This window comes from Ovis canadensis, chromosome 24 (assembly GCF_042477335.2).
Source record: "Ovis canadensis isolate MfBH-ARS-UI-01 breed Bighorn chromosome 24, ARS-UI_OviCan_v2, whole genome shotgun sequence".
NCBI classification, from domain to species: domain Eukaryota; kingdom Metazoa; phylum Chordata; class Mammalia; order Artiodactyla; family Bovidae; genus Ovis; species Ovis canadensis.
The window spans coordinates 36,410,515-36,676,620 of NC_091268.1; the positions used below are offsets into that span (position 1 = coordinate 36,410,515).

At 46.1% G+C, this 266,106-nt stretch overlaps 9 protein-coding genes across 17 annotated transcripts; 4 read left to right on the top strand and 5 right to left on the bottom strand.

Annotated features, from left to right (window-relative positions):
• Positions 1-11,354: 11,354 nt before the first annotated feature.
• Positions 11,355-39,859, bottom strand: GGA2 (golgi associated, gamma adaptin ear containing, ARF binding protein 2). The gene is made up of 17 exons (XM_069570352.1): positions 39,646-39,859; positions 31,032-31,116; positions 29,421-29,496; positions 28,450-28,548; positions 25,961-26,084; positions 24,502-24,605; positions 23,064-23,144; positions 22,266-22,403; positions 21,324-21,405; positions 19,885-20,010; positions 19,035-19,154; positions 18,714-18,742; positions 18,172-18,305; positions 16,370-16,527; positions 14,413-14,582; positions 12,936-13,046; positions 11,355-12,447 (listed from the first exon to the last, which is right to left on the bottom strand). Exons 1-17 carry the CDS (start codon positions 39,746-39,748, stop codon positions 12,337-12,339), a joined length of 1,851 nt encoding a protein of 616 aa, XP_069426453.1. The 5' UTR covers positions 39,749-39,859; the 3' UTR covers positions 11,355-12,336.
• Positions 39,860-50,415: 10,556 nt separating this feature from the next.
• Positions 50,416-80,109, bottom strand: EARS2 (glutamyl-tRNA synthetase 2, mitochondrial). 3 transcript variants are annotated; one of them, XM_069570355.1, is made up of 9 exons: positions 79,899-80,109; positions 76,260-76,415; positions 66,514-66,703; positions 63,479-63,951; positions 62,030-62,138; positions 58,960-59,113; positions 58,714-58,844; positions 52,513-52,648; positions 50,416-52,059 (listed from the first exon to the last, which is right to left on the bottom strand). In XM_069570355.1, the coding sequence occupies exons 2-9, from the start codon at positions 76,273-76,275 to the stop codon at positions 51,976-51,978; spliced, it is 1,293 nt and encodes a 430-aa protein (XP_069426456.1). In that variant the 5' UTR covers positions 76,276-76,415; positions 79,899-80,109; the 3' UTR covers positions 50,416-51,975. The 3 variants fall into 3 exon arrangements, with proteins under 3 accessions (XP_069426456.1, XP_069426454.1, XP_069426455.1); XM_069570353.1 differs by lacking the exon at positions 79,899-80,109 and adding an exon at positions 78,784-79,143; XM_069570354.1 differs by lacking the exon at positions 79,899-80,109 and adding an exon at positions 78,446-78,929.
• Positions 66,104-91,167, top strand: UBFD1 (ubiquitin family domain containing 1). 2 transcript variants are annotated; one of them, XM_069570357.1, is made up of 8 exons: positions 66,104-66,423; positions 79,226-79,348; positions 79,533-79,862; positions 81,170-81,378; positions 83,930-83,995; positions 84,148-84,253; positions 88,290-88,372; positions 90,787-91,167. In XM_069570357.1, exons 2-8 carry the CDS (start codon positions 79,324-79,326, stop codon positions 90,895-90,897), a joined length of 930 nt encoding a protein of 309 aa, XP_069426458.1. In that variant the 5' UTR covers positions 66,104-66,423; positions 79,226-79,323; the 3' UTR covers positions 90,898-91,167. The 2 variants fall into 2 exon arrangements, with proteins under 2 accessions (XP_069426458.1, XP_069426457.1); XM_069570356.1 differs by lacking the exon at positions 66,104-66,423 and having other exon boundaries at positions 79,030-79,348.
• A 9,768-nt stretch (positions 91,168-100,935) lies between these two features.
• On the bottom strand, positions 100,936-112,004 carry NDUFAB1 (NADH:ubiquinone oxidoreductase subunit AB1). Its single transcript, XM_069570358.1, has 5 exons — positions 111,753-112,004; positions 103,703-103,825; positions 102,882-102,969; positions 101,863-101,962; positions 100,936-101,098 (listed from the first exon to the last, which is right to left on the bottom strand). The coding sequence occupies exons 1-4, from the start codon at positions 111,918-111,920 to the stop codon at positions 101,871-101,873; spliced, it is 471 nt and encodes a 156-aa protein (XP_069426459.1). The 5' UTR covers positions 111,921-112,004; the 3' UTR covers positions 100,936-101,098; positions 101,863-101,870.
• Positions 112,005-122,994: 10,990 nt separating this feature from the next.
• PALB2 (partner and localizer of BRCA2) lies at positions 122,995-149,137 on the bottom strand. Of its 5 annotated transcripts, none has more exons than XM_069570360.1 (13): positions 148,887-149,137; positions 146,562-146,621; positions 146,325-146,427; positions 142,701-144,020; positions 138,882-139,696; positions 138,481-138,549; positions 136,225-136,386; positions 135,079-135,164; positions 134,660-134,821; positions 133,425-133,541; positions 129,187-129,274; positions 126,672-126,820; positions 122,995-123,497 (listed from the first exon to the last, which is right to left on the bottom strand). In XM_069570360.1, the coding sequence occupies exons 1-13, from the start codon at positions 148,959-148,961 to the stop codon at positions 123,290-123,292; spliced, it is 3,414 nt and encodes a 1,137-aa protein (XP_069426461.1). In that variant the 5' UTR covers positions 148,962-149,137; the 3' UTR covers positions 122,995-123,289. The 5 variants fall into 5 exon arrangements, 4 of the variants coding, with proteins under 4 accessions (XP_069426461.1, XP_069426460.1, XP_069426463.1 ...); XM_069570359.1 differs by having other exon boundaries at positions 142,530-144,020; XR_011252705.1 differs by lacking the exon at positions 129,187-129,274 and having other exon boundaries at positions 142,530-144,020.
• On the top strand, positions 149,138-178,746 carry DCTN5 (dynactin subunit 5). Its single transcript, XM_069570366.1, has 6 exons — positions 149,138-149,366; positions 150,116-150,184; positions 165,408-165,526; positions 168,457-168,568; positions 174,183-174,285; positions 177,363-178,746. Exons 1-6 carry the CDS (start codon positions 149,319-149,321, stop codon positions 177,458-177,460), a joined length of 549 nt encoding a protein of 182 aa, XP_069426467.1. The 5' UTR covers positions 149,138-149,318; the 3' UTR covers positions 177,461-178,746.
• A 9,144-nt stretch (positions 178,747-187,890) lies between these two features.
• Positions 187,891-201,240, top strand: PLK1 (polo like kinase 1). The gene is made up of 10 exons (XM_069570365.1): positions 187,891-191,237; positions 191,896-192,064; positions 193,459-193,603; positions 194,558-194,651; positions 195,903-196,122; positions 198,669-198,824; positions 199,827-199,904; positions 200,071-200,225; positions 200,325-200,507; positions 200,745-201,240. The coding sequence occupies exons 1-10, from the start codon at positions 190,836-190,838 to the stop codon at positions 200,949-200,951; spliced, it is 1,809 nt and encodes a 602-aa protein (XP_069426466.1). The 5' UTR covers positions 187,891-190,835; the 3' UTR covers positions 200,952-201,240.
• Positions 199,428-225,362, bottom strand: ERN2 (endoplasmic reticulum to nucleus signaling 2). 2 transcript variants are annotated; one of them, XM_069570364.1, is made up of 22 exons: positions 225,227-225,362; positions 222,873-222,978; positions 222,495-222,528; positions 222,197-222,269; positions 216,523-216,595; positions 216,276-216,383; positions 215,849-215,950; positions 213,998-214,262; positions 211,903-211,981; positions 211,663-211,810; positions 211,439-211,560; positions 210,595-210,750; positions 210,156-210,330; positions 205,049-205,133; positions 204,730-204,919; positions 204,549-204,648; positions 204,275-204,474; positions 202,638-202,785; positions 202,422-202,549; positions 201,787-201,910; positions 201,634-201,701; positions 199,428-201,543 (listed from the first exon to the last, which is right to left on the bottom strand). In XM_069570364.1, exons 1-22 carry the CDS (start codon positions 225,308-225,310, stop codon positions 201,331-201,333), a joined length of 2,781 nt encoding a protein of 926 aa, XP_069426465.1. In that variant the 5' UTR covers positions 225,311-225,362; the 3' UTR covers positions 199,428-201,330. The 2 variants fall into 2 exon arrangements, with proteins under 2 accessions (XP_069426465.1, XP_069426464.1); XM_069570363.1 differs by having other exon boundaries at positions 210,156-210,333; positions 225,227-225,353.
• Positions 225,363-260,361: 34,999 nt separating this feature from the next.
• On the top strand, positions 260,362-264,756 carry CHP2 (calcineurin like EF-hand protein 2). The gene is made up of 7 exons (XM_069571503.1): positions 260,362-260,809; positions 261,221-261,293; positions 261,385-261,465; positions 261,593-261,723; positions 261,899-261,960; positions 262,930-263,052; positions 263,274-264,756. Exons 1-7 carry the CDS (start codon positions 260,533-260,535, stop codon positions 263,325-263,327), a joined length of 801 nt encoding a protein of 266 aa, XP_069427604.1. The 5' UTR covers positions 260,362-260,532; the 3' UTR covers positions 263,328-264,756.
• Positions 264,757-266,106: the final 1,350 nt, after the last annotated feature.

Sequence of the window (266,106 nt, forward strand, 5' to 3'; positions counted from 1 at the left end):
TTTACCTTTTCTGGACATTTCAGACACGTGAAATCATGCACTATGTAGTCTTCTGCATCTGGCTTCTTTCACCAAGCATAAAGTTTGTTCCCTTATGTTGCTGAGTTGTATTTCATTGTGTGGATATGACATATTTTGCTTATTCATGCACTAGTAGGTGGACATTTATGCTGGTTCTAGTTTAAGGCTATTAGAGGGGTTTTCCTGGCAGTCCAGTGGCTAAGACTTTGTGCTCCCAATGCAGGGGGTCCGGGTTCAATCCCTGGTCAGGGAACTAGATCCCATATATGACAACTAAGACCTGGCGGCCAATTAAATAAGGCTATTAGAAATAATGCTGCTGTGAACGTTCACTACATGTCTTTGTGTGGACATGTTTTCATTTCTTTTGAATAGATTCTTAGGTGTGGAACTGCTAAATGATAAGACAGATTTATGTTTAATTTTTAAAGAAACTGCCAAACTTATCCCCCATACCACTTTACATTACAGTCAATGAGGTATGAGTGTTCCAGTTCCATTTGGTATGTAGTAGTAAGTCATTGTTGCCTTAATTTGCATTTCCCTAACAGCTAATGATATTGAACACATTTTCATGTGCTTATTAGCGGTTCTTACCTCCTCTTTGGTGAACTATCTTTTCAAAATTTTTGCCCATTTTCAATTGGCATTGCTTATCTTCATATTCAGAGAAGGCAATGGCACCCTACTCTAGTATTCTTGCCTGGAAAATCCCATGGACAGAGGAGCCTGGTAGGCTGCAGTCCATAGGGTCACTAAGAGTCGGACACGACTGAGTGACTTCACTTTCACTTTTCACTTTCATGCATTGGAGAAGGAAATGGCAACCCACTCCACTGTTCTTGCCTGGAGAATCCCAGGGTCAGGGGAGCCTGGTGGGCTGCCATCTATGGGGTCACACAGAGTCAGACATGACTGAAGTGACTTGGCAGCAGCAGTAGCAGCATCTTCATATTTCGTGCATCCTCAGTCGCTTCAGTCGTGTCCGACTGTGTGTGACCCAATGGACAGTAGCCTGCCAGGCTCCTCTGTCCGTGGGCTTTTCCCGGCAAGACTACTGGAGGGATTGCCATGTCCTCCTCCAGGAGGTCTTCCCAACCGGGGGATTGAAACCTGTCTTCCTGAGTCTCCTGCACTGTAGGCAGATTCTTTACCTCTGAGCCACTGGGGAAGGTCTGTCTTCATATTATTGAACTGCAAAGCTATTTATGTATTCTGTATGTAATTCCTGAATTAGAGCTGTGGTTTGCAAATATTTTTTCTCAATCTATAGCTTGTCTTTTTGTTTTCTTAACGATGTCTTTTGAGGGGCATACGTTTTTAATTTTGATAAATTCCATTATCTTTTTCTATTTTATGAATTATACTTTTGATATTATATGTAAGAAATCTTCACTTAACCAGAAATCATAAACTTTTATATTTTTCTCTAGAAGTTTAAACATTTTAGCTCTTACGTTTAGATCTATGATCCAGTTTGAATTCATTTTTTGTGTATGATATGAGGTAAAGGTCTAAGTTCTTTTTTCTTTTCTTTTTTCTTTTTTTTTTTTTTTGCATGCAGATATACAATTCTCCCTGCCTGCAATGCAGGAGACCCAGGTTTGATCCCTGGGTTGGGAAGATCCCCTGGAGAAGGAAATGGCAATCCACTCCAGTATTCTTGCCTGGAAAATCCCATGGACAGAGGAGCCTGGCGGGCTATAGTCCACAGGTTCGCGAAGAGTTGGACACAACTGAGTGACTGACACACAGATACAACTCCAACTCTCTCAGGACCATTTGTTGAACAGACTTTTCTTTCTCTTCTGAAATGCCTTTAGATCTTCGTCAAAATCAAATGACATAAATATAAGGGTTTCTGCACTTTAATTCTGTTCCATCATCTATACTCCTATTCTTGCACCAATACCAAACTGTCTTGATTCTATAGTTTACAGTAAGTTTTGAAATCTGGTAATGTAAGTCCTCTCATTTTATTCTTTTAAAAAATTGTTTTGCTACTCCATACCCTTTGCATTTCCATATAAACTTATAGTCAGCTTATCAATTTCTACTGCAGAAGTTGCTGGAATAGAGATCATATTGAATTTATAGATCCATTTGAGAACTGGCATCTTGACAGGGTTGAGTCTTCAAATCCATGAACATGAAATGCCTCTCCATTTATTTAGAGCAGAATTTCCAACCTTGGTGCTATTGACATTTGGCACCAGATAATTTTTGTTGTGGAGGGCTGTCCGATGCATTGTAAAATGTTTAACTGCATTCCTGGCCTTTACTCACTAGATGCCAATAGCATCCCCTCCCCCAAACTGTGACAACCAAAAATGTCTCCACATTACAGCTGTCCCCTAGTAAGAACAGTAGTAGTCAAACATTGTACATTGTAAATGTCTTCTACTTCTTTTGCTAAATGTATTCCAAAGTATTCATTTTAATACTATCGTGAATGAAATTTTCTTAATTTGATTTTCATATTGTTTCTTGTGTTAGAAACACACTTGATCTTTGTATGATTCTCTTGTACCTCTTGAACATCTAAATTCAGTTCTAGTTTGTGTGTCTGTATGTGTGTGTCAATATGTATGCTGGAGAACTGAGTTCGATTCTTGAATTGGGAAGATCCTCTGGAGAAGGAAATGGCAACCCACTGCAGTATTCTTGCCTGGAGAATTCCATGGACAGAGGAGCCTGGCAGGCTACAGTCCACAGGGTCTCGAGTCAGACATGACTTAGCACTGTCTTTTCTTTTGTCTTTCTGTGTGTGTGTGTGATTTGTCTACATACAGAATCATGAAAAAATGAAAAATCTTCCTTTTTCCTCTCAAGGTTGGATGTCTTTCTTTTTTCCAACTACTAAATGTGCTGGTTAGAATCTTCAGTGCAGTGTTGAATAGAAGTGGCAACAGACATCCTTCTAAGGATCTGTCTTTAGCATCCAGTCTTTAACCATGAAGTACAATGCTAGTTGTACATTTTTCATAGTTGCCCTTTTTTTTAAGTCGAGGAAGTTTCGTTCTGTTCCTATCTTTTATCAGTATGTTAAAATATTGTATTTTATAAATTGTGTGGTTTTGTTTTATTCATATGATGTATAACTATACAGCAGTAGTTTTTTGGATGGTAAACCAATCTTGCATTCCTGGGATAAATTCTACTTAGTCATGGGGTATTACTGTTTTATATGTTACCAGATTTGCTTTGCTAATATTTTGTTGAGGATTTTCATGTCTATGTTCATGGGGGAAATTGGCCTGTAATATCGTTTTGTGATCTTTGTCTAATTTTGGCTTAAGGATATCACTGGTCTCATAGAACGGTCTGGGATGTGATCCTTCCTTCTCCATTTTCTGAGTTTGTAAAGATTGTAACGTCTCTTCTTTAAATAGCTGACAGAATTCAAAGTGAAGCCATCTAGGCCTGGACTTTTCTTTGTGCGAAGATTTTGAATTATTAATTCAACTTCTTTACTTGTTATAGATCTATTAAGAACTTCTTTACTTATTATAGATTAAGATTATTACTATTTTGTTTCTTCTTAAATCCGTTGGTATGTTGAGAAATTCTACAAATTTGTCCATTTCATCTAATCTGTGAAATTTGTTGGCAAAAAATTATAACATTCCCTTATAATCCTTTTTAACTTCTGTAGAATTGGTAGTAATTGCCCCTCTTTATTTCTTGACTTTGGCAATATTTGTCTTTTCCACAGTTCATGGGGTCACAGAGTTGGACATGACTTAGTGAGCAACATGAACCACCACCACCCTGCTTCAGTATAGTTCTACTCCCTGCCCTCTCTGTTGAGCTCCTGTTATCATAGATAGTATGTTTCTTTGTTATAAACATGACATTTCTTATTGTTTTGTGCAATTGTCTTTTAATTAAAAGTACCTTCACCAGTATTTTTTGCTTCTTCATGTAGACTTATTGTTCACTTCACTGCAACTTGAATAACTTTAAGAAAGCTTTTTCTCACAAGACATATCTGCTTGCATCAAATTATCTGCCTTTAGTTGGGGATATCTTTATTATACCTTCATTTTTGAAAGACAGTAATGCTGGATAGAGAATTCTTTCCTACTCAGACCATTGAATGTCATCCCACTGCCTTCTCTATTGTTTCCAGTGAGAAGTCAGCTCTTAATCTATTATGAGCTTATTGTATGTGGTAAGTCATTTTTCTCTAAAGGCTTTCACAATTTTATCTTTGGCTTTTAAATTTGGCTGCAATGTGTCTAGGTCTGGGTTTCTTTGACTTTATGCTACATGAAGCTTGTTGAGTTTTATGGATGTGTAGATTAATGTTTTTCAGCAAATTTGGGAAGGCTTTGGATATTATTTCTTCAACCAACTTCTTTTCTGCCCCTTTTTTCCACTTGTCCTTTGGGGACTCCCATTATGTATATGTTGGTGTGTATTTGGTCACCATACACCTAATTGTGTCTCACAGATCTCTGTAGCTTTATATCTTTCTTGTTTTTTCTGTTACTCAGATTGGGTAACTTCTATTGACCTATCTTGAGGCTCACTGAGCGTTCTTAGGAACGAAGTCACTCATGGCAGGACAAGATTGAAGACATCTAGGTACCTGACCCGGAGAAGGCAATGGCACCCCACTCCAGTACTCTTGCCTGGAGAGTCCCATGGACGGAGGAGTAGCCTGCAGTCCACGGGGTCACTGAGTCGGACATGACTGAGCAACTTCACTTTCACTTGTCACTTTCACGCACTGGAGAAGGAAATGGCAACCCACTCGTGTTCTTGCCTGGGGAATCCCAGGGATGGGGGAGCCTGGTGGGTTGCCGTCTTGGAGTGGCAGAGTCGGACACGACTGAAGTGACTCAGCAGCAGCAGGGACCTGACCATGGACTGCACACCAGTCCTAGGTCCACTACCTTTGCGGTTCTTGAATTTGCAAGTCGTATGGATTGAACTGTGTCTCCCCCCAAACCCCACCCCCCCAGGGAGGTACAAATCCTAAGCACTAGTCCTTCTGAATGTGACTTTAATTGGCAGTGGCATCACTGCAGATGTAACAGGTTAGGATGAGATCATACTGAAGTAGGGTGAGTCCTTAATCCAGTAAGACCGGCATCCTTACAGGACGGTCGTGGGAGACACACACAGGGAGAACAGTGACAGCGAAGGCAGAGACCGCAGTGATGCAGCTACAAGCTAGGGAAGGCCAGACTGCCACAGACCCCCAGGGTTCTCCTACTGGTTTCAGAAAGAGCATGGTCCTCATTTTAGACTTCTAGCCTCCAGAACCGCCAGACAATACATTTCTGTTGAGTCATCCAACCTTGTTCAAGGGTGTCGGGAAGCTAATAGATCTAAATATTGCTTAAGCCGCTGTTACTTTGAGTTTTTTCGATTTCCTGCAGCTGATAATCTTGATATAGAGATGGTCAGCTTTTATTAAATGCAATCTTTTTTTGCTATCTCTGCAAATATTAGGTTATTAGTATCCTTAGCAAAATTTCATTGGTTTCCATAAGAGCAGGGGAGGTTTTGAAATGAATATAGTGACAAAATGGAAGTAACCACAAGTTAAGGCAGTAAATTAAAAAAGGAGAAATCTTAGATGAGGCGATTTGAGGTGAAATGCAGGAGGCACTAGAGGCTCCAGTTTGATCCCTGGGTCGGGAAGATCCCTTGGGAGTAGGAAATGGCAACCTGCTCCAGTATTTTTGACTGGAAAATTCCACGGACAGAGGACCCTAGCAGGTACAGTACATGGGGTTGCAAAGAGTCAGTCAGATTCGACTGAGCACACATACACACATATAAAGGGTACCTATCAGGTCTCGTATTTTGCTATTAAATACTCACCAAAAACTATGAAGTACATTTTTAACATTTAGAATATAAAAACTGAGGCCTAGTTGTTAAGTAACTTGCCCAAGATGGCAAGAAACTAGAAACTGAACCTGACTCCAAAACCCATCCTTGTTTCTCTCTCCCATGCAAGGGAGAGCTGCAGGGAAGACTTCAGCAGTCTTTGTTGCTGTCTGTTGTTCAGTCGCGTCTATTTGCAACCCCATGGGCTGCAGCATACCAGGCTTCCTGTCCTTCACTATCTCCCGGAGTTTGCTCAGACTCATGTCCGTTGAGTCAGTGATGTCATCCAACCATCTCAACCTCTGTTGCCCACAGGAATGGGGTCAGTGGAAGGGAGAGGCTGGAGGTTCATGGAAGTCATCAGGAAGTTCACGTGCCAGTCTTAATACAAAGCGCTTTCAACATGTGATTGATACCATCTGCTGTCAGAGAGGCGAGCGGGGGCTATTCTTTTTTTCTGTTCAGTTCATACTGATAATGGCATTATCACCAAGTCATCTATTGTTTACTAGCTCTGTCCTCCACTATCTCCCAGAGTTTGCTCAAATTCATGTCCCTTGAGTCAGTGATGCTATCTAACCATCTCATCCTCTGCCACCCGCTTCTCCTTTTGCCATCAAGTTACATTAAACAACAAAAAAGGGAAGTATGGACTGTTCATTTGCTTTAAAATGTCTAGAATATCTCCAAGGAACTAGTATCTCTTAGAAGGGCTGGTGGGAAGACTTTCCACCTTCTGTTGTTGAATTCTGAAAAGATAACATTGAGAATTAAAATAAATTGCACCTAGGTGTGGCCTAGGTGTGCCCATGTTACTAAATAACCAATAGGATGTGAATTAAAATATCACATAAAACTTCCAGGAAACCTTAAGAACTCGGCAGTTTTCCTTTATTCCTTCCTCCCCCCACTCCCTTTCTGTTGCCTAGAACTTCAGCAGCTAAAGCTCGTAACATAATGTTGAGTACATCCTTGGGTGGAGACTTAGCACTGGTTGGAGCTTAGGTCCCTAATGACTTTGTGATGCTTATACCACTGTGGACTAAGGCTGTCACTTGCCACTTCCATAAACAAATGATGTTGCAGTGATAAAGCCATCAACCATTGCAGCTGCCTCTATGGTGTACCCTGAGGGGAATTCTGAGTTGCAAAAATAAAAAAAAACACAGGATATTGGTCCTCGATACTTAAGATGTGTATCAGGAATTATTTCAGAGTCCAGACTCTGGCACCTTTCCCATACATAGAAAAGCACTAAAATCATTAACTTGAGATGTCTGCTTTTGTGATTAGAAGTAATCTCTTGATGACATGGAGGGGAGGGGTGTTTTTGTTTTTGCAGCAGAAACTCCTACATATCCTGGCTCTTAGCTTAGCAACAGTCCCTCAGCATGTGGGTTGCAGCTCACTGGCTTAGCTGCTGCAGGGCATGTGGGATCCTCCTAGACCAGGGATCAATCTGGTTTTCCTACTTTGCAAGGATGATTCTTAACCACAGGACCACCAGGGAAGCCCTCAATAAGAAAACAAGCCTCTGTGTTTAAGCCACTGTAGTTATTTCCTTATTAAACATGATGCTAGTACTTTGATTCTACTAGCAATAGCTAGTACTTTGATTCTATTAGGAATAAACAATGAATGAGAGAAAATGCCATTTCTTCATCTACTCAGATGATCAAATAGTCCATTTGCGTCATTAACGTGGCTAAGTGCATTCCCAAAGGCTCTACAGAGTGTATTCTTTCATACAGAGTGTATGCCACTAGCTTTAAAGTTAGTACTTTGGTTATGCACTCAAAAAACAAGAATAAACTAATAACAGTTATCTGTTTCAGATTTTGGAGACAGGATTAAAATTTTTAATTTTCCCTAATTTTTGAAATTTTTATTGAAACATGCACAATTTATGAGGCACAGTTCAAGGAATTTTTCTTAACAGTGTGTACAAGTCCATCCTAAACTCCCTAACTATCCCTTCCCCCATACCCCTGCCTGCAATCATGATGATTACCCCGTAACCATAACTTTGTTCTTTGAGTCTCAGGGTTGTAAACTTTAGAATTACATAGCCTGTTTACAAAATTTAAGTATAGGAAGTGTGTTCATTAGTTTCCGAGTATATTGTTATGGCTTTCTGCTTTTGGCCAGATTTAGGTGTGTGGTTTCCAATATTTTTATCTATCCTTGATATTTATTGCATCTCAGTATTAATTTGAACCCTGCCAAAATTTTAAATATTTGCTTACATTTATCTCATGAGGTAAATTTCAGTTATGGGAACTTCACTGGCAGCCCAGTGGTTGAGACTCCAAGCTTACACTGCAGGAAGCACAGGTTCAATCCTTGGTTAGGGAACTAAGATCCCGCAGACCACGGTGCAGCAAAAAAAAAAAAAGTTATGGGTAAGTCAAGTCAGTTCATGTACTGGAAACCAGATGGACAAACATACAGTAATTGAAATGAGTCTTAGCTTATTACTATGAAGGACTGGAGTCACTTCATATATAACTCACTTCTCAAAACAATCCTGTTGTGTTCTTTACAAGCAAGGAAGGGGAAGAGGACAAATTACTTGTCCCAGGTCACATGGCTAGAAGCAGTATCTGAAGCTGAAGAATAGAATTACGACTAAGGGTTGATTAATTACTTTAAACTGCTGGGGCTTCAGAAAACCTCAGACTTTAAAAACCTATGTTATCTGGAGCCTGTAACACTGTGGTAGGTTTTTCAACTTCTAAAATAATAGTATTACCCCTGAGTTTAGTTCAGTCACAGTTGTGTCTGATTCTCTGTGACTCCATGGACTGCAGCACGCCACCATGCAGCATATATGTATGTATTTTCAACATGTATATATTTTGTAATGTATGTATGTATTTTCAACAGTATAAAAAGTATTACCTCTAGCCATGGAATAATGTATTTAAAAATAAAAGTCAAAGAAGCAGAATGTTTACATATTTTTAGATGCAAGCTTTCTCAGAGGGAACAGGGTATACCTGGGAATGCACTGGGCAAGGGGCAGAAAGGCCTGGAGTTTTTCATGCCAGCTGAAATTAAACGTGTGGCACTCTCTGGACTTCGGGCTCACCCTACTTCATCTACTTGACTCCACTTCTTCCCAGTGAGAGGTCAGGGGTTACCTTAAAAAAACACAAAACAAACCATGGGCAGCGCCCTATTGTGCATGCTCTTAGTGTAAAAACCAAACAAACTAGTTGATGGAATTTTATATTTTGGGATTGAGTAAGCATCTTCTGTATTAGATATATTTAAAGAATTTGTGATTTACAAACACTTTAGTAAACACTATTTGTATGAGAATATCACCTTTGCTTTCAACCTTTCATGTTTGATCTCTCAATCTACACTATCTAATTTTTAATGAGTAGTATTCATGTGTTTGGTCTTAAGTTTTTTATCCTTCTTTCAACCTTTACTATCTCCACAGCCTATCTACCCTCCCAGAGTGGCTTGCAGATGGAGCAGCATTTTAGCCCAAAATTCACTGGAGATAAAAGGAGTTAACTGCAGGTGGTAGCCAGAGATTATGAGAAAACATGGCATTATGAAGGGACTTTCTTGTGGCTCTGGCAAAGTGTGCTCTATTCTTGACAGATGCCAGAAGGGTAGGGAGCACACAGTTAGAGGGCACTCAATGCTCCAAGCAAGCAACCTGAATTCAGCTGCGTACACTTTTAGAGCATTAATGACCCATTTGGAATTTTTCAGCAGGGATCAGGTACCCAGATCAGAAATCTGATGGTGGCCAACTATAATGTATAATGGCTCAGAGGAGAACTGAGAGGCAGCCTACTGCACTGTCCAAAAAAAAAAAAAAAAGCTAAACCAAGGCAGTGACAATGCAGCAGGGAGGCCAAAATGTGGTGCTATTTAGAAACAGACTGATGGTACAGTGGTTAAGACTTTACCCTCCAATGCACTGGGCACTGGTTCGATCCCTGGTCAGGGAACTAAGATCCTGCATGCTGTATGGTGTGGCCAAATTTTTTAAAAAAGAAATAGACTAGATGAGAAAACAGTACTGAAGGAATGGAGATGCAGCAGGAATCAAGGATCCATGAAGGCTTAGAAAGGTGCTTTCAAATAAATGAACAGAGAGAAAGAGAGGGAGGCAGCTGTGTTCCATTTTACATACTTGGAGCCAACAGTGGGAACCTCCAGATAAAGACATCCTCTATGCAGCTTGAAATACGGACCTGAGGTCAGCAAGAAGTCTACCACCCACCTAGTGGTGAACTGCCCAGAACGCTTAGAAAAGCCTTCAGGACTAAATCCTCTGGAAACACATTTAAAGGAAAGAAAAAAAGGAACAGTCAGAGGTAGGCTGAGAGACAGGGATGAGCAGGATCCTGGAGCAGGCATTCAGGAGAGGGGAAATGTAGGATCAGTGCCAAACCTCCACCAGACACATGATGGATCTCCCACCAGAACAGAAGACCCACAAGGGCAGGGGCCTTCTATCACTGCTTTGTCTGCAGCGCCTACAATGTGGCTGGCTCACAGCAGATAGTCGATTACTACTTGAGTGAATAAAGGATAAGGGCTATGTCTTAAGTGGTCACTGAACTTAGAATTAGAAGGCACTGCTGGCCACTTTCAGGACACCCATCCCCCACCTCCATGCCCTGTCCAACTCTCCCCAAGCAGAGAACCACTGGCAAGCTGTCTCCTAGACAACAGATGTATGTTCACACACACAGACTCTACCTTTTAACTATGGGATAAAGGTCTTTTCATGCGTCAGTTACATTTACCCATTTTGGATGGAAGTTCTTCATAGCCAGGCATCGTCTTTACAATAGGCACTCTAGAAGACTTTATGAAAATAAACTTGAGCCTATAAAGGCTCTAAAGAATATCTGAACACAAGACTTTAGAGTCAAATGAATCTTATGAGTTATGACAAATGAAGAAATCACCCCATCACTTACCTGTTTTGAGTTTTCACATCAAGCATACCTTTTTTTTTTTTTTACAGCTCCCATCCACAACATAGTCTGGGCAGATTTTCAGTTATATGCAGGAAGTAAAAGATCAGACTACAAAGTACCCGATTTTGTGACAAAGAGCCCCCCAAAACCATGCAATTTCTGAGGTGGACTCCTGCCCAGAGAGGTGAGCATATATCCTACATCAGGCCACCTCAGCCAGGCTGAGCTCTCTTCACTCATCAGGCCAAGCAGGACTTGGAAAACATGCACAAATGCCTAGCACCTAGTAGGTGCTAAGGAGTAACTGATAGCAAGCCTGCAATTTTCCCTTCACACCATGACTGTAACAAAAATCCATCTCTTTCAGCTTCATTCAGATCTTCAGGGCTTCTCTTCCCTGAAGCAGTTCTTAAGGCTCCACATTCCTCAGGAAGTCTTCCTCACTTCAAGACGAGCGATCCCTTCAGGCCTATCATCTCCGGGTGCAACGGGCACTGCATCTCCTACTTACTCAAAACTCCACAACGTGTATTTGTTACACAGGTATTTATTCGATAACAACTTTCTAGATTTAGTCACCACTTGAATCACTGCTAAACTCTTTTCGTATCTCATCTGCATCACAGTTCTTCACCGTGGATTGTGAAGTCAACAGGCCAGGGTGAACCTGTCAGTTATGACTTACAACGACTGGCATGGTGCCACCATCAAAGAGTTCCGGGTAAATGGTTGCAGAGAAAGAGGAGAAGGATGGAGATGAGGGTCCTGAGGAAGGGTCCAGACAGGCTGCCCAGCCCATGGAACCTGAGGCCTGAAGAAGGCCTGGGATCTGCTTTCCCCTCTGCCCTGAAGGGTCCATCTATGGGCGATTCTAAGGCACAGTGGTAAAGGACATGACTGGCCCACCAAGCGCGGTCCTCTGGTCCAGTGGCAACCCCTCGCCTAGGACACAGTGCAACAAGCATCCCATTCAGAAGATCTTCCTGGACACATGCAAGCAGCATTTGCTAATGGAAGTGGAGACGAGGTCCCTCTTGGAAGAGAGCATCCCAGAAGACACTCTGCCCCAAGAACCAACCAGGTCCCTTACGCGTCCCTGAGAACAGCAGCCTGGGAGCAACCAAGACTTTCAGAGGCTGACAAGGCACAGAGTGGATGAATGAAAAGGTAATAATACATGGAAAACAACAGTGACAACTTTGGCTTATAAAACCTCCAACCTGAGGCAGGGACATCAGTGTCTACCAACATGCAAAACCAGACATGACCGTAGCAGATGGTTATCAGAAATGTTTTAGCATTTCCCACACTGCCTTCATCCCTCCCCCTACAAACACACACACACACACACACACACACACACACCTGCAGAATAAGTCAGAGGCTGGCATCCAGAGCCTGATGTCAGGACAGAACTCTTGGCACTCTGCACTAAATCACCATGAACAGTCCTATCTAGACAGCAAAGGAACATTGGCCTAAGCTTGAATGGCAGGATCTGTCCTGGGAGGAGTCAGGCTGCACCCAAGACTGCCAGGTCGGGAAAGTCTTTCACTTCTCCTACTTCGCTGAAAGGCTGTCCACCCTGGTTGAATGTCAGCTTATACCGTAACCGGATGGGCTCCTGGGCAAAGATAAAAGACCTTAAATTAGTGGGGAGTGACAGAGAGATGGGCCCAGAGTCAAAGCCTTTACCCACCCAGTAGTCACCAAGTAACAGTATGCATATGTTAACGCCACCCAAGTGAGGCATACCCTGGCCTCGACCCTCTGGGACTACAAACACGAGGGGAGCCAGGAAGACACCCTGGGTGTCTTCCCACACTTTAGCAGCCCTGAGGTGGAGTCCAGCTAAGACGACAGGCTGGCCTCACCTTTCCAGAGGATTCCATGGAGCTAGAGAGTGTATGGACCACTCCCTTGGTCCACAGCTATGACAAGCTGGACACAGATCTTCCAATCAGCCCCAGAGGAAAACAGACTCCAGCAAGGGACATTCCACCAGCATCCCAAACAAACTAAGACCTCAATACAGTTCTCTTCACCTGCCAGGCTGCCTCCCTGGAGTTCAAGGGCCCCCATTTCCCTGCTAGCACCGGTACCAGAACGTACTTTGTGTGGATTGTCCAGCAGCAGCATCTGAGAGATCACAGCTGGAGGCGTCAAAGGACTGAAAGCAGGAAGCTTAGAGCTGGACGCCGGCTGCAGTTTCACTCTCATTGACTATTGGGGGAACAAATCCAACATATAACTCATTCCTAACAAACTACAGCTTTAATGAGGGAGATCTGGTGAACAGGAGAGCTTGGCCTCCACCCCACCAATGGCTGAAAGAATATGGAAGTCCCTCCCACCCCACCCATACACAAAGTGTATCTGTAGTTGTGTGGTCAAAGGTCAGCTTCTGAGAGGCAGAACATGAAGAAAGAAAGCACATCCTGCACTGAATTCTAACTGCCTCTCACTAGCTCCGTGACTCTGGGCAAAATATTTAACCTTTCTGAACCCTGGACTGATAATTTGTAAGATAGAGGTAATGAGAGTCCATGCCCTACAAAATTGCCATCAGTGTTAGAAAGTGCATGGTTTGGGGCGTCCCTGGTGGCCGAGTGGTAAAGAAGCCACCTGCCATTGCAGTGCCAACGCAGGGAACAACTAAGCCCGCGTGCCACAGCTGCTAAGCCCCAGCTCCCCAACAAGAGAAGCCACAGTAACAAGAAGCCCAAACACTGCAGCTGGAGAGTGCACCCTGCCAGCCTGGATGGAAGGGCCGTTTAGAGGAGAATGGATACATGCATATGTATGGCTGAGCCCCTTCGCTGTTCACCTGAAACTGTCACAACATTGTTACGCAGCTATACCCCAAAACAAAATAAAAAGTTAAAAAAAAATAGTCCCCACTTGCCACAACTGGAGAAGGCCCGCATGGAGCAACAAAGACCCAGTGCAGCCATAAATAAATTACAAAATAATAATAAACTAAAAACAAATAAACCTTAAAAAAAAAATAGAAAATGCACCCTTTTATTTTTGCCTTGAATCCTTCCTTTCAGGACAGGGCCCTTGCCCATTTCTTGTGATTCTAGTCTGGCTGTTAACCTGTGGGGACTGACTTCCCTTGAGAAAGGGATGTAATGTCCTACTTGGCCAGAGTACCTCACATCCCTGAACACGAATTACTGGCCTGAGGTATACCAGTAACATATACAATGCCTCATGCCAGTTTATTCTGAGATAAAAAGAGTTAAGGCCCATGTAACTCTGGAGCTGCTGGCGGCCATTTCCTGCTTTGTGGAGACTGTCCGTGAGAGAACAGGCTCCAGAAGGGAAAAACAAAGTCAAGAGAGGGAAAGCGGCAGGCCCTTAAGGAACTGTATACGAACCTACCCGAATCCAGCCATCTGTGAAGGCACACATTCAGGAATCCCCAGTTAACTGAGCCAACAAAATTCCCGTTTTATCTTAATCTACTTTAAGTGAAGATTATGACCTTTCCATCTCATAGATAATGTCCCCACAAAGGACCTGATGCTCAAAAATGACAGCCTTTATTGAAGAATTCCAGGGAGCGGGCCAGCCGCTGACTCACCTTTGGCACAGCCACTTGAAACATGATGTCCCAGACGGGCTGGGTGGCCGTGCTCATCATGGTCAACAGGAGCACCTGCACCTCTGGGTGGCCGGGAGCTCCAGTCTGAGAAAAGTGGAGCAGAATTCTGAATCCATTCCGGTCGTACACGATAAGAGGCGGCAGGCTGCCTGGCAGAGAAGGACCCAACCAAGAGGATCAGTGCTACTACAAACTCCCCTGAAGAGCGGCCACACTTGAAACAGACACGCACCCGTCACCAAGTCCTCCTCTTCTCCACTCAGCACAGCTCCTGGGCTCAACCCTCTGCACCACCATAACTCAAGTCCTCATTAGCTCCAGGGGACTCCTGTGACATTCCAAACTGATCTCTCCCCACCATCCAACCATCCATTACCAGTTAAAAAAAATTTAATAAAAAATTCAGAAAATAACTTTTTTTTAGCAAGAAATGATTGGATGATTAAAATAGCATATGGGGACTTCCCTGGTGGTCCAGTGGCCAAGAGTCCATGCTCCCAGTGCAGGAGGTGTGCGTTCGGTCCCTAGTCAGAGATCTAGATCTCATATGGTGCAACTTAATCAGAAGAAAAAAGATCCTGTATGCCACATGCCAAAACTAAGATCCAGAAGAGCCAAGTAAATAAATATTAAAAAATAATGTGTGAACACAACAAAAAATACAGGATATCATAAAGGATGAAACAGAAAACACCTTTACTGCTCCCCAGAAATAAGCACCGCAAACATCTGGGCCTCTGTCCTTCTGGTCTCTTTGTATGACTATATACACATACATATCCCTTATATTTAATTTGACAAAGCAGTAAAGATAGCAGAGCTTTCTAAATTAATCAAGTATTGGAACACTAAAGGGATTGTCCTAATTTAGCTAAGAAATAATTTCAAAGTTAATTTGGGGAGAAAGATACATGAGACTAACTATAAGAAAAGGAGGGGGAGTAGGGCTATCTGCATGAACAAATACTCAGATATGGACAAAACTGCAACTCAAAACAGCAAGTAAAACAGACCCAAACTTGAGAATTTAACATATCAAGAAAGTACTTTTGAAAATCATTGGCTAATTCAGTAAGTGGTAGACAAATGGCTAAACATCTTTTAAAAAATTTAATGAAGATCATTATCTCATGCCAAATATCACTTATCAAAATGCACATTATAAAAACATACTTTAACAATGAAACTGCCAAAGATTAAAGACTGAAAATATTCATGAGGTATGGTGGTGAGGTTATGGGCAAAAGGCAACCTTTCTAGAAGGCAACTTGGTAGTGAAGGTCAAAATTTTAAAAGTCTACACCCAGCATTTCCTCTTTTAAGTATATTTCCTAATGAAATAATCAGGGAAGTTTTAAAAATGGGTCTCCATTTATTGCAACGAGTTGTTCACTGTTTCCTGCTCATGTATCAGGGTGCTGACCACAGGGAGTCACCTTACTTAGCTGGGCCTTCAGTCTCCTTCCCTTTGTAATAAGGGAGGTTAATATCTATGTTTCCTGCTTTAATGAGGATCCTTAGAGGAAGATGCTCACCAGTCAAATTCTTCCTTTCCTTCTAATTCCAGCTCTCCCTATTTATCTCAGGTCACACTGAACATTCCCTTCCTGAATTCCAAATGAAGATCATGTCCCTATGTGGACTCAAGATCCCTAATTAAATTCTGCCTGCCAATATGCTTCAGAGTCAACCCCATGACAGAAAACTAAGAAAAATATCAGCAAAGAGACCATGACGCCACCTGCCTTATCCTTTGCCTGCAGGCGAGATTCTGAAGATTAAGGGCTGCTATGGCTTTTAATAGTAAATAAAGCAGGATATAAAACAGTATAAACCCCCATGTACCTTCCCCAGTTTAAGAGCCACTCCTATCAATCCAGAGTGGATAAAGCTGGGTGTCTAATAGAGAGGGAAAAAAGAGTGAAACTGTACTTACTGGGCTTAACAGACTCCAAAGGGACAAACACGTGAGCCAGAGGAGTGTTCTGGGAAGATGGGGAAGGAGCCAAAGGGCCGGCCTCCCAGGACCAACCTGGTGAGGACTTGGTACCTGGTGGTACTTCCTTGGGGATACTTTTCTGTGGAATATAATTCCTGCAAAGAAATAATAAGACTGGAAAAAACCGTAGAGAAATCTGGGAATCTGATTAGACTTTCTGAAGAAAAAGGGAAAAAATAAATGTAAATCTGTGTGCATATGTGTGTATGTACATATTTTCAGGGTGTATGAGTTTAGAAAAGTAATCTAACCCATGCCTCAGTTTTCTTATCTGCAAAATGGAGACATCTTAATGTTTACCTCATAGGGTTATAACAAGAATTAAATGAGAAAGTGTATGAAGTGTATCTGCATGCACACAATAAGAACCCAATAAACTAATTAATGTTGTCAGGCAGTCATGTTACACCGGCCACATCATTCATACCTCATAATTTTGTCCCTTTGGAACACAAATCAAAAACACTTTTGGAAAACCTAAGTCCAGACAGAAGTGACCCACCAAAATTAGAATGTCAAGCGGTGATAAACAGCAAACTAGGAAGAAATCCGTTAGATACAAACAAGAATGACCTCCCAGCACAGCTCCATCTCCACCCAGTTTGGAGGTCTTCACCAGGCACACAGGCTCTCAGGGAGCCATCTGGGGAAGGCAAAGTGCTCCAGCCTTGCCAGAGGCAAATGGACAGGATCTATGAAAATGTGTTTACATTCATACCTTAGAGCACCTCTCTTTACATAAATCTGTACTACAGAAACTTTCCAGGTGCCTCCACACTGGAAGTTATGTAAATATCCGCAAGAGGGCAATGACTAAGTATACATTATAGGTATATGAAAGCGTGAAAGCGAAGTCACTCAGTCGTGTCCGACTCTTTGTGACCCGGTGGACTGTAGCCTACCAAGCTCCTCTGTCCATGGGATTCTCCAGGCAAGAATACTGGAGTGAGTTGCCATTTCCTTCTCCAGGGGATCTTCCCGACCCAGGGATCGAACCCGGGTTTCCCACATTGGAGGCAGACTCTAACCTCTGAGCCACCAGGGAAGCCCATATGAATATTATTCAACTATCAGAATGAGGCAAATTTACATAAACTGATGAAAATGTATCAAAGATGTGTGATATAAAAAACCAGAGTGGGGTTCCCCTCGTGGCTCAGTGGTAAAGAATCTACCTGCCTTCACGGCCTAGGGCCCATGCTCTGCAATAAGAGAAGCCACCACAAGAAGCCCGTGCACCGCAGCTAGAAAAAAAACCAGAGGAGCAACGAAGACCCAGCACAGCCAAAAATAAAATTATTTTTAAAAAGTAAAAACAAAAACACCCCACAGCAGAGTACAATCTGTAAATTATAACCTCACCTGTGTAAAACAAGCCACATATTACTATATGTGCAGGAAAAAAGCAAAGAAGGAGCATTCAACCTCGTTTTTAGGGAATGGTATTTAGGATTTTCTATACAATCTATTTCTCTAGCGAATAAACATTGCTGCAAACTACAGTAAAATCAGGAAAACAGAAAACCAACCTATAAAGACCAAGAACATCATCATCAGCTACCACTGATGTTACTCCTGAAACCCCTTTCCAGAGGTCCTGGCCAAAATGTGTGCTCTCCTGACTCAGGGTGGATGGGGAGGTAAAGGGGCGGCACGCAGTGCAGCCCTTCAGGGAGAGTGGCAGCCCAGCAACTGCACACAGGAGCGACTCTTCTCGGCTCCCTGCCCACAAGACTCACCGAGATCCTGGAGGTGGCTGTGGGGAGAGGAGGTCCAGCAAGTTCCCTTCTGTAGAAGGGCTCTGAGCACCGCCAGCTGGCAGCGTGCTGGTGGTGGGGTTCTTCTTTTCCTGACAGCAATTCTGACCTGCAACCTGTCAAACCAGGAATGGCTCAAGTAAGGGCAGCGTATGAATGAGAGCCGCGGTCACACCAGGGCACAGCTCTCCTGATCCCAAAGCCACCACAGAGCAGGTTAACCACGTTTCCTAGGGCAGGTGGAGAAAGGGCAAGAGGGCCTGACTCCTGAGCAGACCTTTGGTAAGTAAGCAAGAGTCTGGATACAATGGAAGAGGGCAGGGATAGAAGAGCAAAAACACGTCTCCCTTCAGGGGTTCAAGCCAGACAGTGGAAGAAAAGAAAAGGCTTTGGACCTCTGAGTCCACAAGAGCCACCAGGCTATGCTGTCACCCTCTGCCCTCCCCGGGGCAGTGCTGCCTTCAGGAAGGCAGGTTTGAGGGACCTCACCTCTCCTCTCCAGCCCCCAGGAAGGGCCTCCTTACCTTGCTGGGAACTGGGGCATCACTGATTCCTGCAAGGAAGGAACACAGTGGAGGTGCACATCAGTAACTACCTGATACAAGCCGGAGACCGATGCCACCCTTTCTAGAGCCCTCGGAAAGCCTAGACAAAGCAAATTACCGGAACTCATTCAACTCCGTCCTGGCAAATCTGAGACTGGGGACAAGGAAGACCTCTCCGAATTTCCCAGTATAACCCGATTCTTTCTAAACACAGGCACACACTCCCCAAGGGAATGGGCCTACTCTCTCCCTGGGAGTCAGGACCGCTCTGTGCCGGCTCCCCCGAGACACCACCCTTACCTAAGGCTGCCAGGTCCTGATGCAGTAAAGACGGCGTCACAGCCCCAGCCTGCTCAGACCCGCTGTCCTCCAAGTCAATCAGGGGGCAGTTCTTCATGCAGCCTGTTGGATTCTGAAAGACTAGAAAACAGATAGGAAAGTAAATATGAGTGAAAGCTCCACTTCCCTCAGGCCTCCTCCCAATCAAAAGACATCACACGGTCCCCCCTTAGCACACCCCTGAAGAACCTTCCACTGCCGTTGATTGGCTTGATTCACAGCCTTGAGTGGCATCTGAAATACAAGGCAGCCAGAAGAACTGCCTTCCCATCCCTGCCATCACAGAATCCTCTTACACTCCATCCAACCAGGAGAGCAGCAGAGCGGATTGCTCCAGCTCAGAGGCCGTTGAGGTTCTGACCACAGCTTATCAGAATCATCTCAAGTGCTTGATAAAAATTTGGGGCCCAGCTCCAGGTAATCTAGGTCCAAAAAGGTCTAAGAATCTGCATTTCAAGCACTATTTTAGACCGATTCTGATTTAGCTAGCCTGGCACCAGGAACCACTGATGGTCAATCTTCTTTGGTGCACAGCTCCCCTAAGTAAGCACTCACAAGAGGCACAATCTGAATCTGGTACCAGAATAGCCACACACTTCTGTTTACAAAGCTAGCTGCTGCCCAGCAGTCAATCCGTGATGGCACATGGGGCAGAGGCTGGCTACATATAACCAATTCTCAAGGGAAAGGGAAAAGAGAGTGTGTGCTCTCATTTCTATACCATAACCCAGAACGTTCTGAGGAGTCAGTTCTTTCCCGGGATCTGCAGGCTGCCCCCCGACAAGGAGTGGAAGATGCTCTCTGCACATACCTCTGGACACAGGGATGTCTTCCACAGAGCTGGCCACTGTGTTCCCAAAGGTGACACGGCCCTCCATCACCTGTTTGTACAGCAGAACTCCCTGGGTGAGGAGGTCATTTGCCTGGAGAATCTCCGCTGAAGAACGAGAGAAAAATCAGAATCTCCCGTTTAGCAACCAACATTCTCAGTCTTTTTAAAGCCATCCACAAAGCAGCAACCACACAGCTATTAATTTAATGTCAATTTTTAAACTAAATGGAAGTGAACAAACAAGAGGTTGAATGTTGTATTTGGCATGTGCAAGGTGTTTTAAATTTCATTCATTTTGACTTCACTGCAACCAGAGAAAATAACAGGCTTAGAATAATTATATCATTAAAAAAACCCCAGAAAACCAGATACCATGGGCCTCGTAACATCACCTATGATGTATTCTTGTTCCTCCCCGACACACCCTCATTTGAACCTGAATCTGAACAACCTTCCTGATTCAATTTATAAGAAATCAAGAATTTCAGAAATATCAGGAACAGAGAAATATTAACCACCAGGGGAGATGCCATCAGAAAAGTGAGACCAAGAAAAAGGACACGTTTTTCATGAATGAAATTAAAAAAAATAAAACAGGAGGCTAGCCACCATAAGAGACTTAAATACCAAGCATGGTTTTCCTTTCTGGTTCTGATTTATAACAAACTTTAAAAAAGAAAAAAAAGGGTCAGCAAGAGATGATTAGAGAGAGAAAATGCCCAGGAAATCTGAACACTGATAGGTTACTCCGAAATGTTTGGAATTTGCTTAAAAACAGAACCGGGAGTGTGGGGAGGGGGAGGTCAGAGGGACTGCGCAGTACAAGTAAAACACGATCAAGACTGACTGTGAGCTGGTAATTGTGATCGGAAGGTGAAGAGGACACGGAGATAGAATCCCTTTTATGTGTTTTGAGATCTTCCATAAGATAAAAAGCTTCAGCCATTTCTATAGTTGTGTCCAGGATTTCAGTTCTCCCACGTGCCTTTCATTCCACACTGGCCACCTCGCTGAGGCTCCCCAACCCAGCCCACGAAGGCACTCTGGGTGTGAGACCTCCCAGAGGTGCCCGGCGCAGCTGCTTCTCAGACCTCTCAGAGGCTCAGTTTTTCTGCAAGTCTCCAGTGGGAGCGGCTCTTCCTTCTACCCTTTCACACCCAGCTCACATGGGAAACCGCCACCCTGTTCTATGCTTGTAGACCTGCTGCTCATTTCTTGCTCAAGCCCAGATTTCTCTGAAAATTGTAAGAATCAACTCAATCAATGCCATCCCCAAGCGCAACCACTGGAACACTTGGAAGCCACCATCGAGTTTCTGTGTCAGCAGCACAGAGGAAGCCCCACGGCAGGCAGAGAGCCCCAGGCAGGTCCTACACTCTGGGGTGTGCGCTGCCTACGCCTAGAGAATAAGACCGTACCGAGTGCCTCATCGTCGTCGGTGGTGTCACTCGCCAGCCGGAACAGGGTGGGCCGCAGCTTTTCACACCTCTCATACACGACCTAGAAAATAGTTTGTTACATAAAATTCTCACTAAGTGCGTTATAAAAAAAGAAAGCTCTCAAGATGTGTAAATGTGGAGAAATGGGAACTCTGAAACACTGCTATCACAAACATAACATGATACAATCACTCTGGCACTTTTTAAAAAGTTGACTATACACCCAGCATATGACCTAGCAATCCCACATTGAGGTGTTTACCCAAGAGAAAATATGTTCACACAAAACGGTCCTGAACACAAGTATTCAGAGCAGCGTATTTCATAATCACCTGAAGCTGCAAGCAACCCAAATATCCATCAGCAGACGAACGGATACGCATATTGTGGTACATGCACACCACAGTTTCTCCAAAGGAGAGAAGCCTAATCATCCCCCCCAAAAGGGGCAGGGGAGGAATACTGCATCATTCCCTTTATAAAAGAGTCTAAGAAACGTAAATTAATCAGAAGTCTTTCTCAGTCATGTCCAACTCTTTGCAGCCCCACAGACTGCAGCCTGCCAGGTTCTACCGTCTGTGGAATGTTCCAGGTAAGAATACTGGAGTGGGTTGCCACTTCCTCCTAGAGGGGATCTTCCCGACCTAGGAACGGAGCATGTGTCCCTGGCATCTCTTGCACTGGTAGGTGGATTCTTCACCACTAGTGCCACCTGGGAAGCCCCAAACTAACTAGAAGGGGAAACACCTATCAGTGGTTGCTTGGGAGAGAGGGAGGAACAGGAGGAGGAGAAGGAGAAGTTTGAGGGGGAGAGGAACATGCCTGTCATTTTGACTGTGTGAGGGCCTCTTGAAATCTGTGCATATTCTTAGTATGTCAGGCATACTGAGTCCTTCCTGCCTTTGTTTTTGAAAAGAGTACCTGCAAGGCCGCCTGGTCTGGCGGGGCCTGTCCTGGCTTGCGGTATGTGCTCAGCATCTCCTGCAGCACCTTCACGTGGCTCCGAACTTCCTCCACAGCACTGACCCTCCTGGACACCTTCTCCGACTTTTCTTGTTCCTTTCGGGAGAAAGACGATGAAGTGAGGGACAGACGCTATGGATAAAGCTTGAATGTGCGCCGGGAGAGGCATGCTGTGCTGTGCAGAGCTCAGGGAAGCCACCGAAACACTGAATGGGTGGAGTGTTCACTCAGCGGGCAAGAAGATGCTCAAAGTCTGGAATTCCTGGGACAGACAAGGGGGAGCATGTGTCCACTGTATTACCAGCCTCCATCCCTCTGGAGAGGAAAATCCCATACCTGGATTCCCACACCAACACTGGTCACTGAGACAGAAACCGGGGTCTGTGAAATGCTTTGAGTTCTTGGACAGAAGTACTTGGAAGCACACAGAAGTTTCTGCTTCCAGGCACCACCTTGCTACCCTTCAGGGAGATCATAGCTGTTCCCTGGTTCAGGGCTAGGCGGCTGTATCTTCTTCCAGCTAACTGTACCCGCCCCCCCCCACACACATACTGTCCCTGCTGCCAAGTTGCTTCAGTTGTGTCCAACTCTTTGCAACCCCATGGACTATAGCCCATCAGGCTCCTCTGTCCATGCATGAAACTGTCCAGGCAAGAATACTGGAGTGGGTTCCCATGCCCTCCTCCAGGGGATCTCCCTACACTGTCCAGCCCCTGTCAAATGCTGGTTCTGCAGAACCCCCTGGAAAATGCCCACCTCCTTGACCAAATTCTTGATCAGCCGGTTTGCAGCCTGAAGATCCTCAGGATGGTTGCTTTTCAGAAGCCTTGTCAGAAGCTGGAAAGGGAACACGACTCAGTGAAACTAATTCCCTGTGTCAAGCGGCTCAGAGCAATAGCACCAGCAACAGCAGAATTACCTGCCACAACAGCTCGCACATTAAATGCATGACCTTACTAAATCCTCACGATGACGCAATAATTTAACGATCACGACCATCATGACATTCCCCACAGAACACTGGTGTTTCAACAAGGAATGGAGATGGATGTCCAGGAGACATCCGGCCAAGTCTGGAAACATTGTCAGTGGTCACAACTGGGGGCAGTACTGACATCCAGTGGGTAGAGGTCAGGGACACCTATACACCCCACCTCACAGTGCATGACAGCCCCCAACAAGGAAGTTAACTGGCCCAAAATGTCAATAGTACAGAGGCAGTCTTAGACCACACACTCTGATGTGAGAGACCTCGGGAATCTCATCCACTTTGTTCCCAATGCCTAGTGGAAAGCCTGACACGTGGAGTCACTCACTCCTCATTGGATAGACGGCAGGAAAGATGGAGAGCCATCTTTCTGAGCACCGCAGTGTCTAAGCAGCTGGCCCAAGCTGACACCAGACTGACTTTCTCAGGAGTCCATGCCACACCTCTTCCCCTGCCCCTCCTGAGGACCCCGCAGGAGAGGAGCCGAGGGAAAGCCGCCCAGAGCCCAGCACAGCTCTGCTCATCCTGCCCACAGCGAGCACCCAGATCCAAGGGAGGAGGACAGCTGACAGGTGCGGCTGGAAGGCAGAGGGCACCAGAAGAGACCCATCCTTGGACTGGAGTCTTCCTGGTCCTACACTCATCAGACCTTGTAAGCGACCGAGAACAGTAATGACCAAAAGCACTGCCACCTTTCAGAGGTACCCTGGAGTTATCCCCGAGTCGTGGCCTAGGTTTGGACCACCTTGCTTCTCCCTCCCCTCTTCTTAATGATGTCTGAGGAGCAGCGATACTGGAGGCAGGAACGGAAGGAAAACGGGCAAGATCGGGCTTACTGATGCTTTCTCTTTTGATCTGAACCAACGTGCAACCCATGCTTTCCTCCCCACTCCCCTTCCCCAAACACTGCACACATTCTGGATACGACTGACCCCCCACACTACCCACTAGGGTTGGCCTTTTGTACCTTCTTTCCCCCGGGAACACCGAACAGATAAGGTGGAAGACCCAAAGAATAGGTCACTTATTTGACCTCTCCATGAAGACAACATACAGACCCTAAGACACCTCTCTCTGCTCCAGAGAGAACTCACCCCACCTCCCCACATGCCAGTTCAGATCAGAGGGTACTGGAGGGGAGTCCCTCAAAGAAGAGGTTGGCTCAGACTCCAGGTTGGCCTCCATGGTCAGGGAGAAGCTTCTTACCTTTGACTTTTCTTCATCAGCATCAAAGATGGAGCTCTTGGGCCAGGGAGAAGGTGGGGGCAAGATTTTATCCACTGGAAGTTTAGGGTCTTGCTTTATTATACCTAAAAAATGCAATTCATGGATATGCTGATATAAATATCTGCTGACATCAACAGGATCCAGTATAAAGTCCAGAAACCCCTGGTTCCTGATCTCCCACCAGAAAGACACTGTCAGAGACCTTAAAGGGAAACACCCAGGGCATGACCAAGGCTCTGTATCCTCCCTTGAGAGAATCCCAAGTCGGGGATGGTCAGAGCCAACTAAATCAGAGCAGAGGCAGTCCCTAAGACTAGCAGTCTACGGTCCCTACACTATACAAATACTGACCATTTTATGCAGTACACAACCTCTCAGGGCCCAGAAATTAGTGTAGGATCTTTGATACTCATAAAAATACTGAGTGCATGTGAAAGGGGAAAAAAATAGCCCATCCTAAATCTGGTTCCTCCCACAGAGCCTGAGAAAAGGAACGTGCACTCCCAGCTTTGACACAGGACACACTCTGGAGCTCGCTTCACAAGAGGAACAGGCTCATTCTCCAAGGGCCTCACAAAAAGAGAATGGGAAAGGCCCAATGGTCCACCGAAATCCTTCTCTCCCCAGAGAGAAGCCTCACACTGCTGGGGGAAGGACAATGCACCTGCGGTCCTTAGAAGAGTGGTAAAAACCTAAGGCAGCTGGAAAAAAAGAACAGAAAAGCCTGCACCCCTGGGTGCAATGTGTCCTGGCTCCAGCCCGAGATGGGGTGGAACAGGATCACAAACAGGTCCCTCCAAGACCAGGGACACATGCCTTCCTACGACCGAGGCTTAATCAGAATAGAACCGCCACTAGCGCCAGGCGAAGGGCATCAGGGAACAAGTAATAAGGGTCTACTGTCAGCATAGGCAATGGAATAAGAACTCTTCTGAGATGTAGAGCAAGAGGAAGACCCAAAGCTGAGAGCAGAGTAGATACTGCGAGAAACTCTCTAGGCGATCAGCCCCCACCTCAAACACAAGCCAACACCAGAGGAATCTGAAACCTGGTATAGTAAGGGTAACTATAGCAACAACCATCTCAAACCCAGCTCAATTCCTGCTGAATTCTTAACCATCTGAGCGACAAGGGAAGCCCAAGGACACTGGAGTGGGTAAACTATCCTTCTCCAGCATATCTTCATGACCTAGGAATCAAACTGGGATCTCCTGCACTGCAGGCAGATTCTTTACCAACTGAGCTATCAGGGAAGCCCCAGTTCCTGCTAACCAGAAGGAAAAGTCTGCCCACTTTCAGGGATTGAAATTACTTCCATCAGCCTCGATTACTGTGTCTACTGGACTCAAGATCTCCAGCTTTCACCCCAAAATGACAAACTGTACAGAAAAGCAAGAAGGAACCACCTCTGTGGGAAGCGAATGCAATGTAGTCAGACCTTGTTTCTTTAGCATCTGATAAGCATCTCGGATCTTGATGTCCTCTGGAAACCAGACTGTCCAACTGAAGAGTATTTCAATGATTCTTCCCTTAACTTTTTCTGTACTCCAGGAGCCTAGGTACTAAAGATAAAAAGGAAAGGGAATTACTGAGCTGAAGGGCCTTAGCGAGACAGGAGAAAGGGCTGGAGGACATAACCTTCAAAGAAGGACACAGATGTTGAGGATACAACATAACCTAGTCAGAACCGAATAGGTGAAAGATGGTGGTGCGATTCGATTTCTAGTAGACCTGGAGCCTCATTACACACTCACTGCAATACATCAGCTAAAGACACACACACACAGCCACGACAGTCCCAAGCCTGACCATGAGAGGCCAAAGAGAGAACAGTGGCCCGATTCCTGGAAATCTCTACCCCGCCTTCCATAAAATAGTTGGACTAATCCTCCTACTTGTTACCCTATGAAATTACTGAGCCCACAAAAACTATCCCGTATTTCAGGGCCACTCTCATCTTCTGAGACAGCTTACATTCTATCTATGCAATGTATCCCTCTACAAACAAATCTGTTTCCCCACTTAGTTCTCAGGACAGAGGCCCCTTGCCAGCCCACTTGCAACCCTCACAAGCATTCTGTATTAATAAATCCACTTATCTATATTCTGCCTCTTGCTGAATCCCTTCTGTGCTGAGACATAAAGAACGTGAGCTTCACAATGTCATGTGGCAGCTCGGATGAGAGTGGGGTTTTGGGGGAGAGTGGATGTATGTATGTGTATAGCTGAGCCCCTTTGCTATTCACCTGAGACTATCACAGCATTGTTAATTGGGTATACCTCAATACAAAATGTTTTAGGTGTTAATAAAAAATTAAAACAAAAGAACCTGAGCTTCAGTAAGTTCTGCTTTTAATTAAAACACAGTGGGGACTTCTTTGGTGGTCCAGCAGTGAAGACGCCATGCTCCCAGTGCAAGGGGCCTGAGTTTGATCCCTAGTCAGGGAACTAGATCCCACATGCTGCAACTAAGACCTGGTGCAGTCAAATTTAAAAATTAAAAAAAAGAGAGAGAGAGAGATAGTGGGTGTTAATCCCAGCCCACAGGTTCAAGTCTCAACCTAAGTTTTGGCTGGGTTCAAATCCCATCCGAGTTGGGCAGTTTCATTAGTAGACGGCCCAGCCCACAGTATCACAGTATCACTGAAGAGATGGCAGCTAAGAAGCAAGCTGCTCAAGGTTGGTTGAGTGAGGGAACAAATTATCTGGCATCCGATCCCAGCACTCTTTCTGAGTTTCAAGGAGTCAACCTCCAAAGCCATGAAAATTCAATCCTACCATGTACTGGCCTAGGTTAGAGCTACTGGGGGCACTCATTTTTTTTTTTAGTGTGGAACGAAAATAAGGTAAAGTGAAAGGAATTGCTGAAACTCAAATGTTTTGAATCATTATTTCTTAAAAGATCCTCTTAGGAAATCCCTGGTGGTCCAGTGGTTAAGAATCCACCCGCCAATGCAGGGACATAGGTTTGATCCCTGCTCAGGGAAGACCCCACATACCGTGGGGGCAACTAAGTCTGTGAGCTGCCAATGACTGAGCTCACACGATGCAACTACTGAAGTCTGTGTGCCCTAGGGCCCGTGGTCCGCAATGAGAGAAGCCCCACAACGAGACGTGCACACACCGGAAGTAGAGAGGAGCCCCTGCTTGCTGCAACCAAGACACAGCATGGTCAGAAATCAATACTGCTGCTGCTGCTGCTAAGTCGCTTCCGTCATGCCCGACTCTGTGCGACCCCATAGACAGCAGCCCACCAGGCTCCCCCGTCCCTGGGATTCTCCAGGCAAGAACACTGGGGTGGGTTGCCATTTCCTTCTCCAATGCGTGAAAGTGAAAAGTGAAAGTGAAGTTGCTAATAAAAGATCCTCTTAAAATAAATAACAGGATTTATTAATCCTCATAACTAAAAGAATTTTGGAAATTATATATGTGATAGATATAATTTCCAAAATATTTGACCTTTCTCCTCAGTTCCTCGTGACACAGAACTTCAGAAACCTTTGGAATTTCCTAAGTGACAGGAAGGTCTTTGTTATTTACAAGTCCTCCCCAGGGACCATACCCCAGTTTATGCTGAATATTGCTGGTGGACACCTAGCTTCAAGGGAGGGGCTGACCATGTGATCAGAGGACTGGAACTATGTATCTCATTTACACCCTTTAAAATAAAAGGATATTATTAAGTATAGTGCTTCTCTGTGTTCTGTGAATCCATCCAGTGAATTAGGCAACCTGGCAGAGGGGGTCAGAGGAACCTCTGAACTAGTGGCTGGTCGGGCAGAAGTGCATGTAGCTTGGGGATCCCCAAGACTTATGACGGGTGTCTGAAGTGGACGTAGTCTAGGTAGAACTGAGCTCTTAACCTGTAAGGTCTTAGTGACACCCACAGCGAGTGGCACAGAGAGGGGCCAGGCCCCGGGCGCTCACCTTTGGGGACAGCACTTTGATGAGCTCGTTCAGGAAGCGGAACTTGGCCACCTCGTTGTGGAACTTCTCCCCACAGTGGTTCACACACGTCTCCAGCACCTGCACAGACACAGGACCCCCACGAGAAGGTGAAGCCATTGGCTCCACAGCTCGCTCCAAACCTGTTAAGCATTGGTTAGGACCATGGCCCAAGACTGCAGTCACCAAAGTTTGGGAGAAAGGGTGAGACTTTCAGATTAAGTAAAAAAGCACTTGTTTGCTCTTGTTGTAACTGACAAGTTTGTGACCAGGAAACCGCTCGGTGGGGGACTCTGAGGTCACCCCACCTGTTATGGAGACCCTCTGAGCAGATGAAACTGGTCAGAGAATCACTTCCTTCTTTCTCCTCAGAGGCAGAAATCAGACATGGAATATTCAGGAACTGTCAAACTACGGGTTACCTGCTGGCATTCAAGTGACAAACTGGGCCTGTAAATGTTTTCTTGGGTCCACACCATTAACATTTCAAATCAGTCACAAATACTGAAAAATCCTGAGACTTTATCTGGATTTCCAGTTTCTCTTAAACAGGAAGTTCTAGCAACACTGGGCCCACACTCATCCCTGGCAATAGCCAGCGGGTCCTGCTGTGTAGCGGCCCTCTTTAGACTGGACGTGGTCTCTCTGGTTCTTTGGTTCTGCCCGTAGGTGGCTCACTCACTTATGTTACCAGTCTGGCCCTGTGGACACTTGACCTTGCCAGTCCTGGTCTAACAAGGGCAAAAGGAAATAAAGCCTTCCTTTCCTTCCTGCAAGGCAGCCTCAATGCTACTCTCCAGGAACAGATCTACAATGGGGCAATCTGAGCCCAGAACTCCCTCTAGCCTGCGTTCTGAAGGCCAGAGAAGGTGAACCTCTCAGAGACTCTTTCCCACACTGAAATGCTAGCCTTGGGACAGGAGAGCTAAGGCTAAGGGGCAAGCCAAACTCACCGTTAAGGCATAAAGAGCTTCTTTCTCTTGCGGAGACTGGATCTTGTGGGCCAGCAGCCAGGGCGCATGGGTTGAGCTAAGGGAAAACAAAGACTCTGGGCGGAGAGGAACACACCAACTCGTCTGGCTGAGCATGCTCGGTCAAGTCCCCTCTCCCCCAGGGGCTTGGGTCCCAGAGCAGAGGCAGGATGTGACTGCACACGACCATGCACAAGCCCCCAAAGGAGGTCGGCTCCCAGCCACCCCCACGTCTCATGGCTACGCTTCCAGAACATACCATCCTCTCCCCAGTCCACCCACCCCTACAGCTCCCAGACCTGTATGTAACTTGGTCTAGAGCAGCACAGATCTTATTTGTTATTTGAGAACTGCTCAGTCAACCTTGGAGCGGAAAATGTGATCAAACTTCTTGTTCCTTTCAAAATGAATATTCAGCAACATGGAGATAAAATATCTGGATAACAGACTCATTCCTTAAGTTGCTATCCAGGGGACTTCCCTGGCGGTCCAATGGTTAAGACACCACACCTCCACTGCAGGAGGCAGTTTGATACCTGGTTGGGGAACTGAGATCCTGCAGGCCGTGCTTCATGGCCAAAAATTAGGCGGGGAAAAAAGTTCCCATTCAGACACTTCAGAAATCAAATTCAATAAAATCTTAACCTCTCTTCCTCTGCTTTTTCTTAAAAAAAAAAAAAAAAAGACTGTATTTAAATTAGCTTAACAAGCTTCCCTGGTGGCTCAGTAGTAAAGAACTCGCGTGCAATGCAGGAGCTGCTGCTGCTGCTAAGTCGCTTCAGTCGTGTCTGACTCTGTGCGACCCCATAGACGGCAGCCCACTAGGCTCCTCTGTCCCTGGGATTCTCCAGGCAAGAACACTGGAGTGGGTTGCCATTTCCTTCTCCAATGCAGAAAAGTGAAAAGTGAAAGTGAAGTCGTTCAGTCGTGTCTGACTCTTAGCGACCCCATGGACTGCAGCCCACCAGGCTCCTCCGCCCATGGGATTCTCCAGGCAAGAGCACTGGAGTGGAGTGCCAATGCAGGAGACCCAGGTTTAATCTGTGGGTCGGGAAGATCCCCTGGAGAAAAAAAATGGCAATCCACTCCAGTATTCTTGCCTGGGAAATCCTATAGACAGAGGAGCCTGGTGGGCTACATGGGGTCGAAAAAGAGTCAGACACAACTTAGTGACTAAATAACAACAAAAGCATCTACTGAGGCTCTGAAATGGACATTCAGAAATATGCTGCTAAATATAGTATACTCTGCAAATAAAAAAAATTTTTAATAGGAGCACACTGATCTTTCACATTACTATGTACCCTAGTTACATTCTATCCCTAACATTCAGAGAGCTCCTCAGCAGTAGTGTTTCATAAAAATTATTTAAAATTTTTAAAATAATTGCCAGTTACAAACTTTTATTTATTTTTTTTTTAGAAAACTACATGAATTTGCTATTTCCAGAAAAATAACATACTCAGTAGATCATGGAGGGAGGAAAAAAGGAAACAAAGCCCAAGCTACGTAAAACAATCCTGAGAAACACAGGCAGGCACACATAGTCTGAGGTGCCTGTAGAAGTCGGGCATGTGTGTGACGTCACCTTACCCATTGGGATCAGTGTTCACTTGCTCACAGAAATTCTGGATAGCTGACCAATCCTGTTCTGACATGCTTGGGTCTGTGGCTTTATCTGTCAAGGAAATAAAAAGTAAAACTGAAGTATAATAAAGGGAAACATACACACCGCTCCACATCTCCACCCCTCAAAATAGGACAACAGCCAAGGGCTGTGTATATCACACCTCCCGAGGATGGCACCCCGCAGGCAGACAGCTGGGGGGGTCAGGGGTCGACCATACTCATCACTCAGGCACGGGTATGGCCCATCCCTCAGGGACTGCTGACTGCATCAACGAGCAAACTGGTTCCCCAGCTGCTATCCTGAAAGGGGCTCCATTCCCAGGGCAGGGGTTGGCTTATGTGCACCTTCTTCATCCCCATGCTGACCCCCCACCGTGGCCCTGCAACAAGGATGGGTACAGGCCAGCATCTATGCATAGGCCACAACCTGCAAACTTCTTTTTTATTTTCATTTTTTTGGCTGCACTGGGCTTTCTCAAGATGCAGCGTGTGGGCTTGGTTGCTCCACAGCATGTGGAATCTTCCCTGTACTGGCAGGCGGATTCTTAATCACTGGACCACCAGGGACCACCTGAAGTATCTAAGCTACTCCATTTTGTTAACAGAAAAACTCCATTTTGTAAGGTTCCGGGAAAAGAGCCTTTGGAAATCCCCTGACCTCACCCCACCACCCACGAGCCAATCGGACCCCAGACCAGAATCTCCTGACTTAACGTTCAGGAACTTGTGGTCTATCTAGGTAATAGGGACCAACACACAACCCTTCAAAAGAAAGTGACCAATCGGACGTCCCCCTACCTAGAAATTCTTTTTTTCATGAACACTCCCTATATAAGCAATGTAATCCAAAACCCGGAGCTCCTCCCTATAGCCACTACATCAGTTATGGTGGGGCCCCAGCTCGAACTTGGTAATAAAAACTCTCTTGCTTTTGCATCGGATATCAGCTCCCTGGTGGTCACTGGGAGATTTCGCGACTTCGGCATAACACACCAAGAACCTGGAAGCTTCTCAGCCATGTGACAGGAAGACTAGAACTTACAGTGAAGCCCTGAGCAGCTCCCAGCATGTCCCCGAAGTAACAGGCCGAAACCTGAGCCTCCACTTACTGAAATCCTCTGTCCTACCTAAGCAGCTTCTCCACATCAGTGGCTTATCCTGTCTGACAAGAGGACCTCTTTGCCTTCACTCCTCAGAATGCTGTTTCTCTCTGCTACCATACACATATGCCCAAGGAACCCAGATCCAGTCACACTAGGGTCTCCCCCTCCGAACATTCTTATTTGTATGTAATCTGAGGACATGCAGCATGAAGGGACCAGGGCACAGCCCACAGCAGGAAATACCTGGAGAAAGGGGGCTTATCAGAAGGCCTAATGTAAGCCCACGCTCCACTGAGGGGTGGGGCCATCCCTGACTTCCTGGAATCTTTATGACTCCTTCCTGGTGCTAGATGGTAGCAACTTCTTCCCCTCCCACTGCGGCCGCCTAGAATCCCTGTCCCAGCAAGGATGCCCATTCCACAGGCCCGGCTTTCCAACTGAAACAAGCCACATTCTCATAAAGTAGCTGCCGAGACTGTCTTTGTCCTACCCTTTCATAACACTTCCCCTACTCCCCACTGTCCAGCTTATCCTGGACTACCCGGCTCTCCAATGAAACTTCTTATTGGTCCTGACAGAGAAGCTCTTTCAAACTCTGCAATAAGTAATTTTTATGGTCATACTTCTGACACTATTCCTTTTGCCTGAATGTCCACTTCTCTCTTCTCTATCCATTCTCGAGGTCATTCTGAATTTCCATCTGCTCCCAAAAGCCTCCTCCACTGCTCCAGCCCCAACTAATTCTCCTCCCTTCTGATCACTTAAAAGTCTACAGGGGCTTTCCTGGTGGTCCAGTGGTTAAGAATCTACCTCCCAGTGGAGGGGAAACAGGTTCGATCCCTGGTCCGGGAAGATCCCACATGCTGCAAAGCAACTAAGCCTTAGCAACCACTGAGCCTGTGCTCTAGAGCCCAGGAACCACAGCTACTGAAGCCCACGTACTTAAAGCCTGTTCTCCGCAACAAGAGAAGTCACCGCAATGAGAAGTCTGCACGCTGCAACTGAAGCGCAGCCCCCACTCACTGCAACTAGTAAAAGCGCTCATGCAGCAATGAAGACCCAGTGCAGCCAGAAATTAATAAATAATTAAAAACAAAAAAGACTCCACAGTCAACTAGAATTTAACTTTCCAGACGGCAGTCACTTTTATGTCACGTGGAAGTCGCGTGCCCCTAGCTCCACCATCAGATTCAAAGGACAGGTATTCAATCCCCCACCTTCCCACCCATCAGCCCCATCCTAAGTGAACAGAGACAACAAAGAAGAGCAAAGCAATCAGGTTATCAGTTTCCCCATGCTCCTCACCTTTTTCCTCCTCAAAGTTCTTTCTCTATGTCCCACCTTTCAAAATGCTATTCACCCTTCGAATCCCAATTCAAATGCCACTTCATAAGGACTTTCTTAATCTATCACCCACCCCCACAAAACAGAAGCCATCTCTTCCATCTCAGAAGACCCACATCCTACCTGCTCTTCTAGGACAGGGATCTCCAGCTCCATCCTTCATTAGTTACATGTCACTGGACTCTCAGAGCCCTAGTTTCCTCAACTATTAAATAAGGAAAACGGTACCTTCCTCGTGGGATATCATGAGATTCTCAAAAGATACTGTCTAAGGCTTCCCTGGTGGTCTACTGGTTAGGACTCCATCTGCCTGTGAACTACAACTACAGAGTCCACATCCTGCAACCACCGAAGCCTGTGCACCTCGAGCCCATGCCCCGCAACAAGAGAACCCACTGCAGTGAGAGGTCCATGCACCGTGACCAGAGTAGCTCCCGCTTGCCACAACTAGAGACAGCCTGCAAGCAGCAACAAAGACCCAGTGCAAACAAATGAATGAATCTTAAAAGAAGACAGTGTCTGAAATACTTAGTATAGCAGCAAACAGTAATCAATAAAAGACAGACAATCTTGTAACAGTCTTTGTGTTTTCCTTTAAAAATATGTACACGACTTAGTACACTTAAACTTCAAAAGTCTGTTCAAAACTAAGGTAGAACCACTATTTTCCCTATAATGCTTGGTACAGTGCCTTAGGCACAGGCACAAAATAATTACTCAGGTAATAAACTGAAAGCTGAAATACTCAAGAGAGTCTGATTAAGGAGATCTGACTGTACTGTACAGGGACCTCTACCCAATGCTCCGTGGTGACCTAAAGGGGAAGGAAATCTATAAAGAAGTGGATATACGTATATGCATAACTGATTCACTTAGCTGTAGAGCAGAAACTAACACGACACTGTAAAGCAACGATACTCCAATAAAAATTAATGAAAAAAGGAGATCTGACTCATCTGAACTACTTCTTTCTGTATCATTAAAACTTCACAAAGCTTCAGTTCACAACAAGGTCAAGCTTGACACCTAAAAGACTTTCAGACCTCAACACATGACTGTGTGACAGCAGTTCCCCAACTTTTTGGACACCAGGGGCCAGTTTCATGGAAAATAATTTTTCCACAGATGAGGAGGAGGTGGGGTGGGGGAGGTGGTTTCAGGATAATTCAAACACATTACATTTACCGCCGGCTCTCATATGAGAATCTAATGCCACCACTAATCCAAGAGGAGGTGGAGCTCAAGCAGTAATAATGATGCGGAGCGGCTGTAAATATATTAACAGATGAAGCTTCGCTCACTCACCCGCCGCTCACCTCCTGCTGTGCAGCCTGATTCCTTACTTGCCGCAACCTGACCACTACCAGTTTGTGGCCCGGGGGTTTGGGGAGCCATGCTCTATGACCCAGACGCAGAGAAGAGCAGGTAGGACCCTGTTCAAGCAGAATCCAGCTCTCTCCCTCCTCCCTTACCACCAAGTCACCAGGTTTTCCAAAGAAAGGAAGGGGGAAAAAAAAAAAAAACTCTACAAGCTTAAATAATGTTCTAAACCCATAACCAGGGCAAAGCAGCAAAAAGATCTAAAAAGTAAGTGAGTTTTAAAATTTGCTATATCTATATCATAAGGATTCCCTCAAGGTTTTTCACAGCTCCCAAATAACTGCAATAATAGTCATAGCTGCTGCCCGGCCCCCCAACTTTGTTTTTTAAGAACTTGCTTTGTGTCAGACATGACGCTGGGTGCTTTCCTAGCGTCCCTTTCCTGTAATCCTCAGAAAACTGAAGCTGGTACTAATGTTAGCTCAGCATTTGATAGATGAAGAAATCTGCCCAGTCACAAAACTGGAAAATGACAAAAAAAATCTCAGGTCTGCCCAATTCCAAGGCCCAAATGTCAGTCTTCAGATCTCTGACAAAGACAGAGCCTCTTTTGGGAACTAGGTTCTTTGACCTTTTTACCACTAAGTTATCAGCTCCCTAAGGCAGGAAGGAGGCCTGTCTCATTCACCTCCCCACCCTCCAGCACCTAGACAGTCATCAGCAAGGATACCTACTAATGAATGAATGATTCATCTTTCACTATTCAAAGTCTGACCAGTTGGCTGGACATACTGCTGACACCAGGAGACGGTTACTCCAGTTCTGAAATAACTGGGTCTCCAAACACCTAATCCCATCCTGCCAAGCTATTTCAGTGGCCTTGAGCAGGTCCAGAGACAGTAATTCCCAGAGGATTTGTAAAAATTTAAAAATTTTTTTAAATTAAAAAAAAAAAAAAAAGACAGCCGAGCCCTCCAGCTGTGAGTGAAGTGGCTTTTTTTCTTCCCCCAGGGCAGTGGGGGGTGTTTAGGGGGCCTGCTGCGAGTCTGCAGAATCTTAGTTCCCCGACCAGGGACTGAACCCAGGTCACAGCGGAGAAAGCACTAAATCCCAACTACTGGACTGCCAGGGAATTCCCTGAATGGTTCATCTAACAGTGACTAATTCAAAAGCCAAATCATCTCACATCAGCCACCCCCCACCCCCACCCCCAGGGCCATGACCCTGGCATTAAGAGCAGCCAGTGCTAGTCAGGGGAGCCCTGGGGCTGTGGGGAAGCAGTCACCGTGAGAACACTTAGAACTCAATCCTGCGGCAGTGAGCATGCACTGCGTGGGGCAGATACACACCAACCCAGACAGCAAGCAGTGCTGGAAGGCCAAGATCCACCACAGGAGTGATGGGTCCAAGATAAAGAATCAGCTCAGTTCTAGAGAAGCTGGGAGAATATAAATAGATCGAAATCCAGACCACTCTCATCCCCAAGGGAGGCAGAAAAGTGAGGCTGGAGGACAGGACTTATCACCTGGGAGTAGGTCCCAGCCGATGGAAGAAAGATTACAGAGCATCCAACTAAGCCAATGCCTCCCTGGCAGCACTAGCAGAGCTGAGACCATGAGGCTCCAGCGCTGCTGTTAATAGTCAAGACTCCACTGGTTAAATCGAGTATAGCACCCCATGCCACCAGGCACAGGAGGCTTTTCATTAACAAGGAGGCGGCAGCTCTAAATGCAGTCATGTGGAACAACACCCAAAATAAACTAAGTGGTGGTGGGGAGGGGGGGTGGTGGGGAGGGGGGTGGGTGGGTGGGGGTCAGCTACAAAATGCCCAGAAGCTGCTACTTGTATTTTTAAAGCTTGAGCTTCTGGTGAAACAGGTTCCTGGCGTTCCTTTCAGGAACTACTCCTTCCCAATTCTAGGTCCAGTGTTTTTCCTTTTCTGGCAAACAGTATGAGTTCGTTTCTTCCACTCTCTACTAAGAAGACTAGAGATGATAATAGCTAGCACTGTGTACAGGCACTGTTCCATGTGCTTGAGACGCATGAACTTCCCTGATCCTCACAACCCCAAGGCGCCAGTCGCTCAGTCGAGTCTGACTCTTTAAGACCCCATGAACTGTAGCCCATCAGGGTCCTCTCTCCATGGGATTTTCTAGGCAAGAATACCGGAGTGGGTTGCCATTTCCTTTTCCAGCGGATCTTTCTGACCCAGGGGTCGAACCTGGGTCTTATGCGTTGCAGGCAGATTCTTTACCATCTGAGCCCCAGTGGGGCTATTACATTCCAGCCTTAGGGACACAGTTGCCTTGCTTGCTGAGGTAAGATCCGTCAGTTAGATGAGCTCTGGGGTCTTCATGTGCCCCTGGAGTGACTTCCTTCTCCATCCAGCCTAGACTCAGGGACTTTCTTCAACTACACTCCAGGCCTTGCCCCACCACCAGCCTCTCCAGCGCACGTCCATCCACGTACCACCTCCACTGGGCCCCAGCCCCCACAAGTCTGGTTCAACAGTTACTTTCTCTGCTCCTATGGCAGGCAGGGGCAGGGAGGTGGAAACCGCACAACCACAAAGACTACAAGATACATTTCTGCAATCCACTCAACACTCCAAAGCCCAAACTCAGAGGATCTCAGGTGCAGAGGGGAAGAGCTGGGCCCTCTGTCCCAGGACACATCTGGAGGCATTTTTGGTTGCCGGACTGGGAAGGGGGTCTGTGCTGTTGGGATAGGTTCTAGCCCTACCCGAACGACTGGAAGATCTCAGAACTTTAGGACCACAATGGCCTAAAACAGCTGGAGCTTAAGGATCCCCTCCTAAACAGTCTTGGTTCCCTTTTTCTCCCCCACCTGGGTCAGCGGTCGGCTGGTCTCTAACCCAGCCCACTTGACTTCTGCAACTCCACTGCCTTCTAGTCAACTACCTTCTTTCTGTCCCCACCATTTGACACTGAGATAACTTAGTAATCTTTCAGTTGCCAAATGCAAAGTTCCCCCATCCTCCTTCTCTCTTTCTCAGCAGCAAAACAACCTACCAACTACAGCTTCCTTACAGACCTGCAGCTCGCCCCCTCCCAGCAGCCTGTAGGCTCCACCTTCTCTCTCAGCACTGCTTTCCCACCCCAGCACCCACGCCCCCCAACCCTGCTTCTTCCATGTTGAGATGCTCCATGCACAAACTCTGTTCTTCCCAATGTGCACAGACAAGCTCACTGCTAATGAACTGAAGGTCTCAAGTTGACCTCCAGTTGTTACCCTCTCTGAAGTCAACCAACTGCCCAGAGAGCTTCTCTTTGTGCCACAAGCACCTCAAACTCCACAAGTGAAGCATCTGTAACCGATCAGTAACCTGAGCCTGAAACCTGCAATCTAACCTTGATCCCTCTGGTCCCCTGCCTCTATTCTAATGCAGTAAGGCTGCTGACTGAACTAGCTAATTGTTTCTACTCTCCATCCCAATACCTTTGTACTTCAGTCCCTACACACTACCAGAAGAGCTTTTCATCTACTCTCTGCCTGGTCTCTCCCATCCCTAACCAATTCAGCTCTTCACACAGCTGCAGGTGATGCTTTTAACAGAGATACTTGATCAGAGTGGCTTCCCAGGGGGCACAGCAGTAAAGAATCCGCCTGCTTGTGCAGGAGGCAGTCAGGAAGATCCTCTGGAGTAGGAAATAGCAACCCACTCCAGTATTCTTGCCCGGGAAATCCCATGGACAGAGGAGCCTGGCGGGCTACAGTCCACAGGGCCGCTAAAGAGTGAGACAAGACTGAGCACGCATGCACACTTGATCAGAGTTCCAGGCCCTGACATCTCCCCGACTACATCAAGGATAAACTCTGAACTCCTTTCTGCAGCCCACAAGGCCCTGTAGGATCTCGCCCCAGTTAGCCATGCAGTCTCTTTAGGCTTTGCACTCCTGCGGCAGACTTCCTTCCTCCCAGAATGCTCCACACTCTCCTTTCCCCCAGCTTCCTGCATCTGAAATGTTGTCGCCTCCATTGTCCACTCAAATGCTATGCCCCTGAGACAATCCCCTCGTAAACAAACCAACTCCCACCACTGCACCTTAAACAAGCCCAGTATCCCTCCCATTTGCCTTAACGTAGCAAAGTGCTGCTCCTATCGGCTTCCATCACCTACTTAAATATATCTTTGTGAGCATCTTAGTACTCCCAGCACCCAACAGCCAACATATACCCAACAAGGAGTATATGCTTTGTTCTCTTGGAATTTCAAGACCCCAACCAGTAACGCAGGGACCGTAACTACCCCTAGGACTGCCATGAGTCTTACATGAGACAATAGAAGGAACTCGCACAAAAGGTTTACAGGGCTTCTTTTGACATTAAAGTCGGAGCCAGAAAGAGTTCCTTCCCAGAGGATGGGTGTGTTGCACAACTAAGTCTAAAAGTGCCCTTCTCCAAAACGAGGTTAGTAACCGAAGCTGTCTCTAGGGGTCGTAATACGGATTAACGGCTGAAATGCCCTTTAGCAGTATTTGGCATATAAACGAAGCTCAATAAACCGTAGCCATTATGTTGTTAACAGTGTTTATGCACCGCGATGCGGGCAGGGGGGCGCAGAGCGCCTAGCTTCGGGCCCGCAGCCGCGGCAGATTCCTGGGGTTCCTCTCCAGGCCCGCCGAGGAGATCCTCCCACCCGTGCCGGGCCCTGCCTGCCTCCTCGGGCGCCAGCCTTCCCGCGGCCACCTGCCCACCCGCCAGCCTCAGAAGAAAGGCCCGGGGAGGCGGGAAGCGAGGCCTCACGTGGAGCGCTGCGCCCGAGCCGAGAGGCAGCCCCGGCTACTCACTGAGCCACAGCTCCAGCGCCGCTGCCGGCACCCGGGGGCCCTCGACCGACTCAGCTCCCGCCGCGGTGCCGGCCCCCGCCGCCACCGCCGTCGCCGTCGCCATGGGCCCAACCCCCGCCGCCGAAGCCGCGGCCGCCCCTGCGCTTCAGCCGTCGGCGTCTGCAGCGTTCCTGGGCTGCCGACGCGGCAGGCGAGGGCCGGCACGTGACGGGGCGGGGCCGGTGTGGCCACGCCCACCGATCACGTCCCGCCTCCGCGCAGGCCGGGGCAGGTGGGCTCAGCCTCGCCGAGAGCCTTCCACTCAGCGCTAGGCGGCTTCGCGGCTGGTTATCCAGACCTGCAACCAGATCAGCATTCGTCAAGTCAACCTCACAAGGCTTACCGGATAAAATAGACGACGCCCCGTTAATCTGAGTCTCAGATAATGAATTCTCTAGCATTTTTATTCCGGACGGGCTTTCCGGACCACCGCCTACCTCTATACTCTGCTTTTTCTCCATAATACATTACACTATGAGCGTGCTGGGCACTTACTCATTGTGTCAAAGGATAATCGCCACCCCCCAACAAAGAAAAAGTCATGATTATCATACATTATAAAATGAACACATGTTAAGTATTTAACACTAATTAAATGAGGGAACCAAGCAGATGTTATAATCTGTTCAAGAGAAGCCAGGAAAAGGGCAAATTTATACAGAATAAAGGAGTGTTGCAACAGATACGCAAATAGATACAAAAGAAGCTCAGAGTTAATTTGCATTTTATATATTTATTCATTTGCTTTTCACCTTTTCATTTAAGGCTTCTCGGTGAGATTTACAAGGATCCAAGTTCCCTGACCAGAGATCTAATGCCAGCCTGCTGCAGTGGAAGCCCGAAGTCCTAACCACTGGGCCACCAGGGAATTCCCCAATTTGCATGTTTACAGGCAAGAATTATTTGCATTGCTGTCATAGTTGTAAGACATCTCTAGGACAGTGAAGGAAGGGCTAGGCACTGGAAAGGTGTGCTCTCTAGATAATGGGTAATTTTCCTCTGAAGCTCAAGTGCTCTGTGCTCCATTACCTGCTTCACCCCACTAATACAGGCAGGAACTTTGTGCACTTCTATGCCTCCACTTACCTAGGGTTGTGCCTGGCACATCAGTACTGATAAATACTTGTTGAATGGCCAGGAGAACAGTGGAAGCACTAAGAGGTCGTTATAGGAATTTAGGGTCTTCTCAGGTGGCGCTAAAAGAATCCACCTGTGAATGCAGGAGACATGAGATGCAGGTTCGATCACTGGATTGGGAAGATCCCCTGGATGAAGGCATGGCAACCCACTCCAGTATTCTTGTCTGGAAAACCCCATGGATAAAGGAGCCTGGCACGCTACAGCCCATAGTGTCACAAAGAGTCGGACATGATGGAAGCGACTTAGCATGCATTCGTCCACAGGAATTTAGGTCCCATCCCTGCCCCAAATAAACACACAATATAAGTTTCAAAGTACATTTGCTGTGCTGTGTTAGCTTCAAAATAGATCCAGCCACACACATCTCTGTCTCAGATTGTTGCCTGTAGCACTTTCCTATATGAAAATTATATACTCATTAACTGTCTTAGTAAACTTGGACTGATACAACAAAATACTAAAGGTTGAGTGGCCTAAACAACAGACAATTATTTCCCACTGGAGGCTGGCAAGTCCAAGATCAAGGTGGTGTTGACAACCTGCTTCTAGGTTTGCAGAGTGCTGCTTTCTTGTCCTCCTAGTGTGGAGAGACAGCACACTCTGATCACTTCCTTTTAGAGCACTAATCCCATCATGAGGGATGCACCCCGGGACCACAGTTAAGCCTAATTACCTCCCACAGCACCCACTTCAAATACCATCACATGGACATTAGCATTTCAGCATGCCAATTTGATTCAATCTATACCATTATTCATATCAGGGAAATTCTGTATGAAATTAATGAAAATACACTTTGTCCAGTCAAACCAGTCAATCTTAAAGGAAACCAACCCTGAATATTCAATAGAAGGACTGATGCTGAGCTACAATACTTTGTCCACCTGATGCAAAGGGCCAACTCATTGGAAAAGACCCTGATGCTGGGGAAGATTGAAGGCAGAAGAAGGGGACAACAGAGGACAAGATGGTTGGATGGCATCACTGACTCAAAGGACATGAGCAAGCTCTGGGAGATGGTGAAGGACAAGCAGCCTGGTGAGTGCAGTCCATGGGGTTACAAAGGGTCAGACACAACTGAGCAATTGAACAACAACACGTTGTCCACAGCACACCCTCTGTGTTACCTGATTTTGGGCCTGGGAATTATTTTGCATGTGTGGTAAGTTGCTTCTCAGCAAGACAGTATATTAAAAAGCAGAGACATTACTTTGCCAACAAAGGTCCATCTAGTAAAAGCTATGGTTTTTCCAGTAGTCATGTATGGATGTGAGAATTGGACTATAAAGAAAGCTGAGCACCGAAGAATTGATGCTTTTGAACTGTGGTGTTGGAGAAGACTCTTGAGAGTCCCTCGGACTGCAAGGAGATCCAACCAGCACATCCTAAAGGAAATCAGTCCTGAATATTCATTGGAAGGACTGATGCTGAAGCTGAAGCTCCGATACTTTGACCTCCTGATGAGAAGAACTGACGCATTTGAAAAGACCTTGATGTTGGGAAAGATTGAAGGCAGAAGGAGAAGGGGACGACAGAGGATGAGATGGTTGGATGGCATCACTGACTCAACAGACATGAGTTTGAGTAAACTCCGGGAGTTGGTGGTGGACAGGGAAGCCTGGTGTGCTGCAGTCATGAGGGCGCAAAGTGTTGGACACAACTGAGCTACTGAACTGAACTGAAGTCGTTTCTGGGCTTCCTTGGTGGCTCAGTGGTAAAGAACCTGTCTGCAATGCTCAAGACCTGGGTTCAATCCCTCAGTTGGGAAGATCCCCTGGAGAAGAAAATGGCAACCCACTCCAGTATTCTTGCCTGGAGAATCCCATGGACAGAGGAGCCTGGTGGACTATAGTCCTTGGGGTTGAAAAGAGTCGGACACGACTGAGCAACTAACACTTTCACTTTAAGTCACTTCAGCCATTCACAAAGACTCTAGCCGAGTCTTTGTGACCCTATGGACTGTAGCTGCCAGGTTCCTCTGTCCATGGGATTCTCCAGGCAAGAATACTGGAATGAGTTAGTTTCCTCCCTCCAGGGGATCTTCCCAGCCCAGGGATTGAACCCACATCTCCTGTGTCTCCTGCATTGGAAGGCAGATTCTCTGAACTTAGGAAGTGGGGTGAAGTACAAGAATCTAGTCATTCTTCCTCTAGTCAATGCTTGAGAGACCACAGCTGAAAGGTTAAAAGGTAAGTGGGCGGTCAGGAAGTGGTTTGGGAGTTCTGTGTAGTGGTTGGGTGCCGAAGCTTTGGTTTCAGACCAAACAATGCTGTTACCCTCACCAGCCTTCCTAGGACCCCTGTTGCGTGTCTGTGCGGCCCTTCCTGCCCAAGCTCTCTTCTGTCTTCCATTTCCTTTCCTATGTCATATGCATGGTCTGTGGTCCGTCTCTTCTTTCTGGGCAATGAACTTTCATAAGCAGGGGCCATGTCTATCTAATTCCCCAACCTTTTTGGCACCAGGGACCAGTTTCATGAGAAACAACTTTTCCATGGATGTGGGCGGGGCAGAGGTGAGGATGGTTTTGGGCATGAGGCTTCCCTGGTGACTCAGACTGTAAAGAATCTGCCTGCAATCCACGTGGGAGACCCAGGTTCGATCCCTGGGTCAGGAAGATCCCCTGGAGGAGGGCATGGCAACCCACTCCAGTATTCTTGCCTGGAGAATTCCATGGTCAGAGGAGCCTGGCAGACTACAGTCCAAAGGGTCACAAGTAGTTGGACATGACAGAGCAACTCACATTTTCACTTTCAAGTGCATTACATTTATTGTGCACTGTTTTTCTATTATTATATTTTGATGTATAATGACATATATAATATTGTAGTAGTTTCAGGTGTACCTGATTTGATATTCATATACCTTGCAAAACAATCACCATAATATGTCTAGTTAGTATTCAATACCACACATCATTTCAGATGTTTTTCTTTTGTGATAAGAACTTGTAAAGGCTTATAAAATCTACTCTTAGAAACTTTCAAGTATACTGTGCAGTATTAACTAGTGTCACCATGCTGTACACTGCATCCCCAGGACTTAGCTACTTTATAACTTGCTGTTTGTACCTTCTGATCACCTTCACCCATTTTGCCCACCCCTATCCAACCAGTCCATCTGAAGGAGATCAGCCCTGGGATTTCTTTGGAAGGAATGATGCTAAAGCTGAAACTCCAGTACTTTGGCCACCTCATGCGAAGAGTTGACTCATTGGAAAAGATTCTGATGCTGGGAGGGATTGGGGGCAAGAGGAGAAGGGGATGACAGAGGATGAGATGGCTGGATGGCATCACTGACTCGATGGACGTGAGTCTGAGTGAACTGCGGGAGTTGGTGATGGACAGGGAGGCCTGGTGTGCTGCGATTCATGGGGTGGCAAAGAGTCGGACACGACTGAGTGACTGAACTGAACTGAACTGAAACAATTATAAGGGGCTTCCTGGGTAGCTCAGCTGGTAAAGAATCTGCCTGCAATGCAGGAAACCCCAGTTCAATACTTGGGTCAGGAAGGTACCCTGGAGAAGGGATAGGCTATCCACTCCAGTATTCTTGGGCTTCCCTGGTAGCTCAGATGGCAAAGAATCCTCCTGCAAATGTGGGAGACCTGGGTTGGTGAGATCCCCTGGAGGAGGACATGGCAACCCACTCCAGTAATTCTTGCCTGGAGAATCTCCATGGTCAGAGAAGCCTGGTGGGCTACAGTCCATAGGGTCATACAGAATCCGGACATGACTGGGAGACTAAGCATAGCATACAATTACAAATAATTTTTAGCATAAGTATGTCACAAATATTGCTTGGGACATACTTAAAAAATTATTAACTGTTTATCTGAAATTAAAAGTAAAAAACAACAATCCAGCTCCTTGTCAAGAAAGCATTTTCTGGGACTCCCTGGCAATCCACTGTTAAGACTCCACACTTTCCCTGCAGAGGGCTCGTGTTTGATTCCTGGTCTGGGATCTGAGATCCCACAAGCCCCATGCTGTGGCTTTAAAAAACAAATAAAATAAAATATGATAAACTAAAATTTTAATTAAAAAAAAACAGGGTGCTCAGGCCTGAGGGACAGGATGAGGAGGGAGGTGGGAGAGGGGTTCAGGATAGGGAACACATGATGTACACCCATGGCTGATTAATGTCAATGTATGGCAAAAACCACTACAATATTATAATTAGCCTCCAATTAAAATAAATTTTAAAATATTTTTTTAAATTAAAAAAATTTTAATAAAAAAATCAATTAAAAAAGAAAGCATTTCCTGTCTGGCTCCCCTTCCTGTCTGGCTCCGGACACCCAAGGATACTCACATCCCTGTATCACTTTGCTTGCCCCTCTTCCACCACATCCACACTTGCAATTTTGTCACCTATGAGATGGTGATCGCTGAGGCAGGAGCCTTATCTTTTGTGTTTTATTTTTAAAAGCTTAAGGAAAGGAATGAACACAAATCTGTGGAGTCTTACCCCCACAATCAACAAGGCTTTGTCTAATTCCTCTCACACCCTTAGGCTTAACAGGGCCTGGCACACAGTAGGTAACTGTGAAATGAATGAAGGAAGACAGGACAGAATGGACTCAGACAAGAGGCTGCCCCTCCTTGCCTGGGCTATCCTATTGCAATCAGGGCTGCGGGAGGGGTGGTAGGGGGCAGAGGAGACAGCATGTAGGCCTGGGACCCCAACATTTTGCCCATATATGAAGACTAAGCTAGAGATCCCCAGGGTGTGATAATGAGTTTATTGAGTGCCAAGTTAAGCTTCTATGCCTTCTATATTTAAAAAAATGCACATCCTGTAATTCACTAGTGAAAATAGTAACCACAAACGACGTGAAGTTTCTGAATGCTGCAAAACAGTACCCAGGCTAAACATATGACTGTGCACTTGGTGGCTCAGCTGTTAAAAGAATCCACCTGCCATGCAGGAGACCCTGGTTTGACCCCTGGGTCGGGGAGATCCCCTGGAGAAGGGATAGGCTACTCATTCCAGTATTCCTTGGCTTCTCCTGTGGCTCAGACGGCAAAGGATCCGCCTGCAATGCAGGAGGCCTGGGTTTGATCCGTGGGTTGGGAAGATCCCCTGGAGGAGGGCATGGCAACTCACTCCATATTCTTACCTGGAGAATCCAGAGGAGCCTGGCGGGCTAGTCAGTCCATGGGGTCGCAGAGTCTGACATGACAGCGACTGAGCACAGTGAACTTGAGCGCTCACCCTGCCTATCCATCCAATCAGGTGTGTGTCTGGCCCGTCTACTCAATATTTACTGAGCACCGACTACGTGAACAGGCACCATTCTCAGCACTGGGGGGTCTAGTGGTGAGCAAGACAGATCACGTCTCTGCTCTTATGGACATTATAATCTACACTAACAAATAACTGCTGAACTACTTACCCATTATTTACACATTCAATTCGATTGTGTTCCCTGGAAAAGAATAGGATGTTGATGATTAACGGCAGAGGAAGGAGAGCTTCTAGGGGGAGTCAGAGGCCTTCCTGAAGAGGGGATAGTGAAGCGGAGATCTGAACACTGAGACACCGGGCAAAAGGACAAAGAGCAGATAAACAAGAGTATTCCAGCCAGAATGTGGCTGGAAGGCAGGCTTACGTGGCTGGGGAACAGTGAAAGGGGCTCATGAGGCAAAGATGAGTGAAGTGAAGCAGCAGAGTTAGAGGAGGAAGTGCTGGGCTGTGATGACAAAAAATGCCTTTATCATGTTTCCCCCTTCTGTGCTTCATTTTTTTTTTTAATCTTGTAAAATTTGACTGTGAAGGGCCTCTTCACTGCTGTGCTCAGGTGTTCCCTAGTTATGGCTCTTGGGCTTCTCTTGCTGCAGAGCACAGTTCTAGAGCATGGGGGCTCCGTGGTAACGGAGGGCTCTCTAGTTGCTCTGCAGCACGTGGAATCTTAGTTCCCCGCCCAGGGATGGAACCGGTGTCCCCTGCATTAGAAGGCGGATTCTTAACCACTGGACCACCAGGGAAGTCCCTCGTGCCTCATTTTCCTATCAGGGCTCCCAGCAACTGGGCCAGCCCCACTCAAATCTCAGTTCAGCAAAGCTGCTGGAATGATCAATCAAAAAAACACAAATCTGGAAAACACACACACACACACAAATCTGATCTTGTCACTTCCCTACTTGAAGCATGTCAGTGGTTCTTCACCTTCCACTTCATGAAGACCCAATCCATGTCTTCTCTAATGGACCCCCCCTTTTGTCCAGGAACCCAGAGAAGAGCTGGCCCCAGCCCCAGCTCTGGGTCTAGCTGACCTATGAGGGCTCCCCACCCACCTCCCCAGAAGGGATGCATTCAAGAATGGAGAAGTCATGTAGGGGAAGGTGCTGGAGAGGTTTCCATGCTTTTAGGGAGAGAGTCACACTAAGCCATGCTCTAACAGCATGAAGGAGGAAGTGCAAAGGGGCCTGAGCGCTTCAGGTGGCCAATCTTGAGAGGAGAGAACCAACCAGAGGCTATTGCCAATGCTGGGGCCAATCAAGCAAAGAGATCGGAAGTCCCTCAGACCTCCACAAGGTCACTGAACGCTTAATTAACCAACCCCAGAGCATGCCATACCCCTGCACTTCCTGCTTTGTGGGACACAGAATCTTCTTGTTTAAGCTTGTTTGAATCTGGATGTTTTGCTATTTGTAGTGAATAGTACCTTGATGCTTTTGCCCTGGCATCGAGGCTATTTGGATTTCCCCTCTGGCTGGGTTTTCAGCCGCTTACCTCACTCCTTCAGCTCCTACCCATGACTCCAGTCAATACCCTTCCAATTCCCACTGACCTGGAAACTCCTACTTGTCCCTCAGAACCCAGTTCAAAGTTCATCTATAAAGTCCTCTGATACCCATGAACATATCATGAACCTCCTTCTCTGGGCTCTGCTCTAAACCAGAAAGTTCTCACTAAAATTAAAAAAAAAAATTGTTTGGTAGAAACCAACACAATACTGTAAAGCAACTATCCTTCAATTACAAGTAACTGAATTAAAATAAATTTTAAAAAATTACTTATTTGGCTATGCTGAGTGTAAGTTGTAGCATGCAAACTCTATAAACTGGGCATATGGGATCTAGTTCCCTGACCAGGGATGGAAGCTGAGCCCCCTGCATTGGGAGCATGGAGTCTTAGCCACTGGACCACCAAGGAAGTCCCCTCATTTTCTAAGTATTTATTATCCTGGCCCCTGGGAAGTTAGTGAATTAGTATGAGAAAAGTTAGTATGAGAAAAATATTAATGAATCAATTAGACAATTTCTAATTTAGCTCCCACTAAACATCCCTCTATATTGAACTATTCCATCTCAAATCTTCACATCAGTCTTTGTCAAAGGTTGGTCTCTCACAGACAGCTGGATGCAATGCAATTTACTGGCAATGGACCAAGTAAACTACAACTGCAAATCTTGGCAAAAGAAATATGATTCCCCAGTGTCAATGAAAGTCATCCTGGGAAACTGATGGAATCTGGGAGGGTTAGACCAGCTGATGATTGCCACTTCTGAAGAAACTGATCTGATAAACGACTCAAACATTTTTTGTTGTTGTTGTTCCACCCTGAGACCTTACCTGACTCCCTATTTGTCAGGCATCGTGCCAGGTACTATGGTTACAACCAAGAATAAGAAAAACTAACTGCCTGCCTCAGTCTTATCCTCTTGAGAGTAAGATTGACAATAAACATGTACAACTCAGTAATTTCATATATTAATAAGCATTATGAGAAAAAAATAAGCTAGATAAAGACGATGATTGAGATTCTGAAGTTGGCTACAGAATAATAGTAATTTTCTGGCAAGGGTACTCTGTAAACTCCATGTTAAGAGAGTGTGCCCAGGGGCAGAATGGCCGTCTTGATTACTAGAATGGGTCTGCTGCAGCCATGACTACATTACATGATTCTGTCTCACTGGCCACAGTTGATTGGACCAGAGGTAGATAGCTGACCCAAGGTAGGCCAATCAGATTCTTTCCTAGGATTTTGGACATAGAATACTAGTTACTGAATTGCCAGGGTATCAGAGGGGTATCAGCTTTAGGGCTGGGGCAGTTGTTGGACAAGTGCAGAGATTAAAAAGAAAAAAAAAAAAAGCCAGCCTGCAGAAGGAAGATGAGGGAAGCAGACACCCAGACAGAAATGGTTACAAACTGCAGATTCAGAGGGACAATGGTGAATGTCTTGGGTTCTGAGGAGTTACTGGTTACAGATCAAGTCTCTTGTAAGGTCCAGCTGGGAGTCCTGCTTTTGGATTTGTCCTAATTCTTTCAATAAATTCCTCTCACAGTTTAAGTTAGGCTGGGTCTGTTTCTATGTTTTACAACCAACATTTCCAAGAATGAAAATACTGGTGATGAGGGTGATGGTAAGAGATAACATTTGCTGAGTGCTAGGCCTTATTTTAAGATCTTTACATAGGTCATCTATTTTGATTCTTACAAATTGTTGAGATAGACACAATTGTTATCCCCATGGTGCACGAGGAAACTGAGCTTCAGAAGCCACAGTGAGTAAGTAGCAGAACCAGCTTCTGGCCTCCACAACCTTCACTGCTTCACTTCACTCAAAAAAGCACTGGGGGATGGACCTGAGGTTATTTAAAATCTGTGAAGTCCTCTGACACATTTCTTCTGATCCTGAGCAAAACCCCAGAGCAGGAGACGTGCTGCTTCTCAGACAACTCACTCCAAATGAGGAAGTGGCCACATCTTTATCAACTCAGCAGTCTGATCACCCACTTTGTTGAAATAGCCACATTCCCTCACTGACAGCTAGAGTTTCTCATAAGCATACTTGATATCTTAGAACTGGAGGCTCTGATGTCACTCAAGTCAAGAGTTGAGGTTGGACTCTGGGTTGTCAAATGCCTCATGCTAAACCCTCAGAGTTGATCAACTTTGCTGAGCCCCCGTTTCCCTATCTGAAACATAGAAACAACAACAACAAGAATAATAATGCCTAATGTGAAGATTCAATGGACTGAAGATTCAAACACATGGACTAAAGTATTTACCAGTATAATTTAAAACCCACAGGTATTTGAGGCTCATGTAAACACACAATAAATTGCAAGCATTGTTATTCTATGTCCTTTCAGTGCCGTACTTGTTGTTTCTGCCATTACCCCTTCTTCTGGAAAAAGTACCCTACTTCTCCTTGGGAACTTTTCCTCTGTTGGATATCATCCCAAGGGACCACCTATTCCTGGCTGAGGAATGGTAACATGGACTCAGCCCAACCAGAACCCTCTTCTTAGTATCTGAATCTTTAGCTGAGTCACATCCAAAACTGAGTGGGAAAAATACAGAGGAACCACAACAGAAAATATTTAAGAGTTAACGTGTTCCCATTGAAGAACACAGACAAGACTGGCCATGAGCTCCTGTGGTGGCCCACGTGATCAGAGCTTCCCTGGCTCCTGTCTTTTCCAAGATCTGGTTCTCTGGTTTTCCCATAGATTCTTTGACTTTCTCAGAAATTAAACTCCTATAAAGTCTCCAAAAAACCTAAGCTAGGCAGAACTGGTTTTCACTGCTTGTCATCAAAGTATGTGATATACTTTTCAAAGAATGATTAGGTCTCTGTGAAACTCAGCAAATTCTTTAATCCCCTTTCCTTCTTCCTCTGGACAAGGAGAGTGTATTAGCAATCAACTGCTGGGTGACAAATAATCCTAAAGCCTGGTGGCTTTAAACAATACATATTTATTAACTCATAACTGTGTGCCTGAAATTTGGAAGCAACTCTGCTTAGTGGTTCTGGTTTAGGATCTTTCAGGAAGGCTGCAGTCAAATGTCACCCAGTGCTGCTGTCATCTGTCAGCCCCGGCTGCTTGACCGGGGCTGGAAGACTGACTTCCAAGATGGCCCATTCATACGTCTGTTGTCAGGAGGCCTCTGATCCGTATCTGTTTGAGAGTCTTCACCATGTGGAACAAGACAGAAGCCACGACACATCACACAAGGCAGTCCTCTTCAATGTGAATGCCAGGAGGTAGTGATGAAGATGACTGGGGGCCACACAGGGGAAGCCCAGAAACCCTGTAGGGGGCCTCTGTAGCCAGCTACCATCCTCCCTTCGCTGAGTTATTCCTATTTACCCCAAGAAGAACATCTCATTTCAGAAACCCTCAGACAGTGATTTACAAACAATGGGTGGAAGGAGGCGGTGAATATGAAGGTGAAAAATAGGCAGAGTGAAGGTCTCCAGTATAAGGACTTGTTCTGGAGAACTGGAAAAGAGGAAGATATAGCCTTTAGGGAAGGGAGACACAGGCTGCCCTAAGTCCAAGGACAAAGAGCAGTATAAAACCTAAGTGTTCCCCCTGGGCAGCCCCAAAGAAGGTTTGACAGACAGTTCAGGCCTGCTTGTCAATCACTGCTCCAAAGTCAAACTGGGTTTGAGAACTGGAGTCCAAGGGTCCAGGCCGCTGCCAAGCTGTTACATATGGGCTGACAAAATGTTCCCCACAACACTCATGTTGAAGCTCCAACCTCCCAGTACCTCGGAATGTGACTGAATTTGCAGACAGGGATGATAAAGAGGTGATGAAGTCCAAACTGGGCTGTGAGGCTGGGCCTTAACCTGATCTGACTGGTGTCCTCGTGAGAAGAAGGCATTTGGACAGAGACACCGAGGGCATAGACAGAGGCAAGACTGTGGAAGGAGAGAGCAAAAAGTCAACTGTGTGCAAGCCAAGGAGAGGGGCCTCGGGAGAAAGGAAACCTGCCAACACCCTGATCTTGGACTGCCCGCCTCCGGAACTGTGAGAGAATCACTTCCTGTTGTTTAGGCCACCAGTCTGTGGTCTTCCATCGTGGCAGCCCAGGCAGACTGAAGCTCGAGCTGCCACTGTTCTTTGAGGCAGCTCCTAACCTCTGCTGTGTACTGGGGTGTCACAATCAGATGTGAAGCCTTCCTTTCCAGACTCAGGGAGGTGAGACAGGTCTGGGTGTCCGCGGCCAGCTGATAAGGATGGGCCTGGCGTGGAGCCACAAATGCACTGTGCACCCAGAGGCTCTGTGTCCACTCCTGGTTCTTTCCGCAAGCTCCTGCCGGGCCCAGGCCTCCTGCTCCTCTCCCCCGAGGGCGGCTCCTGCGAGTACAGCTCCTGCGGCCACCTCCAGCGGCCTGCCACCTTCTCTCTAGCTGCAGAGCACCTTCTGTATTCGTTCCCGCACTTCCTTTGGTCCCAAAGACACCATCATCTCAGCTACCGGAGGTCCTTGCTGAGGACAAACAAGAGAAAACGTTGCCTTAAACTGCCTGAGGAACACACACCCGGCCTCAGCTGCAGGAGTTACGCCCAAGCCAACGCTGGCACCGGTGCCTGCACCCCAAGGAGCCGGGTGTGCACTTTATGAGCTTCAATTTCTGAGGCTGAGGATGGGTCCCGGGGCCTGGTCTCCCTGGGTTGGTATGTCCCTTCCCCCAGTCAACTGCCAGGTCTCTCAAGGGGGCAGCATGTGTGTTTCACTCATTACTGGATCCACTGCACCTAGCATGGTGCTTGCACATGTAGGTACTCAGTGGGTTCTATCTGTTGAATGATTGAATGAGGGCAGGTGCTCATGTTTCCTTCATCTCTGTAGCCCACAAACTACACTTAGTGCTACTGGTCAACGTCAGCTGAGTGGGTAAAAGAGGGCTCCAGTCCAGTCCAGTCCAGCCGCCTGCCTCACCTGCTGTCCACTGAGGGCCACTCGGAGGAGCTTCATCACGTTACTGTGTTTGATGCCTTCCAGACCTTCTGACAGCTTCTTCAGTTCTCCATTCAGCACGTCCTGAGTTAAGTTTGTACCAGGTCCTTCTAAAAGTCTAGAAGAGAGCCAGTCTATGAGGGGCCAGCACAAGCCAATGGCAAGTGGGTAGAAGGGAGGACTTCAGAAGCTTATCCATCAGCTACAACATATTGATAAATTAATAGCACAATCGATGTTCAAGCCTGCTTGGAAGTGGAGGGAGATATCTACTACTCCCATCCTAGTTGGTGAAGAAACAGCAACCAAGGGACTACAAACACAGAGACTCCAAGCAAGTGCGCATAAAAAAGGGAAACTCAGAGGATACCGTGAGAGGATTTACTAATTACTACCTGTGTCATGCAATCTTCATGCCCCAGTTTTCTCACCTGTAAAGTGGGGATAATAGTAGTCTCTGCACCTCACAGAGCTATGGTGGGGCTGAGTTAAAACTTGAAGAGCACGGAGTGCCCTGGCTGAACAGACAGTAAGAACTCGAAAGTATGAGATCTTATGAAAAGAAACTTACGGATGAGTTAGATATAGGACGGAAGAATGAAGCCCTCTGAGAAATGACGTGAAACATGGCTTCAAGACCTCTGGGATTTTCCTGGTGGTACGTGGATAAGAATCCACCTGCCAATGGAGGGGACTTGGGGTCGATCCCTGGTCCAGGAAGATTCCACATGCGTCAGGGCATCATAGCCCAGGCACCACAACTACTGAGCCTGAGTGCTTCATCTGCTGAAACCCGTGAGTCTAGAGCCCGGGCTCCACAAAGGCGCCACCACAATGAGAAGCCTGCACACTCCAACGACAAAGTAGCCCCCGCTTGCCGCAACTAGAGAAAGCCTGCGTGCAGCAATGAAGACCCAGTGCAACCAAATAAATAAACAAAGACTTCCAGGGGACGTAGCAGAGAAGAGCAGAAAGAAAGACATCAGGAGAACCCAGCACCAGTGATGGCCCTGCCACCACTTGCTGTAACCATTCTTTGCCCACAAACTGAAACAGTTCAGGAGGTACAATGGGCCAACAACCATTCCCCACTTTCCTGGCAGTCCAGCTGAGACCCTCTTCCAAAAGCAGGTTTGAGCTCAAGAGAAAGTTCCTAATTAGTCAGGGCTGGACTTGCAAAAACTTCGTCCCAGCCCTGATTCAGAATTAGAGCAAGGGATGGGAGCAGAACTAAAGACGGGCCAAGGCTGGAGACCTTCACTAGTGCAGACAATCCTTGACACCAACTCTGACACTGACTGCTCCTGAAATGGCCAGACACTCCATCCCCCATGCTGGCTTACATGGGAAGCTGGCAGGCTTCCAGCTCAGAAACAGGGTTCATGAGGAAACTGGAACCAATGGCCTTCCAGGGCACATTTCCTTACTCACTCCAGTACTTGAGCAATTCAGTTTCGAGAAATGTAACCATTTTTATTGTATCTTAAAACTAGACCACATGACTGCTGTTATTTATGAAATGGAGAAGAGGAAATGTTGAAAATATAAAATGTAATACAGTTTGCAGCACCATGGATGGACCTACAGATTATCATACTAAGTGAAGCAAGTCAGAAAGAAAAAGACAAATACCATGTGATATCACTTCTATGTGGAATCTAAAATACGACACAATGAACATGTCTACGAAACATAAGGAAAAGAGCTGTGGTTGCCAAGGAAGGTGTGGTGGGGGGAGGGAAAAACTGAGAGTGTGGGGTGAGCAGATACAAACTATTACATATAGAATGGATAAATAACAAGGTCCTTCTGTATAGCCCAGGGAACTATATTCAATACCTCATGATAAGCCATAATGAAAAAGAATACGAAAGAGTACCTATATGTATAATTGAATCATTTTGCTGTACCATAGAAATTAACACAACATCGTAAATCAATCATACTTAAAAAAAAAAGAATGTAGTATGCGGTAAAAACCAACAAGCTCCTCAATGTCATTATGGGGAAGCAGGCTGTCAAGGAGCTGGTGAAAGTGACAGGCCCCAGGAGGCCTGTGATGGCAGCCAGGATATGTTAATAAGAGCTGGCCCAGGATTTGGCATGGGCAGAGGGCCTTCAACAGAACTGGATGCTGCTCAACATGTGGGTGTCAGCTTTCCTGCCTTGAGTGGGAGCCCCAGAGTGTCCCTAAAACCTAATCCCATGGCAGGTGTGGGGAGGGAAGACATTAGTTTGGTAAACTAGGACAGCCTCATATGGAATGTCCTAAATTAACAGAGTATTATTAATAATACCTCAGGGAAATTTAGCCTGGAGATATGCTTGCAAGGGTGCTTAATGGTGTCTATTCAAGGTTATTCACTGTGGCGTTGTTTGTAACAGCAAATTTGGAAGCAAATGTCCATCAGCAGGAGATGAGTTAAATAAATCATGGTGAAGTGGTATGATAAGGGACTAGGTGTAGCTGAGAGGAGGAGGAGGAGGAGGATACCCTCTAAGCCTGGACAGATCTAAAGTATGCTGTTAAGTGAAAAACAAACAGACAAACAAGCGAAAAAAAACAAAAAAGACAGGGAAATATAGCCATTATTTTGTAAGCTTTAGACGGAGTACAATCCGTAAAAATACTGAATCACTATGTTGTACATCTGAAACTAACAATATTGTAAATCAACTGTATTTCAATTAAAAAAAATAAAATTAAGCCAAAAACCCCCAAAAGATACCAGTGTTATTGTACTATATGGTATCTTTTGTGTAAAGAGGTGGAAAATAAGGATTATCTAGATATAATTAAAAAGAGTAGTAAATTCAGAGAGGGTTCTGGAATGGGGCAGATGAGGGGTAAGGATTAAAAATGGGATTCATGGGTTTTCCCTGGTGGCTCAGTGGTAAAGAATCCACCTGCCAATACAGGAGACAGAGGTTCAATCCCTGATTCAGGAAGATCCCACATGCCAAGGAGCTAAACAGCCCATGTGTCACAACTACTGAGCCTGCGCCTGAGAGCCCGGGAGCCACAACCGCTGAGCCTGCGCTCTAGAGCCCGGGAGCCACAACCGCTGAGCCTGCGCCCGAGTGCCCGGGAGTCACAACTACTGAGCCTGCGCCCGAGAGCCCGGGAGTCACACCTACTGAGTCTGCGCCCGAGAGCCCGGGAGCCAGGACCGCTGAGCCTGCGCCCGAGAGCCCGGGAGCCACAACTACTGAGCCTGCGCCCGAGAGCCCGGGAGCCACAACTACTGAGCGCACGCGCCTGAGAGCTTCAGCTCCACAAGAGAAGTCACTGCAGTAGGAAGTCCATGCACCACAGCTCGAGAGTAGCCCCTGCTTGCCTCGACTAGAGAAAAGCCTGCACAGCAGTGAAGACCCAGCACAGCCAAAACGACATCAATAAATAAATAATTTTTAAACAATAGGATTCCTGATATATACATTTAAAAATAATTTCTAGGTTTTAAACCCACATTCAAGAGGTTTGAATGAACGAATAACAATTAAATTTTAAATTAAAAGTCTGCAAGAATGGAGTTATATACACATTTCCTTGACTATGCAGACCTTTCACAAAGGAAACTGCTATTTGGGACTGTCTTTCTGTTGGGGGCTGAGTACGAGGGAAGACAATTTTTGCTATAAACCCTCTTGGACTGTTTGTATTTTTGCCACGTTAATTATATTCTTATCTTTTCAAAATGTATGTTTTAACGGTATAGTGATGATTTCTTGTTATCAGGTGCTATCCAAGCATTTCACGCCAAGAAGAAGCAACAGAGAACACGACACTACATCCACCCTCTCACCCCAGCCGGCTGGACTTTCAATCCCTGCTCCTCCAACTTACCAGCTGCATGATTTTAAGTAAGTTACTTAGCCACTTTGGGCTTCAGCTTTCTCATCTGTCGAGCGGGGATAACAATAGCGGTTCCTTTATTAGGTTGCCGAGAACTCAAGGGTATAGGCGCGTGCACAGCGCACACGGTGTCACGTGCACGGGCGCTCAGTTGTGTCCCACTCTCTGCGACCCCCTGGACTGTAGCCCGCCAGGCTCCTCTGTCCGTGGGATTTCCCAGGCAAGAATACCGGAGTGGGTTGCCATTTCCTTCTCCAGGGAATCTTCCTGACCCAGGGATGGAACCTGTGTCTCTCGTCTGCTGCCTTGGCAGGCGAGCTCTTTGCCACTGGCATATATATATGTGCACATATCTTGTGTGTATTATGTTTTTATTGGAGCATAATTGCTTTATAATGTTGTGTTACTGTCTGCTGTACAACAAAATGAATCAACCATATGTATACATATATCCTCTCCCTCTTGAGCCTCCCTCCCACTCGCCATCTCACCCTCTAGGTCATCAGAGCACTGAACTGAGCTTCCTGTGCTATACAGCAGCTTCCCACTAGCTATCGACATATTTAATGTATATGATATATAACATATTGCACACACGTGTGTAAGCAAGTACACAAACAAGTGTTTACTATTCCTATCAAACATAATCTTCACGACAAAACTGGGAAGTTAAGTAAAATGGACATCTGTGGGGTCTGCTGCTCAGCCCACATTGCCCTTCCTCCTGATACCAGGGCCCTAACACTCCCTGTGGAATGACTTGGCTCCATCCTCAGCCCACGAGCTCTGGCTGGGGGTCCACTCAAAGCCCCGCATATGACCTAACCTAGGCTGGTCAATGTATCACATTCTCCAGGCCTCTGTGACTGGCTCGGAGGCAGAAAAACCAGGCCAATCAGGCCCCATCAGAGTGAATTTCAAGACACGGTTGGAGTCGGGGGCTGCGGTTCAGCCCTCTTACCCCCACAGTGGGGACTGTGAGAGAGGCAGCTTTTGATCCCCAGGATCCTTTCTCCCTCTCATGTATACTAAGACAATCTTCAGCTGGGCATGTGGCCACCAAGGTAGAAACTACATTTTCTGGACTCCCTTGTAGCTTGGCGTGGCCACAAGGCAGGCGTTAAGGCCAGCAGGATGTGAGTGGAAACATGTATAACTTTTAAGCCAGGGCCTCGAGGGGAAGGAGCGCCCCGTCCCCTCTCCCTTTCCTCCTTCCTCCTCTGGCTGAACTGTGAGCCACCACGGACCATGGGGACAAGAGCAAAACCTGGCCCACATGCCACCACTACTGAGCCTGTGCTCTGCAATAGGGCCTCCTGCTGCAACAAAGACCCAGTGTAGCCTACCCCCCAGCCCAAAAAAAGAGAGGGGGTGGAGAGCATAGGCAAAACCTAAAGACAGCAGGACCCTAGAGACATGGACAGAAGCTGTTCAGCCTTGAACTACCTGATCCAAATGCAGGTAAGGGAGACACGCACGTATCCATCTAATACAGAACCTCTGCAGAAGGAGCGGCTGGCCTGGGACAGTATGCGGCAGAAAGTCAAAGGGGCAGAGGGAGAAACAAGGTGTCGGTGCCATGATTTTTGGCCCCTGCGTTAACCTGGGCCTCAAGTCGGCCCTTCTGGCCTCTGCAATGATGTACATGAATCACTTCCCTCTTGCTTAAGCCAGTTTTGGTTGCACTTTGTGCCCTCACAATCTAAAGAGCCCTGTGACTGTGAACAATGAGACCTAGTATCATCCCCACCCTACAGGGGAGGAAAGGGAAACTCAAGGATGAGCAGGAACCTGGACAAACTGAAATCACCTGGCAGGTGAACTATTAGGTTGGTGTGAAAGTAATTAATGGTTTGGCTTTGTTGATATCAGAATAGATTCTTAAATAAATGTGGTTTTATTATACATCACTTTCTATCCTGAAGCACAGATTTTTATGCTCTAGGAATAAGCAAACTTATTTCTCGTTGGCAAAAATGTGTTGATTATATGGCTCCAATTTTGATGAATGAAGATGTGTTTGAGCCTAGTTATAATGACTTCAGAGTCTGAAACAATAATTACTTTTGCACCAACCTAATAACTGGGTCAGTGAGTGGCTGGGCCGCAGTGGCAACCAGGTGGGTCCAACCCTGGAGCCAGAACCACTGCATCTTCCAGGGGAGCCCAGGCTTCTCAGTACCATGAGTGACCCTCTCACTGAGAACCTCTCGCTAGCTTTGGGGCCGGACTGCAGGCCTGACTGCCAAGCCCTGGAGTGGAGAGGGCCCTGGGAGGGAGACAGGGGAGGCAGGTGCAGACCCCAAGCTCCGCCTGTGGGAACTCACCCCAGCACACGCTTGGCAATGATGTCCACCTTCTCCGAGATGGCACCCAGCTGCTCTCGACCCACCGCAGGGCGGGTCCACAGGTAGGAATATGCTGGGGAGACCAGATCTTGCAGGCGGCAAATGTGACCCTGGGGAGAGAGGTGGTCACTGAATGCACTGGAGGTTGGGGGGGTGGAATCCTGACATGGGAAGGAGGGGAGTGGGACGCCACCTGCTCCCTGGGTCTCCAGGCTCCTGACCCACCTGTCTCAGCAGGATGATCCTCTCCACGTAGGCTGGGTCTAGCACCTCTCTGTCCTGCAGCTGGCTCCCAAACGCCTCCTCCACGAGTGCCTGCAGCTGGCCCACCAGCTGGCATCTCTGGGTCTCGTCGCCTACCAGCCGGCGGAGGTGCAGCCTGCAGGAGAAGCCAAGGGACCATGCTGCTGCGGCCACCCCCAGCCCTGCCAAAACCCTCCTCCCCAGAGGAGCGGGTGGGCTTTGCAGAATGACTCCCTCCAGGGGATGCTCTCCCTCCAGCCGGGCTGGAGCAGCGGGGAGACTCCCGACGGTCTGCCCGTGACTCAGCTCCCCAGCGCCTCTCACCTGACCTGCTGCCCTCCCCTGAGCTATTGTTTGAATTCAGGACTCAGTTAAAAAGCTCAAGTTTTGCTGTCAGGTCAAATTTTCTCCTTTTCAGAATTCTTCTAACCACCTTGTTCCCTCCTTCAGAAGCAGCAGTCTCTAAGACTCCAAGCCTCAAACCAGGCCCCGTCAGTCCTCAGTCCCTGGGCTGCCCTCACCCTGTCCCTGGCAGGACTGGAGGGACCCAGGGCGTGAACAGCACAGGGCCAAGGGCTGTTCTGGAGGAGTGTGCCTTCCTGTCCCTGGTGTAGAAGAAAGGCAGGCAGCAAGGGATGGATGACCATCTCATGAGCTCTGAGATCGGGCAGGCCTGTGAGTGAAGCCAGCCTTGCCGGACATCTGCAGCAAGTGACACAAGCACTCAGAGCTCAGGATGCTCATCTGTTACCATGGGGACAACGTAGCCTCCCTCACAGGGCGCTGGGCGGAGTAAAGGAGGGGCTGTCTGTGTACACCAGTGTGGCTACCACGTCTGGGAGCTGGAGACGGGCTGGGAGTCTGAGCAGAGGCTTAAGTGAGGCAGAGGATGGAAGGACAAGACCCTCTGGGAAGCAAATCCGGAGCATGCCATGGCCCCAAAACATCATTTTCTAAAATGAATAAAGGGAATTCCCTGGTGATGGTCCAGTGGTTAGGACTCTATGCTTTCACTGCAGGGGGAACAGGTTCCATCCCTGGTCAAGGAACTAAGATCCCACATACTGCCTGCCAGGCACAACAAAATAAATTAAAAAAAACAAATGAAGAGAAATCACATGAAATTGTACTAAAGCTGTTTCTAGGACCTCTGTAGCTAGATAAGGCAGCAGGAAGAAAGACATCAAGAGACCTTAGTGGCCATGCTTGAGATAATCCACATAAGGTCCAGGGATCCACGCCTGCGACACAGTACATGCTAGACAAACGTCAGTTATTACTACTACCTTCACCAAGCCACCAGCACTGCTATGACAACTACTATCTTTAGTACTGCTACTGAAATAAGTCATAGCAGTGGCTTGATTACAGAACTACCTAAAGCAAACAGCTTCCGCTGTATGAAACCTGCGGGCATCAACTGCAAGCAAAAGCCGTCTTCCTCTGACTCCCCTCGTGCTTTGTGGAGGACTGGAATGGGTCACCAAGTATCGTCCCTGTTCTGACCCCATTGCTCCCCAGGATGGCACTTTCTCCGTGATAAGAAAGGTGGTACACAAGCTGTCTTCAACGTGCCTGTTGCACTTGGTCCTGAATGTCCCATGCAAGAGATGCCCAGCGGTTATAGGACTCGGTGCTCTCGCTGTCACGGCCCAGGTTCAATCCCTGGCTGGGGACCTGTGATCCCACAAGCCTTGCAGCATCCCTCCCCACCCTCCTCAAATAAACAAAAGCAGAAATACCCACCACTACAGTATGAACTTGAACCTGCCTCGTTATTTAACTTCTTGACATCTTGCTCTCATTAAATGCACAACAGGGCAAAATCATACAAGTGACCCCATCTGATGGGAGAAGTAACATCCTTGAGGCAAATGCAGTTGATGGGAACCCCCTGGGCTCACCCAAGTAAAATACTGACAGCCTGTCCCCAAACCAGCTCAAGAGGAGGCATCTAGGAGTCCCAGTCCCCCTAACTACAGACCTGTCCATTGGCTTTCCCACTAATGCCCTTAGCCCGAGATGTGGCAACAGGGATCCAAACTGTAACTGCGGCTGGAGGTTTCAGAGAGAAGTGGTGGTGGTGGTGTTCAGTCTCTAAGTCGTGTCTCATTCTTTTGCAACCCCATGGACTACAGCCCACCAGGCTCTTCTGTCCATGGGATTTCCCAGGCAAGAATTCTGGAATGGGTTGCCATTTCCCTCTCCAGGGGATCTTCCCAACCCAGGGATCGAACTTGTGTCTCCTGAATTGGCAGGCGGTTTCTTTATCACTGACTCACCAGGGAAACCTTCAGAGGAAAGAACTACTTGAGATGTGAAAAGCATGGCGAGACAGCACTCACTCACTGTATTGGCTGGGCTGGGGAGAGGTTGATCAAGCGTAACACTGATGACAAAGAACAAACCTGCCATTTTACTGAGCACTTTCTCCATGCAAAACAGCTTGAGGCTTAATTTAACTGAACAGTGGCACAAGGCCAGTACTGTTACTGGCCACATTCTTAAAAAAATTCTCAGCAAGTTAAAAAGATATATTACCATTCCAGCCTTCACATGAGCCCAGAACCTGGGGCTGGTCATGGAGGACAGGACAGCAAACAAACCCAGGTACCTGACACCTCTCTCTGCTGGATCCCTGCTCCCCAAAGCAGCTGATAGCGGGGCCACCCCTTTGGCCTCTGCCCCATCACGCCGACAGCACTCCGAGGCCAGGGCATGCAGCCTCACGATCCCTGAGCTCTCAGTTGGGAGGCCACCTCTACACCTCCAGTACTGGAGGAGCCTGCTAGGGTCGGGCACCATGGATCTGGCCTGATGGAGGGAGAGACCATGCAGGAGGAGCTGTCTCAAGGTAACAGTCCCATTTTAGAGAAGAGGAAACAGAGGCTTGAAGAGATTAGGTGACTTACCTGTGGTCACACAGCACTAGAAGCCTAAGACCACAGTCAAAATCAAGCGTGACTCCAACTAAAACATCCGCCATGGGGACCCAGCATCAGCAGGTGAGCCCTTTCCTCCCAGGGGTGATTGCTCCAGATTCCCCGCTCACCTGTTGAATTCCGGAAGTTTCTCCAGGTCCAGCAGGGCTGAGTGGCAGGTGACCCGGCTCAGGTCAAACTGTGCGATCAGCTCTGGCAAGGTCCGGCCCATCTGATTCTCTGCAAGTGAAGAGGCCCAGCTGCTCAGCGTTCCAACACCCCACTCCCCTGTAAACCACCCATCACCAACGCATTTTCAATCACAAGGAAGGGTGACCAAACAGACTTGATTTCTAGTCATTTTACATATCAAGGGTCCGGATGAGCTTTCATTTGCAGAAAGGGTTCTGGCACTAAGGAGGAAAAAAATCTTGAAAATAAAATCTGCCCATATCAACCCTCACTGCCCTCAAAGACATGAGCTGCAAGAACAGCCTGCTCAACTGTCTGGCTGTGGGCCAGGGATCCCGACTGACTGGTTTTAGACGGGGTCCGAGCAGAAGTGTACTTTACGAGCTTCCTGGGAGATTTCAAACTGCAGCCAGAGAGAGAGAGCTGAGCCAGGAGCTGCTTCCCTCGAACCGCAGCTCCATCCCACGCAGTCAGTGGCATCCTGGTCAGCCTTGCGCCTCTGCCACATCCTTCACTAGCTGTGAGACTTTGTTGAGCTACTCAACCTCTCTGGGCCTCATAAGCTTCTAACAAACAGTGGTGATAATACATCTCTCTCATGGGTATTTTAAGGCTTAAATAAGAGCAGAAAAAGCAGGAGGCAGACTATGGCCATGTTTTCAGAAACCACCCCTGACCAAAGAGGTCATTCTACTTTGCGCATCATCAAGAGGTGGGCCTGATGTCTTGGGTCAAGCTTGGAATAAACTAGGGTCACCGTAATACTAGTAATACTCCCAGAGAACATACTTACTCTACTCTAATAACGTAACTGCAATAATCACAGGATCTGTAGTTTTTGTGCTTATCGTGTAGCAGATACTGTGCTGGCGCCCCATAGGAGCTCAGTGAACCTGAACTTAACTCAGAGAGGAAGACGCTTAGCTCCATTTTACAGATGAGGCAACCAAGGCTCACAGATCATAAGCTCCTTTGAGGCCAGGGATTACACCTTGCTCACTGTTGTAGCCCCAGAACTTAACATGGTGCCTGGCTCAATAAACGGTGGACAAAGAAAGAACTCATATGAGATCACACAGCCACGGCTTCCCTCGTGGTCCAGTGGCTAAGCATTCACCTTGCAACATAGGGGACGCCAGTTTGACCCCTGATCTAGGATGATCCCACATGCCTTGGAGCAACTGTGCCTGTGCACCGAGAGCCTGTGCTCCTCAACAGAAGCCACCACGATGAGAAGCCCGCAAACCATGATAAAATAAGATCAATAAACTAAAAAAAAATCAGAGCCTTTGGACAGCACAGCTGGGACCGAAGGCCAGGTAGCCTGACCCAGGGCCCCAGCTCCTCACCACTATGGTCTCTCCAGGACCTCTCAGGGGAGTGGGTACCTGCAAACCCTGAACCGCAGTTGGTGATGATGTCGAGCAAGGCGTCCGGCAGGAAGCCAGTGGCAGCAAAATGCTCCAAGAAGATGTCCCCTTGCCTCTTGGACAGCTTGCTGCCATCCTTGTTGAGGAGCAGGGGCAGGTGGGCAAAGTGTGGGGGCTGCCAGCCCAGAGCCTGGTAGAGGAGCAGGTGCTTGGAGGTGGAGACCAGCCACTCAGAGCCCCGCAGCACGTGGCTGATGCCCATGTGGTAGTCATCCACCACGGAGGCCAGGTGGTACGTGGGGAAGCCATCGCTCTTCAGGATGACCGGGTCCCCCTCCACGCTGGCCACCTCGTGCCGATTCCAGCCGTATACCAAGTCCTGGAAGGCTGGCGCCTCCCCATCCAGACGGAAGCGGATGGCAGGCTTGGGGTCCGTGGCCAGCTTCTGGGCCACCTGTGCCTGGCTCAGGCTCCGGCACCGATTGTCATACCTGTTGGGAAGCAGAGCGGGAGCTGAGAGTTATTAAGAGCATTGGTGATGGGTGTGAGCTGTAGCCGTGTGTCTGATAACCGTGACCCTGGGCAGGTCATTTACCTCTCTCAGCAGTTTCTTCAGTCTTGAATGGAGATAATAAGGTTGTTGTGTGGGAGAACTAAGTGTAATAACATAGCACAGCAGACTCAAGTCTGTTTCCTTTCTTCCCTGGTTGACATTCTTCCTGGTCAAATGTCACCCAAGCGGGTGAATCACGATGAGTGTTGCTAAGTGTGCGATCCCATTCCTCTATACAACTGACCTGTCCACAGTGGACCATTCTAGTCACTGAGATTCAACGAGATGTATGCCTGGCAAGTAGAGGATGATGAAGATTCTGGGAAAGATTTTTCTCTCCAAGTGAGCCTGAGAGTGAGCCACAAGCTGCTGCAGCTACTTGGAACTGACTGAGGGAGGGAGGCAGCAAGGGAGGCAGAAAGAAAACAAGAGAGAGTCCCGCCTTCTCAGAGTTGCTGGTTTCATCCCGTAGTCCCACACCTCCAGCTGCTGCAGAATGAGAAGACAAATGTCTACGTGGTCTATGCTCTGACCACTCAAATGTGGTCTGTGGACTGCTAGCATCAGCCTCACTTGGGAGCTTGTCAGATATGCAGCATCTCAGCCCCTCCCCAGAACTGCTACATCAGAAGCTGCCCGTTAACTAGATCTTCAGGTGATTCTTCTGCACATTAAAGTGTGAGAAGCTCCAGTTTGTCCATTTTAAACAGAGTATTTGTTACTTGCTCCCAAAAGTGTCCTGACACACAAATATTACACTTGAAAGCACTGTCCTCTACACTGACCTAAATGTTCAATCATAAATGGCTTCATGGATTCCAAGACAGAGCACAATGGTAATTAAAAAAAAATAATCCGTCAACAGGCAAACAGACTGTTTATGATTTAAAAAGCAATGCTGCAGTGAATGTCGTGACCTTGTATGAATATCCAAGCCCGTGTCCAAAGAGATCACTGACACTGGAACTTGAATGCTATGCTGATGGGAGTACAAGCTAATAAAGGGCCACTAGACAGTATCTATCAAAGCCGCAAACTGACCCTGCAACTCCAAATCTAGGGGGGTAACCCAACACACACACTCTACAGACATGCCACATGATGGACATCAACATTGCTCCTCAGCACCCTCAATTTTTAATACAAAAATTAGAGGTAACATGAATGTTCATTAGTAAGGAACTGATGAAGTGAGTGAGGACTCAGCCCTGTGACAGAATAGTTTGCAAGTGTAAGGAAATTTATGGACTCACACAGACTGATCCTCATTACAGTCAGCGGCATCTATAAGCTGCATGATATGATATGTGTGATACCATTTGAGCAGAGAAGGAGGGGAAATAGCACGCATTCATCAGGGTCTTCACTGCATGTCTCTGGAGGAGACACCTTTGGACTGTCTCTGGAGAAGGAATCGGAGAGCCAGAGTCAGGGCTGGGACAGATCTTTGCATATACACCTTCCTGAACATGAGACAGATTTTACTAATCTATTTATTTATTTGGCTGTGCTGGCACGTGGGATCTTTTTTTTCAGTTGTGGTGTGTGAACTCTTGCTCTTCTTAGGTGGCTCAGCAGTAAAAAAAAATCCACCCGTGATGCAGGCGATACGGAAGCACAGGTTTGATCCCTGAGTCGGGAAGATCCCCTGGAGAAGGAAATGGCAATCCACTCCAGTATTTTTTCCTGGGAAACTGCATGGACAGAGGAACCTGGCAGGCTACAGTCCATGGGGTCAGGCTACAGATCATGGGGCTGCAAAACAGTTGGATGTGACTGAGCGACTAAACAACAACAGCAACGTGAACTCTGAAGTTGCGTCACGTGGGATCCAGCTCCCTGACCAGGGATTGAACCCAGGCCCCCGGACTGGGAGTGTGGCATCTCAGCCACCGGACCACCAGGAAGTCCCCAAATAAGAGAGAAATTAAATGACCTTACACGCCTGAGGCCCAGGGCGGCAGGCAGAGCTGACTCGGCCCCTGAGATATCCATCCTGGTGTTTTTGCTTTGTGTCCTCCCCGCCCTCGAGTGCGGGCTGGCCCTCCTGACTTCCTTCTAGTGACCAGAGCACAACGCAGCAACGAGACGTCACTTCCTCGACTGGGTGACACAGAGGCTGCGGCTTCCACCCTGCTCGCTCCCCTCCCTGCCCACTGCCTTCTCCCTGGCTCGCCTGAAGGAACGCCAGCTGCCAAGTGGTGAGCTGCCCAGTGGAGAGAGGCCCACTCGGCCGGGACTGTTGTCTCCAGGAAACAGCCTCTGAGAGGGATGGAGGTAGATCCTCGGCGAGCCCAGCAATCGAGGCAATGGCAAGGCTGGCCTAGACCCTGATGGCGGCTTTGAGAAACCCTGAGCCGAAGGAGCCAGCTAAGCTGTGCCCAGACTCCTGACCTGCAAGAACCCTGAGGTAGGTGGGTTGGGTGTCATTTGTTACGCAGCAGGAGCAAACGAACACAGCCGCCCCTAGGGAGGCACGGTGACAGGCTGGGGCTCTCACCGGGGCGTCTGGCGGTTCCTCAGGGCCTCCTTCTTCAGGAGCTCCAGCCGCTGGGGTGAGCAGAAACACAGGTACGCAGCACCACTCTTCAGCAGGGCTTCAGCAGCCTGGGCGTAGAGCGCAAGCCGCTGAGACTGAAGGTAGGGCCCAGCAGGCCCTCCGCGCCGGGGGCTCTCATCTGGGGGAACGCCTGGAACACAGGCAGAGGGCAATCACCAAACGATAATGACCCCAAAGACACAGCACAGGTTCCCAGGCACTGCTACAAGCGTTCCACATACTCCGGTGGCGGTGGTGTTAGCTGCTCAGTCATGTCCGACTCTGCGATCCCATGGGCTGTAACCTGCCAGGCTCTTCTGTCCATGGGATTCTCCAGGCAAGAATACCAGAGTTGGTCCCTTCTCCAGGGAGATCTTCCCGACCCAGGGATCAAACCTGGGTCTCCTGCATTGCAGGCGGATTCTTTACCATCTGAGCCACCAGAGAAGCAATTCACACACATTGCAGAGCTTTCAATCCTCCCAACAATCCATGAGGCTGTCACTCTTATCACTTCTCTTTTCCAGATGAAGAGGTAAAGCACAGAGGCATTAACACTTAAGGTCACAAGGCACCCGCTCCACGATCCACACCCTCTTTGGCATATCCTCTCCCTCTATCCTTGCCCCGAAGAGTGACAAACCAGCCCTGCCCTGGCACAGCGGACTCAGGAGAAGCAGTGTGGTTCAGGGACAGCCCATCCAGGCCAGCTGGACTCCTGGCTTGGCCCTTGACTACTGTGACAAAGGATGGTGCCATGAACCTGCGAGGCTGCTTTTATATTCTGTGATCACTGTTAAGGCTCCAAACCACCCAACCTGATAGGTGCTGTTGTGAACCCCATTCAGAAAGGAGGACACAGGAGCACCAAGAGGCTGTGTCACGTCACCTGGCCAAGGATAAGTGGGTACAACAACATTCAAAGCCAGGCTAGCTGGTCCCAGGCCCATGCTCTTAACCACTCCGTGGTCTGCCTCTTGCATTCCTCAGCTCTCCTAAGCCTTGGTTTCCTCCTCTGAAAAGTGGAGCTAAGAGTCTACTGTGCAGAGTAACTAAGACGTAAATGCATCATCGCTCACTAAGTGCTTAGCCCAGTGGCTTCCGTGTAGAACATGGAAGCTGCAACATAAGCTGTTAGATCACACGTGATCCATTATAAGCCCAAACCTCAACCCAAAGTCTGGTTTCCACAGGTCACAAAGGATAGATTTCACTTATAAATGCTTCCAGGAGAGGCAGAGGGGCCACAGAAGAGCTAGATGATGGTGCTTCTGCCCTCAGAGGGCTGTCAGATGAATTAGGAAGCTAAGGACAGGGTTAATCCTGCACACCGATGTCCCACAGTCTCTGGAGGTAGAGGGGCCTGCGCTCAAAGGCCAGGCAAGACACCTTGCAGAGCCTCGGTTTCCTCTTTTAAAAGAAGGAAACAAACATTTACTTAGGTTTCCCAGAAGGCTCAAACCATAAAGAGTCTGCCTGCAATGGAGGAGACCTGGGTTCGATCCCTGGGTTGGGAAGATCTCCTGGAAAAGGAAATGACAACCCACTCCAGTATTCTTGCCTGGAGAATCTCACAGATGGAGGAGCCGGCTACGGTCCATGGGGTCATAAAGAGTCAGACAGGACTGACTGGCAAACACGTAACACACATCTACTTTCTCCTGAGGGTCATCATGAAGCTGGAATAAGACAGCCTATGGGAAGGCTCGGCGCCCTGCCTGGCACATCTCAGCTCTCAGTAGGTCCTGGCTGCCAGTATCATTGGTTCTGTTGACAGCGCTATTGACTCATTTGTCAGAGAAGGGGGGCTGGGTTACATGCATCTGGGGTTCCTTCTTGATCTAATGTCAGCATGTCCAACATTTGGTATATGCTCCAGGGTTTAAGAGAGACTCCACTAGATGCACATAAGAAATAGTATGTAAATGTTCATAGAAATTTGACTCATCATATCCAAAATGTAGAAACTAAATGCCCAACCACTGATGAATAAGCAAAAAGTGGTATCTCCACATAATGAATATTGCTTGGTCATAAAAAAAAAGAATTCATTCATGCTACAACATACATGCCGCAACATCCCCTTCAGGGATCACAGCCTTGTCCTGGAGAAGGGGCATGTGTACCTCAATGAAGCTCTGAGCCAGGCCATGCAGGACCACCCAAGACAGACAGGTGACAGTGGAGGATTCTGACAAAACGTGGGCTACAGGAAGAGGAAATGGCAATCCACTCCAGTGTTCTTGCCGTGAAAACACCATGAGCGGTATGAAAAGTCAAAAAATGATACCAGAATATATGCCCCACCCCACCCCCAAGTTGGTAAGTGTCTGATATGCTACTGGAGAAGAGTGGAGAGCTCCAGAAAGAATGAAGCAGCTGGGCCAAAGCGGAAACGATGCTCAGCTGTGGATGCGTCTGGAGGTGAAAAGAGTCTGATGTTGTAAAGAACGATATTGCAGAGGAACCTGGAATGTTAGGTCCATGAATCAAGGTAAATTGGATGTGGTCAAGCAAGAGATGTCAAGAGTGAACATCAGCATCTTTAGGAATCAGTGAAGAAAATGGATGGCAATGGGTGAATTTAATTTAGATAACCATTTTATCTACTACTGTGGGCAAGAATCCCTTAAAAGAAATGGTGTAGCCCTCAAAGTCAACAAAAAAGTAAGAAATGGAGTACTTAAGTATAATCTCAGAAATGCCAGAATGGTCTTGGTTTGTTTCCAAGGCAAACCATGCAACATACAGTAAATCCAAGTGTATGCCCCAACCACTGATGCTGAAGACGCTGATCAGTTCTATGAAGACCCACAACATCTTCTAGGACGAACACCAAAAAAAGATGTCCTTTTCATCATAGGAGATTGGAAGGTGAAAGTAGGAATTAAGGAGATATCCAGAATAACAGGCAAGTTTGCTTTCAGAGTACAAAAATGAATCAGGGCTAACGCCAACAGAGTTTTGTCAAGAGAACATGCTGATTACAGCAAACATCCTCTTCCAACAACCCAAGAGACGACTTTACACATGGACACCACCAGATGGTCAGTACTGAAATCAGATTGATTATGTTCTTTGCAGCCGAAGATGGAAAAGCTCTATACATCAGATAAAAACAAGACCTGGAGCTGACTGTGGCTCAGATCATGAGCTCCTTATTGCAACATTCAGGCTTAAATTGAAGAAAGTAGGAAAAACTTCCAGGCTTTTTGTTGCTGTTGTTCAGTAGCCAAGCTGTCTGACTCTTTGCCACTGCAGCATGCAAGGCTTCCCTGTCCCTCACCATCTCACCATGTCCATTGCATCAGTGATCCCATTCAACCATCTCATCCTCTGTTGCCCTCTCCTGCTTCTGCCTTCTATCTTTCCCACCATCAGGGTCTTTCCCAATAAGTCAGCTGTTCATATCAGGTGGCCAGAGTATTGGAGCTTCAGCTTCAGCATCAGTCCTTCCAAAGAGTATTCAGGGTTGACTTCCTTTAAGATCGACTGGTCTGATCTCCTTCCTTTCCAAGAGACTCTCAAGAGTCTTCTCCACACCACAGTCCAAATGCATTGATTGTTTGGCACTCTGCCTTCTTTATGGTAAAGCTGTCACATCTGTACATGACAACTGGAAAGACATAGCCTTGACTATATGGTCTTTGTTAGCAAAGTGACGTCTTTCCTTTTTAACAGACTGTCTAGGTTTGTCACAGCTTTTCTGTCAAGAAGCAATTGTCTTCTAATTTCATGGCTGCTGCCACCATCTGCAGGGATTTTGGAGCCCAAGGAGAGGAAATCTGTCACTACTTCCACGTTTCCCCCATCTATTTGCCATGAAGTGATGAGACCGGATGCCATGATCTTAGCTTTTTCAATATAATATTTAGTTTTAAGCTGGCTTTTTCACTCTTGTCCTTCACTCTCATCAAGAGGCTGTTTAGTTCCTCTTCACTTTCTGCCATTAGAGTGACATTATCCTCACAATGAGGTTGTTAATATTTCTCCCAGCAATCTTGATTCTAGTGTGTTAACTCATCCGGTTCAACATTTTGCATCATATGCTCTGTGTATAGTTTTATTAAACAGAGTGACAATAAACAGCTTTGTCATACTTCTTTCTCAATCCTGAACCAGTCAGTTGTTCCTTACAGGATTCTAACTTGCTTCCTGACCCACACAGAGATTTCTCAGGAGACACGTAAGAAAGTCTAGTATTCCCATCTCCTTAAGAGTTTTCCACACTTTGTGATAGTCCACACAAAGGCTTTAGCATAGTCAATGAAAAAGAGATAGATGTTTTTCTGGAATTCCCTTGCTTTCTCTATGATCCAGCGAATGCTGGCAATTTGATCTCTGGTTCCTGTGCCTTTTCTGAACCCAGCTTGAACATCTAGAAGTTCTCGGTTCACATGATGCTGAAGTCTAGCTTGAGGATTTTGAGGATAACTTTACTAGCATGGGAGATGAGTGTAACTGTCTGGTGGTCTGAACATTCTTTAGTACTGCCCTTCTTAGGAACTGGGATGAGTACTGACCTTTTCCAGTCCTGTGGCCATTGTTGGGTTTTCCAAATTTGCTGACATATTCATTGTAGCACTTTAATAGCATCATCTTTTAGGAAATTTTTTAGGAAATTTTTCTTTGCAGAAATTCCATTACCTCCACTAGCTTTATTGGCAGCAGTGCTTCCAAAGACCCACTTGACTTCACACTCCAGGATGCCTGGCTCTAGGTGAGTGAGGGAATACACCATTATGGTTATCTGGGTCATTAAGATCTTTTTTGTAGAGTTCTGTGTATTCTTTCCATCTTTTCTTGATTGCTTCTGCTTCTATTACGTCTTTACCGTTTCTGTCCTTTATTGTGCCTATCTTGGGATGATTTAGGTATGACCTAAATCAAATCCGTTATGATTATACAGTGGAGGTGATGAATAGATTCAAGGCATTAGATCTAGTAGACAGAGTGCTTGAAGAACTAGGGATGGATGTTCCTAACATTGTACAGGAGGCAGTGACCAAAACCATCCCAAAGAAAAAGAAACGTAAGAAGGCAAAGTGGTTTTCTGAGAAGGTTTTACAAATACCTGAGGAAAGAAGACAAGCAAAAGGCAAGGGAGAAAGGGAAGATAAATCCAACTGAATGCAGAATTCCAGAGAAGAGCAAGGAGAGATAAAGAGGCCTTCTTAAATGAATGACGCAAAGAAATAGAGGAAAACAATAGAACGGGAAAGACTAGAGATCTCTTCAAGAAAATTGGAGATATCAAGAGAACGTTTCATGAAGGATGGGGACAATGAAGGACAGAAACAGTAAGGACCTAACAGAAGGAGTAGAGATTAAGAAGAGGTGGTAAGAATACACAGGAGAATTATACAAAAAAGTTCTTAATGATCCAGATAACCATGACGGTATCTAGGTCACTCACCTAGAGCCAGACATCCTTGAGTGTGAAGTCAAGTGGGCCTTAGGAAGCATTACTACAAATAAAGCTTGTGGAGGTGACAGAATTTCAGCTGAGCTATTTAGAATCCTAAAAAATGATGCCATTAAAATGCTATACTCAATATGACAGCAAATTTGGAAAACTCAGCAGTGGCCACAGGACTGGAAAAGGTCAGTTTTCATTCCAATGCCAAAAAAAGGCAATCCAAAGAATATTCACACTACCACACAACTGTGGTCATTTCATGTGCTAGCAAGGTTATGCTGAAAATCCTTCAAGCCTAGCTTTACCATCTGGTAGCTAAGACGGTAAAGAATCTGCCTAAAATGCAGGAGACCCAGGTTCAATCCCTGGGTTGTGAAGATTCCCTAGAGAAAGAACTGGCAACCCACTTCAGTATTCTCGCCTGGAGAATACCATGGACAGAGAAGCCTGGCAAGCTACAGTCCACGGGGTCACAAAGAGTTGGACACAACTGAGCGAATAAGCAACAGCAGGCTTCAGCAGTATGTGAAACAAGAACTTCCAGATGTATTAATACAAGCTGGGTTTAGAAAAGGCAGAGGAACCACAGATCAAATTGCCAGCACTCATTAGATCATAGAGATAGCAAGGGAATTCCAGAAAAACATCTTCTTCAGCTTCACTGACTATGCTAAAGCCTTTGACTGTGTGGATCACAACAAACTATAGAAAATTCTTAAAGGGATGGGAGTACCTGACCACCTTCCCTGTCTCCTGAGAAACCTGTATGGGGGTCAAGAACCAGCAGTTAGAACTGGACATGGAAAAACAGACTGGTTTCAAATTGGGAAAGGAGTCCGTCAAGGCTGTATACTGTCACCCTGCTTGTTTAACTTATATGCAGAGTACATCATGAGAAATGCCAGGCTGGATGAATCACGAGCTGGAATCAAGATTGCCAGGAGAAATATCGACAACCTCAGATACACAGATACCACTCTAACGGCAGAAAGTGAAAAGGAACTAGAGAGTCTCTTAATGAGGATGAAAGAGGAGAGTGAAAAAGCTGGCTTGAAACTCAGCATTCACAAAACTAAGATCATGCCATCTGGACCAGATGGCCATCACATCACAGCAAAGAGAAGCGGAAAAAGTCAAAGTACTGAAGATTTTTATTTTCTTGGGCCCCCAAATCACAGTGGATGGTGACTGCAGCCATGAAATTAAAAGACGCTTACTCCTTGGAAGGAAAGTTATGACAAACCTAGATAGCGTATCAAAAAGCAGAGACATCACTTTGCCAACAAAGGTCCATATAGTCAAAGCTATGGTTTTCCAGTAGTCATGTATGGTTGTGAGAACTGGACCCTAAAGAAGGCTGGTGATGGTGGTTTAGTCACTCACTTGAGTCCAACTCTTGCCTGCCAGGCTCCTCTGTCCAGTATTCTTGCCTGGAGTGGGTTGGTATTTACTTCTCCAAGGGATCTTCCTGACTCAGGGGCCAAACCTGGGTCTCCGGCACTGCAGGCAGATTCTTTACTGACTAAGCCACTAGGGAAGCCCAGAAGGCTGAATGATGAAGAACTGATGCTTCTGAACTGTGGTGCTAGAGAAGACTCATTAGAGTCCCTTGGACTGCAAGGAGATCAAACCAGTCAATTCTAAAGGACATCATCCCAGAATACTCATTGGAAGGACTGATGCCAAAGGTGAAGCTCCAATACTTTGGCCACTTTAGGTGAAGAGGTGACTCACTCGAAAAGACCCAGATGCTGGGAAGACTAAAGACCAAAGCAGAAATGGGTGGCAGAGGCTGAGATGGTTAGCTAGAGTCACTGACTTGATGCACATGAATTTGAGCAACTGGGAGATAACGGAGGGTAGGGGAACCTGGAGTGCTGCAGTTCACGTAGTCACAACGACATAGTGACTCAACAACAACGTCGTACATGGACCTTATGCTAAGTATAAGCCAGTCATAAAATGAAACATCTCAGACGGGCAAACTATACAGACTGACGGTAGTGGTTGCCACTGGCAGGAGGGAAGGAGGAACAGGGAGTGCCTGCTAACTGGTTTGCAGTTTTGAGTTGATGGAAATGTTCTAGAATTAGAGGGGTGATGGATGCACAATACAGTGAACATACTGAAGACCACTTTGAAATGGTGAATTTCATATTATATAAATTACAGGTCGACTCCTGAAGCAAGAACATCCAGAAATTACCCACATGGGGTGTGGATCCCTGCCCGCTTCGGTCATACCCTTGGGCCGAGCTGAGGGCTCTAGAGGCTGGACGCATCAGTCTTGCTCATCCCAGCACCCTTGTGCTAGCAGTCTGTGGGACGTGGAGCACATGCTCCACACATGGCCAATCATGATCTCTTGCCCATCACTGTATCCTCATGTCACATTTCCAAGTCCTCTGGTCACCTTGGGCTTCTCTGAGAGCTCAGTTGGTAAAGAATCCGTCTGCAATGCAGGAGACCCTAGTTCGATTCTTGGGTCGGGAAGATCCACTGGAGAAGGGATAGGCTACCCACTCCAGTATTCTTGGGCTTCCCTTGTGGCTCAGCTGGTAAAGAAGCCACCTGGAATGCAGGAGACCTGAGTTCGATCCCTGGGTTGGGAAGATCCCTTGGAGAAAGGAAAGGCTACCCACTCCAGTATTCTGGCCTGGAGAATTCCACGGACTACACAATATATGGGATCGCAAAGAGTCAGACATGACTGAGCGACTTTCACTTTTGCTGGTCTCCTCACTGTGCTTGGGCCACTCTGGCTTCCCTGCTGCTCTTCAAATACGCCCAGCACTAAGCTTCTGTAGGGCCTTTACATCTGCTACTCCCTGGGCTTTGAGCTTTCTCCCCCTAAGCAACCATGGTACCAACTTCTCACTTTGTGCAGGTCTCTGCGCTCCTGTCCACCCCTTGGGGAAGTCTGTCCTATCTCAAAGAGCACCCACCCCTCCCTGCTGGTTTGCTCACCTGCTACCCCTTTCTCTACAGCACTTATCACTGCTTCATATCAGAGTAAGGATGAACTCACCTGTGGTTTTTTTTCCCTACCACCTGGCATATAGCATCTTCGTTCCCTGACCAGGGATAGAACCCATGCCCCTAGCACTGGAAGCTTGGAGTCTTAACCACTGGACCACCAGGGAAGTCCCTAGAATTCAGTTTGTTTGTTTTTTTTTTAAGTCTGTCTTCCCCTATTTACTGAGGGCAGGGTCTTGGTTTTATGCGTGAATACTACCTGGACCACAGTAAGTGACCTTGGTGCACGAATTCTTTCACTCAGCTAATCTCAACTGTTTCTGCTACAATCTTCTACAGTCGAGGACAGAAATGAAATCAGTTTTTGCTCTTCAGTAACCCAGAGTTTAGTTAATGATTTACCTGTGACTAGAGCACACGTTGTCGAGAGAGTCTTGGAGTTTTGGGCATTTTCCCGTAGGGAGCTTAAGTCGTCATACCTGTTCTGACAGGTAGGCAGCAACTGACCTGGGGAACATACACACACTCCTCTTTGTCCTCCTCGAGCTTAGCTGGCTTCAGAATTACACTTTCCACAGGGAGGCTGACTTAAGAGGCTGCACATATTTTGCCTGACTCATACAATGTGTCATCTGAGTTCAGATTTGACAATGGGAAGCACTCATCAAAACCGAAACAAAAACAAAAAACCTTGGCCATCTGGCTCCTCCTGGAAATCGGAAGATTTGAGGAGCTGGGCCAGGATTCCCACATGGCCAAAAAGAGCTGGCGCTTCCTCAGGCTCTTCACAGCCCTGGAGCCTCCCAGTCCATCTTCCACTTGGCCTGTTTCCTGCCTGATCCCAGGAGGAGATGAGACTCTGAGATAAAAACAAGAATCTCAGAAGCGCCTTGGAGCCTCCCCTCCCCCGCCCCAGGAAGCTTCAGTATCTTTCTGGGTGGTACCCGCCCCCCAGACAACACAAATGTACCCATTCTTCTGGGGACTCTCAAGTTCTCCACCCTGGGCCCTGTGAGAAGACTTTCAGGCGCTTTCTCCTGCTCCTTCTCTGACTTGGTAAACTGCTCAGTCACATCCAACCCTTTGCAACCCAGTGGACTGTAACTGGCCAGGCTCCTCTGTCCATGAGATTCTCCAGGCAAGAATATTGGAGTGGGTTGCCAGGCCCTCCTCCAGGGGATCTTCCCCACCCAGGGATCGAACCCGAGTCTCTTGTGACTCCAGCATTGGCAGATGGGTTCTTTACCACTAGCGCCACCTGGGAGAACCTTGCTCCTTCCCTGGAGAAGGGTCCTTTCCCTGCCAGCCTCACCTGCCCACTCAAGCATGTCCTCAATATTCTCCGCTGCCCCAGGCACAAGACGGGTCTGATCTGTGTCCTCCAGCCTCAGGATGAAGCTCCCTTGGTGCTTCTTGGCAAAGATGTAGTTGTACAAAGCAGTGCGGAGGCCACCCAGGTGCAAGAAGCCTGATGGAAGAAGGGGACAGCCCAGATGAGATGGGGAAGATGAAGGGCAAGTCAATTCTGCTTGTGATAAAAGGGCCCAAGGAACATCAAAGCCCAGGAAATGGCTCTCCCTGTCCCATCTCTCCAGCAGTCAGACTGTCCCAGCAGAGGACTGGGGCGGCTGACTCATTTACCCTCATCCCAGAAGTGGAAGAACACCCAGGTTTTGGAGCATATCATTTTGTAAAACGGCTCCAGCTCTCCCCACCTGCACCCATCGTTCTACTCTGAGATTTGCCTTGAGACCAAGTTTCACCCAAAGGGGAAACAGATGGTTAGTCACTGAAGCCACTTCACACATGCATTTCATTTATGCAAATTCAATGAGGTCCCTGGGCAAAAAAAAACACTTTCCTAATTGAAAATACTGTATAATTACATTTTGCACATACCCTCTATGCACTGTACGGACTAACCACATCACACATTTTGAATTTTGACTACTTGATGCTCTAACTGCTGCCTTTAGATACTAATGAAAACTAATATTCGATTCCACTGTATTTCTCCACCCAAGTTTAAACTCTTAAAAGACTTTACTTTTTTCATCATTCCTGACTGAATAGTTAGAGTAAACAGTCTTCCCAGGGCTGTCATTTCCCCCCTTACCCTGCCTTTTTTGGACAAGGTTGTGGCCCTGTCTTCACAATGAGCTCATTTGCATCTTCAGGTACTAGCACCTGCATGAGACAGGAAAGGCTCCTCTGGGATCCGGCAGACTCTAGCTCGACACTGATTATATAGGTGACCTTCAGCTAGTTATTGCAAGGACACCACAAAACCAGAGTTCCCCAAGATAGAAGACATGGGTCGAGTAGTTGAAACCAAGACGTCTTACAGATCTTGATTCAAATTCTGCTCCCCCTGGACATTCTACTTGATTTTTGTGAGCTTCAATTTCCTAATTTGTTGAGAGAGACTGGCAACAAAAAATAGAAACCTTCCTTGCAAGATTGCTGTGAGGCATAAATGCCGATCAGAGTATACCATTAATTTTAGCTATTACAATGATCTATATTCTTCTGTCTGTAGTCAACCGCCTTGCCAACATAGGCTTTTCCAGCAAATCATCAAGGAAACAAGACTTAAGATCATCATAAAGGAGGCGTCTGCTTGTTAAGTGCTTTCCATGAGGTAACAACACCTTTCCAGTGCCTCAGCTGGATTACCTCAAATGATGAGGCAGGTACTATTATCAGCTCTATTTCACAGATGTTAAAATTCAGAGGTTCAATGCTTTGCTCAAGTGGCAAAGCCAGAAATCTGCACCAAGACAATCCCAGGCCTTTGCACCCAAACCAGAGCTTGTCTGAAAACTGCTCGCAGTTCACAACCAGGTAGGTGCAGAAATAGCAAGTAAACGCTTAGAAATTGAGAGCACTTTGACAGAATAATTTTACATCTGTTGAATTCAATAGAAAGTCCCCTATTTTGTATGCTTCCCAGAGTTTCAATTTTCTGGTAATTTCTTCACATGGATTTTATAAAAGTATTAATCTGTAATTCACTGGAAATCAGAAGCCAGTCAAACCCAGGGGTGGTTTGAGGAGCAGGCTCTACACTATAGTGCCTGGCAAGTAATATCCTTGTCATCCTGTGCAGGTAGGAGCTTTTACAATGGTAGCTTTGGGACCCAGTAGTTTAGAACGAGAGGTGTGCTTTTTGTGAAGAGGATAGGAGGTTGCCTCAGATGGAAAAGAACTTGAGGAACTAGTGGGGAGGCCACTAAGGTACACAATGGGTCCCTGCCCCACTCTGGCTTGCTAAGCTCCAACACTAACCACAGGACCGTTCTACCTCCAATTTCCTCTGCCCAGAAGGTTTCTTCTATTGGCTTCAGGTACCTAGCTCCTTGTTACTTGGTTCTCAACTCTCATGGCAACCTCCTCAGCAACGCATTGCTGAGCATCCTACCTAACCCTTTGTCCCCTACATTGCTTCACCTCCTGCATGACACATGTGATTGTTTAAAACTACAGCTATATTCTTACATGTTTGTAGCAGTCACTACCAGTGTAGGCTTCCTGGGAGTAGGGGCTCTACTTTCTCCAAGGCCGTTGCATCTCAGTGCCTAGAACAGGCTGTACTCACTAAACATTTGTTGAATACGCAAGAAACAAGGAACCCCAAAAAAATGGTACAATACGATAAGCACGAAATTCCTGGCAACGCGAATAATTTTCGCTCGTAAACATATTTCTATTTCCGTATAATGAGGTCTCACTGCCCCGCCAGTCTGACTCCACCGGAAGGGATTCGTTCGGAATGTTCGGGGGGCGGGCAAGAGACGGTGGGCCTCGGCCTGCAGCGTCACGTCCGCCAAGGTTACCTGTGGGGCTGGGGGCGAACCGGACTCGCACCGCAGCCCCGGGATCAGTACCCAGGCTGGCTTCGCGCCGCCCCATCAGGCGGCCCAAGGCAGCCGGGGACCTCCCGGGATGCAGCAACCTCTTCAGAAACACCGCCATGTGGGGCGGCATAGGCACACGTGGGCCTCCGTGCATCACTTCCGGGGGCTCCTCCCAGCCAATCCGCTTCCGCCACAGAAGGCGCAACCCCGCCCCTTAAAGGCGCCAGCCTCCTAGCCTGCAAGCCCACGCCCCCCTCCCAAGACTGCGGCCCCGCTCGGCCTCAAGGGGGCAGAGCCTAGCAAGCGGACGATTTCCCGGGCCCGCCCCCCTCGGTTCTCGAAAGCTAGAGCGTGGCAGGGGCCGGGCCGGGGAAGCGGAGGAGGCGGGTCTCCATAGAAACCTCCACCTGTTTCCGGCCAGGCTGTGCAAGATTAGGGGCTGCTGCGGGGGCCAATCTCAGCCAGCTCGCCTTTTCCCGGCGGCCTCTGCGGGAGCGGTGGGTGTTGTACACAATCATCATGGCGGCGGCCGGAGCCCCGGATGGTGAGTCTGGAGGGGGTGGCGGGCGCCCGGGTAGGGCAGGGATGAAGCGGGCGCTCCTAGGGGACGTGACCCGGCGCTGGGGCGCCAGTAACCTGGCTCGGGCGCATTGGTCCGGCGGCCCCCGCGCAGAATCTGGTTCCAGGCCCAGTCCGCGGCGAGCGTCCACCCCCTAACCCCCTTGCAGGCATGGAGGAGCCTGGCATGGACACGGAGGCCGAGACCGTGGCGACCGAGGCGCCCGCGCGGTCCCTCAACTGCGTGGAGGCCGAAGCCGCGGCGGGGGCGGCGGCCGAGGACTCCTGCGCAGCGCGAGGCAGCCTTCAGCCGGCCCCGGCCCAGCCCCCTGGGGACCCCGTGGCCCAGGCCTCGGTCAGCAACGGCGAGGACGCGGGCGGCGGCGCGGGAAGGGAGCTGGTGGACCTGAAGATCATCTGGAACAAGACTAAGCACGACGTCAAGTTTCCCCTGGACAGCACGGGCTCCGAGCTGAAACAGAAGATTCACTCGATTACAGGTAATCCCCCTGGCGCTGACAGCCTACCCACCGCACCTGCCTCCTGTCTGCGCTAGGTATCGCGTTGCCTGTGTTCTTCCATCAGTTTTCTCAATGCTACCGACAGCCTGCCGAAGGAAGTAGTAACGTGCCCGTAATTCAGATGGAGAAAATGAGATGCAAAATCAGAGCCAATCGGCTGAGCTGGGTTTCAGGCCCAGCGCTGACTCTTAGGCCCAAGTTTCTAACTCCTGTGTCTAACATCTCTAATAAAATTACGTAAGGCATTTGTTAAGTTTATAGCTTCTAGGCCCTTCCCCCTGGAGAATTTGATTCAGTGGGTCTGGAATGTGGCCAGGAATTATTTTTAGCGAATGTTTCAGGTAATTCTAATAAGGGAGCTTTGGGAAACACTGCTGGTGGCCATCATGCTGGCCCCTTCACAGCAGCTCCTATTACATAGATTTATCTTATTTACAGCACTTTGCCATCTGAAATGATTTCCTTTTTAAACTTTCTCTGGGTAGGCTGTAAGCTCCATAAAAACAGAAACCTTACTGGTTTCTATATCCATGATATTTGTGGACATTCACTTAATATTTGAGTCACAAGCTGGTTGAGGAACTACTTGGAAGGAATAGTACTTGATATGGCACTAGGTAGGTAGGTTTAGTCGCTCACTTGTATCCAACTCTCTGTAACCCTGTGGGCTGTATCCTGCCAGGCTCCTCTGTCCATGGGATTTCCCAGGCAAGAATCCTGGAGTGGGTTGCCATGCCCTCCTCCAGGGGATCTTTCCAACCCAGGGATCGAACCCAGGTCTCCTGCATTGCAGGCAGACTCTTTACCGACAGAGCCACCAGGGAAGTCCTGATATGACGCTAGTGGTAAAGAATCCACCTGCCAGTGCAGGAGACATAAGAGATGTAGGTTCAATCCCTGGGTTGGGAAGATCTCCTGGAGGAGGAAATGGCAGCCCGCTCCAGTGGGTTCTTGCCTGAAAAATTCCAAGGTCAGAGGAGCCTGGTGGACTACAGTCCATGGGGTCGCAAAGAGTTGGACACGACTGAGCACACACATGGATTGGTTACTTAACACCTTGTGCTGCACTAAATGCTCTATATTTGTCCCATCTCTTAGTCCTTAAAGCAAATCCATATATAAGGAACTATTGTCATCACCCTGATGACGTTCTGGAGGCTCAGAGAGGTTGTAAATTGCCTAAGTGCACAACAGTGATTAGTGATAAAGCAGTATTCACTTACGGGTCTGTTGTACAAAGAATATTTTTCATTTCTTGTTTTTACTGTCCTCTGCCTTTTCCTAAGGTCTCCCGCCTGCCATGCAGAAAGTCATGTATAAGGGACTTGTCCCTGAGGATAAGACATTGAGAGAAATAAAAGTGACCAGCGGGGCCAAGATCATGGTGGTTGGCTCCACGATAAATGATGTTTTAGCAGTAAACACACCCAAAGATGCTGCCCAGCAGGACGCAAAGGCCGAAGAGAACAAGAAGGAGCCCCTCTGCAGGCAGAAAGTGAGTCTCTTGTGTGATTGTTGGTCCTAGGAAGAGTGAGGCTTTGTCTTCTCGAGCCTAGGCTGGTTGTCTCCTTTCTAGAATAAGCTCCTTTTCGGACAGGGCCCATGATGGAAATTTATGGCAGCAGTTGGGTGCGGCTGGCTGTTGAGTGGAGGTGACAACTACCTGAGATTTGCATCTTTGTCTCATCTGGCGGGTCAGTGTGTCTCAAGTCTATCTACTTTAGGATGAGGCCTTTGTAAAGGCAGGCTTCAGACCAGGTATTGAAAGGAAACAGATGCGGGTTTCTCTCCTATTGAGCACCAGAGAAAAGTGCCACTATTAGAATTGACCCTCCATTTCACACAGATGATTACATTTGTTTTTTTGGCTTGTGGCTTCCCCCAAGTCAACAAGCCTTTTTCTCCATAGGTAGGGAAATCAGTAGCTTTCAGCAGTCCCTCTGAAACTGGCTGTTTCAGGAAGCCAAGTGAAGCTGACTTGGAAGATAACTACACTGATTTTTTTCTTCTTCCCTCCTTTCTGGTCATGAAATGAGGGTCTGATTTTTCACATGCTCTGTTGCTTGTTTCAGATGGAAGAGATCCAGCCTTGTTTTGTGATCACTGTAGCCATTCAGATTCTCTTTTGCAACTAGGAAAAGTAAGAGTGTTTCACTGTGGAGGGAACTGGTTGAAAGAACGGTCACTTGCAATCTTATCCAGCCAACCCTGCTTGTAGTTACAGAACCTCCTGGCCACTCTTAGTGTGTTCCAGGATAATAGATATTCTCAACTCAACCTGTATCCTGCGGAGAGTAGACCGACCTTGACCAACATTAATTTCAGTGACCTTAGGCATCAAGGCACAGGGCCAACAGTGTGGCACACAATTTTGTGTTACAGGTTTATAATCTCTTATATGTGCTACCAGAACCCCAAGTCTGAAAAGCAAAAGTGTTCTTACAGACTAGGCAGCAACACCCAACCAGAATTAGCATTGATAGTCATGTTCTACCCTAGAAATGTTAACATGTTTGGTGACAGGTGCTTCCCAAGACCCCCAACAAAGAATATCATGTAATGTGTTTTAAAACTGTATTATGTTTATACAAAACATTTGTCCATAGGGTTTCAGATAAGGGGTTGTAAACCTCTGTTCACATCTAAAAGGTGTTTATTTGGACATTTTCCCCTCCAGATATGGGGTGATATGAACCAGTTGAGTTCATTTCCATTTTCCTATCTTCCTTTGCCACGACATATGAAGTTGTCAAATAGGAACACGTCAAACATGAGTCTTTCCCCTGGTCACGCCTTTGGAGTATAACATGCTTCTTAAATATAGGTTTTGAGTTACTAATGGTAGCTTAACAGGCTTAGAACTGTTCTCCACAGTGAAGGGAAAATTCTTCAAAAGGTACTTGGGATGTATGAGTCAAATTAAACTTCTAATCCACACAGCTTTGTTCTATTGATGCCGGTTATGAGGCATAAGCTGGCCTAATGAGAGGGACCCATTCTCCTAGCTTTTCATCAGCTTGTTCAAGAATCTGGGGCTGATACGTAGAGTGACCTTTTGCTAGTAGTCTGGCACTTTTGAAGTTATTCCTAACCAGAGGGTTTCCGCCATGCCAGTGAGAGTTTGAACTGGCTTGTGGCCACCTGGTACTTAAATTCAATGAAATGTTTACTCTTTACCCACCCATTACCCACAATTCTAGCTTGACCAGACAGCGAGTGTACCTCTAAAGCCACAGATGGAGAGGAAACAAGACTCAGGCATTTGGGCCAGACCAGAGCAGTTTTCGGGGGCCATGTGCCTAATTAGAACCCTTTATGAGCTGCTTCAAACTCCTGAGGAGGGAGTGGAATTAGGCTTACTGTCAGGCTATAGAGCAGTTAACATTTCTCTTTGGGAAAGTGGCTCTTGACCTTTCTGGTTAGCATGGTTGAGGGTGGGGCAGTGGGGAAGATTGCTGCAGTGGGCTGAATCTCCATTTGTTGAAGAAATGTCCCTTCTAGGGAGTTAAGCTAACTGTCACATCCTTACAGGTTTCTGTGGGAGTTTGAGTGGATGGAAATGGCTGTCCCCATTTTGTACCTGCCAGGAGAGCAAGCACCCTTTGTGGCTTTCTTTAAGCTAGCTGTGTAATCTTTTCAGTGGTTAATTTGGAGGAAGGGAGAGAAGGAAGTCGAGTTTATGTGAATTAGCAATCTGGAAATCCTGATTGCTCTAAAGCTTTGATGTCTACTATGGTAGCCACATGTGGCTGATTAAAATTTAGTAATATTAAGAATTCAGTCCTTATGCTAGCCACATTTCAAGTGCTTAACAACCACAAGTGGCTCTCGGCTACTGTTTTGGACAGTACAGGTGCAGAATATTCCCATCACAGAAATTTTTGCTGGACAGCACTGCCCTGTAGTGTCAGGGACCCATAATCTGTAGTCAGGACAAGCTTTTGAACCAAAATATTAAGGCTTGCTTCATCCTGTTTTTCAGAGAGGTAGTAAAAGACAGAAATGCAGGCAGCTGTTTCATATAATTATCTTTTTCTGACTTATAGCAACACAGAAAAGTGTTGGATAAAGGAAAACCTGAAGACGTGATGCCGTCTGTTAAGGGTGCTCAGGTAAGCTAAACTCCTTTGTGAGCATTCTGAAAAGGAACCAGCCTCCACTTCTGCCTTCTTGAGGTTCCTGCAGTCGTGTCCTCAACTCCTGTCTTCTCCTGCCTCGCCTTTTTTACTGGTTCCTCTCTCTTACCATGCTCTTGTGCCCCCAGGAGCGCCTGCCAGCTGTACCATTATCTGGCATGTACAACAAGTCTGGAGGAAAAGTGAGGCTTACCTTTAAGCTAGAACAAGACCAGCTGTGGATCGGCACTAAAGGTACGGGCTGGCCTCGCCTGTTCCTGGCTTGCTGCCTCTGGCACCCAGCAGGGCTTGGGCTCGGGCTCATCTCTGCTCCTCAGTCTGGAATCTCTCTCCACTGTGCTTTGCTTGCTTTAGATTTTGCTTTTTGATGCTCACCTCTGTTTGGGCCCTCTTCCCTCATTCTCTTCAGTCTGATCTCAGAGCCAATCCATCAAACATTGGCTCTTCAGTTGTAGCCAGAACCAGAGGTTCCAAACTGTGTGGCGTGCGGGCCAGGTCCTGTCTGTGGACAAGGGTTTTCTGAGTTTACACATAGTCTGTGAAAATCAGATTTCACTGGATCAAAGTTTTTTTGTTTGTTCATTTTTTGTTTTGGCTTCTCTTGAAGCAAAAGGTCTAGCTGTTCGGGACCTCCATTTTCACGTGGCACATGGAGATCAGCTGGCGCAAAGTAGCCGTTTCCGGTGGGCCGTGCTGTAGCCCTCACTGTCCCATTCGCCTTTTACTGTGGCCAGCTTTGCTCACGTGTGTCGCCTGCCTGGCCGCTGTAGGCCAGAGACTGCCTGGGCTCAGGACCTGCCTTACTTCCTTGCCTGGTTGCCCCCTGCAGCCCGCCACTTTCCCTGCCTGTGTCTGGGAGTCAGGCATGCTGTTTGCTGGGAAGTGTCTCTGACTGATGCCCCTCTCCGGTCTCCCAGATGGTTCAGTCTTATCAGTTACATTCCAGAATTATCTGCATCTCTTTCTTTTCCCTTCTGTTGTGCCTGTTGATTCCTGGCATCTGTGAACTTTGTTAAAGGAAGTTAACCTCTGTGCCAACCCCATCTGCGATCTCTTCTGTCCTGCCCATCTTCCACACTGCTTTTTCCTCACTGGGTCAAGTCCTCAAAAACTTCGGGCTCTTTAAGGCCAAGTTCAGATGCCTCAACCTAGTGTCCAGTATTCTCAACCGTGGGGTTCGCTTTCAGATTTTTGACCCAGCTTCCTGCCCCACTTGCCCTGTTGTGCCCTGCATACTTGAGCTGCGTCACTCCGTGAGCTTCCCACCATGCTTTGCACAGCTCATGTTTCAGTCATGCTGTGCCTTTGCCCGGGATGCCTACTTCCTGTTCCTGTTATTAACAAAAATCTTCCAAGGTCCTACTTAAACATGCTCTTCTAAGGAAGCCTTCCCTGATATCTCTCCACCCTGCAAATGAGCTGCTGCTGCTTCTGTCCACAGAGCACCCTGCTTTATCCCTGGAGCGCTCATTACCCTCAGACTTATCTGTCCCCCATCAGACTCCTGGAGGGAACCAGACATGCCCGGTTTCCCTGTTTCTGGCCAGCACTGCAGGTATTCAGAGTTCGAGGTAGATGTAAAGAGAAGTATAGTGGTGTGCATTGTGTAAGGTTAGCTGGTTTCAGGGACAGGCCATTTAGTATGATTCTGCTTAAAATGGGACCAAGGAGGTGTTAATTGCTCAGTTGTGTCTGACTCTTTCCACCCCCACAGACTGTGGCCCAACAGGCTTCTATATCCACGGATTCCCACAGATAAGGATACTAGAGTGGGTTACCATTCCCTTCTCCAGGGGATCTTCCAGAGCCAGGGATTGAACCCAGGTCTCCCACATTGTAGGCAGATTCTTTACCATCTGAGTCACCAGGGAATCCCAAAATGGGACCATAGTTTTAGGGAAAATAATTGGAGCAGGAGTGACGGGGAATGAGATTGTAATCATCTTAAAATGTGAAAGTAGGTTTCTCGTTTTTAACCCAATCTTGATTCTTAAAATGAACAAAGACCTAAACCAGCAAGATACTTGAGTTTTCTAACAATTTTGTGATTCCTTGCCCCAGTCTTTTTCACTTTTGACTCTCACTGCATGGGCAAGGCAAGTTGTGCATAAAACTTAAGGGCTTTCCCAGTCTTCCCAGGGGCTTTTGAACTCTGTAGTAGGTCATTCTCTTCCACAGAGCCTGGCACATCATCAGTTTTCTTCAGTCATGGGCTGCGCCATCTCGGTCAGATCCTCACTTACTCGTGACCTTGCAGGGGAGTTGGCTTACTTCTCCATCATTCGCAGACCTGCCAGAACCCTGCCTCTTCCTTGGCCTGCGCTTTCACTCCTGCAGCCTCCTGGGAGGCCGGGATCAAGGCTGCTGGCCGGGAGGGTGGGTGCAGGTAGGGGAACTGGATGAGGACTGAGTGTGTAAGCCTTCGTTGGTTCCTAGGGAGTGTTTCCGGGTGGTGAAGTTCTATAGGAAACAATGGCATAACTGCTGGGGCTAATGACAGCCTCCCTTCCGTATGTTAGAGGTTTTGCTTTAGCTCATAGAAGCTGCCACCTTTTTGCTATGGCCTGAAGGCAGAGCTCTGGAAGAATCTTGGTGGATCAGGGTTCAGAGCTGTTGAGAGCCTCGTGGCTCACCAGCCTCATTAAAGAGCCTGGCTGTGAACATGCACATCTTCAAAGGGTGACCAGGGCCAGGATTTCCATTCCCACCCAGGCAGTGGTATCAGTGTCCCTTCAGGCTCTGTTCTCACTGTGGGCCCAGGAGTCCTGCCCCCTGCGTTTCCTAAGCCCTGTCCTAGGAGGACGGCTTGTTCTGGGAGTTGGCTTCCAGTCACTGGCTTCATCTTTCTGCTGAAGTGACGTCCCAGCAGTTCGTTGATGTCTTTCTCAACGGGGTGCTTTATGGAGCGGCATGCAATGGTTCCTGCTTGTGGCTTAAACTGTCCTTGCTAGCGTGCGTGGGAGGCAGTACTGACAGCCTCAGGCCCGGCGGAGCAAGAAGAATGAGCTCCAGGCAGGAGATGGGACGTGACCTCGTGAAGCTGCCACCGGGAGTATGTGCCCTGTGTGTAGGGCGCTCAGGTCTCTAATCTAGCTGATTGCTGTCACTTAGGAATGTGGGCCTAGGATTGTTGAATCTTCCGTGTTTTCAGGAGAAGCCAGAAGTCCATGTTCTTGTGTGAAATCTCTGGACAGTTCAAAATGGCTGATGTTTAAAACAGTTTCCATCATGAAAGACCAGTGCTGGTCAGATCCTGCCTGTGGGTGACTGTTAGAGCCACTCAGAAAGTCAAGATCTGAATGAGCATATTCAGGCCCTATCTCCCCACCCTCCTTTTCAGAGACCAAGGCCTGTAGGATAGAAGTTACGTATCTCAAGCCACCAGCTAGGTGACGGTCCAGGGCTCTGAGTTCCTGGGGTTTTGTCAGCTTACCTCTTTTTTTAGATTTTTGCTTGGTGCAAAGCCTGTAGTGAGCTTTTCCCAGCACTGTTCACCTTTTGCTGAGAGCTCCCTGTCCCAAGGTGTCCGCACAGACGACACCGCCCCCTTTTGTGCTGCTTATCTCCAGTCTCCTCTCACTCCAGGCATGCCTTGCTGCCGCCTCTTTCTTACCTGCCATCCTTAGACTTGCTGCAGAAGGGCTTCTGACCCGATGTGATGAGTACATCCCGAGGGTTAACCAGAAGAGGTTATGGATGTTCTCAGAGAGCTTGTTCAAGTGTGTGTGTTTGGGGGGGTGGGAAACTGGGGAGGGAAGGGGCTGGGAGGAGGAGTGGGCAGGATCAGGGTGGGAGGCTGGGGAGGGAAGGGGCTGGGAGGGGGAGTGGGCAGGATCAGGATGGGAGACTGGGGAGGGGGAAGGAGAGGGGCTGGGAGGGGGAGTGGGCAGGATCAAGGGATAGAAACCGCCTTCCTGTATAAGTAGCAGGGGGTACAGCTGCCTCCTCCTGGTCCCTTGACTATCCCAGGCACCAAAGACCTCAGCCAGGGCTGGGCTTGGCAACAAGGGTGCAGAGGGGTTTCTTGGGTGTTTGTCAGTCATCAGGCTCCACAGAGAAACGCCAGGATGGCTCTCTCTATGCTCTCGGAAGCCTGTAATGCACACCTGCCAAGTGCTGTTCCCCACTTGCTCCTAGGAAGTCCCCACCTCCCAAACAGGGCTTGAGGTGCACTGGCCAGAAGGTGAGGGTGGGGGTGGACCCCCCAGCCGCCAGCCCTGAGGAGGGGTGGGGGGGCCTTTAATGATCTCTGTGATCCCTCTCAACTTAGAGCGGACTGAGAAACTGCCCATGGGTTCCATTAAAAACGTGGTCAGCGAGCCCATCGAAGGGCACGAGGACTATCACATGATGGTAAGTGGCCGGCGGCCTCGCCTGCACCGCCTCCAGCAGGGAGGGGAGAGCTCAGTGTTGAGAAGACAACAGTCTTAAGAGCCTCCTGTTGTCTTCGAATTCTTAGAGCTTAATCCGTGATCTACTCCTAGTTCTGTTGATTTTGCAGCTGACCCCCTCCCCCTGCTCCACCCGCCACCTTCACGCAGTTTAAAGGGGATACATTTTTATCTCTTGCGTGTCTTTCATATCTGTAATATTTTGTTTTTAGACCAGGAAAATAAATGCAAAGAGGAGGTTAATGGCTTGTGGGTCTTCATTTTAAGTTTTGTCTCGTGTATGAAACAGAGCCTCTCACTAGCCTTGGTGCCTGTGAGGGCATCAGGCTGCCCCCTTCTGCCGTGAAGTGCTTACCCCGGGGGGCTGCCCTCGAGTGGCCGAGGACCCTGTGGGGAGGGTGGGGCCTTTACCTGGTTCTGCCTGGAGTTGCACTCAGGAGAGTGGCTGCTCCTCTGCAGACAGAGCCTCTGGAGATGTTCTCCGGGTCTGCAGAGCAGAGCAGGGATGAGCAACCCTGAGCAGCAAGGCAGAGCCCTTCCACTCTCCCAGCACTGTTGAAGGGGCTGCTTTAAAAATGAAGTTGAGCCGCCTCGCTCCAAAGTTGCTGTGGCAGGGACGGGACCTGAGCAGCGATAGGGTGCGAGTGGGGCCACCCGCCCTGCTCAGTCGGAGGAGGTGACTGTGCTGTAGCTGAGTCAGCCCTGTCCCAGGGAGGAACGGCCGCACGCGGCTGGCGTAGTTTGCAGTAGAGGGAGGCGTTGGAAAGTCCGAGAAGAGGGCATATCCAGCTGTGACCCTTCTCTTGGCAGATGGCAGGGCCCCTGGCTCTAGGAAGTCAGCCAGTTGTGGGCCCTGTGCTGCCCTGTGGGGGTCTGGCGGCGCAGGGTTGCCCCAGGCTGTGGTTGGCAGTGCAGCCCTGGGTGCCCAGCTCACCGGTCCTCCTCCTGGTAGAGGTGGTGATGGCTCAGGCTCCTCCCAGGCCCTCTAGTCTCTGTGTAGTCCTTAAAGGCTTACAGGTGATTTGTTATTTTTTTGCTCAGGTATTTTTTCTGTTTCAAAAGTTGGCCTTTAATATTGTCATCTGGGCCCCTCCCTTCACTCCTTTTGAAAGGTTTGTCCCACCAGTTTGACCCCATAAGGTTTACAGCCACAGTTTTCAGACAGTCTGGGGAGAGGAATTTCCAACAAGTAGCATGGACCATTTTGGACATATTTTAAGGAGGTGGTGTGGATGGCTAATGCCTTCGCATTTAGTTTAAATGCCGATTTCTGTCTGGAGCTGTTGCTGGCAGAGGTGGGTTCTAATTGCCCCCTTTCTTTTCTGAGCACCATCGAGTGCCTTGGTCTTTGTCTTAATGAAGGTATCTATTCCCTCTTTGCAGGTGCCACTCCACTAGATTCACAGTTCACCTTAGAAAAGGGTGGCTGTGCTTTTTCATTTTTAGAGAAATGTTAAAAGAGTACCGAAAAGAACCGAGAGTACTAAAACAAACCCATATATCCATCAACCAAGAAATGACTGTTGTAAATATCTTGCAGCTTGCTTTCAGTCTTGCTTTAAATAAAAGAAAATCCACCAACAGTGAATATGTCCCCACTGTGTTCCCCTCCCCCTTTGCCCTTGTCTTGATTTATCACGTGGCTCCTTCCCATCTCTGCGCTTACTTTCACGTGTATCCATGACCAAGACACAGTATTGCTTTGTGTTTTTTCAGTTTCCATACATGGTATCATGGTATGTATCATTCTGCAGCTTGCTTTTTTTTGGCTCGACATTATGATCTGTCTGTATTCACTCTAGATCCAGTTCATACCTTGTAAAAGTAAATCCAGTGTTCATCTGAGTAGGTCACTTTTAATTTTGCGTTCCCTTACAATGGATATGTAGGTGGTTTCCAGGTTTTTATCATTTCTGACAGTGCTGCTTTCAACACTCCTGTCTCCTCATGCATGTGTGGTGGTTTGCCTAGGGCAGTGGTTCTCAAACTGGTGTCTGGGTCGGCAGTATTAGCTCACCTGGGAACTTGTTAGACGTGCAGATCCTCAGGCCCCACCCCAACTCTCTGGAATCAGGAAGTCTCAGGGCTGGAGCCCCCAGTCTGATCTAACAAGCCCCCAGCTGGCCCTGCTGCACACGCGAGTTCGGGAACCACCGCTTTAGGATCGGCTGTGCCTAACGCTCCCACACCTTTTTATGTTTTATTTATTCATTTATTTTTGACAGGAGAATGCTCCCCATGTGCACAGTTGTTTTTGTTTTTTTTCCCCTTCCCATTTTAATGAGCTCACCTCTCAGCCCTCCCCTTGTCTGTTGTGCTGCCTGCTCAGTCTCCTGACCTCTGAAGTACCGCTTGGTTTTCCTTTTTCCCTTCCAGGCGTTTCAGTTGGGCCCCACGGAAGCCTCTTACTACTGGGTGTACTGGGTTCCAACTCAATATGTGGATGCAATCAAAGACACTGTGCTGGGGAAATGGCAGTATTTTTGAAAGCACTTTCACCTCTGGCCCAGGAGACTGACCCAAAGTGAAGGACATTGCTGGGAGAGGCCTGCAGCATCCCTGGATTTCAGAGTTCTGGAACTTTGTTCAAAAATATCTATATCCAATCTGAGGTGATGTGGTGACTGAAGCCAGAGGTGATGTACTTTCACCATTAGCTTAATTTTAACTTAAAATCACCGGTTCCCTTTCTTGCAGTCAGCTTCATACCATTTTTAAAAGTCAATACGGTGGAAATCAATAAATCTGAATTCTGAACATGTTGTGTGGAATACTCTTAAGTGTGTTTGAGAGTAGATCTACCAGTTGTGTTTAGAAAGGAATGATCAAAAGCTTTCTGGTTTTTTGGTTGTTTTTTTTTTTTTAAGTGATTTCACCTGAAATATTTTCATCTCTTTGGTTGCAAACATTTGGACTGCGTTGTGATGAGTTGTGGGTGGGGTTTTTTTTTCCTTTTTCATATAAAATTGTATGCAAAATGTGGGGGTTAGTAAGCCATATTTCTCTGTCCACTGGTTCGGAGTGAATTCTTTCCCTTTTTACTTTCTCACTTCCTAGATGGGAATTTTTGTTTCTGAAAACCCAAAGATGTCAGTTCCTCCTTTTGTACCTCATCACCACTTCCTTGCCCGGCCTCCCTCCCGCCACGCTGCTGCTCATGAATGCATGGCAGGAGAGGAAGAGCCAGGGGTCTGGTCGGGACGCTCACACAGGCTCTGGTATACGCTGAGCAGCGGAGTGTGTCCCAGCAACTCCGGTCTGAACATCTTGCCCTTTGGGCCCCAGTCTGGGGAGACGGCACTGCTGCTTTGACAGTTGCCTGTAGCCCTTGCTGATGTGGCTTTGAGGCCCAGCTTGGCATGGGTGTGCCGACAGAGGCCCCTCTGAGAGGAGCCAGGTGGAAGCCAGTTATACAGCCATACAGCCACAGACCCAGACCTTCCTTTCTTTAGAATTTTTGAGAAATCCTTCAGCAGTCCAGTGATTCTTTCAGTGACGCGTCTGCATCTGGTCCTTCTCATGCATCATGTTCAGGTGTCCTTCATCCCAGGTTTAGAGATGCTGCCTTTCTCAAGAAGAAGTTATCTGACCCAGTGGGTTGGCCAATGGATTTCAACATCGAAAACGGGATAAACGGCTTTCGTGATTAGCTCTCCCTCTTCCGGGTTTAGCCCTTGACGTCCTTTGTCCACGTGAAGTTCTGTCGTCTCCCGGTGGTTTGGTTGACTCTGGAACGAGGGACAGTCTCTTGGTGAATGATACCCTTTGTGCTGTTCGCTGTTGCTCTGCTGCTGTCTTTGCGATTCTCCTCTCACTGGTGCAGGCCCTCATAGTAAGGTTTGGCAAGAGATGTCCCAAACTTCACATTCTGGATTCTAGACTGTTAGCCTTCTTTCTGTGAGATGTATTAGCATGTGTTCGCCTAAGATGACTATTCCTTGTGAGCCAGTTCATGGTGATCTTCCGCGCCCTTCCCTTCTAAGCCGTAGTTCAAGAATCCAGCCCATCCAGACCGACTCTTGCTTTTCGTGGTGTCGTCCGTGCCAGGTTACGGATCTAGGCAGGAAAATCTCCTCTTGCTTTTCTGGGGGGCACAAGTTCGTCTAGGAAGTGTAGCATCCAGGAGACGGCCTGTTTTCCACCCCTTGCAAAAGGAGCAGTACCTGTAAGCCCTTCTGTCCTTGTCAGCCCGCAGTCCCTGGAGGAAAGAGCATGTCTTTGCCGCTTGTGGAAGCTTCGCTCTGCAGTTGACAGGCCTCGCGAGCTCTCGGAGTGGCGTCGCGGTTTGAATGCTGCTTGCTTTCCGTTGGCCAGCCTGCGTGTCCCAGAGGCTTGTCCTGACAGTGCCACACACCCGCTCTTGAAGCAGGCATCCTGTCCCTGTTTCGTGGGGCTGCTCCCCAAGCCCCTTCCCACCAGGTTCCCCCCTCGCCCTGCTCGGGCGGCTGCCTCCCGCCACGTGACGCCCCTTCCTCCCAGTGACGGTGTGCGTCCAGACTCCCTGCTCCCCAAGGGCCAAACCGCTTCTCGCTCAGGCTGGTGTCGTCTCAAAACAGGACCAAAGCCTGTGTGAGCCTTTTTATTTGAAGTAAATATGGTGCTTTTTTCCTTACTTGGAGATCTTCTATATAAATACTGTAAATGACATCTTTTCGTATGGACCTGTTCGAGCGTTGCTTTCCAGAGCCCACGAACTGTGCTGGCCCGATCTTGGGCTCTGGCCGCCCCGTCCCTGTGGAGCCCTTGCAGGAAGCCCCGGCAAGCAGAGGAGCCGCCGGGGCAGCGTCTGGTGAGAGCCGCGCCTGGGTCCCAGCAGCGCCCACTAGTCTGTTACTCGGCCCCTGAGTGGGCTCGTCGTCAGCTTCTTACGGTCCAGGATGTACTGACTAAATCTGTGTTAGCAAATTCAGACACTCCTTCCCCTTCCGTAGCATCGCGGTGTTCATTCTCCCTCAGGCTTCTCTCCGCGCGGAGTCCTCGCTGGGGAGGGGCCAGGACCCCTCTCGGGGCTCTGAGGGCGGGCAGGGGCGTGAGGCTGCCTTCTCTCGTGGAGCTGGCAGCCCTTTCGCAGGACAACAAGCCTTTCCTTCCCTCCCCTCAGCCACTTGGCAGAGTAGGGACAAGGTATCCCTGCCGTCAGCTCTATTTCAGTCAGCCTTTTCAGAAAACTGAGAGAGATGGTCTCAAGACTTGGTCCAACTCTTTGGTATTCAGTATTCAACTATTTGGTATTCAGTTGTAATCGATGATGGGCCTTTTGCAAGTAGCGTCAGCTCTTTTTAAAAAGAAAGTCAAGCTGAGCTAAGGGTGCACTTTGCTATATCGTGGACGTGGTGGGCCAGGTGAGGCCTCTGTAGGCTCCTGCTTTCCATGATGAGGGCCAGGGAGACTCCCTTCACCACTCAGTTGCCGGATCTCAGCTGGAACGGGCTGCCTTGCTTCTTACTCTCCCTTTCACCAGGTGCCTGGAGGAACGGACCCGGGCGCTCACGCTTGGCCCGCCCTCTTTGCCAGAGGCAGGACCCTGTGTGCCAAGGGCGGCTTGCTTTCCACCCCGTCCTCTGAGGCCTCCTCTTTCTCTCCTTGCCTGTTGTCTTGGAAAGGATAGTCCTTTGTCTTCAGGCTTTGTGATCAAGTCATCTTAGGACTGGCACCTGTTCCCTTCTTCGCGGGGCCTGGTGGCCTTTCTGAAGTCGCAGGTGGTCAGGAGCCCTCCAGTGCGCGTGACATCTGGTCAGTTGACCTGCCAGGCTGGGTGGTTCTACTGCTTTCTGAATTTCTAAGAATCTCTTTCTTTCCTAACGAGTTCTGCAGATTTATTTGACAATGTACGTAAGTACCATGTTTTCCTTGTGGTGTACGCTCTGTTCTGGTTTTGTTTTTAATCAAATGCCTGTTTGGGAGGAGATGAACGTATTTAGTCTATTAGATTTGCGCTGCTGGAAAATTTTTTTTTTAAAGTGTAACCTTGACTAGCTGTCTTATTATTGTTTATCCTGTAAGATTAGTCTATCAATTAAAGTTTGATAATTAATTGCGTCTCCTTTTCCTTCAAATTCTTCATGCGCCTGATCTGTACTGGGGATTGACAAACATTGAAACTGGGCCTGGAGTCATTTTTTTGTCCAGTTGTGGGGTACCATGTTACCATCTTCCTTGTTTGGCTCTTGGGTATATCCACATTTGTTCCTGCTGAAAATAGCTGATAAACGGATCCAACTTGATGCACTCCGTGTGAGTCCAGCTTCCAGCTTGGCGGTCAGCCAGGTCCCGGTCAGGGCCTTCCCCTGCCTGGCCTCCAGGGGTTGGAGGGCAGGCCGCCACGCAGTCCTCACTCTGCCAGGACACGTCTGATCAAACACTGAGACGGAGCTGCAGCTTCAGCCGCAAGCCGCAAGGACCCAGGACGGGGGAGGGAGGTCTGTTACCAGGCATGGGCAGTGACTGTAGTTGGCAGAATTGGTTTTGACCCAGCACTGCTCCCATTGGACCCTCTCTCCTCTTCGCCCTACTTGGTAAATGTTCCTGAAGGTTCTGGTCTCACTGCCCTTTCCTGGCTCTGTGTAGTTTCCCATTGCCTCACAATCCTTGAACCACACCATTAGATTCTTAAGGTTCTGATTGTTTGGGGGTGGGGCTGTGCTCCATGCTGTCTGTGGCCTGATGCCCCTGGGGAATCTTCTGTCTGCATAAAGGGCACTTCTGAATTGTTACTGGAGGCACCTTACACCGGGTAGGGTGATTGAGCCTCCTCAGATAGGGAATGAGATGAACTCCACTCTGAATATCGTACCATTTTTTGGGGGGAGACACCTTGGCATTTTCTTAACTGTGGGTAACTATCAGAACACTCGACAGCAGGGACCTCACAAAACACGGTCATGAGGGCAAGAGGCGAGGACTTCCTACTTTTGCCCGAAGTGGCCCGTCTGACTCATCCTGCTTGTAGGAAGTTGCTGTGCTTCCACCCAGGAGGCCTCTGCCGACCCCACTGGGCCGTTTTCAGCTGGGATTAACCTCTGCCTTTCCCAGTTTCTCGAGGCTGTTTTTGTTCTGAAGCCTTAGTATCCTGTCTTAGTCTACTGATAGACCCCTCCCTACTCTTCACCTCATTTTATAGCTCCTGACTTTCAAGTTTCTTCTGTTTTCACCACTTTCCTCTCTATCTCATTGTAATCGCTTGCTGTCTTCCCTTTTTTGTACATTTTCAAACCTACAGAAAGTTGAAAAATGCTAGTGACCACTTCGTGCTTTCACGTGGGTTCACCAGTTGTTAAAAACGTTAACTCCATTTGCCTTCTCTTCACATGCATACTTTATTTTGCTGAGTCATTTGACCGCCTTACAGATGCCATGACGTGTTTTCGTGTGGATACGTAAGCAGCATCTCCAAAGAGTAAGGCCATTATTACACCTTAGCACGACACGGGTACCTCACCTAAAAACGAATATCAATTCAGTAATATCACCTAATATATAGACGATGTGAAATTAGTAATACTGGTTAATACATCTTCTAGAATGGTTCTCAATCAATAATTCTTACGCTTCTGAGTCCTGTCTTTTTTTTAAATATCCTTTTAACTTTGTCGTTGCTAGCCTTGCTCTCCCTTTAAAGAAACCTCCCCTCCATGTGTCTCTAATCATCATTTGTATCCTGACCCCCTGCTCTCTCCTTCCTGTCTTGAGTGTTAGTTACCCTGTTACCAAGGCTTCTGGAACTGTGGTTCTGGTGGTGGTCGTGAACTGGCGCCCCCACCTGGCAGAGTTGCCTTGTTCTCTGCCCTGCCCTCCCTCCCGCATGTGAGACTTGCTGACTGCAGGGATCCACGACTGAGGACAAACCCAGTTCATGTGAATTACGCAAGGGGATTGTAACCAGAAAGTCCAGTGTCAGACCTAGGCCTGTGTGGGCCCCCAAGTCACATCAGGCGCCTAACCCTCCAGCTCTCAGCTCTGCTTTGTTCTCTGTTGACTCAGCTTCTAGCAGATGCACTAGAGGGAAGTGCATCTTCTCCCTGAGGGAAGAAGTGTTTTCTTGCCCAAGAATTCCAGAGTAGAAATACCAGACAGGGCTCTTACTGGCGTGTTACCCAGAGACACAATAACCTTAGCATCCGAGACGTGTTGTTCCCGGTGACTTCAGTTCACTGCGAGTCTGGGGCTTTCAGATGCACACTCCAGACTGTAGAAGACCACAGCTGTGGCAGGCCACCCGGCAGGCTTTGGGCCTCATGCTCTGCGTCAGGCCAGTTACTGGGAAAGGACCTTCTGCAGGGCTCCAGCCTCGGTGAAGAATGGGTGCTCCTGAACCCTCTCTCCAGGATGTTGTTTAACTCAGCTCTTGCGTTGAGTCTGTCCACTGCCAGGCACCGGGACAGATAAAGTGTGTGCGTTCCACTGTCACCACTCCATCACCTCTTGTCCGCCCCGTTACCCATCGGAGGAAACTTTGAGAAGAGACCTGGCCAAGGTCACATGCCTGTCACAGACCGAGGCTGTGATTCAGAATCCAGATGTGCCTGACCCCAGAGTCTGTGCTCCGAGATGCTGGTCTTATTGTTGAGAACTTAGGAAAGAGCTTGGCTACTTTGTTTTGGTTTCATAATTTTTTTCTTTTTTCTCCCTGGTTTATTTATCTTAAGGGTACTAACATATGTTTGTGAGTTGTTTTTTTAACTTTGAACCTTGATATTTATTGCTTGGCCACCATTTAAAAAATCGAGACAGTAAATAGTACATGGGCTTGATAGAGAAATCTCAAATGGTAGGTAAGTCTCACGTAGTTCTAGCTCTCCACACCAGCTGTGTTCCATCCCTGAAGCAAGCAGAGTTCACTTTAGGCTTAAGCACCAAGAGGCCATCTCATGAGCAGAGGGTCAGTGATTCCCACATAAATCCCTTATCAGAGTTGGGGTATCCACAGAGGAACTTCAAAGCAGGAGGGAGCAGGTCCAGAGGAGGTGCCTCACAATCATACTCCAGCTTAGAGTTCCAGACCATTATCTGTCATCTGTTTGGGTATCCCACAAGTAAATCCAACGGCCCAAACTGAAACGATATCCCTTTCTTTTTCCTTTTTGGCCACTCCATGTGGCATGCCAGATTTTAGTTCCCTGATCAGGGACTGAACCCGCGTCCCAGTTCAATGGAAGTATGGAGTTTAACTGGCTGGACCACCAGGGAAGCCCCTGTATCCCTCTTCAGTCTGACCCTCCTCTCTTCCCTCTTTCAGATAACAGCTCACCCAGGACCAGTAGCCCCAAGCCATGAACTTGAGAGATACCCTAGACTCTCACTTCCTCTGTCATCTGACCACCTGCTATTTTTATCCCCAGAGTATTTTTGCAATCCCTCTTCTCTATCCCAACCTCCAAATCTGCATCTTTCTCTTGGGTTCTTCTAGTGCCCAGCACTTTCATCCCCTTCAGTTTACCCTTTGCACAGCTAGCTGCCAACCACTGAGCTCGAGTATGGCTGACTGCGTCTGCTCTGGGAAATCCTGCGCCTGCTGCCTACAAGTTCCTTAAAAGACAAATGAGGCCCTGCTTCGTGACCTGATCCCAGCCACAGCTTTAACCAGAGGCCACCCCGCCCAGGATTTCACCCTCCAGTCATAACCCCGGCCTGAACCGACGGCATGTCCCCTCCTGTGCTCACGTGGTGCTGCCGTGGCTCCTGCTCGTGCCGTGGGGCTGGACCCCGGCGGAGCCTTAGGAATACAGCCGAGGCTTCATTGCTTGGGAGTGCCTTTCCCAAGCCTTGGCTCCTAATGAATGCCCAGTTTTCACAGATTTCTTACTTTTTACACAACGTGTTTATATTTAGAAAACACTGATTAACAAAAATAAGCCAAGGTATTTCTACCACATGGTGGTAATCTAGCATTTTGGTATGTGTCGTATGGAAATGGAATCCTGTTGTTTATAGTCTGTTCTGTGGCTCAGCTGGTAAAGAATCTGCCAGCAATGTGGGAGACCTGAGTTCGATCCCTGGGTTGGGAAGATCCCCTGGAGAAGGAAAAAGGCTACCCACTCCAGTATTCTGGCCTGGAGAATTCCCTGGACTGTATAGTCCATGGGGTTGCAAAGAGTCGGATACGACTGATTGACTCACTTTCACTTTTAAAATAAAATACCGATTTTTCATCGTGTAAAACTGTCCCCATTGAACCGACCCCACACTGTGGGATATCCAGCTGAATGCTGTCCATAGACTTTGTTACACCCTATCATGTTGTCTTCTCCTTAACAAATTTCAAACAGGATAGTTGACGGGCTGTCACCTAGTCACCATCTGTTAACACTGCTACCATTTCTTTTTTCTTTTCCCTGAACCATTCAAAAGTTACCTACAGGGACTTCCCTGGTGGTCTAGTGGCTAAGACTTCAAGCTTCCTATGCTGGGGGCCCAGGTTCAATACCTGATCAGGGAACTACATCCCACATGCCACAACTAACACCCAGAGCAGCCAGATAAATAAAGTCACCTACAGACATCTTGCTGCTTCACTTCTAAGTTCTCCTGAGCATAAGGTTAGTTCACTACATAATACTGATTATATGTAAGAAATTTAACATTGTTTTATCACCTATGTAGAGTCCAGTTGTCCTCAAAATGTCCTGTTTTTCTCCCCAAACCTTTCAAACTTCACATTTCCCGTGAAGTTGTGTCTCTGGTCTCCTTTAATTTAGTTACCCTGTCCTTTCTGTTCCACGTCAGTTTTTTTTAAAGTGCTACCTTCTGGATTTGTTTCATGATCAGTTGGATGAAGAATACCACAAAGGTGACGTGTCCTCTCATGACTTCAGGAGCAGCTCAGTCAATGCTTGGTATCATTGGTGATGCCGAATATGAAACATCACATGGATTTTCACGGTCTCCTTTACCAGATGGTGAGCTTCCAGTGAGCAGACTTTACACTTGTGACCCAAGGCCCAGCCTGGAGGAGTGCTCCGCAATGGCGGGCACACTGTAGTTACATTGGGTGCACGAGTGCCCTGGCTGTTCGGAGGAGATAGAACAGCACTGGCCCCAGACGCAGGTCGTCACAGGCCTCCCAGCCGCCCCTTCCCAAAGGGACCTGCCTGCAGCAGACACACTGATCCTGTTTGTTCTGATTGACACACGTTGGAATGCTGTATTTGGCCAGTTTGCTGCCTGTGTATAAGGGCACACTGGTTTCTCAAAGAACTTCACAGCAAGTTTTTAGACCAGAAAGGCCTTTGCTGTTTGAACATGCACCCAGATCCTAAATACCACTGTCACCAAATAATGTGTGGTTGTTCCCCACACCTCTCCCACTGCCTCATTCTGGCTTCTTTAAGACTTCCACAGAATGGTTATGAGTGGGCCATTTCACGGCAGGTATGTGGTTAAGATTTTAGCAATCTCTTTAGTGGCAGTACTGCTGACTTCAGGATTTTAGGCAGCAACAAACACATTTGCAATTTTTGGCAAAATGTGTAGTTGCTGTGGGAGATAAAACAGACAGAACATTTACCCCAGATATTAAATTAAGGTACATTCCAATCAGGAGTCCTGTGCAGCCTATTTTTTTGCCTGTTGGATCTCTAGTGCCTAATAAGCAGACTATTTGTTTGAATAAATGCAGCTGGGAAAAAGAAAGAGGCAGTCCCTTATGTTCCAATTTTGCAGTTTTCCAAGAATATCTCAAGTACTTAAAAATGTAGCATAGCAATGAATGCTTCCTGTTTACTTAAAAAGGAGGGGAAATGTGACTGCTTTCTTGTCTATAGTGGTTCTAAAGTGACACAGAAGGAACTGGCAACACCGGGTACCTCCAGGAGAAGCAGGTGTGTGGCCCAAACCCCACACCAGACTGCAGAGTCCTGTCACCTCGTCCCTCAGCCACGAGATTCTCTGCCGGCTGAGGATCACACAGCCAGTCCCTGCACCTCTGCAACGACGCTACTTCCTACTTAAGTACACGACTTTGATCTCCTTCCTCCTGCATACTAGAAGTTCTGCTAAAAGTAAAGCAAGTATTTTAGGATAGGTCTCTCAAGTTAAGTCTCTAAGAGCTGAGCAGTTGCCTACATCAACTCCAAAGACCTAACACAGTGCTAGGAATAAAAGGAACAGGGTTGTTACTGATGTATGACAAACAGACACAAAGTCAAAGTAACCTAGGGGGAAAGAGAACCTTTTATCTTCCCCAAATTACTAAATTACCAAAATTACTAAATGCCATTAATTCAGAAATGGATCCTCAGGACAGGGATGAAAAATTAGTCCCACACACTGGTGTCAGCTGATACGAGGAATAATCAGTAAACTAACGGGGGCACAAAGTATTTTGAGGCAAAACATCATCTTATCACTAATTCATTCCTCATACTGAAGGTGGTCAGAGAGAAACTTATTTCAAGCACTCTGCCGAAAAAGTTATATTTCTGATATCCATGAATATCAATGACAGAATAATCTTTAAAAATCCTAAGCAATGTCAATCTATTAAAAAAAAGCAGTCTAGACATAAAAAACGGAAGACTCAGAAAAATCTTGGTTTTACAGATTTATTTTCAAAGGGCAAAAACACTTAAGACAATTTAAATACAAGTCTAGACAGAATTACTCTCCAAGTCAGCAGTGATGCAGAAATATGTTCTCACTCCCAGACACTCGTCAGCATCTTCTGAGCCTTCTCTCAGTGAGGAAAAAGGGTCTGGCAAAAGACAAAGTAAATTCTGGTGTTACTAACTTTAAGTGATAATCTCTGAGGTGCTAAATCCAGGGTAACTAAAGTTACAGACACAAATACAAGGTTTTATCTGTAAAGTCTGATCGCTCACTCTACAGCCTACAGAACAGCAGCTAATGTTAAGAGGCTTCCTTACTTCGGGCACCGTATCAGATGACTGACACACACTGCGGTTTCACCTTCACGAAAGCCCCAGGCAGGCCCTGTCATACCCCCATTTTACACAGGAGGAAACTGAGGCTGCGGAGGCTGCACAGTCTGCCCAAGATTCCAGGCTCACAGGACGCAGCAGTGCTGGGTCAGCTCAGGCGTCTGTCGCCGGAGTTCATGCTCCTACCCAGAAGGCCTCTCCTGCCTACTTAGGAGCCAGGCCATCTCAGCTTCCTGGACAGCAGGCTGGACAGGCCTTGGGGTGGGGGGGTAACTGAGGGAGGCAAAGGCCTCCGCTTCGGGGTGACATTGCTCAGTTTTTTTGTACAAGTCTGCTTTTAGGAGGAGGGCTGACAGAGAGTCCTGTCTAGGAATGAACTGCTGTCAATCCCTCTGGAGGATAAAGATGATCACTAGGGTTGGCCCCCTTGGAATGGCAGATAACCAGAAGGTACCTGCATTTTATAACTCCTGAAAATCTTGTCAAGCACTTCCATTTTTCCATTTCTTCCTAAGTTTTTATCGAAGAACCATGGAGAGATTAATTCTATGGGAGAACAATAAGCCAAATTGTTTACCTGATATCTTATTCATATACATCCTTCTTATCTGCAATGTAATCTACAATTTCTTGTGGGCACATTAACTTCTCCGCATCTATATCAGGAATCTCAAACCCTGAAAGTGAAATTTATGACAATGCATGAATGTAGAAAAAGCAAATCCTTTAGAACCGAAAGCATCCAACCCTTCAACAACATGCATAAGCGCATCAAAAATGTCCAGCAATCTCGAATCCCATTTGTGAACCTGTTATGTACCAGATGATGTATTTTTCAGACATAATTTGCATACTACAAAATGTCCCCATTTCAAGGGCAACATTCAATGGTTTTTAGTATATTCACAAGGTTGTGCACCATCACCACTATCTAACTCTACAATATTTTCATTACCCCAGAAAGAAACCCCGCAGCCCTTCCGGGTACCACCCCTCTAGTTAGGGTGATCTCTGAGGAACTGTAATTAAGTTCTTCCCTGTGGGATGACATACAAGTCCCTTGGCTTCCATTCAGGCAGTTCACCTAAATGAGCCGTGGAACCTCGTAACAGTCTCGTTTGTATAACTAACCATCCCAGACAAGGATAACTTGGGAATGTGCATGGAAACCGCTGCAAGAAACCAAGATGTGTGTATGGGTGTGTGTACAGGCACACATCCTAACCTAGGCACATCTGGCGATTTTCTAGACATGGACACTTAGGTCTAGCTCACCGGGGGGGGAGGTTCTCCAAGCTGTCATCAGCCATCAGGTGAAGGCTACGCCCTTCATCTAGAAGCCCCACCCCAAGAATCTCAAGGCCATGCTCCCCCAGGCCTCCTCTTGTCACTGAGCCCTTGGTACTGCACCGGGCGCTCTGCGGACCTGCTTCCCAAATATTATTAAGTACACTGTCCCTGACGTTTCCTTCATCCGATAGTAAGCAGGTGGAGGTGGGGGTAGCGCGCTGCAACTGCAAATCCCCATCAGACTCCCAGCACTTCTCTGCATTTAATCCACCTAAATCAAGCACCAAGACCCAGCCTGTGCGTTACCAAATTCGTCCTCCATGGCCATGATAATCTCCACTTGGTCCAAACTGTCTAAGCCCAGGTCTTTCATAAAATGGGAATTTACTGAAAGCTGCAAGAAAAGAACACCAAATGCAAAATTCAGTCTGTGAGAACACTTGCTTCTCAAAATAACTGAATGGTGAAATGTCACTTAATCATTACCAAGAAGTTTTTTTTTTTATTATAAAGAGGTCATATTTTAAATATCAAGATCCATAACAATAATAATATACTTTTAACCTGTGGCAACACACACTTGGTGTGCTTTACATGTTAACTTATTCAACCTTAATTTTGAAATAGTTAGCCATATATATAAAGCTAATGATGAACTGACTTTGTACATTTTACAATGATCTTTGATCACTGTTCTGAATGACATCTGAGAGTCTGTTTTTCCTGCTGCCTTACTGACCACCAAGACACCACACCTTAGAAGTGACGTCTTGCTCCCTCAGGAATGGCACACAGTGTCTGTTATCACATTGTCTTTAATCCAGACCTCACTATCACTAGACGAATCCTTCAAACAGTATTCACAGTATACGATCAGTTGTGTTTTTTAGATGGTGGGCAATAACAGATCACATAGTACCTGTAATATAAATACGTGTACTTGTGTATATATGCCCTTTCACATGCACTGAGAAGTCTCCAAAAACACACCCAAGAAGCCAGGTCAGCTGGCACCTCCCAGAAGAACAGGGTTCCTGGGAGCGATTTTTTGCTTTAGACACTTGGGATATTGTACCATGTGATTAAATACACATTTAAAGAAAAACCATTTAAACCACATCAATTACCTTTTCTGGGTCAATCTTGTCATAGAGTTTCAAGACGTAAAGAACACGGTCCTTGATTCCCTCCAATGTCAAAGGCGGTGCGTCGCTATACTGGCGGCACAGCGGTGTAACTCTGCCTGGAACCTAGAGCAAGGGATAAAGGAAGCGCTGCTGTGGAGCCCAAAATGCCTCTAGAGAAGGCACCGGCTACAGATGTCTTTCACAGAGCTTCCACAGGGCCAGCAAATCCACCTCCAGGGAGGCTCACTGTGGCCACCAGGACACACAGAGGCCTAATGCAGGGTAGAGTCAGAAGCCATAGCAGTTCAACAGCATAAAAATGGATTTCTTGGCACTTCCCTGGCAGTTCAGTGGTTGGAACTCCATGTTTCCAATGCAAGGTGCTCAAGTTCCATCCCGGGTCAGGGAACTAGGATCCCACACGGTGTGGCCAAAAAAACGATCTCCTTTCCTCTCAGTCAGGACAGGCACTCTTCTCTCCTCTGGTCGGCCTCCAGGCTTTGGGACATTTGCCCCACTCAGTGAAACTGCCACTAAAACAAGAGTCTGCAGAGGACCCTAAAGCTTCTCACATCTCAAGCAGCCCACTACCCTTTTAATACCCAAGGCAAAATAACTCCTCAAAAGAGCTGTCAGGGTGAACTGACACTGAGAATCACACACCAGAAGTGTCTAATTTGGCCCTGGTGGTAATTATAGACTTTGGCCAAGACAAATGAAGCCAGCTATGAACCCAAAGAAGAGGATGATGAGTTTGCAGGCATTAGTTTCCAATCTGTTACCCTTCCAAGTGGGCTTGCCTTGTTGCCACCCACTAAATAATGAGACACTCTGATCTTTGCCATCATTGTGTAATATCTCAAATTTCTGATCTTAGCCCACTTGGAATTCAACTAGGTATGATGGGCTTGACTGGATTCCTTCACAGAATGTGAGAGGGAGTCCAAGTCACAGATCAGCAGACTTAAGGCCATGGAAGGCATGGGGCCAAGAGGGGAAAATGAGACGGCCGTCTGGTAGTTCGTAGTATAGAAGTCTTTAACCTCAACCGGTGTGTTCTCATTCTGAAGTTGATTTTAGGTCTGCAGTTTGGAATTCTTAGGGGATAGAAATCCATAGGAAGTGGGTTTCCTTTTTGGGATTTAGGTCCTCCAAGTCACAAAGGTCTATGAAAAACTGTAAAAAAAACAAAACAAAAAAAAACCCCAAACCAAACAACACTGCCAGGACTTCCCTGGTGGCCCAGTGGTTAGGAATCCATCGATCCCTGGTCCAGGAAGATCCCACATGCCTGAGGGCCACGAAGCCTGTGTGCCACAATTACTGAGCCCTTGCCCTAGAGCTTGTGCTCTGCAACAAGAAGCCACCGCAGTGAGAATGCATTTCAGCTAGAGAATAGCCCCTGCCTGCCACAGCTAGAAGCCTCTGCACAGCAGTAAAGACCCAGCGCAACCAAAATAAAATTAATGTATTTTAAAAAACTGCCGGAGCTTCCCTGGTGGCTCAGTGGTAAAGAATCCGCCTGCCAATGCGGGAGTCATCAGTTTGATTCCTGATGCGGGAGGATCCCACATGCGCCGAGCAACTAAGCCTGTGTGCCTCAACTACTGAGCCTGTGCTCTAGAGCTGGGGAACCACACTTCCTGAGCCCATGTGCCACAATTACTGACCCCCGAGTGCCCTAGAGCAGCAAGAGAAATCACTGCAATGAGAAGCCCACGCACTGCAACTGAAGAGCAGTCCCTGCTCTCTGCAGCTAAAGGAAAGCCCTCGCAGCAACGGAGACCCAGCACAACCCTAAAAATGAATGATTAAAAAACAAAAAAAGCTGCCAATTAACCAAATCAGTATGATCTGTTTAAGAAACACTTATCTTGCAAAAAAGGAAAATCAAGTATTGGAATCAGGTTTAATCAGCAAGCTAAAGAGATCAGAGCACTTGTTCTTTTTGTTTCCATTTATGGTCTCCTTTCCTTTCCGATTACAGCATGTTAAATTAAGGAGACCTCTGATCTGGGGATGCCACAGGCCAACTTATCAACAATGATTAGAAAAGGTTTCCAAACCACAAAAAAAAGGGAAGACGCAAAAAGGACCAAAGAGAAAGAGGGAGAAGACATGAGTTAATACTGGTAATGACAGAAATCAAATCTAAGGTGGGAGGATCTAACAGAGGCCTTGTATGTATGCAGCACAGCAAGAAGTGGTATGAGGTGAATTACCGCTGGGAAAGGGTGAGAGACGGGAGGCTGACATGCACGGCACCCAAGGGAAGAGGCTGGTGAGGGCACTTTCACATGCAGCTACCCAAGTGGCCCACTAGGTGTCAGCATCGACCCCAGTAGCACTGGCAACTGCCTGCAGGGGCCAGGTGGGTTCCCTGTGATTCAGTCAGTTTGGTTCAGTTCAGTTGCTCAGTTGTATCCGACTCTTAGCGACTCCATGAACCGTAGCACACCAGGCCTCCCTGTCCATCAACAACTCCCAGAGTCCACCCAAACCCATGTCCATCGAGTCGGTGATGCCATCCAACCACCTCATCCTCTGTCATCCCCTTCTCCTCCTGCCCCCAATCTTTCCCAGCATCAGGGTCTTTTCCAGTCAGCCAGCTCTTCACATCAGGTGGCCAAAGTATTAGAGTTCCAGCTTTAGCATAAGTCCTTCCAATGAACACCCAGGACTGATCTCCTTTAGGATGGACTGGTTGGATCTCCTTGCAGCCCAAGGGACTCTCAAGAGTCTTCTCCAACACCACACATCAAAAGCATCAATTCTTCGGCGCTCAGCTTTCTTCACAGTCCAATTCTCACATCCATACATGACCACTGGAAAAACCATAGCCTTGACTAGACAGACCTTTGTTGGCAAAGTAATGTCTCTGCTTTTTAATATGCTGTCTAGGTTGGGTCATAACTTTTCTTCCAAGGAGTAAGCGTCTTTTAATCTCATCACTGCAGTCACCATCTGCAGTGATTTTGGAGCCCCAAAAATAAAAGTCTGACACTGTTTCCAGTTTCCCCATCTATTTCCCATGAAGTGATGGGACCAGATGCCATGATCTTGGTTTTCTGAATGTTGGGCTTTAGGCCAACTTTTTCACTCTCCTCTTTCACTTTCATCAAGAGGCTTTTGAGTTCGTCACTTTCTGCCATAAGGCTGGTGTCATCTGCATATCTGAAGTTACTGATATTTCTCCCGGCAAACTTGATTCCAGCTTGTGCTTCTTCCAGCCTAGCGTTTCTCATGATGTACTCTGCATATAAGTTAAATAAGCGGGATGACAATATACAGCCTTGACGTCCTCCTTTTCCTATCTGGAACCAGTCTGTTGTTCCACGTCCAGTTCTAACTGTTGCTTCCTGACCTGCATAAATGAGACTAAACAGGGCCCCACCTGGAAACCACAGGCCAGTCTCAAAAGGTGGCTGCAGTGGGCTGTGCAGGAAACAGGAGGGTGTATCACGTGGGAACTCAGGCTCTGGAAGGAGAAAGTATCCCAGCACTAGCTCTTTGTTACTAGCTCTTTGGCCTTGGGCAAGTTATTTAATCTTGCTATGCCCTAGTTTTCCTTATCTGCTAAGTGACCATAAACAAAGGTCTGTCTAGTCAAGGCTGTTTTTCCAGTAGTCACACATGGATGTGAGAGTTGGACTAAAATGAAAGCTGAGAGCTGAAGAATTGATGCATTTGAACTGTGGTGTTGGAGAAGACTCTTGAGATTCCCTTGGACTGCAAGAAGATCCAACCAGTCCATCCTAAAGGAGATCAGTCCTGGGTGTTCATTGGAGGAACTGATGCTAAAGCTGAAACTCCAATACTTTGGCCACCTGATGCGAAGAGTTGACTCTTTTGAAAAGACCCTGATGCTGGGAAAGATTGAGGGCAGAAGGAAAAGGGAATGACAGAGGATGAGATGGTTGGATGGCATCACTGACTCAATGGACATGAGTTTGAGTGAACTCCAGGAGTTGGTGATGGACAGGGAGGCCTAGTGTGCTGCAGCTCATGGGGTCGCAAAGAGTTGGACACAACTGAGCAACTGAACTGAACTGAACTAACAGTACCCAAGTTCACAGGATTGTTGAGGCATCAAGGAGATAATGAAACGTAGAGGGCTTAGAACACTGCCTGGCACATACAAGTGTTATTCAGGGCTGTCTAGTAGGCTCAGGCAGAGAAGGCGATGGCACCCCACTCCAGTACTCATCCCATGGATGGAGGAGCCTGGTGGGCTGCAGTCCACAGGGTCGCGAAGAGTCAGACGTGACTGAGCGATTTCACTTTCACTTTCATGCATTGGAGAAGGAGATGGCAACCCACTCCAGTGTTCTTGCCTGGAGAATGCCAGGATGGGGTAGCCTGGTGGGCTGCTGTCTGTGGGGTCGCACAGAGTTGGATACAACTGAAGCGACTTAGCAGCAGCAGCAGTCGGCTCAGAATGGCAGTGACCTGCCAGTTTGAGAGTGAGGCAGTAGTGTAGCCCAAAGTACTTGATTGACTCCTTCCCTTTCTAGCCTCTTTACTGATTTCCTATCAGGTTGCAGTACTGCCAATAGCACTTTACATACGTCATCTCCTTTAGAGCTAATAATAACCCTGTTTTACAGGTGAGGAAACTGAGACAAAAGGTTAGTTATCTTGCCCCAGGTCTCCCAGAATGGCCTCCTGAAGGGTCTTACTGCCTCCTTTCTGGGGATCTCAGCCACGAAAAACAGAGCGGACAAGCACTTCTGAAAAGTGTCCCCAACGGCCAACATTGTTTCTGGTGTTAATTATTCTTCCCCAAGGTCTACATTTAACAATTATATGCAACAAAATCACCTCCCTCAGACATCAGAGAAGCCACTGTCTGAAGGAAAAGAATGAGGACTCAACCCTGTGAACCAGCAGGAATAAACCTGAGTAGTTTCTATTAATATCCATCTTACCCTGAACTGGGTCCATCTCTGAGGGGAACTCAGAGGAACCTAGGTGGCTTTAAAGACCATCTCTGCAAATTACCCCCTGGGCGGCTCTACCCAGGTAGCAGACATCCCACCCTCAGTTTGGTTATAAATTCCTTACCTGTCTCCAAAACACCTGCTTGCAGACCTCCATTCCTGCTCCGCCCCTGGGGCTCTAGCCGGAAACCTCAGAGCCAGCCTCCACTCTCCCCATGTTCTCACCATCATGTTTACTGGGTCACCCAGCTACGTGGGAGGGAAGGTCTCAAATGTTCCTTCAACAAATTGCAATAATCTTTACTCCCTGTGACCCAGACAGAGAACAGCCACATTCCTCAGTGGGTGAATGAGCACCTATACAGCACCTTTCAATATACCTGTCTTCCCACCTCAACGTAGGTCTCTCCCTTTCACAGGCACCAGAAGGTCCACACTAAGTAAGTGCTGGGCTCATCCTGGCCTCTGCATGTGCAACTACACCCACCCCCACTGCATGAGAAGCTGCTGCCTTCAGGACCATGCTCAGTGGGGTTTCCATCAATCCGCTCTTCTTGTGCACTGCAGACACACCTGTTCTCAAACAGCAATGCCTTGCCTTTACCTATTACCTGCCTGGCTCAGCAGCCTTTGAGCTTTACCTTATGTGCCAGGCACGGTGCAGTGGGCTGGATCCACAAAGATAAATAAAGACATCTACCCTTGGAGAAGCCTATGGTCTAATGGAAAACACTAATCCAAACAGATCATTTCAATTATAACAAAAATGTGGCAAGGGCCATGACAGGTATTTGTAGGTTGCTTCAGTAACAGAAGTTGTCATTCAATCCTTGAGAGCCAGTGAGGGTAGAGATACGAGACTCGGGAATGAATGACGTGGTCGGATCGCAGCCCCAAGTCCACCACCACCACACGTGTCAGTCTGGCTCCAGTACCAGGAACAGCTGAGCCTTCCCTGCACAGGAACTCTTTGGAAATTCTCTGTACTCTGGCTGCCTGTCTAGATTCAGGGCTCTGGGTCAAGTGTAAGACTTCAAGGTCCCATTTTAGGCCACTACATCTTTTTGTTTTTTTGGTACCTTCTATTTTATATTGTTGTTATTTTTATACTCAGGAAAGCTGCTTCGGCTCCTTTTTTCAGGGGAAAAAAATTAGAATATAAATGAATAACTAGTTGTTCCAGGGTCTGCACAGTGGATGGATTTGAGGAGGGAAAAGCTGACAGAACAGAATAGGTAGAATGAGCAAAGGTTCAGATGAAATGAACAAAGGCTGGAGGCGGAAGTTTGGGGGTGACTGGCATACAAGCAGTAAGAGAAAGCAAGAGAGCAAAGAGATGGGTGAGGGAGACTATGTGGCAAATGATTTCTTGACCTTACCAACATTTAATGATTTAGTAGAGAAAGTTCCCAACAAGGTGGAACATGAGATGAACCAAGGGAAAATAATGTCAGAAACCACCTAGGGAAAACCGCACAGCAGGGACTAGGCAAGGTTAACATAGCGGCCACGTGTCCAGTGAAGACATGAATCGATGTCTTTCTTTTGTATGCATCTCTGTATCTCTCAACTGCTAGCATAAGGCCTGGCACACAGTGCCTCAGTATCTTTGAAGGAGCAAGTATTTACTCTCCAGTTTAGTCCAAAAAGGATACAAGGCAGCTAAATGGGAACACTTTGTCAAAACCACTCTGTAAGCATAAAGAAAATGGCTGCTCTGCTGTGTATGTAAACCCAGCAGAGGTAGTGGAACCTCTCTGAGCACCTTGCAATTCAAGGCACGGTCCAAGCAGCAGCAGCAGGATCTTCTGGAAGGCCACTGGAAATGAAGACTCTTAGGCCCCTTTCCAGAACCTATATTTTAACGCAAGTGATCAGAACGCACAATCAAGTTTGAAGAGCAATGCTCCAAGAATAAGGAATTATCACTTCACCTCTTAGCCTGACACTGAAGTTGGTCTCAGGAACAAAACGGTAACTATATACACTACTCTTTGAACTTCAAGGTGACACTTTGAACTTTCTGATTCACTGACAGGACAATACCCCCTGGATGAATTTACTACACTGTCAGTAAATCTTGACACTGGCTGCACATAAGAATCACCGACAACTTTTAAAAATAGATGACCACGTTGGACTGCTAGAGATTTTAATTGATTTGGCCTGGGCATTCTTAGGTTTTATTCTAATACCTTAGTGGAGGTTAAAACCACAATTACATGAAGTCCTAGAGTTTGAAAAGGGCATTCTCTACTTAACTTTGAGAATCTATCTACCCTTAAGACAATAGTTCTTAACCTTGATGCACTTCAGAGTCACCTGGGGAATTTACAGAGCACACGTCAGTGCCTCATCACAGAGGTAAATCAGATGGGTGGGGGGCCCACGAGGAACATACTTATTTTTAAGCTACCCAGGTGATTTGAATGTGCAACCAAGGTTGAGAATCATTAACATAAGGAGAAATTCAGCCTCTAAAAGGTTTCATCAGATTTTAAAAAAGCTTAAAAACTAACTTGCTTCCTATCCTTATTTGCAGGACACCCCAAAACAGGCAAAAGCTGCCACAGGGAGAAACCTGGGGAGAGAACTGCTGTGGAGAAGGCTGTAGGGCGCCGTGTCTTCCTCTTTGCACCCAGTCATTAGTTTTTTAGAAAGCCATCACGGTATTTATCATTATCACTACGACTAACGGCGACCGGTATTTCTGAGAGCTCACCAAGCACCGCGCTCGGCATTCTACCAGTATGATCTCCTCTAAACCTCGTTGGAACTGCACAGGTAGAGTTTTACGATTCAGACTGAGGGTGGGCGACGGCACCTGGTTTATCCAAAGTTCTGGTCAGAGGCAAGCTGCATTCGAACCCAGGGGTGTTTGACTCCAGCTCTGTGCTCTTGTTCACAATCTCTAGGTCACCCGAGTGCCGGCAGGGGTCAACCAAGCACCGTTAGACAGTGGGAGAGGGAGCGAGCAGGTGTCCCCTGGTCATCCCCAACAACAGGGGCCACAGTAGCCGCGGCCCCGCTGCCTGGCCCCTCCCTCTCACCCGGAGTGGGCCCGACGCCGGACCCCAGCCAAGTCCCCCCACAAAGTCACCGCCAGTCACCTGCGCGAGCACCAAGGCCGGCAGCGGAGCCCCAGGCCTCGTCCGGGTCTCCGCGGCGAAAAGGGTAGTGCTGAGCGGCCGGGCCGCAGCTAGCGTGGGGAGCCTGGGCAGCGGCGCGAAGGCCGTGGGAAGTCGGCGGACACAGGCGCAGAGGACACGAGCCGCCATGGCTACGCCGACCCAGGATGCACTGCGCCGCGCCCTCGGGTTCAGTATCCCCTTGCGCTCTGCGCAGGCGACGCACAGAGCGGCGGCTGTGGGGAGCGGCTGGCAGTGGCGGCCCCTGGCGGCTCCTGGCTGCACTGCGCCATCGGGGCGGGCGGCCCTGCAGTCCAGGTCCAGAGGCGAATAGATGCTAGAGCCGGAGCTAACATGGTGTAAATATTGTCTTTCCCCAAACACTAATCACTGACACAAGAAAGGAACTCATTTTTACTTATTCTCTGAAAGTTAAAGTTTTGATGTCGGTGATTCTGATAGGGGCAAAGGGACAAAGTAGGTGATTAAATAGTTAATCCCACTAAGGGATTCTAAGTAGAAAAATATGGTAAACCCCTGTAAGTTAATGATCACTCAAGAAAGCAGGCTTTCATAACAGCAAAACCAAACAGGCTTGCTTAGCAACAAAACCATGCAGAAGAAGCAGGAGACATACCCCCAAACAATAAAATAATGGGTACGTGAGACCTACATCCTGCCCATTAAGTTCAGTAAGTTAATGACCCCTAGGTCATGCTCTCTGCACAGGTAAAAAACAATAATTTACAGAAAGCTAACATTTCAAAATAAAGACCCTCATTGTACTGAGATCTGAAATATTCCCATAGTGCCTTAACAGTCCTGCTTGACCCTGTAGGGACAAGAAAACTCCCTTGCCCAACCTGGAGGAGCTGATGATGGAAGCATGATGTCTAGCCAAGAATGAGGAAGAAAGTGGTCTCTTACTCAGCCCCGATTTTTCCTTTGATTATAAAACTGTAGCCCACTAAGTTCTCAGGGTGCGGCATCTCTCACCTGCTAGATTGTAAGCCTCACTAGCGTCCTAGTCTAATAAATCACTTATCTATCACTTTGCCTCTCACTGGAGTCTTTCTGAGCAGAGACATAAAGGACTGATATCTTTATGGAGCCACCTGAAATGACCCCAGATGGTTCCAGTTCTTCATATTAAGTTTATTGAATAGGTCAAAACTCAGCATAAAAGAAGAATGTGAGTCATGTAAATGTATAAGACTAATAAATGTGGGACAATAAAAGTCATAAACATATTTAAAAACTTGACTGTGTAAACTATATAGCTCACAGAAATGGGAACATGGGAGTAAGCTGAAGAGTGCTAATTCATTCATATTTTTCAGCAGGGAAATCAAAACCTTTGAACAATGGCTTCAAACTCGGAATACTGCCTGGATGAACACTCCAATCATGCCTTCAGTTTACTTATTTCTTTTTACTTTCATTAAATCCAAGTAAAATAAAATGCACTGCCTTGTAATTTCTATTTATGAATTCATGAAAATATCAATAATCTGCTATGCGCTAGTTGTTGAGGCTACATCAGTGAGCAAACCAGATTGGCAATCTATTTTCAGATAGATTGGAGAGATAGAGAATAAACAACAAAAAATATAACACCTCCCCCCCAAAAAACCCTCCAGGAAGTAGTGATAAGTACAATGAGAACCAATAAAGCAGAGAAGGGGGTAGTGGGGGCTATGAGAGGTGTGCTGTTTTAGATAGGGTGGTCCTTGAAGGCCTGTCTTTTGAGGTGACACTTGAGCCAAGACTTTCATCAGTCTGTGCAGTTCAGTCGCTCAGTCGTGTCCGACTCTTTGCGACCCCGTGAATCGCAGCACGCCAGGCCTCCCTGTCTATCACCAACTCCTGGAGTTCACTCAGACTCACATCCATCGAGTCAGTGATGCCATCCAGCCATCTCATCCTCTGTCGTCCCCTTCTCCTCCTGCCCCCAATCCCTCCCAGCATCAGAGTCTTTTCCAATGAGTCAACTCTTTGCATGAGGTGGCCAAAGTACTGGAGTTTCAGCTTTAGCATCATTCCTTCCAAAGAAATCCCAGGGCTGATCTCCTTCAGAATGGACTGGTTGGATCTTCTTGCAGTCCAAGGGACTCTCAAGAGTCTTCGCCAACACCACAGTTCAAAAGCATCAATTCTTTGGTGCTCAGCTTTCTTTATAGTCCAACTCTCTCATCCATACATGACCACTGGAAAAACCATAGCCTTGACTAGATGGACCTTAGTAGTCAAAGTAATGTCTCTGCTTTTGAATATACTATCTAGGTTGGTCATAACTTTTCTTCCAAGGAGTAAGCATCTTTTAATTTCATGGCTGCAGTCACCATTTGCAGTGATTTTGGAGCCCAGAAAAATAAAGTCTGACACTGTTTCCACTGTTTCCCCATCTATTTCCCATGAAGTGATGGGACCGGATGCCATGATCTTAGTTTTCTGAATGTTGAGCTTTAGGCCAACTTTCTCACTCTCCACTTTCACTTTCATCAAGAGGCTTTTGAGTTCCTCTTCACTTTCTGCCATAAGGATGGTGTCATCTGCATATCTGAGGTTATTGATATTTCTCCCAGAAATCTTGATTCCAGCTTGTGCTTCTTCCAGCCCAGCACTTCTCATGATGTACTCTGCATAGAAGTTAAATAAGCAGGGTGACAATATATAGCCTTTATGTACTACTTTTCCTATTTGGAACCAGTCTGTTGTTCCATGTCCAGTTCTAACTGTTGCTTCCTGACCTGTATACAGATTTCTCAAGAGGCAGGTCAGGTGGTCTGGTATTCCCATCTCTTGAAGAATCTTCCACAGTTTATTGTGATCCACACAGTCAAAGGCTTTGGCATAGTCAATAAAGCAGAAATAGATGTTTTTCTGGAACTCTCTTGCTTTTTCCATGATCCAGCGGATGTTGGCAATTTGGTCTCTGGTTCCTCTGCCTTTTCTAAAACCAGCTTGAACATCAGGAAGTTCACGGTTCACATATTGCTGAAGCCTGGCTTGGAGAATTTTGAGCATTACTTTACTAGTATGTGAGATGAGTGCAATTGTGCAGTAGTTTGAGCATTCTTTGGCATTGCCTTTCTTTGGAATTGGAATAAAAACTGACCTTTTCCAGTCCTGTGGCCACTGCTGAGGTTTCCAAATTTGCTGGCATATTGAATGAAGCACTTTCACAGCATCATCTTTCAGAATTTGAAACAGCTTAACTAGAATTCCATCACCTCCACTAGCTTTGTTCGTAGCTATGCTTTCTAAGGCCCACTTGACTTCACATTTCATCAGCCAGGAGGATGGAAAAGAAACCCTTGAGAGTCACCCTGCTGTTGCTGATGCCAATCAGTCCCTGTGGCTGTGCTCGCGGTCCTCCCCAGGCTTCTCCTGCATCCTGTTTTCAACACCACCACTTCACTGCTTATTAAGCAATTGTATCACCTCTTTGGAATTGTCAGTGAATAAATGGCCAAGCTCCACATCGAGTAGCAGACTTTCATTTCTGCAGAAAACTGACAGGCACCTGACTGGAGTCCTAGGACTAGGGCCAATAATATCTGCTTAAGTCACCAGTGACACCCAGGCCTCTGATTGTGCCTTCCTGGCCATGCTCTGTGGCAGACCCACGGGACAGACCTATGATGGTCTCAGAAGAGGGAGCAGTCGTGAAGAGCTCTATTCCCACCAAGTCCACATATAGGACCCTCTCTTCCCATAACCTCTCTGTATTTCTGTTACATTTGATTCTTTTGGTCAAACACAACAAATTACCTCATTTATTTTTTTAACTTTTTATTTTCTAGTGGGGTATAGCCAATTAACAGTGTTGTGATAGTTTCAGGTGAACAGCAAAGGGACTCAGCCATGTACATGGATGTATCCATTCTCCCCCAAACTCCCCTCCCATCCAGACTGCCCCATAACATTGAGCGGAGTTCCACGTGCTATACAGTAGGTCCTTGTTGGTTATCCAGTTTAAATATAGCAGAATCACCTCTTATTTAAATGACATATTTTGGGAGAGATACTTTTCCTTCAGCGAACAAAGAGAAAAATGTCAGCCAAGACAGTCCATAGGGTAAGAGGTTCATTACTGAGATCGAATCCTTAGCAGCTGGGGAAGACTTAAGAGAGCACCAGTGCTCTTCAGGAGCACTTCCATCAAAGGGGTATGAACACAGACTATGTCAGCTTCCTGCACACATCACCCCCCCAGCCCACCAGTCAGCCCTCCCTCTGCCCCACACATCTGTACTACTGTCACATCCCCTCCTGGATCCCCTGGCATCTAATACCACTAATTCTCTCTTCTCCCTGCTATCTTCAACCTTTCCTTCCCTTCTAGCTCTTTTTCTTGAGCCCCTAAACATGCCAAAGTTCCTCCCCACCTGAAAACAAGGGCAGAGGCCTCCTCCAGTGACCTTTACTATACCTCTAATATCACCATTTCCCTTTCCATTCATAGTCAACCTCTCAGAAAAAAAAAATTATTTGGCTGATTTGGGTCTTAGTTGCCGTATGCAGGATCTTCGTTGCATAATGAGGAATCTTTAGGTGTGGTATGCAAACTCTTAGTTGCGGCATATGGGATCTAGTGTCCGGACCAGGGACTGAACAGGAGCCCCCTGCCTTGGCAGCCTAGAGTCTGAAGCCACTGGACCATGAGGGAAGTCCCCATAGTCAACCTTCTTGAAGGAATAATCTACTGTTTTAAATCTTCAATTCCTCACTTCCTATTCATTCTTTTTTAAAATTAATTTTCATTGGTGTACAGTTGATTTACAATGTTGCATTAGTTTCTGTTGTCCAGCAAAGTGAATCAGTTATATATACACATATATCCACTCTTTTGGATTCTTTTCAATACTTTACAGAGTACTGAGTAGAGTTCCCTGTGTTATACGGTAGGTCCCCATTAGTTATCTATTTTATATACAGGAAGTAGTGTGTATATGTCAATCCCAATCTCCCAATTTATCCCTCCTGCCTCCTTTCCCCCTTGGTAGCCCTAAGTTTTTCTACATCTGTGACTCTATTTCTGTTTTGTATGTAAGTTCATTTGTCCTATTCATTAATCCACTCTAATCTAGATTATACTTGACCCCCTACTCCCCCCAGTGAAACTTCATAAACTGCATCTTAATTGAAGTCCAGTAGATACCACCTCACTGACCATTCCTTTTCTGCCCTCTTCATGGCCCTATTTTCTCTGCTCATCATTTAAATATTGACCCCTGTGGGGGGTTTGTCCTTGACCCATTCTTGACTTTAAACATATACGTTTTCAGGACTGATTCGCTCTAGAGGCTTTAATTGCCACCTCCATCCAGCCTGGCCTCTTCTTTGGGCTTTGTAGTCCTAGATCCAAATGCCTGTTGCCAGAAGATCTAAAAGCACTCTTTCCCTCCTCTTAAACTTAGGGTATCATGTTTCTCAGGGTTCCTGAGTAAATTAAATCTTTATGAAAATCCCTCAATTGGCCATGATGTGCTTGCAAAGTTATTAACTCATTTGAGGTTAGAGACCGTGAGGACAGAGTTAGTATAGGAGAGAAAGTGAAATGTTTTATGCAAAGGTTATTAAAGGGTTCATGGGGTCACAAAGAGTCTGACACGACTGAGCGACTGAACTGATTAAAGAGTAGTAATGAAATTACCAAAACCCACTATAGATACATCATTAAAAGGCATCTTTAAAAGAGAAGTAATGGTGTATGGGATTTCCCTGGTAGTCCAGTGGTTAAGACTTCATGCTTCCACTGCAGGGGATGCAGGTTCCATTCCTATTAAGGGAAATAAGATCCTGCATGCTGCATGTGGTGTGGCCAAAAAAAAAAGAGAGACATTGCATAAGTTCAGTTCAGTTCAGTCGCTCAGTCGTGTCCAACTCTTTGCGAACCTATGAACCGCAGCACGCCAGGCCTCCCTGTCCATCAACAACTCCCAGAGTTCACCCAAACTCATGTCCATCGAGTCGGTGATGCCATCCAGCCATCTCATCCTCTGTCGTCCCCTTCTCCTCCTGCTCCCAATCCCTCCCAGCATCAGAGTCTTTTCCAGTGAGTCAACTCTTCGCATGAGGTGAAACTCCAAAGTACTGGAGTTTCAGCTTTAGCATCAGTCCTTCCAGTGAACACCCAGGACTGATCTCATTTAGGATGGACTGGTTGGATCTCCTTGCAGCCCAAGGGATTCTCAAGAGTCTTCTCCAACACCACACTTCAAAAGCATCAATTCTTCGGCACTCAGCTTTCTTCACAGTCCAACTTTCACATCCATACATGACCACTGGAAAAACCATAGCCTTGACTAGACGGACCTTTGTTGGCAAACTAATGTCTCTGCTTTTTAATATGCTCTCTAGGTTGGTCATAACTTTCCTTCCAAGGAGTAAGTCTCTTTTAATTTCATGGCTGCAATCACCATCTGCAGTGATTTTGGAGCCCCCCAAAATAAAGTCTGCCACTGTTTCCACTGTTTCACCATCTATTTCCCATGAACTGATGGGACCAGAAGCCATGATCTTAGTTTTCTGAATGTTGAACTCTAAGTCAACTTTTTCACTCTCCTCTTTCACTTTCATCAAGAGGCTTTTGAGTTCCTCTTCACTTTCTGCCATAAGGATGGTGTCATCTGCATATCTGAGGTCATTGATATTTCTCCCGGAAATCTTGATTCCAGCTTGTGCTTCTTCCAGCCCAGCACTTCTCATGATGTACTCTGCACAGAAGTTAAATAAGCAGGGTGACAATATAAAGCCTTGATGTACTCCTTTTCCTACTTGGAACCAGTCTGTTGTTCCATGTCCAGTTCTAACTGTTGCTTCCTGACCTGCATATAGGTTTCCCAAGAGACAGGTCAGGTGGTCTGGTATTCCCATCTCTTTCAGAATTTTCCAGTTTATTGTGATCCACAGTCAAAGGCTTTGGCATAGCCAATAAAGAAGAAATAGTTCTTTTTCTAGAACTCTCTTGTTTTTTTCATCCAGCGGATGTTGGCAATTTGATCTCTGGTTCCTCTGCCTTTTCTAAAACCAGCTTGAACATCGGGAAGTTCACGGTTCACGTATTGCTAAAGCCCGGCTTGGAGAATTTTGAGCATTACTTTACTAGCATGTGCTGCTACTGCTGCTAAGTCTCTTCAGTCGTGTCTGACTCTGTGCGACCCCATAGAGCCCACCAGGCTCCCTCATCCCTGGGATTCTCCAGGCAAGAACACTGGAGTGGGTTGCCATCTCCTCCAATGCATGAAAGTGAAAAGTGAAAGTGAAGTCACTCAGTTGTGTCTGACTCCTAGCGACCCCATGGAGTACAGCCCACCAGGCCCCTCTGTCCATGGGATTTTCCAGCCAAGAGTATTGGAGTGGGTTGCCATTGAGTGCAATTGTGCAGTAGTTTGAGCATTCTTTGGCATTGCCTTTCTTTGGAATTGGAATGAAAACTGACTTTTTCCAGTCCTGTGGCCACTGCTGAGTTTTCCAAATTTGCTGGCATATTGAGTGCACCACTTTCACAGCATCATCTTTCAGGATTTGAAATAGCTCAACTGGAATTCCATCACCTCCACTAGCTTTGTTCGTAGTGATGCTTTCTAAGGCCCACTTGACTTCACATTCCAGGATGTCTGGCTCTAGGTGAGTGATTACACCATCGTGAGTATCTGGGTCATGAAGATGTTTTTTGTACAGTTCTCCTGTGTATTCTTGCCACATCTGCTGAATATCTTCTGCTTCTGTTAGGTCCATACCATGTCTGTCCTTTATCGAGCCCATCTTTGCATGAAATGTTCCCTTGGTATCTCTAATTTTCTTGAAGAGATCTCTAGTCTTTCCCATTCTGTTGTTTTCCTCTACTTTGCACTGATCACTGAGGAAGGCTTTCTTATTTCTCCTTGCTATTCTTTGGAACTTTGCATTCAGATGCTTATATCTTTCCTTTTCTCTTTTGTTTTTCACTTCTCTTCTTTTCACAGCTATTTGTAAGGCCTCCTCAGGCAGCCATTTTGCTATTTTGCATTTCTTTTCCATGGGGATGGTCTGGATCCCTGTCTCCTGTACAATGTCAGGAACCTCCATCCATAATTCATCAGGCACTCTATCTATCAGATCTAGTCCCTTAAATCTATTTCTCACTTCCACTGTATAATCATAAGGGATTTGATTTAAGTCATACCTGAATGGTCTAGTGGTTTTCCCTACTTTCTTCAAGTCTGAGTTTGGCAATAAGGAGTTCATGATCTGAGCCACAGTCAGCTCCCGGTCTTATTTTTGCTGACTGTATAGAGCTTCTCCATCTTTGGCTGCAAAGAATATAATCAATCTGATTTCGGTGTTGACCATCTGGTAATGTCCATGTGTAGAGTCTTCTCTTGTGTTGTTGGAAGAGGGTGTTTGCTATGACCAGTGTGTTCTCTTGGCAAAACTCTATTAGCCTTTGCCCTGCTTCATTCTGTATTCCAAGGCCAAATTTGCCTGTTATCCCAGGTGTTTCTTGACTTCCTACTTTTGCATTCCAATCCTCTATAATACTCAAGTTAGGCAAATAAATACTCGTAGACTGGGATGAAGTTTCCAGTGATACTACCAGATTCAGTTCAGTTCAGTTCAGTCACTCCACTGTGTCCAACTCTTTGGACCCCATGAAACGCAGCACACCAGGCCTCCCTGTCCATCACCAACTCCGGCAGTCCACCCAAACCCATGTCCATCGAGTTGGTGATGACATCCAACCATCTCATCCTCTGTCATCCCCTTCTTCTCCTGCCCTCAATCTTCCCCAGCATCAGGGTCTTTTCAAATGAGTCAGCTCTTCGCATCAAGTGGCCAAAGTATTGGAGTTTCAACTTCAACATCAGTCCTTCCAATGAACACCCAGGACTGATCTCCTTTAGGATGGACTGATTAGATCTTCTTGCAGTCCAAGGGACTCTCAAGAGTCTTCTCCAACACCACACTTCAAAAGCATCAATTCTTCAGTGCTTAGCTTTCTTTATACTCCAACCCTCACATTCATACACGACCACTGGAAAAACAATAGCCTTGACTAGACAGACTTTTGTTGACAAAGCAATTTCTGTGCTTTTTAATATGCTGTCTAGGTTGGTCATAACTTTTCTTCCAAGGAGTAAGTGTCTTTTAATTTCATGGCTGCAATCACCATCTGCAGTGATTTTGGAGCCCAGAAAAATAAAATCAGCCACTGTTTCCCCATCTATTTCCCATGAAGGGATGGGACCAGATGCCATGATCTTAGTTTTCCGAATGTTGAACTTTAAGTCAACTTTTTCACTCTCCTCTTTCACTTTCATGAAGAGGCTTTTGAGTTCCTCTTCACTTTCTGCCATAAGGATGGTGTCATCTGCGTATCTGAGGTTATTGATATTTCTCCCAGAAATCTTGATTCCAGCTTGTGCTTCTTCCAGGCCAGCATTTCTCATGATGTACTACTCTGCATAGAATTTAAATAAGCATGGTGACAATATATAGCCTTGATGTACTCCTTTGCCTGTTTGGAACCAGTCTGTTGTTCCATGCCCAGTTCTAACTGTTGCTTCCTGACCTGCATATAGGTTTCTCAAGAGGCAGGTCAGGTGGTCTGGTATTCCCATCTCCTGAAGAATTTTCCACAGTTTATTGTGATCCACAGTCAAAGGCTTTGGCATAGTCAATAAAGCAGAAATAGATGTTTTTCTGGAACTCTCTTACTTTTTCGATGATCCGGCAGATGTTGGCAATTTGATCTCTGGTTCCTCTGCCTTTTCTAAAACCAGCTTGAACATCGGGAAGTTCATGGATCACGTATTGCTGAAGCCTGGCTTGGAGAATTTTAAGCATCACTTTACTAGCATGTGAGATGAGTGCAATTGTGCAGTAGTTTGAGCATTCTTTGGCATTGCCTTTCTTTGGGATTAGAATGAAAACTGACCTTTTCCAGTCCTGTGGCCACTGCCAAATTTGCTGCCATATTGAGTGCAGATTAGGGCTTTAAAAATTGCCATCTCTAGCTCTTCCCTGCTGGTCTAGTGGTTAAGAATCCACCTTGTAATCCAAGGGACATTGGTTCGATCCTTGGTCCAGGAAAATCCCACATGCCCTGAAGCAACTAAGCCCAAGTGCCACAATTACTGAGCTTACCAGCTGTAACTAGTGAAACCCGCACGCCCTAGATCCTGTGTTCCACAAGAGAAGTCACCACGATGAGAAGCCCACACTCACTGCAACTACAGAAAGCCTGCACAGCAACAAAGACCCATCACAGCCAATAAATAATCTGGAAAAAAATATTGCTGTCTCTCAAACCACTTAGGGAAAGGTGAAGATGATGTCCTCAGTACAGCTGTGCTGCTGACTGACTCTTGTGAAAATGCAGGGACTGGTATCAAGGATGCATGTGAGAATGCAAATGAACAGCGTTTCTAAATTAGCATTTGAAATAGGCTTTGCGTTACTTTTAGTAGGCATGTGAAAATATTACAAATTTCATTAAAGTATATTTGCAGGACTTCCCTGATAGCTCAGTTCGTAAAGAATCCGCCTGCAATGCAAGAGACCGAGGTTCGATTCCTGGGTTGGGAAGATCCACCTAGAGAAGGGATAGGCTACCCACTCCAGTATCCTTGGGCTTCCTTTGTGACTCAGCTGGTAAAGAATCTGCCTGCAATGTGGGAGACCTGGGTTCGATCCCTGGGTTGGGAAGATCCCCTGCAGAAGGGAAAGGCTACCCACGCTAGTATTCTGGCCTGGAGAATTCCATGGACTGTATAGTCCATAGGGTTACAAAGAGTTGGGACACAACTGAGTGACTTTCAGTTTGTTCCCTGGCAGTCCAGTCGTTAAGAATCCACGTGCCAATGCAGGGCAAACGGGTCTGATCCCTGATCTGAGAAGACTTCACCTGCTGTGGGGCAACTAAGCCCACGCACCACAACTAGTGAAGGCTGAGAGCCCTAGAGCTTGTGCTCTACAATAAGAGAAACCAGATGGATAAAAAGCCCAGCGCCATAACTAGGGAGTAGCCCCTGCTTGCCACAACTAAAGAAAACCCGTGTGTACCAACAAAGACTTAGTGCAGTGAAAAACAAAAGTATATTGCGTATTAGTCCACTAAGTTAACTGAGGTTTACTGTGTAAGCATCACTGAGTAAATATTCTAGCTATAAAATAATTAGTTCTTATTTCTGAAAATCATCTTTACAGGATAGGAAAAAATATGCCAAACAGGATGTATCAAAATGAATATTTATTAACATTTCAAGCTTTATGTACATAACCTTTAAAAGGAAATGTGCAAATGTGAGGAATCACAAAAATCCACTTATATACCCTCTCTCCCAAAGTAAGTACAAATGAGCATTCAAAATCAGTAGTGCCCCACCATCAGAACACAGTCTGTCAGAATGAACACAGGTAAGTAAATGTTTTAAAACTCTTTCAAATAGTCTCCTTTAAAGGAGCAACTCCAAAGAGTACTAAGAGGCCAAAAATACCCAGAACACCGTTTTCCAGGTTACCCGAACTTTTTAGTAGCGGTATACAAATATATTTCCATCTTTTTGTCCAGCCAACAAATGAGAATCTGTACCTGACCATTTAACAAAAGACCAATTCTGGCCAGAGACAGGAGGAAGGAGGGCAGTGCAGTGACCCAAGAGTAAGTCCCAAACGGCAATGGTTCCAGAAGTCAATATTGCTGCTGCGAAATGGTCTTTCACGTCACCTTCCAGGAACCTAGCAGCAAGCAGAGGAGAGACAATTCAAATCACATATCAAAAACGAACAAAAAGACATTAAAACAAAAATGGGCCCAAACCATGGTCTCTAAAGCAACAAGAACAAAGACACGTGGAAACACGCATGCATCCGTGTGAAGTCCTAGGGCTGCTGGCCACGGTCGCTAGCGGCCCTGCCTGTCTCTCTGATGCACCTCTGCATCTCCTCACGACAGCTCACAGTAGCCTGTTTCCCACCCGCCAAACCAGCCGAGCCTGGCCTCGCCGTGGTGTCTTTGCTTTTGCTTGTCCCTCTCCTTGACAGGTCTCCCCCCAGGGCACAGCCTGGCTGGGTTTTGGTCATTGTTCAGGCTTGTCGCCTGCATAAAGTCACACCTATTCAGCAATCTGAGCGTGCACACACATATACACTCTGCTCCCTGTCTATCGCAGCACCTTCTTTTTACCTTCACAGCAATGTGAGACTGTTTGCCTCCGTATCTCCGAGAATATGAATTTGAGAGTCTCGTTTCCATATTTGGGGGCTGTCTGTCCCACAGAAAATGTAAACATCATGAAACAAATCTGGCTGTCTTTTTAAAGACGGGGCTCTGCAGTCAGCTACTGGGGTCTGAAAGAGTGCCAAATTCTAACCACTAGACCATCGGGGATGGTACTGAGGTTTGAATTCTACAAATTAAAGAGATGTGTGACCCTGGCAAGTTATTTAATTTCATCAGTAAAATAGCGATAGATGATACGAGTATCTACTTCATAGGACTGCTTTGGAGTTTAATAAAACAGTTGATATAAAAAGCTTAGTGCAGTACCTAACACATAAGAAATGCTTTGTTGTTCAGTTGCTCAGCTGTGTCCGACTCTTTGCGACCTGTAGTCCCGCCAGGTTTCCCTGTCCTTCACCATCTCCCAGAGCTTGCTCAAACTCACGTTCATTGAGTCAGTGATGCCATCCAACCATCCTGTCCTCTTTCGTCCCCTTCTCCTCCTGCCCTCAGTCTCTCCCAGCATCAGAGTCTTTTAAATGAGTCAGCTCTTCGCCTCAGGTGGCCAAAATATTGGAGCTTCAGCTCCAGCATCAGTCCTTCCAATGAATATTCAGGACTGATTTCCTTTAGGATTGACTGGCTAGATCTCCTTGCAGTCCAAGGGACTCTCAAGAGTCTTCTCCACACCACAGTTTGAAAGCATCAATTCTTTGGCACTCAGCCTTCTTTATGGTCCAACTCTCATATCCACAAATGACTACTGGAAAAACCATAGCTCTCACATCCATACATGACTACTGGAAAAACCACAGCTTTGACTAGCTGGACCTTTGTTGGCAAAGTAATGTCTCTGCTTTTTAATATGCTGTCTAGTTTAATCATAGCTTTTCTTCCAAGGAGTAAGCGCCTTTTAATTTCATGGCTGCAGTCATTGTCCACAGTGATTTAAGAAATCCTTAATAACAATTAATTATTCCTCACTGAAACATTACCAGTGCCTTGTAGAGCACCTGGTACACAGTCAACTTTAAGTGAATATTCTGAGTGAACTGAATGATACATTTTATCTCTGGCTCACACCCAACTTTTTTTTTTTTGCACTCAACTTTGTGTAGCTGTCTCTTAGCTCATCTTTTGAAAATCCATAACGTTTTCCTTGACAGTCTCTCCCCAACCCTCCACTGCCAATTAAAGTGCCCTTCCATCCCAAACAATGCAAGCCTTCTGGCATTATGCACACCAAACAGCAAAAAAACTTGTTTCTTTTTCCTTTTCTTTTTTGAGCAGAGAAGGATTTACTGTAAGGGTCAAGCAAACAAGGAGAATAGATGACTTGTGCTCAAACACCTGAGCTCATTATTTTCTAACTTCCATGAGATTAGAAACAGTAGTGCTTCCTACAGGACTGGTACCAAATAGGCTTTCAAGATTTGCTAAACAAATAGGTTTGAAAAGGGACAAAAGAAATGCTTGACCTAGTAGTTCCATGTGTCTTCAATTTCTGGGCCTATGACTATGCTTCTCTCTTTATATTCAAGAAAACAAGTTTTATGTAAGCACATATTATAAATAAGAGTTCTGAGGTACTTGTTGCACTAAGAACACTTGCAGAAATGCCACAGCTGGCTACATGCACAAGGAGAGGGACTTTTAGAACATGTACCACCTAGCAAGCTTTGCACAAGATCCAAACAAAGAGAAATACACATATAACCATCAAGGATGCTTACCCCTGTGAGTTACTAAAGCCAAACTTTGTAATCCTGATTTACTAGGTCTATTTTCAAACATTAATAAAAGGAGTATTTAGAAATGATACCTTCGATGGTGCTCGCTTCACCTAAGAATACTAGCACTACTTCAGAGCTTTATATAGCTCAGAAAACTGTTGGGATGCCCATAACTGTGGCATTGGTAAACAGATCTTCTCATCAGTCAACAGGTAAAATATTTATCAAAAGATAAATATCAACTGCCTACATGACGGAGGTACAGTCAATATTTCAAAGTACATATATCTTCTTTTTTAAAAAAATTATTTGTTTTTGGCTGTGCTGGGTCTTTCTGTTGCTACACGCAGGGTTTCTGCAGTGAGGCAGCAGAGGCTTCTCTTAGTTGTGGCGCGTGAGTTCCTCATTGTGGGGCTTCTCTTGTTGCACAGCACAGGCTCTAGGAAACAGGCTCGGCAGCTGCAGCACAGGCTTCACTGCTCCATGGCAAGCAGAACTGTCCCAGATTGAACTTGTGTCTTCTGTACGGGCAGGGGGATTCCTATCCACTGTACCACCAGGGAAGTCTAACAGATCTTCTTAAGTGCATTTAAAACTTCCTTAATTTAACTTTTATGGAAAGAACATAAATAAGTTTTATGTAGTTTCTTCGATAAGTTTCTTGTAGGGAATATTAATTACTCTGAAGTGTTTTGGTGTGGGGAAAAACAAGGCGTGACTATACATAAAATACCTATCTAGGGCCATACTGGTGGGCAATCATTGGATGGCGGGAATCTGAACTTTGACTCAGATCTAGTAAACTTCACACTTCAACCTACTTCTTAGTATTCTTTACCATGATCTGTAGTATTTCATGTTTCCATTCACGTCAGTCACAGAAAAATATTTGGTTTCTATATATGCACTGATGTTTCTCACAATGTCACACTCATTGGACGGCAATCACACACTTGCCTTCCAGCTTGCCCGTGAGGAAGGCAGTAGAGCATCACACCCATACTCAGGGTTGTCTTCGGGTTAATCACAATCAGCTGAAACACAGGGCTTCCCAATAACTCGTTCTCTTTGGTGCAAGGGTGACTCAACACAACAAACAGGAGCCCCTGACGTAGGAGAAAAATTAACGACCAAATAAATCATCAAGAGTATGTAGGGGGAAAATAAATCATTGGCAGAGACAAAACTATAGAATCACAGGAATGGCCAACAGACTCTTAAATCTCGAGGATTTAATCCCTGGATCACTCTTTTTCAGGCCTGAAGGGACCACTGAGCTGGACTTTGGGCTTCTCCAGCACAGGGCTCCCCACGACTTTACAGCCAGTCTTTGCAGGTGTGAATCTAGCTGACTTACCAGCTTCCTCAACTTTAGAGCCTACTAACATTCATGCCATCTACCTGGGGAAATGCTGGTGTTAAGAAAAGAGGGCATAGAAATACCTAGAGGGAGTCTTCAAACCAGAAATGTTCACCTGTAAGTTGGTTTTTAAAAATTTGGAGCACATTTTCCCATAAAAACAATCTTTTCAGTAGTGACAGGATCTTCAGGCCAGTTTGCAAAAGCCTATTTACTTATAGACTAAAAATGACCCAAAAAAGGCACCATCACCTATGGTTATTTCTGCGGGAAAATGGGTTACAGACCTCCTATGACTTTAAAATTACATGTTCTAATAATAACATCTTTGTGTATGAACATCTATGTCACACATATGTGTAAACACACATGTATAATGTTGAAAGTAATTATTTCAGGGGTAAAACGGGAAAGTAATTATTTGGGGGGTAAAATGGGAAAAATTAATTACTAGGTCATCTTAGGATTAATAACATTCATTTCTAATTCATACATTTCTGTAATGACTGAATTCTTAATTACCATTATAATTCACTGGTTGTTAAAAAAACAACTGAAAGTCAAAAAATGTTAAATGCTATACTTTTAACTAGGGGTTGGCAAACTCTGACCTACAGGTCAAATCTGGCTCAATGCTTATCTTCGTATGGTTCATGAGCTAAGAATGGTTTCTGCATTTTGAAATAGTTAGAAAAAAGAGGAAGACCGTTTTGTGTCATATGAAAATTATATATGAAACTCAAGTTTCAGAAAGCTTTATTGTCCAAAAAGTTTTATTGGCACATAGTCACGTGATTTGTTTATATGTTACCTCTGGCTGACCTGGGGCTGAAGAGGTAGAGGAGTTATGACAGAGACCACATGGCCTGCAAAACTGAAAATATTTACTAACTGGCCCTTCACAGAAAAAGTTTGCTGATTCCTATACTGAACTATTCGGAGAAGGCGATGGCACCCCACTCCAGTACTGTTGCCTGGAAAATCCCATAGGCGGAGGAGCCTGGTGGGCTGCAGTCCATGGGGTCGCTAAGAGTTGGACATGACTGAGCGACTTCACTTTCACTTTTCACTTTCATGCATTGGAGAAGGAAATGACAACCCATTCCAGTGTTCTTGCTTGGAGAATCCCAGGGATGGGGGAGCCTGGTGGGCTGCTGTCTATGGGGTCACACAGAGTCGGACATGACTGAAGTGACTTAGCAGCATACTGAACTATTAACTATTATTTCTGGAGGTTGGCTTCATGGTGACATTTTACTTCCTATATCATACATTTCTGCATTAAATGTTTTAATATCAAACAGGTATCAATGTAATAACAAAAATGTAAAATTATTTAAATGCTTAGTAGGTGTATTCCAGAGATAAACCCTCTTATTTTAGAATGAAGAAAGTTAGCCCAAGATGATGTGATAGGCTACCTAAGATCACACAACAGTTGAGTTCATTTCCACAGAAGTTGCTAGGCTAGAGGGAGATGCACTCTTTGTGTTCAGAGCCTGCGGGTGCTGATGAGCGCAGGGCTGCCACTGCGCCGGGCAAGTCAGTCTCCGCCCAGCGCTGAGCCAGCTGCTTCTGCCTCTGCTTGTGGCTCAGCAGTCCCTGTTACTCAGGCAGTTACCTCTGACTCCTGGACAAGTACCTTCAGCCTGTTTAGATGTTAAAACTGGACTGTAAGCCAAGTCTACTGACACAGCGCCTAAGAAGCTGTGTTTGTTTCTATACAGTAATGCTAAAGCCTGAGAGAAAACCATGTCGAGGACCCTGTAATCACCCTTCCTAAGGGGATTCATTCACATCATAAATCATTTATGGCAATGTGGTTGGGAGCCAAATCTGAAAATCAGCATATTGTTTCTAGGTACAGTCTAGAAATCAAGGTTTGCCCTTAAGTCATACAGTCAGAAATTTTACCCAGTCATATTGTACGATCACTTATATGCACTCATAAATTTCAAGAAAGAGCAAGGACTGCTACCAAATTTTGAAAAAAAAAACAGGCATCAGAGAGGGCCCAGAAATTATGACTTACTAAGTTACCACTCTCATTCAGTGAGACCAATAGTAAAACACAGACTAGACACAAAGTGGTCCCAGCAGATCAAGCCTTACCATTTCAGAGTAAGCTTTGTGACAGACTGAAGCTTGGTAGGAATCATCGATGTGCATCTTTTTCAGGAGCTGACCAGTTTTTAAGTTCCTTGGACACCAAAAATAAATAAGCTCATATCATTCTTCTGACAAACTGGTTTTCACATAATATTCTCTTATGTATCACAGCATCCTTCAGGAGGTGACCAAGGGAAAAACTAAGGGACACAGGACCTTAGTTCTGATTAGCTACTGATTTAGCTAAAAACAGAACTACAGTTTGACTTTGCCAATAGTGTAATTTGATAGTTTAGTTTTAGACTGAACCTGCTATGCCATTAGGGATAAATCTTTTCAAATTCCAGGAGAAAAGTCTTCCGGGATCTCATTTCACTGGTATTGAAATTAGGCACAGGGCATAGCTCTATCATTATGATCTTATTATATGTCGAAATTTTCCATGTAAGTCAACGGTCAGGAAACCAAATCTGGTTAGGAGAGAAACTACATCTAGAGTAGACTTATAATTATGTCTCTGTAATATGTTAATACTAGAGCTAGACTAAGATAACACAGAGAGAAGGGAAGACTGAGATGGAATAAAAAATGGAAAAAGGAAGACAGAAGACGGTGAATATAAAGAAAAAAAAGTTTGTTGGAACCACTCCTTAGTTCTACTGAGGATGTGTGACACTGATTTCCTGTTCTACCATGTGACTCCACTTATGAGAAACCTTCGGTGTTTTGGCCGTGCCACATGGCATGTGGGATCCTAGTTCCTCAGTGAGAGATAGAACCCACACCTCCTGCAATGAAGCCCAGAGTCTTAACCACTGGACCACCAGGGAAGCACTGAGGCGTTGCAACAGAACTTAAGCCAACTGTGGGGCTGAACATACCCCCTTAAACTTAGAACTTAAACTGATACTTAGAAGCTCTAAGAATAGTCCCTTCCCAGCCTCGAATTCTACTGTGATCCCTTATTGACAAAATGCCAAAAGGCTATTATTAGAAAAAGAGGGAAACTGAAGGATGGAATGAAAAAAGGGAAAGAGTAGGGAACATCTGGTAAAGAATTTTTGTAATGAAACATTAGGGATCTCTTTAACAAGTGGTGCTGGGAAAACTGGTCAACCACTTGTAAAAGAATGAAACTAGATCACTTTCTAACACCGTACACAAAAATAAACTCAAAATGGATTAAAGATCTAAATGTAAGATCAGAAACTATAAAACTCCTAGAGGAGAATATAGGCAAAACACTCTCTGACATAAATCACAGCAGGATCCTCTATGATCCACCTCCCAGAATTCTGGAAATAAAAGCAAAAATAAACAAATGGGATCTAATTAAAATTAAAAGCTTCTGCACAACAAAGGAAAATATAAGCAAGGTGAAAAGACAGCCTTCTGAATGGGAGAAAATAATAGCAAATGAAGCAACTGACAAACAACTAATCTCAAAAATATACAAGCAACTTCTGCAGCTCAACTCCAGAAAAATAAACGACCCAATCAAAAAATGGGCCAAAGAACTAAATAGACATTTTTCCAAAGAAGACATACGGATGGCTAACAAACACATGAAAAGATGCTCAACATCACTCATTATTAGAGAAATGCAAATCAAAACCACAATGAGGTACTACTTCACACCAGTCAGAATGGCTGCGATCCAAAAATCTGCAAGCAATAAATGCTGGAGAGGGTGTGGAGAAAAGGGAACCCTCCTACACTGTTGGTGGGAATGCAAACTAGTACAGCCACTATGGAGAACAGTGTGGAGATTCCTTAAAAAATTGCAATCCCACTGCTGGGCATACACACCGAGGAAACCAGAATTGAAAGAGACACATGTACCCCAATGTTCATCGCAGCACTGTTTATAATAGCCAGGACATGGAAACAACCTAGATGTCCATCAGCAGATGAATGGATAAGAAAGCTGTGGTACATATACACAATGGAGTATTACTCAGCCGTTAAAAAGAATTCATTTGAATCAGTTCTGATGAGATGGATGAAACTGGAGCCGATTATACAGAGTGAAGTAAGCCAGAAAGAAAAACACCAATACAGTATACTAACACATATATATGGAATTTAGGAAGATGGCAATGACGACCCTGTATGCAAGACAGGAAAAAAGACACAGATGTGTATAACGGACTTTTGGACTCAGAGGGAGAGGGAGAGGGTGGGATGATTTGGGAGAATGGGAATTCTAACATGTATACTATCATGTAAGAATTGAATCGCCAGTTCATGTCTGACGTAGGGTGCAGCATGCTTGGGGCTGGTGCATGGGGATGACCCAGAGAGATGTTGTGGGGAAGGAGGTGGGAGGGGGGGTCATGTTTGGGAACGCATGTAAGAATTAAAGATTTTAAAATTTAAAAAAAAAAAAGAAAAAAAAAAGAAAGTAAATTAAAAAAAAATAAAATTAAAAAAAAAAAGAAACATTAGGGAAATGGAAGGTGGAGAATGCAAACATGGACCCCACTGAAGGTTTTATTTGGTGGGGGGGGCGGTGGGGGGGAGAATGAGTATTTATAAAGTGATAGTATAAAATATAATCTGGAGATTGAGTATTGAGACTAATCACTAGATTACCTTAATAGTTTAGGAGCCAAACAATGAAGGGCCAGACTACAGGAACAGCAGACAGAACAGAAAAGACAACGTTTACAAAGAACGTTGTCTGAAATAAGACCTATGTGCAGAAGCCCCGAGGCAAGTGCCAAACGTGGAAACCTGGTAGGTTAGGTCAGGGTCAAACTCCAGAGGCTCCCTGGTCAGGAGAGACACAGTTTCTCTCGGGGCCACACTTGCCTAGTTTACTCCTAGAGGGTTAGGGTTGAACAATGCAGAACAGGCGCGTAGGAATGACACTCATAACTTTCTCTCACCAAGACCCATTCTGGCCTCAAGGGAGTAATTACTGGAGAGTCTTCTGAGGAAAAAAGCCAATCTCTTCTCCTACCACAGATTAACCTTGCAAGTGAAAAGGCCTGATGTGGCTCTCCCCTGTGGTCAGGAAAGAGGTGCCTGGGGACTTCCACTGTCATTTCCCTATCTCAAATTTGTTCATGTGAATCATCTAATCTAACAAGTTTTACACATCCAGTAATTTTGGATTGTATTGTAGACACAATGACACATCATATAAACTCTGCATTCTGCTCCTCGGAAGAATACTGATTTTGTTTTTAACTCTAGTCAACAGTTAAATTGGCTAAACTCAAATTCTAAATGCTGAAAACCCAGTTCAGTTCCTTTGCTTTATCTTTTCTTTGCTTCTGCATTAAAAACAGTATTAAAAATCAAGCCTTTTCTACCAAAGCAGTTTCTAAGCAGCCCTTCTGCATATTATTGAATAATGCATTCATGCAGTTTAAAGGTCAGCCAGATATTTAACTAGAGTTCAGGGCTCCTTCCAGAGAAGACAATGGCACCCCACTCCAGTACTCTTGCCTGGAGGAGCCTGGTGGGCTGTAGTCCATGGGGTCGCTAAGAGTCGGACACAACTGAGCGACTTCAGTTTCACTTTTCACTTTCATGCACTGGAGCAGGAAATGGCAACCCACTCCAGTGTTCTTGCCTGGAGAATCCCAGGGAGGGCGGAGCCTGGTGGGCTGCCGTCTATGGGGTCGCACAGAATCGGACACGACTGAAGTGACTTAGCAGCAGCAGCAGCAGCAGCAGGGCTCCTTCTCTGGCTGTCTATTTTTCGGGATTTTTCTTTCTTGCTTTCTAGCTGCTGCAATCACCTTGATTTCTATCCTTTGGTCCTTTAAGGCAGTAGGACAGAAGTTTTTCTGTAACCAAGTGTGCAGAGTGGGGCCTCACCTTTGAACAGGAAACTTGCCCAGTGACATTTCCTTCCTCTACATATTGAATTTCCTCCAATATATATTTTTTCTCCCTCTTTAGTGCTTTCAGATATTTGTTCTCTTTTGCACAGAATTCATAGGTATTTGAAGTAGAAGAGTTAATCTCAGAAAGCTACTCAGCCATTAACCAGAAAGAGTACATTTTTTACAACAATAAAATTTCACTTATTTTAAAGTACTCTGCTTGGACTATTTGAATTAATATGATGTTCTCATTAAGATAAGTATATAGCATCTGACAGTAAACAAACAATAACACAATCATATTTACAGAGTTTCTTATTTAATCTTAATAACCCTGTAAAAATAAGAGATATATCCTTATATTACAGATGAGAAAAATAGGGCTCTCAAGGGGAAGCTTACCAAATAACAATGTTGTTCATTATAGTGGTACCAAGCAGAGCTTCCTGCATCCCTTGAACCTCAGCAAAAGTTAGTATGGTCTCTTCAGGGGGCATCAAAAGCTGTTTTTCTTTGCTTCTGTATTAAAAACAGTATTAAAAATCAAGCCTTTTCTACCAAAGCAGTTTCTAAGCAGCCCTTCTGCATATTATTGAACAATACATAATAGACACTAACCTAATGACAGAAAAAAAAAAATTCACCCGGAAAACATGTGTATTCTAAACATTCTACAATGAACATATACTTTCACATTATCTATCTGGATATATAGTAAGCACCTCATATTCATCATCTCCAAAATTAAACCTACCAGCTCTCTCTTTAAACCTGTTTCTTTCAGCATTGCTATCTCAACTGACTGTTCCACCACTACCCAGATGAGCAACCCAGAAACTTGGACTGTATTCTTATCTCTTTCCTCTCTATTTACTCAATCACCAGGTCCTAATGACTTTATTATCTCATCTCTCTCAAATCCACTGCTTCTCCCCACCTCCACTAACATTTTCCTAATTTAAGCAAACAATTATTTATTTTGTACCTGTTTTATTGCAACACAGTTCATGCAGTCGCAAGAGTTGGACATGACTTAGCGAACGAACAATTTACTGCAACAGGTCATGGATAAATAAGACTAATGAGGTTCGTACCCTCTGTTATTAGGAAAGACAGATAAATCCAATAAAGTGTAATGAGTATATGACAGACATAGAAGATGCTGAGTTGTGTTTTTAGCATGTTGAATTTGAGGTAACCATGAGATATCTAATAAACAGGCATGTAGGTCCAGAGGTTGGAAAGAGCTCAGAGTTAGAAATATATGTTTGCAAGCAGCCAGGATTCAGATGGTACCTGAAGCAATGGAAACCAAGTATGTGGAACCAGGTAAGTGTATAGGATCTTGAGGTATCTGTAACACTTAAAGGACACACAGAGGTCAAAGGAGACTGAAGGAAGAAGAGACTACGCTTGCTGAGTCCCTCTGCTTCCTGCCCTCTTCCCTGCCATGTCTGGCTCCACCTCCCTACATTGCTTCTGTGTAACAGCCCAGGACAGAGGCAGAACCTGCTGAACTACACATACAGCGGAGAAAACAAGATGTTACTGATTCAACTTTCTCTGAAGCCCTGTGATGAAATCATTTTTGATCTAATAGTAAAATCAACCAATGCTTTTCTTCAACCAATGCTTACCCTCCATCTTCGGCAAATGTCATAATTTCGACTTGCTGATCACAAAGGGTCCCACTGCTACTGACAAGCCTCCTCTTTGCCAGGCCAAGCACAGCTTTTATATTTCCAGAACTCAGGAGCACTTGCTTTTCACTTTTACCATCGGGAGAACAAAGTAGTGCCCTAAACCACATATAAGGGAAAATGTAGAGCAGTCAGGAGCAAGCCTTTAATATGAGAAGACTAGGCTCAAACTTTCAAAGGAAATTTCAGTCAGGGATGTCACTCTATTGATAGCTTTTTTCAAAATGAGTCTCTCTTTGGACCTAAATTTAGAGTCTTTCAAGACCCAAGCCTAAGTTATAATTTGCACTCAAAACTCAAAACAAGCTGACAAACATCCAGATAAAGAAAAAAACCCACGCCTTGAGATTTCTTACCTGATTTCTCTGATTTCCAAATTTCCCAAAGCCACACACACAAGATTGCAAACATCAGGCACTGCAACTATCTGTAATACTGGAACCTAAATAAAACAAAGCAGCCCAAAATTATATTTGGTTATTTCATTTTTAATTAATCTAAATTTTCCAAAATTTGCCACATTTCTTTCTAGTGTCACCGTATCTAGTTTCAAACACTTGAAACGTTCAGCAAACATCCTCTTTTTGCAAGATGTAAACTCAAATAAGCTACGTGCATGATCGTGTTTACTGTGGCGTTTATTTAACATAATAAATGCTTCTAGCAATGGGAGAATAATTAAATTCTGGTATGTGGATGAATGGAACAACATGCAACCATTTAAGACAAGTTTATGCACTGAACAAATATTTATGAGCAGCACTCTGCCAAACACACTGCTACTGGCTGTGGATATACTGGAGTACAAGAATGAAATTTGCTAAGACAGTCGATCTTAAGTATCCTCACCAAGGGAAAAAAAGGAAACCGTGAGGTGATATGCTGATTAACTTGATTATGGAAACCCTTTCACAGTGTGTATGTACATCAAATCATCACACTATGCACTTTAAATATATGACATTTGTCAATTATACCTCAATAAAGCAGGAAAAATAAAATTCAAAATAAACAAGTAGGAAGAATATGTAGAAACAAGCAAACATATTTATTTGGTAAGAAAAGACAGGCTTAAAAATTTTAAGCATATTCAGACTGCAACCATGTAAAATATATACAAAGGTAGACAAGGACAGAAGAAACTACAGCTAGAAAAAAAGCAGAAATAACGTTTTGGTGAGAGCTCTCAGTAAGTTTAGAAGTCAGAATAGACATGAAATTTCAAGCTTCTCCAGCAGGTACAGTGTAAAAATCCACCTCTGGAAAAACATATGATAAAGTACGGTATTGACTTTACAATCTACGTGCTGGGCATATGGGTGCTCCCTATATCACTCTCCCATATATTTGGCAATTTTCATAATTAAATACTGGGGGAGAAAACATCATTTTTCTGCTCTGTCTTGCACAGTCACAGATCCCACATTTTTGGTAAGCTGCCCATCTGTATTACCATGCAACTGATTGCAAAGATCTCTTTCAGCTATAAGATTCTGATTTACCTCTGTAAAGTGCCAGGAATAAATTTTTTCCCACTGCCAAGCATCCAGAGGTTTCCAAAGAGAAACGACGTATTCACAAGCAGTTACGATACACGGCTGTTTGAAACCAGCTATTTCCCACCACGTGGCACTCACATCCACAGAACAAGAACCTGAAGGATTCTGACAGAATGGTAACAACAATGATGTTAAAGGGATTCTTGGGGGCAGAATAAACATGAACAGTGATGGATCACAAGGATTAGATGAAATACCAACTGAATATGATTAAACTTTCATGCAGGTCAAAGAGACTTGTGGGTCTTATGTAATCACAAAAATTGCCATACACACTCACAGTGATTGACTTTAAAACGTGTAGCTCCAGACTGGAACAGTCAGATTTAACCATCAAAACAGACCATAGGCCATAAGAACTAATTGAAACATTAGTTCCTTAAGAACCTTTGGAAATGAAACATTCTAATGAAATACCCATAGGTTGAAGAGGGAATAAAACTTAAACAACATACTATTTCTAAATGAAGATGCAGAATGTGGTGGCCAAAGCAGTACTTAAAAAAACTCCTATAATTATAAAGGTATTAATATTTATAAAAAATTAATACAGATAAAAATAAAGTAAGCAAGCAGATCAAGTAGTAAAAGAATAATGAAATTCATGTCAATGTATGGCAAAACCAATACAGTATTGTAAAGTAAAATAAAGTAAAAAAAAAAAGAAAAGAATAATGAAATAGGTACAATGAAAAACAGAAGGACTTACTAACAATAAAAACAGGAAAAAAAAAAAGAGGAAACCAAAAACTCAATTAACAATCAACACAACAAAAAACTAGGTTTTGGGGAAGACTTACAGAATGGACAAACCTCTTAAGTCTGATGTAGGGAAAAAAATGCTTTCAGAGGGCTTCCCTGGTGGTCCACTGGTTAAGAATACATCTTGCTATGCAAGGGACACCAGTTTGATCCCTCGTCCAGGAAGATCCCACATGCTGCAGGTCAACTAAGCCCCTGTACCCTAGAGCCCGGGCTCCACAATAAGAGAAGTCACTACAATGTGAGCCCATGCCCCACCTAGAGAGCAGTCCCCCGCTCAGTGCAACTATAGAAAAGCCTGTGCATAGCAACAAAGACCCAGCGCAGTCAAAAATAAAGCAAGTATGCATGCTGATGTATGGCAAAACCAATACAGTACTGTAAAGTAAAATAAAAAAATAAATAAAGCAAGTAAATAAATTTAAAAAAAAAAACCACTTTTAGAAATGGAGAGTGAGGAGAGGCTTAACTATACATACACAGACCAAAAACTATAACAACAACAAGTAACTTTTTACCTACAAATTTGCAAATATGAATGAAATGGCTGATTCCTTTCAGAAACTGTTATTAAAATTGATTTAAGAATAGTTTCGAAACAACATAAGTGCATCTTTTACAGAAAAGGAATCTGGGACCCAGAGGCTAAACAGTTTGTGCCAGGTCACATAATAGCCAGTGATCCGGAGAAACAGTGGTTCGGAACACGTGGATTTAAATCTCTTTTTTTCAACACCAGTTGTTCTCAATTAGGGGTGGTGATTTTGCAACCCTCCCCGGGGGGGACAGTTAGCAATATCTGGAGACACTGCTGTCATCACTACTGGGGTGGGAGGGGTGTGATTGATAGAGACCACGGCTGTTGCTAAATACCATACAATGCACAGGCCAGTCCCTAACAATAGAGAATAATCCAGCCCCAAATGTTAACAGCAATAAGACTGAAGACCCTTGCTGTGTACCATCCTATTTCAAGTATAAAAAGTTAACCAGGACATGGGTCCAATTCACTTCACAGGATTTACCAGAATATTATTTATATTTCTCAGAACCATATACATCACACAGCCTATGAAAATTAACCATTCACTATGTTATAATCGAGAACTGTTACCCATTTTCTTATAAAGTAAGTGATTCTTCTAGAAGTACTATATTATTTGGGTAGGAGAGTCATGAATGACCCCTCTCTCTCTATCAAAATGCCTGATTTAAACTTAGATACAAAGTCGAGCTCCCTAGCTTAAGTTTTTCTTGGCAATAGCTTGACATAAAAACTTCTTTAGAAGATCTCAGAATATATAAAACAGGTAAATATTGCGAAAAAGAATTTAAATGTTTTTCTGAATCTATTTATCAAGGATCAAAATCTTCTGAATTTTCCAACCAGTTCATTGCATTTTTCGCATGTAAGACACAGGAGATAAGTCTTCTGACCTTTAACTTTGAAACCAGCTGTAGGGTGCCCGGGTTTAAGCTATCCCAAGCAGGAACCTCTATTTCAGTCTGTGGAAACAAAAGTCACATCATTAATGTATATATTATACATGGTATCTGTCTGTATCACTCATTCTTCAAACTATTTCCTATGTTTTATTTTCTATAACAGCAGCAAAGCTCCAAATGCAACTGCTTCATGAATAACAAAGAGAACAGCATCCCTTAAAAATACACATATTTTAATTAATCCTAATTTCCCCAGAATGAACTTAATATTTACAGTGAAGTCATATCAAAGAAACATGGTAAAATGTTTTAAAACACTGAGAAACTGAGTCCACGTTCACTAAGACACTTCATTCCTTCAGAGAAAATTTCATGAAGGATGCAGTCTGTACCTGCTCAGCAGAATGTCTCTGTGATCCCTGGAGCTGACTTGCTTCGAAGGTGAAAGACTCGGTGGGCAGAGTTGTTGCTTGGGGACCAGAGTCAGGGTCGCAGGAAGGCTGTCCTGCTCTTCCTGCAACATGCTGGCTGCTATCTAATCTTGGGGGGCTGCTCCAGCTGTTCCACTGTTTACAACTGCTAGGCAGGCTGACTGTGGCTTTTAAGTGAGAAAGACAGAGTGGCGAGCATGTTTGTCCACCCGCCTCTGCAGACACCTTTTCCTTGTGGGCTTGGGAGCCAAAAGCTGGAGTAGCGCCTAATATGGGGAAAGCAGGTGAGCACAGGTCTGCAGTCAGTCTGTCATTATCATCAGAGGCAACAGAATTCAAAGGAGTGAAAAGTAAAATGGACGAAGAAAGGTCCTTTCCCCGAGGCTGGCTTCTTTGGCTTGGCATTCTAGAATGTGCCTTTCCTGGTAGAGTAGTTAGTTCCTCTTCCATGCCCTCCTTTTCTATATTGCTTTGTTTCGGGCTTGGTTCCTCCACAACAATGTAACTTTCCCCTTTAAGATGCCCCTCTCCATGTACTTTTGTTCCAAAAGGCTCCATCAGCTTATCTGAGCAGGACTTCAGTTTTTCAAGCTTAAGAAACCCAAAGTCTTCGTCAGGTAACTGAAAGTCTATGATTTTGAGAAAAGATGACAGATGCTTTAAACTTAGCATTTTGTTCTTATGAGATGGAGTGCTGAAAGCATCATCATCCGAAGAGAAATAAGCGTAATTACTGTAAGAAAGGGAGTCCTCTTTTTGACAATGACCTTCCTTCCCTAAAACAGAAAGCAACAACAAAAACAGATACTCACCAATTCCCAACAAAGAGTGAGTTTCTAAACTCCAAAGTCATGCAGTGTTTTCCCACCCAGGACTCTAAAACTTTTGTGGACAGTTCAACAACCAGACATATAGGTTAGTGCATACTGAGCAGCTCTCCCTCTGTAGGACCAAAACCAGACAGCCCTGCCTGGGACCAGTCTGGTGCCAGCTCTGCCACTGGTTCTCTATGTTATCCTGGGCAAGTCAAACTCACTTCATTTCCCCTTGTCCCTTCTGAGGGAGCTGGGTTAAGAATCTCTAGAAGTCCTTTCTGATCCACAACTATCATTCCAACAGGCTATCAGAGCAGAGTCTACAAAATGCTGGCTCTTCACACTGAAGAAAACATAGTTCCCTTTTAAAAGATTAATTTATTAGACTTCTAGCAACAGGAGCTCTGTATCATTCAAAATGTAGCTGCATCCAATACCTTATCAACGGATAAGAGAGCTGTGCTACATGTATATAGTGGAATTATTACTCAGCCATGAATATGAATGAAGTGCTGATACATGCTACAATGTAGATGAATCTCGAAAACTAGCTAAGTAAGCGAAAGCAGCCAGACACGAAAGGTCACATATTGTATACATCCATTAATACAAAATACCCAAAATAAGTAAAACCACCGAGACAGAATACAGATTAGTATTTGCCAAGGGCTGTCAAGAGAAAAAATTGGGGAGAAATTGCTTAACGGGTACAAGGTTTCCCTTTGGGATGATGAAAATGTTTTGGAACTACACAGGGATCATGGTGATAAACCACTGTGAATGTAATTAAATGCCACTGAATTGTTCACTTAACTTAAAAAGGTGAACTACGTTACATGAAGGTCACCTCAAGAAAAAAAAATTTTCTATGTACCTGTAGGTTACTGAAATCACAGTAGATTATTTCAAAGTATACAAAACAACATTTCAAGCTTATTATTAGATTGTCCTGCTTTCCAATTCCTTTCTTGCTGGCATAAAAGATGATGATTTAAAAAGTTATGATTATTTTTTTTTTCAAAAAACTTTTTATTGGAGTATAGTTTATTTACAAGGTTGCATTAGTTTCTGCTGTTCAGCAAAGTGAATCAGTTATACATACAAATGTATTCACTCTTTTTTAAGATTCTGTTTACAGGTCATTACAGAATAGTTTCCCCATGCTATAATTAGGCTCTTATTAGTTATCTATTTTATGTACAGTAGTGAATATATGTCAATCCCAACCTCCTGAAACTATTTTTTTTTTTAAAGAAACTATCTGATTCTTTAACCATGGAAAGGAAGAACAGTCCAGACAGAGAGAACTGTAAGTTTATATAAGCATAAAGACCCTAAGGCAGCAACCTGATAGATGAGTTCAAATAAAAGCTAGAAGGCCAGTGTGGCTGGAGCATCATGAGAAAGAGGAGACCCTCTGAGAGAAAACAAAAATTCTTGGCTTTTGTCATACACCAATTTCCAAGGTGTCAATATTTCCATCATGGCCAACTTCAAGCTACCAACATGGTATCAAGAAATGCAAAGTTGGAAAGCCATGCACAGAGTCATCTCAGAAGCAGATGTCAGTGGCTTCAGCACATCACTGAGAGTGGTATGAAAGGAAACTGGAAAGGACCACTATCATCAGGTGGTATAAATGATTATTATTTTAAAAAAATATTTTAAATTTATTTGGCTGCACTGGGTCTTAGTTGCAGCATGTGAACTCTTTTAAGTTTACCTGTGGGATCTAGTTCCCTGACCAGGAAATATGGAGTCTTAGCTAATGGACCACCAGTGGAGTCCCCATGATTATTATTTTTATTTAAATTAATTAATAAATTGTGGCTCATAAGTCAAAGCCTGTCCAGTGGTACAGAGCTGCTGGCTGCCTGTTTCTGTAAATAAAGTTTTAGTGAGACACAGTCACATTTACACATTATGTATGGTTACTTCCACATTACACTTGAATAGCTATGACTGAGCACAGAGACTGTATTTTCTATTTGGCCCTTTATAGAAAGTTTGCTGAGCTCTCACACAGAACTGGAGTGAATTATCTAAATTCTGTGCTCAGTTTATCAGATACATCTCCTGAGTAAATGAATAAAGAAGTTTAAATTATAACTTGTCACTTGATATCCTCCAAAATCTTGTGTCCCATGAACCTCAGAGACACTATTAGACAGTTTACCTCCCAAAGTGGCTTAGAACTGTTGCATTTTATTACACAATCATTCCTAAGGGAGTTTGTCAGGGAATTCTTACTCTGACATTGATTTAATTTCAAATATACTTCCCTGTATTAGTTATTTCTCCCCATGGATAAAAGACTGTATTGTAGTTGAATAAACACTAATTTTAGGTAAACATCCAACACATTCTCCCTCTCAGTGTCAACTTTTTCAACCATATTTGTGAACTCTGACACCATGCAGCCAGATTTTATCCTTGACCCTGTGGCTTTAAAGACACTTTGATCACCTGGCCTTCAATTCCTCATCTGTAAAGTGAGGATAAAAATAGATTCTGGGAACTTCTCTAGTGGTCTAGTGGCTAAGACTCTGCACTCCCAATGCAGGGTTGCCTGGTTTTGACCCCTGGTCAAGGAACTAGATCCCACATGCTGCAACTAAAAAAGATTCCATGTGCTGCCAAATATATATATAAGTAATAAAAAAAATAGATTCTGCCTCATGTACAGCTGGTGTGATGATTCAGTGAGTATCTACATAACATTTAGAAAGTGACGAGCATATAGTGTTAGCTACCACCATCATCAGCCACCACCATCAACCACACCTCGATTTACCTTTAACTCTCTTCTTACTGTGAATAATTGCCTTTTCATTCTGATCTCTGTGCAAGGCAATTTCTTCCTTGGACTTCTTAACACCTGATGTGCCAGAAGTTGGCAAAAGTACTTCATGGTGATCTAACGGAGAGGTGCACGCTGACTTTCTTTTTCCTCTGCATTTTTTACCTGATGGCTTGGTAACTGTCTTCCTGGAAAAGTCATCTTCTGTGGAGTCAGTGGAAAAGCTGACTTCAGTTAATGAGAGAAGTTTCTGAGGACTTCCTGAACTTGGTTGGTCTGCGTGTGTGTCAGACACCTTAATTTCACTTTGCTTAGTTTTTTTGTTGGAAACATTAAATTTTTTAGCAGATTTTGTACTCATATTTTTAAAGCCTTTTTTCCTGACACCTAAATGACTCTGAATTACAGCCTCCAGTGCTACTTTCCTCTGGCAGCTTGACATGCGCCGTGTTGTCCTAACATAATATTCTGCAGGAAAGAGAAGGCCTTCAAGCATTGTGCAAGAATGTATTTGATCTTCTGTAGAAACAGGAGAAATTACTCCCAGGCTAAGATTCTTAGACTGACTTAGAACTTCTTTTTCTAGAAGACTTTCATTTCTACCACCGAGAGCATCATTGGGAGATTTAAGAGACATCTCTGTGTGATTTTGTTCTTTTAAGTTTTGGTTTTCATTTTCCACTAAGTTATCACAAGTGAGTTCATTTATAAAACATGAGTTATCTGCCCCTAAGTTAGGACTTCTAGCTGCCTGGCCACTTATACTTCCAGCTTTGTTTACCTCTGGGTTATCTGTAGAGACAGTCATTTTTTCCTTCTGTACCTGTAAGTTTACAGGTGAAGCAGAGCTAATGTTTCTTAAGCTGTGAGTAGTAAGTTCACAGTTACTTTGAGGGCGCTTGTGTTCGAGGAGCTGACCGCTACTGCTGTCTGATGGTGTAGGCAGAGGAAGAGTAGTCGCCCTGGGGAAATCATTTCCTCTAAGGAGGGCATCAACATCTCTCTGCGGTTTGGTGCTTGGTAGAATTAATACACTCCCTACATTAGTTTCTGTAACTGGTGCTGGAGAATTTGGAATGGCACACTTAGGACTTGAAAGGGGGTAAGTTCTTAGTTCAGTTACAGGTGTTTTGGGATTTTCTCTATTGATTTTTTCCTGTTCCTTTAGTCTTTTTCCAGAGAGTATGAGTGAATCAGTATCAGAGAGAGGTTCTCTCTCCTGTGAAATATATGTTCTCTCCTCTTTCTTTCTTCTCCCCAGCAGCTTTCTCTGACTTTTCTTAGCATCAGGGCGATTGACCCTGAAAGGAAAATGTTTCTGATTATCATCTGATCCTTCTATGCGTGATCCTTCCACTGAGACACGTCCAGAGCTGAACAACAGAGGCTCAATGTCAAGTGAGCTGGGTGTCTTTTCTCCAGTTTCTTCATCAACATGGGTACTGATTTGCAACGTGCCATGAGGAGATACTGTATTTTTAGGTTCTGAAGAAGAAAAATTATATAGTTAATATTTTTAAAATAATACAAAAACTACCCCATATTTATTTTTAAATATTACATACAAATATTACCAAACATTTATTTAAAAGAGAGTCAATGGTGTATCATTTAGGCAGATCAAAGTAAGTTTTTAATAATCTTACAAACCATAGTAATATTAAGTAAATGTAACAAAAATGGAATTGTGCTGGAAAAATTATTTTCAAACTAAACAATTATCTATTCTTGGGACTTCTCTGGTGGTCCAGTGGCTAAGAGTCCGTGCTCCCAATGTAGGGGGCCCAGGTTTCATCCCTGGTCAGCAAACTAGATCCCATTGCTGCCACTAAAGATCCCACATGCGGCAACTAAGACCTGGTGCAGCCACATAAATTATAAATATTAAAAAAGATTATTCTTTTTTGCAATCATCTTTTCTTAGTATTTTCTTCTTTAAAACTTTACTGAACTACAACTGACATAAAAATTGCACATAGTTAAAGTGATGTTTTGAAACATGTATACATTGTGAAATGCTGGCACAATCAAGCTAACTAGCATATCCATCACTTCACATAGCTATGATTTTTTTGTGTGTGACGAGAAGACTTAAAGTCGGCTCTCTCAGCAAATTTCAAGTATATAATATAGTATTATTAACTACTGTCACCATGCCGTACATTAGCTCTCTAGGACTTATTCATTCTGCATAACTGTAACTCGTGACCCTTTGACCAACATATCCTCATTTCCCCCATATCTCACCTGATTTTTTACTTCATGTCCCTTTTTGGGCTCAAGTAATTTTCATACCACTTTTCTATTTCATTAGCTTCTGATTTTATGATTATAAATTAGCTGACTTTTAACATGAGAAATGACCATTGTTTTTTATTAAAGTATTTCCACCCAGACTTTCATCTTCGTGCACATATAAACACTTAACTAAAAAAAAACCCATCTTTCCATATTTAAGCAATAAATATAATTTCTAAAAGTTAAAATAGAGAAAAAGAGCAACTAAAAAAGCAATCCAAATAAAGTATAGTTTCTCGCTCACAGAATGAGAGAAAATATTTACAAATCATGTATCTGATAAGGGTCCAATAGCTAGAATATATGAAGAACACTTAAAACTCATCAATAAAAGGACAAATAACCTAACAAAAATAGATATTTCTCCAAAGAAGATATACAAGCACACAAAAAGATGTTCAACATCATTAGTCACTAGGAAATGCAAATCAAAACCACAATTAGATACCACTTCTATCCATCAGAACGGTTATAATTCACAAGTATTAACAAGGATGTGGAGAGATTGAAACTCTTGTGCGTTGTGGTAGGAAAGAAAAATGGTACTGTCACTGTAGGAAACAGTTTGGTAGTTCCTCAAAATTAAACACAGAATTATCATATAACCCAGAAATTTCACTCCTAGGTACATATAGAGAGAACTGAAAATATATGTCCCCCAAACAACTTGTACATGAATCTTCACAGCAGCATAAAAGCCAAAATTTATAATAGCCGAAAAGTAGAAACAACCCAAGTGTCCATTAACTGATGAATAGATATACAAACTATATCATATCATATTATATTATGGCTCATAGCTTCACTGAGTTACACAAGCCCCTTCACCACGACAAGGCTGTGATCCATGAAGGGGAATGAAACATTCAACTGCAAAAAGGAATGAAGTACTGATGCACGCTTAGATGAACATATAGATGGATGAATAAAGGCTGAAAACATTATGCCAAGTGAAAGAAGAGAGTCACAAAAGGCCACGTATTGTATGGTTCCATCTATATGAAATGTCCAGAATAGGAAAATCCATAGAAACCAAAAGCAGATTAGTAGTTGTCCAGGGGTTAAGGGTAGGATGGGTACAGGGTTTCTTTTTCAGGTGGTAAAAATGTTCTGAAATTAAGACAGTGATGATGGTTATATAATCTTGATGATGATTATACAAAGAAGCAATGAACTGTAGACTCTAAAGAGTCTACTGTTACTCCTTATCTTCTGACTATGACAAAAAGAACCACAGCTAGGAGATTTCCCTGGTGATCCAGTGGTTAAGAATCTGCCTTCTAAGGCAGAGGATGGGGGTTCGCTCCTTGGTCGGGGAACTAAGATTCCCCCACGACAGGGGACAACTAAGTCCATGTGGCCCAACGAAAATCCGGTGTGCCACAACTAAGGCGCAGCCAAATAAATAAATATATTTAAAAAGAGAATCACAGGCAAATTTACACGGGAAATGAGTAATAAAGAAAGCATAAGAGAATGGGCTAGCCTTACCTGTGTGGGTTAGCTGTGTTGAAATTTCCTGCTGGAGTGAGGAATCTTGTTCTTCCACTGTTCTCCTAAGAGAATTTTTAAACTTCTCAGCTCTTCGGGCACGCTAGAGAAAACAAAAGCAACTCAAAAAACAACTTTATGAAAAAGAAATAAATTTTTGTTAACAGCTTAAATAAAGAGCTGTCTTTATATACTTTGTGGCATTAACAGCAATTTGAGAGAATGTGATTTACTTACTTGAAGGCGGGCCAATGTCTTGGTGTATTCCCTTTTCAGGAATGCTAATTTTTCTTTCAACTGGAAGAGGAAAAACAGCAAACAAAACTGAGCAGGTGGAAAGAAGGCATTAGAGAGAAGGGATGCCGAGCCTATTGGATACCAGCGAGCAGTGGTCAGCAGGTCCCTCAGCTGGAGGTGGGGAGGAAGCAGTACTGCCTCACTCTACTTCCAGTTCTCACAAAACACCAAGTTCTCTAACACATCCCTGCAAAACTTGTTCCTATCACCTGGAGCAACTCTCCCCAACTTACTTTGCTAATTCCTACTGATTCCTCAAGCCTCGGCTCAGATTTTTATTTCCCTGAGGAAAACTTCTAGGGAAGTTTCTAAACTTCTAAGTCCTTCTCCAAATCCAAGTTAGGATTCCACCTCTCCTCTGTGTTTGCTTTACCATGGTACTTACTATACACACTGTCTGTTCACTTCTCTGTTGCCTCCTACCTCACTGTGAGATCCTTGAAGGAAGCAGGGGCTATCATCCTCAGACAGTCATTCTACTTATGAGTCAGTTACTGACCCAGGTATCTCCAGCACCGGAAGCCATAACTGCTGCCCACTATGTCGGTTATAGTTCCAGGTGCTATATCTGCAGAGGGGTCAAGGCCACTGCTCGTGGGCAGCTTACACACAGTGAAGGATACAGATAGTAAGTAAGAAAACAAACAGATACGATGATTTCATGTGGTAATCAATACCTAGACAAACAGAGGGATGGGAGGGTGTCTGGGATACAGGAGAAAGGAATACTTAGAGACAGTGGCCAGGGAAGCACTTCTGAGGAAAACCATATGAGCTCCGACCTGATGGAGGAAAGAGCTAGCTTTGGAAAGATCAGAGGAAAGGCAATTTGTCCAAGATCACACAATTTAAAACGAGCACAACTCAAACCATGCAGTCTGGCTCTAGGGTCTGTGCTTGTAACCTCTTCTCACAGCTTCGTACTTATCACCACTCTTATCAACATCTGAGAATTACCTTGTTGATTTGTAAATGAAGTTTTCCACCACCACTGCAAGGCAAGCTGGGATGAGAGGACTGATGAGTTTTAGCACCATGGTTGGAAGACCCAGTGCAAGATACATTCAAGTTAACAACATCTGTCAGTTCCCTGGTGGCTCAGTGGCAAAGACTTTGCCATCCCGATGCAGCAGGCTGGGTTCCATCCCCGGTCAGGTAACTAGATCCCACATGCCCCAAGGAAGATAGAAGATCCCATGTGCCACAACTAAGAAGGGGGCAGCCAAATAAATATTTTTTAAAAACCACAACAACGTCTGCTGGCACAAGCACGAGGTGGCATGTATAGGGACAGTCAGAAACAAAACCTGCGAACAAAAGGCTCTAAGCAGAGAAACATGCAAAGAAAAGATGTCACTTCCATTTGTAGGATACTATACAGAATTTTGGAGAAGGAAATGGCAACCCACTCCAGTGTTCTTGCCTGGAGAATCCCAGGGAGGGGGAGCCTGGTAGGCTGCAGTCTATGGGGTCGCACAGAGTCGGACACGACTGAAGCGACTTAGCAGCAGCAGCATACAGAATTAAAGAATAATTTTTTAAAAGGTAAGTAAACATGACGTGGGTTCCATCCCTCGGTTGGGAAGATCTCCTGGAGGAGGGCATGGCAACTTACTCCAGTATCACTGCCAGAAAATTTCCATGGACAGAGGAGACTGGAGGGCTACAGTCCAGGAGGTCACAAAGAGTCCGACATGACAGAAGCGACTGAGCAGAAGCAGGAGCAAACAAAGACTAATGTGGATTTTAAACACGGAGAAGCAAAACGGAAGTTGCAGAACCATCTAGATCATACCATTTATGAACATTCACCTTCCCCCAAAATACACAATTACTCTTCGGTGATTAGAGAATACAAACACGCCCCTCCACACCTCCACCACCCGCCCAACATGCACACACAGACACAAAAATATCTGAAGTCCAGATGGTTGAGAGATTTACTTAACGGGGCGGGGTGGGAGAAGCCAAAACTGAGAGTGTGCAGGGTGGGGTGGGGAAGATGTCAAACGGGACCTTAGCTTTATCCACAGTTTTACATTTTGTACTTTTGCGTTTCTGCTGTAGCGAAAAATTGTTCTTTAAACGCCACCAAGGGAGCACGGCGCTCTCCCACACTTTCACTTCCTGTGCCCCCTCAGTCCAGAGAAAAGCGTAGGTTAGAGGTCACTGCCACCCTTGGACAGTCGAAGGAAGCAAAGACAAGCCTAAAATCATGGGATAGGGGGTCAAAATCTGAGTCAACCCTTCCCGCATCCCCGGCACCTTTTCCTTCTCTTCACAGCTGAGGGTCTTCCCAGGAGGCTCTTCCATCTGACCGGCGGCCAACAAAAAGAGCATTCGTCGCTGGCCCCAGGCCTGCGGACAAAAACAGCCCGGCTGGCCCTGGGCCCCAAGCCACCCCGGGGAAGGTTCGTAGAACCCGGGAGCACCACAGCACAGGGCCAGTTAGCCCACGCTGGACGGGCGCGCCAAAAAACCTGGCCAATCACAGCCGCCGCTCGGCCTGCGCACGCGCAGTCGGAGACGGCAGAGCAATGGAGTGAGGCCGCCTAGCGGAGAACCGAACTATGGATGACGGCCCCGGCCGCCCAGAGCGGAAGTGGTGGAGCCGCCGGAAGTTGCTTGAGTTCCAGTCAGAAATACCGGCGGACGGACTTTGACAGGAGCCAGAGCCGCGCCTAGGAGTTGGTGGTCATGGAGTTGGGCGAGCTGCTCTACAACAAGTCCGAGTACATCGAAACGGTGCGCGTGTCCAGACATCTGCCCTCCCCTCTCCAAGCCTGCGTTCTCTGAGGCCTCCGTCCTGTCTCTGCCCCACCCCTGGTCCTTTCGGCGTTAGTCCGAGATTACCTGAGAGTTCATGTATAGTCTGGTTTTGTTATTTATTCCTTGCATGGCCAGTTTAGGCTTTTTTTTTTTTTAATCTATTCCTGATTTCCTCGTAGAGATAAAATGCCTTCCAGAAAGCAGGACAAGTCTCATTCATTCTGATATTGATTACAGTTCTGGGCTTCAGGCCTTGTAAAAAAAAAAAAAAATTTTTTTTTTGTTTGTTAAACTAATGTGTGGTGATTTATTACTATGTGCTGAGGACTGTTACTCGTTTTTTTTAATAGTCAATACCTGATGTATGTAAATTGCTCGAAACGGGTTTAGTGCTCAATCGGCATTACTCTTATTTTTTCATTGAATTCTCACAACTCTGATATTGGTAAAGTCATTATCCTGGTTCTAGGTCTGTAAAACTGAAGTATAGAAATGAGACTCAATTCATGTCTGCTGCTGCTAGCCTGTGTATGTACCACATACAACTTCTGGGTCTGTTTCTTGAATCCCTAGTTTCCTGATTCATCCTTGCATTTTTGATATTCTGGACTCATTCCATTGCAGACGTCACCCATCTCAAGTCCTGTTCTCTGCAATACCAGCTTTCTTGGTGGAAATTTGTAGCCTGGAATCCACTGATTTTGCTCACCTCTGTTTTCTTTCAGGCATCTGGGAACAAAGTTAGTCGGCAGTCTGTATTGTGTGGAAGTCAGAACATTGTTCTTAATGGCAAGGTAAGGGACAGAGTCAGCTCCAAGATGCATATTTCTGTTTCCTTTCCACTCACTATCAAATCAGCAAGGCAGATGAAATGTTGCCATGTCTCCTACTTATTGATGTACATTCTGAAATTCTGTTTTAAAAAGAATTCTCCAAATTGGATTTATTGGATACAAAAAAAGATTCAGTAAAGGGAGGCAGCAGAAAGCCTTTTTCCTGTTATTCCAGGAACAAAATACAATGGCACCCAGAACTGAAATTATTATATAGTATTGTGTGTTCTGTGTTACAGGACACAAAACATAAATTTTAGTGTAAAAACTAAAGTGATACTGATATAATTATCCATTTACTAATTAATGGTTCATTATTGATCAAAACTCTTAATGTGAGAATTAGGAAAGATAACTGAAATATGAAATCCTTTTGAAAAATGGAATGTGAAAGGCTTAGAACACTTAAGAACCAGAAAAAATATCAAGGTATATTTGATCTTGACAAAAACTGAAGTCCCTAGTTTCTTCCTGCTGTTAGGAACACTCAATTTTCCTTGAAATATTAAATCTCTAACTTCTAGAGGTAAAATAATATCACTATAGTCAGAAGATCACAGATATTTGCAGTAGAGACACAATTACTGTCTCTATTACTGTCTCTATACCATGAGATTTAATGGAAATATAGTTTGGTAGTTAAATATAATTAATAATTATAGAGGCACTGTTTCTGCACCAAATTAGAAAATTGAGTCAACTCCATCTGACTCATTAGCAAGCATGTGGAGTTTAAGTATCCAATTCATTGACATTAATTACAGTCACAGTGTTGTGCAGTCATCACCACTACATCTATTTCTAGAATTTTTTCATCACCCAAAGAAAAACTCTGTAAGGAACAGTTCCTGTTCCCTTCTCCCAGGCCCTGGTAACCTCAACCCACTTTCTGTCTCTATGAATGTGCCTATTCTAGTTACGTCATTTAAGTGGAATTATATAATACTTGTCATTCTTTGGGCTGGCTTATTGCACTTAGTACTATATTTTAAAGACGCATCCATGTTTTAGCATGTATAAGAATTTTATTCCTTTGATAACTGAATAATATTCCATTGTGTCTATGTACATTTTATCTATTCATCTGTTGATAAACGTTTGGATTGTTTCTCCCATTCTGCTTTTTTGAGTAATGCTGCCATGAACATTGGCATGCAAAGATCTATTTGAGTTGCTGTTTTCAATTATTTTTGTATATACTTAGAGGTGAGGTGGCTGGGTCATATGGTAGTTCCATTTTTTAGCTTTCTGAAGAACTGTCAAGTTGCACCATTTTACAGTCCCATGGCAATGCAAGAGAGTACCAATTTCTCCATATTCTCACAAACATGTTATTTTCTCTTTTTCTTGAATGTGAGTATGAAAGGTATTTCATTGTTTTTTTTTAAATTCATTTTTTGTTGGAGTATCATTGATTTACAATGTATTCATTTATGCTGTACATCAAAGTGAATCAGTCATACATATACATATATCCATTTTCTTCTAGACTCCATTCCTGTATAGGTCATTACAGAGCACTGAATAGAGTTCCCTGTGCTATATAGTAGGTTCTTATTAGTTATCTTTTGTATACAGTAGTGTGGTTTGCATTTCCCTAATGTCTAATGATGATGTGCATCTTTCATCTGATTGGCCATTTGCACATCTGAGGGCAAAAGTCTATTCAGTCCTTTGACCATTTTAAAACTGTGTTGCCTTTTTGTTGTTGAGTTGTATTTCTTTATATGTTCTCCATAATAAATCTTTGTCAGATTTATGATTGCAAATATTTTCTACCATTCTGTAGATTGTCTTTACTTTCTTGATAATGTTCTTTGATGCACAAGAGTTTTTAATTTTGATGAAGTCCAGTTATCTATTTTTTCTTTTGTTGCTTAAGTTTTTGATGTCATATGTCTAAAAATCCTTACCAAACCCAAGATCATGAAGATTTACTCCTGTGGTTTTTTCTAAGAGTTTGTGATTTTAACACTTTTATTGAAATAGTCATCGATTCATTTTAAGCTAATTTTTTGTTTGAATTAAACTTAATTAAGTTAATTTTTGCATATAATGTGAAGTTAAGATCCTATTTAATTAAGTCTTGGTGTGAGGAAATTTACTTGTCCCAGCACCATTTGTTGAAGAGATTGTTCTTTCCCCTTTGAATGGTCTAGTCATCCTTATAGGAAATCATCTGTACTTAATCATTACTGTAGCCTTGTAAAAAATTTTATAATCAGGAAAGATGAGTCCTCCTTTCAAGATTGTTTTGGTTATCTGGGATCTTCTATTTCTTTCTTAAAAAGTGTTTTCTTTGGCAATATTTGGTGCACACAGGAGACTAATGTGTGATACATATGTTACGAAGCATAAAAATTGCATCAACACCATGAACCCACCACCCAGCTGAATAACTGGAACATAATCAATGCATAATAATACAGTACAACCTGAAGTTTCTCTCTTATTTCTTTCCTCCTTTCAAGAATAGCGCTATTCTGAATATCTTGTCTTATAAATTCTTTATTTTTCAAAAACTTTTTTTTTTTACCATATACATGGATGCATGCGTGCTAAGTCACTTTAGTCATGTCCAACTCTTTGTGACACTATGGACTGTAGCACACCTGGCTCCTCTGTCCATGGGATTCTCCAGGCAAGAATACTGTAGTGATCCCTCCTGGGATCTTCCTGACCCAGGGATCAAATGTGCATCTCTTATGTCTCCTGCATTGGCAGCTGGGTTCTTTACTACTAGCACCACCTGGGAAGCCCCACCATATACATAGGTATTTCTAAATAATATATTTTGTTCTGCTTTACTTGGTTTTCTGTGACTTTCTATTATTACACTCAATTATTATAATGATGACAATAGGAGACCTACAGTACACTTACTAAATAACATTGTTCTCAACTCCTGTTTCTAAGATTCATTGGGATTTATGCATTTTCACTGTTGTGTACAATTCCATTTATCCCCTCTTCTATCGGTAGATATTTTGTTTCCAGCTTTTTGTTGTTATGAACAATCTGTTTTGTTTTGTTTTTCCCCAGCCCCTGTCCCTTTCAGAACTTTCTGTTTTCCTAAGCCTTTATATCAGGTGTCACAGTGCCTGCAGGGAGAAACAGGGTTTATATGAGTAAAGAGGACTAGTATAAACCAGAGAGAGTGATGGGGCCTGGTGAATTGGAGAATACAGGACCTAGCTAAGCTCAAGTGGATTGTTGTTGCCACATGGGAATGTAGACTTATACTTCCAGAGCTTCTAACTGTCCCAAACTGGAAGTCTGGATTTTTTTAAAAATGTAAAATGCCCTACTATTTAAATAGCCTCCAACTTAAATGATAAAAATGACTGAAGGGCTAAATAAAATGGTTTCTAGGTGCAACCCTTAGATCTCCAACTTGCCACCTCTGCCTTGTCCTTGTTGAGTTCAGTGAACTCTGCTTTAGCACTGTTTTCCTCCCTTTAAGGTCTTTTAAGACACTTCCTTTCATGTTAACATGCTGTTGCCCCTATTTTTCATCTGACTTCTTTTTAGCTCCATTCTTCTGAGATAGGAGCCAGAATTTGAATTCCTCTTGCTTACTCTCTTTGACCATCTGTGATATCATTTCCTTCTTATGTTTTTTTGTGTTTGCTTCTTCATTGCAAATATAATTTAGGCTGACTGAGGGTCTTATATGAATTTTCTTTATTTCCAAATTAAGATTGTTGTCTTTATTTAAAATGCAATGAAACAATAAGAGCCATTACCAGATACTCAGAACTCTTGATATTCTGTTTTCTTCTAAAAGAAAAAGAAGTCATTTTCTCTGATTGTAGATGGAAACACAAGCAGAAAACAATGACTGAAGTAAATTAAAAATCTTAGATGAGAGAATTATGTACTAGAAATAGACATCTCTCTAAGGTTGAAGAAGATGGCTTTTTTTTTTTTTTAAAAAAGATCGCTTTTAAAACCAAGAGAGGAATTCCTAGCAGACGAGTGGTGGTGGTGGTTGTTGTTCAGTCGCCCCATTGTGTTTGACTCTTTGCGACCCCTAGACTGTAGCACTCCAGATCCCCCTGTCCCTCACCGTCTCCTGAAGTTTGCCCAAGTTCATGACCATTGCATCAGTGATGCCATCCAGCCATCTCATCCTCTGGCACCCTCTTCTCCTGCCCTCAATCTTTCCCAGCATCAGGGACTTTTCCAGTGAGTCAGCATTCGCATCAGGTGGCCAAAATACTGGAGCTTTAGCTTCGGCCTCAGTCTTTCCCATGAGTATTTAGGGTTGAATTCCCTTAAGATTGACTGGTTTGGTCTCCTTGCTATCCAAGGGACTCTCAGGAGTCTTCTCCAGCACCACAGTTCAAAGGCATCAATTCTTTGGTGCTCTGCCTTCTTTACGGGCCAGCTCTCACATCCATACGTGACCACTGCAAAAGACCATAGCCTTGACTCTACGGACCTTTGTTGGCAGAGTAATGTCTTTGCTTTTCAACACACTGTCTAGGTTTGTCATAGCTTTCCTGCTGAGAAGTGGTCATCTTCTGATTTCAGTCACCATCCTCAGTGATTTTGGAGCCCAAGAAGAGGAAATCTGTCACTGCTTTCACTTTCTATTTGTCAGGCAGTAATGGGGCCAGATGCCATGATCTTAGTTTTTTTTAATATTTAGCTTTAAGCCAGCTCTTTCACTTTCCTCCTTCATGCTCATCAAGAGGCTCTTTAGCCTCTTCACTTTCTGCCATTGAGTGGTGTTATCCACATGTCTGAGGTTGTTGATATTTCTCTCAGCAGTCTTATTTCTAGCTTGTTACTCATCCAACCCAGCATTTCTCATAGTGTGTTCAGCGTATAGGTTAAAGAAACAGGGTGACAGCAGACAGCCCTGTCGTACTCATTTTTCAGTCCTGAACCAGTCACTTGTTCCTTATTGGGTTCTAACTGTTGCTTCTTGACCTGCATACAGGTTTTTCATGAGACTGATAAGATGGTCTGGTATTCCCATGCTTTCCACAGTTTGTTATGATCTGCACAGTTAAAGGCTTTAGCATAGTTGATGAAACAGCGGTAGATGTTTTCTCTGGAATTCCCTTGCTTTCTCAATGATCCAGTGAATGTTGGCAATTTGATCTCTGGTTCCTCTGCCTTTTCTAAACCCAGTTTGAACATCTGGAAGTTCTTGGTTCACATGATGCTGAAGCCTGGCAGGCACAGTTTTAAGTGTGACCTTACTATTGTGGGAAAGTGAAAGTGAAGTTGCTCAGTCATGTCCGACTCTTTGCGACCCCATGGACTATAACCTACCAGACTCCTCCGTCCATGGGATTTTCCAGGCAAGATACTGGAGTGGGTTGCCATTTCTTTCTCCAGGAGATCTTCCTGACCCAGGGATTGAACCTGGGTCTCCCACATTGTAGGCAGATGCTGTACCATCTGGGCCACCAGGGAAGTTGCAGGAGATGAGTGCAATTGTCCGATGGTTAGAACATTCTTTAGTACTACCCTTTTTGGGAATTGGGATGCGGATTGACCTTTTCCAGTCCTGTAGCCATTGCTGGGTCTTCCAGATTTGCTGACATATTGAGTGCAGCACTTGGAAGGAAAGTTATGACCAACCTAGGTGGCATATTGTAAAGCAGAGACATTACTTTGTTAACAAAGGTCCGTCTAGTCAAGGCTATGGTTTTTCCAGTGGTCATGTATGGGTGTGAGAGTTGAACTATAAAGAAAGCTGAGTGCCGAAGAATTGATGCTTTTGAAGTGTGGTGTTGGAGAAGACTCTTGAGAGTCCCTTGGACTGCAAGGAGATCCAACCAGTCCATTCTAAAGGAGATCAGTCCTGGGTATTCATTGGAAGGACTGATGCTGAAGCTGACACTCCGATACTTTGGCCACCTGACGTGAAGAGCTGACTCATTTGAAAAGACCCTGATACTGGGAAAGATTGACGGCAGGAGGAGAAGGGGACGACAGAGGATGAGATGGTTGGATGGCATCACCGACTTGATGGACATGGGTTTGGGTGGACTCTGGGAGTTGGTGATGGACAGGGAGGCCTGGCGTGCTGCAGTTCATGGGGTCGCAAAGAGTCGGACACGACTAAGCGACTGAACTGAACTGAGTGCGACACTTTGATATCATCATCCTTTAGGGTTTTGAATAGCTCTACTGCAGTTCCATCATATCCACAGCTTTATTAACAGCAGTGCTTCCTAAAGCCCGCTTGACTTCACTCTCTAGAATGTCTGGCTCTGGGTGACTGAGCACATCATCGTAGTTATCAGGTTCATTAAGATCTTTTTTGTACAGTTCTTCCATGTATTCTTTCCATCTGTTCTTGATCTCTTCAGCATCTACTAGGTCTCTACCATTTCTGTCCTTTATTGTGCCCGTCTTTGGGCAAAATAGTCCCTTGATATTTCTGATTTCCCTGAGGAGATCGCTAGTCTTTCCCCTTCCGTTGTTTTCCTCTTATTTTTATGCACTGTTCTTTGAAGAAGGCCGCCTTGTCTCTCCTTGTTATTCTTTGGAACTCTGTGTTTAATTGGATGTGCCTTTCCCTTTCTCCCTTGCTTTTCACTTCTTTCTTCAGCTATTTGTAAAGCCTCCTCAGATAACCTCTTTGCCTTGTTTTTTTTTTCCTTTGGGATGGTTTTGTTTGCTGCCTCCTGTACAGTATTGCAGACTTCTGTCCGTAGTCCTTCAGGCACACTGTTTCCTAGATCTAATCCCTTGAATCTGTTGGTCACCTTCACTGCATATTCCTAGGGGATTTGATTTAAGTCATACCTGGCTGGCCTAGTGGTTTTCCCCTCTCTCTTTAGTTTAAACCTGAATTTTGCTGTGAGAAGCTGATGATCTGAGCCACAGTCAGCTCTAGGTCTTGTTTTTGCTGACTTTATATAGTTTCTCCATCTTTGGCTACAAAAAAACGTAATCACTTTGATTTTGGTATTGACCATTTGGTGATATCCATGTGTAAAGTCATCTCTTGTATTGTTGGATAAGGTTGCTTCCTATAACCAATGCGTTCTCTTAGCAGAATTCAGTTAACCTTTGCCCTGCTTCATTCTGTTCTCCAAGGCCAAACTTGCCTGTTACTCTGGGCATGACATCTCTTGACTTCCTATTTTTGCATCCCAATCCCCATTGATGAATAGAACATCTTTTTTTTTTTTTTATGTTAGTTCTAGGGGGTCTTCATAGAACTGATTAACTTAAGGTTCTTTGGCATTGATGGTAGGGGCATAGATTTGAATTACTGTGATGTTGAATGACTTGCCTTGGAAATGAACCAAGATCATTCTGTCATTTTTGAGGTTGCATCCAAGTATTGCATTTTGGACTCTTTTGTTGATTATGAAGGCTACTCCATTTTTTCTAAGGGATTCTTGTCCACAGTAGTAGATATAATGGTCCTCTGAATTAAATTTGCCCTTTCCAGTCCATTTTAGTTCACTGATTCCTAAGATGTCGATGTTTATTCTTATCATCTCCTGCCTGACCATGTCCAATTTACCTTGATTCATAGGCCTAATGTTCCAGGTTCCTATGCAGTATTGTTCTTTGCAGCATTGGATTGCTTTCATCACCGGACACATCCATAACTGAGCATTGTTTCCTCTTTGGCCCAGCGGCTTCATTATTTCTGGTAGTTGTCTTCCACTCTTCCCCAGTAGCAAATTGGACACCTTCAGTGTGGGGGACTTATCTTTCAGTGTTACATCTTTTTGTCTTTTTAGACAGTTCATGAGGTATAAATGGCAAGTATACTGGAATGGTTTGCCATTCCCTCCGATGGAGTTTTGTCAGAACTCTCCACTATGACCCTTCTGTCTTGGGTGGCCCTACATGGCATGTCTCATTGCTTCATTGAGTTACAGAAGCCCCTTCACCATGACAAGGCAGTGATCCATGAAGAGGGGACCAGTGGTTAGGACTCAGTGTTTTCACTACTGAGGCTAGGGTTTAGCACCTGGTCTGGGAACTAATATCCCACAAGCTGTGAGGCTCGGCCAAAAAGAAACAAAAACCAAGAGGAACTGTAATACTTTACAGTCAGCAGCAGACGTGAAAGTTTCTTTTTGCCGGGGTTTTATAGGCCGAACACATGCAGGTCAGATGGGTTAGCTCTTTCAGGTATGAGTGCACTTCTTTTTTAGTATTTTCTCAGAGCCTGGTGTCTGGCCAGTGATTTATCTAAATTCACATATATTTGAGGTGAATATACCATCTGCCTCTCTACCCTGACCTTCTGTCTTGGGCCCCAGACCTTTATCCACAGCTGCCTGTTGGTCATCCCACAGGACCCTCAAACTCCACATTTCAAAATTGAATTTATGATCAAATCCCCAGAATCGCTCACCTCATCCTAGATTCTCTTTTTCTTGCCCAACATCTAAATAATGACCAAGTCATATAGAATCTCTTTTTGTTCCTTTTAAATATTTTATAATGGAATATTAAAAAATAATTTTTATTTGGGTATATTATGTACAATAAAATATACCCATTTTAAATATGGATGAGTGGATGAGTTTTGGCTGATGTGGACATCTCTGCAACTAGTACCACAGTCACGATATAAAATATTCCCATCACTCTAGTTTTTCTGCCTCTCTGCAGTCAAGCCACCTGGGTAACCTGTGTAAAACTAATATAGATTAGTTTTGCATTTTCTAGAGTTTCCTATAATTGTAATCATGTACTATCTTGGGAGTCAGGCTTCTTTCACTCAGCATAATGTTTCTGAGATTTATCCATGTCATTGGATATATTCAAGGATTAGTATTGGGTTGGCCAACAAGTTCATTTGGGTTTTTCTGTTACATCCTATGGGGAAACCAAGTGAACTTATTCGCCAACCAATAGTTCATTATTTTTTAAACCTTTTTTTTTGCTGTGCCATATGGCTTGTTTTCATTGCCGTGGCAATGAAAACCTGGAATCCCAACTACTAGTCCACCAAGAAACTCCCTCATTACTTTGTATAGATGAGCAGTATTATTTGGAATTTTAGGACAGTAGAGAAAACACAGAATGAGTCCCTATGTATTTATTCACCGGCTTCTACAGTTATCAGTATTCTGGCATTCTTCCTTCATCTCTATACTCACCTGCCAAATTCAAACCAGTTTCGGAGTGGAATATTTTAAAACAAATTGCAAGTATAATTTTGTTGTTGTTGTTCAGTTGCTAAGTCATATCCAACTCTGCGACCCCATGGACTGCAGCACGCCAGGCCTCCCTATCCCTAACCATCTCCCAGAGTTCATCCAAGTTTATGTACATTGAATCGGTGCTGCTATCCAACCTTCTCATCCTCGCCTGCCCTCTTCTCCTTTTGCCTTCAATCTTTCCCAGCATCAGGGTCTTTTCCAATGAGTTGGCTCTGCTTCCAGAGTAATATTTCTAATGAAGATTCAGTTGCGCTAATCCTTCATTTAAAATCTTTCATTGATTCCTTATATCCTCTATGGAAAGCTGTGGTACATATACACAATGGAGTATTACTCAGCCGTTAAAAAGAATTCATTTGAATCAGTTCTGGTGAGATGGATGAAACTGGAGCCGATTATACAGAGTGAAGTAAGCCAGAAAGAAAAACACCAATACAGTATACTAACACATATATATGGAATTTAGGAAGATGGCAATGACGACCCTGTATGCGAGACAGGGAAAGAGACACAGATGTGTATAACGGACTTTTGGACTCAGAGGGAGAGGGAGAGGGTGGGAAGATTTGGGAGAATGACATTCTAACATGTATACTATCATGTAAGAATTGAATCGCCAGTCTATGTCTGACGCAGGATGCAGCATGCTTGGGGCTGGTGCATGGGGATGACCCAGAGAGTTGTTATGGGGAGGGAGGTGGGAGGGGGGTTCATGTTTGGGAACGCACGTAAGAATTAAAGATTTTAAAATTTAAAAAATAAAAAACTATTAAAAAAAAAAAAGAAGTCTAAACTTCTGTAATCAGCGTACATAATTCCTCATGATCTGGTCCTTCTTACTTTCTCAGCTGCAACCCAAGCCACATGCACTTTTTTTTATATTTTTTACTTATTTTATTTTTTGGTTGTGGTGAGTCTTCTCTGCTGACGTGGGCTTTCTCTAGTTGTAACGAGTGGGGAGTACTTTCTAGTTGTGGTACGTGGGCTTCTCATTTCAGTGGCTTCTCTAGTTGCAGAGCACAGGCTCTAGGCATGTGGGCTCAGTAGTTGTGGCTTGTGGACTCTAGAGTGCTGCTGGCTCAGTAGTTGTGTCACATGGGCTTAGTTGCTCTGCAGCATGTGGGATCTTTCTGGACCAGAGAATGAACCGGTGTCCTTTGTACTTCAAGGTGGAGTCTTAACCACTGGACCACCAGGAAGCCCCTCATGCACTTTTTAACCTCATTTATTCAACAGACACTTCAAGAATGCCTACTTTTTACCAAGTATGGGGCATTAATTTCCCCAAGTTTCTGGGGGAAATTAATAATCCCCCCATAATTAATTATGTTATTCAACCCCTCCTGGCAATGTCTAGGGAAGCCATGTATCACATCCTGAAGTGACGCATTTAATCTGAGTCCAGAAATTGGGAAAGGAAAAAGAACGTCAGTGGATTTACCCTGGGAACATGAAGCTGGAGGCAATGAGTAGTGTTAGGAGATTAGACAAAGGTGGGGGCAGCTGTGAGTCTCCTGAGCAACAGCCAAGGCAGGAGGGCAGGTGGAATGAGTGCATCTGAGGACGTGCATAGACCAGGTCTGCTGTAGGTATTCTCAACAGATGTTTGTCCATCCATTGACTCCTATTCATGGAATTGTAAGGGCAAAGCTTGTGATGTACTGGGAACATCTTGGAAAAACAGTCAACATTATGAGGGCAATTCTCTTCACCTTAAAAAAGTTTTCCCTTTTGACAGAACATGTGATTCAGTAGAGCATAACATAACTCTGAGTGTCTTGTTTCCTACTGTTTTTTGTTATGTTTTAGGCTATGTAAAATATGCTCTGTTTCCTCTTTGACCCCCCTCCTAGAGTAATGGAAATAAAAACAAAAATAAGCAAATGGGACCTAATTAAACTTAAAAGCTTCTGCACAGCAAAGGAAATGATAAACAAGATAAAAAGACAGCCCTCAGAATGGGAGAAAATAGTTGCAACCAAAGCAACTGACAAGAAGATTGATTTCCAAAATACACAATCAGCTCTTGCAGCTCACTATCAGAAAAACAACCCAATCAAAAAATGGGGTGGAAGACCTAAACAGACATTTCTGCAAAGAAGACACACAGATGGCCAACAAACAGAAGGAGAGATGCTCAACATCACTCGTTGTTGTTGTTGTTCAGTCACTAAGTTGTATCCAGTTCTTTGCAACCCCATGAACTGTACATGCCAGGCTTCTTTGTCCGTCACTCTCTCCCTCAGTTTGCTCAAACTCATGTCCGTTGAGTCAGTGATGCCATCCAGCCATCTCATCCTCTGTCGCCGCCTCCTCCTCTTGCTGTCAGTCCTTCCCAGCATCAGGGTCTTTTCTAATGAGTCTGCTGTTCACATCAGGTGGCCAAAGGACTGGGGCTTCAGCATCAGTCCTTCCAACAAATACTCAGAATTTATTCCCTTCAGGATTGACTGATTTGATCTCCTTGCTGTCCGATGGAATCTCAAGAGTCTTCTGCAACATCACAGTTGAAAAACATTAGTTCTTTGGTGCTCAGCCTTCTTTATGGTCCAACTCTCATATCCATAGATGACTACGAGAAAAACCATAGATTTGACTATGCAGATCTTGTCATCAAAGTGATGTCTCTGCTTTTTAATACACTGTCTAGATTTGTCATAGATTTTTCCCAAGGAGCAGGTGTCTTTTAGTTTCACTGTCCACAGTAATTTTGGAGCCCAAGCCACTTTTTCCCCCATCTATTTGCCATGAAATGATGGACCAGATGCTATGATCCTCTTTTTTCAAATGTTGTGTTTTAAGCCAGCTTTTGCACTCCTCTTTCACCTTCATCAAGAGGTGTTTTAGTTTCTCTTCGTTTTCTGCCATTAAAGTGGTATCAGGTGCATATCTGAGGTTGTTAATATTACTCCCAGCAATCTTGATTCCAGCTTGTGAGTAATCCAGCCTGGCATTTCGCATGATGTACTCTGCATATAAGTTAAATAAGCAGGGTGACAGTATACAGCCTTTACGTACTCCTTTCCCACTTTGGAACCAGTCTGTTGTCCCATGTCCAGATCCAACTGTTGCTTCTTGACCTATATGCAGGTTTCTCAGGAGGCAGGTAAAGTGGTCTGATATTCCTATTTCTTGAAGAATTTTCCAGAGTTTGTTGTGATCCACATGGTCAGAGGCTTTAGTATAGTCAATAAAGCAGAAGTAGATGCTCTTTGGAATTCCCTTGCTTTTTCTATGAGCCATGGATGTTGAAAATTTGATCTCTGATGGTTCTGTGTTTTCTAAATCCAGCTTGACCATCTGGAAGTTCTCGGTTCGCATACTGCTGAAGCCTAGCTTGAAGGATTTTGAGCCTAATCTTGCTGACGTGTGAAAATGAATGCAATTGTATGGTAATTTGAACTTTCTTTGGCTTTGCCTTTCTTTGAGATTGGAATGAAAACGGGCTTTTTCCAGTCCTGTGGCCACTGCTGAGTTTTCCAAATTTGCTAACATATTGAGTGCAGTACTTTAACAGCATCATTTTTTAGAATTTTAAATAGCTCAACTGGAATTCCATCACCTCCACTAGCTTTGTTGGTAGTTAATGCTTCCTAAGGCCCACTTGACTTCACACTCCAGGATGTTTGGCTCTAGGTGAGTGACCACACTATCATGATTATCCAGGTCACTAAGGCCTTTTTTGTACAGTTCTTCTGTGTATTCTTGCCCCCTGTTCTTAATCTCTTCTGCTTTTGTTAGGTCTTGGCCATTTCTGTTGTTTATTGTGCCCATCTTTGCAGGAAATATTCCATTGTTATCTCCAGTTTGCTTGCAGAGATCTCTAGTCTTTCCCATTCTATTGTTTTCCTCTATTTCTTTGCACTCTTCGCTTAAGAAAGCTTTCTCTTCTCTCCTTGCTATTCTCTGGAACTCTGCCTTCAGTTGGGTATATTTTTCGTTTTCTCTTTTGCCTCTCTTCTTTTCTCAGCTATTTGTAAGACCTCCTCAGACAACCACTTTGCCTTCTTGCATTTCTTTTTCTTGGGGATGGTTTTGGTCACCACCTCCTGTACAGTGTTACAAACCTCCATCCATAGTTCTTCAGGCAGTATGTTTACTAGATCTAATCCTTTGAATCTATTCATCACCTCCACTGTATAATCATAAGGAATTTGATAAAGGTCATACCTGAATGGCCTGGTGGTTTTCCCTATTTTCTTCAGCTTGAGCCTGAATTTTGTAGTAAGGAGCTGATGATCCGAGCCACAGTCAGCTCCTGACTTGTTTTTGCTGACTGTACAGAGCTTCTCCATCTTCGGCTGCAAAGAATATAATCAGTCTGACTGGTATTTACCATCATCTCGTGATGTCCATGTGTAGAGTCGTCTCTTGTATTGTTGAAAGAGGGTGTTTGCTATGAGCAGTGCATTCTCTTGGCAAAACTCTGTTAACCGTTGCCCTGCTTCATTTTGTATTACAAGGCCAAACTTGCCTGTTACTCCAGGTATCTCTTGGCTTCCTACTTTTGCATTCCAGTCCTCTATAATGAAAAGGACATCTTTTTTTGGTGTTAGTTCTAGAAGATATTGTAGATCTTCATAGAACTGTTCAACTTCAGCTTCTTTGGCATTAGTGATTGGAGCGTAGACTTGGATTACTGTGATGCTGAATGTAAACACAATGAAAAGGCAAAAAGATATGACACCAGAAGATGAAGTCCCCAGGTTGGTAGATGTCCAGTGTGCTACTAAGGAAGAACAGAGGAACAGCTCTATAAAGAATGAAGGGGCTGGGCCAAAGTGGAAACAGTGCTAAGATAGGGATGGGCCTGGTGCTGAAAGTGAAGTCCAGTGCTGTAAAGAAAACATTGCATAGGAACTTAGAATGTTAGGTCCATGAATCAAGGTAAATTGGTCAAGTGGGAGATGGCGAGTGAACACTGACATTTTAGGAATCACTGAACTAAAATGAATAGGAATTGGCGAATTTAATTCAGATGACCATTATATCTACTACTATGGGCAAGAATCCCTTAGAAGAAATGGATTACCCCCCTCATAGTCAACAAAAGAGTCTGAAATGCAGTGCTTGAAGGCAGTCTCAAAAACGACAGAATGATCTCTGTTCGTTTCCAAGCAAACCATTCATTATTAGAGAACTGAAAATCAAAACAACATTGAAGTATCACCTCACACCAGTCAGAATGGCCATCATCCAAAAATCTACAAACAGTAAATGTTGGAAAGGATGTGGGAAAAAGGAATCCCTCTTGCACTGTTGGTGGGAAAATAAAATGATACAGCCACTATGGAGAACAACATGGAAGTTCCTTTAAAAACTAGAAATAGAACTGTCATATGACCCAACAATCCCACTTGGGCATATACCTTGAGAAAACCACAGTTCAAAAAGGCACATGTATCCCAGTTTTCATTGTAGCACTGTTTACAGTAGCCAGGACATGGAAGCAACCTGGATGTCCATCAACAGATGAATGGATAAAAAAGTTGTGGTATATACTTATACAGTGGAATATTACTCAGCTATAAAAAGGAGCAAAATTGAGTCAGTTGTAGTGAGATGGATGAACCTAGATTCTGTCATACAGAGTGAAGTAAGTCAGAAAGAGAAAAAACAAATAGCATATATTAACGTGTATATATGGACTTTAGAAAAATGGTACTAATGAGTCTATCTGCAGGGTAGGAATAGAGACACAGATCTAGAGAACAGACTTGTAGACATGGGGGGAGGAGAGGATGAGATAAATTGGAAGAGTAGCATTGACATACAGTACACCACGATCTGTAAAATAAACAGCTAGCGGGAAACTGCTCTGTAACACAGGGAGCTCAGCTCGGTGCTCCGTGATGACCTGGAGAGGTACGATTGTGAGCACGGCAGGGAGGCTCGAGAGGGAAGGAATGCATGCCTACTTACAGCTGATTCATGTCGTTGTACAGTAGAAACTGACACATTATGGTGAAGTGATTATCCTCCAATTAAAATGAAATTTAAAAGTGTGCTGCTTTGTTTTATAGACCATTGTGATGAACGACTGTATTATCCGAGGCGATCTGGCAAATGTTAGAGTTGGACGTCATTGTGTGGTAAAAAGTCGGAGTGTCATAAGGCCACCGTTCAAGAAATTCAGCAAAGGGTATGTAATTTAATCATTTGTATCAGTCTTGGGCAAGATGCTGCTTCTGGTGGTGAAATCCATGTGTTGAGTCATGGGAGAAGAAGCAGGTCTGTACTTTTGTTTGGAACACTGAGTGAGAACACGCCATAATGAGCACAATTGGTGGTGGTTGTCTTAGTCTAGTTGGTGGTTAGTTGCCAGAAACAATTCACGTAAGCTGGCAAAACCAGGGGCGGGGGCGAGGGGGGTTTCTGATTAAACAGACACAGGCATATTTGGTGGAATTTCAGGGTAGAAAAAGGGGGCCAGGTTTCACAAGTGACTGAAACCTGGAGCTGGACAGCTTGCCAAAATTAAGACCACTGTTCTGTCTGTCTGTCACTCTGCCACTGAAACAGTTTTTATCTGTCCTTCTCTCTGTACTTCTTCTTCCCTCTTTTTTCTTCCTGCTGTATCTTCCCACTTTTCTCCTGGAGCCAGCTTTGCTGCCTCAGCCCTTTAATTACATCATGTCTTCATTTAGGCTTCCAGCCTGAATACCTATCAGAGATTTTAAATTGTCCTATTAACAAAATCTTGGTTAGAGTGAATCTGATTGGCTTAGTTTGCAGTTAGGTGCCCACCCCTAGTCTACAAACAGCTTTGACCCAGAGGGTATGGTCAAGTCAGGCTGACTGATCTTTCAGTGGGAATAAGGCTTGTCAGAGAAACATCTGACAGGGCAGGGAGACTGCCCGCTATGCTTGATGTGGAGTATCCTCTTTGCTTCCCTCTCTGCTTGCCCTCCTTGCTCCTTCCCATGGCACCATCTGCTTCCATCCAATAATTCAACAATGGTTTATTGAGTGTTTTCCTTATGACAATCACTAGGTTATAATCTGGGCATATAAAATATGGATAAAATGGGGTCTCAAAACCTAGTGTTAGAAATAAAACAAACGAATGTGACAAAAAAGAGATTCACAGGTGTATAGAACAATCTAGTGGTTACCAGTGGGAGGGTGAGGGGTGAGATAGGGGATGGGGATTAAGTACAGACCACTGCATATAAAATAAATAAGCAACAAGGATATATTATACAGCTCAGGGAATATAGCTAATATTTTATAAACCTCTAAAATTGTGAACTACTATGTTATACGCCTGAAACTTATATAAAATTAGCTATACCTCAGTTAAAACAACAACAATCACCACCACCATGTGGTAAAAATGATTGAATAAACAGCTACTATAGAATATAATGCTGCAACAGGATAGCCACTATGTACTGGAGTACTGCTGACCCTGGGGTATGAACATGGTTAGGGAAGAACAGAAGAGGGCAGTTATTTCAGACGATAATACTTGGATGTATATCATGCAGGAATTGTCTGCATTTCTTGTAGTGATGCTGGGCTCCAGGATTTCATTACATACAAGAATTGGAGCAGGGAGTCATTGTATATCATACGAAATTCGAATGAAAATATTTGCTCATTAGTTCAGAAGGTGCTTGAGGGGGAGCCAGAAAACCTTTTCATGATTTCTTACAGTAACTGATGCTCTGCTAGAATTGTTGACTCCACCTCCTGATAAAGGCATTATTGGGCTGGATATGGTCCAGGAAGAAGACTGAAAATGAACAGTCTTTTCAGTGAATGGAGGGATGTATGAATAAGAATAGTACGCATGTAGCAGCCTGGATGGGAGGGCAGTTTAGGGGAAGATTGGATACATGTATGTGTATGGTGGAGTCCCTTTGTTGTCCACCTGAAACTATCACAAAACTGTTGTCTATATTCCAATATAAAATAAAAAGTTTAAAAGTAGTCCTCATGAGAAATACAGAAATATGGAAGTGTAAATAGCAACACATGCAAAGAAGGTGAATGTCGATTTCCTCCCCTGTATGTCTCTATACCAGAACCAGATAAGAGTAAAGAGTTTTGAATTTTCAGTTTAAAATTGAAGAGTTGACAGCCTGCTATAGACTATGATAAAATTAAGGAATCCATTGTTACCCAAGGGGTCTAGACTAAAAATGCAAATAAGATTTAAATAAGTTATAGGTGTGTGGAAGACAGGTATCATCTCTGATAAAATATTCCTGACAAAATAGAACACAGGACTGGAAAGAGCCAGTGAGTATCTAGCTGCTTTGTATTAGTTCTAGTCCAAATATTTTACATCCCAAGTACTGAAATTTCTTGGAAGTATGATCACAGACCACTGTCAATTATATTTGAGGAGTCTTGGAGAATGGGAATGATGTCACAAGTCTAGAGAAACCCTACTAACTCCTTAAGTCTTGGCTTAAATGTCACTTTCAATTAAGCTTTTACCAAACCACCAGTCTGAATAAAGTCTCTTTGTCATGCCCTCATGATGTGTTATTTTTTTCCTCTGTAGCACTTATCACAGTTGTAACTAATTACTTATTTAATCATTTATTTAATCTCTCTTCTCCCATGGGCAGGGTCAAGTACCTTTTGCTTGCTATTGTATTCCCCAGTTCCTAGCATAGAGTCAGGCAGTAAAACCAGACAATATATAAATTTTCAGCATGTTGGGAATTATATCCCATGAACATTACATCAGTCCCCTGAAGCATTATAGAGCAGATTAATGAAAATGTGATCTGTGGGCATTTTCAGAGGAGGCTGGAATGAGCAAAACGTTCATTTGTTTTTATTTGATGCTAGCTTTTCTAACTTTGAAGGTCTTGCCCTTGCTCTTTTGCTATTTCCTTGCACATTTCTGTAGTCTAATATTTCTGATTTCGGTTTAATAGTCACATGCATCTTCTTCGATGTTACAGAATTCCTCAAATGTGAGGATTCTTTCCTTGCTAGAAGCAGTCTTATTAGGACAAGATGGTGTTGCAGTTGTGATCTTTAGTTTTATAAACCTTGACCAGAGGTACATCACCTTGACTTTTTTTTTGTTCTCTTCTTTTTCTTCTATAGCGTTGCATTTTTTCCTTTACATATTGGGGACCATGTCTTTATTGAGGAAGATTGTGTGGTCAACGCAGCTCAGATTGGCTCTTACGTTCACGTTGGCAAGAACTGTGTGATTGTGAGTATGCTGACTTGGCTGGCTGAGCAGCCTCACTCCCCTTTGAGCTCCTGTCCCTCCCATCAGTGGGCCTTTGCTTCTGTCATCAAGCAGGGTAGAAGTTTTTTCTGATCTAGTAGTTTGCCAGAATTGTTATTAAATTTGGAATTCTTCCTAGGCACTAGTAATCATGGCTAACCTTTATGGAATCTTTTCTATATGATGTTAAACTCTTTCCTTTGGTTATTTCATTTAATCGTCACAACCATCCGAGGATGATAGACGGTAATTATCCCTATTTTCAGGTGAGGAGACTGAAAACCTTTGATATTGGGGATTTGACAAGGCTAGTAAATGCTAGAGTTGGAATTTGAACCCCGGTGGTGTGAATAGCCATGCCACTATGTGGCCTACCTGTCACCTCACCTTAAGAATCTTACAGTCTGGTTGGGTGAGGGGATCTTGAAGGGTAAGTCAAAGCTGGCTCATAGACAAGAGGAGAGAGAGTGTTTCAGGGGAGAGATTGGCACGTGTAAGGGTCACATTCACCAAGGGCATGACTTTAAAGGAGCTGCACGTAGTTCAAGATGCTGGGCCTGCCAGGTGCTAGTGGGCCTCTCACTCAGCAGAACCTGTAGGGCACAGGTCCACAGGCACCACGGCATGAGTTTGTTAATGCCAAACATTAACCCAGCCAAAGCTTTCCAAGGCTGAATTTCTTGACATTTCTTAGATGAAGAGGTTGATTTCAGTTAGGATTTCTGAGTCCATCCTGAGTGAGAATGATCAGAGGCAGACTCCCTAAATTTTCAGGGAAAATATTTCCTACATTTTATATTTGTCCCTCAGATTCTGGGAAAGCCAAGACCCCTTTCCTGTGTTTAAATGGCTGCTCCTATTAACACAAAGTCAGCTCTCTACTCTGGATAAGACTCAGAGCCTAAAGTATCAGAAAATCTGCAGAAACCATGCAGTCACTTTCCAGGAGCCATGAGGCTGCAGCAGAGGTGGACAGTGCAGAGAGCCACGTTGCTGAGAAGACATTCCAGTCTGACTTGCTACTCAGAATCAAGGGGAGCAGTTGTTCTGCCAAATATTCTCTGGAGGAGTTCCTTAATATGTATTAGAGACAGGATGTCTTTGGTTCAGCCTGATGTTGAGGAGAGGGAGAAGACAGTGAAATCCATCCTCTTTCCTCACTAACTGCTTGATTAGAGCAGGCTTTCCAAGCCACAGCTGAATTTTTCTGATATTTTCCTCAGTAATGTGAAGACATCAGCATAGTAGCCTAGTCCTTTAGGTCCAGAGCCAGATGTCTGAATAGTTAGTAACCAAATGCTATTCCCAATGCTTAGGAAATTCTAGTCCTATTGTTCAGCATCTGCTTTTTGTATCACTTTTCAGTGCATCAACTCCTGGTATAGTCATTGTTTGGCACTGGCTGTACTTATTTGCTGAGCCTTTACAAATTCTCAGGAGAAAGATGCTTTGAGAATCTCAAAGCTAGTAGGAACTCTTTAGAGTCCAGCTGTCCCCATGACACACAGATCTTTCCTGTAGCATCTCATGTAGTACTGTGACTTCTGCTTGGGTATGGGAAGGTATGAGTGTTAATCAAAATTGCCCAAAAGTCTTCAGGAAAAGTCTAACAGGCATTATGGGTCAACTGTTATCATGCCTTGAGCTTTACATTTATCTTTAATCTTAATAGCATTCTGGCAGGCTTGGTTTTACATGCTGTTTCACAGGATGGAAGAAATTTGCTAAATAACTTGGATAAAGAGATATGGGACTTCCCTGATAGTCCAGTGGTTAAGACTCCACACTCCCAATGCAGGGGGCATGAATTTGATCCCTGGTCAGAAAACCAAGATCCCACATGCCATGCATTGCAACCAAAAGAAAAAAAGGAAGAAAAAAGAAAACTGCAAAAAAAAGGGAGATAAGGGTAGGTGTAATACCAGCAACATGTAGTTCTTAACTCCTTCTTGAAAAGTTCTTCAGGAAAGAATAAAGAAGCAGTTACAGCTCTTTACCTCCTCAGCTATTGCCAACTCATTCACGCCTAAGAAGTACCTGCATTTTTTATTGTGCTGCTGTGGAATTGATCAGTTTACCCAGAATTCTCTGAAACCCAAATGAGCACATTTCTCTGAGCTGGCAGAGTGGCTAACTAGACAAGCAGGTGCCCTCAGGCTGTTTGGTAACCAGGGTAGACAGTGGGAAAGCTCATCTCCACTGCTCTTCTTTTCCAGGGCCCTTTGTCTGGGGATCCCTGTCTGTGAGTGTATCCTGCCATATACAGCACCTTGTTTCCTTTTGTTCAGTGCCCCGTGTGCTTGGTCTGGGATTTTAGGAGCCTCGGCATCTTAGGGAATCTTTGAGTTAATCTGGGAGTCACCAGGGGAGCTGGCCATCTGCTCCATTTTTGATACTGCCAATAACAGATGATTCATGGAAGAGAGTTTTCTAAGGAGAAGTGAAGATATGCAGTCATAACTTGCTTCTGACCTAAAGATATTGCCCAACTTGGCTGTTATCCACCCAGCTGGAGACAACTTAGTTAGCCCCTGAAGAAATTCAGACCTTAGAGGTATAAGCTTTTTAAAAAATTCATTGGGCAATCTACCCAGGAGCTCTTGGACATACATACGATTTAGGTGTTTAATATTGGGGGAAATTTTGAACACCATGAAATCATTCTTTTTCTTTTCTTTTTTTTTTTAGTTTTTTATTTTTTAAATTTTAAAATCTTTAATTCTTACATGCGTTCCCAAACATGAACCCCCCTCCCACCTCCCTCCCCACAACATCTCTCTGGGTTATCCCCATGCACCAGCCCCAAGCATGCTGCACCCTGCGTCAGACATAGACTGGCGATTCAATTCTTACATGATAGTATACATGTTAGAATGCCATTCTCCCAAATCATCCCACCCTCTCCCTCTCCCTCTGAGTCCAAAAGTCCGTTATACACATCTGTGTCTTTTTTCCTGTCTTGCATACAGGGTCGTCATTGCCATCTTCCTAAATTCCATATATATGTGAACACCATGAAATCAAAGTATGTTTCCTATTCTTTGGTAAAGTCTGAGATCTAGATGGGTTAGCATTATCTTGGTATTTGTTATATGTGTTCCACATCCTCAGCCCAGTATGTTTTATCTGATATTCTGACCAACATGAGTGAACTATAGGCTTGGATGATGTAAATGCAACTGGTAAAGACCAAGACTTTAATTTACTCAGCAAGTCATCTGAGACACGTTGTTGTTCAGTTGCCAAGTTGTGTCTGACTCTTCCCAAAACCAGGGACTGCAATACACCAGGCTTCCCTGTCCCTCACCATTTGAGTTTGCCCAAGTTCATGTCCATTGAATTGGTGATGCCATCCAACAATCTCACTGTCTGTCACCCTCTCCTCTTTCTGCCTTCAATCTTTCCCAGCATCAGGGTCTTTTCCAATGAGTCAGCTGTTCACATCAGGTGGCTGAAATATTGGAGCTTCAGCTTCAGCATCAGTCCTTCCAATGAATATTCAGGAATGAGTTCCTTTAAGATTGACTGGTTTGATTTCCTTGCTTTCCAAGGGACTCTCAAGAGTCTTCTCTAGTACCGCAGTTCAAAAGCATCAATTCTTTGGCGCTCTGCCTTCTTTATTGTCCAGCTCTCACATCCGTACATGACTGCTGTAAAGACCATAGCCTTGACTAAATGGACCTTTGTCAGCAAAGTGATGTCTTTGCTTTTTAAACACACTGTCTAGGTTTGTTATAGCTTTGCTGCCAAGAAGCAGTCTTTCTAATTTCATGGCTGCAGTCACCAACCGCATGATTTTAGAACCCAAGAAGAGGAAATCTGTCACTGCTTCCACCTTTTCCCCTTCTGTTTGCCATGAAGTATCAGGACCAGATGCCATGATCTTAGGTTTTTAATATTGGGTTTTAGGCCAGGTTTTTCACTCTCCTCCTTCACCCTCATCAAGAGGCTCTTTAGTTCTGCTTTGCTTTCTGCCATTAGAGTGATATCATCTGCATATCTGTGGGTTTTCTTGCTAAGGGAGATGCCAAGCGGAAGGCATCTGAGATATAACTTTAACCATATACAGAAGCATCTCCTTTTCCTTAAGTCATGAAACACATGACTCTCCCAAACCTTATTTCTTGCCCCCAAAATGCTGTGGGTGATGGCAGAATTGAATGACTAACTAATAACTACCATTTACCCATGGCAGAATAAGTGAACTGTTAACTTCATATCCAGAAGAATTTCCCAAGACTTGTCCAGTTGGAGTTTACAAAAGAACAAACAGGGGCTTCCCTGGTGGTCCAGTGGTAAAGAATCCACCTGCCAATGCAGGAGACATAGATTCGATCCCTGGTCTGGGAAGATCCCACATGCCGCAGGGCAGCTAAACCCATGGGTCACAACTACTGAGCCTGTGCTCTAGAGTCATGAGCCGCAGCTACTGAAGCCCATGTGCCCAGAGCCCCTGCTCCACAACACAAGAGAACCCCCTGCAGTAAGAAGCCCATGCGCCACAACTAGAGAACGCCCACACACAGCAAAAAGACCCAGTGCAGACAAAAATAGAGTAAATAAATAAATCTTTAAAAAAAGAGGATAATAATAATAAACCTTTAAAAAAAAGAAAAAACAAACATTAAACTGGTAGGTGCAAAACAAACGTACTGGCTAATATGGACCACAGTCACAGAAGTAGATCCTGATTTTATACACAAATGGCTCCAACTGACATCTCAGTTGATGTCATGTGAATTAATCTCCTTTCTGTTTTTAGTTTCCTCTGGAAGCCTCTCAGGCAGGTCCTTTAGTGATGGAAACCAAGGGCTGGTCCAAGATTCTGTCCTATCCTCTAGAATCCTTACTGGAAAGAGCTTCTTTTCCCAGTAGTCCCAGCAGAAGCTCTGACTTTGAGATTCATCACGGTTCATGCACCGATTCCCTAAACCAGTGGTTGTGGCCAGGCTTGGGGTTTAGAGTTTAGGATGAGATGAAGCACATGAACTGAGATAGGGATGGGGTGGTATCCAACAAAAATATAAGTTCTGTTACAAGGAGAAAGGGAAATGGATGTCGGACAAGCATAACAATAGATATCCACTAAGTAAAAGCAAAGAAAGAAAATTAAACAGAATTCTTGAAGATCAAATTTCATATAGTCTGAAATGCCTAAAGTAGCCTGAACTGTCCCTAATGTACAACCCCCACTTCAAATTTAAACACGCAAAGGATTCACACACACACACACTAACGTTTCTCCCTCATGCTTGTCAGGTACCATTGGCAGTAGGGAATTGTGGGCAACCCTTTTGTCCCTGACCGTGATGATTATAGGCTTCCCTGATGGCTCAGACAGTAAAGAATCTGCCTGCAATCCAGAAGACCTGAGTTCGATCCCCTGGTTGGAAGATCCCCTGGAGAAGGGAACCGCAACCTACTCCAGTATTCTTTCCTGGAGAGGTCCATGGACAGAGGAACCTGACGGGCTGCAGTCCATGGGGTTGCAAAGAGTCAGACATGACTGGAAACTAAACAACAATAACACAGCAGACAAGACAACTTTTACTCCCATTTCCTGGTCTGTTTCCTATTAACAAGATTTTAATTTCAGGGGCGCCGGTGTGTGTTGAAAGACTGTTGCAAAATTCTTGACAACACAGTATTACCCCCAGAAACTGTGGTCCCACCGTTCACCATCTTCTCAGGCTGCCCAGGTAACCCGTGAGTGTTAATTATTAAAACTAAAGTTTATTTTCTTTCACAAAAGTCATCATGCATTTTCTGTCTCTTAACAGTATGTTAGTCTAGCTAACTGAAATACTCTACTGACACAGAGTACCTAGAAATGCTATCCAAAATATAACTTGTATCTTTTTACATGCATAATTGGATTCATAAGGAAATTGTTAGGGATCAGAAGCAAAGTGGAAACTAAATGCAGACTTTCAAGGATGCTTCAGGTGATGCCATTTCTATAGTAGTATGGTTTAGGATTTGATGCTCATGTGGGATGAGAGATAAAGCCTCGGATCTACAGAGGGCAACGAGATCCTCTTGAAGGGCTTTCCCTCAGTAAAAAGTTGATGGAGGATGAATCTGCCCCCAACACAGGAAAAGTACAAGGAAGAGTGTCTTTCTTGGCCTGAGCTCTGGGTGGAAAAAGAAAGTCTCTCCAGATAATGGCCTTACCCTCACAGTGGATGGGGGCTTGAACTTGTACTTCTGGCCTGCTCAGAAATGCCCTAACTGAAATATTACCATAAAACATGCCCAAAGACCAGTGAGAGCTCTGGGATACCCAAGAAAAGCAAATATATTGTCATTTGCCCTTGGCCGATGGAATGCCCACAGGCAAAGTCCTTATGAGCTCAAGAGATGGGGATTACAGATGTGGGGAGACAAGCAATCCATGCTCATTGTAGAAAGCTTGGAAAACACCAAAAAACAAAAAGAAAAAGAAAAACCTCACATTCCCCCACCCCCACCTCGAGACAGTCTCGTCTCTTCTACCTGTTGTTTTACTCAGTGGAAACCTCATAGAACATACAGAGGTACAGGACGGATTCACAGATGGAAGATGATATGAAGAGAGAGATTTGGCAGCATATGGTCTCTAACCACTGGGTGGTTTAATTGGTTTTCCAATGTAAAAAAATCTCATTACTGAGATCATTGAATATGAATTTCAAAGAGACACATAAATCATCCACTAAGATTCTTTCGGGAGGAAATGAGCTATTCTACACTTTCCTGCATCTCTGCATTTGCAGAGGAGGAAGAGACTCATTTAGAAATTCTCCCCATACTGAGTTCCCACTGTGAAACAGTTTAACAGTTCTTAGCAAGTGCTAGATCAGAACAGTCTTTATTGTTTTGAGTGGTTGTGAGACAAGCATCTGATCTGAGGTGAGAAGTATCTTGTTGGAAAAATAGTTTAATCTCCTCTGACTTATTCAAGGCCCTTAGAAGCAACTTATGATCTTTGAGCATTGATGGCAGATTGCAGGAAAGCACTTCTAGGTATTTGAAATCCCAGTAAATTCTGTGTGTGGAGGTTCTGCCTGGGATCTTAGAGATCATTGTGTAGGTGAGGAAACTGAGGCTTGGGGAGGTTGAATTGTCCAGGGTATCAGTGCTGGTTAGTGGGGAGGCTTTTATTTATTTATTTTCATTTGACTACTCAGCTTTTGCAATCCCAGTTCCCCGGCCAAGCACTGAACCTGGGCCAGGGCAGTGAAAGCAGCAAATCCACTAGACCACGGAGCTCCCAAGACTCTTTGTTTAGAGTCTAGTACTTTTTGCACTAGCAGGGTACTTCTCATGTTTATTTGTGTAGTTTCACAAGCAAATGCTAGCCATCTAGATACTACTGTTGACAACCTCCCTCTTTAATCAAGAGGCGTGGGTGGCAGGAAAACCAGCATATTCTTGGAAGGCTCCCCAGAATGAAAGGCGAGGCATCCAGAAAGATTCTGAGTTAGGAACCAAAAACTCAGATGCCCACAGGAGCCAGACAAAGTATGTAAATAGTTGAAGTAATTGCTTATCATAGCTGTTTAAGCATACAGGCATGATATTATGTGAACTTCTCGTGTTTCATGAGAAGCTAAAAATCTGAATGTTTATGTTATACTTCTGAATTTTTAATTGTTGAATACCAATTTTTTAACAGATTAAATACTGTACAGATTCAATATACGTTTGGAATGTGCCTGCGAGAGTTGTGTATTTTTTTAAGACCATTTTTTCATTCCTGTTTTCTCTGTTTATGTATACAAGAGTATGTGTGTGTTTTTGTATGTTTGTGAGTATATGCATATGTGTGTTTATGTATGTGTATGTATTTGTGTATATAATATGAAACTTTTTATATATATAAATAGACTCACACTCTATTCTGTTAGGAAACTTGCTTCCTTAGTATATCTTGGGCATCTTTTCTTGTCAGTATGGAGCAATTTACCTCATTCCTGGCTACAGGGTTTGCATTGCATAATTATCCCATGGTATAACCAACCATCCTCTGGTATAATGGAGCAAAAAAAGTTATACTTGGTTTTTCATAATTAGAGATTTTGCTGCATTAATGCTTTTGTATCTATATTGTGCAATTGGGCAAGATTATCTGTGGAATAAATTCTTAAAAGTTGGATTATCAGATCACAGGGTATGAACTTTTAAGTGATGCTAGTTATTCCTACATTGCTCTTCAAACATCTGTGTGAGTTTATACAAATACCATACTGTGTGAGTGCCTCTCTCCTAGAAAGTCTTCGATAAGTTTCCCCCATCTTTTGTCTATTTGGGCATTTCTGTTCTGCTCCTATCTATGATTCAAATATATATAACTGCTCAGGCCTTGGATTCAGTTTCATTGTATGAATATCAGGGCAGTTTCTCCCCTGAAGAGCGCTCACCTTGGCTTGCCCCACAGGCATCACCCCAGAATCCAAGGGATAGATGAATCCTTGCCTGGAACAGCCTCTGTTGTAGTCAGATTTGCCTTAACTCTTCAGTAATGTACTAACTTCTTTTACTTGGAATATATTTCTACATTTTGAGAACAGTATTATTCCCACACCACCACCCCCCCACCCGCAACTCCCTCCACACACAGATTCATATTATCTTGAATATATGGTCAGGAAATATTCTGTTAGCACCAAAGATGGAAAACCTAGTATTTAGACATTTGCAGCTAAAGAAGGCTTCTAGAGGTTTCAGCAGAAGTCAGAGCTGCATGTGGGCCTCCTCTGGCTCCTTGTGGTTGACCAGGTCTTTCTTTCCCCAGGACTCTTCTCAGGGGAGCTCCCAGAATGTACCCAGGAGCTGATGATTGACGTCACCAAGAGCTACTACCAGAAGTTTTTGCCCTTGACACAGGTCTAATGTCTCTGCCTTGTGTCTCGAATTCGCTTGAGCGCTAAGATGAACTTGGGGACAAAGTGAGCCAGACAGCATCTACGAAGAGCTCTTGTGTCTTTGACAACTCCCACCCTCTTTCGCTTTTTTTTTCCTTTGGTTTCATTCTTTAGAATTTCTCAGTCCTCCCAGGCTCTAAGCTCTTAAGACTTTAATAACAGAACAACTGAAGGGTTGTCTCCAAATGCTGTGCTTAAACTGTATCTATTCACTGTCACTCTGTACCATGATGTGGGGAGCACAGACTCATCTGTTCCCAGCACTTCCACCCCTTGGCCCTGCGGACAGCCGGATGGAGCAGGGCACTCTGTCCTAGCGGGGAGGTTGTGTGTGGCCCGTGGCCATGAGCTGCCACAATGAGCACCACTCGCAGGGGTCACTGTTGGCATCCCTGCTGCTCATACAGTTGGTGAGTTGCCACAGCTGCTTGTCATCTGCAGAGAAACTGTTTGCCACTTTTCAGAGCCCGGATTCCTCTTGGCTACTAAAACTTGAAGGGAGGGTGGTTAGTATTTCTCTTCTTTCCAAAATAACCTGATCATCTTAATTCGGGGTGAATAATTGAAGACTTTCTAGCGTTCTGTTCTAGGGCCTTGACTTTCACTAAAAGCTTAGTGAAAGCATCCAGAAAGCATCCCTTAGCATCCAGATTTTATTTTTGCAAAGTCCCAGGTTTAAGTCTCCCATGTGGATGGACTAGACTGGCAGCTAGACTCCTTGACTAGACTCCTTGTCTCATGGTATTTGGGAGCAGCAGTGTATGCCTTATTTCACTGGAGATGTAGCATTTGTGACACTTGCTCCCTGGCCTGGAACCATTCAAACCACACTACATTTGCCATAAACCTCACAGTTCAGACCAAAATATCTATACTTGGGCCCAATCTCATATGTACATGGGGGCCTCTTAAAATCATTCTGGGGGCATGGAACCCTGAGGAGTAGACAGTTGCCAGTGCTATCCATATGTTCTAGGTAATATCTCAGCCCTTCCCATTCTGCTCTAGTAGGAAGACTTAGAAGTGAAGGCCTGGAAAGGTTGGCCTTGCTTGATGCTCTAGTGCTGCTGTGAATGGGGTAGGAGAGTTCAGCCTCAAAGGTTAGAATCTAGCAGCAGCTGTCTTGATTTAACATCCGGTCTGGGGTTTGCAAAAAGAACTGTATGTACTCATCTTTGCTAGTTCAATGTAAAATTGCTTTCTGGTTTCTTTATTTTTTATGTTTGTACATTAAAGACGTGACACATGAAACAAGTCATCTGAAGATGATCACTGTTCACCTCCAGCAATGGCGACCTGTCTTCCTCACTGTGTTCCTGGTGTCCTCCTACAGACTTTATGGTCCCTTGCCTACTTAGAGCTTACACCAGCCCTATAAGCTGGATGTTTTCACCACTTTACTGGTGAGGATAAAAACTCAAAAATGTTAGATAACTTGGTCTGATTGGCGTGGTGAAGGAGTCACACTCGTGTGTTTGGCTCCACAGCCCACGCTCTTAAGCTCTGCCCCGGTGAGATGGGGCAGTCCACTGACTCATGCCAGCAGTCTGTGATGGTTGCAGCTTTTGGGGGAGCCATATACCCCAGCTCCCTTCTCTTTTTGGACCACCGAAAAGGATCTTGGAGTTGGCAGAGCTTTGATGTGCCCTTGGCTAACCTCTTGCTCCCAGGAGAAATTTTCCAGGGTGTGTCTGATAGATTCCCTTCCAGTGCATGTTTGAATACCTCCAAAAGGAAGCTTGCCACTTGATGTGACTAACTGTCCGTTTTCTTCTTTTATTTACTTATTTTATAACTGACATGATTTTTTGACTATCCATTTTGTTGATAAACAACCAAAACTAAGAGAAAGTGGGGTGTTTATTTTCCTGAGCCTTTTAAAAATCTTTAGGTAATTTGAGCTGTTGTCATTAAGTCGCGAAGTTATGTCCAACTCCTTTGCATCCCCATGGACTGTAGCCCACCAGGCTTCTCTTGTCCATGGGTTTCCCAGGCAAGAATACTGGAGGGGGTTACCATTTCCTTCTCCAACGGACCTTTCTCTTCCTGACCCAGGGATTGAACCCGGATCTCCTGCATTGCAGGTGGATTCCTTACTGCTGAGCCCCTAGGGAAGCTCAAGTAATTTGAGTACACAATTCCAAAAATCCTGTCCAGTTACTAAAGAAGGGACATACAATGTAATAGGTTTTGCCGATCCAGAATCCAGTCCTATGCTCTACTTCCCACAGGCAACCACTCAGAATAATTTGCAGTCCGTTGTACCGTTAGTCTGTTCTTGACATGAAGAGATACACACGTCCACACCAGCCTCTGTATTCATGCGGATGTGCTATCCCACATCTTTCTCCTTTTACTTAACAATATGTCTTAAGAGATTGTTCCATTTCGGCACATACAGGTGATGAAAATAGCAATTGTTAACATATGTGTTGTTTACCACGTATCACGTCCTCTTCTGAGTTCTTGCTTTGGGCTCCGCCGGGCCTTGGTTGCAGCACGCGTGGGGGATCTTCAGTCTTGGTTGCGGCATGTGTGGTTTTTAGTTGCAGCATGTGAACTCTCAGCTGTGGCATGTGGGATCTAGTAGTTCCCTGACCAGGAATTGAACTGAGGCACCGTGCATTGGAAGCTTGTAGTCTTAGCCACTGGACCACCCAGGAAATCTCCCTCTTTTGAGTTCTTTACCCTTATTTATGCCTTTAATCCTCACAGTATCTATGAGATAGGTCCAGTTTTTCTCCCTAAGGAGCAGAGATAAATTGTCCGAATTTCTACATCTACAGTGGTGAATTTAGGCATTCTGGCCCTAGAGCTGATACTTTTAATCATTATGCAGAATCCTTCCATGTTCTAATAACTTTTGCAAGTGAAAGTGAAAATTGCTCAGTCGTGTCCAACTCTTTGCCACCCCATGGACTATACAGTCCATGGAATTCTCCAGGCCAGAATACTGCAGTAGGTAGCCTATCCCATCTCCAGTGGATCTTCCTAACCCAGGAATCAAACCGGGGTCTCCTGCATTGCAGGCAGATTCTTTACCAGCTGAGCTATCAGGAAGGCCAGTACCTTTCATTGCCCCAAATGGAATCATTTGGCCAGCCTTTGGTGCACAGAAAGCATTTCAAGCAGGCAAGCAAAAAAGGGTTGGGACTGGGTATTGTTGACCCATCTGGCAATGTCTGCCATAGGCAGGAAGCCTAGGGCCACCTCTGAGAAGATGGTCTTCTGGCCCTGGGCCCTATTGTAGCTACAACTGTGTTCTGACTAGTTAAATGGGAGCTGGTTTCTTGCAAGAATTGTCCTGCTTGCGGCCATTAGAGGGTGTCTTACAGTTCTGTAGCACAAGTTAGCAAGCCATAAAAGAATATACAAACTGGATTAGATAAAAATCGAATTTGAACGCTTTGTTGCAAGTGTAAGAAATCCAGCTTGAATCAATTTAAGCAAAAAGGGGGTTTTATTGACTTACACAACAAATCATGGAAAGGACCAGCTTGAGAAGCAATGTAGTGTGAACCCTGGGTAAGTTACTTAATCTCTCTGTGCTTTCTCATCATAGGCTATACAGTGGGGATCATAGGCTGTAACAGTGGGGATCCACAGAGTTGGAATGTAGTATTTACTACGTGTAAACAGTAGGGGCAATTCCTGGTGCTTAGAAGCACTCTGTAAGTGATCAGCTATCATTGTAGGGACAACCCTATCCAGAGATACAGGGCTCTTTGCTTTTATATCTTTTTCATCTTTACATTAGTGGAGGTATAGACTGCGCTGTGGTAACAAAGAAGCCATCAAAATACAGAAGACTATTTGAATATGACAGAGAAGGTAATTTCGCTGACCTAACAGTGCAGGGATAAGCAAGTGGTCCAGCAGAGGTAGGTGGCTGGGCTCCACGATGTCATCAGGCACCCAGGCTCCTACTTTCTTGTCACATGACCATGTGTAACTGCTCAGGAGGCTGTAAATGTAGTGTCTAGCTGGGCAGCCAAAACTCAGAGGAAAAAGGTTCTGGTAGTAGGGGAGGAGAGAGTGGACCTTGAGAGTCAGCAGGCAGACTCTCCAGGCCTGTGTGTTGGTTCCTTTTCTCCTGCTGCAGATGATCTTGCTCCACACATTAGGGCACGTGGCCGCTGACAGACCCAGACTGGCATCCTCCCAGCTTGGTGGCCCTGAAAGAAAGGTTTCTTTCCTCGAGTTCTAATTTGGACAGTTCCAAAGAAAGTTTCTCATTGGGCTGTCGTGAGCCACCTGTGGCCAAGAGTGTATGGCCCTATAATTAACACGATCTGGGTCATGACCTTTCCCCCGTCCTCACCATTACAGAGAAACAGCAAAGCGTATTTCCAAAACAAGGTGCTGGCAAGACAAAACACTAGCTATTATAAATAGTAAGTGAGTGTTTAATTATGGACTGATACTGCTTTAAAGGTGTTGACACTCATGTGTATCCAAGGAAAAGCCAGCTGGACTCTGTCTCCATGGTGGCTCTCACCCCAGGGGCAATGTGTCACCAGACAATTACTTTTTTAACCCCAGAGAAAAAAGTCTCTTTGTCCTCAGAATACTCCCAGAAGACCGAGCAGGTGTAAGAGACCTGGGTTGGGACCCTTTCCATTTGACTTGGGGCAGAGAGGGGATTATCAGCTCATGTAGCTGATGAGGCCAAGTCTAGAGCTGCCATCGAGCTGGATCCCAGGACTCAGAACTCATAGGGTCACCAGGGACCTGACTCTCTTCAGCTCTTGACTCTGCTTTCCTTTGAGTTGGCTTCATTCTCCAGGCTTCACAATGTGACCCTGCAGCTCCAGTTATTGGTAGAAAGAGCTCTCCTTCTCCGATAAGCCTGTGCACCTGACTATCACTAGCTCAGGATGGAAGTGTCCAGCCTCAAGTAACCACTGTGGTCAGGAAGGTGGAATTCACTGATTGGCTGGACCCAGGGCATGTACCCATGTGGACTGGGAGCTGGTGCTTGGTGGCTGTATTTTATCAGAACAGGAGATGAATGGGTCTGGGCCGGAAGGATTCTGAGGTGTCTAGTTCAGACATTTTCCCCTTCTCCAGATTTCTTTCTTGCCCAGCCTTACCTCCTGCCCCGTCTCTCATTACTCTTGGTCTTGGGAAGTACCTCCTGAGGGGTGTCTGAGCCTGAATTGGGGGCACAGTTGCTTAGTCAAAGTGGAGCGTTCAAGAAAGAGCCATTTGGAGGATGCTCCTCTGCCTGGAGGGGCTTCCCAGGTGGCTCAGTGGTAAAGAATCCTCCCGCCAATGCAGGAGATACGGGTTTGATCTCTGTGTCAGGAAGGTGCCCTAGAGGAGCAAATGACAACCCACTCCAGTATTCTTGCCTAGAAAATCCCACGGACAGAGGAACTTGGGGTTACAAGAGTCGGACATGACTTAGCGACTGAGCGTGTATGCACTTCTGCCAGAAACTGCTTCCCCGTGCACCTTACGAAGGGGTCTTTTTCAGAGTCTAGGTGGAATTTTAACTACATGCCTGTGCTCTTGTCTGAACCCACACTATCTGTGAACTCCTGAGGAGTCAGGCGTGAGCCTGTGATTTTCCAGCACATGGGGTGATTACCTGGATTTGAGTCCCCCTACCTCTGGTCCCCACCCCACTCCAGATAAGTCTCATGTTGCAGGATCCTGGGTGCAGGGAACAAGGTTGAATGATTGACTTATGAGTCTTCTGTTGGCCAATTCTGTTTCACATGGCTGCACAAGGCCGTTGTGGTTTATTGGGGTCTATGGTGGTTTCTGAGTTAGTCACTTCTGCATGAGCCAGTTCACTCAGAGCTGAGACCACAGTTACTTTCTTAGTCACTCAGGCCCATCTGGGTGATAACAGACTGGGAAATGAATCAGACAAATATTGCTGCTATTTTCCACAGCCTTGGAAATTTCTCAGCTATAAAGCAGGGATCTTGGTGGCTCGGGAAGCTTTCCTTGGGGTCTGGATCTGTCTGGTGAACCCACCGGGTGTCCAGAACATGGAGCTCCAATCTCATTTTGACTCGCCCTCAGCCATTTGCCAGGACAGATTGCATCTAACAAAGCTGAGTGGTTGTTCTGGGTGGTCACATCAAGCTGGCTGGTCTCCTAATGGTAGCTGCTGTAGGGCTGTAAGGCCCCTGTAATGGCAATGGCAATGTTAGAACAGTGTGTTCAGAGGCGTGCTTATTTCAAAACAGGTGTTGGCAAAATGTCCTGCCAACGTGGACCAGTTCCCATAAGTCCATGATCGCTGAAATGCTTCTAGAGCCCCAGTGATGCGCTGTGCTTTTGTGCTTTTGCTGCCCCTTTAGGGCTCGGGGCGGGGCCTAGGGGGAGGGGGACCTGACCACATGCTGCAACACTCATTTATTCATTTAACAAATACTGAGCCGCAACTGAGTGCCAGGCGCAGGCCTAGTGAAGAATAAGACAGAGCCAGTCCCTGCCTGTAGGGATCTAACGGCTTAGCCCGGTAAACAGAACAGTTCTCCGGTGGAGGCCTGAGGGGCTCTTCTTGAGGGTCACCATAGTGATGAAGTGTGGGTGTTGGGGGCAGCAGATTGAATCCCAGCCCTGCTGTTCTCCAGCCATGTGAATTTGGGCTCGTTATCTCACCTTGTGGAAACTCACATTTCTCATCCTTAAAATGGGGAAGATTCATAGGGGTTATTATGATTAAATGCATTCATACATGTGACGCATGCATAGGGACTCAGGGTGAGCACTCAGTAAATGATAGTTATAACTAGTATTATTAGAAATGATACATCTTATAGTATATGGTTGTGCCATACTATTATGTATGCATGTGAGCATGCTAGTCACTTTAGTTGTGTCCAGCTCTTTGCAACTCCATGGACTGTAGCCTGCCAGATTCCTCTGTCCGTGGATTCTGCAGGCAAGAATACTGGAATGGGTTGCCATCCCCTCCTCTGGGGGATCTTCCTGACCTGGTGATCTTATGTCCCAGCCTCTACTGTATGTCTTACACTATTATTAGGAAGTGAGCCCTTTATAGTATAAGGTGCAGCATTCCTATATATTTTTAAAAATTTAAAGTGAATTTAAGACCATCTTTCCATATCATCTTTCCCTTCATCACAAAGAAAAGGTGGGGCAAAGAAATCACCCCTCCTTGCTTTGTATCTGGAGTGTCAGGCACTTATTAGAAAACCTTTACTCCTCCCAACTGTCAAAAAAAGTAGGGATTTTTACAACCCATCATACAGTGTGAAGGAGGCCAATCTTAAGAGAGGTTAGGTAAATTTGCCCAGTGTCACACAGCTAATAAATGGCTGTGCTGGAATCAAAGCCAAGTCTTATCTGGCTGCAAAGTCCATGTTTTATGCAGCAAAGCACTTACCCTGAGCACTGCACTTGCTGCTCTGTTGGTTGGTCCCTTGCTTTCCTGAAGTTTCTGCTGCCTGTTGGCCACACCCATTCTCGTTATACACTCTGACCTGGATCCTGAAGTAAGAAGAGGTGGCCCAGGAGATCCTACTTCCCCAAGGAGACTGAATAGCTTGTTCTGTACCTCCACTGGATATCAGGCAGATGGTTGTGCATATGAAAATCATTCAAGAAAGAGACACAGGAATGGAGTTCACTCCTCTCTGACTTTGATCCTAAGTCTGAAGCCCGTGTGGGTTTTCTTGGCCCTGCCAGCTTTTCTTTAGCTACATTCATCTCAGCCTTTCATATCTGCTGGTTGGACTTTCTGGTTTTCGATGGAAGTAGCAAGAGGCTGAGGAAACAGTATGATCAGAGGGGAGGGGAGAAGTATGGAAATTCGAGAGGCCCAGGAACTGGAAAGTCCTGTTGAAGACTCCGAGCTCCCTGGGATTAGGTACAGGTTCTTTTTATTTCAGTAATAATAACAACATTATTCTAAGAGATTCCTCTTAGAATTCCTCCACGAAAACCTTAGGAGATAGGCATGTCTTCTCCTAGATAGAATCCTGGGAGAAGGGCACCATAACCATCCCTGTTTTATAGACCTGGAAATTGAGGCAGAGAGAGGTTCAGTGACTTGCTGAAATCACATGTTGTTTGAACCCAGGGTTTCTTCAGGCCGTGAGTTTAACCAGCATGTCATATTGCTTTTTGGCAGGAGTGAATGAGTGAGTGAGTGAGCTAGTGAACCAAAGGAGTCTGGGATTTGGTTCTTTTTAAAATAAAGTTATTTATGTATTTTTAAGCTGTGCTGTATCTTTGTTACTATGCACGGGCTTTTCTCTAGTTGTGAAGAGCAGGGTATCTACTCTTTGTTGCAGTGCTCAGGCATCTCATTTCAGTGGCTTCTCTCGTTGCAGAGCATGGTCTCGAGGGCACACGTGCTCAGTAGTTCCAGTTCCTGGGCTTTAAGAGCACAGGCTCAATAGCTGTGGTACACGAGCTTAGTTGCTCCGAGGCATGTGGGATCTTCCTGGACCAGGGGTTGTTTCAGTGCCAGTGTCTCATGCATTGACAGGCAGATTCTTTACTGCTGAGCCACCAGGGAAGCCCTGGGATTTGGTTCTTGCCAGAACAACAAGGCCCTGAGAGGCAGTGTGCCAACAGGTGTGCTTTGGAGTCAGCAGAATTGAGTTGGAATTCAAGCTTGCTACCTCCTGGCTGCATGACTTTAGGCAAGTAACCTGATGTAGAAGTGCTCATTTCCTTATCTTTAGGTGGGAAAAGTAATCCTTTTCTCCTAGGGTCTTTGTGTGGATTAAATGAAATCATCTCTATAAAGCTCTTAGCCCTGTGCCTGGGATACAGTAAGTCCATAAAGGTTCACTGTTAGTGTTACTATTACTGATACCATGCAGATAGATTGTATTAACATGGCACAGTTGCAGCTATATAAATTTGAATCTCCATGTTGATAAGGACTAGAAGGGAATATGAAAACAGTTGTTAAAGGATGGCTGAAAGGGAATTAAAGTTTCTTCAATGCTTTGTAAATTTTTTAGTAAGTGTTCCTGAATGAAATAAATAAAACATACATGCAGTGGGTGCTCAACAGGCCTTTGCATGTATGAATGAAAAACGCTTTTTAAATTAAAAAAAAAATTTTTTTTTGACCATGCCCTGAAGCTTGTGGGATCCTAGTTCCCCAACCAGAGATTGAACCAGTGCCCTTGGCAGTGAAAGCTGGGAGTCCCAGTCATTGGACTGCCAGGGAATTCCCTAATTTTTTTTTAATTGGTTGAATTTGTTGCTTAAAAATGTATGATAGTGGATACCCTTGGGGGGTTTATTACTGAAAGGGGGCCTGTGCAGGAAAGAGTGAACACTGCTGGCCTGTGATGATAACCCTGTACATGCTGAATTTACTACTAGGGGTTTGAGTACATCTGCAATGAGAAAAAAAGGGAAGTTTTTTAAAAATGGCTTTGTATTTTGTGGCCATTGTATCTGGAGATATAAAATTGATTTATGATGTTACATGCTTATAATTTCATAAATGCTAGTGGAGCCATCTCAAACATGCAAATTTTAAATTAAGAAGGTATTGGTGGGGTATAGCTTCCTTGCTTTTCCTCTCCATAGGTAGGTTGGAATTTAAATTCTTTGGATTTTAGAACCAGAACAAGTCTCCATACCTGATGATTTTTGCTATGATTTGTGTCTGTTGGAACCTCTGGAAAGAGGGTGACAACATAAGAAGAGAAGCACTCTCTGAATAGAAATACACATTTGGATTTTGAAAAAGCAATTAGTTAAGTTTCTAATTGGCCCTTGTTGAAATCAGATGTCTGACCCTTAGAGGTTGATGATTGTCCAGTCTGATATGCATGTTTTTGAGTGGGTCAGTTTGGACTCTGAGACTGACAAAAGGGGTACCATGCTGTCTGGCACTGCAGCACGCCTTTGCCTCTGCTGAAGAAAAGTACCCGGCTTGATTGGAATCCCCAGTTCACTGACCCTCGTTGCCTGGACCTCACTCTAAGCTGAACCCTAACACTGGCTGTCAGTACACTCTTTCAGCTTCCCAAGGAGCAGTGCTGAACTGAAAGCAGACCCAGGCTCCATGGGCAGAGTTCAGTCAGACTCTGGGACCACTGGAGATTTAGGGCCCCTCTCTGGAGCTCTAAATGGTGACAGCATACATCGTGGATGCTGGCTGTACCAACTGGGTCACATACAAATGCCCACAGGAAAGAGTCATTCTTTGACGGGACCATCTAAAATCAAGCTGCTAATCAGCTCTTTTATGTCTGATGCAGAGGCTGATTGTATCCTGACTTGTGATCCCTGCCCAAACCTGCAAGTCGGAGGAGGGCACATCACAGAGACTCTGACCGCCGGCCACCTCCTGCTTCTGACATATCAGATTCTGGGCCTTCCCTGAGGGTGGCTCGATGCTTTTGATTTGTGTGCTCAGCCTCCTGGGTGAGCCGTAACTTTACTACCACGGGTTGATAGGCTTACTCCGCCTCCTCACTTTGCCCTCTGTACACACACCTTGTAAGTCAGAGTGACTACTCTGGTGTAGCTGTCTCTGGAAAAGGACTGATCTTTTCTAGGCTGTCTCTGGGGAAAAGGGGTGGAAGGTTATATGCTGCTAAGTCACTTCAGTCGTGTCCGACTCTGTGACTCCATGGATGGCAGCCCACCAGGCTCCCCCGTCCCTGGGATTCTCCAGGAAGGTTATATAAACCCACTGTAAAAATTTTTACATTCAGGACTTCATCCTCTATTAGTGTGCTAGGACTGCAATAACAAAATAGCACAGACTGGATGGCTTAAAAAAATAGAAATGTATTTGCTCACAGTCCTAGAGGCTAGAAGTCCAAGAGCAAGCAGTTGGCACGTTTCTCCTAAGGCCTGTCTCCTAGGCCTGCACCTGGCAGCCTTCTCACTGTATCTTCACATGGTTGCCCCTCTGTCTGAATGTCTGTGTCTTAATCTCTTCTTATAAGAACACCAGTCATATTGGATGGGCCCACCCATTTTACTTTAATCACCTCTTTGAAGGCCATATCTCCAAATACAGTCACCTTCTGTACTGGATGTTAGGACTTCAGCATATAATTTGGGGAGAACACAGTTCAGCCCATAACATATCCTGATCAATTCCTGAATATTTTTCCAGTTAAATTATATTAAAATATTTATCTGCAAAATTATTCCCATGTCTCTTGCACACAGCCCTTCTGGATGAAAGGCCTGGATGAGAATAAAAGATTATTGAAAAAATGTCAGGTTAGTATTGCTGATCAAAAGCCTGGCACCCAGGGAGCTTTGGGGGCGGGGAGAGCATTTATGATCTTCATTTCTCAGAAATATTCTGGAAACTTTCCCCTTTTCCTGAAGGAAAGCTCCCAGTGCCGTCAGCTGGAAGATTGACCCTCAGCTGGCATCTGGGTTCTTGAATTTCAGGAGAGTTCTCACCATTCCCTAAATGACAGGAGTTGCTTACTGAATTTAAACTGTGTAAACTGTGGTTTATGCTGCATGCCTGCTTTCCTTCCAGGAGTGTAGAATTTTGGTGTGTTACAGGCAGAGGGTGCCTGTGTGACCAAACCCCAGAAAAGCCCTGGGCTGGAGTCTCTGATGAGCTTCTCTGGTAGATAACATTTCACACGTGTTGTCACACTCATTGCTGGAGGAATTGTGTCCTGTGTGACTGACTCCACTGGGAGAAGACTCTGGGAAGCTTGTGCCTGGTTTCCTCTGGATTTTGCTCTATGCACCTTTCCCTTGGCTGATTTTGCTTCATAACCTTTCACTGTAATAAATCCTAGTCATCTGTGAGTAGAACTATATGCTGAGTCCTGTAGGGGGATGGTCTTGGCCCCCCCCCCCCCGCCCCAGGGCACAAGGAGGACTTACGGGGTGGTTGGTCGTGTACTCTTTCTCAGTCTGGGTGCTGCTTACATGAGGTGTACTCATTTTGTGAAAATTCACTGAGCTGTCCAATTAACAGATGTATACTTTTTCGGTACATAGATTCAACTTTATAAAAAGATAAAACAATATTGTACACCACAGGGATTAAAAAATAATAATTTTTAAAAACAACTCCCTTTTATTTATAAAGCATTTTAGTCACTCCTTTTTGCCAAGCATTGTGCTGAGAGCTTGGGACATGGGGTAGGAAAGATGTCTTCATTGCCTCTGAGTTTATTGGGAGTTATGTAAAGAGATAACTGATATGACTTTTGCTGACTCCTAGCAAAGACATCATAGGATGCTGGGCTTACAACTTGAGTGATTCTCAGGGTTGCCACTTAAGTATCTATGGAAGCCAGACAGGCAAAGGGGCAAAGGAGGGTTATCAGGGAACTCTGACAAACTGGGAAGGTATGTTAAGTAAGCATAGAGTTGCAACAGCTAATAGTTTTTTCAAAGTTGCATTTTTATGTGAGCTGTCTTGATTTTTCACTCCTGTATATGAATCCAAATTTTAAAAAGTGAAAGACCAAACAAAACACCTCTGCAGCCAAATTTGACCTTGGCTTACCAGTTTGCCAGGCATTCTGCCAACCTGTCATCTTTCCCTCTTACAAAACACTTGAGGGTCCACTATTTTAGGCACTGGGAAATAGAGCAGTGAGCCAGCCAGACAATTTTCTTGCAGAATGACCCTGGCGGGGGTGGTGGGGTTCTGGTACTGTACTTCTCAAACTTCAATATGTGTGGGAATCACTGGGTAGATTCTGAATTGGGGGGGTCTGCGTTGAGGCCTGAAGCTTTGGCTTTCTAACAAGCTCCCAGGTGTTGGTGATGTTGGTGGCCCCTGCTGTTATTTGAAGAAGAGTAGGGGGTTTGTCTGGAAGATGTGTTTGCCTGGCAAGCATTCTCTTTAGACTTCGATTTTAGTTTATGGGGTGATTTGGAAGAGAGCTGGTGACTTCCGGGGCGGATGTTAGGGCTCCCCCATGCTGTCTCTCATTCTAGGTCTCTATTCTCAGAGTTTATAATCTAGAAGGCGAGGTGGGGATGGAGGAAGGTGCTGGGAAAAGCTTCCTGGAGGAGGTCCTCGCGGACTGCAGGAGCTTCCCCTGCCGTCGAGAAAGGAGAAACCCTGAACGCACCCTCTTCTGGGGCGGGGTCTCAGCAGCCCCACACCAGCTTTGGTTTCCCAGGCATCCCACGTGTCTTCCGTCCGCCATCCCTGCCAATCAAGCTCCTCCCAGGGCCTGGGTGAGAGTTTAAAGGCGGCTGCAGTGCCGAGCGCTCCCAGAGTGCCGCGCGGCGGGCGGGTTTGGATTTTAAATCCCCGCGGCCAATCAGTAGCGCGTAGGCTCTTGTAACGTTCCCGGCGCCGCGTTTGAATTCGAGGAGAGGCAGAGCCGTGCCAAGCCTCTGCCTAGACCCTGCTAGGTCCGCTGAGCAACTCCGGGAACATGAGTGCGGCGGCAACTGCAGGGAAGCTGGGGCGGGCACCAGCCGACCCAGGGAAAGCGCCCGGAGTTGCAGCTCCCGGGGCTCCGACGGCCGCCCCGCCGGCGAAAGAGATTCCGGAGGTCCTAGTGGACCCTCGCAGCCGGCGGCGCTATCTACGGGGTCGCTTTTTGGGGAAGGGTGGCTTTGCCAAGTGCTTTGAGATCTCGGATGCGGACACTAAGGAGGTGTTCGCGGGCAAGATCGTGCCTAAGTCGCTGTTGCTCAAACCGCACCAAAAGGAGAAGATGTCCATGGAGATATCCATTCACCGCAGCCTCGCTCACCAGCACGTCGTAGGCTTCCACGGCTTTTTCGAAGACAACGACTTCGTGTTCGTGGTGTTGGAGCTCTGCCGCCGGAGGGTGAGTGTCGCTGCTGGGGAACTGGAACTGCCCTGGCGGCAGGGGTTGGGGCACTGGGAACCGGAGCTGCTGGGGAAGGGGCGCCCCGGGGCTCAGAGCTGCTAGGGAAGAGGTGCTGGGAACCTGGAACTGGAAATGGAGAAAGTCTTGGGGAGAGGGAAGGTTCTCGGCACTTGGGGCCTCTAGGGAAGGCGGCTTCTGAACGCTAGGAGTTGGGCGGATTGGGGGAGGTGCGGGAGAACCTTGCTTATGGACGCCAGGGCTTTGGAGTTGCTAGGTAAGGGATATTGCGGACCCTCACTTTCCCGAGTAGGGTTGGGTCAGGCAGAGGGTAGTTGGAGCCAGACTTCGGAGCTTCCGGGGGAGGGGAAGGGCAGGAAAGGGACCTGTTGCTGCCAAGAGTTCCGGGACCGGGATACTGGGGTCTCTGAGCTTCCGGAGGGGTCTGAGAGAGGGGTCCCAGGTAAGGGTTTTGGGAGGGAGCCAGTGGGAGAGGGTTGCTATGAACTGTTGCGGCCTGGATTGGGGGGGGAGTTCTGGATCGCAGTTGTCCTGAAGAAATGGTTAGTAGCGTCCTGGCTGCCTTTACCTAATGACACTCCCTCCCTGCCTTGGGTCTGAGCACCGGCTCCCATTTCTCCTTCCTTCCTGCTCCCAGTCTCTCCTGGAGCTGCACAAGCGGAGGAAAGCTCTCACGGAGCCCGAGGCCCGCTACTACCTGCGGCAGATCGTCCTGGGCTGCCAGTACCTGCACGGAAACCGCGTTATTCACAGAGACCTCAAGCTGGGCAATCTCTTCCTGAACGAGGATCTGGAGGTGAAAATAGGTAAGGAGCTGGGACTGCAAGGGCATTTGACATGCAGTGGGAATGAGGAGGAGCTGGGAGGGAGGGTGAGGGAGAGGAAATTTGGAAAGAGACAAGGGAGAGAGAAAGAGGATGGTAGGAAGTCTGGGCTGTTGATTGGCTGTAGAATCCTCTCTTAGGACAGGAACTTAAAGAGCTACAAACCAGTGTCTTGTCTGCAGATGTGCTTTGAGGGGGGCAGTGTGTTCTATACAGTTTTTTGTTTGTTTGTTTGTTTGTTTTTTTTAAGAATTTGGATTTGTTTTCACTTTTTAAAAATATTTTTTCAATTTACTTATTTCGGCTGCACTGGGTCTCCGCTGCTGCATGCCTTTCTCTGGTGCGGTGAGTGGGGGCTACTCTGCGTCGCATGTGCGGGTTTCTCATTGCAGTGGCTTCTCCTTGTGGAGCGCAGGCTTCAGCAGTTGTGGCTCCAGCGCTCTAGAGCATAGGTTCAGTAGTTGTGGCACATGGGCTTAGGTGCTCTGTGGCACATGGGATCCTCACCGACCAGGAATGGAACCTGTTTCTCCAGCATTGGCAGGTGAATTCTTTACCACTGAGCCATCACGGAAGCCGCTCCTCATTTTCACTTTTTTAAACTGAGAGCCTTGATGTAAAACTTTGAATTTGGAGCTCCTTTTAAACACTCGAGAGCTCCAGCAGTACAGGGGTAGCGTTCCCTCAAGACAGCTCTTTGCTGTACTGAACAGCAGCTGTTCCCTTTAGATGCCCTATGGTTTGCCACATTCCCCACCCCTCCGTATCACTTCCTCACAAACTTGCCAAGTAGCCATCTTGACATTTACTTGCTTAATCCCTGAAGGTGTTTGAGTTTTGCTATCCCTGTCAGTCGGAGAAGGCAATGGCACCCCACTCCAGTACTCTTGCCTGGAAAATCCTGTGGATGGAGGAGCCTGGTAGGCTGCAGTCCATGGATCATGAAGAGTCGGACACGACTGAGCGACTTCACTTTCACTTTCATGTGTTGGAGAAGGAAATGGCAACCCACTGCAGTATTCTTGCCTGGAGAATCCCAGGGACGGAGGAGCCTAGTGGGCTGCTGTCTGTGGGGTCACATGGAGTCAGACATGACTGAAGCGACTTAGCAGATCCCTGTCAGTTCCCTTTTAGAAGTAAACCCCTCCTTTCTAAGGGGAGGGGTGATGAGAGTCTTTGGGAGGCCCTTCCCTAGGGCCAGCATGGTGGGAGGATTCCTGGGTAACAGGAATCTAGTCCTTGCTGTACACAAGGACTAGAGGCTTTGAGAGATCACTTGACCCTGGTTCTTGATGGTTACCAGCTGAACCAGCTGTCTGCATTGACAGACGACAGAAGCTGGCATCTGAGCCTCCCTCTTCCTCCCTCTGTCCCAGGGGATTTTGGACTGGCAACCAAAGTGGAGTATGACGGGGAACGGAAGAAGACCCTGTGCGGGACTCCTAATTACATAGCTCCTGAGGTGCTGAGCAAGAAAGGGCACAGTTTCGAGGTGGACGTATGGTCCATTGGGTGCATCATGTAAGTTGGGAGTTGTCTCAGGACCCACCAGTCTCAGCAAGGGGCTTTCTGGACATCTCACTTGGCAGGCTTTATCCTGCAGACCTTTCCGCCTTTGGAAAGGCTGCTCCAGAGGACAGATGGTCTCTGAAGGAACCCTCATTGCTGAATTGGTATATCCTGTAGGATTCCTGCAGCCTGGGCTGTGGGTTCAGGGAATGAGGGAGGGAATGTCTCCACAAACTTGCTCTAATCCCTTGCTATTCAAAGTACGGCAGACCAGCTGCAGCATCACGTAGGAACTTGTTATGCAGAATCTCAAGACCCAGACTAACTGGATCACAATCTATATTAAGACCCTTGAGTGATTTCTATGCACAATAAAGTATTAGAACCACTGATCTAAAAAGCAGCATTGGGTGGGAAGAATTAGGCCAGGAGTGGTGCTGGCAGGAGGAGGTCCTGTGGTCTGTCTGGGTCAAGGCCATCAGAGGTGGGTGGTGGGCAGAGAGTTGGGCCTGTTCAGGTGTTACCCCTTTTGTTGTTTCCCTGGATACTGGAGAGTTAGAAATGGCTTTCCTACTTCTTTGCCTTGGAATTTCCCACATGAAAACTTGCAGCCTAAAGTACAGAACTATTAACTGTGGGGCTGCCTCAAGGAGCAAGTGACCCCTGCTTGGACCTGTTCCATGTTAGCTGGCAGCCTCTGGCCCCTAGATTACCGCAGGCTATAGCTAAAAAGTCACTGGTCCATTAGAACCCAGTTTCATCACCTGTATTCTACTGAGGGTACCTCCCTGCCAGTGTCATGGCTCCTGGGGCTGCTTAGTGAACTTGTGAATTGTCCTCTGGGGCCCCAGAGTCACAGTGAATGCCCAAAAGATGTCTGACTTCCTTTCTGGCCCTGAGAGGATTCCTCCCTGCATCTGGGTTTTGGTTGGGAGCCTTGAGCCAAATCCCTCCTTGTGCTTACAGGTATACCTTGTTAGTGGGCAAGCCACCTTTTGAGACCTCTTGCCTAAAAGAGACCTACCTCCGGATCAAGAACAATGAATACAGTATTCCCAAGGTGACTAAAACCACTTTAAGTTTACATTTGTTTTATTTAATTCCCTCCCCCACCAAGTGATTTACAGAGCCCAGCCATTTCCGGGGGAAAGAGATGGGTCAGTGCCACCCCATGGGTAAGTGTAACAGCTTTAGAGGGTCCTGTCTGAAATTGCATACAGAGGCTGATGTATGTGTACAGAAACAGTTTTTCTTGGGATGAGAGTTTGCAGGCTCTCATCCATTGGGGAGATAACCCAAAAGACGTGAAAAACAGAGAGAAAGAGCCAGAGTAGGGGCAGACGGAGAAGTGCTGCTTAGCCTGGCTGTGGACTGTCTTGGTTCAGATGGGCTCTGCCACTTTTTAGCCAGATCACAATGGACAAATGGCCTGAGTCTTCTGAGCTGCAGTTTCCCATCTGTAAAGTGGAGTCCCTGCCCCAGAGCATCTTGCACACAGCGAGCGCTCACAGAATCTCGAACCACCGTGAAGGCGAAGTGGCGTGCTTTTGCAGCCCCCAGCAAGAGTGCATTGAGAGGGATAGTTGGCAGCAGTCTGGCACACAGCTGCTTCCACAGTTTGGCATCTTTGTCTTATGTGAAGCCAAGAGCCCTGTCTCCATCAAGATGGATGGGCTGAATCCGTTACAGAGGGTCAATTATTGGGCCGAGTAGAGTGGTTCCCAGTGTGGGGGTTGCACCTGACTGCCTCGGTGTGGGTGCTGGCTCCACCACTCACTCGGGATGTGTCTTAGGCACTTGACTTCTCTGTGCCTGTTTCCTCTTCTGCAAAAGAGGGATGGTACTAGAGAGCTTCAGTCCTTGGGTGTTTCTCTGAGGGTTAAGTGAGTTCATCTACACGAAGTGCTTACAATATTTTGCTGGTAGATAGTAAGTACAAAGTTGATGCTAGGCTTTACTGTGCATTTGACCTACCCTGGGTTGGGTCTCCTTGCCAGGGCTCCAAGCTTGGTGCTGTGTCCCCACTTTATAGATGAAGATACAAAGGCACAGAAAGTTGGGTTGGTTGGCACAGCTGGTGCTGAGGGACAGAACTGGGACTTACACCAGGCCTTTATGACTTCCAAGCCTTTGTTTTCAAGTGCTGTTCTAGTGGTGAGCAACTTGTCAACTTAGTAAAGCTGCCAGTGGAAACTTGGGACGTTTATAGCCACTGAACATGGTGTATTTGGGGCCGGGTAGGGGGTGGTGGTGCAGCAGCTGGGTTGGTCCTGTGTCATATCCTGCTTATGACTCCCCACCTTCCCTCCAGCACATCAACCCCGTGGCCTCCTCTCTCATCAAGAAGATGCTTCAGCCAGATCCCAGTGCCCGTCCAACCATTCACGAGCTGCTCAATGACGAGTTTTTCACTTCCGGCTATATCCCTGCCCGCCTCCCCATCACCTGCCTCACCATTCCACCGAGGTTTTCAATTGCTCCCAGTAGCCTGGACCCCAGCAACCGGAAGCCTCTCACCATCCTCAATAAAGGTAAACCAGAGTGTGGGTAGACAAACAGCCTTGCCTGCCGCTGTGTGTGAATGGATGGTCCCCAAAGCTCAGGTGGGCAGTAGGATGGGCCCCAGTCTTTGAATCCATGGTCCCCATCCTCATGTGGCAAATGCCTTTCCCCATAGCCCTGTCAGGGAAGACAGACCTTACTGTGACTGAGTCAGACCTGTCATGTCCGGAGAGAAGAGAGTGGCTAAATGCCATGCCTGAATAATTCTTAATATATATTTTTTAAATCGTTGATATTGCCCTGCATGGTTCATTGGAAAAAATGTTGAGAAGCTTCAGATACACACATGGAGCACAATGTGCGTGGGACCCACATCACCGCCAGAGTCAACACTTGCTAAGATTTGTAGTGTTTGCTTCATCGCTCCTTGTTTGTTCCTTAAGTATTTTTGAAGTTAATTCCAGACATCTTGCCATTTTACCCCCAAGAACTTCCGTACGCATCTCTCTAAAAGGATAGACATTTTCTTACAAAACCACATCTCATTGCTTGGTTTGTCGTTGTTTCTAGGTCTCTTCAGAGAGCAGAATTAGAAAATACATAACTGGGGTGGGGATCTCTCATTATATGTGTGTGTATGTGTGTGTATTGTTTTTGTCCCAAACAACATGATAGTAAGTTGTACACATTCTGGCCTTTACTACTTAGTACTTCAGTGTATATTTCCTAAAAACAATTCTTTTACCTAACCACGACACAGGACCTAGTTATCAAGTTCAGGAAATTGAAATTAGTGCAAACTGGTCTTACAGCAGTCTTTTTCTCCACTGTGAAATTACTACTTTAATTCTCTTTTGGTAATTTGTAAGGGTCTAATTTAATATTATAGGATCTTTAATTTTATGCTTGTATTTCTTTTTCTCTTACAATGAAAACCTTGTTTGCTTACACGGTATACATGAATTTTCAACATATATAAAGTATGTTATGAAACTATGTTTATTTCCATGCAATTCTTTTTGTCCTTAGACTACATTTCACACACACACACACACACACACACACAGAAAAACCCCAAGAAAAGCCACTTGAAATACTTTATTTCTCTGTGTGGATATAGCACAACTTTATGAGTTCATTTCAGTTTTGACACTGCTGTTTTAAGGATTACCTTTTTCTTTTTGCTTTAATTTTTGATACTTTCTTTGGTTATATGAATATTTCCTTTGATTGGTGATCACTTGGTTAAGGTGGTGCCTCCAGTGCATAGCTACTATTTTTCCTTCGGTGATTAATTTATACCCCATGGGGAGCTTCTCTGAGAGAATACTACTCAGACTTTAGCTCACTGATGTCAGCATCCATGGTGGATACAAGAGCAGTTATTGCTGTGGTATTCTAATGGTGATTTTTCCCCTTTTCTTGTTCCTTCTACGTCTGTTAATCAAACTTCTTCTGTAAGGAAGAGCTGTCACTTCTCTCCCATTCATTTATTTGGTTGGTATGGACTCGTGGATATTTATTCTTAGAGCTATAAGACAATATTGTTATTTTAAAGGATTGCTTTTTTTTTAGTTTTAGATCTTGGACATAAAGCAAAACCCAGAATTAGAGTGAACTTTTTGGGGAATACATAAATCCCATTTTTCATCATCTGTTTTTAATAATTATCATCATCTGCCTGTACTTGTTTTTATCATTTCCACCTTCTTCCTTTTCTTTCTGCTAGATTTTTTGGGGGGATTTGTTTTGTTTGCTCTTCCCTGTGGTTTGTGGGTCCTCAGCCAGGTACTGAACCCATGGCAGTGAAAGAATTGAGTCCTAACCACTAGACCGCCAGGGAATTCTCTTGCTAGAGTTTTTAAAGTAAGTCTCAAATATTCTGTTCTTTCAAACTTAAGTCTTTATCATAGCATAGATTTTTTTAATTGAAAATTCAGATCTTTAAATATTTTAAGAAATTTCGTATTATACAAGAGGAGCTAGCACATGTTGGTGGGGAAAGAATTGAACTTTTACACATCAAAGGCAATAAAAATCATCCATAATTCCACCACCCAAATGCACCTAGTCTTAAAATTTCAGGGTGTATCTTTTTAGATTTCAGTCACGTATAAGTACATAAAGCAGATTTTAGAGGGGGAAACCTCTTACGTTTTCACTGAATGCCTGTTAGGCTATCCTATGGGTTGCAATTTACTGAGCCCTCCTGTTTTCCTGGATACAGAAGATGCCTTTAATTCTTAGATTGAAGCCAGGCAGCTCCAAGCTGCTGAAGACCAGAGGTGCCCAGCAGGGCCCAGCATTGGGTCTGAGGCCTGAGTATCTAAAGCATTATGGCCGTGTGTGGCCATGAAGCCTGACTACAGGGCCTGGCTTGGCCCAGCCCTGGAGGTATCAGCAAGTGAGTTTCAGGTGCTGTCACATGAGCAGGGCAGCTCCTACTCTAATAACCTGCTGCTTACCTAAAGCAGTGGCAGTGTAAAGAGCTTCTCGAGCTGTGGTTGGGGGTCCTAGGCCCTCAAATCCTGCAGCCTTTGTGCCCAACTAGTGACCGTGTCTCCTCTCCTTACAGGCATGGAGAACCCCGTGCCTGAACGTCCCCGGGAGAAAGAGGAACCAGTGGTGCGGGAGGCCAGTGAGCCCGTCGACTGCCACCTCAGCGACATGTTGCAGCAGCTGCACAGCGTAAACGCCTCCAAGCCCTCGGAGCGGGGGCTTGTGAGGCAAGGTGGGCGCTGGGCCGGGGCACCTGGAGAGGGCAGGGAGGTCTCAGCCCCAGAGTGCTGGCAGCTTGTCCAGGCCCCCGGCTCCACAATGCCTTGCCTTCTCCCATTTCCTGTACATTACAGCCCAGGGAAGTGGGCCTGCTGGCTCAGGCCCTCCATGGTCAGGCCTCTCCTTTCTTCTTGTGACTCATCTGTTCTGTCTCCACAAGTGCCCCACCTTTCAGCAGCTCCATATGCTGCCTGTGTGCTTCTGCACACACTGTCTCTTCTGCGCAGGGAATTTCTCTGTGGCCTCAAGACAGTGGAAATAACAGACCCAGGCGTGCGCCAGCTTCAGGGCCTTTGCTCACACCGTTCCCTTCCCCCAGCACTCGCTTCATGCAGATCCCTGCATGGCTGACACTCACCCCTTCATGTGCTTCTACCAGCATTACCCCTGTGAGCATCTCCCGGCCCCCAACTCCTAGCATTTCTCCTCCCCCTTACCTGCTTTATGTTTTCTCCACAACACTTCCCATCTAACATAAAGTTTCCACATTTGTTAATTGTATTTGAAAGAGGGGATTATTGCATGCGTGGAACATCACATTTTCATACATCTGAAATTAGCTTCTCTTACAATTTTTTAATCACTCAGAACTCAGATTCTCACCATGATAGTTAGAAGTAACTTACATTTCTGTGCATATTCATTTTGATTGGTCTCTAGCCCTGGAGCCAGTATGCAGGCTCCGGGAAGTAGGTTTTGTCTTTGCTCACTATGCCTGTGACGGCACCTGGCACCCAGTGGGCCTTTGAGAAACGGGTCAGCTGAACACACGGGTAGACTCGGCATGCTGCACTGTGACTTGCTGCCTGTCTCAGCTGCTTGACGGCAGAGGCCCGGCTCTGCTCTCCTCTGGGGCCCCAGGCCTCTGGACCGAGTTCCCTGGTGTGGGCCACCCGAGCACATCAGAGGGGAGGAGGCTGGTCCTGACTGGTTGTCTTGTCTGTTTCTGTCCCAGAGGAGGCCGAGGACCCTGCGTGCATCCCCATCTTCTGGGTCAGCAAGTGGGTGGACTATTCGGACAAGTATGGCCTCGGTAGGTTTCTCCCAGGTGGGTGGGTAGCTTGAGACCCTCCAAGTTGTTACAGGCAGTTGCTTTTCCGACTCTCGGGTCCTCTCCCCTCAGCACTCTTCCGTCTGCACCCCAGGCCTCCTAGTTGCAGCTCCCACTCCCCCTTTCTGAGGTCTCCCCTTACCACTAGGGTACCAGCTGTGTGACAACAGCGTCGGGGTGCTCTTCAACGACTCCACACGCCTCATCCTCTATAATGACGGTGACAGCCTACAGTATATCGAGCGTGACGGCTCAGAGTCCTACCTCACCGTGAGCTCCCACCCCAACTCCTTGATAAAGAAGGTAAGTTTTGGCTGGCCTGTGTGGTCCTGTGTCGCAGAGTGAGGGCCGTGCCCGAGGACAGGCTCCAACTCTGGACTCCCTCTCACACCCTCCAACCAGATCACCCTCCTGAAGTATTTCCGAAACTACATGAGCGAGCACTTGCTGAAGGCGGGCGCCAACATCACGCCTCGGGAAGGCGACGAGCTGGCCCGGCTCCCCTACCTGCGGACCTGGTTCCGTACCCGCAGTGCCATCATCCTGCACCTCAGTAATGGCTGTGTGCAGATCAACTTCTTCCAGGTGAGCCGGGCCCTGGAAGGTTGGGGTGGGGTATCTGTGCCTCTCTGCCAGCTCATGGAGTTGGGTGGGGAGTGGGGGCCATGGACCCATCCTTGGCAGCAGTAGTAGAAAAAAATGATATGTGTCCCCCTCCTGCCAGCTGGCCCATTTTTCGTCTACTGCCAACACACAGTAGCAGCTGGGGTCTTCAATCACCAGTAACCCCCTCTGTCCATCTTGTCGCCCTCTCCCTCACAGGACCACACCAAACTCATCCTTTGCCCACTGATGGCCGCCGTAACCTACATCGACGAGAAGCGGGACTTCCGTACATACCGCCTGAGCCTCCTGGAGGAGTACGGCTGTTCCAAGGAGCTGGCCAGCCGGCTGCGCTACGCCCGTGCCATGGTGGACAAGCTGCTGAGCTCGCGCTCGGCCGCCAACCGCCTCAAGGCCTCCTCATAGCCCCCTGCCCCCTGGACTGGCGCCCTCCTCCTGCAGCTAGCACCTTGGCCCACGCTGGTTAGCACCGTGGAGCTATTTTATAGTGTGTCCCCAGCCCTGGGGGCCAGGGCGAGAACTTCATCATCCCTGCAGGTGGGGGCTGCTGTGTAAGTTATTTTTGTACATGTTCCGTGTGGGTTCTGTGGCCTCTCCCCTTGCCCTCAGGCTCACCCTATGAATTGTACAGAATGTGGCTGTTGAATTCAGGACTGTCCTTGGCTTTATACACATTAAACATACGTGAATCTTCCTTTCCTTCTTGTGTTCCCCGAGGGGCACACACTGTTGCTTCGGTGGCCCCAGAGGCCTGGCCTCTGCTGGTCTGTCGACCTGGGCAGGCTCAGCTCCCCGCTGCCCCTGGGCTTGGCCCCCCGACCCCTGCGGCCGGCGGATAGTAAGGCAGGAAGAGGCTCTCGGAGGCGCAGCTCCTCATGGCGCCATGCGTGTGTAGCAGCAGCCGTGGAAAGCGGTTGGTAAAGTACTGGACGAAACTGTCGGGGATGGAGCCCAGCGTCCGCCGTACCTCCTCTGGGAGTTCCCTGTAGTGGTGCTTCTGGAGGGTCGGACCAGAGAGCCGGGGCTCAGCCGGACCAGGCCTCAGGCCTCCCCACCGTCCAGGCCCCTCCCAAGCCCTGGAACACACCTTGTTCCTCACAGCACGAAGCAGGTCTCGCACCGACGTCCCCTTGTACGACCGGAACCTTCTCAGATCTGTGGGCAGGGAAGGCGTTGGCACAGCCGTCCCTGCTGAGGCGTCCCTTCAGCCTCCCGGCGCCCCCCCGAGTCTGGCCTCTACCTGTCTGCAGCGGCACCGAGATGTGCTTGTGCCAGTCACTCCGGACCACCTCGGAGCCTCCCGCCTCGAGCTCCGTCACCAGGGGCCCCTGCTCAGGCTCCTTCTCCAGCCAGTCACTGACGTCCTAGGACCCACAGAGCTGCTGAGCCTCCTGACCGGGATTAGAGGCCACAGGCCAGGAGGGTCCAATGGCTGGGGGCGTGCAGCAGCCAGCGCTGCTCAGCTCCAGGTAAGGATTGTTGCCTCCCGTTGAGTGGAGCTTCTCTGCTACGCAGGGTCTAGTCCAACCTGTGACAGGCACTGTTTTCCCCATTTTACAGATGAGCAAACAGGCTCAGTGACTCAAGGTCACAAGTGGAATGCACTGTCTGGGCCTGGGAATAGCATGAGAAACAACTGGGGCTGAAAGGAATGGGGTATGTTCTCACACCAGGGGCAGCTGAGCTTGGAAAGCGGTGCTGAGGAGGCCGTGCAGGGCTGAGAGGGCAGTGTTTGGGAGCCTGGGCTCTGTCTTGGTTTAAATCAAGGAGCTGGGCTGCCTGGAACACAGATGAGTCTTTTCCCCAGCCAACCTGGTTTCCCTTGTTGCTCAGAAGCCAAACTTTCTGAAGCCTCTCTCCAGATTCCCAACTGACCTGGAAGAACTGGAGCTGCTTGGCTCTGCTCCAAAAGAAGGGGTGGGCCAGCACCTGCAGAGCGGAGGGGCGAGCCTGCGGCAGGGGGCTGAGCATGGCCTCCACCAGGTTCCGGGCGATGACCTGGTCTGCAGGGGTGAGAGAGAGGGGTGGCTTCAAGCCTGCCCAGCCTCTGCCTTGCTTACCCCCTCCTCTGCCAGCCCAGGTCACCCTCACCGTGGGCCTCTTCCTCCAGGTGAGCCAGACAGGGAGCCCCCGCAAGGATGTTTGCCTGACGATAAAGACTCTCTCCGAAGGGGTGGCTGCCACCGGAAAGCACATAGTAGAACACACAGCCTGCAGAGAAGATGTCCACTGCGCTGGTCTGGGGGCCAGAGGGACAAAGATAAGGAGGTCTCTGCTCCAGGAAGTCTGCCCGGCTGCACTCTGCCCAGGACTGGTGCGGCAGCCTGGGATTTGGTTCAGGCTAGAACTCAAGGATGCTTCCCAAGGCATGTTCGTAGCCCTACATTCCCTCCCCTCTGCACTAGTGAAAGGGACGTGTGGTTTTCATCCAGAATCTTTGTGCCCACTAAGCCTCTAGTTTAGGTCTCCATGCGTTATTCCTCCAGGTCTGGTGGGTGACGCTGACACGTCCGAGTGAAGCTGGCTAGGCGTGAGGCAATAAGGCAGCAGTGGGGACTGTGATCTGGTACCAGCCCTGTCCACAGCTGGCCGCTGGCACTCAGCTGCAGCTGGTTGCCTCCAGGGGACTTTCTTGGGTGGCAGAGCTTTTGATTTTGCAAAAGAATCCAGAAATCTAGACTTATGTGGAATTTCCCAGAAGTTAAAACGGTGGCCGCAAATTTGAAAAATCAAAACCCGCACAGGCTTCTAACATCAGTGCCCTGGTTCTTGGGCCTCCGCGTTGCCACTTCTAGCTCTCTCTCGGCTTCAGGGGTGCGGGTGACTCTTGTCTGTTCTTGTGTGTTACTCTCATTCATGCCTATGACTTCCCCCTGAACACTGACTCAAAAATCTATGATCCTGGCTCTCCAAGTGCCTCCGGGGGTCAGACACTGCTCTATGACTCAGTTACATTAGCTCATGTGCGTAGGCGCGTGCTAAATCACTTCAGTTGCGTTCGACTCTGCAATGCTGTGGACAGTAGCCCGCCAGGTTCCTCTGTCCGTGGGATTCTCCAGGCAAGACTACTGGAATGGGTTGCCCATTATTCCTCCAGGGGTTCTTCCTGACCCAAGGATTGAATCTGCATCTCTTAAGTCTCCAGCATTGGCAGGCAGGTTCTTTCCCACTAGCACCACCTGGGGAAACCATTAGCTCATCTGATGCTCCCCCAAACCCTCCAATCTGGGTGGCTCTCCACTCTGGCTTCACAGTAAAGTCACTGGGGGTCAGTTACTGGGTGTAGGGCCTGGGCACTTGAATTTTTTCAAGCTCCTCAGTGACTACACCACAGTAGAGATGAAAACCATTTTCTAGCTTCGTGCTTCTCAACCTTGGGACTGTTGACATTTTGGACCAGATGATTCTTGGTCCTGGAGGACCGTCCTGTGCCTGCTTGGGTGTCTCACAAGCATCCCTGGCCTCTGCCCACTAGGTGGCAGTAGCAACTTCCCTTTCCCTGCCAAGTGGGACGACCCAAAAGGTCTCCAGACATTGCCCAGTGATGGCAAAAGTCACCCCTGGTTGAGAACCACTGCCCTAGGGGGAAAGGGGAGGAGTTATCTCCACTTTACAGATGAAGAAACTGGGAGGAGTCACTGAAGGCCACAGAACGGGTGATCCAGAACCCAGGCAGCAGAGACACTGGGTGGGGAGGCATGCCTGCAGCCCGGGGTGGCAAGACTCACAGGGCTGTCTGGAGGCGGGACCTGCAGGAGCTCGGGCGCCATCCAGCCTTCTGTGCCCGGGATGCCTGAGCGGAGGCTGAAGCTGCAGCGGCCGGCGGGCAGCTTCTTGCAGAGGCCGAAGTCTGAGAGGACCACTCTGCCCAGGCCCTGGCTGTCGGGCCCCGCAATGAGGACATTGCCTGGCTTCAGATCGCGATGCACTGTGAGAGCAGACCAGAGCTGAGAGCTGAGGGGGCAGGCAGGGGCTCGAAGGGAGGCCGGGAGGGGCCGGTACCTATGTGTAGAGAATGCAGGTGAGCCAGGCCCGCCATCAGTTGCTGCAGCGCCATCCCGGGCTCCAGGCCCCAGCCATTCGGCTCCGGGTGTTCCACGTACTGGGGAGCAGTGAGGGGCAGAGCGTCACCCTGCAGCCCAGGACCCCTGGCCCCGCTCCCACCCGGGAGCGCAGGCCTCACCTCCCGCAGCGAGGCCCGGCAGAGCTCCAAGGCAATGTAGTGGAACTGGGGTCCCCGCTCAGTGCAGAAGTAGCGGAGCACGTTGGGGTGCCTGTCCGACTCCTGCAGCAGCTGCACCTCCCGCCGGACCAGACTGAAGCACTCACGGAGGAGCCGCTTGACCGCCACCGCCCGCCCCTCAAACTGTCCCCTGGGTGGAGGTCCAGAGGGCAGACCAAAAGGGAATTGTTAGGATCCACACCCACCTTGGGGGTTCTTTGAAAGAGGTGCTCTTCTAGGGATAGTGGCCACCTCAGCCCAGCTCCTGTCTGCCACTCACCGGAAAACAAAAGTCCCACCAGCCCCGCGGCCCAGGACGTCCTTGGGGTTGAAGGAGATCTTCCCCACCACAGTGAGCTGCTCGGCTGCGGGGAGAGGAGAAGGGGGTCTCAGGGGCCCTCTGCCCATGGCCGCCACCCCGCCCAGTTTAGACCTGTCCCCCCAGCCTCGATCTCTCTCCAGCCTCCCGCTTCCATGCCCCACCGGATGCCAGACAGGGTCCAGTGCCTCAAGCTACCGCTTACTCCAGGCAAGTGACCTAACCGCGGTGCCCCAGTTTTCTCATCTGTAAAGTGGGACTATGTTAAGGATCCTGCATAATATTACTGTGAGGATTAATGGGGAAAAGGGTGGGGGTGAGGTCTGCTCTGCTGTCCTCTTTTATCATTGTTCCCTCTTCTGGCATTTTCTGCCCAGGTTTCTTTCCTTTCCCCGCCTCCACCAGTTACTAATATAATAAACGCTTTCGACTAAGCTGCTGCTGTTAAGTCGCTTCAGTCGTGTCCGACTCTGTGCGACCCCATAGATGGCAGCCCACCAGGCTCCCCCATCCCTGGGATTCTCCAGGCAAGAACACTGGAGTGGGTTGCCATTTCCTTCTCCAATGGATGAAAGTGAAAAGTGAAAGTGAAGTCACTTAGTCGTGTCCAATTCGTCGAGACCCGGTAGACTGCAGCCTACCAGGCTCCTCCGCCCATGGGATTTTCCAGGCAAGAGGACTGGAGTGGGGTGCTGTTGCCTTCTCCTCGACTAAGCTATTAGCTTCAAATAGGAAAGTGAATTTTGGCAGCCGGAAGCATGATGAAGGCGAAGGCTGTGGCAGAAAAGACTGTTCTGGGCGGGGGTCACAGGGGGTGGAGAGCAGTGGGCGTGTGGATGCTGAACTGTCTAGAATAAGTTCCAGGGCAGCAGGGAGCCCCCAGAAGGCCTTGGCTTCCTATTACGAAGGGTGGGGTTGGATTTTCCTGGTGGTCCAGCGGTTAAGAATCCGCCTGCCAGTGCAAGGGACACGGGTTCCCTGGTTTGGGAAGATTCCACACGCCGCAGTACAACTAAGCTCAACTTGGCAACTACTGAGCCCGTGTGCCTAGAGCCTGTGCTCCACAAGAAGAGAAGCCACCGCAATGGAAAGCCCGTGCACCGCAACTAGAGAGGTAGCCCCCGCTTGTAGCAACACAAGGAAGGCCTCAAGAGCCATGAAGACCCAGCACAAGCAAAAATAAATAATTTTTTTTTTTTTAAAGAAAGGGTGGGTGGGATTGGCTCAGGTGAGTGGAGGAATTGGGCAGTTTCTGCTCTTCCTTTCGAGTCACCTGGGAGAGACCCCTCACAATGACCCAGGCACTGGGCAGGCTCCTGCTCAGCACCTAGGGGGCCCCATGCACACAGCTACGTGCATCTTGTGCCGCTAGAGTTATGTGCCCCTCCATGGCCCTGAGAACACTCTCCCTAGGAAGGGCTGCCAGCTTTAGTCTCTCTAATCGGCTCTAGGAAAAGCAAATGAAAATGAGCGTCAGGGATCTGTGAGCAAAGTATTAAGCTGTCCCTCAGCACTGCTCTAGGTTATTTGCGTAAACACTCTCTGCGGATGAGAGGCAGGCAGTAAGTGAAATGTGTATACCCTGGACTCTCAGGAGTGTGGTCCTGGGGCCGTGCTGGAAGCACATCACACACAGGTAAGCTGGGCCTGTCTCTCTGGCAGCTCAGAAAGCAGGGGCAGAGTTGCCGGAAAGCCTGTTTGAACAAGCCCTGCTCAGCTGGCTCCAGGTGAGGGTCCCTGAGCACTTCTGGCTCCTCTTTTGTGCCGCTCTGTACCACTCACTTGGTTCTGCTGGTTTCCCGTCTTTTCCTATCTGCCTCCCCTGCCTGGATGCCCTCGGCATGAGGTGAACGCTCGCTATGTGCTTTCTGGGTTAGATTCAGAACTAACTCTAGATTCAGGAGGACCCTCAGTGCTGGGAGGGAGGCCAGACTTCTGGCCATGAAGTTTTTGAATGCAGAAATAATGAATCAGGAGGCTCAGTCTGCACAAATTATTCACCATGATTTGCTCAGCCTTCTATATCATGATAATGGAGAAGCAACAAACGCAGGAGAATTTCTAAAGGAATCAAAAGTTGTCACATGGTGGGGAAGTCAGGTACGGTCAGAATCCCCTCTGAGATCCCCAGGAATGTGTGATGCACTGTGTTGCTTCTTTTACACGGCTTGGGAGATCATTCAAGCCGGTTACCTACATCACGGGCATTGCCAAAATTCAAACAGAGATACCATCCCAAAGTTGACCTGCTTCTGAGTTCCCAAGCTGCTACTTACTGGCTTTGTGAGTCTGGGGTGGGAGTGTCATGAACCTTTCTGCCTTCAATTTCCTCTTCTATAAAATCAGCATGATAGTATCCACCTTGTGAATATGAGTTCATACATGCACAATATTTAGAACAGGGCCCGGTGTACAGTAAGTGCTATATAAATTTTAGTTCTCAGTTTTAGCTGGTTGTGCCAGCTTGACTGTGCCCACTTGCTGCTGAATGTACCATGTAACCAGCAGTCCTGGAGGACACTCTACCAAGCACGTGTAGATGCATTTGTGGAGGTTAAATGAGAGTGGGGCAGGTTTCCACTGCAGATTTTGTGAACCATGAAAAGGTCCTGAGGAACATTCCTTTCCCTGCACTGAGCGGAGGACCAAGGGTTCCAAGGTCAGAGTTCCTGACGTAGATGTCCTAAGAACACGTTAGGGGCCACCACAGGTGTGGAGGGCTTTTTTGGAGAGTGGTTCTTGAAGCTTTCCTGCCATCTGCCACATGTGTTTATTTGACTCTCTCTGCATGAAAGATTTCGATACACTGGACTCCAAACGGCTGCATATTGAATGGGGCAAGTCCCAGCCATTAACTCTGCCTATACCTCATACCTGCTCAGCACATATTCACTCTGCATATATTTATTAAGAGTGCTGTCTAATCTAAGAATCTCTGGTGGCCAGTGTCAGTCACTAACTCCACAGATAATTCCTGAGTCAAGCTCTGAGTCAGACTGCAGCAGTAAGCAAGGCAGGCTTAGCCCGAGCACCTGTTCTTCAGTTTGCCACAGTCCCCACCACTCCCTATTCTCTCTCCTATGTGACTGCTTCGCTTCTTTGCTTTATCCACCTGACCTACCCGGAAGCATGAGTTTGCAACCCTCTTTTCAGCTTCCAGAATGTGCACCCTGCTTTCTCGCATCTCTGAACCTTCACCTGCTCTTGGGGCCAGCTGGAGGATTCCTGCTCTACTCTGCCCTGCTCACCTGGGTAATTCCTTCTTCTCTTTGGGGTCACAGCCTAGACTTCACTTTGAGGCCACGTCCTACGTCCCCACATAGGGGCTCCATGACCCTCCTCTGTGTTCCTGCAGCTCCCTGTATCCTTCCGTCCCCATCACAGCATTTATCACAGCACTTAACAATTACCTGTCCCTTCCATGCTTCCCTAGAAGTTATGAAAATACCGAAGTAAAGCTTATTGAAAGTTTAAAGAGAGTAAAAGAAACTGAAAGGTTTCCTTTACAGAGCAGAGGGAACTCAATATTACATAGAGATTGTTACCACTGAATTTTGTCATGAAATGACCACGCTCTAGCTGGGTATTTTATTTTCTTGGATTCTTGTCCTGAAGCACTGATAATACTTTGGTTGTTTTTTCACAGTGAGTAAAGTTTAAGTATTTCATATAACAGGGGAGCCTGGATGAGCCAGGGCTGGAATTCAACATCCTCTTTTCTCTTCCTCTGTGGGTTAGTGGTATCTACAGACCCACAAGGGGACTGAGGAGATGCCTGGGGGAAGGAATTCCATCCCGTCAGTAACTGGGTCTAGTAGACCGTGGTGGTGAGGGACAACTTTGGGATGATGGTGGAAGAAACAGTAAGGTGTTTTGACAAGAACCACCTGGGATGACATGGAGTCTGGGTCATCTGGGGAAAGACTTGGCTTGAGTCAGAAGGTCCAAGAAGAAGTGTTTCAGGGTGCGATGGAATATTGTGTGGACCCACTCAGAGCCAGGAAAGTGACCGGAACGGCAACCTTCAGGGCTCAGGCAACTCTGCGGTGGGGGGCTTTCTACAGGAGCTGAGCCCTCAGGAAGGAAGCTGCTTTCCTCTCAGCACAGGGTGGACGGGCGAACTCAGGGGGAACTTCGGAAGCAGCATGGGAGCATCCCACCAAATATGGGGCAGGCTTCAGGCTGAGTTAGTTCCAAGGTAGGAGGCAGTGGCTTGAGCAATGCCAAAGAAGCAGGAGAGAAGCAGCCTGGACTGACCAATAAAAGCACGCAGAAGCTCCCCTGGGGCATCCCACAGGTTCCAGAGGAAGCTTGAAAGGGCTTCATTATAGGATGAAATTGAGAGAAGAGAGGAAAAATGTTAAAAAAAAAAAAAAGCCCTAAAGAGAAAAAGAACCAAAGGGTACCTAGGTAATTTGCTATTAATATTATTATTACCAAATATGATATTCTTTTAACACACATTAATAACATCAGCTTGGCATGATTTAATAATAGCGGTGATGGTAAACCTGTCATATGAGGTGATGTAATGGAGTAGGTGTTATCATTCCCACTTGACAGATGAGAAAACTGAAGGTCAGGGGAGTCAAGCAATTTATCAAAATTAACAGAGGACTTAGATCTATACCAGTTCTATCTGTATCCAGGGTCCCTGAACATAAAGACCACAGCAAAAATGATGGCAAACATTTCCAGAGGGCTCCACTACACAGCAGGCACTATTCAAAGTTCTCTCCCGTTAACTCTTTTAGGGTCGGCTTCCCTGGTGGCTTCGTGGTAAAGAAGCCGCCTGCCAAGGCAGGAGACGTGGGTCGGATCCCCGGTCAGAAAGACCCCTTGGAGAAGGAAATGGGCAACCCACTTTGGTCTTGTTGCCTGGGAAATCCCATGGACAGAGGAGCCTGGTGGGCTACAATCAATGGGGTCACAAAAGAGTCAGACACAACTTGTTCAGTTCACAGATTGAGCAACAGCAGTTGTTGTTCCAGTAATCTGATTTTGGAGCTAAACCTGCCTCTCTCTTTTCTGTCCCTGACTCTGTCCTTTCTTGTTCATGTGAGCTCACCTTCAGGGTCTTCCAGCAGCTGGCCTTGCTCTGGGGGATTCTGAAGCCTCTTCTGGCTCTGAAGGGTGGCACTGGAGGGCTGGGGCTGAGCATCCTGTGAAATGTGAGAAGGGCCTGCAGGTGCCAGGGGAGCCTGGTGCTGCTGCTTCTCTGCCAACTGCTGCTGCTGCTGCTGCTGCTGAAATATGGGGGCTGACGAGGGCTCGGCCCTGGCCAGCCCTACCCCATGATGGGCCCAGAGGCTGTGCCTGAGATGGCCAGTCCCAGGAGCATTGACATAAAGAGCAGAGTATCAAGGGCCCTGGGAACTGCTAAGAGGAAGGTAGGGGATAGAACTGGACCTGGGTGAGGGAGAAACTCACTAAGTGGTCTCGGAGAGGGGCAGAGTTCCTCTAGGAAGACCATAAGATAGACCTAAGGTCAGAGGTGATGGGCTTACCTGCCTCATTAGGAAGAGAATCCATCCTCCCAGGAGAAGAGCAGTGAGACTGGCTGCCAGCAGGTCTTGGGGTCCCAGGCCTGGATACAGCTCTGAGGTTTTCTTCTCAGGATGCAGCTCCAGGTCTGGAGGTTCCTCACGGCTCAGGCTCGGGAGCTGAGGACAAAGGGGCTTTCACTCTCAGCAGCCCCTCTTGCTATGGAACCCCTAACCCTTATTCATCATGCAGTACAGGGCTGGGCTTAGCTGAAGGGGTGGAGAGTGAGTGGTCTACATGATGGCAAACCTGACGCTTTCCGTGGTGCTGAAAATTGTGGTGCCCCAGGAGACCTGGGGTGTCACTAAAAAACCCAGATACTCTTGGACATCACCAAAAAATACAAGTATCTGCCTCCAGAGATTCTGAATTCAGTGAGGTTGGAGTGGGCTCCTAGGTGATTCTGATGAGCAACCAGATTTGAGAATCACGTCATTCTGAGAACAGAGCATGCCTGTTCCTTCTAACCTTGAACTATTAGTGACTCCTGTCCAGTCCTCTCTCAGGAGGGTATACTTTCATAGTTTTTCCATTTTCATTTTCTCACTTGATAAATCTTTTGCCACCTCTAAACTGAAGAATAAAGAAAACCGTGACCTGTGTTTCACAATGTAGATAGCCAATACTGTTTTGACACTTGTAACACTTTTTCTGGCAATAACAATAACAAAAAAAGTCTTTCTTTGGAGAAACTGTGAGGTCAGTTGACCCACCTCAAACGTTATGCCTGGAAGCCTGAGGAAAAGGTCCAGGGCTGCCCACCCCTGCGGCATCTCCCCACAGGCCCTCTGCCCATTGAGTACTGACCTCCAAGAAGAGAGTTGGAGCCTGGATGCTTTCTGAGGGTCTGGTCCCAGAAGCCCCACTCCCAGGGGTGGGATGGACTCTCAGCATGGTGGTATGCAGGACTGGGGGTGGCTCATGGTGTCCTAAGGGGCAGGGACAAGGTCAGTGGGCTGAAGGTGACCTCAGCCTTCTAGCTCAGAAGCTGGGCTCACAGGTCCTTTAAGTTTGGGTGGAAGGGGTCTCACCAATGAGAAGCCACTGGCTAGGGAGGGCCACGCTGCCTGAGGGGTATCTGACAGCAGTGCTAGGTGAGCCCCCTCGCTCTCCTGAGACCTGGAGTGTCACCTCCTCTGTGGTGGGGCCATCGGCGGGGGCCAGGGTCAGCCCACGAGGCTATGGCAGAAGATGGAGAGTCATCAGTGGTGGTGGGGGGCTTCTCTCCTGCTTCATCCCCTCTTTCCAGCCCCTCAGAGGCCCTTTCTCACCACTAGGGCCACCCCAGCATGAACCAGTGCTTTAGAGACATAGAAGCCAGCTTCATCCTTTCCCACATACAGGGTCATCCTAGTGGGGGAGAGGAAAGGGGAGAAGAATGAGTGAAGGTGGAGGGCAGTTTCAGTCCCATAGGACTGGCGTCCTTATATTGTCCCCGCCCACACTTACTCTGGCCTAGGTCATGTGACTTGCTTTGACCAATGAGATAACAGCAAATGAGACAATCAGAGGCTTGAGAAATGCTTGTGCATGGGGGCTTGCCTTCTCATGGGGTTCTTTGGAACCCTGAGACCACCACAAGGGGAAAACAAGGTTACTGTGTGGGGGTATGAGAGACCTTATTTGATACCCCATAGGCCAAAGAATCCACTATGAGATAGGTGAGTGAAGCCGTTCTAGATTGTCCAGGCAGAAGAGCACTCAGCTGACCCACAAAATCTTGAAAAATAAGAAATGTTCATTCTGAAGCCCTAAATTGGGGAGTGATTGGTTATATAGCTAAAGCTAACTGATATAAACTCTACAGTCATTGCTTCTAAATGTTTCTAGCCCAGACCTCTTCTAGGAGCTCAGTTTTCTAAATCTGAACTCATCACCTCATTCCTTACCTGCTTCTCTTCCTATTCTCCTCTTCCTCCTCCTCCTCCTCCTCCCCCAATTCCTCCTCCAGTGCTCCCTGCCTTTGAAAACAACAGCAATCATGTGCTTCTAGAACCCTGACGGTAACTGGTGACTCCTTGCTCACAATCATCAAACTTCCTAATCACCAAATACTGTCTTTTCCTCTTAATATCTGTTAGCCTCCACTTATTTCCATCTCCAGTGCTTCCGTCCTAGTCCAGAGTGTCTTCATCTTCTGCCTGAACTAATGCAATGTTCCGTGCCTGCTTCCTCCCCACAGCACTAAGATGACTTCACACTGTAGCCAGTAATCTTTCTGAAATGAAAATATGATCAAATCACTTCTTTATCTAAAACCTTCCAATGCCTTCTCCTTAACCTTATCCTAAAGCCTTCAAATGATCTGATAAGATCTCTGTTTAAAACAGCCTCAGACCTTATTCTCTTCTCAGGGTTGTGCTCCAGCCTTGTTTTGTGAACTTACCCTGTTTCCTGGTTGCCATGATCTGTCTCTCTTTTTTTCTCTTCACCCTTTAGGTTTCAGCTTGAATGACCCTTCCTCTAGGAAACTTTCTATGATTGCTTCCTGCCCCCAGTCTTGATTTAGGTGCCCTTTTTACATTCCCATGATACACTATACTTCTCTTATCTCTTCCCTTATCATACCATATCATGATTACCTCTTTACACCCCTGTCTCTTGCACTAGACTCTGAGATTTCTGTAGGTCAGAACACTGGCTATATTACTGTACTCCCAGACGTCTAGCAAGTGATTGCTATGTAGCAAGTGCTCAATTAATATTGGGAGAACCAACTGAATTGATGGATAATCCCTGATTTTCCCAGTCTGTCTCCTGGCTCCCCATGATGGGGACACTAAGGTATTCAGTGTTATAAGCAAGGGTCATTTTTAAGGTTTTTAAAAATCAAGAAACACATGCGCCTGTACGCTCAGTTGCTTCAGTCGAGTTCAACTCTTTGCGACCCTATAGACTGTAGTCCACCAGGCTCCTCTGTTCATGGGATTCTCCAGGCAAGAAATTGGAGTGGGTTCCCATGCCCTCCTCCAGGGGACCTTCCTGACCCAGGGGTGGAACTCGCATCTCCTGCATTGCAGGCAAATTCATTACCACTGAGCCACTGGGAAAGCCCCAATAAACACATAGTGCCTACCAATCAGAACAGATGCCAGCTGTAGCACTGGGGTGGAGATACGGAGGCCCTTCCTTGGCCAGATTTTACCCTATTAGTTGCTGAACAGTGAGGCTATCCAGGGGTCCTGGGAGCACATGGCGGGCATGCAGGGCACTGGTTATTTACCAAACTTTTTGAAATAATGTGACCCTTGGTCTAGCTGGACTGGTCTGCCATGGTTGGACATCACACCTGCCCATTGGACCTGGGCTACACTGGTCAAAATAGTTCCAGAAGCTCCTCCCCGGCCCCCAGACATGGGTACTTACAGCAGCTGGGTGTCTAAGGCAGGGAAGTGGGTGGCCGTGTCCTGGGGGCCTGAGGCTGGCAGTCGGATGTGGCCCCAGCGGAGGGCGAGGAAGTGCAGGGTGTCTCGAGCCAGCGTGAGGTGGGGTAGCTGGCGCAGGTTTTCCTGGTGCCATGTGTAGACGCCCACCACAGGGACGCCCAAGTCCTGCGTCCATAGCACTGCCCCGCTCCCTGGGTCCACGGTCAGCAGCAGACCCATCCCACAGGATGCTAGGTAGCTCATGTCTGCCGGGAAAGATGGTTGCGGAGATGTGGTCAGGGAGCCCTGCCCTGAGGCGCTTTGGAGCATCTTGGGCTGGGGAAGCTGCTTTGAGGGTGGGCTGTCAGCAGGGCCCCTCAGGTGTGTGGAGGTCAGGTGAGATCACCTGGAGGCTTATCAGGACATGGGAAGTTCGCTGGGTCACTTCGATCAGGCTCAATGGGACAGTTGTGTAAGATATAGGGGTAAGCTGAGGTCATCCAAAGGCAACTCCAGTGTGAGAATAAGTCCTTGTCACTTAGGACGTGGGGAAGTCAGTCGTGGTCTGGCTGTTGGTCAGTCAGGGTGGTCTGGACACGTGTGGGTAGCATGGGAGTCATGAAGAACGTGAAGGGGGCCCAGCTAGGGGCCTTGGGGGTGTCACCTGTGACATGTCAGGGTCGCCTGTGTGAATTCTCAGGAGGAATGGTGGAGTCAGGGTCTGGGATTGGCTTAGGGCACCTTCGGGGTCATTCAGGCATTTAGGAAAGGCAGTTACTATTATTTTTTTAAACACAACATGATTATATTTTAATATACAACCAAAATACCGAATACCAGAGTAAATTGATGGCAATAAAATATGGTGTTTCATTTACATTGCATGACAAATGGTTGACACCTTTAGTCATAAATGAATTCTTAGAAACCAGTAACAAATATATTGATTTACTAAGGGAAATGAAAAAAAAAAATAACCCCAAAACTGAAGGAAATGAAATAACACAAGTGACTACTACGGATTAAGCATATATGAAGATGACCGAGCTGAACAATAACAAGAAAAGCAATTTCTTTGTAATATTACTTTACCCAAGATTAAAAATCTAACATTTGTAAAGTTTTAGGAATCATACCCCAGAGAAGGCAATACCAACCCACTCCAGTACTCTTGCCTGGAGAGTCCCATGGGTGGAGGAGCCTAGTGGGCTGCAGTCCATGGGGTTGCTAAGAGTCAGACACGACTGAGAGACTTCACTTTCACTTTTCCCTCTTGTGCATTGCAGAAGGAAATGGCAACCCACTCCAGTGTTCTTGCCTGGAGAATCCCAGGGTCAGGGGAGCCTGGTGGGCTGCCATCTATGGGGTCGCACAGAGTCGGACACTACTGAAGTGACTTAGCAGCAGTAGCAGCAGCAGGAAGCATATCCATACAGGAAAGGGCAGTCATTATATCAAGGGGGGGTGGTGATTCTAGGGGCAGTCACTCAGGGTCATCTCTCCTCTCTGTCAACACTGGGGGTCAGCTGGGACACACGGGGACTGCTCAGGTGTGCAGGGGTTGCTTGGGGGTCACTTGGGGTCTGGGGAGCATCCAGGGTGACCTGGCTGGGCTCACTGAAAGTGTGAAGAAGTCAGGATGCTGAAAGCTTCTCAGGGTACAGGAGGGTCAGAGGCTGCGTGTTGAGTGGGTGACCTAGGCTGTCCATCAAGAGGGTGTCATTCAGTATGTGGGGTCCCTCATGGGGTCAGATGGCTCTGAAGCTGGTGGCGCTTAGTTGTGGATGCCACTTAGGGTTCCTCAAGTTGGGGACCTTGCTCTAAGGCGGGGCCAGGGCAGGGAGACACTCACATTTACCAGGTGAGCCGTCCATGGGGGGTGCGGAGTAGCGGCGGAAGGTGGTGTTCCAGCGCAGGGTTGGGGTCCTGGGGTCGTGCATGGTGACCGTGTACTCTGGGGACACCCAGAAGCAGGGTTACCAGGAACGCCCACGTGACGCTCCTCCCCCTCTCTCACCCGGGGGACCTCATTTTGCAGAGGCAGGGGCTTTCTGAGCACCCAGCCTGGAGGCCAGACTCTGTGAGCATCACTATGGCCGAACCACGTTTGTTTTGTTACTGCCGTGTCCCTGGCTCGTTGTTCAGTGCTCAGTGACAAGTTTGTTGACTAACAGAGTGACTGACTGGCCCAAACTCAGCGTGGAGAGCAATTGCCAGGCCTGGGAGGAGCCAAAGCGGGGGCTGTCCAGAGCTTGGGGAGCAGCTGGGGTCTGACTCACGCGTCCGGCCGATGTAGAGGCGGGGGGTAGAGGGTCGCTCTGTGGTCAGCGTCATCTGCGTCTTCCCTGACTCAGGGTCCACCACAAACCAGGCATCCTGCTTCCGGCCTGTGGAGGTGGGAAGGGTGCCCGCTCTCTAGATGACCTGGAGAGGGTGTGCAGCCTGTCTGCACCATGCCCTGCTGGCCCGGCTGGACCTCGGTCCTGTCCCTGCTGGACTAGGACCCCAGGCTGGAGGGATGCTTACCTGTGTAGAAGACACCATCAGAGCTGCGACACGGGGAGGCGTGAACCAGCTCAGGGATGGTGAAGGGCAGCCTCTGGGGAGCGGGAAGAGCAGAGAAACACATGCAACCTGTTTGCTGGGCACAACGTTGATCATATCCATTTTCCGAGAGGCTGAGTAACTTGGCTAATGTCACACAGCTGTAAGTAGCAGAGCCAGCTTCCAGAACCCACACAATTAACCACTCTGCTACACGACCTCCAAAGGAGCTGCAGTAAATCCCACCCCCAGTGCCAAGATGCCACCTGATCACGCGCTCCTGGACTAACACCCTCAGAAACACTCGCTGAGACTTGAAAATTTCAGCAGCCACGACGGCCTCGGAGATGCTGGGGAACTGTGCCAGATTAAGGGACACCCAGGAGACAAGGCTGGCCTCCTTGGTGGCTCAGATGGTAGAGACTCTGCTTGCAATGCAGGAGACCTGGGTTTGATCCCTGGGTCAGGAAGATCCCCTGGAGAAGGACATGGCAACCTGCTTCAATATTCTTGCCTGGGAAATCCCATGGACAGAGGAGCTGGTGGGCTACAGTCCATGCGGTTGCAAAGAGTCGGACACAACTTAGCGACTGACACTTTCACTGTCAAGAGACATGAGGACCAGATGCAAGGGGTGGTCTTGGTTCAAGTTCTGGACTGAAAACAATAAAGCACACCACTGGGACACTTGACAAAATTAATACGGGACTTCTCTGGTGGTCCAGTGGCTAAGAATCCACCTGCCAGTGCAGAGGATACGGGTTTGATCCCTGGTCTGGGAAGATCCCACATGCTCCACAGTATCTAAGCCTGTACACTGTAACAACTGAGCCTGAGCACTCTGGAGCCTGTGAGATGCAACTAGAGAGTAGCCCCCACTTGCCACACAGCCAAAAATAAATAATTAATTAAATAAAGTCTTTGAAAAGTGAAACATTAATATGGACTGTGGATTAGATAACACTATTGCCTCAATGTTAAATCTCCTGAGTTTGAGAATTTACGCTCAGGTTGTGTAGGAGAAAGTCGTTGTTTAGGAATACACAATGATACTTTAGGAATAAAGGGACAGAATGTCTGCAATTCTTTCTCAGAGTTCAGAAAAAGAAATTTTATAGATACACATATAATAGTATCTATCTTTATCTATAGATAAACACATGTGGAATATTATCTATCTATATCTACTAAGATAGAATAATATAAATTTTATATATACATGTTTAATATTACCTCTATATATCTATCTATTAATAAGAATAATATAAATTTTATATATATGAAAGTGAAAGTGCAAGTCACTCAGTCATGTCCGACTCTTTGCAATCCCACTGACAGTCCATGGAATTCTCCAGGCCAGAATACTGGAGTATGTAGCCTTTCCCTTCTCCAGGGGATATTCCCAACCCAGGGATCAAACCCAGGTCTCCCTCACTGCAGGAGGATTCTTTACCAGCTGAGCCACAAGGGAAGCCCCAAAATACTGGAGTGGGTAGCCTATCCCTCTCCACCTGATCTTCCCTACTCAGGAACTGAACCGGGGTCTCCTGCTTTGCAGGCAGATTCTTCACCAACTGAGCTATCAGGGAAGCCCTTTATATACATATATATATATATACACACACACACACACACATATATATATACATATATATACACACATACATGTAATATTATCTATATCTATCTACTAAGAGAGAATAATGGAGATCAACCCTGGGATTTCTTTGGAAGGACTGATGCTGAAGCTGAAACTTCAGTACTTTGGCCACCTCATGTGAAGAGTTGACTCATTGGAAAAGACTCTGATGCTGGGAGGGATTGGGGGCAGGAGGAGAAGGGGACGACAGAGGATGAGATGGCTGGATGGCATCACGGACTCGATGGACATGAGTCTGAGTGAACTCCAGGAGATGGTGATGAACAGGGAGGCCTGGCGTGCTGCGATTCATGGGGTCGCAAAGAGTCGGACATGACTGAGCGACTGAACTGAACTGAAGAGAATAATAGAGTGAAAGTGATAAGACATTAAAAAAATTGACGCAGCTGGGTAAAGGGAATAAAGAATTGCTCTGTAGTATCCTTGCACTTTTTCCTTAGGTTTGAAATTATATCAAAGTGAAAAAAAGTCCCCAAACTCCACATACAGAGCTCTTAGAAGACAGTGCCCCAGGCACAAACATGTACTGAGTCAGGACAGACAACAAAAGGCAATACAACCTACAGCTGGCGTGTAAGGTTAGTGCTGTGATAGGGGAGCACAGAAGCTGAGGGTACCTGGTACAGGCATGAGGGACGGAAGGACTGAAGGAGGACGCTCAGCGGTGCATTCATTCATTCAGTCATTCCACCTATTACTAGCTGGGTGCTGGGGCCCAAGTGCCTTTCTGCACAGAGTTACATTTCTGGTGTGGGTGATAATAAACAAACAAAAATGACAATGCCGAGTAGTGGTTCAGTTCAGTTCAGTTCAGTCGCTCAGTCATGTCCGACTCTTTGCGACCCCATGAATCGCAGCACGCCAGGCCTCCCTGTCCATCACCATCTCCCGGAGTTCACTCAGACTCATGTCCATCGAGTCCGTGATGCCATCCAGCCATCTCATCCTCTGTCGTCCCCTTCTCCTCCTGCCCCCAATCCCTCCCAGCATCAGAGTCTTTTCTAATGAGTCAACTCTTTGCATGAGGTGGCCAAAGTACTGGAGTTTCAGCTTTAGCATAGGTAGTAACTGTTATTAAAACAAACTCAGAAAACTAGGATAGAGAGTGATTAGAGACGCTATTTCACATAGGGAGGCTAGAGAGTAAGAACTCAAGCCAAGGGAGTAGTGAGGCTCAGGAGCACGTGGAGGGCAGAGGGACAGAATGCTGAGACCACCAGCAGGGCCACCTACTGAAGAGCTCAGGTGGCATGTTTGAGGAACAGCCAGGGCACTGGGAGTGGGCATGGAGAAGGGCAGACGGAAGTGGAGGCAAGCTGGAGGCAAGAGCACGGGCTGGAAAGGAGTTTGGATTTTAAATTGGGCCTTGGGGGATGAATAGGAACCAGCGTGGGGAAGGGGAGCACGTTTCACAAATATTCTGGTTCTCCTTCTGGGCTCCTGGTGAGATTACCCGTCTTTTGTGCTTAAAGTGGGCACAGCCATGAAACCCGTTTTAGCCGAAGGGAGGGCACAGAAGAAACCATGTCACTTTCTACACTCTTTGGTGCAGGAGAAGCCCAGGTTGAGACAGAGCATCTGACAGCTTGAATCTGCAGAAGACCATGGTGGACAGAGGACAGGTGGACCCTGAGGACCCACATGGGTCACACGGTGTGAGCAAGAGAGCAAGCCCTGTGGATCCACGGGGATGTGTGTGCTGTTACTGCAGCGAGCTGGAACCCAGGCAGTCTGGAACCCTATGGGGAAAAGGTAAAGCCCCAGAGCTGGCATATTCAAGAAATGAATCAGTGTGAGTGTGTGCACATGTGTGTACACACAGGTGCCCGTGGTGAGTGAAGACACTGCGGGAGTGAGCTGGTCCTGATGTGCTTTGTTGGAGCGACTGGACTTTATCCCAGAGGCAGGGGAGTGATGTCACCGATAGCCACACCTGCCCCATAAGACCCGATGGTGGACACATAGCTGGATGAACAGGAGGTCTGCTCTCTGCCTCTCCTGGGAGACACACTTGTGTGGATCCCATCAGTGGGCGCCCTGTGCTCTGGCTTCTAGTGGGGCTGGGATAAGGGAAGGGGCAGGAACAGGGGGAGGGTTCCCTGGGCTCCTCTCCCAGAGTCATCGTGAGCTGGCTGTGCCTCTCCCCCAAAGGCCTCCTGTCATGTGGTCCTCTCCCCAAACCCCTTCCAGCTCCAGGTAGTGATAACTGCTCCCCCCACTGGCTTAGAGATGATAAATAGCATCCCACAGTACGGGCCATAGGACTCGGCACCCTGCCTTCCGGTTTCCTCCCCTCGGCCCCATGGGTAGCTCAGTTGGTAAAGAATTCACTTGCAAAGAAGGATACCCCAGTTCAACTCCTAGGTCGGGAAGATCCCCTGGAGAAGGGATAGGCAAGGCTATCCATTCCAGATTCTTGGACTTCTCTGGTGGCTCAGATGATAAAGAATCTACCTGCAATGAGGGAGACCGGGGTTCTATCCCTGGGTTGGGAAGATCCCCTGGAAGAGGGCATGGCAACCCACTCCAGTACTATTTGGGCAAACTTCGGGAGATGTTTTGGAGAGATGGCGAGGGACAGAGAGGCCTGGCATGCTGCAGTCCATGGAGTCGCAAAGAGTTAGACATGACTGAACAACAATAAGACTAGGTCCCCATCTTTGTAAGTAACCCCATTAATAACACGTCCTTAATCTCTCCAGTAGGAGTGTGCTGTCTGTTTGCTGGGGCCTGCCCGTTGGACACACCAACATTTCTTATCAATTCAGTTTCCTAATCACAGAGTAAGCCCGTCCTGGCAGGCCTCCCATGGCACAGTCAGAGGTCTGATACTGCCGGCCTCTGTGCTTGGCCACGTGACCAGCTTTGGCTGATGAGACATTAGTGAACGTGATACAGGCAGCCTCCCTATCCAGGGGTTCTGCACCCACAGATTCAATCAATTGCAGATTGAAAATATTTTTTGGGGAAAAAAAAGGCTTCAGAAAGTTCCAAAAAGCAAAACGACTTTGCTGCACACCTGGCAACTGCTTACATGACATTTACATTGTATTAGGTCTTATACGTAATCTAAGATGATTTAAAGTATATGGGAGGATACCTTTAGGTTATATGCAAATACTATGCCGTTTTACATAAAGGATTTGAGCACCCTCTGATTTTGGTGGTGGGAGCTTGACCTGGAACTGATCCTCTGTGGATACTAAGGGATAAGAGAATAAGCAAAGCTTGAAAACTGCTCATCCCCTGGCTTTGCCCCCTCCTGCTGCTTCTGATTCCCTTGTTGATACCATGTGAACAAGTCCAGGCTTGTCTGCTTAAAGATGAGAGACCCCTGGCCCAGTGGCCCCTGTTGAAAGCCAGCCAACTACCAACCAGCTTTCAACAAAAGAGCCAGCTGATTGACAGCTGACCACAGATGCTTGAGCAAGACCACCTGGCTGAGTCCAGCACCTGTCATCCCACGAAAATGAGTTAAATAAACTGTCTGCATTTGAAGTTTTGGGGCGACGTGTTATTTAGCAAAAAGTAACTGATGCACGGGCTTCCCAGCAGTAAAGAATCCACTGGCCATTGTAGGAGATGCAGGTTCGACCCCTGGGTAGGGAGGATCCCCTGGAGAAGGCAGCCCACTCCAGTATTCTTGCCTGAAGAACCCCATGGACAGAGGAGCCTGGTGGGCTGCAGTCAGTGATATTGCAAAGAGTAGGACATGACAGCAACTAAACAACCACCTATACATAGGTTTCCCCTAAAAACCCTGAGAGCCCCTGGAGAAGCTCCTGACACTCTCAGAGACCTGACAGCCTGCTGTACAGACACAGCCAGAGTCACCCCCCATTCCCAACCTCGACAGGCCCCTCCAGACAGCCTTGCCCTAGTGCTCTCAGACTTCATCCTCTGCAGGACACTCAGATTCTGGCCCTAGAGCCCCCTCAGTGCCCTGGCTAACAGAAGTCCTGATCCTCGCCCATCCAAGCACAGTACGAAACACACCATTAATCCTTGCTGTTTCTGGGTCCCCAAGATGTACAGGCTGCCATCAGCTGGGTCTGAGAGAAAGACGGTCCTGTGGGGCAGAGGAGCGGGGGGAAGGTTCGTTCACACCCCCTGATTCCAAGAGGGCCCTTTCCCTCCAACTTCTCTGCCTGTAGGAGCCCACCCCTGACAGGAGGCGCCACAGAGCTCCAGACCCGAATTTCTTCCCTTCCTTCCAGCCCATGTGCCCCTCCAGGCAACACTGGCTTCCCCATCTCCCAGCTGTCCGTGCCTTGAGAGAGCCCAGTCCACTTACTCTGTGACGTATGTTGGCCCCTGGATGATGGGATCTGCAGGGACAAGGACACAACCATGAGCAGTCCCCTCCAAACTCTCCATTGAAAGGCATACCTCACATTGGTACTTACCGTGTGCCGGACACCAAGTGAGCATTTTGTCATGAGCGTAATGTAATATCTCTCCTGTATGTAGGTAGGGTCGTTACCCTTGGCCCTATTTTACAGGTGAGGACATTGAGGCTCAGAGAGGAGAAGTGACTTTTCCAAGGCCACACAGCCTGCGTAAGTGGTAAAGCTGACTGAAGACACCTGAGTATTGGATTCTAGACCCCATGCTCTTATCCTGAGGTGACCTCCCCCAGCTTGAGGTCCAGGGAATGACAGCCCTTCTTTACCATCTTTCAGCGTCCACTTCAAGTCTCCAGTCTGCTTGCTCAGTGCGTGGAGACTTCCATCCAGGGTAGACACAAACAGGAGGTTCTCTGGTGTGAAGCTCTGAACCTGCAGTGGAAACAAAGCCACATCTTCTGAGAGGCCTGGGACCACCCTAGTCCTTTCAGGCAGGGACTCCCTGTCCCCCAGAGGGAAATGGAAAGAAGGATGGGAAAGCTACTGGCTCCACCCCCTGATCTCCAAGACCCTAGAGAGGGGTGACAGTGGGAGCTGGGAGCCTGGCTCCTTTACAAAAGGACATCAGTGACTCTTACAGCCTCCCTAAGAGACTGATGCTTTTATTAAAAATTTTTATTTGGCTTAGCTGGATTTTAGTTGCAGCGTGAGAGCTTCCCTGGTGGCTCAGACAGTAAAGAATCCACCTACAATGCAGGAAACTCAGATTCAACCCCTGGGTCAGACAGATCTCCTGGAGAAGGAAATGGCAACCCACTCCAGTATTCTTGCCTAGAGAATTCCATAGACAGAGGAGCCTGGAGGATTATAGTCCATGGGGTCGCAAAGAGTTGGACATGAGTGACTAACACGTTCACTTTCACTTGAGGGCTCTTGGTTTGGCACGCAGGATCTAGTTCTTTGATCAGGGATCGAACCCAGGCCCCCTGCATTAGGAGCACAAAGTCCTCAGCACTGGACCACCACAGGAGTCCAGAAAGCGGTGCTATTATACTTACCACTGTACAGGTGAAGGAGACTAAGGCTCAGAAAAGTTAGGTAATCAGCCTAAAGCCACACAGATAAACGGCAGGACTGGGACTTGAACCACCGTCTCTCTGGTTCCAGCAACTGGTCCCTTTCTCCTTGGCTTCACTGTCTGCCTCTCTGGGGGATGACCCATTCTGCGCCCCCGCCCCCCAAACCGGCCCAGCTACTTTTGGTGCCAGCCTGCAGGGGGCCCCCTGGACCAAGGCTGGGGGGTGGCCACGGGAAGGAGGCTGGCACTGCCCCAGCGCCTGGCCCCCGCTGGGCTAACTCACCTGCTCCAGCCCTTCCTTGAGCAAACAGGGTGGGGCTGAGCTCCTAGCAGGAACTCTAACATCCGGGTGGCCCTGCCGCACCTCTGCAAAGGCCATGTCCTGCCCCCGGACCCTCAGGTTTGGGGGCAAGCCAATGGTTTTGGAGTAGAGTCAGGAAGCTGCCTCTGAGCCCTCTCTTTTCCCGCCCTGTTTTGTGATCTGCCACGTGGCAGGAGGGAGACTGTCCTGGGCAAGAAGCCCCAGACTGAGTCCACGGTTGAGTTTTGTTTGACCATCGGGGGTTTAAAATTTTGTCTACCAGTTTCTAAAAATTGGAAAGATTTCACTTAAAAAGTCAAGTTTCTAATTTTTGTCATTTCTAGCCTTTTCTCTCTCTCTCTCTCTCTCTCTCTCTCTCTCTCTCTCTCTCTCTCTTTTTTTCCCCTGGAAACACCCAATCTGGCCACACTGTGCTCACATTCCTAGATGGCAACCATGGGGTGGGTCTCAAGCTGGAAGTGGGCCTGGGGTGGCAGCAGCAGTTGCCTCTGTGCGTTTGTGTGTGTTAGTTGCTCAGTGGTGCCTGACTCTTTGCGACCCCATGAACTGTAGCCGGCCAGGATCCTCTGTCCATGGAATTCTCCCAGCAAAAAGACCAGAATGGGTTGCCATTCCCTTCTCCAGGGGATCTTTCCCACCCAGGGATCAAACCTGGGTCTCCCAGGTTGCAGACAGATGCTCCACCATCTGAGCACAACTTGGGCACAGTTGCCTCTGGGAGGCCAATAGCTGTGCTGGGGGTTATAGGCTAGACTCCTGGGTTGTAGTCCTGGCTTTTCCCTCTCACTGCATTTCTGTAAGACTGGACTTTTCCGCTCCGGCAAGGTTGAACCGGATTCCCATAGGTCCAGCTTACTTATCCCAGAGGTTGTAAGTTCGGGGTCCAGTCCCTGGTAAGGGGGAGCGCTGTGATCCGCCTGAATTTGTCTGTAAAAATCGGTGTGTGGGCGCACTTCTCCACAGGGGACCTTCAAAGTTCCAAGGAAGCCGGGTTCCAGAAGTTTTAAGAGGCCTGGCAGGAAAGCGAGGGACCCCCTCCCTCGGGCTGTTCCCTCCCCCCACACCCCCACGCCGCAGGAGGGGCGGGGTGCTGGGTCCCCTCTGCAGCTCGTGGGGCAACTGACAACTCCCCCAAACGAGGAGGTTTTCTCCAGCCAGGGGCTGACTTGGGGGCACCCGGACTTGGGAGAGGGCGAGGCGCCCTCTGTGGTCCCGCCGCACCCCCGGACGCCTGCGCCCCCGACCGGAGCTTGGAGGCTCCGCGGCCGCCCGCTTCTCACCTGGGGCCTGAGCGTGCCGAGGAGCGCCGAGAGCTGGAGCAGGAGCGGGGGCCACGGGCCGGACCCCCGGGCCGCGCTCGCCATAGCCCGCGTAGACGGCGGCCGCACGGCTGGCCCGGTCCCTCGGTGCCTCCGGGGAACCGCCCGGCCCCCGCCCGCCCGGAGGAGACTCCGCCCCAGGCTGGGCCAGCTGGGTGCTCGGGCCGGGGCGCAACCTCAGCGGCTGTTTCCCTCCTTTCCCTGCCCTTCCCATCGCACTCACACCCACAACCCCCGGACACCCCGCAAGGGATGGCTCCGAGCTTTCCTGGGACAGGCATTTTCCCAACGGAGGCCCTTATAGAGAATTTCCCACCTGCCAAGTATTGTTCCAAGTGCTTTTCCATCCGTCATTAACTCACTGACTCTTCACGGCACTTGCAAGGTAAAGGCCGAGGCTCAGAACTCGGATTCGAACTCAGATGTCTGACCTCAGAGCTTGTGCCGTTTGTTACTATGCTAGTGGCCTCTACCGAGAGATGATGAAATACAAATCAATTACTCATTCAATAAATATTTATTAAGTTAAATTAATTAAATTAAATATGTAATCTCAGCCTGGGAAGCAGGAAAGATAAAGTCCCTGTTTTCACAATACTTACAGATTCCTAAGCGTTAGATGGGCCTCCCTGTTGGCTCAGGAGTAAAGAATCCACCTGCAATGCAGGACATGTGGGTTCGATCCCTGGGTCGGAAAGATCCCCTGGAAAAGGAAATGGCAACCCACTCCAATATTCTTGCCTGGGAAATTCCGTGGAAATCCCTCATTGCCTTCTCATATAGTTTCCCCATCCCCCGCACTTGAGCAAGAATTCCTGTCAAGATCTTGCTTTGTTTTTAAGAACCTACCAGATCTAAGACATCCTCTAACCATTAATATGGTTAGGTTTGGAAAACCCAACTGCCTCATGGTGCAAAACTTCTTTTAGAAATAGGTACATCATGAATCCTCTGGTTCACTTGGTTACTCCCTCATGCTTAGCTGGTCCAAGACCCCCAAATCGGCATAATAAACGTAACTTCATAACAAAAGTGATTGCCATTCTAGAAACCAACCCAAGCTGCTGAGCCAGTTGAGCCTGCCTTTATGCTTTACATGTTGTACTCTGCACATCTGTTTTAAAACGTTCATTGTGTTTCTTATTTATGCTTGGGTTTGTAGGACTTTCTCATGCGATAAATTTGACTTACACAGAACACAAACAAGTGAGCTGGTTTAGGTAATTTTTGTGTGTAATGATATAAGTAACAATTCTACAAACTTAGCAAAATTTAAAAAAATATATAAATTAGAAAACTCATTCATGTTTTCACCTCTTGGAAGCACAGCATCTCTGTTAACATTCTGTTTTTATTTCCCCCAGTGTTTTTTTTTTTTCCCTGTGCCTATACGTCTGGTGGGTACTATGTTGAAATATTCATAGTGCTTTCCCCACCAGAGCTTCTTTTTCCCCCTGACAGCCCTTCTCCTATTTGAATGAGGCTGCCCTGACTCTGTTGCCTCAGAGAAGGGATGAGGAAGCAGAAAGAGAGAAAAAGACACTTCTTTTACCTTTTGAGTATTTCTGTAACTCGTGGCATGAACCTAGATTTAAGAGAATGAAGAAAGAGTGGAGCGGAGTCTCCAGACACGAAGAGGAAGGAGGAGCAAGGGATGAGAAGATGTTGCAGGTCCCTGGGAAAAGGGGATCACTCTGTAGCCCCTTCACTCAAGGAGAGGACCCCACGTAGACACTTGGGATCCAAGTGCAAGGGGATCTGTGTCTTAATTCCTGGATGGAAATGCTGGGTGCTGTGTCTGGACAGAGGGGGCGCTAGGGAGGTTCCCACTGCCTAGCGTGATACGGAGGTGTGGGCATGTGTGTGCTCAGTCGTGTCCGACTCTTTGCCACCCCATGGACTGTAGACTGCCAGGCTCCTCTGTCCATGGGGTTTTCCAGGCAAGAACACTGGAATGGGTTACCATTTCCTCCTCCAGGGGATCTTCCTGACCCAGGGATTGAACATGGGTGTCCTGCATCTCCTGCATTGGCAGATGGATTCTTTACCATATGAGCCACCTGCTGGAGGGAGGAAGAGGGAGAGAGACAGAGAAGGAGGAGGGAAGACTCTTCAGAAAGAAAAGCGGGACAATGCAGCACAGGCCGGTAAGGACAAGAGACAGGACGCAAGGAGACCATGGCTGTCTCAGGGGATGGTGGCTGGGACAAGGACTCGGGACCCTCTCGCTTCCTGGCACTGTGTCGACTCTACTGAATTAAAACCCATCCTGGAGAAAAGCTGGGAAAAGCCAGATGGAAATGAATTTCTTCCACCTGGCACAAAGGGAACATTTATTCACCACACCTCGGTTTGTGCTCTGCTTCTGGACATGTACATAAACCAATAGCCTTGCTCCATTCTTGCAAAAGAATGGAGGAAACAGGATTAGTAATGGGAAAAATATTCCAATCATGATAGCAGTAAGAAGGAAGTCCTTAGGAATAAATTTAACTAGAAAGGCGCAGTACCTATATGAAAACTGTGAAATCTTATGAAGGCTATAAAACAAAATGTGAATACATAAAAAGATATGGCTGTATGGGAAGATTTAAAATGATTAAAATATCTATTCTCTAAATTAAATTGTAAGTATTAAGAAATTCTATTATTGCTCTATTGAATCTATTTCATGGTCTTTAAAACTGGACTAAAATAGAGATTATATATAAGAATAATGCCTGAGAGTAGTCAAGAGAAGTGTGGCAATGAAGAGTAATGAGAAGGGGGCTTGTCTTACCAGATATCAGAACATACTGTAAAACTAGAGTTATCAATATAATTTCAGCACAGGAAGTGACAAATACAAAAATACATCAATGGGATCAAATAGAGAATCCAGAAATATATATCAGCATATGTGAGAATTTAATAAAATGATAGATAATATTTTAATTTATTGGAAAATTTAATAAATGCCATGGCATAATTACCCATCAGGAAGAGAGTAAATCTTTTTCATTCTTTTTTGAAAAATAGATTTTATTTTTTACAGCAGTTTTAGGTTAATAGCAACTGAATAGAAGGTCCAGAGATTTCCCATATACTTCTTACAATTGTAGAGCTGTTCCCATTATTAACATCCTCCACTAAAATGGTAAAAGTGATGAACCTACACTGACCCATCATTATCACTCAGAGTCCACAGTTTAGAGTTGATGCCTTCATTATATATTCTATGAGCTTGGACAAATGGATAGTGACATGTGTCCACTGTTACACTGTATTTTCACTGCACTAAAAGTCTTCTGCACTCCACCTATTCATTTCTGTCTCACCTCCCCCAAAGCCCTGGCAACCACTGATATTTTTACTGTCTCCATAGTTTTGCTTTTCCCAGCAAGTCATATAGTTGGAATCATACAATATGTAGCATTTTCAGACAGACTTTTCTCACTTAGTAATATGCATTTAAGTTTCCTTACATCTTCTCACGGTTTGATAGCTCATTTCTTTTTAGTGCTGAATAACAATCCTTTGTCTAGATGTACCACAGTTAATTTGTCCATTTACCCATGGAAAGACATCTTGGTTGCTTCCAGGTCTTGGCAATTATGAATAAAGCTACTGTAAAGATCTGTGTGCAGGTTTTCAAGTGGATCTTGTCAACTTTCTACTGAAATACTTCATACTTAGAGAAAAGTGTGCAAGTCATAGGTCATAAAGTGAACACATCTGTTTAACCCGTACACAGATCAAGACACAGACAATGACCAGCAACACCACAAAGTTCCTTATACCCCAATCTAAGCATAACCTCTACCCTGTCTTCTAACACCATAAATCAGTTTTCTTATTTTTGATATTTATATAAAGGGAATCATACTGTATTTTCTCTTCTATGTCTGGTTTCCTTTTTCCTTTTTTTTTTTTTTTTGGTCATGCTGCATGGATTGCAGGATCTTAGTTCTCTGATCAGGGATTGAACCCAGTCCCCCCTGCAGTGGAAGCTAAGAATACTAATCTCTGGACTGCCAGGGAACTCCCTGGTTCCTTTTTCGAAACTATTTTTATGAGATTGTCCAAGTCATCAAGTGTAGTTGTTAGCTCATTCTCGTTGTTGTATAGTGTTACATTATATGAACATATCACAATTTATTTTTGTATTCTAATGTTGACCAGCATTACCACTTTTTCCCTCTATCAGTTTTTGGTTATGATGAAGTGTTATGAATATTCTCGCACACGTCTTTGGGTGACCACATCTACGCATTTCTGTTGTGTTATGTACTTAGGAACAGAACTTCTAGGTCATAGGATATATAAATGTTCCTCTTCAACAGATTCTGCTAAACAACTTCCCAAAGTGGTTGTACCAGCTTTCATTTGGTAGTGGTAGTGGGTAAGTTTCTTTTGTGATATAGAAAATATAAATGCTGTAAAAGAAAACAAAACATACACTTAAAATACATAAAAAATTTACAATCCTTAGAAGGGCAAAAGACATTGTAAACAAACATCAAAAATATCAGCAACACAGAATACAAAGATTAACATCTATAATACAAACTGCTTCTACACATTGACAAGAAAAAAACAACCAAGAAATATACAAATGCAATGAATAGGCACTTACATAAGATGAACTCCAAACATGTGAAAAATGTGCTCAGAAACACTAGCAGTTAGAGAAATGCAAAACCAAGATTTTTTAGAAGTAGCAAGTATATCACATTATGTCCATAAATTTGCAAAAATTATAAAGAAAGCTATAGTAATGGCAGAATGTTGATAATTGCTGAAGCTGAGTTGTGAATATTTGGGGGCCTCATTATGCTATTTTATTTGGTTTCAAGATGTTTGAAAATGTCCACAATAAAAAGAAAATCCTCAAACAAACAAAAATAAGAAGGCAAAGCTGACTGCTGCCAGGGATTTGGAGAACATGCTCTCATATGGCGTTGGCGGAAATATAAATTGTAACAGACTCTTTTGGGATGCAATCTGGAGACAATTGTTTAAAATAAGAATTGCATAATCCCTTTGACCTGAAAAACCCATTCTTAGGCTCTTTCCCATAAAAACAAAAGATCTTTATATAAAGTTATTTTAAAATATAGTTTAAAAGGTTTATGATGGTAGCGGTATAAGGGGGCTTATTGGAGCACTGTTCTTAGTACAAACAAGTATAGAAGCAAAGCAAGTAGCCTTTAACTGAGATATAGCTGAACTAGTTTCAGAACATCTGTACTTTGGAGTATTATGCAGCCATTAAAAATAGTAGAGTGTATTTATTAACTCAGAAAGATTTTTATGAGTTGTATTAAGAATAGCAAGATACAGGGGGGAAGGGTAGTTAGGGAGTTTGGGATCAACATGTACACACTGCTATATTTTAAATGGATAACCACCAAGGATCTACTGTATAACACAGGAAGCTCTGCTCAAGGTTATATGGCAGCCTGGATGAGAGGGGAGTTTGGGGTAGAACGGATTCATGTATATGTATGGCCGAGTCCCTTTGCTGTCCGCTTGAATCTATCTCAATATTGTTAATTGGCTATACTCCAATACAAAATAAAAAGTCTAAAAAAGAAAGAATAGCAAGGTGCAGAAAGAGCATTACAGGAACCTATTTTTGTAAAGTCATACATATGTATATATACATAAATTATCTTATATGAATATGGATAATAACACAGAATGCAATATATTGGTTTGCTAACAAGGATTATGTGGTATGCTAGAGATGGTATGTTATATTAACAAAGAGGTAAAACCAGCAAAAAAGAAAAAAAAAGCTGATCGAAAAATATCATGTATCTATCCCTTTTATGTACTTTGGCCACCTCATGAGAAGAATCAACTCATTGGAAAAAACTCTGATGCTGGGAGGGATTGGGGGCAGGAGGAGAAGGGGACGACAGAGGATGAGATGGCTGGATGGCATCACGGACTCGATGGACGTGAGTCTGAGTGAACTCCGGGAGATGGTGCTGAACAGGGAGGCCTGGCGTGCTGCGATTCATGGGGTCACAAAGAGTCGGACACGACTGAGCAACTGAACTGAACTGAACTGATCCCTTTTATGTAAAAGTAGATGTATGTATGTGGAATGTGTGTATACATTTTAATGTGCATTTAACTCCTTGCACAAATGAAATAGCTGTTTGTATATTATTCAGAGCAATTTTAATCCCCATATTTCCACACTTGTCAGTTCTGTGCATAACCTTCACAGACAAAACAGGAGTCTCCTTTTCATTCTGATACTGAAAATAGTACTTCTGAAAAAAGTGACATACATGACCCTCTCCTTGCTTCATATATAGTATCTTACCTAGTCTGTCAACTAAGCATCAAGGAGGGTTTTATTGTTCCTGTCTGTAGATGAGCAAACTAAGTTTCAGAGAGGTGAAGTAAAATCTACCCAAGTTTACAAACCTAGTGAGCGAAGAGGTGGTGATTCAAACCTAGCTTTGTCCCACTCGCTGTGAACTTCAACTCTGTTATACTTCCTTTCCCCTATTCTCTCGACTTGCTTCTCCACGGGTTCACCTGGTCAGCTGGCTCAGTGACGACCCGGGAGGAAGCAGTCCTCGTTCATTTGCCCACTGGCTCACTGGCAGACCACACTAGGGTTCTAGGACAAAGCCCCATTTGGGACTCCTTGGCCAGAATTTGGTCCCTACATCTCCCCTGGGACATCTGTGGCCCCCAGATATCCTCCAGAGACTTACCGATGCTCAGATTTATCACTCAGTTGTTTCTCTATTTCCTCCCACCCTGGGTTGTGAGTAACAGAAGGTCCCCTTAGGGGAGAGAGGTGAGTAAGTGCCCAGGGACTGGGTTTGGAAGATTTCAACGTCCTGCAGGCGGGGCATTCTGTCTGGGCCTCACGAGAGCCCTCTAGTGGTAACACGTCAAACTGCAGGCTTACAATTCCATTGGTGTAACCTGCAATGGGAACAGTGACAGATTTTCTTTTCTTGGGCTCTAAAATCACTGCAGATGGTGACTGCAGCCATGAAATTAAAAGATGTTTGCTCCTTGGAAGAAAAGCTATGAAAAACCTAGACAGCGTTTTAAAAAGCAGAGACATTACTTTGCCAACAAAGGTCCGTATAGTCATAGCTATGGTTTTTCTTATAGTCATGTATGGATGTGATAGTTGGACCATAAAGAAGGCTGAGCGCCAAAGAATTGATACCTTTGAACTGTGGTGCTGGAGAAGACTCTTGAGAGTCCCTTGGACTACAAGGAGATCAAACCAATCAATCCTAAAGGAAATCATTGGAAGTTGAAATGAATTGATGCTGAAGTTGAAGCTCCAATACTTTGGCCACCTGATGTGAAGAGCAGACTCATTAGAAAAGACCTGGATGCTGGGAAAGATTGAAGGCAGGAGGAGAAGGGGATAACAGAGGATGCATCTCCGACTCAAAGGACATGAGTCTGAGCAAACTCCAGGAGATATTCAAGGACAGGGAAGCCTGATGTGCTGCAGTCCATGGGGTGGCAAAGAGTCAGACATGATTTAGCAACTGAACGAAAACAACAACCTACATCACAAGCAAACAGATCCAGCGGTTGAAAATCAGGGTGTTGGTGATGCACCGAAGGTTCTGGGGGAAGGAGTCCAGGGGCGACAAGGAGGGCTGAGGGAGTCTTCTGGAGATCTGATCGTGCTGTGTATTCTTTCTTTTTGTAAGAAACGCCGCGGGAAGAAGGAACCACCCCTATGGACCGTTGTTCAGGGCCTTTTATTGGGCGGTCACTCTCGGGCAGAACTCCCGGGGGCAGGTAAGCAGGGGAGCGAGGGGGGGGGTCTGCGAAGCAAAGGGAGTCAGCGGGGTAAAATGAGTCTGCCGGGTAAATGGAGTCTGCGAAGTGTGAGGGGTGGGGAAGGGGTTTTATAGTCCGGGCCGGGGCTCCCATATAAGGAAGAAAACGTGGGCTCAGCGGTGATTGGTGTCCAAGGGCTCCGTGTCAGCTCCTGATTGGACGGCGAGGGCTTCATGTCGGCTCCTGATTGGTCGGCTTGGTTGCCGGGCCGTCTCCGGGGCTTGTCTGCATCGCCCTCTGCCGGGACATGTCCGACATGCCTGACCTTGCGCTGACCTCTCATCCTGACCTCGCCCTGACCTTACATCCTGACCTCGCCCTGACCTTACACCCCGACCTCGCCCTGACCTTACACTTTTCATGGGTGCTGGTTGTGTGCTTCGTTGTGACCTTTCATAGGTGTGCTGGAGTCCATTCATGAGAGCAGACTGTTACATTTTCGGGAATGTTTAGAGTTGTCAGTTAATCACAACCATTGTAAAAAATGAAGTTATATTAACTTACAATGAAATATATATTTTTTGACAAATATAATAAATACTCAGAACTGATCACTTCCTAAGTCTTCTACTGTTCTCTCTGCCCTTGAGAATATTTACAACTTTGGTATGTGGATGGTGGAACTACTACATAATGGTGGCTCCCAGCATCGAAGCGGCCCAGCTCCACTGTCACGAACATCATGTTAGCAGCTTGTAATCTTCCATAGCAGGAGTATTTACACCATGGAAATCAGCAGATGCGATAAACTAGGGCTTGCTTTATTGTTCTGTTGATTGCCTAGAAAGAAAATGTTCACAAAGCATGTTAAATTTGAAGCTGTTCTGCATCTGTGAATAGTGCAAAAGAAATCAAGGAAATATTCTTCCTATTTGAAGTATATTATCTGGTTCAGCAAAGAAGACTGAGTGAAGTTTCAAAACAGGTCTTTGCTGCTTCATTTCCCTCTTCCTTGTTGTTTGTGTAAACAAGAGAATCAACCAAAGTACACGTCAGAACTACATTTAGAGAGCCGGTTGTTAAAATTTTATCAGCACACCACTGCTGATACTTCAATAAAAAGTTAAAAACAAATAGAATAGCTGGATATACGCTCTTATGGTCAAAGTGTGATGGGTCTCATTCATAGCAGTTTTGTTTAATTTCCTTAAGAAAATCTAATAATACTGTAAAAGAAAACTACATTCCCAGTAAAAGACAAAACTTGGCAGTCTCCCTTTGAGGTTTGTTGAGCACCCATGCTGCTGAGCATTATCTATTTGTGGGGTCAGGGGACGTTGTCTTGTGTAGCAGATACTGTGATGTCCCACTGCTGCTTCCCCAAAGCAGTGAGTGGTGGCTGTTTACAGATCACAGCTGTCTTCCTTCTCCAGAGCATCGCTCTGGGCTCCTGGGAGCTGCCTCTCTGGAAAGTCACCCCACCCCTCTGCTCTCTGTTGCCCTCCTGGCCTCAAGGAGGGACCATTCTGCAGTATAACTTATGCTCCGCCCCTCCCCACCAACAGACCACATCTTTGCTTCACCTCTTCTCAGGCCTTACCCTCTTTCTCACTCCCTGACAGGTTTCCCTTCATGAGATTCCCTTAGTGACCCGCTTCTCTAAGCTCCGCTTCTGGTGGACCCTACCTAAGATTCCCTGAATGTTCAGCCTTTAGGAGTAGTACCACTTTTGGAGGGCAAGCTCCCAGCTCAAGTGGGCTGTGTGTGTGCTTAGTCACTCAGTCGTGTCTGACTTTTTGCAACTGTGTGGACTGTAGCCCACCAGGCTCCTCTGTCCATGGGATTCTGTAAGAATACTGGAGTGGGTTGCCATGCCCTCCTCCAGGGGATCTTCCCAACTCAGAGACCGAACCCAGGTCTCCCTCATCGCAGGCAAATTCTTTACCGTCTGAGCCAGTGGGAAAGCCCAAGTATACTGGAGTGGGTAGCCTATCCCTTCTCCAGGGGATCTTCTGACCCAGGAATTGAACTGGGGTCTCTTGCATTGCAGGTGGATTTTTGACCCACTGAGCTACTTCAGCTCTTGCAGACTGATTTGTCTCCTGCGACTTGTTTTTAGTGCAGAATCTGAAAACATGTCACAATGATCAATTCTTCCCGCCCCACTCCCAGGACCTATTGAATCAGAAATTCCGGGAACTTACCTGGTGGTCCAGTGATTAAGAATCCACCTGCTAATGTAGGGGCATGTGTTCGATCCCTGATCCGGGAAGATCCCACATGTCACAGAGCAACTAAGCCTGTGCACCACAACTACTGAAGTCTGTACACTCAGGGCCCCTGCTCCACGACAAGAGACGCCACCGCAGTGAGAAGCCCAAGCTCCACAGGTAGAGAGTAGCCGCCACCAGCTGCAACTAGAGAAAGTCAGTGCACAACAATGAAGACCTGGCATAGCCAGAAGTAAACAAACAAATAACTTAAAAAGAGAAATTCTGAGGGTGGAGCCCAGCAATCTGTGTTTTAGCAAACCCTCCTGATAATTCTGAGGCACACTCGGGTTCAAGAACCATGGTAAGTGTGTAAGATGTCACTGGCTCAGGGAGATGATACACCCCATGGACAGTAGATTTTCTTTCCACCTCACACTCAGAAGAAGAAGGGATTAACCACTTAATGAGGGATATCCCCCATGAATTTAAAATCAGAGATGGGTAAATTATGACAGTCAGCTTCTTGGCAAAGCTAAGAAAGCAAGAAAGCTTCTCCTCTCCTCTCTTTCTTATGTCTTCTTTGTGTATACACTTTCCCTCTACCTGGCCACAGCAACATGAGTTGGGACGTTTAGATCAGGGAATCTTGCTTTGGGGTTGGAAAATGCTACCTTAGGAAGGAGTCAGTGATTTTATTTTAAGCTGCTGCTGTAGTCAATTTAGTCCTCATATTTGCTTGTGTTTTTTAAATGTTGGGGTGTCCTGAGATATCCTTCTGGATCCTACTGACTTCTAGAACTTTGAAAAAGTGAGGCAGGTCAGATGCTGGTTGAAATAAATAACTTGACTCTGGAGGTGTTGATGGGTTCACACTGTCCAAGCTGCCTCCCTTAAGAGGAAACGAACACCCCTGAGTAAGTCCTTCCAGCCGTCAGGGCTGGAACTGAGAGGAATGAGGAGGGAAAGTGGAGGACAACACGACAGGAGTAAAGACACTGAGAATGTGAGATGTGCTGGCCACATGCAGGATAATACATAGTTCTTGACGATAATCCACACACTGTACGTTTCACACCCGGGACTCACTTATTTTGCATCTGTAAGTTTGAATCTCTTTCTCTCCTTCACCTATTTCTTTCCTTCCCTCACCCCAGGTCTCTTTTTCAAGTACCTATAGGATTGATTTTCATAGTTACCTTTTCTTGCCCCCTTGCCTGACAAGAGGCTTGGTTTTCAGTCTCTGAGTTGTCCTGAGAAAGGAGAAAGGCGGCTGGCCTTGAGGGGAGCCCAAGACCCCTCTGCACCCCCATCCTCCCTGTGGAAGTGTTTTGAAGCTCAGACTTTGGTAAGATTATTTCACTTTTGTTTTTTCTTACTCATGGCCTTGAATAGTTCCTTTTTTATCTCCCTTGAGGCTAGTGTGGTAGAGAGATCTGGTACTGCTTCTTGCTGTGTGTGTGTGTGTGTATGGGTGTATATGTGCATGCATGGGTACATATATGAGGGTTTTGTATGTATATATATGAGTGTGTATACATGGACGCGCATATATGTGTATATGTGTGATGTAAATGTGTACATGCATATACTAGTGTATATATGTATATGTGTGAGCATGTATTGGAGAAGGCAATGGCACCCCACTCCAGCACTCTTGCCTGGAAAACCCCATGGACAGAGGAGCCTGGTGGGCTGCAGTCCATGGGATCGCGAAGAGTCAGACACGACTGAGCGACTTCCCTTTCACTTTTCACTTTCATGCACTGGTGAAGGAAATGGCAACCCACTCCAGTGTTCTTGCCTGGAGAATCCCAGGGACGGGGGACCCTGGTGGGCTGCAGTCTATGGGGTCGCACAGAGTCGGACACGACTGAAGCGACTTAGCAGCAGCAGTGAGCATGTATATGCGTATGTGGGTACACTTACTTCTGTGTGTATATATGTATATGTGTGAGCGTGTATATGTGTATGTGAATATACATGTGTATATATGCATATATGTGAATGTGTGTGTGGGTATGTGGGTACATGTGTTTGTATATGTATATGTGATGTGTATATGTGTATGTGCATATACATGCATATATGTATATGTGTGAGTGTGTATATGTGTATTTGGGCACACATGTGTATATATGTATATGTGTGATGTGCATTTGTGTATGTGCATATACGTGTGTATATGGGTATACATGTGTATATGTGTATATATGTATATGTGTGTTTGTGTATATGTGTATGTGTATATATATGTATATGTGTGTGTATGTGTGTATATGTGTATATATGTATATGTGTGTTTGTGTATATGTGTATGTGTATATATATGTATATGTGTGTGTATGTGTGTATATATGTATGCACCGTATATGTTTGTGTGTATGTGCACTTGCATGTGTATGTGTGTGTCTGTGTGATTTAGAAGAGTTTGGTTATAGATAGAGTTTTGATAAAAGTTCTTTGCCCCTGGAGTCATCTTTCCTGGTCATTAACATCTTGGTAGCTAGTCTAGTCATTTAGTCGTGTCCGACTCTTTGCGATCCCATGGACTGTAACCCGCCAGGCTTCTCTGTCCATGGCATTCTTTAGGCAACAATACTGGAGTGGGTTAAGGGTGGCTACAGCACCGACCAACAGCAGGGGGCAGTAGAGTGTAGCGGTTAAAAGTGAGGGCTTTGCCACTGCAGTTGGGTTTAACCCTGGCTTCAACCAGTCATTCCCCCGTGCATCTGTGATCATACAGTTCTTTCAGTGAGGAAGTTTTTGAATATGCACCCTCAAATATATGTAAAATTATGGATAATTATATGCATAACTCCTGTCCTTATAGAAGAATTGTGCATACTATAAAATATAACAAAACTGAAATTGAAAATAGAGAAAAATGGTGAAAACAACTTTGAAAAATGCTTTATTGAGATGTAATTGAACAGGGACTTCCCTGGTGGTCCTGGTTAAGAATTTGCCTTGCAATGCAGGGGACACGTGTTCAATCCCTGATTAGGGAACTGAGATCCCAGATGCTCCAGAGCAACTAAGCCTGTGTGCTGCAGCTACTGACATGGAGTGCTCCGGAGCCTGCGGGCCACAACTAGAGAGTCCACGTGCCGCCAGGGAAGATCTTGCATGACTCCACGAAGACCCTGCCTGCCGCAACTAGGACTTGATGCAGTAAAATAAATAAATATTTTTTAAAAGATGTAGTTGACCATAAACTGCACATGTTAAAAGCACACAATTATATTCAGTTCAGTTCAGTTCAGTTGCTCAGTTCTGTTCGACTCTTTGTGACCCAATGGACTGCAGCATGCCAGGCTTCCCTGTCCATCACCTACTCCCAGAGCTTGCTCAAACTCATATCCATCGAGTCACTGATGCCATCTAACCACTGATGTCATCTAACCATCTCATCCTCCATCATCCCCTTCTCTTCCTGCCTTCAATCTTTCCCAGCATCAGGGTCCTTTGTAATATATCGGCTCTTTGTATCAAGTGGCTAAAGTATTGGAGCTTCAGCTTCAGCATCAGTCCTTTCAATGAATATTCAGGACTGATTTCCTTTATGATTGACTGGTTGGATCTCCTTGCAGTCCAAGGGACTCTCAAGAGTTTTCTCCAACACCACAGCTCAGAATCATCAGTTCTTTGGCACTCAGCTTTCTTTATAGTCCAACTCTCACATCCATACATGATTACTGGAAAAATTTTACAGGTTTTGACATAATTCTCCAAGCCAGGCTTCAGCAATACGTGAACCGTGAACTTCCAGATGTTCAAGCTGGTTTTAGAAAAAGCAGAGGAACCAGAGATCAAATTGCCAACATCTGTTGGATCATCGAAAGAGCAAGAGAGTTCCAGAAAAACATCTATTTCTGCTTCATTGACTATGCCAAAGCCTTTGACTGTGTGGATCACAATCAACTGTGGAAAATTCTAAAAGAGATGGGAATACCAGACTCCTGACCTGCCTCTTGAGAAACCTATATGCAGGTCAGGAAGCAACAGTTAGAATGGACATGGAACAACAGACTGGTTCCAAATAGGAGAAGGAGTACGTCAAGGCTGTATATTGTCACCCTGCTTATTTAACTTCTATGCAGAGTACATCATGAGAAATGCTGGACTGGAAGAAACACAAGCTGGAATCAAGATTGCCGGGAGAAATATCAATAACCTCAGATATGCAGATGACACCACCCTTACGGCAGAAAGTGAAGAGGAACTAAAAAGCCTCTTGATGAAAGTGAAAGAGGAGAGTGAAAAAGTTGGCTTAAAGCTCAACATTCAGAAAATGAAGATCATGGCATCTGGTCCCATCACTTCATGGGAAATAGATGGGGAAACAGTGGAAACAGTGTCAGACTTTATTTTTTGGGCTCCAAATCACTGCAGATGGTGATTGCAGCCATGAAATTAAAAGACGCTTACTCTTTGGAAGAAAAGTTATGATCAACCTAGATAGTATACTCAAAAGCAGAGACATTACTTTGCCAACAAAGGTCCGTCTAGTCAAGGCTATGGTTTTTCCAGTGGTCATGTATGGATGTGAGAGTTGGACTGTGAAGAAGGCTGAGTGCCGAAGAATTGATGCTTTTGAAGTGTGGTGTTGGAGAAGACTCTTGAGAGTCCCTTGGACTGCAAGGAGATCCAACCAGTCCATTCTAAAGGAGATCAGTCCTGGGTGTTCTTTGGAAGGACTGATGCTAAAACTGAAGCTCCAGTATTTTGGCCACCTGATGCGAAGAGCTGACTCATTGGAAAAGACTCTGATGCTGGGAGGGATTGGGGGCAGGAGGAGAAGGGGACGACAGAGGATGAGATGGCTGGATGGCATCACCAACTCAATGGATGTGAGTTTGGGTGAACTCCGGGAGATGGTGATGGACAGGGAGGCCTGGCATGCTGAACTGAACTGAACACCCATGAAACCATCACCAGTCAATCACCCTCACACCCAAAGGTGTCCTCGTGTCTCTTTGTGATGCTCCTTTCCACCCTCTCTGATCTCCGACCCCCTGATTTGCACACCACAGATTAGTGTGCAGTTTCTGGAGTTTAATGTAAATGGCATCACACAACATCCATTCTATTTTGGGGGGTCTGGCTTCTTTTACTCAGCATAATGAATCTGAGTTTCAAAAAAATCATGGATTAAAGCATTAGGGCACTTTAAAAATAACGTTTTGTTCATATCCTGGCATGAAATACTTTGCACTCAGACTGTAGAGGTTCGTCTTCATGTTCTGGATGCTAGATTCTTTTCCCTTTTTACACCGAATTTAAAACAACTTGCAATTAAATATTCAAACAGGGAACACATTCTAACCAGATAAAAAGGTAAAAGTGAAAAGTCTCCCTTCAGCTAGTACCCATCCACCTAAGTTGCACTGTGTCCTCCTACCTTCCAAGCCACCACTTTGCTTAGTTTCTTAGATGTCTTCAGGATTTACTTGTGCGATCGTGAATATATTGTTGTTGTTTAGTTGCTAAGTCACATCCGACTCTTCATGACCCCAAGGACTGTAGTGCAGCGCCAGTCTCCTTTGTCCATGGCATTTCCCAGGCAAGAATACTGGGAGTGGGTTGCCATGTCCTTCTCTGGATCTTCCTGACCCAGGGATCAAACCTGCCTCTCTTGCATGGGCAGGCAGATTCTTTACCATGGAACTAGCTACCTGGAAAGCCCAAATATGAATATATATGCACACATATCTTTTTGGATTCTCTCATATTTTTACAGAAAAGATAGCATGTTTATTCACAATGAGGCACGTTGTTTTGCAACTTACTTTCTTAACTTGCTCTGTTGGTGATCTCTCTATAAATGTTTGTTGGAAGTACTTTTTTTTTTTTTTTAAGTTTCATTGTGTTTCAGAGTCCTGTAACTAATTAATCTGATGTATACTTGGTGGTTTCCAGGGTTACTTTTTTTTTTCTGGGAAAAATAATGCTGCGTCAAATAACCTTATGTATGTGTTATTTTACAAGTGTGCAAATGTATTTGTAGGGTGAATTTTTAGATGTTGGATTGCTGGGCCAGGAGTGTACAATTTATAACACTGATAGGTAGCACCTTCATAACCTTCACAGAGGTTATGCCAAACAACACACCCACTTTCTGTGGGAGACTCCCTATAATCTCACCAACAGTGTTTAACCAACTTTTGGATTTTTTCCAATCTCAAGAATGAATGTATCTCAGGGTAGTTTCAGAGAAGGCAATGGCAACCCACTCCAGTACTATTTCCTGGAAAATCCCATGGGCGGAGGAGTCTGGTAGGCTGCAGTCCATGGGGTTGCTAAGAGTGGGACACGACTGAAGTGACTTAGCAGCAGCAGCAGCAGCAGGGTGGTTTTAACTTGCATTTATCTTCATGAAACTCCAGTTGAATTGGATGCTTAGTTTTTAAACGTCTTGCTAATTGTGATGATTTCATAACATTATCTAACATCTCAAGGCATGAATCATGTCAAGTGCCTAGCTTTTGTGGTTTACCTGAGCTTTCCATGTGAAAGGAGATGCTTGGAAGAGTTGAGATTCTCATCTACTGCAGTTGAATCAACTGTGTGTTTACCTAACTTCTTTAAATCCAATTATATACCTAGAAAAGAGAGAAAATAATACTTTAAGCGGTGTTGTCATCAGAGCGTATAGCACTCTTTTTTTCCTTGCCTCATCTTATGACAAATATCATTCACCTAGCTGTATTTATCAAACAAGGTCATAGACAAAAACCACATATATGGAGTTTCATGGTAATAGATAATTTTGTCTGCACTTGATTTTTGAATTCCGTGCTGACTTAGGAACTGAATTTCCTGCCTGAAAATAGCCTATTGTCCTGGTTATGAGAGTCTGTTTCCCTGAATTCTTAGCATGGAAGAATGGCATGGTCAGATGAGACAGTACGCTGCGGTCTCTGCTTCATGCCTTCTTGTGCTGAGGGATGAATCACTCGTGCATTTGTGTGAGACTGGTAATGTGTATTTGGCATGGTGCCTCGTGCTTTAGGAGCTTCCCTGGTGGCTCAGCTGGTAAAGAATCCACCTGCAAGGTGGGAGACCTGGGATCGATCCCTGGCTTGGGAAGAGCCCCTGGAGAAGAGAAAGTGTACTCACTCCAGTATTCTGGCCTGGAGAATTCCATGGACTGTATAGTCTGTGGGATTGCAAAGAGTCAGACATGACGGAACAACTTTCTCTTGTGGTTTAGGGAAAGACAAGGTGAGTGTGGAACATGCTTTGGGGTCACAAGTCTCAAGCGTAATTCTTTCTGTGAAACTGACCTCATGGTCCCTGCAAAACAGGTGGACTTAGGGAGTCATGTTTGCCTCAAATTGGCCAAGACTCTCAGGCTACAGCTGAGTGGATCAGACGTGGATTCCTGATCCTGGTGAAGCCTTAAAGTTTGAATCAAAGTAAGGAAACTTTAGGGGCATTGGAGCTGTGATCTACTGAAGGATTTGGGCCACAGCTGATGCCAAATACAAGGGCAAGTCTAAATTATGGAGGAAAGAGACACTAAGAGTCTTTCAGAGGATATGGATCTGCAGAGGGAAGAGAGAATACACAGAAGAGGAAAAGCAGAGGTGGGAGAGGCTTTGTCCCCAGAGAGGAAAAACAGCCAGATTGTCAGGAACCTGAATGCCTCACTCCAGGTTTCCATGAGATTCCATGAGATTCCTCAAATCCTGACACTAAAATTCCTTTTCTTTAACCATATAATTTCCTTTCAACAAATCCTGAGCCTTTGGATTATAAATGTCTAGGACAGGTGGCAATAATTGTAAAGAACCCACCTGCCAATGCAGGAGACTTAAGAGATGCAGGTTCATTCCCTGGTTGGGAAGACCCCCTCGAGGAGGGCATGGCAACGCACTCCAGTATTCTTGCCTGGAGGATCCCATGGACAGAGAAGCCTGGCAGGCTAGAGTCAGGTTGCAAGAGTCAGACACGACTAAGCATGCATGCCTGCATGCACAAAGCGACTTAGGATACACACAGGATGCTAAGACTATGCTGGGGAAGTGTAAAATCACAGCCAACACTTTTCAAAAGAGTTTGATTTTATCTCCTCAAGTTGAATATTTGCATATTCTGCGACCCAGAAATTTCACCAAGAAAAACTCTTTTGCTAAGAAAAACTCCTGCCTGTGTAAACAAGGATGTTTGTACCAGCATTGTTTACAGGAACTGAAATCTGGAGGCCCCTCAACGGGAGACAGGGTGGATAAACTTTGGCAAAGTCACGCTATGAATGTTAGCAGTCAAAATAATGGATTACTAAACAATACAGCTTAATATAAGCCCTATGATATTAAGTGAAAAAAGTGCACAGCCAAGACCATGTCTGTTTTGTTCCCAGCTCTAACACTCCATCCAGCACACGCCTGCTCAGTAAATATTTCTCAAATGAATGAATTGGTAGAGCGGTCTCCTAGGGAGACTGTCATTTGAGTCCACCGGAGGCGGGGGACATATGCTACTTCTGTCCCAGCCTCTCATTCCTCCCTCTTTTCACCCATCTTGCCCTCTTCTGCTCTCTCTCTTTCCCCCACCTTTCCAGGAGATGACCAGTCCCAGTTTTTAGTTTTGTCGATATTGGTCACTGACTCAGCTTCTGATCTAATTGGCCTAAAGTTGGGCCCCCGGCAGCTGACACTTAAAAAAATAAACTGGTGGTTCCCAAGTGCATCCAGAATTACCCATTTGCCGTGCCAGTGTTTTTTGGTTTTGTTTTGTATAAGCGTGTGATGTAACCTCAGCTGATGAGATGAAGAGGAGGTCTGTTGAGGAAGACTTCTGGTTCTTCCTAGGAGGAAACCCCCATTATCCACCCATCTTTCCTTGTGTGTGTATGTGTGAACAACTCAGAAAGAGTCACATGAAAGAGGGGAGGCAGTCTTTGCCTCTGGGGATGAGGACTGGGGGATGGGAACTGTCAGGAGAAGCCTCTCTGTTGTCCAGGAATGCCAGAGACCAAGCCTTGAGTGTTGCCCCAAGATGCCTCCAGCCCTTGGGGTGCTGAAGTCTGTGGGGTTCAGTGGAGAGATGGCAAGAATGGCCTCAGCTTTGACTCTGGGTCACACTTCACTGACACAAACTGAGCTAAGAGGTACATGAAGCTTCCTGAGACCGGGGACACTGCCTCCCGAGTCTGCCTCCAACCACAGGATCCAGGGAGGACAAGACCTCACCCACCCTCCCCTTCGTCTTCCTCTCTGCTGGTCCCTCCTCCCGGCCCAGCCTCACTTCTCTGTTCTTTAAGGCTCTAGTGTTAGGCCGAATTCCCTGGAAGCAGAACCAGAGACAGGGACTCTTGTTCAGCTGATTTATTTAGGATATGAGAGAAGCAGGACAGGGCAGAGAATACAAATCAAGGCAAGAAAGTGATCTCAGCTGAAGGCTCGCTACTTTCTGATCCCACAGAGAAGCTCTGGAGCATAAATCCATGACAGAGCAAATCCTCTCTGGCGGCAAAGGGGCTGGCCCGTGGGCTGAGCTCAGCACTGGAGTGTATGTGTGTGGGTGACCTCTCGGGAAGGGTGGCTCATTTTCTTAACCCTTCTTTTTGCCACATCCAGTGGCAGGTGGGATCTTACTCCCCTGACCGAATGGAACCCATTTGCCCTCCACAATAGAAGCGTGGAGTCTTAACCACTAGACCGACAGAGAAGTCTGAAAGTGGCTTGTTTTTGACCAAGCACAGTTTTCCAGAAAATGGAGGCTTCATGAGTTACCAGCCAATACAGAAGCTGGGGTTTGGGGTGCACTGGGGTCTAAAGGGGACCGAGAATAGCTGCTGCGGTTCTCCCTTCATGGATGCAGACAGGCATATAGGAAGGTGTGTGTGAGTGTGTGTGTGTGTGTGAGAGAGAGAGAGACAGAGAGAAATTGAGTGTCGGAAATGGAGAGATATATACTGTCAGTGTGTGCTGCTGTTCAGTCGTGTCTGACTCTTTGTGACCCTTTGGACTGTAGCCCACCAAGTTCCAATGTCCATGGGATTTTCCAGACAAGAACATTGCAGTGGATTGCTGTTTCCTCCTCCAGGGCATCTTCCAGACCCAGGGATCAAATCTGCATCTCCTGCATTGCAGCAAATTCTTTACCACTGAGCCACCAGGGAAGCCCCGTAACTGTCATAAACTAGACAAGAACTCTCCTCTTATACTGTCACTTGTGCAGGACTTAGCCGGCCCGTTCGGTCCTTCCGCTGCCTAAGAGGCAGAGGGGGAGGACATTCTTTTAAAGCCAGCGTCATAAAAAAAAACAACAACCAGCTTTATTGAGGTATACTTCACACACACAATTCATCCACGTGAAGTGTACTATTGAATGGTTTTTAGTGTATTTACAAAGTTATGCAACCACCACCACAATTTGAAGTTTACGTCATCCTGACAAGACGCCCTATGCCCTTTATTAGTCACTCCCCACCTTTCGTGAGCAGCCCCACCTCATCCGCAGGCAACCAAGGATCTACTTCTGTCTGTATGGATTTGTCTGTTTTGAACATTCCATGCAAATGAACTCTCACGACACGTGGTCTCATGTGCTTGCTGCTTTTCACTTAGCATGATGTAGGTGCATTGGTGTCAGACTTAATTAGTGTCAGACTTTGTTTTTTGGGGCTCCAAAATCACTGCAGATGGTGACTGCAACCATGAAATTAAAAGACGCTTACTCTTTGGAAGAAAAGTTATGACCAACCTAAACAGTATATTCAAAAGCAGAGACATTACTTTGCCGACTAAGGTCCGTCTAGTCAAGGCTATGGTTTTTCCAGTGGTCATGTATGGATGTGAGAGTTGGACTGTGAAGAAGGCTGAGTGCCGAAGAATTGATGCTTTTGAAGTGTGGTGTTGGAGAAGACTCTTGAGAGTCCCTTGGACTGCAAGGATCCAACCAGTCCATTCTGAAGGAGATCAGCCCTGGGATTTCTTTGGAAGGAATTATGCTAAAGCTGAAGCTCCAGTACTTTGGCCACCTCATGAGAAGAGTTGACTCATTGGAAAAGACTCTGATGCTGGGAGGGATTGGGGGCAGGAGGAGAAGGGGATGACAGAGGATGAGATGGCTGGATGGCATCACGGACTTGATGGACGTGAGTCTGAGTGAACTCCGGGAGTTGGTGATGGACAGGGAAGCCTGGCGTGCTGCGATTCATGGGGTTGCAAAGAGTCGGACATGACTGAGCGACTGAACTGAACTGAACTGATGCCTTGGGTACTTTTTTCTTTCTATTGCTGAATAATATTCCATTGTGCGGATATACCATATTTATTTATTCATCACTTGTTTCCACCTTTTGGTTTTGGGTAAATATATATTTACATTTCTCTTCTACGTACCTAGGAGAGGAATCCCTGGGTCAACCAGTCATTTTTGCAGTGTTTCTGTGATGGCTTCCGCTGTCAAGCTCTCCAGAACTGTCTTCTTGCCTTTTTCCAAACTCAATTCTTTAGCCTTCTTCCCCCTAAACCAGTTTGCCTTTCATTCTGAGATTTCCTCCCTGGATGAACAAAATTGTCCTGAAGGTCTACGAGAACAATGGCTTGGAACTCTTGGGTTAAAGCCAGTGTTTCCATTGGCATCCATGAGGCATGGAGGTGCTCCAGACTGAATGCCCACTGGGTCCTGGTTTGTTTCAGTCTTCATGCAAAATTCTATTTTCCTGGAGAACTCTGAAAAGAAAACATGTCAGTCTTTTACTGAGCACTGTCTGTAGAGAACGCAGAAGTTATAAGCACATTAGCAAACAGTGGTCTGCTAAACAGGCTGCTAAATCCAGCCTGTTCCCTATTTTTGCCTTTGTTTTCTTTCAACTTTTTATTTTACATTAGGGTATAGCCAATGAGCAATGTTGTGATACTTCCAGGTGAATAACAAAACGATTCAGCCATGTGCATATACACGTATGCATTCTCCCCCAAACTCCCCTCCCATCCAGGCTGCCACATCACATTGAGCAGAGTCCCATATGCTATACAGTAAGTTCTTGTTGGTTATCCATTTTAAATATAACAGTGTGTACATGTCCATCTCAAACTCCCTAACTATCCCTTCCCCCATTCTTCCCCCCAGCAATCACAAACTCATTCTCTAAGTCTGTGAGTCTCTTTTTGTTTTGTAGATAAGTTCATCAGTATCATTTCTTTTTAGATTCCCCATATAAGGGATATCATATGATATTTCTCTTTCTCTGTCTGACTTATTTCACCGGGTATGACAGTCTCCAAGTCCATCCATGTTGCTGCAAACTACCTATTTGTGTATAAAGCTAAGAATAGGTTTTACATTTTCAGATCATTGAAAAAAGGAGTAATATTTTGTGATGCGGGGCAAATGATATGATTTCAAATTTTAGTGTCCATAAATAATTTTGTTGGGATATAACCTAGTCCATTTGTTTAAACATTGTCTATGGCTGATTTTCACTGCAATGGCATAATTGTGTTGGAGAAGAAGGGGAAGACAGAGGATGAGATGGTTGGATGGCATCACCAACTCGATGGACATGAGTTTGAGTAAGCTCTGGGAGTTGGTGATGGACAGGGAGGCCTGGCGTGCTACAGTCCATGTGATTGCAAAGAGTCAGACACAACTGAGCAACTGAACTGAACTGATGGCTGCTTTTTCACTACAGTGGCAGAATTGTGCAGTTGTGACAGAGACTGTAGGATGCACAACTCTGGAAAGATTCACCATCTAGCCCTTTACAGAAGTGTGCCAACTCTTGATGGTGCCAAGACCCAACTGCCCTGCAGCACTCAACCCGGCCTTAGTAAGCAAAAGGAGAAATGAGTGTTTTCAGTCCTCATTTAGAAAAGAACTTCATATACACAATCCCCAAATTTACCTTATGATTATCCTCATTTGAACCACAGTTATCCGCAGTACCTCCAATTTAAGAACGTTATACTGACTCTTATGATCAGACTCCTGTTCTTCACTTAGCTGGAAAACCACACTCCTGATTTTCCTTCCACTTCACTGGCCACTCCTTCTCAATCTTCTTCATCAATTCCCTCTCTCTTCCCAAGTTCTCAGTGTTGGAGCGTCTTCGGTGATTCGTCCCGGACCTTTTCTTATCGTCTTCCTTCATTCACATCACAGATGATCCTATTCGATTTCCTTTTTTTTTTTTTTAATTTATAAAAAGTTGTTTATTTCTGGCTCTGCTGGGTCTTTGCTGCTGCTCCGGCTTTTCTCTACTTGCGGTGAGTGGGGACGACTCTCTAGCTGTGGTTCACAGTCTTCTTGTTGTGGTGACTTCTTTTCTTGAGGAGCACCGTCTCCAGAGTACAGGCTCAATAGTTGTGGCGGAAAGGCTTACTTGCTCCAAGGCATGCGGGATCTTTCTGGATCAGGGATCGAACCCATGTCTCCTGCATTGGCAGGCAGATACTTTACCACTGAGTCACCAGGAAACGCCCCAGTTTCATAGTTTTAATACCATTTATTCAGTGATAATTCCCAAATGTGTAGTCCTGTCAATTCTTCAAGGAAATACAGCAATGAGAAAGGCATATATACCAAATAATAGAACTCCCGAATAGATGAAGCTGACATTGACAGAACTGAAGGGGGAAATAGACAGCTCTATAACAATACATTGCGACTTCAATATCTCATCTTCAATACTGGATACAACATCTAGACAGAGGGTCAATAAGGAAATAGAAGACGTGAACAACACTAGGCCAGCTAGACCAAACAGACATATAGGGAACACCCAACCCAACAAGAGCAGAGTACACATTCTTCTCAAATGAACTTGGAACATTCTTGTGGATAAATCATATGTTGGGGTCCAAAAACAAGTCTCTGTAAATTAAAAAATATTGAAATCATACAAAGTATCCTTTCTAACTGCAGTGGAAGGAAACTTGAAATCAAGGAGAAGGGAAACTGAAAAATTAACGAATGTGTTGCAATTAAACAATACACTCAAACAAGCAATAGTCAAATAAATCACAGAGGAAATTAGAAAATACTTTGAGATGAATGAAAATAAAAGCACAAGATAACAAGCATATAACACTTGTTTCAACTTCTCTCTTGGAATCCAGTTTGCCATACCCAACTAGCTATTCAACATCTTTACTTGGATGTATAATAGGCAACTCAAGGATTTAAAAATTTTCCCTTTTTGGTATGCACTCTTTTCCTTCTATTCACCATCTCAGTTAATGGTAGCTTCCAGTTGTTTGTCACCAAAAGCTTGGAATTATCCTTGACTCTTGTTTTTCTCTCACACCTTATATTCAATACATCAGCAAATCTTGTGGTCTCTTCTTGCAAAATAGGACCCACATTTGATCCCTTTTCACCACTTCTAGTACCCAGATCCACCACTGTCGTCCATCCAAATTATCTGCAGTGTCTCCCAGTTTCCATGTTGCCCCAGTTAAGTCTACACACAACAGCCAGAGTGATTCTTGTGATGTTACGAAAACAGAAATTGGGTTATCTCGTTCTCCAGCTTAAATCCTACCATCATTTCCTATCCAGAAGCTGAAGCTCCAATATTTTGGCCACCTGATATGAAGAGCCACCTCACTGGAGAAGACCCTGATGCTGGGAAAGATTGAAGGCAGGAGGAGAATGGGGCGACAGCTGATGACGTGGTTGGATGACATCGCTGACTTAATGGGCATGAACTTTAGCAGAGTCTGGGAGACAGTGAAGGACAGGGAAGCCTGGTGTGCTGCAGTCCATGGGGTGGCAAAGAGTCGGACATGACTTAGCCGCTAAACAACAACAGATGTCCTATCACACTTAACACTCATGATCTAAAAGGTTCTGCAGGACCCTGCAAGATATGACTCATACCTACTTGATGTTCATGACCTGTATCCTTGCCATCCTTTTTTTTTTTTTTTTGACCTCAAGGGATCTTAGTTCAATCCCAACTTGGACCCTTGGAACTGAAGCATGGGGTCCTAACCATTGGACAGCCAGGAATTCCTTGTATCCTTGACATCTTGACCACATCAAAGATACAGTCTCTTGTTTTAAAATGTAGTTTTACTCTTTGTCTTTTTCCCCACTAGAGACAATATATACTTTGAAACTTCCTGAGGTTAGGCATCTTCTTATGCCATTTATCATTTCTATTTCACATCTTATCCCATTTTTTTTTCTAATAAGAAAAGTGTGGGGAGTTTTGGGTTTTCTTTCTCTGTTGCTTTTGTCATTTTCCTTTTGATCTTTAAGAGACCTTTGTATTCTAAGGAAATCATCTTTTACCTTTTATATAGACTGTGAATATTTTCCCAGCTAGTCTTTTTGCCTTTTATATAGACTGTGAATATTTCCCCAGCTAGTCTTTTTGACCTTGAAATCTCTCTCTATCTCTCTATATATCTTCATACAGAGACTTTAACTTTCATACAGTCAAATTAGCAAATCTTTTCTCTATGGTTTCTGTTCTGTTTCATGTTTAGAAAGGCCTTCTTCAGTTCAAGATTATAACAAAATCTAAGATTTCTTCCCAAATTGTTTGGTTTCATTTGCATTTAAACCTTTATTCTATCTGGAATTAATTTTGGAAAGTATGAGTACAGCTTTATTTTTTCCCCCAAAAGACAGATGTTCCAAATGACATTTATCCAGTAATGCACATTTCCCTCACTGATTTGAAAGGTCACTTTTATCACATGCCACATTCCCACATGTATTTGGATTTATTTCTGATTTTTTTGTCTATTTCTCATCTGTCTATTCTTGCCCTATTACCACAAAGCTTATCATAACTTTATAATATTTACATTTAAAAAATATGTTAGAATTAATTTGTCATCATTACTTTTTAATTTCAAGAGTGTCTTTTGCTCTTCTTGGTTTTTGATTTTAAAAATCTTTTGTTCAGTCACTAAGTCATGTCCGGCTGTTTGTGACCCCATGGACTGCAGCACAGCAGGCTTCCTGTCCTTCAGTATCTCCCAGAGTTTGCTCAAACTCATTGAGTTGATGATGTGAGCCAACCATCCCATTCTCTGTTGTCCCCTTCTCCTCCTGCCTTCAATCTTTCCCAGCATCAGGGTCTTTTCCAATGAGTCAGTTCTTCTCCACATTAGGTGGCCAAAGTATTGAAGCTTCAGCTTCAGCATCAGTCCTTCCAATGAATATTCAGGACTGATTTCATTTAGGATTGACTAGTTTGATCTCCTTGCTGTCCAAGGGACTCTCAAGAGTCTTCTTTAGCACAACAGTTTGAAAGAACCAATTTTTCGGCGCTCAGCCTTCTTTATGGTCCAGATCTCACATCCATACATGACTACTGGAAAAACCATAGCTTTGACTAGACAGAACTTTGTTGGCAAAGTAATGTCTCTGCTTTTTAATATGCCATCTAGGTTGGTCATACCTTTTCTTCCAAGGAGCAAGTTTAATTTCACAGCTGCAGTCACCATCTGCAGTGATTTTGGAGCCCAAGAAAATAAAGTCTGTCACTGTTTCAATTTTTTCCCCTTCTATTGTCCTTGAAGTGATGGGACCGGATGCCATGATCTTAGTTTCCTGAATGTTGAGTTTTAAGCCAGCTTTTCTCATTCTCATTTTGCACCTTCATTAAGAGGTTCTTTAGTTTCTCCTTACTTTATGCCATTAGTGTGGTATCACTTGCATATTTGAGGTTTTTGATATTACTCCTAGCAATTTTGATTCCAGCTGTGCTTCATCCAGCCCAGCGTTTCTCATGATGTACTCTGCATATACGTTAAATAAGCAGGGTGACAATATTGTTTCATGTCCGGTTCTAACTTTTGCTTCTTGGCCTGCATACAGGTTTCTCAGAAATCAGGTAAGGTGGTCTGGTATTCCCATCTCTTTAAGAATTTTCCACAGTTTGTTGTGATCCACACAGTCAAAGGCTTTAGTGCAGTCACTGAAGCAGATGTTTTTCTGAAATTCGTTTCTCTATGAAAGGAATAGAAATCCCTTTCTTGATGAAAGCAATTTCTGAATTGCTTTCTCTATGATCCATCGGATGTTGGCCATTTGATCTGTGGTTCCCTTGCCTTTTTAAAATCCAGCTTTTACATCTGGAAGTTCTCAGTTCATGTACTGCTGAAGCCTAGCTTGAAGGATTTTGAGCATAATTTTGCTAGCAGGTGAAATGAGCGCAATTGTGTGGTAGTTTGAACATTCTTTGGCATTGCCCTTCTTTGGGACTCGACTGAAGACTGACCTTTTCCAGTCCTGTGGCCACTGCTGAATTTTCCAAATTTGCTGTCATATTGAGTGCAGCACTTTAATAGCATCATCTTTTAGGATTTAAAATAGCTCAGCTGGAATTCCTTCACCTCTACTAGCTTTGTTCGTAGTGGTGCTTCCTAAGGCCCACTTGATTTTACACTTCAGGATGTCTAGCTCTAGGGGAGGGACCACACCATCAAGGTTATCCAGGTCATTTATTCAACCTCTTTGTTGAGATATAATTCACACAGTATATAAACCACCACTTAAACTGCACAATTCAATAGACAGATATATACACGGATATGTGTAACCATGACCATAGTCAATTTTAGAATGTTTTCATCACCTCAAAAATAAACCTTGTGGGACTTCCCTGATGGTCTAGTGGCTAAGACTTCAAAATCCCACATGGGGGCCTGGGTTCCATCCCTGGTCAGGGAACTAGATCTCACATGCTGCAACTAAGGATCCCATGTGTGTAGCTAAGACCTGGTGCAGCCAAATAAATGAATATTTTCAAAAGTTGAAAAAAAATAAGCTTTGTACCCTTTATCTGTAACTCTCTTTCTCACTGGCTCCCCTAGCCCTAAGTAACCACTGATTTACTTTCTGTCTCTATAGATTTTCCTATTCTTGACATTTCATGTTATAATGAAGTAATATCATATGTGGTCTTTTGTGACTGGTTTATTTTATTTAGATTGTTTTCAATGTTCATCCTTATTGTGGCATGTATCAGCGCTTAATTCCTTTTTATGGTTGAATGATACTTCATTGTAACATATATGTCTGGGTATGCTCAGTCATGTCCAGCTCTTTGCAACCCATGGATTGCAGCCTGCCAAGCTCTTCTGTCCATGGGATTCTCCAGGCAAGAATGCGGGAGTGAGTTGCCATTTCCTCCTCCAGGGGATCTTCCTGACCCAGGGATCAAACTTGCATCTCCTGTGTCTCCTGCATTGGCAGGCAGATTTTTTTTTTTTTTTTTACCACTGAGCCACCTGGGAAGCCCATAATTTATTTATCACATTTTATTTACCCATTAGTCAGTGGACATTTGGATTGTTTTCACCTAGTAGCTATTGTGAATAATGCTGCTATACGCAAGTCATGGACAAGTTTTTGTTTTATCACTTGTTTTCAATTCTTTTGGGTATATACTTAGGAGTGGAATTGCTTATATGGTAATTCTGTTTAACTTACTGAGAAATCTCCAAACTGTTTTTGGTAGCAGCTGCACCATTTTACATTTCTACCAGTAATGTATGAGGCTTCCAATTTCTCTACATTCTGGCCAAGAGTTATTATTTTCCATTGTTTTGTTTTGTTTTAAATTCTAGTCAGTCTAGTGGGCGTGAAGTGAAATCTCATTGTGGTTTTATTTGTGTTTCCCTGATGACTAATGATATTGAGCATCTTTTTCACGTGTTTCTTGGCCATTTGCCCATCTTTGGAGAAATGTCTGGTTTTTTTTTTTTTTTGGCTCACTTAAAAATTGGGTTATTTGGGAGCAGGGAGCTTCCCTGGTGGATCAGCAGTAAAAATCGACCTGCAATGCAGCAAACTTGCAGGAGAAACAGGTTCTATCCCTAGGTAGGGAAGATCCCCAGGAGAAGGAAATGGCAACCAACTCCAGCATTCTTGCCTGGGAAATCCCATGGACAAAGGAGCCTGGCAGGCTGCTATCCATGGGGTCCTGAAGTGTTGAACACGACTGAGCCCAGCACAATAAAACTTTATTTAAAAGAACAAAACTGAGTTATTTAGAACCTGCAGATTTTAGCTGCAAACATAGCTGCCCATATCACAGAAGTTCCCAGCTTCCTCTGCAGGTAAGCTGGTTGTGAAACTAACTCTCCCTCCAAGATGGACTGGGAAGTGATTTATATGACTTCTAAGGATATTTCCTAGAAGAGAGAGACAGGTCCTTTTCTCTGCTTCGTCTTCTATCCTGCTGCTGAGAAGGGGAGCTCTGTGACTGGAGGTCCATCCTGGCTGGTCTGCATCCTGGTTGAGGGCAACTTTCCGGGGATGGTAGAGCATCCAGGGAGAGGAGTTTCCTAGAGCAGCCCTGCCAGACCAGCCCTGGGCTGTTTACCTCCAGACCCAACCATGAGACAGATGAAAACATCAATTTGCCATTCTTATGTGAGGGTTCTTTGTTACAGCTGAACTTTAACCAAATGAGGACAGCTATCTTTTTTAAAAATCAATCAATTAATTTTATTTTATTTTTGGTTGCATTGGGTCTTCATTGCTGCAAGAGGGCTTTCTCTAGTTGCGGTGCTCAGGCTTCTTACCGCGGTGGCTTCTCTTGCTGTAGGGCACATGCTCCAGTTGCTTGGGCTACCGTAGTTACAGCTCCCAGGCTCTAGGGCACAGGTTCAACAGCTGTGGCTCATGGGTGTAGTTAGTCTGACACATGTGGGATCTTCCCAGCCCAGGGATCGAACCCACTCTCCCCTGTATTGGCAGGCAGATTCTTATCCACGGTACCACCAGGGAAGTCCAGGACAGCTGTCTTGGAGGGAATTTCTTATGTAGTTACCTTGGGTAGCAGTGCTCCAAGAACCACAGCTGTTTGAAATTCTCAACTCTCCCTTCCTCGTGGTGACATCGAAGCTCAGCTTCAGCCCACTCTCCTTTCCAAGCACCTCTCTGGAAATCTAACATGTAAAGATCCTTGCTCCTAGCTAAACAAGCCTGGAGCTAATATCATCATCCAGGGGCTACATCTTGTTCTTTCCTCCCCCATTTGTGCACTCCACCCCTACTCTCTCCCAAAGAGGCAGCCTGTTTTGAAATATGCTTTCCCTGTGAATACCTGTAGATTCTAATTAAATAACTCAGGAAACAGGCCACCTTGTGTCTGATGTAACTTGATTATTGCTAGAAAGATGAGTTTGCAGTGCATAAGTTCCCTGCTAAGCTGACAAATTTTAAAAGCTTAATTTGAAAAACTAACCAAGTCCCACTCATAGCATTAGGGCGGAAAGTTGGATTTGGTCAAGCCTCAGCCTGAGCTCTCAGCCTGAGGACACAGATATTTGGACTTCCCAGGTATCTGGCCTTGTCTATATAATATCTTATATGCCCTCCACCCTTAAGCAGCCTGCAGTTTTATGGGGAAAAAGAGCTCTAACATATATTAAAATGTTAGGACTTCCATGGTAGTCCAGTGGCTAGGTCTCTGTGCTCCGAGTGCAGGGGGCCCAGAGTTTGATGTCTACTCAGGGAACTAGATCCCACATGCCATAGCTAAAAAGATCTCACATGCCTCAGTGAGGAGCAAAGATCCCAAGTGTCACCACTAAGACCTGATGCAGTCAAATAAATAAAAATTAATATTAAAAATATTAAACTCATTGTAAACATTGTAAAAACAATTTGAGTTGTCTTTTTATTATTGAGTTGAAAGTGCTCTATATGTACCCAACTATTCTTGTATATTTCTTAATTTGGAACAACAGACCGGTTCCAAATCTGGAAAGGAGTACTTCAAGGCTGTCTATTGTCACCCTGCTCATTTAACTTATATGCAGAGTACATCGTGTGAAATGTCGGGCTGGATGAAGCACAAGCTGGAATCAAGATTGCCGGGAGATATATCAATAAACTCAGATACGCAGATGACACCACCCTTATGGCAGAAAGCAAAGAACTAAAGAGCATATTGATGAACGTGAAAGAGGAGAGTGAAAAAATTGGCTTAAAACTCAACATTCAGAAAACAAAGATCATGGCATCTTGTCCCATCGCTTCATGGCAAATAGATGGAGAAACAGTGGAACAGTGGCTGACTTTATTTTTGGGGGCTCCAAAATTACTGCAGATGGTGACTGCAGCCATGAAATTAAATGAAGCTTGCTCCTTGGAAGAAAGCTGTGACAAACCTAGACAGAATATTTAAAAGCAGAGATATTACTTTGCCGACAAAGGTCCATCTAGTCAAAGCTATGGTTTTTCCAGTAGTCAAGAAAAACCATAAAGAAGGCTGAATGCCAAAGAATTGATGCTTTTGAACTGTGGTGTTGGAGAAGACTCTTGAGAGTCCCTTGGACTGCAAGGAGGTCAAAGCAGTCCATTGTAAAGGAAATCAATCCTGAATATTCATTGGAAGGACTGATGTTAAGGCTGAAACTCCAATACTTTGGCCACCTGATGCGAAGAACAGACTCATTGGAAGAGACCCTGCTGCTGGGAAAGATTGAGGGCAGGAGGAGAAGGGGATGACAGAGGATAAGATGGTTGGGTGGTATCACGGGCTTGATGGACATGAGTCTGAGCAGGCTCCGGGAGTTGGTGAAAGACAGGAAAGCCTGGCATGCTGCAGTCCATGGGGTGGCAAAGAGTCAGACACGACTGAGCAACTGAACTGAACTGAACTGATTCTTGCACATGCATTTTTCCAGTCGGACCTCTGTTATACTGAAGTTGGAAGTATTGCTTCCTCAAGAATGGCTAGCAACTCTTATTGGAGAAGGCAATGGCAACCCACTCCAGTACTCTTGCCTGGAAAATCCCATGGACGGCGGAGCTTGGTAGGCTGTAGTCCATGGGGTCTCTAAGAGTTGGACACGACTGAGTGACTTCCCTTTCACTTTTCACTTTCATGCATTGGAGAAGGAAATGGCAACCCACTCCAGTGTTCTTGCCTGGAGAATCCCAGGGACGGGGGAGCCTGGTGGGCTGCCATCTATGGGGTTGCACAGAGTCGGACATGACTGAAGTGACTTAGCAGCAGCAACGCTTATGCAGCTTAAAAGCAGAAAGCAAGCATTCAGCCTGAATCCTGTTCAACAGATTCTTCAGATGAAATTCTCCCCAAAGCATCCCTCCTGTAAATGCCCTGAAAAGATGTGGCCAAGTATATATATGAAGTTGATTGGGATGCTACTTGTGTACATGAAGCAAGAAGGGGTTCTAACAGAGTGTTTTCCTGGAAGCTTGCGATGGTGTGGGGACGCAGGTTGTTAATGACTCGCTGACCTGATTTGCATCAGTGCAGAGCTGACTCAGAGATTAAGGCTGGAGGAGCTCTTTCCAAGATCAGCAGCCCAAGCTGGCCTGAGGTGATTATTGCAAACTCCCAGGGACTGTTATCACCTCCTGGGTTCAGAACCTAACCTGACCTACTCTCCTAGGGATGCACTGCAGTGATTGCTGGGCTTCATTAGGGAGCAGCATGGTTTCCTGAATGCTTTAGTCCTCAGGGGGCATCGAAAGGGAACCGAGCATTCTTTGTGCCAGCTGTCTAATCCTTGGGGTATCTGAAAGAGCAGAATGCACTTCTTAGATCAATATTTTCAAGGCTTATCTGCTGTGAGACTCTGCCTGGGGCTAGAGGCTTGATTGTTTCCCTCTCTCCAGGGTGGGTATGAACTTGAACCCTTGAAATGAACAGCTTGCCTCTTTTCCCCTGGGGAAATCTGTGTATATGTGTGATTATGATGGGGGAATACAGGTAATGATACGTGCAAAGCTGGACTTGCAAAGTGGTGTTTGTTCCTTTACAACATGATTTTCTCAACTTTTTTTTTTTTTACATCCCCATTGAACGAGCACTGTTAGACCTTTTTTCCTTAACCACCCCTCTCCCATGGTATTTTAATATTACAGATTTGCTGTTGTTGTTCAGTAGCTAGTTCAGTTCAGTCGCTCAGTCGTGTCCGACTCTTTGCGTAGCTAAGTCGTGTCTAACTCTTTGTGACCCCCTTTGAGGACAGACGAAAGTGAAAGTCTCTGAGCCATGTCCAGCTCTTTTCGACTCCATGGAATTCTCCAGGCCAGAATACTGGAGTGGGTAGCCTTTCCCTTCTCCAGGGGATCTTCCCGACCCAGGGATTGAACCCAGGTCCCCCACATTGCAGGCAGATTCTTTACTAGCTGAGATATCAGGGAAGCCCACCCCCACCCCTGACCTTGAGGATGGATGCTTTGTCATAACTCACGACTTTTTAAGTGATGGCAGCCTCCACCATAAAAAAGTGGAAAGATGGCCTTCCAGCTAGTTGTGTGAGTTAGTGCATTTAAAGGGCTTTGCAAAGTGCAGGGTCCGTGGTGAGTGTTCAGAAAAATGAAAGCCCTTGCTGCTGTGGTCATTATGTTCAGGGTGGTCACAGTGGGGTTTGTAACCCTCCCTCAGGCTGCTGTGGATTCTTTGGTACTTGAGGGCTGGTCAGAGGTCTAAATCAGTCCCAGCCTGGAGCTTCTACCAGAGCTGACAGGGTTCATAGGGGAGCAACTGGGCTGGGAGGGGACTGCACCAAGAGGACCCCCAGGACGCCCCATCTAAACATGGCTGCTGTTCCCAGATATATGCTCATGGTGCCAGGCACGAGAGAGGGCCTAGTGGTGTCAGATCTCCTGATTTCTGAGAAAACAGGAATTTTGGAAATTTGGTTCCATATCCGCCCACGATACAGGAGACCTGGGTTTGATTCCTGGGTCAGGAAGATCCCCTGGAGAAGCGAATGGCAACCCACTCCAGTATTCTTGCCTGGAAAATTCCATGGACAGAGAAGCCTGGGTGGCTATAGTCCATGGGGTGGCAAAGAGTCGGACGTGACAGTAACTAACACACGGAACTATATTCTGATTTTTAAGCATTTACTCAATTAGACATCAACAACGTTATATGGATCAAACAAAACAGATAAAACCAAGAAATGCCGACTTGTTCAGAGTTAGAAGCATAGCTGGGATTCCAATCCAAGTCCTCCAAATCCAGTGCTCCTTCCACTTAAAAGAGCCCTTCATCTATGCCCCACGACCCTCCACACTCCAGCCCTCTTTGGAGTTCCTTCAAGGCCACTCCCACTGCCTGGGGAAGGAGCCTAAGCTGGGGCCTTCCCAGACTGGGACCAGGGTGTCTCGCTCCCCTCCTCAGCCGCCACCCACTTCCCAGAAGGGCTTGGATTCTCTCTCCAGATGAAGAAGGTCGGGACCTCGAGCCTTGCTCTTTAGGACCGGGGAGGCCCCGGGCTGGGAGGGCCGGGCCGGGCGGGAGATGGCAGGTCGGTGCCCCAGCGAGCGTGGGAACGCGGATTCGCGGAGCGCGAGGTGGCGGGGAGGCGGACTCGGGGGATGGGGGGCGAATCCTCGGGCTGGGGGCGGATCCTCGTGAGGGGGTACGACGGATCGTCGAGGAGGGGTGGACCGGAGAGGAGGGCGGACCCGCGGGGGTGGGAGAGGTGGACCCAAAGTGGGGAGGAGGACCCGCGGTGGGCGGGGGGGAGGACCCCCGGGGGGGAAATGAACCAGCGGCGGGGGAGGTGGGGAGCGGATCCGGGGTAGGGTGCGGACCCGCGGGGGGGCGGACCCTCTCTGGGGGAGGAGGACACGCAGGGGGTGGGGACAGACCCGCGGGCGGGGGAGAGGCGGACCCTCGGGAGGGGGCCGGGCCGGCGGCGGGGGAGGGGGGGACGGATCCTTGCCTGGGGGACAGACCCGCGGGCGGGGGAGAGAGGCGGACCCTCGGGAGGGGGCCAGGCCCGCGGCGGGGGAGGGGGGGACGGATCCTTGGCTGGGGGACAGACCCGAGGGCGGGGGGAGAGGCGGACCCTCGGGAGGGGGCCAGGCCCGCGGCGGGGGAGGGGGGGACGGATCCTTGGCTGGGGGACAGACCCGAGGGCGGGGGGAGAGGCGGACCCTCGGGAGGGGGCCGGGCCGGCGGCGGGGGAGGGGGGGACGGATCCTTGGCTGAGGGACAGACCCGCGGGCGCGGGGAGAGGCGGACCCTCGGGAGGGGGCCGGGCCGGCGGCGGGGGAGGGGGGGACGGATCCTTGGCTGGGGGACAGACCCGCGGGCGCGGGGAGAGGCGGACCCTCGGGAGGGGGCCAGGCCCGCGGCGGGGGAGGGGGGGACGGATCCTTGGCTGGGGGACAGACCCGAGGGCGGGGGGAGAGGCGGACCCTCGGGAGGGGGCCAGGCCCGCGGCGGGGGAGGGGGGGACGGATCCTTGGCTGGGGGACAGACCCGAGGGCGGGGGGAGAGGCGGACCCTCGGGAGGGGGCCAGGCCCGCGGCGGGGGCGGGCCCAGCCCCGCCCAGCCCCGCCCCGCCCGACCTCAGAGTCTAGGGATGAAACCGCCTGTTGTTCGCGCCCGCCCTGCTGACCCCGCCACCCTGGGCCCGGCTTTCCATTCGCCCGGGTCGCGGGTGGGAGGCAAGGAACGCCGGGGTTCAGGAGCCTGGCTCCCCGCCAAGGCTGCGGCCTTCGGCCCCGGGGCCACAAGGCGGCCGCGCCTGGGCGGCGGGCGGGGAGGACGGCGGCCCGGCGGCAGCTCAGCCATGGGCTCCCGCAGCTCCCACGCCGCCAGGATCCCCGACGTGGACAGCCTCCGGCGGGAGACCGGCTGTGAGTGCGGCGCGCCGCGTCCGGGGGCCCGGCGGGGTCCCGGGCGGCTCCGGTGGGGGTCCCGGGGCTTGGAACCTAGGAGATCCCGGCAGCCCGGCTCACTGGGGGATGGGGGCGCGTTCACCCAGGGGTCCCGGCTCCGGGTTTGCGGGCGCCTGGATAGCCCCGGGCCGGCATTGCACCGGATGGAAGGGGTGGCTTTGGTCTCCCGGATCTCCCGGGTCTCGTCACGCCCGCCCCCTCCCTGCCCTCTCGGCCCCGGGGAGCCCTCCCTGCAGCCAGCCTTCCGCCCCCAGCCCACCCCCTGCGGCCGCCGGGTGGACGGAGCGTGCCCTGGGATCCCGGCGCGTCCCCAGCGTCCACCTTACTCCCCCGACCCCCTTCTTACCGCCCCTCGTCCCCGCCCTGCAGTCTCGCAGGCCAGTCTGCGCCGCCTGTATGACCGATTCCAAGCGCTGGATAGGACCGGCAAGGGCTACCTGAGGTAAGCAGGAGCTGGCCTTCTGACCTCTCACCTCTGCTTTCTGATCCTGTCCCCTCCCTGACCATCTCCTCTTTGAACTTTGTCTTTCCAGCCGCCTGGATCTGCAGCAGATCGGGGCGCTGGCCGTGAACCCCCTGGGCGACCGCATTATAGACAGCTTCTTCCCAGACGGGTAAGCCTCCCAGGGGTGGGAAGACGGAGGTGAAAGTTTGTCAGTGGAGGTCAAGACCAGAGGCAGAGGGATGGTCACGGTGAGCACCGCTTCTGCCCCATTGCCCACCTGCCCTCTCCCCTCCCAGGAGTCTGCGACTGGACTTTCCAGGCTTTGTCAGAGTCCTGGCTCATTTTCGACCTGTGGATGAAGAGGACGAAGGAAACCGGGACCCCAAGGAACCCGAGCCCCTCAACAGCAGAATGAACAAACTTCGCTGTGAGTTTGTGCCCCCCTCCCCACAGTGAGACCCCAGATTTACCATGCCCCATGAGAGGCCCCAGGCCCCCCGTACTCCCTTTGGGAGCCCCGCCCCCCCACTCCCCCAAGATGAACTTTTGAGGGAAGAGAACCAGGGAAGACCCATCCTTTCCCTCCCCCACTTTCTTCCCAGTTGCCTTTCAGCTCTACGACTTGGATCGAGATGGGAAGATCTCCAGGCATGAGATGCTGCAGGTTGGAAGAACGCAGGGGCAAGAGATGTGACCCAGTTGTGGAGGATGGGGAGATGGTTTGTGGGTGGGAGATGCAGATGACTGGGGTCTTGGGTGGGTAATGGGAATGAGTGGTGTTGGAATGTGGGTTAGTTGGGAGATGGAATGGGGAACATTTCGGTATGAGGTTGGACATAGATCAGTGGCTCTCAATGTGGGGGTTGGCGGGGGCGGTGAGGGGGGGTAGGTTTTGCCCCCTGAATGATATTGGCAGTATCTAAGAAACATTTTTGGCTGTTGCGAATGAAGAAGGGGAAGGGGCAGTGCTCCTGACACTTAGTAGGCAGAGGTCAGGAACTCTGCTGAACATTTTACAATACACAGGGTGGCCCTCTGCCCCCATGACAAGGGGTTATCTGGCCCCAAATGTCAACAGTGCTGAGACTGAGAAACACTGATGAAGTGGAGGATGGATTTGGGACTAATTGAAGGATGAGGTGGGGAAGGGGGTGGAAGATACATGAAGGCTGGGTAAAGAACCCGCCTGCTAATACAAGAGACACAAGAGATGTGGGTTCAAGCCCTAGGTTGGGAAGATCCCCGGTGAGGGCATGACAACCCACTCCAGTTATTCTTGCCTAGAGAATCCCCTGGACAGAGGAGCCCCGTGGGCTACATTCAATAGGGTCAGTAGGGTCGCACAAAGTCAGACACGAGTGAAGCAACATAGCATGCACGCAATGAACTTGCTGTATGTTGCTGAGGTGAACCTAGGATAGTGAAGGCCACATGGGGGGTTGGATGGAGAAGTGATGAGAATTATTGGGGGTTGTGGTGGGAAGTGAGTGGAACGGGGTGAAAAGTGAAGGAGGGATGGATTGTAAAATGGGTGCTGACAGTTGGGGTGATGTGGACAAGGTTTGGGGGTTGGTGCTCATGGTCCTTGTGCCTCCTCTTTATGGCTATCTCTGTCTCCTCCTCCAACTCCCAGGCACTCCGACTGATGGTTGGGGTACAGGTGACAGAAGAGCAGCTGGAGAGCATCGCCGACCGCACGGTGCAGGAAGCGGATGAAGATGGGGATGGAGCTGTGTCCTTCCTGGAGTTTGCCAAGGTTAGGGTGCCCTCAGGCCTGGGGAGCTGAGATCAGGAGTCCCTGGGGACTCCTGAGTCCACCTGAGATCAGGTGGACATGGGGGATTACGTTGGAAGGAGGAGGGCATAAAGAGAGGGGGCTCCAGGGAAACATGGGGCCTCGGGAATGGGAAAGGAGGTTGGAAGCATAGAGGTTTGGAATTCAAGCCTCTTGACTACCACCCATCTCGCCCTCCCCAGTCCTTAGAAAAGATGAACATCGAACAGAAAATGAGTATCCGGATTCTGAAGTGACCCCCGTTGTGCCTTTGGGTAGCTTACATGGACCAGTTCTGCTTGGGATTCATCCTTGGGGAGGCACAGCCCCAGTGAACTGTATTCTTACATCTACACTGAGCTCTATTTAGGGCCAAGGAGAGAAAACCGGAAGGATGCGTATAATTCACCTGATCTCAGATCTGTGAATGGGCCAGAAATCTTGGCGGTTTTAAGTGACCGAAAACCCAAATCAAAGTTAAAGAAGAGTTTTATGGACACATACATTGAAAAAGTATGAAAGTATCTTCAGAAAACTGGGAAAGTCTGGAAGTGTCTCAGGCCCAGCTGGATCCAAGGGCTCAAAGGATGCTATTGGGACTCAGTTTTTCTCTGTCTCTCATCTCAACTTTCTTTTGTGTTGGATTCATTCTCAGGAGGGCTCTTTCCTTGTGGTGGAGGATGGTCACGTGCAGCTCCAGGATTCCATCCTCCTAGCGTGGGAAGAGATTTTCTTTTTTCAACAGTTCCAAGCAAAGAGTGTCCTTAGCCCCACTGGAGCCTTGTCCCTTCTCCAGGGGATGGGACTCTCTATTTGGCCAGGATTATGTCGTGTCCCAACCACTAAAGCCAGGAAGTAAGGCCTGAGGACTCAAGATAGGGTAAGGGGTAGTTGCTTCAAGAAAATGAAAGGCTTTTATCAGAAGGGGAAAAGATACTGATCAAGTAAAACAAGAGGTTTCCATTACTGTTGGGTTGACCAAGTGGAGGGATTCTTAAAGTCTGGTTTCTTAAATGGGTTTTCTCTGATCTCATAGGTATTTGCCAGTGTGATGAGGATGGGTAGCTGGGGAAGAGGTGATGTAAAAATAATAAAGAAGACATCTTCCTAGAGTATGAGATAATTAAAAGGTTTGGGGAGTACTTCCTTTTTTCTCATGGTAAGATGTTCAAACATTGGCATTTCACAGAATAGAGTATAAAAGTCACATAAAATCTGGAGATTCTATGTCCATCACGAAGAAGTCTGGCTGTACATGTAGGAGATGCTGTGGGAACCCTGCCTATATCCCTCCCCAGGCCTGTGCTGGAGTTGTCTTGTATCAGCACATGGGAGCCAACTGTGCTTCTGTCTTCCTGACTCTGCCTTCAGTGATGTCAGACTTGGTGGCTTCAAACTGCTGTGTTGGGAGTCTTTCTTTACATCATAGACACTGGCAGATGCAATAGTCTGGGGCTTTTCTGCTTAGAAGAGCCTATTGTTAAACATTTATTAGCATATCAGCTGCCTGGCATTCACCATTACTGTGTATGCCAATGACTTTTCCCCAGCTTTATTGAGGTATAATTGGTGTACAAAAAACTACATATAATTAAGGTATGCAATTTGGTGAGTTTGGACATATGTATACTCTTGTATTACCATTACCACGGTCAAGGTAATAAACATATCCATCATCTCCAAAAATTTCCTTGTGCCCCTTTGTTTCTTTTTTTTTAAATGAGTGTAATGTGTACTAAGAACATGTACCGTGAGACCTACCTGCTTAACACATGTTTTAGTGCACAATATTATTGTTTACTGTAGGTACTACATCGTACGGCAGATCTCTGGAAATTACTCAGCTTGGATTGTTGTTCAGTCGTAAAGTTGTCCGACTCTCTGGGTGCAACTCTGACTGCAGAGAGTTCCTATCTGTCACTATCTCCCGGAGTTTCCTCAAATGCATGTCCATGGAGTTGGTGATGCTCTCTAACCATCTCATCTTTAGGTGCCCCCTTCTCCTTTTACCTTCAACCTTTCCCAGCATCAGGGTCTTTCCCAATGAGTCAGCTATTCACATCAGGTGGCCAAAGTATTGGAGCTTCAGCATCAGTCCTTCCAATGAGTATTCAAGGTTGATTGCCTTTAGGATTCAAAGGTTGGTTGAAATTCAAGGGAATCTCAAGAGTCTCCTTCATCACTGCAGTTTGAAAGCATCAATTCTTTGACACTAATCCTTCTTTATGGTCCAGCTCTTACATCCATACATGACTACTGGAAAAACCATAGCTTTGACTATATGGACCTTTGTTGGCAAAGTGATGTCTCTACTTTAAGACTGTGTCTAGGTTTGTCACAGCTTTCCTGGTGGGCTACAATCTATAGGGTTTCAAAGAGTTGGACATGACTTAGCGACTAAACAATAACAACAACGTGTATACCACATTTTTTTTTTTTTTTTTTTGCTTCTGAACCAAACTTGGTCTCATTTTATTGGCTCGAACAACACAGGGCAGGAAGACTGTGAGGACTGACTCAAAGACATTGGTAACAAGTTTTGGTGACCTAGATAGGACAGATCATGGCCTTTTGGCCTGCACCAATCCCCTAGGCTCCAGTTTGCTCTAGTGGGAGGACTGCGTGGCTCTGGGAGGGTCATGTTAGGATGACTGACTCTAATCTCTGAGTACACTCTTATGGGGTAGAATGGTGGCAAACTCAGAACCACTCTGCCCAGCAACCTGGTACCCAGGTGTGGTGTGCACCCAGCGTAGCCCCCACAGTCATCTGGACTGTGCCCCCTTGAGCGGGTCCCTCCCACTGTGGCATTTCTGGGGATCAGAGACTGAAACTCACGCGTGTCTGTCTGCTGTCTCTGGCCAGTCTCCCATGCTGCTGGACGCCAGGGACAGTGGGGATCCTTGGACCAGAGGGAGCCCAGCAGTCCTGCCTGCTGTCTTGCCAGCGATCTGTCTCTTGACCTCTGTACACGATGTCATAGCTGCACCAGAGCTTCTTGCTGTCCTTGCTGACCTCCAGGGGTCAACAGTAGGA

Coding starts and splice junctions, on each gene's coding strand:
- EARS2 (XM_069570353.1), bottom strand. CDS start 78,958: ATGCACGGAGGCCCACGTGTGCCTATGCCGCCCCACATGGCGGTGTTT. Junction 59,114..62,029: donor AAACTTCCGGAATTCAACAG/GTGAGCGGGGAA, acceptor CTTCTCCTGCAG/GCTGCACCTCCGCCGGCTGG. Junction 52,060..52,512: donor TGGCCCTCAGTGGACAGCAG/GTGAGGCAGGCG, acceptor GTTTGTCCTCAG/CAAGGACCTCCGGTAGCTGA.
- GGA2 (XM_069570352.1), bottom strand. CDS start 39,748: ATGGCGACGGCGACGGCGGTGGCGGCGGGGGCCGGCACCGCGGCGGGA. Junction 28,549..29,420: donor AAGCTCTTTATGCCTTAACG/GTGAGTTTGGCT, acceptor GTGTCTGTGCAG/GTGCTGGAGACGTGTGTGAA. Junction 18,743..19,034: donor TCAGGACCTGGCAGCCTTAG/GTAAGGGTGGTG, acceptor CCTTCCTTGCAG/GAATCAGTGATGCCCCAGTT.
- CHP2 (XM_069571503.1), top strand. CDS start 260,533: ATGAAACCGCCTGTTGTTCGCGCCCGCCCTGCTGACCCCGCCACCCTG. Junction 260,810..261,220: donor CCTCCGGCGGGAGACCGGCT/GTGAGTGCGGCG, acceptor CCCGCCCTGCAG/TCTCGCAGGCCAGTCTGCGC. Junction 261,466..261,592: donor GACAGCTTCTTCCCAGACGG/GTAAGCCTCCCA, acceptor CTCCCCTCCCAG/GAGTCTGCGACTGGACTTTC.
- DCTN5 (XM_069570366.1), top strand. CDS start 149,319: ATGGAGTTGGGCGAGCTGCTCTACAACAAGTCCGAGTACATCGAAACG. Junction 149,367..150,115: donor AGTCCGAGTACATCGAAACG/GTGCGCGTGTCC, acceptor GTTTTCTTTCAG/GCATCTGGGAACAAAGTTAG. Junction 168,569..174,182: donor TTGGCAAGAACTGTGTGATT/GTGAGTATGCTG, acceptor TTTTAATTTCAG/GGGCGCCGGTGTGTGTTGAA.
- ERN2 (XM_069570363.1), bottom strand. CDS start 225,310: ATGGCGAGCGCGGCCCGGGGGTCCGGCCCGTGGCCCCCGCTCCTGCTC. Junction 201,911..202,421: donor AGCAGCTCCAGTTCTTCCAG/GTCAGTTGGGAA, acceptor TGTGGGTCCTAG/GACGTCAGTGACTGGCTGGA. Junction 201,544..201,633: donor TTCGTGCTGTGAGGAACAAG/GTGTGTTCCAGG, acceptor CCGACCCTCCAG/AAGCACCACTACAGGGAACT.
- NDUFAB1 (XM_069570358.1), bottom strand. CDS start 111,920: ATGGCGGCTCGTGTCCTCTGCGCCTGTGTCCGCCGACTTCCCACGGCC. Junction 103,826..111,752: donor CGGCCTTGGTGCTCGCGCAG/GTGACTGGCGGT, acceptor CCCTTGCTCTAG/GTTCCAGGCAGAGTTACACC. Junction 102,970..103,702: donor ACAAGATTGACCCAGAAAAG/GTAATTGATGTG, acceptor CTTTTCTTGCAG/CTTTCAGTAAATTCCCATTT.
- UBFD1 (XM_069570357.1), top strand. CDS start 79,324: ATGGCGGCGGCCGGAGCCCCGGATG. Junction 79,349..79,532: donor GGCGGCCGGAGCCCCGGATG/GTGAGTCTGGAG, acceptor ACCCCCTTGCAG/GCATGGAGGAGCCTGGCATG. Junction 79,863..81,169: donor GAAGATTCACTCGATTACAG/GTAATCCCCCTG, acceptor CCTTTTCCTAAG/GTCTCCCGCCTGCCATGCAG.
- PLK1 (XM_069570365.1), top strand. CDS start 190,836: ATGAGTGCGGCGGCAACTGCAGGGAAGCTGGGGCGGGCACCAGCCGAC. Junction 194,652..195,902: donor ATGAATACAGTATTCCCAAG/GTGACTAAAACC, acceptor CCTTCCCTCCAG/CACATCAACCCCGTGGCCTC. Junction 200,508..200,744: donor TGCAGATCAACTTCTTCCAG/GTGAGCCGGGCC, acceptor TCTCCCTCACAG/GACCACACCAAACTCATCCT.
- PALB2 (XM_069570359.1), bottom strand. CDS start 148,961: ATGCTCTTTTTGTTGGCCGCCGGTCAGATGGAAGAGCCTCCTGGGAAG. Junction 135,165..136,224: donor ATTCCTGGCACTTTACAGAG/GTAAATCAGAAT, acceptor TGTTTTATTTAG/GTTCCAGTATTACAGATAGT. Junction 134,822..135,078: donor TTGGAAATCAGAGAAATCAG/GTAAGAAATCTC, acceptor TATGTGGTTTAG/GGCACTACTTTGTTCTCCCG.